Here is a 288358-nt window from a genome sequence, read left to right on the forward strand (position 1 = left end):
TGCTTGGGAAACTCTAAGAGAACTGGGCTGCTTCTTGTTTCTTTGACTAGCTCCTCACAATTTAAGTAAACTGACTGCAAACCTCCAATGGAGAAAGCTTCCCTTTAGCAAGAGTTGGATTCAAGAAAAAATCATGTAAATCATCAGAACCCAAAAGATTCTCTTCTCCTGTGATAAGCCAATGCCCACGGCAGCACATCTAACTTATTTGCGTATTTTGTACTCATTTGCAGAATGTTAATCTGAAACATTTAAACCATGCTGGCATGAGACAGAAACATTTCAGATATAGGAAAAAGTTATAGCACAGTTTCACAGCAGTTTCAACAAACCGGTGAAGCAGTTCTGTCTTGCAAAGGTGGGTGTGGAGTGGGACACATCATTCTCGTTAAACCTGTCTGACTGCTTCTTGAGTTTAACTGCTTAGCAGTTTGACTGCAGGTGGAATTGAGCAAAGCACTTTGAGTCCTTTCCCACCAAGGCAAGCAGAAGAAACATCATCTGTCATCTCTAAACAAGCTTTTATTTTGCTTTACCAAATAAGGAAAAAAAATAATCTCATGATTTAAAATTGGAATTACTTTGTTCTTAAAACAAAAATCAACAACATTTAATGTCTCTGAGAAAATATGAAATACAGAAGGAGGCTTTTGAAAACCTTTTTAACTACAGAAGGGACTTGTCTTTTTAAGAGGCACTTAATGAAATATATCTTGATTCTAGAGTTATTAAAAATAAAAGTTCAGAAAATGAGTGTGTTTATAAAGACAAAGATGTGAAAAGAAGGCAAAATGTGTTGTAAAGTTTTTTTAAAGGTAATTTTTAAGCCATATATGTAGTATGGTCAGATTTTTTTACACTAAAAATTGTATGTTAGAAGAGACATATAAAGTAATCTTAAGGCATATTAGTTATCCCTGGAAGACGGATGCACAGAAGATTATTTGTTGGGGTATATGTTTCTAACCACAGATTTCAAAAATAAAGATATGTAATTTTACAAGAAAAAAGGAGTTTTTACACCTGGTTTTGAAAATGAAAGTGAGATCCCTAACACCTGATTCTTTAAAATCTGATATTTATCACTACAAGAAAAATGATTATAATTCCGTTCATTTGTATAGCACCTTACAGGGTATTTTTGTTTGTTTTTTATTGTGCTAAAATACACATAAGACTCATCCTTTTAGTCATTTTTAAGTGTACAACTGAGTGGTATTAAGTACATTCACATTGTTGCACAACCATCACCATCATCCATTTCCAGAACGTTTTCATCATCCCATAGAAACTCTGTCCCCATTAAATGCTGACTCCCCATTCCCCACCCCCCATGGCCCCTGGTAACCACCCCTGTTTTCTGCCTCTACAGATCTGACCACTCTAGGTACCTCATATAAGTGGAATCCTACAGTACTTGTCCTTTTGTGACTGGACATTTCACTGAGCGCAATGTCTTCAAAGTTCATCCATATCATAGCATGTATCAGAATTTCCTTCCTTTATTAGACTAAATAATATTCCATTGTATGACTACACCACATTTTGTTTATCCATTCATCCATTGATGGATATCTGGATTGCTTCCACCTTTTGGCTATTGTAAATAACACTACTATGTTGTTTTTAAGTAGTAAAATGATCATAAACTTTTCCTTTACAACTTCCCCATCCCCTAGAGTTAATACCTGTCTTTCCCCCCCTTTTTTCTTAGTTGTCTGTTATTAATTTATCCCCACACTGTCCCCTAGTTGAGTAAATATTTTCTCCATACAAACATTCACATCAGTTATTCTATTAATTTCATTGCTTGAAGGAATCTTTCCTGGAATCTTCTGGCTTGCTCCAGTCTGAGTTGATACCCCCCAGACCCGCTTCTCAGCGTCAAGGTGGGATCTCTCTTCACCGTCATCTCCTCTGCCTGCCGTGTGTTTGCTGGACCCTCTGTCTTGCGAGTCCAGTGCCTTTCAATTTCTTGGTTTACTTTCTTATTTTGGTGGCACACATCTTCCACCAACTCTACTCAGAACGAGTACATGGGCGGTAAATTTTTTGAGAACTTATGTGTCTGAAAGTGTCCTTATTCCATTACACACTTCATTGATCATTTGGCCAGATACTGAATTCTAGTTCAGAAATAATTGTCCCTCTGCCGGACACTGTGGTGCACATCTGTAACCCCAGCTACTTGGGAGGCTGAGGCAGGAAGATGGCTTGAGCCCAGGAGTTGAGCCTAGGCAACTTAGTGAGACCTTACTTCAATTAAAAAAAAAAAAAAAATTGTCCGTCGGATTGTTGGAAACATTGCTCCGTTATCTTCTGTTTGCAGAGTTGCTGTTGAGAAGTCCAAAGCCACTCTAGTTCTTTGTACATTTTACAGAACCTTCAGCAGTCAAGATGTCCCATCATTTTACAACATAAATTTTCGGGGTTCAACCCAAGTGCCATTTGTGCTCGGTCCCAGTGCAGGAGAAATAGAGTACATTATTGTCCTCAGAGGGTTGCTGCCACCAAGATGAAGGCTAGAAAGATGGCACCGCTGGCTCACTGTCTCAAGTTGAAGGCACTTTTTCTCACCAGAGGAGGAGAAGTAAACCTCCTATTATGCTGAAAGAGCAGCTTAAGTTTCTTCCCCTGGGCTCTCAAATCCTCTGGGGCAGCTTTCAGTCTTGACATATTGGAAGTCACCCACCAGGCTACCTTCAGGTCAAAAGTAACATACCCCTTCCCACTTTCATAACCCTGGAATCCCTTCTGCTATTCGGGGACCTTTTCCAAGTTAAAAGTTTCCATCTTTTAACTAAATGAATATCACTGCCCCAAACCAGACACATCATTTTAATAATAAATCACAGCTCTCATTGAAGGTTGACTGTATGTCAAACACTGTAATTGCCAATTGCTCTGTGTTTCATCTCGGTTAATCCTCAGAACAAACCCAGGTGTTACCATGACCTGGCTGAGGCCTAGGGAAGGTAATTGACTTGCCAAGGGAACCCAGCTGGTATATGCAAAGCTGGGATCCAAATTCAGCTCTTCTCACTCCAAAAGAGCCAAGGTCTGAACCATTTTCCTGGGTTGCCTTGGTCAGAAAATATACAATGGAGAGCTGGGTGCGGTGGCTCATGCCTGTAATCCTAGAACTCTGGGAGGCCGAGGTGGGAGGATCACTTGAGGTCAGGAGTTCAAGACCAGCCTGAGCAAGAGCGAGACCCCATCTCTACTAAAACATAGAAAGAAATTAACCGGACAACTAAAAATATATACAAAAAGTTAGCCGGGCATGGTGGCACATGCCTGTAGCCCAGCTACTTGGGAGGCTGAGGCAGTAGGACTGCTTGAGCCCAGGAGTTGGAGGTTGCTGTGAGCTAGGCTGATGCCACGGCACTCTAACTCTAGCCTGGGCAACAGAGTGAGACTCTGTCTCAAAAAAAAAAAAAAAAGAAAGAAAGAAAATATACAACGGAGGATAGTGCAGTGGTTCTCACCCAACAGTAGTCCACAGGAGGCAAGTGTACCGAAAAGTTAACAGTGATGATCTCTGGGTTTCTGAATAATGAATAGATTTCTTCTTCATACTTTTTGGTATTTTCCAAATTTTTGTCTTTACAATAACTTTATTGTCAGAAAAATACAATAAAACATTTGAGTTACAATAACTTTATAGTCAGAAAAATACAATAAAAACAACAGACTCCAGAGCTGTAATACTTAACTCAGATTCAATGTCTCTATTGTTTTGTTTGTCTGGAAAGGGCTGAAAACTCCCTGGAGCAAGAGTACAGTCCTTCATAGCACTCATTATCCTGCCAGACACTGGATAATAAACTCTAATAATGTATCTACTCCATTCCTCTGTCTACTCAGCCTGTAGTTCTATCTGAAAAGCTATCAGATCTGTCTGTGTCCTGCAAGACCTATGACACCTTGCCTCCAACCCCACCCCACCCAGATGTACAGAAATGGATTAATCATACATTAAGCTCATGACACACACCCATCATTGGTCCCTGCATGCCCCCATTGCCCTATTTGTAAAATAATGTGTAGAACATCCACCTACCCACCATCCAGAACAGGTATAATTTACGTCCACTGACCTGAGCTAACAATCCTGAATGTTGAGTTTGCAGTTTACCAATCATTTCCTGGTATGTCTATGTGTGTTATATAGTTTTATCACACATATACCCATTCTGGAAAAGTTTCTTTAATTTTATTGTTTTTAACATTGTAAAAGGACTTAATGTTGCATGTAACTTCTTAGATTGAATTTTCTCACTCAGTATTGTATTTTTAAGATTCATTCATTTTGTTGCAGGTTGCTATAGTTCATCTTCCATTTTGTTGGTTTAATAACGTTCTGTTGTATGGACATATTATAATAGATTTATCCTTTCTGCTGTTGAAGGACATTTAGTTCATTTACAAATGTTTGCCCTTACAAACAAGTCTACTCTGAACATCCTTCAGTATGTTTTCTGGTTTTCCTTGTAGGTTCATCCAAGGGTGGAATGGCTGGGCCATAGGATGTATGAATCTTCAACTTCCCCCCAAAAGGGCCGAATTGTTACCTCAATGTTCGTGCCAACTGAAGACACCAGTTCTGTGTAAGGAAGGTGAAAGGCCACCTGCTTTTCACATTTGCATACAAATGCCTCAATGCTATTTGTTACATCTTTACCCAAGTTTTCAGACCAGATTTATGCTAAACTTCTAGTTCTGGCCTAGAGCATCTTACTTTTGGTAAACTTCTTTAGGAAAATACTACACGTGATTTTGTCCCTGTCTTCTTGGATTTATCTAATTCTCTAAAGAATTTTTAAAAACCCAAGAATGCCTAGCCCTAAGGGCATCTTCCTTTGTCACAGGAAAGGCATTACCGAACTGGGTGTTCTTACCTCATCCCTGGTGCTCACACAAACTCTCAGAGGATGTCATGTCATCAACAGAAGACAAAGTTGAATAGGCGATGAACATGGTACTTAGTGGAAAAAGAAGACAGTAGCTATTTTTTTAATTCAATAAGTATGATAAATGAATAATGAAATCCCCCTGAGAGTAGGGAAGAAAAAAGTCCTTATCTTTCTTCTTTATTTTTTTTTCACTCTGTATCTTTTTTCCTAGACATGGTCCCTTTAAGAAAGAATAACTTCCTCCAGAGAGACAGACCTCTATCCTAGATATGTAACAATAGCAGGCACCCTGCTCTGTCTCCCCTGGCCAGGCTCCACCAAGTCCTCCCAGTCCCATGACAGTGGACAGGGAAGGGAGGTGTCCGTGGCAAATGAGGAGGGGGAGGGGAGGTGTCTATGGCAAGTGAGGAGGGGGAGGGGAGGTGTCCATGGCAAGTGAGGAGGGGGAGGGGAGGTGTCCATGGCAAGTGAGGAGGGGGAGGGGAGGTGTCCATGGCAAGTGAGGAGGGGCAGGGGAGGTGTCCATGGCAAGTGAGGAGGGGTAGGGGAGGTGTCCATGGCAAGTGAGGAGGGGGAGGGGAGGTGTCCATGGCAAGTGAGGAGGGGGAGGGGAGGTGTCCATGGCAAGTGAGGAGGGGGAGGGGAGGTGTCCAAGGCAAGTGAGGAGGGGGAGGGGAGGTGTCCAAGGCAAGTGAGGAGGGGGAGGGGAGGTGTCCATGGCAAGTGAGGAGGGGGAGGGGAGGTGTCCATGGCAAGTGAGGAGGGGCAGGGGAGGTGTCCATGGCAAGTGAGGAGGGGCAGGGGAGGTGTCCATGGCAAGTGAGGAGGGGCAGGGGAGGTGTCCATGGCAAGTGAGGAGGGGGAGGGGAGGTGTCCATGGCAAGTGAGGAGGGGGAGGGGAGGTGTCCATGGCAAGTGAGGAGGGGGAGGGGAGGTGTCCATGGCAAGTGAGGAGGGGGAGGGGAGGTGTCCAAGGCAAGTGAGGAGGGGGAAGGGAGGTCTCCATGGCAAGAGAGGAGGGGGAAAGGAGGTGTCCATAGAAAGTGTAGTGGGGGGAAGGGTGGTCTCCGTGGAAAGTGGAGGGGAAGCGGATATTATATTGGGCACTGGTTCTGCCGCAAAGAATGGGGAGTCGCCAAACTGGCTCTGCCCCATAGGCTTCGCCTGTGCCCCTGCCTCACCGCAGGTAAGACCAGCTGATATCCCCTCTGCATGTCCTCTCAGTCAGTCCTGCCCCTATGCTGGTCTCCCAGTCCCCTGTGTCCATGCAATGAGTATCTCTCAGTGGCAGTGTAGCCACCCGTGTTCAGTTCCGCATTTTACAGATTATTCCCCATGCATTGCCTATAGGAACCCTCGCCACTCTTGATCGTCCCAACTCTCTAGGCAAAAAAAAAGACTGGTCATCAAATCGCTTGTACTTTTTGTCTCAGTTCATGCCACATGCTCCACACTTCTCATGTATCAATCCCTCCAATTTAAGGTGGTTTCTTCTCCAATTGGATATTCATCCACAATGATTTTCAAAATGTTATCTTGTAATTCAAGAGTCAGCGTGCATGTTGGTAGATGGATTAAATCTGCAGTCCCCAACCCGGGCCTCATACTGATGCCTGCCCCGTTAGGGACAGGGCCGCGCAGCGGGAGGTGAGTGGCGGCAGCCAGCTAGCACCAGCGAGGCTTCCTCTGTACGTGCAGCCGCTCCCCGTCACCGGCGTCCCCACCTACGCCGCCTGCGGTCAGGCGAGCAGCAGTTAGATCTCATGGCGCGAACCCTACCGTGAACTGTGCACGCGGGATCCGGGTTGAGCGCTCCTTCTCAGATTTGTCCGAAACCATCCCCCTTACCCTGCCTCAGCCCCCCACGCCCGTCTGTGGAAACATGGTCTTCCATGACACTGGTCCCTACTGCCAAGAAGATTGGGGACTTCCAGTTTAAACGGCCACATTAAGAATTCAGAGAGGATAGAGCAGGTAGGGACCACTGCCCTCCCCTTAACATCCTCGTGCCCTCTTTATTTCCACGGTTGTTCCCGGACTTCATGCTTAGAATGGATGGTCCCCTTCCTTTCTGCCATCTGCACCACACACCCTCTGAGAAGTCCTCTCCTCATGTCATTCTCCACCTCAGAAATCTTCATGGATTCCCCACTGTCGCAGAAAAGACCGGCGCTCCCCGGCCTGGCCCGAGGAGCCCTCCGCAGCTGACTGCCGGGGTAGCCGGTGCACGCGTCTCCGTTGGTTCATGTTGCCCCTCAGTGCAGTCCCCTCCTGCCTTCTCTCCACATTGTTTCATTTGCCTCAAGCCTTGCTCTCCATGACACCCTCCTAGGCCACCAAAGCCCATGGTTCATTTTTTAAAATTCATCCTACTTTTTTTTTTTTTTTTTTTGAGTACCGGTGATGAGCCAGGCATTGTGCTAGATTCTGGGGAAACAAAAATAAGTCAGTCAAACTTCCCAACCTGGAGGGATTTACAGTCTAACAGAATAAGTAATAGCTACCATTTGGTTTGCACATACTATATACTAGGTACAGTACAAAGCATTTACTACACTTTGTCGTATATTATCTTCATCTTAACATGTAAGAGAGGTAATATAATCAGGGTTTTATTGATGATAAAATGGAGGCTCAGCAGCGCCAGGTAATCCATCTGTGGTCACTCAGGTGGCAATTAGCAGAGACAGGAATAAGAGTCTATAAAAACTTGCCCTGGTGTCCAGACTCCTGGGGGACACACTCCCTCTCACCACCCCACCCATCTCTCTCTCTCTCTCCTGGCTGCTCTCTCTCTTGCTTTCCCTTCCCTCCCATTCCCTCTCTCTCTCTCCTCACTCTCCCCCTCCCCCTTCCTCTGAGCATGCAGCATTTGGCAGTTAATCATGTATATGTTTTCTCCTTGCATTTTCTTGTTATTTAAGTTTTTGTGTGCTTATATCCTATTTCCCCCAATTAGACTGTAAATGCTGTGAGACAGAGGGCGTCAGGAATGGATGCAATAAGAATATCATGACTTGTGCAGAGTGGTTCTCATATGTTTGTTCCAGTTATAACAGTTGGTGATGTCAACACCTCAGTACTTTATAGAGCTCGCAGGAGGTCATCCATGAGTTAAACGCAGGTCACCAACACTCTCAACCACCGTCAAACTTTTAAATCACGAAGACCATTTTATTATTAAAAACTGCGAATCTGGGCCGAGTGCAGTGGCTCACGCCTGTAATCCTAGCACTCTGGGGGGCCGAGGAGGGTGGATTGCTCAAGGTCAGGAGTTCGAGACCAGCCTGAGCAAGAGCGAGACCCCGTCTCTACTAAAAATAGAAAGAAATTATCTGGCCAACTAAAATATATATAGAAAAAATTAGCCGGGCATGGTGGCGCATGCCTGTAGTCCCAGCTACTCGGGAGGCTGAGGCAGGAGGATCACTTGAGCCCAGGAGTTTGAGGTTGCTGTGAGCTAGGCTGATGCCATGGCACTCCAGCCTGGGCAACAGAGTGAGACTCTGTCTCAAAAAAAAAAAAAAAAAAGAAAAAGAAAAAAACACTGCGAATCTGTACCTAAGCAAAGTTAAGCTTCGCAACCAGTGGAGGAAATACTATTAATAATTATGTATTAGTATTACTAAAAAACTTCCATGAATTTAGCAATGCCTTTGTGCAAATTTGCATTTTGTTAATCATAATTACACATCTCCATGCTTTCAAAAAATAGTACGTGTAGGTATAAAACATTATTTATGCAGTGTATAAATAATCCTTGCAAACCCAGGATTAAAATACCTCATCTAATCAGGCAACCACGTCCCACAGATTAGGAACCACCAAGCTAGAGTTTGCTGGCCTTGAGCCAAGAGTGGACAGGGTGATGTCAGCTTCCCTTCTGAGTGCAGAATTCTTTTATGGGAAAGAATCTTAATTTGGGGCAGAGCACTGACATTTATCTGTCTTCCCTATTCAATAAGAATACACAAGGGGAAGGGTCTCAACTCAGTGATTATACATCATAATTACTACAGGTGTGAATGGGATTAACAGCCCTAGATTCAGTGGGAAGAACTGAAACACAATTCAGCCAGTTCATTTCCAATGCCTCTTAATTCTTCCTGCTCCAGGTCTCAGAGAAATCTCAACTAACAGTTATGAGTTCGGTCAAAGCTAGATGTGTGCAAACTATCAACTGATAACAGAATACTGGCCGTGGAAGAGAATTTTCTCCCCCTGTGCCCTTTGTTGAACCCTTTCTGTTACTCATCTTTGTTTTTTATTGAAGGTCAAGACTATATGATCTGAGTAGAAAATGTTTCTGAATGAGCCTGGAAGAAATCATGTGAAACACAAAATATATGACTTACTGCATAACACAAAAAAGATATTCAGTATTCCCTTTATACGTCTACCTGATGCTTCCTTAAAGATGCTTAAAATCCAAGCTGGACATGGTGGTTGGCATCTGTAATCCTAGCAACTTGGGAGGCTGAGGCAGGAAGATACCTTGGGGCCAGAAGTTCAAGACCATACTGGGCGCCGGGAGCGGTGGCTCACGCCTGTAATCCTAGCACTCTGGGAGGATGAGGCACGAGGATCGCTCAAGATCAGGAGTTCGAGACCAGCCTAAGCAAGAGCAAGACCCCGTCTCCACTAAAAATAGAAAGAAATTATCTGGCCAACTAAAAATATATACAAAAAAAATTAGCTGGGTATGGTGGTGCATGCCTGTAGTCCCAGCTACTCGGGAGGCTGAGGCAGTAGGATCGCTTAAGCCCAGGAGTTTGAGGTTGCTGTGAGCTAGGCTGACGCCACGGCACTCACTCTAGCCCGGGCAACAAAGCGAGACTCCGTCCCAAAAAAAAAAAAAAAAGACCATACTGGGCAACGCAGCAAGATCTTGTCTCTAAAAAAAAAAAATTTTTTTTTTAATAGAATGACTTTTGTTCTTCTGGGTAGATACCCAATAATGGGATTGCTAGATTGAATGGTAGGTCTACTTGAATCTGTTTAAGGTATCTCCATATTGCTTTCCACAGTGACTGTACACCTGCACCCGAATGTTTATATCAGCACAATTCACAATTGCAAAGATGTGAAAACAACCCAAATGCCCATCAATTCATGAATGGATTAGTAAAATGTGGTATATGTATACCATGGAGTATTATTCAGCTATAAGAAATAACGGTGATATGGTACTTCTTTGGTTCTCCTGGAGAGAGTTGGAACCCATTCTATTAAGTGAAGTATCCCAAGAATGGAAAAATAAGCACCACATGTACTCACCAGCAAATTGGTTTCCCTGATCATCACCTAAGTGCACATTTGGGAATAACACCAATTGGGTATCCGACAGAGGTGGGGGGTGGGGGGAGGGGATGAGTGTATACCTACTTGATGAGTGCGATGTGCACTGCCTGGGGAATGGACACGCTTGAAGTTCTGACTGGGGAGGATGGGATGGGGGGAGGGGATGGGTGTATACCTACATGATGAGTGTGATGTGCATTGTCTGGGGAATGGACACACTTGAAGTTCTGACGGGGGAGGGGGTTGGGGATAGGGGTGGGGAGAGGGGATAGGTGTATACCTACATGATGAGTGCGATGCGCACTGTCTAGGGAATGGACACGCTTGAAGCTCAGACTCGGGGGGATGGGGGGGCATGGGCAATATATATAACCTGAACTTTTGTACTCCCATAATAAGCTGAAATTAAAAAAAAAAAATTTTTAAAGATATCTAAGATCCTTCTGCCATAACACTTTCAACTGTAAGGCAATACACAAAGGTAGAATCTAAGGAAGCAGCCTACAAATCAGTATTACCCCAAGAAAAAAACAGGCCTGTATACAGCCCACTGCAAATGTATCATAATGACTTTAACTGACAAGTGATTAGGTTGAATTTAAAAAATAATAATGATCTGGATTCATTTAAATCTAAACAATCCAGAGTTTGTACCAATTCATTCTAGAGAAACATGCACAATACTATCATCCTCATCCCAAAATACGTTCAGAACTCTTACCATGTGCATGGCATAATGAAAAGTAACAATATTCTATTTTAAGGAATTAGGTGCCTCTTATACTCTGAAGGTCAGATCTATAAATACTGTACTCTATTTGGGCTTCCAAGTTTCCCTCTGGTCTGAAGGACAGACCTCCACCCTGGAAAGTCCAGCCTCTAACACAATGTCTGGCACATATAGGACACGGGAAAGATTTGTTGAATGAGTGAATGAATGAATGAGTTAATGAATAGGATGCCAATGGCTTCAGCAAACGAATGTATAAGCACAGACATTTCATCCTCATTCAAGACAAACTCAGGCTGGAGCTCCAGGCACATGGTGAGAAGCCACGCTTCCAACAGTTGCTTATGGTCTTTACATCAAAAGTAGAAGTAAAAAGGGATTCTCTACTGTTGTGTGTGCCTTTTGTATGATGAATAGTAAATCAATTCAAGGCAGGGGTGATTGATTCTGGAGAGTAGGATTTGTGGAGGAAAGTTTGTACGAGGAACCCAAGGCAAGAATATCCTGGGGTAGATAAGGAAAGAAGATAGGAGAAATCGAGGTGGGAAAAACAGGTGTGCTGTGCACACGTGCACAGGCATACTTCATGAATGCATAAAATAAAATATGGAAATATATACAGCTTTTATTTGATCCACACATAAGCACTGAGAATGCACCAGCTGCCAAAGAGGTGTTCACACAACACTTCTTGGGCAAATGATTAAAGAAGACCAACTCCATCTGTGGGAAAGATGTTTTATCCTTTGAGCTCTATAGCTTTATATCAAGCTGGGCCAACTCGTACAAGGGCACTAAGGGAAAAGGTGAACAAAATAGTATTCTTTACCATTATGATTGCTGAAGTTAAAATATTAACAAGGAAGCTTTCTGTACACTGGAACAGATACAAACTGGTTAACTGTTTAAAAAAAAAATATTCAAAAACAGGTGATATTAAGTGTATGGTGTTAGAATTAGGGTAGTGGTTACCTTGGCTGGGTAGGGAGTGACCAGGAGGATCTAGGGTGTGGTAACGTCTTCCTTCTTTCCTTCCTTCCTTTCTTCTTCCCTTCTCTCCATCCTTCCTTCCTTCTTTTTCTTTCTTTCTTTTTCTTTCTTTCCTTTCTTCTGGGGTAATGGTAACGTTCCCTTCCTTCCTCCCTCCCTCCCTCCCTTCCATCCTTCCTTCTTTCCTTCCTTCCTTCTTCTGGGGTAATGGTAATATTTTCTTTCTTCCTTTCTTTCTTTTTTGATATGGGGTCTCACTATGTTCCCCAGGGTGGTCTCGAACTCCTGGGCTCAAGCAATCCTTTCACCTCAGCCTCCCAAGTAGCTGGCACTACAGGCACATGTCACCATGCCCGGTTAATGTTTTATTTCTTGACCTGAGGACATGGTGCGTCCATGAGTGTGAAAATTTGTCCCACTGTATATTTATGATTTATATATATTTCTATATGTATGTTATACTCCAATAAAAAGTTTACTTAAAATACCTGTACGGAAACTTCAAGGCTATTTCATTGGCAATTGAATCTATATAAAAGCATAAGCAATTTCAAAACGTATGTTCTTTAAAGAATGTGGCTGATGGATAGAATATTAGCAATGAAGAGAAAGAGTGCCTAATCATGGCCCAAAAGTTTGGAGCTTCCCAGGGAGATGAGAAATTAGTCCTACATAATTAAAGGAAATACTGGGCTACACTTACTACAGAGCCACAACCGATCGGCCAGATAAAATCTAGGCCCTCTGCGGGTCACCCGGCTTTCTAACCTGTACTTTCCTAATCGTTTTTGTCTCTGGTATTACTAAAGGCCTTACTAATCTGCTGGTAAACAACGAATACAGATTAGAGGTCATTAATCAGGGTCATGGGTCACCTAATAGTGATGGCTCAGTGAGTAGTTTCTACTGTAGTCCTTGATGGAACAGCAGGGGTGACCAGGTCTGTTATGGCTGTGTCCCAGCCTTATTCCCACTCAGGAGGAAACGTTCCTACCTCTCACTTTCCACCTCACTCTTGGTGGATGAAGAAGGCAAGCACAACATGGGACCACAGGGTCCTGCCTTCTAACCTAGTCAGGCTTTGACTCTGCCTCTCCCCTGACGTTCTCCACCCAGGGGTCACCTCCTCCGCTGACATGAGTGGACAGCACTGTGAGAGCTATTAGTTCCCAAGCTCCTCACCATCAGTATCCACCCCTTCTCCTTGTTTTCTCCAACCTCAAGAATTGGGAGAAGTGACCAGTAATTTCTCTTTATGAAAAAAAAAAAAATCCACAAAAGGATTTTTATCATTTTTCATATTCAAAGTTGAAAATCTAACAGTATCATGTGATGATGTGGTGGGATTTTCAGTCCGGTGTATCCGCATTCTACAAAAGTGTATCAGCCTTCCACTTCAAGAGGGACAGTTCCATCTCTGTCCCTATTAAATATCAGGATTCTGTGCAAGATTTCATGAATAAAAGGGAGTTTTGGTACTTTTAAGAAGTTTGAAAACAGAGTCCCAGCAGCTTAGAGGTACCAAGACTTACAATGTTCAGGCAGCCAGCTCTGCAAAGGCTCTTGCAGGGCTGTCCCCAAAGACACCCAGGTGTTCCCCATTTTGGCCACAGCCTCTGCCAAAATGCCCAGGGAAAAGGATAGTTCAGCTGAAGAGGCAATACTGGAAAGACTGGTGAGATGGCATGCAAACATGCTCCTGCAAATGCTGAAACTGATCTGAAAACATACAAACAAAAAAACCAGGGCTGGCACAAAGGCTCACACCTGTAGTCCCAGCTACTCCAAAGACTGAGGCAGGAGGATCGCTGGAGCCCAGGAGTTGGAGGCTGCAGTAAGGCGAACTATGATCACTGCACTCCAGCCTGGGCGATGGAATGAGACACTGTCTCTGAAAAAAAAAAAAAAAAAAAGGCAAGAAAGTGCAAACAAAAGAAAAATGGGAAGCAAAGCTGTTAAAGACGACTCAATCTGCAGAAAATGGAGATGCTAAAACCAGAAGAAGCCAGCCTCTGATGAAGCAGGAGAGAAAGAAGCCAAATCTGAGTAACATCCTACACAGAGTCTCAAAGATAACCCCAGTGTCGCCTTCTTATCAACTATTTCGTAAATGCATGTTTTTAATCGTTCTGCAATCATGCTTGTAAGAAGCAGGAAACCTACTCCATCCTTTAAAAACATTTTTTTTATAAGTGTAAATAATTCTTTTAAGAAGTGAGTTCATGGGCTGGTTGTATATTTTTTCAATATAACCAGAATAAGTGGAAATCAAATTAAGGGAGACTTTGACTATAGGCTGGGGATGGGATGGTGGCAGAAAATGTGTTGGCGGTTTTTAATATCCAATAACAAGAAGCATAATCAAATAGCAATCTGAAGTCATAATCATGCATTTAACTTGTTGCAAACATTTTCTGTTACTTAACTTTATTCTCTTGTGTTTTAGTAAAATTATTTACTCTGGGCTCCCCCTGACAGAATTGAGTGCCCTCCATGACATCTTTGATCCTGGTAGTACAATTTTTCCTAATGACTCTATCAATGTGCTGTGAAAGACTGGTCATTTTTTTTTAAGTTTATTTATTTATTTATTTTTCTTTTTGAAACAGAGGCTCACTCTGTTCCCCAGGCTAGAGTGCCATGGCGTCAGCCTAGCTCACAGCAACCTCACACTCCTGGGCTCAAGCAATCTTCCTGCCTCAGCCTCCCCAGTAGCTGGGACCACAGGCACGTATCACCACACCCAGCTAATTTTTTCTATTTTTAGTAGAGACAGGGTCTTGCTCTTGCTCAAGCTGGTCTTGAACTCCTGACCTCAAGCAATCCTCCCACCTCAGCCTCCCAGAGAGCTAGGATTACAGGCATGAACCACCACGCCCGGTCAAGACTGGACATTTTTGAGCATATAGTATGTATGATATTAAATCATGAATTGGTCAAATTTTAGACCCAACAAATTGTCAATGTTTTAGAATAATAGCATTTGAGAGCCTCTTTTTAAGAACAATTTGTCTCCAGATTTTAAACTGGAAAGTCAATAGAATAACCATTTGGAAAAGAATTATAATTGTGTAGCTTTTTTATATTTTCAGTACTTGCATTAAGAACTATATACAAATGGATTGTTATACCTATGTACTGATCACCAAACAAAAGCTGGTAAAATATCAAGGAAGAAAAAAAAATCAAAAAACACTAGGTGTGATAGAAAGAGCACTGAATTATAAGGAGATGGACAGGATTCCCAACCCAGAGAGGTTATGTGACTTATCTGACATTGCACAGCAAATGTTATATGGCAAAGCCAAGACTTGGCCCATGCTTCCACGCTCTCAGCCCTGCTGTTTCCATTACCCAACACAGCATCTCAGAGGTAACTCATCATCCCACAGCCAGGCAAGGCCTACGAACCCAGAAATGGGTTCAACTCTACATTGTTCCCATTCACTAGGTTGCCTATAGCAATGATTCCCAATACTGATACTTGTGTATCAGATCATCTGAAGGAGCACAGATCCCTCTTCCAAAGATTCTGACTCATTTGTCCTGGGGTGGAGTCCAGGCAATTTAATTTATTAAAAGATCTCCCCAGATGATTCTAATGTGCAGAGAAATCAATGCGAATCATTGCTTTTTGGCACTGGTTCTCAACCGTGGCTGAATATTGGAATCACTCAGGGAGCTTTAAAAGCTACCTGTCTGAGTCCCAGCCTCAGAGATGCTGAATCACCTGGTCTGGATGCAGCCCAGGCACTGGCCTTTGCAGAAGCTTCCCAGGTGATGCTAATGTGCAGCCAGGACTGAGAACCATTGCTCATAGATGCCCCAAACCGTCAATCTTTAGTCTAAAACCATCTCCCAGGGAAGGGCCTGATCATCTGACCATCGGCGTTCTGAAAATGCCAGTGCTGTCAGTGTTCAATAAATGTTTGTTGAAATAATTGTCTAATGAAGAGCAATGCTAATAGATGAGAAGAAAAAGGCAAGCTTAAGAAATCATGAGCATTTAATATGAAAATATCCGGAGGGTGGATTACATAGTTAAGCAAATATTAGGATAATAGGCAGATTGTTTTATGCATGCACAGGTGGCCCTCTTAGGTAGTAGGCGCTACTGTCCTGAACCTGGGATATCATTATCCCCAAGGACATTGCGATAGAGGGAATGAGCAAATGCTACCCACCCTAACGATCCCCACCTCAGATGGAACCATTCTTTACCAAGTCTAATGGCAATCAGCACAAGGCATCTAGAGTGCAGGAGAATTCTCTGACCAAATGCTGTGTCCAGTATATAACGGAGGGGGAATTCACACCACTGAAGAGCCATTTTCCTTAATGTGTAAGAGCCGACTAGGAAGGAAAAATGATTTCCCCTTTAACATTATTTAAAAAGAATTTTAAATGAGTAGAATACCAAAGCTGTCTATGCTACATAATCCCACATTTGTGAGAAACATGACCAGGAAGAAATTTACCAAACTATGAATAGGGCCAATCTTTGGGTAGTGAAATCATAGTAATTTTTATTTTCTCCTTTATACTTTTCTGTTTTCTGAATATTCTATCAAGTGCAGGTATAACTTTTGAATAAGAAAAAAAACACACTATTTTTTTTTAAAAATGTAATTATACTCAAGCTTGGGGAATGATTGTCAAAGGCATCTGTTGGCACTTAGGCGAGGAGGAGCAGGTTTGTCTTACAGTTTGAAAGCTCAGCAGGTCCATTAGTGCTTTCCTAAGCAGATGGGGATTTTGCAAGCCCGCTGTGGAGCTTGCCAGTCTCAGCAAAGTTGGTGTTAGGTGACCAATAAAGGTGAAGCTCCCAGTAACCTCTGTCTGTTCCCTAGCTTGATTCGGGATACAAACCCCTGCGTACTGATACTGGACTAAAGTTGGTCTCAATATTGGTAAATCTATTCGGTTTGAAAGTCAGACGCAAATGGTACATGCATGCATCTTTTAGAGAAATTCTAGCTGAGTTTATGTGCTTGGCTTACCTCAGAAGCCCGGTGAGTTATATAGACCAGTGGGAGCTCCCAAATGAAACCTCAAATTCAGCAGCGAGGTCCCCTGATCTTTGGCAACAAGGCTACCCTTCCTCAGAATCATCCACCTCTTCATAACCATCTGTGACTGCTTTTTAAACACTCTGATGCTCAATCTCCTTTTGCCAGGAATTTCTTCCTCCTCTTTCCTGGATTTTCTGACTTCCTCTGTTGCTTCACACAGATATCCTTCCTTCAGTGCTTTCCTGAAACAAAACTTTCCCTCCTACTACGTATCCTCCACTCCCGATACCCCTCAACACCCCTTCACTATCCTTCAATAGCCATCTTATCTCACGGCCATCAGAAAACCTTAAAGTTGGGAAGTTTTATTTTCTGCTTAACTTTAATGCCATCTGTCATAAATTGAATTGCAAACAGCTTGAGAGGAAGAACCACTTACTCAACCTTGTGTTCCTCCAAAGGCGCGCAGCTACAGGAGGCTGCAGTACGTTTGTTCAGCAAGTGAATTCCTCTCAAAGAGCAGTAGTAGCACTTTATCATGGTTCCATACATTTATTTACATAGAGCCACTTTCAAAGCACACGTGCCTTGCAGCTTCAAATGGGATCCTTGGCTGTACTTTGGAATCATATAGAAAATTCTAAACATCCCCATATCTGGGCTCCAGCCCTCCTTCCCTGTCCTGGCTTAATCAGTCCAGGTGGAGCCTGAGCAATAGGATTCTTACAGGTGCTCCAGGGTGTAGACAGGGGTGACAGCCACTGGGAGTGTCAGCGCTAGAGCTCTCCAGAACTTCCACAACAGTATTTTGTAAGATCAGTGTCTCACCTCATTGTGATTTCTCTCTTCTTTTATGTATTACTTCTCATCTTCCATAAAAATATCACTCATTTCCATTTGTCAATAGATGTTTATTGAGCATCTAGGATTTGCACAAACATAAAACCTGTTCTTAAACTTTCTTTTGCAGCAAATTATCTAAATTCTCTTTCTTGGCCTCTTTCTTCACTTACCCTATTTTCTAATTTTGTAAGCATTCTTTGGTGTCAGTATAATTTTGGCTTGTCATTTCTAGAGTAGAAGAAAAGAAAATTAACTACATTTTGACTTGTTTTAAAACAACCTACTGATTATTTTTATTTTAATCATACAAAAGTTGATTATATTTAAAAGTAAATAGACCCTGTTCTTTAACCTTGATAAATATACCATGGTCTACTTTATCATTCTAATTGTAACAGCTAAAACTTCTAGAGGGCTTGCAATGCCCTGGCATGTGCTAAATGTTTTACATGTATTATCTCATTTAATCCACCCAATAACGCTGTGAGGTACATTCCATTGTTATCCTTATTTTTTTTGGATGAAAAAAACAGCAGCACAAAATATTCAGCAACTTCCCCAAGGCCACACAACTTATTTCCTAAAGACAGAGCCAAACCCAAGCACTCAGACACAGAACATGCTGGAACTATTCTACCTTGTTCTGTTGAGGATGGTGTTCCAGGAACACATACATGACGATGTGGTTTAGGATTCCAGGGCATAGAGGAACCTCTTATTGTTTCATAGCTCTCCACAGATCATTTAGTGCAGTTTTTCCAAACCCTTTTCCCACTTTAATCTGTGTCCATAAAACTGTTTCCCAGGGGTAACCTGCTGTGAGGTTTAAGAGGATTTCATGTTTGGACAAATTCCTTCTGAATGTTAGAAACAAGTTCTGACTAATACAGTGAAGGTGCAAATAAAGAAGCCTTGATATTGTATAAAGGAATTCCCCCTCCACCACCACAAAATCCAGTTTCAAATGTATCTCTGTTGCAAAAAGATAATAAATAAGTGTAATAAAAGTAGCTTCTGGTGAGCAGTTTGTGCATGAGAGAGAGAGAGAATACAAAGGTAAGAAAGTTAAGAAATGTCAAATAGTGTACAAATGGCACCCTCTTTCTTTGGGGTTCTTCTGTAGCCATCCATTTTAATGACTCTTTTCTTTCATCTTTCCCTCAGTGAAGAGGAAACGATTTCTTTCAATCCTTCTGGTTGTTCTAGAGCAGCCTTTCTCAACTTCAGCGCTGTTGACATTTTGGGCCAGGTCATTCTTTGTGATGGAGGTGCGTCCTGGCATTGCTGGATTCTCCATAGGCTCCCTGGCCTCTACCCACTACATACACCAGTGCCCCGTTTCAGTGTGACAACCAAAAATGTCTCGTCACATGTCCCCTGGGGAGTGGAGAGGGAAAGGAGCAAAACCACCCTCAGTTGAGAGCCAGTGTTCTGGAAATATTCACTGGTGTTGCAACACCACACGTTCCCATTCTGCCATATTTCATCCCTAAATATTTCCTCAAAGCTCTCAAGTCCACATATTAGGCCTTCCTAGTATTGCTTCTCTGGTTTTCCCCGTCCTTTCCTTTGGTGCCTTCATTGGATGAACGTCCCAGGCGACCTCCTGAAGGTCTTGCGCTGGCTGCTGCAGCCGGGAGCATGGAGATGGCTTTGGGGGCCCGAGAGTCCCAGAGTGGGATCCTGGGGGATGCAGGCATGCTCTACCATCACCTCTGCCCTAGCTGTGACCTGGCTTGTTTCTGAGGGCCTTGCTCTGCAGCTCACGTGGACACCATACACTTCAGACATTATTCTGGTAGCTCCTTGTAGAAAACAAATGTCTAGTCTTTGCTGGTGTTGATAAACATAAAACACCTCTGCCCCAAATGCAGTTTGCCTAAGGGCAAAATGAGGCTCTGATATTTAGAATTAGCAGAAAACACAGATTAAGAATGTTCACTAGCTCTGTGGAAGGGCTGACAAAAAAAAAAAAAAAAAAAAAGAAAGAAAGAAAAGAAAAGAATGCTCACAGAGATAGTGGCTTGTCTTTACTCCACCTATATGGGGGCTCTTAATGATGGGTGTATTTACGGATGTGAATACCTATGGCAGGAAATTATTGTTTCCATTTTGGGGATCAAGTTTTTTTTTTAAATGTAGACAAGACTGCCAGTGGTCAGTCTTCTAGTTGACCTTCAACTATGATGCCTGATGACTCGATAACAGCAATGGCTAACCTTTATTGGGCACGTACCACGTGCCAACACTGTGCCAAAGGCCTCACCTGCGCTGTCTCGTTTAAACCTTGCAACAGCCCTAAGCAGTGTGTGTCATTATCATCTCCATTTTACAGATGACCAGAAGGCTCAGATTGCTCAAATCCAAGCTCGTTATTCGTATAAAGCCATGAAATAGGGATCCAAACCCAGGCAGTCTGTCCCCAAGGTTTTTGGTAGTGGTTGTTTTCAGTTTTTTTTTTCAGGGGGGGGGTTAGAATTTTTTTCAAATTGTGATAAAATACACATAACATAAAATTTCGCATCTTACCCATTTTTAAGTGTGTGCAAGTCAGTGGCTTAATGCTGTCACCACCATCCATCTCCAGAACTTCTTCATCTGGCAAAACTGAAACTCTCTCCCCATTCAACAACTCCCCTTTGCTCCCTCCCCCAACCCCTGGCAACCCCCATTCTACTTTCTGTCTGTATGAATTCGACTACTTTAGGTACCTCATATAAGAGGAATCGTACAGTATTTGTGACAGGCTTATTCCACTTAGCATAATGCCTTCAGGATTCATCCATGTTGTACCATGTGTCAGAATTTCCTTCCTTTTTTAGGGCCAAATAATATTCCATTGTATGTATAGACCATGTTTTGTTCATTCATTCCTCTACTGATGGACACTTGAGTTGCTTCCACCATTTGGCTGTTGAGTACAATATCTCTTCAAGACCCTACTTTCAGTTCTTCGGGGTATATGCCCAGGGCTGGCATTGCTGGATCATGTGGTAATTCTATGTTTAATTTTTTTGAGGGACTGCTGTACCATTTTCCACAGTGGCTGGATCATATTACATTCCCACTAACAATGCACAAGGGTTCCAATTTCTTCATATCCTTGCCAACGGTTGTTAATTTCTGTTTGTTTTTGCTTTAATAGTAGCCATCCTTACCGGTCAGAGGGTGTGCCAAAAGTTTGGAAATTTAGTTATACATACGTCTTTCCCTTCTAAACCTTTTCCTCTTAATTCAATAGCAGTTTTGCTCACGCGAGTGCGCACCCACACACAGACACTCAATGGAAAGATCTTGATCATAGTCTGGCAACTCATGATTCCTGCCCATTACGTTCCACGCTGCCCTCAGCTTGTCAGTCCTTTGGCAAGCCGGTTCGGTGGTTGGTTGGGAGGGTAAGAGTGGACGATGTAAAACCACCCTTCTCTCTCTAATGCTCAGTCTCCCAGATGTCAAAGCATGCTTCTTCCTCTGTTCTCTCTTTTTTCTACAATTTCAGGGGTCCTATAAGAATTTAGAAAACACCTTGAAAAGAAATTCATCACATTTCAGAAGAAACTAGCCTACTTTGATTCCATTCATTTTAATGGGGATGATCTTTCAGGAAACCTGTTGTGACTTGATCAAGGGCTCCTGGTGTAGGCAGATTCTCCACCTGGCATTCAGGACTAGAACACAAGGTGTGGCTGCCCAGGCAGAGAGGAGTGACTCACACCTGCCGACAACTCAGCAGGGGCCCTGCCCAAGGTGAGTCCCTTTCTCCTCCTCCCTGTTTTCCCTCTGTCTGCTTCACACTCCCAGCCCTGCCTTGCTTCCAGGCACCCTGGGAAACAGTGGTTGAAATAACATGCTGGTGAGTCATCACCATCTGGCCAAAAGCTCTAGATTGACTCTTGGCAGCTCAAGGCCCAAGTTCCCCAACTCACAGGCACAACGACAGTTTCAGAGCAGCTTCTAGTTCCGTGGCGTCTTGGACAGAAGCCAGCTTTAAGCAGGATGCCAATGCGCTGATGCAGCAAGCCAGTGTTGTTAATTAGGCTTGGGGTGTGTCCTGAAAATTTTAAAAAAATCACTCAGTGTTGGAATCATAGACTTGTAGTGTTTTAGGGCCGAAGGGGATTTTAGATACACAATATGATGGAATTTCATGATTAAAATAAGGTGCAGTATTGATCCTGTCCAGTGTACTAGAACTGGTCCATACAGGTCACTAGGGCCGATGGTTTAATTTTCAGGAAATTCTGGAGATGGTTGACTTTACAGTGGTAGTTTGAAATGGGCCTTTGGTGGGATTATTTACACCATAGAAATTACAAACACCACAAATCAGGGCTTCTCTCTTCCTCCACTTCACCAAGAACTGGTTGTTAAAAGATTGATGGGCATGTCGTTGATCTTATCCAAATCCTCCATGAGAAAATTGAGGCCCGGAGAGAGGGAATGACTTACCTATGGCCACACTGTTAATGAGTGACAGCATTTAGAGCCCAAATCTTTTGCATCCTATCTCAGTGAGTGGATACCTAAAGCATTGCCCTGTCACCCAGGCCCACATCCTGTCCAAAAATAGATCCACGAGGATGTTATTGCAATATCCACAGGGAATGAGGGACAAATCATTTTTCTGAAAATAGGTTCTCAGCGGAAAGAGGTTGCCCACTAATAGAGCCATCCTGGAATTCCCTCTAATAGTTGGAGCTGAGTATTGAGCAATATTCTTATTATACTCAGGTGGAACACAACAGGCAGACTCAGACACAAGCATGTAGTTGCAACATCCTCAACAATAAGAGGCTTGATTGCCCTTGAGGAAAAAGTGGAATATATCATCATAGACTTGGGGAAGCGACATGGCTGCAAGTAAGAAGAAACTAAGATGATTAGACTGAAAATCCATCATCTAGGACAGGTTATCAGACTAGCGCTGTTGTCTCTTGTGATCAGTGTGGGTCCAAAACAAAAGCAAATGATCTCTGATGCTTGCGCTTTTTCCCCACAGTGTGATTTCTCTGTACTTGCGCAGCTGAGCTCAAAGCTCTGGTTTAGGGCTTTACGGGAGGGCAAAAGGGCGAAAGTTGAGAAATCACGGCCAGCTGTAAGTCAGAGGCGCAGGCGAGGAGAGGTCGGATGGAGGAGACGGGAACCCTGACCGGAGGGCACATTCCAGATGGGCACAAGAGCTGACCCTCAGACAGGCAGAGGGGCACCCCCCACCCCACACAGGACAGGGGCCGGGGAGGACCGGTGTGGCCTCTGCTTGTGTGTGCTGGGGAGACCAGAGCGAGGACTGCAGCGGCCGCCGTCATGGTGTGAGAGAGAAAGAAGGAATGAGCGACCGTCTCCAGCTGTCTGTCCGTGTCCTCCGCGCTCAGGCTGTAACCCTTTGCGGTTGGTCCGGTCCAACCTGCCCTACAACGAATGCACTTTTGCCAACAGCCAGTGGTGTCCTTCTCATCCTTTCCCTGGGGCTCATTCCCAGCCTGGCCTCCTCCACCCCTGGCGACACCTGCCTCTGTGGGAGAACACGGCCTCCTTTCTCTCCGCCACCCCCACCCGAGCCTCACGGTGCTGATCGTGACTCGCTTGCGGTGCCTGTAGCTCTCTAACCTCTCATTGTCCTCTCGGCCCTGCTTGAGTCACGGTCTCGTCAGGAGAGTGACTCTGGCCAGGATGAAGGGTCACTTATGCTGGCCAAAGGAACAGAGAAGCCAGGCCCTGGACAGGCCACCGTCCCGTCCAGACTCAAGTGCCAGGTGTAAAGGCAGCTGCCCCCGTGTAGGGGTGGGAGGACACTGCCAAGTGGAAGCCACCAATCCCCTGGAAGGGGAAGCCTAGACAAGGCCTCGAAGGATCCAGCCACCTTTGAGCCGGGTTGTGGAGAGCTCTGTTCCCCCCTGGAGGGAGCCCCGTGAAGCAACCAGGCTGTGCTGGCCCTAGAACCACATACCTTGCAAACCTCGTACTTGGTGTATTCTCTTTTGTTCTCTGTTAGTGCTACTTAGAACGTCTTTTTAAAAAGTTCCAGTGTATCACAGAGACAGAAAGGGGAGAAAAGAGGGAAAGGGTTGGATCTACTCTTTGGCCAAAATACTGAAGAAGAGGCAGCATGCTAAATAGTAAGATCCTCGGTTTTGAAGTGATTTTTTTATTTATGCCACCCCCTCTTTGAAATTCCTCTTCCAGACTTCTGAACCTCTGCACTGCTCTAATTCTCCTCCTACATCGGCTTGGTCACCTTTGATGCCTCCCCTCCTCCCACCCCGTAAATTCACAGTTTCGCAAGGTTGTGTCCTCCGCCGTCTCCCTGTCTCTTCGCTCTGCCCTCCCCAGCTCAGCCGTTGTCAAGACTTCGGTAACCTCATGCGGATGATCCCAAATCTAGCGCTGACTTTTCTCCAGACACATTGCCAACCTTCCCCTGGACTGCACCGCCTGGATAGGCCATTGTAGTCTCACTGCAGGATTCCCCAAACTGAATTTCTTTCTTTCACCCCAAGTTCAAATATTTCTAGGTGGTCATGGACTACTTCCCCACCCTCTAGCCTCACCTGTAGTTATCAAAGCCTGTTGACTCCATGTGCCCTGGTCTCTTTTCACTGTCCTCTTCTTTCCAATACCTGGGTCCCCACCCAATCCAAGGGCCCTTTACTTCTTCCCTGTATTATTGCAAAACCCTGCTAACTGGTCTCCCTACTCCCAGGCTCTCCCGATTCTAAGTCAACCAAGATCAGCCATGACTAACATCTGTCAGCGAGCCCAGTCATGGGTTTCTAATTCTCCACCTAAAACACCTTGCTCCGCCTGCCTTTCAAAGCTGCACGTGGTGCACCTTGGCCAAACCTGTCACTGGGGCTCCCTGCACACCACCTCAGGCTTCCCTTCCTGTGTCTTCCTCCCAGAAGGCTCTCCATGCAGTTTCACCTGCTGAAAGCTCCTCTATCCTTATCCAAGGCCCCTTTTAAAAGACAGGGCCCTGTTGGAGCCTTTGTTCACACCTTGGGCAGGTGGCCTGCCTTACGTGCTTGGTCAGGGCCACTTAATCTCTTCTGCCCCGTACCACTGCGATGCCTGTGCTTGTTTTCCTGCCTGTGCTTCCTTTTCCCCAACTTCAGGGAATGCCATGATCTCTCAGTTGTTCATGCCATAAACTTAGAAATTGTTCTAGATTCCTTCCTTTCCTTCACCCTGCATTCAGATGGTCTCAACTCTGCCTCTGAAATTTCCTTTTTTTTTTTTTTTTTTTGAGACAGAGTCTTTCTCTGTCACCCTGGGTAGAGTGCAGTGGTGTCATCATAGCTCACTGCAACCTTAAACTCCTGAGCTCAGGCGATCCTCTTGCCTCAGCCTCCCAAGTAGCTGGGACTGCACACACGTGCCAACATACCCAGTTAATTTTTCTATTTTTAGTAGAGACAGGGTCTTGCTCTTGCTCAGGCTGGTCTCGAACTCCTGAGCGCAAGTGATCCTCCCGCCTTGGCCTCCCAGAGTGCTAGGCTTACAGACGTGAGCCTCCACACCTGGCCCTGAAATCTCCTCTTGGCCTCCTTCTGTTCAGCCCCCCTCAGCTCGGGCCATGCTCGTCCAGGGAGCTGGGCAGGATTTTCTGCATGGCAACCTCCAGTCTCCTCCATGCTCTCTCATGACCTATGTGCCTCGGGAAGGTTAGTCAGTGTTTTCAAGCCTCAGTTTCCTCACCTGCAAAAGGGGATTTAAAAAAAACACTCTCAAAATTTATATATATGTACATACAGGTTGAGTATCCCTTATCTGAAATACTTGGGACCAGAACTGTTTTGGATTTCAGATTATTTTCGAATTTTGGGATCTTTGTATATATGGGCATATCTCATTTTATTATGCTTCACAACTACTGCGTTTTTTACAAATCAAAGGGCTGTCGCAACCCTGCATGTGGCAAGTCTATCAGCGTTGTTTTCCCATAGCATGTGCTGCCTTCGTGTCTCTGTGTTACATTTTGGTGATTCCCACAGTATTTCAAACTTTTCTGTTATCATTATATCTGTTATGATGACCAGTGATCTTTGATGTCACTATTGTCCTTGTTTGGGGCCACTACAAACCTCGCCCATATAAGACCCGATCCTAATCACTGATGTTGTGTGTGTTCTGACTGTTCCACCCGCCGGCCGTTCCCCCTCTCTCTCCCTCTCCTCGGCCGACCAATTCCCTGAGACACAGCAGTAGTGAAACTAGGCCAGTTAATACCTCTACGGTGGCCTCTAAGTGTTCAAGTGAAAGGAAGAGTTGCAGGTCTCTCACCTTAAATCAAAAGCTAGAAATGACTAAGCTTGGTGAGTGTTTCGTGAAAGGGCCATATATGCAAAGCGGCCCCCAAATGCTAAAGGAGCCAAGAAAACGAAGAACAAGGCAGACAAATCCAGTTTGTCGGCACAGGGTGTTTTACTGGGGAATTGGCAGACAGAAGCATGGTCTTGGGCGGCCTCAAGGCAGGTAGACCTCTGACCTGTTGCTCCCAGACCCAGGGCTTATAGAGCACAGGGAAGGGGCACGTGCTCCGGCAAGACAATTAAAGGCAACTCCCCAGAACAGGCAGGAATGCTGTGTGTGCCGTAGCCTGTAATCTGTGTGATAGCATCAAGGTTGATTGACATGTTCTTGCACTAAGGCCAGTAAATTAAGTAGGAATCAGGAGGCCATTCCTTGGACTGGGGCTAATCAGAAGTCAACAAGGTGGATTAGCATCAAAGATGGAATCACTTTTGTCTCCACAGTGAGGAAGGCTGACAGCCAGGCCCCTTGCATCAGAAAGTTAGCCAAGTTCTGAATGCAAAGGAAAAGTTCTTGAAGGAAATTAAAGTGCTACTCCAGTGAACACACAAATAATAAGAAAGCAAAACAATGTTATTGCTGATAGAAGATCAAACCAGCTCCAACATTCCCTTAAACCAAAGCCTAATCCAGAGCAAGACCCTAACTTTCTTCATTTCTATTATATGAAGACTGAGAGAGGTGAGGAAGCTGCAGAAGAAAAGCTTGAAGCTAGCAGAGGTTGGTTCATGAGGTTTAAGGAAAGAAGCTGTCTCCATAACATAAAAGTGCAAGGTGAAGCAGCAAGGGCTGATGTAGAACCTGCAGCAAGTTATCGGGAAGATCTAGCTGAGATCACTGATAAAGGTGGCTACAGTAAACAACAGATTTTCAATGTAGGTGAAACGGCCTTTTATTGGAAGAAGATGCCATCTAGGACTTTTATAGCTAGAGAGAAGTCACTGCCTGACTTCAAAGCTTCAAAGGACAGCCTGACTCTCTTGTTAGGGGCTAATGCAGCTGGTGACTTTAAGGTGAAGCCAATGCTCATTTACTATTCTGAAAAGCCTAGGGCCCTTAAGAAGTATGCTAAATCTACTCTGCCTGTGCTCCATAGATGGAACAACAAAGCCTGGGCGACAGTACAGCCGTTTACAGTATGATTTACTAAATAGTTGGAGCCCACTGTTGAAACCTATTACTCAGAACAAAAGATTCTTTTCAAAATATTAGTGATCATTGACAACACACCTGGTGACCCAGGAGCTCTAATGGAGATGTCTAAGGAGATGAATGTTGTTTTTGTGCCTGCTAACACATCTGTTCTGCAGCATATTAATCAAGGAGCAATTTCACCTTTCAAGTCTTATCATTTAAGAAATACATTTTGTGGGGGGAAAGGCGGTACATGGGCAACGTATGTAACCCGCAATTCTGTATCCCCCATAACAATAAGATGAAATAAAAAAAAAAAAATTAGAAACAAACATGTTGAAATAAAAAATAAAAATTTAAAAAAAAAAAGAAAAGAAAAGAAATACATTTTGGAAGGCTATAGCTACCCATAGACATGATTCCTCTCATGAACGTGGGCAGAGTGAAGCGAAAACCTTTTGGAAAGGATTCACCATTCTAGATGCCACTAACAGCATTTGCGATTCACGGGAGGAGGTCAAATATCAACATAACAGGAATTGGGAAGAAGTTGATTCCAACCCACATGAAAGGCTTTGAGGGGGGCAAGACTTCAGTGGAGGAAGTAACTGCAAATGGGGTAAAAATAGCGAGAGAACAAGAATTAGAAGTAAAGCCTGAGAATGTGACTGAATTGCTGCAATCTCATGATAAAACTTGAATGGATGAGGAGTTGCTTCCTATAGATGAGCAAAGAAAGTAGTTTCTTGAGATAGAATCTACTCCTGGTGAGGCTGCTGTGAACACTGTTAAAATGACAACAAGGGATTTGGAATATTACATAAACTTGGTTGATAAAGCTAAGGGCAGGGTTTGAGCGGACTGACTCCCATTTTGGAAGACATTCTACTGTGGGTGATATGGTATCAGCCAGCATCAGATGCTACAGAGAACTCTTTCAGGAAGGGAAGAATCAGTAGATGTGGTAAACACCATTGCTGTCTTACTTTAAGAAATCGCCACAGACACCCTAACCTTCAGCAACCACCACCCTGATCAGTCAGCAGCCACCAACACCCAGGCAAGACCCTGCACCAGCAAAAAGATTACAACTCACTAAAGGCTCAGATAACCATTAGCATTTTTTAGCAATAAACCATTTTTAAATTATGTACTTTTTTAGTATATAATGCCATTTATTACACACTTAATAGACTACAGTATAAATATAACTTTTATCTGCACTGGGAAACCAAAAAAATTCATGTGACTCACTTTATTATTGTATTTGCTTTATTGTGGTGGTCTAGGACTGAACCCACAATCTCTCCATAACGTGTGCCTGTATATCATGTGATGTCACGGGGATGGGACCCAACTCTAGACACAAACTTCATTTATGTTTTATATACACCTTATACACATAGCCTGAAGGTAATGTTATAATATTTTAATTTTGTGCACGAAACCAAGTTTTGACTGTGCTTTGACTGTGACTCGTCATAAGAGGTCAGGTGTGGAATTTTCTACTTGTGATGTCATGTTGGTGCTCAAAAAGTTTCAAATTTTGGAGTGTTGCAGGTTTTGGATTTGCAGATTAGGGCCACTCAGCCTGTCTGTATACATATACACAATAGAGAGAGAGAAACTACCATGGATGATAGGTATTCACGATATTATAAATTTATGATTTTTTGCTTGAATTAATAACTTTCTAACTGGTCCTTGGCTGCTGTGACACATGAATAAAATCCAGTGCTCTACAAAGGCACATATAATCCTACATGTAACTTTTCTTTTAATGGTAATAAGATAGAATGTGCTTTCGAATAAAATTTTGGGCGCAGGTGGTTTCTCAGCTCAGCCTGTCAGGCCATCCACACGTGGCCCACCTGGCCCTGACTGCATGTCCTGCCATGTCGCTCGCCCCCTTACCCCGACAGCCGTGCCTGCGGCTCCCGCGGTGCGGCACGTCCTCCCACGTGCCCACCCACGCGCCGAGCCTTGCGCATGCGCACATGCGGTGCTTGCTGCCTCAGCCTCCCCCGCCCCGCCTCCACCCCACTCACCAGCACTTCATGCATTTGCCAGCTCTCTCACTCCTCAAGACACAACTCAACTGTCACCACCTCTGAAAGGCCTCCTTGACCCTCCCAGGCTGAGGAGGGAGCCCTCTCTTTGTTCCAGCCGCCCCTAGCGCTCAGTGTTTGCCCTTCGTACTGCTGACTTGCCAGGCTGTCCTCCCTGCTGGACTCTGGGTCCTTGTCTCGCTGGACTTCGTGTCCCCAGTGCTTAGCTCTGGACTTAAAATGTATAGACAGATTATAGTTTTGTACTGAATAATCGAATGAAAGAGTGAATGCCCCAGCTATTCTATCTGTATCCATCTATCCATCTATTGAGAGGGAGGGAGGGAGAGAGAGAGAGAAATATATATAATTAAAGACTGGGATTAAATCTGAGTTATAGTCCCTCTAACATCTGCTACTTGGTCTTCCACTAAATAGCTTCTCAATAATTACTTGGTTGTTAACAGAATGGCAAGGAGGACAGGATGGCAAAAGCACAGTGAGTGGCAGGGACGAGAGGCTGAACTGTGGGTTCAGATCAGGACCAGAGCCTTGAGGAGTGTGGGCTTCACTCCAAGTGGAATCGGAGGCTCTTGGACGGACTGAAGCGGGAGATGATCAGATCTCTGTTTTATAAAAGGCCACACACAAATGCCCCTTATTGTATGATTTCAGTTACAGAAGTCCAGATCCAAGCTGGGAGACGCCTTGAGCAAAGGAATGACATGACGGTGACATTGTTGCAGGCACAGCAGACTGGTGCTGGTTTGCCCTGTGGTTTGAAGCAGGGGTGAGCTTGAGGGCAGGGAGACCAGGTGAGAGGCTATTTCAGTCATTCCAGGTGTGGGGTGATGAGGGCCTTGACCAGGGTGGTGGCCACAGAATAAAAGCTGGGGACAGATGGGTGTGCCTGGCAGTTGTTCCAAGCTCCTGCACCTGCTGATGTGTCGGGGAGGGCCACATTCCACCTTTACCTTGAGAACAATGAGTCCTCTAGAAACTGGGAACGCAGTGGCTATCAAAACTGTGTAGGAGGAGCTCGTAAGTCCCAAAACACCAACAATCCTACATGCCTCCCTTTGATTCAAGGCTCTCTCAATTTGGCCCCACCCAAGCTCTGCAGCTGGGTCCTCTCTCTTCCCCAATATCAGTAGTTTTCACTAAAACTGAGATTGTCACTGGTTCACAGAGGCATTAAATCCTTAAATCCATTAAATCCATGTCTTGGATTTTGTTGTCAGCTCCCCTCATCACACTTCTTGCACCTACTAGAATATCCTCTCTTTTCTTCCTTACCTCTGGAAATCCATCCTGGTTTATATACTGCCTTCTCCATACAGCCCGCCATGATGACTGCAGCTCACGTGGTACTCTCCCTCAGCTACACCCCAATTACACACATTGTCTGTACCACAAAATGCACCATGATATTCAATAATGTATTATGCACATGCTTCAGATATTTGCAACATTCATATGCCATGCAGAGTTCCCCATGAGACTCTAACTCCTTGAGGTTATGAATTTAGGATTTCTTGTACATTTGTTGCACTGTCTAACCCAATACATGTCAGGTGCTCAACAATTTCATGCTGAGACGGTAGCCAATACCTCATAGGTCCACATGGAATTTTTTCCTTGGCCCAGGAAATGGGGTTAGTTGCTAAAAAGTGCAGAGATAAAATACAAGCACGTCCATTTCAATCCGTAGAAATGGTCCCTAAGTCCCAGCCCCACCAACTCTCCCCTTGCTCTCTTAAAACAGCTCAAAAAATCATTAGGCCCATGTCAGAAAGGATTCTTAGTCCTCCAAAAAGAACTTCAAAGTTGTCGTATCCTCACGGGCACAATGTTGATAAAAGGGTTGAGCATACCAGGCTCTTGGCAGTCTGCAACCAAGGAGATTATTAACCTGTCCTGGCAGGGAGATGGGACCAACACCAGTGACAAGGATCATGCAGAGAGCCTGAGGGCAGCTGGCGCCAGGGTGGCCTTTGGGAAAGAAGGCAGCTGTTTGGATGCTCTTTATGGGAAGAGGACAAAGGACAGTTGGCAGTATTTTTGCAGAAATGTAAAAGGTGATCCTCAAATTCATATGGAATTGCAAGGGTCTCCAAAGGGCCAAAAGGGTCTTGAAAAAGAAGAACAAAGTTGGAAGACTCACATCCCAATTTCAAAACTTACTACAAAGATATAGTAATCAAAACAGCATGGGACTGGCATAATAGACTTGTAGTCCAATGGAATAGAATTGAGAGTCCAGAAATGAACCCATGTGTCTATGGTCAAATGATTTTCAACAAGGGTGCCAAGTCCACTCAGTGGGGGAAAGAACAGTCTTTTCAAGAAATGGTGCTGGGAAAACAGGATTTCCCCATGGAAAAGAATGAAGTCGGGCCCCTCTCTTACACCACATACAAAAATTAACTCAGATGGATCAATGACCTAAGTATAAGAGCTAAAACCATGAAACTCTTAGAAGAAAACAGGGATAAATAATGACCTTGGATTTGGCAATGGATTCTTAGATATGACACCAAAGCACAATCAACAAAAGAAAAAATACATTGGCCTTCAACATTTAAAACACCAAAGGACACTGTCAAGAAAGTGAAAAGGCAACCAAAGAATGAGAGAAAATATTTGCAGACCGTATATCTGATAAAGGTTTAATATCCAGAATATTTAAAGAACTCCTGGCCGGGCGCGGTGGCTCATGCCTGTAATCCTAGCACTCTGGGAGGCCAAGGTGGGTGGATCGCTCAAGGTCAGGAGTTCGAGACCAGCCCAAGCAAGAGTGAGACCCCGTCTCTACTAAAAATAGAAAGAAATTATCTGGCCAACTAAAATATATATAGAAAAAATTAGCCGGGCACGGTGGCACATGCCTGTAGTCCCAGCTACTTGGGAGGCTGAGGCAGGAGGATTGCTTGAGCCCAGGAGTTTGAGGTTGCTGTGAGCTAGGCTGATGCCATGGCACTCACTCTAGCCCGGGCAACAAAGCGAGATTCTGTCTCAAAAAAAAAAAAAAAAACAGAACTCCTAACACTCAACAACAAGATGAACAACCCAACTTAAGAAATGGGCAGGCCCAGCGTGGTGGCTCACGCCTGTAATCCTAGCACTCTGGGAGGCCGTGGCGGGTGGATCGCTTGAGGTCAGGAGTTTGAGAACAGCCTGAGCAAGAGTGAGACCCCGTCTCTACTAAAACTAGAAAGAAATTATCTGGCCAACTAAAATATATATAGAAAAAATTGGCCAGGCATGGTGGCACATGCCTGTAGTCCCAGCTACCCGGGAGGCTGAGACAGTAGGATCACTTGAGCCCAGGAGTTTGAGGTTCCTGTGAGCTAGGCTGATGCCACAGCACTCACTCTAGCCCGGGCACAAAGGGAGACTCTGTCTCAAAAAAAAAAAGAAAGAAAGAAAGAAATGGGCAAAGGACTTGAGTAGACATTTCTCCAGAGAAGATGTACAAATGGCCACCAAGCACATAAAAAGAGGCTCAACATCATTAGTCATTAAGCAAATGCAAATCCAAACCACAATGAGATGCTACTTCACACCCCTTAGGATGGCTATATTGAAAAAACAAAAACACAGAAAATTACAAGTGTTGGTGAAGATGTGGAGAAACTGTAACCTGGTACATTGTTATGGGAATGGAAAATGATGCAGCCAATCTGGAAAACAGTTTGGCATTTCCTCAAAAACCTAACATGGTATTACTGTAAGACCTAGCAATTTCACTCCTAAAGAATTGAAAAGAGGAACTCAAACAGATATTTGTATGCCAGTGTTCATTGTGGCATTAATCACAATAGCCAAAATATGGAAACAACCCAGGTGTTCATGAACAGAGGAGTGGATAAACTAAATGTGATATATCCATACGAATGGAATACTATTCAGCCATGCAAAGGAATGAAGTTCTGATACATGCTACAACGTGGATGAACCCTGAAAACATTATACCAAGTAAAATAAGGGCAACACAAAAGGACTAATATTGTGTGGTTCCATTTATATGAAATATCTAGAATAGGAAGATTTGTAAACACAGAAAGTATAATAGAGATTACCAGCAGCTGGGGGAAGGGGAGAGTGGGAGTTATTGTTCATACTTACAGTTTCCATTTAGGGTGGTGAAAAAGTCTTGGAACCAGTGGCAATAGTTGTACAATATTGTGAATGTACTTAATGTACAATATTGTGAATGGTACACTTAAAATGGTCAAAATGGCAAATTTTAGGCCATATATATATTACCACAATAAAAGAAAATTCTAAAAAATAAAATAAAAGGAGAGTTAGCAGATATAGGAGATGATCACAGGGTGCAAAGTGAATATGGTGCTCTTTGGAATGGGATACTCTTTGGGAGAGTGGGTGGTGATGACCAGCCTCTTATTCCAAAGATGTTTAGTGGTAGACACCAAAATATGCCTAAATGCACAAAAATCATAGGCAAGGAAGATTTGGTCTGGCAAGTGCGGGAGCAGCAAGATTCACCATTGGAGTCAGGAGACTGACCTCCAGGCTTTGTGGGCCACCCCAAGATGCTGGTATAATGATCTCTAAGATCACTTTCTATGCCAAAGTTTTATAATTCTGAAGGCACTTACTTCCTCTGCCATGTCAAAAGTAAAGTCCCATATCAAATATGGGAACATAAAAAAATGATCTCAGCTGATAGTTGCCTGAAGCTTGCTTAGCTAGAAAATGTTCAATCTTCCAGCCTCTCTTCCGTGGGAAAAAAGAGGGGAAAAAAAGCATGATGTCTTGCATAGATAGCCTTTTTATTTACTCTTGAGGATAAAATGCTGTCAGTTTCCTATTCTGCAGCATTATAAATCCTGTCATCTTAAGAGAAAGCTGCATAGTCATGCTGTCTCTGCACAGGGATTTGACTTTAAACCCTCCTTGTGGGATGTTCAGGGATTCGCCAGCTGTACCAGAATCGCGCTGTCTTTGCACTTCCAGGGCGCTGGCTCCAGAGTGCTGTGACACTTAGGACCCAGAGTGGCATGAGCATTGGGACCCTATGCCTCATAACGCTTGGCACACAGATGTTCAAAATATGTTTGTTAAATCGTAGAGAATTCCACTTCTCTATGAGATGGAGAAAGGAGCATATGGAGGTAATTTGAGGAAGAAAAAAATGACATCCATGGAATACTAGTGAAGTTTAAGTTCAATTTTTAGACAGGGACATGTTTAAAAGAGACACCATATGACCTTTATTTACTTCAAGCCTCATTTATGCCTTCAGTTGGATCAGGAATGGATTTTCAGGGATATCCACTATTAAATTGAAGGGTCAACTGCCTGCAAATCAAACGTGTCCTCAAATATTTAAACCTCCTCAATGTAGACTATTTTTTCCCTCCTAAATGAATGTGCTTCTTGAGAAGCACAAATAAAAAGGTCTGAGTAATACATCATGCTGGTTAAAATTTAAAAGAGGGCCTTAAAATAGGTACGCACTTCTGAACAAGTGATGTTCGGATGGATTTGATATGACAGCTAGTTTGCTTGGTTTTATTTTGGCTGCTTTATTCTGTTTCAATTGTATTGAGCAGATCCGCCGCACAGCTGGCCCCAAACACTATTGTTAAGAGACAGCTCTTACAGGCAAGTGGAGTCAATTAGCATCACAGCTGTAATTACCCACTGTATTACATACTTCACATGTATAATTATTTATTTTATGGCATCATGCCATCTTATAGATAAACAAAGACTTTGAGAAAATTTACTAGCTTTTCTGGGAGTGTCCCTAAAAGGGTGTAATTTTCACTCTACCCAGTAACTAAGATGGGGATAATCCTACAGGTGGATTGCCAGCCTGCTGGGGTACAGTAAACTCAGGAATTCCTCTCATGAATTTTTTTCTTTTAATGTGAAATTGCTGAAACGTTCATCACCCCCACATGTGCAAGGGATAGCCATAGCGTTGCAAATCCGAATATAAATAATGTAGAGATTTTGTATTCAAGCAACTCACAATGTAGCAAGGGAGGCTGACATGCAAGTAAAGGATGAAAATAAAGTCCAAGAAAGGTACAAAAAGAAGTGAGCAGGGGTTTGAGAGTGATGATAGGAAGGCTTCACGGGGGGAGCTAGAGTCTAAGGTGGATACGGAAGAACGAGCGGGAGTTTTCAAGGCATACAAAAGTAGGGAGGACATCCCAAGAAGAGGGAACAGCATGTGCAAAGGCACAAAGAGTGGTGGGTTTGGGACAACTCCTTATAGATCTACATCACTGTGAGTGGAGGATACGTTAGTGGGAGGTGACACGGCAAATGTAGCAGCTAAAGGTAGAGTAAGCCCGAGAGTTCTGCACTGTCCTCCTCAGTGAGCAATAAAGGAAGCCACTGCACAGTTCATTTGTCCTTACCTTAAAATACACAACCTAAATTGTCTTACCGGATTGAAAAATACGATGGAGGTAGCAGGAGCAGGCCTAGGAACCACTGAGCCAACGACCTTAAAGCTCAGCTCTACTGTCTAGAAACCAGTCACGTAAGAGTCTCCTTTGCCACCTCCCATCCCCAATTTTTAAAAAATTGTCCCTTTATCACAAGCACGTGGGGCAGAACAAGGACAACCAGAAGTGGATACTGTGGGGGCAGAAAGGCCCTGCTGTTGGTGTCCTGGTGCGGGGGCCAGAGCGAGGGGCGCACGGGGAAGAGGTGCTCTGGAGAGTGGAGAGCGCTTTAAGGCCATCAAGTCAAGCCGCCTGCAGAGGGGACAGTTGACCCCGTCTCTAAGGACTGCTGCTGCTGACGAGTCTCATCCCACGCCTGGCCACTTCCACGGGCAAGGGCGATATTTTCTCTTCTAATGTTTTCCGGCGGCATAATGTTTCTGCTACTCAAGTCCTCAGTGATGATTCTACACAAAATTGCCTGGTGTCTACCATTTCTTACTCTCCCCTTGAAAAAGATTAGAAATTCCCTTGAATCAAGACATGGCGAAGTTCATTTGCATATTTGACAAATAACACTATTTTTGTAAAGTCAATATGATTTTAGTAAGTTGTCACAGCATCTGAGTAAGGGGATGAGAAAGGAAGATAATATTTACAAAGCCACCAAGTGCTAGACTCTGTGGTGGGCGTTCTAAATATTTTATCTCATTTAACACCCTGGACATTCCTGTGAGGTAGGCATTGTTAACCCATTTCACAGAATGTCAATGTCATCACAAAGTCCGTAGCATTGGCATCTCTAGCAGACGTCCTCACCCAGCCCAGAGTAGAGCGAATGCTCTGCTCAAGCATCTAACACAGCGTTTGATAAACGATGGACGGGCGTGGCTGGAGCCTCGTCCTGGTCATACTGATACAGGTTAACCTAGTTTTTCCTGATCCCTCACTCTTAGCCAGTTCTCATCCCTTTTCAGCACGCAAAACCTATTTAATAGAGAGCAGGAAGTTCTGCGCACTGTATTAGGCTCTCTAAAGGGAAAGTCAAATCTTAAATGCTTTTATTTATATCCCACTTTCCCCCACAAGGGATTTGAAGTGATTTACCACAAAGATACATACAATAACATGACTAAATAAAAATAAGAATAAAACAATAGAACCATGGATAACATAAACATAAGCAGTTAAAATAAAAGTTAATAACAGAAAAGGGGAAGAAACAACATAACCATGCAGGCTATAAGAACTTACATAGTCACCAGAATTAAGCCTCAATTTTCACTTTTTGCCGGCAGCCAAACTGAAAAGAAAACCATGGCCAGTTACATAGTTTCAATTGTTAGAGAGGAAAAGAAACTCTTGCTCAGGAGAGGCTTAGCTTTTCTAAGAACTTATTTCTAAAATATATACCTCACGAACAATTTCATATTAGCTTTCAACCTTCCCCTTTGTGATGGAATAGACAGTATCTTGATCATACATTCCTATAACAAAAGCAGCAAAGTAAAGTAAAACCTCCCAATAAAGGTTAATAGAGTGGTTCTCACTCTGGGATACACATTTTATCTCAGTTATCTATCGCTGTGTGACAAACCACCCCAAAACTTAACACAACCACCCTTTTATTTGCTTTTGATTCTGACGGACAACACACTGGATTGAGCTCAGCTGGGCAGTTCTTCTACCAATGCTCAGGCCTCACACCCCAGGGGTTCTGATTTAACTGGTCTCGGACAGGCCCATTTATCAGCTGCTGTTAAAAAGCCTCCCAGATGATTCTTATGTACTGCCAAGCTTAGGAACCACTGGCAAGGTGCCTGATCCTAAATCACAACTCAGTGAAAACAAGTCTTCCCTAGGAGTGGCACAGTTAAAAGGACTTTAAGAAATACAAGACCCAGGCCAGGCACTGTGGCTCACGCCCGTGATCCTAGCACTTTGGGAAGCCAAGCCATAAGGATCCCTTAGGCCAGGAATTCAAGACAAGCCTGAGTAAGATAGCGAGACCCCTGTCTCTACAAAAAAGTGTAAAATTAGCCAGGTATGGTGGCATGCCCTTGTAGTCCTGAGCCAGGAGGATTGCCTGAGCCCAGGAGTTCGAGGTTGCAGTGAGCTATGATGATGCCACTGTACTCTAGCCCGGGCAACAGAATAAGACCAGATTCACCAAAACAATCTTGAAAAAGAAGAACAAAGTTGGAGGACTCATACTTCCTGGTTTCAAAATTTGTAATAACAAAGTTATTGCGGTAATCAAGACAGTGTGGTATGGCACAAGGAAGACATATAGATCAATGGAACAGAATGGTGAGTCCAGAAGTAAGCCCTTATATTTATAGTAAATTGTTGACAAGATGCCAATATCATTTCATGGGAAAAGAATAGTCAATGGTCTTTTCAATAAGTGGTGCTGGGACAACTGGACAGCCACATGCAAAGGAATGGTTCTTTATGTTATACATAAAAAGTAACTCAAAATGGATCATAGACCTAAATGTAAGAGCTAAAACTATGTAACACTTAGAAAAAAAGCATAGGATTATACACCATGACCGTGTGGGATTTATCCCAGGAATGCAAGATTGTTTTAACACCAAATATTCAGGTAATGTAACTCACTATATTAATAGTATAAGGGACAAAACTACATGATCATCTCAACAACTGCAGAAAAATTATTATTTCTCAAAGTTCAATTTACATTCATGATATAATGTCCTGTTAAATTAGGTTTATCCTAAAGCTGTCTTTAAGATATATATATATATATCTCCTTATATATTTTAAGTTCAGGCTTGGCACGGTGGCTCACGCCTGTAATCCTAGCACTCTGGGAGGCCGAGGTTGGAGGATCGCTGGAGGTCAGAAGTTTGAGACCAGCTTGAGCAAGAGCAAGACCCCGTCTCTACTAAAAATAGAAAGAAATTATCTGGACAGCTAAAAATATATACAGAAAAAAATTAGCCAGGCATGGTGGCACATGCCTGTAGTCCCAGCTACTCTGGAGGCTGAGGCAGAAGGATTGCTTAAGCCCAGGAGTTTGAGGTTGCTGTGAGGTAGGCTGACACCACGGTACTCTAGCCCAGGCAACAGAGCAAGACTCTGTCTCAAAAAAAAAAAAAAAAAAAGTTTGGCCTAAAAGTTGCTCCATACATAGTGAACTATAACCTAACTAGACTTGTAAACAGGCTGTAACCTACTCTAGTGCCAATCACGGAGTTTTGGCCAATCACAGGCAACCGACTGTTCAAATTGTGTTCAAATAAGGCAAACGCTGAGCTGTAGCCAATCCAGTGTTTCTGAACCTCACTTCCATTTTCTGTACCTCACTTTCCTTTTTCTATTCCTAAATCTTCAACCACATGGCAGCACTGGAATCTCTCTGAACCAATTCTGGTTTAGGGGCTACCCAATTCATGAATTGTTCTTTGCTCAAACTCTGATAAATTTGTTTAAAGTTTTTCTTTTAGCACTCTCAAAAACTAGGAATAAAAAGAAACTTCCTCAATTTGATAAAGAACATCTATGAAAACCCTACAACTAGCAATAACTTTATAGTAAAAGAACGAACAACAATGGAATATTATTCAGCCTTAAAAAGGAAAGAAATTCTGAGACCTGCTATAGCATGGATGAACCTGGAAGACATTATGTTCAGTGAAATAAATCCGTCACCAAAGCACAATACTGTATGATTCCACTTACATAAGGTACCTAGAGTAGTCAAATTCCTAAAGACAAAGTAGGATGCTGGTTGCCAGGGGCTGAGGAGAAGGGAACTGCGGAGGTGTTTAATGGGGACAGAGCTTCAGTTTGGGAAGATGAAAACTTTCTAGAGATGGATGGTGGTGATGATTGCACAACAACGTGAATGGAATAAAATTGGAGGATTTATACTACCTGATTTCAAAACTTATGAGTAATGCTACAGTAATCAAGACGATCTTGTATTGGCCTAAGCACAGGCATATGGATCAGTGGAATAGAATAGAAGGTCTGGAAATAAACCCTGACATTTATGATCAATTGATATTCAAAAAAGATGCCAAAGCCAAAAAAAAAAAAAAGAGGAAACAAAACTGTAGCCCCTACCTCACATGAGAATGTTGCTACACTAATGCTAAAAATCTTTTTTTTTTTTAAATCCTGACTAAATAGCTCTTTGCTTTACTTCACTCAGGCAAATGTCTGAGCCAAATACCTAGAATGGTCTTACCGGCTCCTTCGGGCACCTTTACCAATAGTTTTCTGTCTGTAACCAGGTTTGTCAAGCTCTGAGTCCCTTGGAAGAAACCCCACCACATTACCCTGACAGACATCCGCATCGGAAGGGAGGCAGTGGGATTTTTCAATTGACCCTAGAGTGCACTGAACTCAGATTTTGTTTTATAGAAGAAAAATGGGGTTTCTATGTAGAGAATTTAATTGAGAACGGTGCCAATAATTTCTCATATTTAGCTGTGATCATTGTTTCTAAATTTTGAAGACATGCCAAAGAAAACAACCCTTTTCACTGTTGGCTGTCTTTGGCCCTAAAGGGTTGAGAGGGTCTACAAAATCCCAGGTCGGCAGTGTCGCTTGGGGGCTTCACATAGCGAGCTGCCTAAGTGTGTGTCCATCCTGAGAGCCTGGGACGGCTCATCAGGACGGAGCCCGCCCCAGCGAAAAGCCCTCAAGGCAGGCAGACCAATTAATCTTCCAGAGGCTTCGGGTAGGCACCAGAAAGGAAGGGACACGCCTCTCTCTCAAGGGAGAAGCTGTGGGTTTGTTCATGCCTTCTGGATCTCTTCCAGCTTCGGGGTAGGTTTTCTTTCTGACAACTCGGGAATGGGTGTGGAACCTGCACGCTTCTCTTCTCCACCGGTGGCAGCGCATACCTGCCCGCACCAGTAGCAACTTGTAGGACCGACATTGCACTTCCTTTGTCTAGAGTTTTGTTACAAAGAAAAGTAGGCCCCATTCCTATGAAGCCAATGAAAGAAAATTTTATTTAAAACAAGGACGTATACCCAAAACACCTTTCCATCTATGTCCCTACCCACCAATATTCATTAAAATTGACCTTAAGAATAGCCAGGCATGTCTTTGAAGAAATTAACTTCCCTCCTACCAATCAAATTAAACTTTAAAAACTCTATTTCAGTTAGTAGTGATCCTTTATTTTATTATAGAATATACCACCCTCTTATCAGAGGCATCAAATCATTTTCTTTTCATCAATAAAAATGTCACGATTAAGAATTATAATTCACTATTTATTTGCCCTCATTCTCCACTTTCTCCATGAGAATTTCAAGACTTTCAAGACATAATTACGTGTCACATAAGAGGAAAAATGTGGATCATAACCATACAAACCTAGGCAAGTCACTTTCCTCGTCTAGAGACAGTGTGTTGGCCAAAATCACACCATCTCTTTCAGATCTGTTATTTCTCAATTTTATGTAATAGATTAAAGAAAATGAGTAGGATCATCTCCAATTTGTGACAAAGTTAAGCATGACATGAGATTTTTCGGTTATTTCTGAGTATTTCTCTTACCAATACTGTATCTTTTACCTTTTAGTTTTGTTTTGTTTTGTTTTGTTTTGATGAAACGATGTTATCATCATCCTTTCTCTTTTTTTTTGTTGCTTTTTTGGGGAGTGAGAGTGTTCATTTTGTTTTGTTTTGGTGACTCCGCTGGGACACAAACCTGTCTCTTTTTGATATTTTCTTTTATGTTTTAAAAATAGCATCTTTTTTTAGATTATGAAATTGATACTATTGATGACAAATATTTAAAACATGAAAAGTTATGAAGAAGAAAATCAAATCACCCCAATCCGTCTGCTAAGAGATAATCACTATTAACATTTTTAGTATTTTTATGTATAATCATTTTTTCCCCAAAAGCTATAGAGCAAATAAATCAAAAGAAATTTTCCCATAATCCATGTCCATTTGGGATAAGGCCACTTAAGTTTGGTTTGAGCTTGTCCCAAAAGTCCTACCAGCCTTGATCTTCCCATCCTTGCCTTGTGGTCTTCTAATTCTCCATCTACCCTGACCCTGAATTCTACCCACACAGAGCTTTTGGTTTAGGTTTGGCCTTCCTTTCTGATTGACTCCTTGGAACTTGGAGACATGAGTTATAAAGGCAAAACTTTACAAGGCTAGTTTTTCTCTGTACCCAATATAACAAAAAACAACTAAGACAATTAAAATCTACATTCTTCATTGTTTTTGATGCTTTAGAAATCAATCTAGGTTGGGGGCAGTGGCTCACGCCTGTAATTCTAGCACTCTGGGAGGCTGAGTTGGGAGGATCACTTGAGGTCAGGAGTTTGAGACCAGCTTGAGCAAAAGTGGGATCCCTGTCTCTACTAAAAATAGAAAAAAATCAGCCTGGCAACTAAACGTAGAAACAAAAAATGAGCCTGGAGTGGTGGTGCGTACCTGTAGTGCCAGCTACTCGGGAGGCTAAGGCAAGAGAATCGCTTGAGCCTAGGAGTTTGAGGTTGCTGTGAGCTAGGCTAACGCCACTGCACTCATTCTAGCCCAGGCAACAGAGCAAGACCCTGTCTCAAAAAAAAAAAAAAGAACTTAATCTAGAGTTTTACTGTGCCTTTTTTTTTTTTTTTTTTTTGAGACAGAGTGTCACTCTGTTGCCCTGGCTAGAGTGCAGTGGTGTCAGCCTAGCTTACTGTAAGCTCAGACTCCTGGGCTCAAGCCGATCCTCCTACCTCTGCCTCCCGAGTGGCTAGGACTGCAGGTGTGCACCACCACGCCCAGCTAATTTTTCTATTTTTTGTAGAGAAAGGGTCTTGCTGTGTTGTTCAGGCTGGTCTCAAACTCCTAGGCGCAAGGGATTCTCCTGCCTTGGCCTCCCAAAGTACTGGAATTACAGGCATGAGCCACTGTGCCCAGCCTACCCTGCCTTTTAAAATGCAGGTATTTCAAAGGACACGAGACACTCAAGAGCAAGTACCTATTTATATTTATAACTCTAGCCCATGGCCCATAGTAAGTGCTCAATGATTCATGTTCACCGATTGCTTAAATAACATCTATAAACTCTTGCTTCCTGTTTAGGGGAACATACTTAAAGCTCAAGATTATTAAGAGCAATAATGAATGTGGTTGGTGGCTCAGGGTCACTGGTCTTTAATCCCTTAAGAGTCTCCGCTCCGCTGGCTGGGTCTTGCCTCCTTGATTACTAGCGTTTTCCTCCTACAGCCATGAACTTAATCTGCTTTTGTGGCTGCTGCTTCCATTGCCCCTCCCCTGGCTGGCTTGGACGTTGCTCTATCATCAAGGATGGCGCTGGCCTCCCCCTTTCATTGACTTGAAGTCTCCCCTTCCTCACCTCCCACCCTCATCCCTCTACTGAAACCATTCCTGCCAAACTCAATGGCCACTTTTCAATCCTTGCCTCACCTAACCTCTCCAAGGCATTTGATATACTTGACCTTGCCCTCCTGGAAACTCTGTCTGTATCGTGCATGATTCCTTTCTCTGAGTCCCCTGATGGATGGCCTTCCCAGCCCCTACTGCAGAGTCCTCTTCCTCTGCCTGTACCTTTAATGTTGGAATTTCCCGAGTTTCCATCTTCAGCTCTCTTCTCTTCTCACCTGCAGACTCACCTATCTGGTCTCACCCACTCCCATGATTTCTGCACCACCTAGGGCCTATGTGCCAATGACTCTGTTCCATCTGTAGGTGGAATGTATAGCCAACTGCCTACTGAGTACTTCCACTTGAATGTTCCAAAATCAACAGGCCCAAATGGAACTTGGATCTCCCTTCCCCAACCTCCCCTTCTCTTGTTGCTTTATATTAAATAATACCCAAGTCAGAAACTTGGAGGTCTCCATGCCCTTCTGCAAACCCTGATCTAACTGATGTTTCACCGAGTTCTGTCCAGTCTCTCTTGTTACTATGTTCCAGCTGTCTCCGGACTGTGATCTTTCCAAGACGTCCATCCGATCCTTTCTGTCAATAACAGCCCACGCCTCTCACAAGGCCCAGCCTCCTTTATGTGGTTTACAGGCCCTTTGGGCTCAGGTCCTGCTTTCCTCGTTAGCTTCATCCCTTAATCATCCCTGCGGTCCAGTTATACTGGACCTCTTTTAATTCACTCAGGAAGCTCTGCTGTCTCCCATCTCTGGGAAGTTGCATCTGCTATCCCATCTACCTGGAGCCCCCATGGCCTCTCCACCCAGCTCCTCCTTCAGGTCTTAGCTGAGACGTCGTTTTTAGGGAAGTTTTTCAGGAAGTCTTTCTGATGCTTCACATCTCTTGGAATGCACTCCTGGTACATACGCTCCCCAAACACTCTGTACCATTTCAGCACTTGCGCACTGTCGTTGACTTCCTTCCTGCCTGGTGCTATGGCTTTCATGTTTGTCCCCACCAACACTCGTGTCGAAGCTTAATTGCCATCGTATTTAATAACAGTTTTAAGCGATGGGACATTTAAGAGGTATTTAGGTCACGAGGGCTCTGCCTCATGAATGGATTCGTGCCGTTACTGAGAGCGGGTTCGCCCACTCTGGCTCGCTCTGCCCTGCTGCCCTTCATCAAGGGATGACACAGCAAGAAGATCCTCGCAAGGTGCCAGCCCCTCAGTCACGGACTTCCCAGCCTCCAAGACCGTGAGGAAACACGGTTCCGTTCTTTCTCAATTAGCCAGTCTGTGGTATTCCGTTAGAGCAGCACAAAATGGACTAAGACCTCGGAAACTGGCAAGTAAGTGTTGTTCCTGGGAAGGCAGGGACCATGTTTCTCTTCTTGACCTTTGTGGTCCCAGCACCCATCGTGGCACCATGGGAGCACATTGTAGATGGGCAGTAAAAACACTGAGTAAAGGTCAAATAAGTAAATGAAGGAAGGAATGGGCAAACAAATGTTCATTCTTCTCTTTTTGCCAATGCCCTTTTTGTCTCTTTCCAGGATGAAACAGGTTCCTAAAAGACCTCTCCACACCCCTGTCCAATTTATGTTCCACATTTGGGTTAGAATCATCATGCTAAAAAGAAAATCTAGGCCAGGCATGGTGGCTCACGCCTGTAATCTTAGCACCTTGGGAGGCTGAGGTGGGCAGATTGCTTGAGGCTGGGAGTTCGAGACCATCCTGAGCAAGACTGAGACACTGTGGCTCACGCCTGTAATCCTAGCACTCTGGGAGGCCGAGGCGGGTCAATCGTTTGGGCTTAGGAGTTTGAGACCAGCCTGAGCAAGAGCGAGACCCAGTCTGTACTGAAAAAAAAAAAAATAGAAAGAAATTATCTGGACAACTAAAAAAATATATAGAAAAAATTGGCCGGGCATGGTGATGCATGCCTGTAGTTCCAGCCACTCGGGAGGCTGAGGCAGTAGGATTGCTTGAGCCCAGGAGTTTGAGGTTGCTGTGAGCTAGGCTGACGCCACGGCACTCTAGTCTGGGCAACAGAGTGAGACTCTGTCTTAAAAAAAAAAAAAATAGAAAAATGAGCCAGGCGTGGTGGTGCACACCTGTAGTCCCAGCTACTTGGGAGGCTGAGGCAGGAGGATGGCTCGAGCTCAGGAGTTTGAGGTTGCAGTGAGCTATGATGGTGCCACTGCACTCTAGCCAGGGCAACACAGCAAGAGACTCTGAGAAAGGAATAAAGGAAGAAAGAAAGAAAGGAAAGAAAGAAAGAAAGGAAATCTAATCATGGCACGCCCTGTTTTAAAACCGATGCCTGTGCATTTCCCACAAGATGAATTGCAGACTCAGCATAGTTTTAAGGCTCTTCGTGACTGAGGTCCTGCCTCCCTCCTCTTTCCCCATCCTACCCCTTACTAAGCACTGAACTCCAGCCCCACTGAACTACTCCAGGTTCTTCCTATAAATCAGCACTCTCTAGGCACAGGGCCTTTGCACATACTTCTCTTCCCTTTCTCCTCTGCCTGGCACACTCACACTTGATCTTTGGGACTCAGCTTGGGAGTCACTTCTTCCCAGGAACAACCTCTGAGCCCTCGGGTCCCTGATAAGTAGAAGTAGGTGCCTCTCTGGCTCCCATTGCACCACACAGCCCTCAACAGGCCTTCAGTTGCAGCGCTCATCAGCCTGCAGGCATCCTCCCTGCGAGTAGTGACAGCTCAGGAGCAAAGCCTTTCAATGCCAGCCCGGTGGCCTGAGTGAGAAGAATAACAGCTTAACAGTGACATCATTAAAAAGTGCTATTTTCAAAGTGTTTTAAGTACAGTTGGGATCCCTGATTACAATCCTGTGTTAATATCTTAGCAGTCGCATGACATTGCGTGTCTGTGGCAGGAGAGAACAGGACAGGCCCCGGGGCTGGAAGAAGAGGAGGGAGTGAATACAAGAGGGCCCTGCTCGACTCAAGAGGAGTCTGAGCAAGAACCAAGGCAAATAAACTTCACTTTCTGCATCTTAAGCTTCATCCCACCTTTAAAGTATAACTAGGAATGCAGATCTTACTATATTATTTGTTCAGGTTGTCTAAAATTTGGGTATATGTTGTTTTGGTTTTTTTTTTGTTTTTGTTTGTTTTTTTTTTTTTTGGTTTCTTTTTTTTGAGACAGAGTGTCGCTTTGTTGCCCTGGCTACAGTGAGTGCCGTGGCGTCAGCCTAGTTCACAGCAACCTCAAACTCCTGGGCTTAAGCAATCCTACTGCCTCAGCCTCCCGAGTAGCTGGGACTACAGGCATGTGCCACCATGCCCGGCTAATTTTTTTTCTATATATATTTTAGTTGGCCAGATAATTTCTTTCTATTTTTAGTAGAGACGGGGTCTCGCTCTTGCTCAGGCTGGTCTCGAACTCCTGACCTCCAGCGATCCACCCTCCTTGGCCTCCCAGAGTGCTAGGATTACAGGCGTGAGCCACCGCGCCCGGTCTTATGTTGTTTTTAATAGACATACTTCTCTCTCTTTCTTTTTTTTTTTTAGACATGGTCTCACTCTGTCTCCTGGGCTGGAGTGCAGTGATGTCATCATAGCTCACAGTGACCTCCAACTCCTGGGCTCAAGCAATCCTTCTGCCTCAGCCTCCCGAGTAGCTGGGACTAGGGACTACAGGTGCATGCCACCATGACCGGCTAATTTTTGTGTTTTTTGTAGAGATGGGGTCTTGTGATGCTGCTCAAACTGGTCTCAAATTTCCGGGCTCAAATGCTTTTCCCACCTTGGCCTCCCAAAGTGCTTGGATTATAGGAGTGAGCCACAACTGCCAGCCAATAGACATAATTCTATTTTTAAATATTGCTATTTAAAAGAACTCAGGCATCTCTCAATAACATTCATTAGGATGGCAGAAAGAAAGGAGAGGAAAGAAAGAAAAAGAAAGAAAGAAAGAAAATAGAAAAGAAAAGAACAAGTGTTGGTGAGGATATGGAGAAATTGAAACCAAAACAGTATTGTAGTTCCTCAAAAATATTAAATATAGAATTACCATAGGATCCAGCAATTCCACTTCTGGGTATATATACCCGAAGAATTGAAAGCAGGGACTCAAACAGATACATGTACACCTTGTTCATAGCCAAAAGTTAGAAGCAACACAAGCATCCACTGACAAGAGGATTGAATAAACAACATGTGGTCTGTATGTACAATGGAATACGATGTCATTTGGCCTAATGAACAAAGGAAGTTCTGACATCGCACAACATGTATGCACCTTGAGGGCATTATGTTCAGTGAAGTCAGCTAGCTGCAAAAGGACAAATACTACGTGACTCTACCTTATATGAGGTACCTAGAGTAGTCCAGTTCATAGAGACGGAAAGTAGAAAGATGGTTGCCAGGGGCTGCAGAGAGGGGAAATGGGAAGGTGTTTAATGCGGACAGACTTTCAGTTTGGGAAGATGAAAGGTTCTGGAGATGGATGGTGGAGATGGTTGCACAAAATGTGAATGTATTTAACATTACTGAACTGTACACTTAAAATGGTTATCATGGTAAATCTCATGTTATCTACATAGTTCACCAAAAAGCAAAAAACAAAAAAAGAACCAGAGATGTTTCCCTTTGTAAAGCAAAGTCTCTTGTGTTAATAAAATGTGCAGAATCACACCTCCTCCTCCCCTCTAATCTGTTGTGGAAGTTAGTTCAGGTTTGTATACATTGCATGTCCCTACGCCAGGCACACCTATGATATGTTTCACTTTGGGAGTTGCCCATTTACAACCACTTCCTCAATGAGACTCTGTAAGAGTCACTCACTCGCAGACATTTTATTTCGTGCTTGTCTCTAAAAATCACTTTGAGAGTCAAAGCCATTCACTCACCTCCATTGCTATGTGCTGACACATGTGTGACAGCCAACCCTCTGCTTCATGATGTCATCCTGTAATTACCCCTCCCACTGGGAGGCTGGGGGACATGCACGCGTGGTCCCTGCTCACCTCATAACAGTGATGTGAGAACCTGGAGCTCTTTTCAGCCACCGGTGGGAATGCCCGGGCTCTGCTGGGCCTTGGACCTGCCAGCCACACGGAGGCTTCCTCTGACTCATCCGTGCACGAAGCCGCTTTATCTCCTTCTCCTCTCCCTCAGTCCCTCCCCACCTCTTCCTCCATAGAAGCCAGGAGTCGAGCTAAAAGTCGGCCACTGCGCCCCAAGTGCGAGGAGGCTGCTCAACGGGCAACCCGCCTGGTGCTTGTGGGGCGGCCGCAGTCACGCATCGCGCCTGCGCAGTGGTTGCGCAGAGGGCAACAGGCCCTCAAAGCCCTTTGCAAGAGTTGGCTTAGGAATCTTCGCGCAGGTCCTAGGAAATGATGCCGGCTGTTCCAAAGTCGAGGAAACTGAGATACAGTGGGGGCCACGGGCATGCTGAGTATCATACAAGGGGATGATCCAACAAGAACTCAGGACTTCCCTGTTATTTTTAACCCTGCCATCCCCATCCTTCCTGCTATTTTCCAGAATCCAGTTCATGGGTTCCATTCATTTTTAATGGGTGGAGGAAAAAGAATAACAATTTTGTGCAAAATATGATCCAGAAATAGCAACCCAGTACTTCCGGGCAGCCTAGAGAACCTACGTTCGAGCAACTCTTAGCAAAGCTCTTCTTGCTTGACTCTGCAGGAGTGCCTGATCTATCTTTAAGCTTCGTTTCTCACATGCCAGCATCTTTTTGGAAAGCCCTCGCCTCAGGTTGAGAGAGTCAGTGTTTCTCAAGCTTAAATGTGCATAAAAATCCCGTGGGGATCTTGTTAGGCTGCAGTGGGGCCTGAGGTTTTGGGTTTCTGATAAACTCTCAGGGACGGCCGCTGGTCCCTGGGTAGCAAGGAGCCACACCTAGGAAGCCGACTATAAACAATATCCCTGTTGAAAATGACACCCAGAGCCTATCCTTCCCTCACTTCCAGCTTTCTGGGAGTTTAATCATTCTGAGCTTTTAATTATTCTGAGTTTAATTGTTCTGACTCTTTAGAGTCTAATTTGCAAACCACGCTAATGTTAGCACATCACAGCACTGTATGGAGGTAAGAAACTCGTGCTTGCTTAAAAGCTTATACAAACTAGGGAGATGATACTATCTCTGCACTTAATATAGTTAATAGACACGCTCCTTTTAAGCATAGTGCCAGATAGAAGTTTGCTAAGCAACATTCCAATGCAATGGACTGAAAAAGGAATAAAATTCATTGGTCACTTGGAATGAAAAGAAAAATTGCCTTTCAAACCAACCATCCACTGTGTCTCTGGTACATAGTCCAGGCCCCTAACAGGTTTTACAATACTCAGTTATCAGTGTCTGCCATGACCTTTCACCTCCACCATGTTGTTTATGTGTCCTGCTGCTGTCATGGCAACACTGATAACCAGCTTCTCAACGCCCAGGGAATGCTGGAGTTATCAAAGCAGTTTCATTTTTTAAGTTTTGCAGCCTGTCACCCTGTAAACTAAGGGGAAGCTAAAGCTCTGGGGCACAATTTCTGAATAGTAAGGTAAACTGCAAAGTCAGAGTCCTTCCTAGATTGAAGATCTCAAGCTAAGTTAGGTCCAGGACAGGAGGCCATAACCACAGGGGGATCCTTGTGTGTCCTTCTGGGCTGGATGTCAACCGTGCAGCCCGCAGGGTAGGGATGATGTTTGCACCTAGTAGCATCTTACTGCCCACCAGCGCCTGCGCCCTGCGTTGGTGCGGTAAGGACTGTGGAGACCACGCTGCTAATCGCCGTCAGGCTACCCCCCACGCTCCACCCCAGGGCGGGCGGAGGAGGCTGGGGGTGAGCAGGCAGCTCCTCCTGGCCCTGGCTTCTGCCGTGCAGCAGATTTCCATTCTCTGCACAAATTCCTACAGCCTGATGTCATAAAACTTTACTTGGTTTTTTGTTTAGTATTGGAAAATATTTCAACTAGCTTGAAAAGTCCAGCTAATATTGCAAATATATCTATATTGGCTTTATCAAACATCAACATTAATTTTGTTTAAAAGAAACAAACCTGTACAGGCATAGATGATATTCTCTGGGTACCCCTCCCAATCTTCCTTCTCTTCCCCTTTCCATAGCTAACTACCATCTTGACTTTGCTGTTTGCCACTTCCATGCATAGTTTACACTATTGCTTCATAGATGATAATAAAAATGTTATTGTTACTAGTGGCACTTTGTATGGGAAACAAAATAAACAAAAAAACAAAAAAAAATGTTATTGTTTTGCATGTCTTTACACAAACAGCATCATACCGTACACATCTGCTTGCAAACTTGATTTTTTTCGCTCAACATTATGTTTGTGAGATGTAGCTATGTTGCTACGTGTAACTCTAGTTTCTTCATTTTTATTTGCTGAATAGTATTCCATTGTATGAAGAAAAACAACTTACTTATCCATTCTCCTGATCATGACATTTAAGTCCCTTACAATTTTCACTATCACAAATAAGGTGTCCATGAACATACTTGTAAATGTCTCCTTGTGCCCCTGTCCCCAAGTTTCTTTACCTAGGAGTGGAATTTTTGGGACACAGAGTAGATATATCTTTAACTCTGCAAGATGTTGCCAATTATTTGCTCTTCCAATGGGTACCAACTTACACTTCTGCCAGGAGAGGGAGAGTTCCTATCTTTCCACATCTTCACTGACACACAGAATAGTCAGACTTTTTACTTTCTGGTAGTCTAGTGAGAAGGAAATGCTATCCCCACCCCCTTTATTTATTTCTTTGTCTTAAAATTTTTTCCAGCTCTATACTTTGTCAAGGTATATTTGACAAATAAAATTTGTCCCTATTTAAGGTGTACAACGTAATCTTTTGATATATATATATATATATATACACACACATGCTGAAATGATTACCACTATCAAGCTAATTAATATATCCATCACCTCACATAGTTACAATTTTTTTGTATGTGAAGAGAACACCTAAGATCTACTCTCTTAGAAAATTTCAAGTATACAATATAGTATTAATATGTTACCATGCTGTACATACAATCTTCATCCCCTACTTTTTAAAAATAGCTTCATCAAGGTATAAGTTATATAGCATAGAATTCACCCAGTTAAAGTGTGCAATTGAATGGCTTTGAGCATATTCCCAGAGCTGTGCAGGCATCAGCACAATCAATTGTAGAATATTTTCATTACCCCCAAAAGAAATCCCAACCCTTTTAGATGTCACCCCCAATTCCTCCCTCAACCTTCCACAATCTCCTCCACCCCAGGCAACCACTGATCTTTCTGTCACTATAGATTTGCCTATTCGGACTTTCCATATAAGTAGAATCATACTTTCATTCTCTTCACAAATTCCCGTAACACTTCACTTATGTTTTTTCTTTAATATCGGGAAATATTTCATTACGTAGTTGGTACCCATTTTAATTTCAATTTCCCTAATTGTTAGTAAGTCTGGCAATGTTTTCAAATGCCAATAGGCCATTTAGAGTTCCCCTTCTGTAAATTACCAACTTATATTTTTTATCCAGTATTTGATAGGATTGCTTATTCTTCTTGTTTATTTGTAGGAGTTAAATAATCATGTATTAATTCTTTTTTGGTTACATATGTTGTAGCTACTGTTGGAAGGCCGTCTTCCCTGGAGTAGTCAGTGTTCCTGCACCTTCCTGACCTTTCTGACATGCTACAAAATAAGGAACGCCTCCCTTTTCCCAGAACCCTTTTCCCTTCCATTTCTAAGGGTCATAAATCCAGAGCAATTAGCTTACATTCCAAAGGGTTGTAAAAACCCAGAGACGTCCTCTCCTTTCCCTGGAGTGGAGTTGTGTTTACATTAGAGAACAAAGGTCTCTCTCTCCACCTCCAGAGCAGGAGGGGGGCACAGATGTGCCAGCAGCTTCTCTCTGTGCTCTGAGAGCCGTCCTATTGGAGGTCTTCCCTGTGGCACGGCCGCCTGTACATCTGTACAGGTCTCACCGCGCCGGCCTGCTGAACCGGGGCACGGGGGATCGGCACTCAGACCTGTAGGGGAGCAAATCCGGAAACCTCATGTCACCAGGCAGGATAAATAAACAAATATAGATATAAAAATTTAACAAATGTCTTCTCCTGTTCCGTAGTTTGTCTTTTCCCTTTGTTTATGCTCTTTTTAAATTATGGTAAAATATACAGACGGTACATAAAAGTTACTATTTTAACTTTTATGTACAATTCAATGGCATTAAATACATTCACAGCATTGTTCCACCATCACCACCGTCCGTCTCCAGGACTTTCCCATCTTCCCAAACTGAACTCTGCACTCAGTAAACACCAACTCCCGTCCCTCCTTCCCTCGGCCCTGCGACCACCATCCTACTGGCTGTCTCCGAGCTTGACTACTCCAGGGACCGAGTCTATGTGGAACAGTGTGTCCTTTTGTGACTGGCTCATTTCACTTAGCGTAATGTCCTCAAGATTCATTCATATTGTAGCATGTGCCAGAATTTCCTTTCTTTTTTAAAAAATTGTGACAAAGTACACATCACATGAAACTCACCATCTTAACCGTTCCGACTCGTACAGTTCAATGGCATTAAGTACGCTCACGCTGTTGTGCTGCCATCGCCACCGTCCGTTCACAGAACTCTTTTTAATCTTGCAAAACTGAAACTCTGTAACCGTTAAACAATAGCTCCCCATTCTCCCAGTTCGATCCTTTTTAAGCTCAGTAATATTATATTCATTGTATGTATATGGCGCATTTTGTTTATCCGTTCATCCGTCATAGACACTTGAGTTGCTTCTGCTGTTTGGCTTCGGTGAATAACGTTGCTGTGAACATTGGTGTACAATTATCTGATTGTTGATGCGATTGCTTTACAAAAACATTTTTTTTCAATTTTAACGCATTCACTTTTTTCACCCTTTGCTTCGTGGTCTGTGTTTTATGTGCTGTAAAACGTCACTGTTTAAATGTACCACGTTTGCTACCATGGCCTGCTTTCTGGTTCCCATTGCTCCATAGGCACGATGCTAAGCCTATTTACCCACTGCTAGCAGGTCCCCAATCTTTTTGGCACCACGGACAGGTTTCATGGACAAATTTTCCACAGACCGTGGGGGGTGGGAGGGACGAGGCAGAATTCAGGCGGTGATGGAGCAATGGGGAGGGGCTGTAAATACAGATGAAGCCTTCCCTCACTCGCCTCAACTCCTACTGTGTGACCCCTGGTGCCCAAGTTTCATGGAAGACAATTTTTCCACTGAACCGGAGCTCTGTGGCCGGTCCCCAACAGACCACAGACTGGTAGTGGTCCTCGGCCCGGGGGTTGGGGACCACAGCTCCAGACCAACGCTGCCTGAATCAGGGCAAACACAGAGTTCATTGGCTGGTTGCACTCAGATCTCATGGCCCCGGGTCCACTGACCAGACTCTCCCTGCAGCATTCCTTGGGCGCAACCCAGTCTAGTGACTCCAGTCTCAGGTCTGGTTCCTCTGGGCTGGTTCCCGTCTGCTCTCATCAGTTCTTCTAATGAAAGGAGTCTTGCACCTGAACTCAGCCCCAGTGTAGGGCTTTGCTGTGTCCCATACCTAGACCCTCCACCCCTGTCCAGGTCATGATTACCTGAGTTCTACTCACCTGCCAGGCGTTTCTCCAGCTGCTTGCTCCAGAGATCTTTCCTAAGCTTCCTCCCAGGGTCAGTGAGGCTTACATGACCAGGGTCTTGGAGTCATAGACTCCTACCCAGCCCTGCTTAGACTATAACCAGAAGTGCCTATGTTGCTCATGTACACAAAATAATCATAGTCATTCCACAATTTTTAAAATACCATCTACTCTGTGCCAAGTACTGCTTAGATGCAGATAAAACCCACGCCCTCATGATGCTAACAGAATGGTTAGTGCTAAAACAATTAATTGGGAGGTCACTAGACTGAGGAGGCTCTGGTGCCCTGGTTCCTACACAGCAAACTGAAACCCAACTCAGTGTAAATGGTCCTATTCTAGGCCAATCAGAAACTGTCAACTAGCTTCTAACTGGGGGGTTCCCACTGAAATGATTCCTTTACCTTGCTTCCAATTTCACCTATAAAAGCCTTCCCCTGCCCCTTTGGCGAAGCTCTGAACTACATGTGGTCTGGCACTGCCCAATCCGTGAATCACTGTTTGCTCAAATAAATTCTTTAATATTTTAATGTGCCTTAGTTTACCTTTTAACATTGCAGATCAGACAATAAATAAGCAAGCATGTGAACAAATGAAACTGTAAGGCTGGTGGCAGGTACCCCTCCCCTCCCTAATGGAAAAAGAAGCCCCTCCTACTCTTCCATACCCGCCCTAAAGCTGAAACAAAGAAATTTCTCACTCTTCCCGTTGAAACCGTCCCTCCAGAGAAACTCCCATCCCCCACCCCTAAAAAACGCATATAAGCCCACCCAGACTTCTGGGCGGGGCGGCTTCTCTGGTTCCACTTGTGGGACCATGAGGCTTGCCCGGGCCCCTCTCTTGGGACCCGTTACCCCCACCTGACAGCGCCCCAATAAAGCCTCTTTACTTATCCCTTTCAACTCTGCTTGTCTTTCTTTCTCTGGTGCTGGCCAATCCAAAAAACCTTACATTTGGTGCCAAAACTCGGGAGGGTGCTTTAACTTTCGACTGTGCCGCCCCTCCCGTGGGCTCCGGTCTTAAAACCTTACAGAAACCATTACAAACTAGGCTAAGGCTCTCAGCTTTGCGCAGTGGCAGTATCGTAGCCAATGAGTTTAGCCGAGGCATGATTATTGCTAATAGGCTAAGGCTCTGAAGGTTCTAAACAGGGCGTTATGGTAGAGAGTCACTTGGCTGCAGGCATGCTGGTTCTAAGATGGTTGGAGAAAGAGGTAGAAGAGTTGGAGGAGGCACTTACTAGACTGAGGCTGAACAGCAACTGCAGAGGCTCCCGAGACCAGCGAGAGAGTCAACATGCTGCTGCCTGGGACTGAACCTCAGCTCCAAAGTCTAGGCTGAGGGGCCCCAGGTCTCCAGCGGCACAACCAGTTCTGTGACCTCCTGGCACTGCCTGTGTGGCCTCGTCTGGGAGCCCCTTATCTCCACTTGGGCCTCCTGGGGTCTCTCCATGTTGGGCCTCAGCTGAGCTGCTGTGGCCTTTCCTGTTTCCAAGAAACTCATTCAACAAGACTTTAAACAAGCACTTATTGAGGAGCTAACAGGTGGCCAGCCCTGAAGAAGCAAAAGAATGGGAAGCAGAGTCTCAAAGAGATATTTGTACACCTGCTGCAGAGAGCACCCCTGACATAAGTAACTCCATCTTAAAACAAGACTCCACCTTACATTTCAAAAGGCATCATGCTAAGAGGGACCAGATGTTCACCTAATCAATACTGGCTACACTCAACCAGATAAGGATGTAACCCTCTACTCTCAACCCTCACCAGAGGACTCCGGGACTTTTAAAAGAGCAGGATTTCACCAGTTTCTTTCCTTTGCATTTTTTATTTTTATTTTATTTTATTTTTTAAAGAGATACGGTTTTACTCTGTCATCCAGGCCGAGTGCAGTGGAATGATCAAAGCTCACTATAGCCTTGAACTCCTGGGCTCAAAGGATCCTCCTATCTCAGCCTCCTGAGTAGCTGAAACTACTGGCACATGCCACCACACCCAGCTGATTTTTTAAAAAATTTTTTGTAGGGACGAAGTATGGCCATGTTGCTCAGGCTGGTCTTGAACTCTTGGCCTCAAGCACTTCTCCCGTTGTGGCTTCTCATAGTGGTAGGATTATAGGCATGAGCCACCTCACCCAATCTCACCAGTGTGGCATGGCCATCTCAGTAGACACCATCTTGCTGTCACTCATGATCAGCATCCAGCATCTGCCACCAAAGGCTCTGCCCAAATCAAGGACTCTGCTTTGCAAGCTATTAACAACCCAACCAGATGAGCCCAGCACACTCTTCCTGTCCACATCGCTCTCCTTGAACTGGTTTGTAACTCCTTTTCCTATCCCTTTTCTCTTGATGTTATATGTTACTCTGTTTGATATGAAATTTTTATTTTCATTTTTTATTTTTATTTATTTATTTTTTTGAGTCAGAGTCTTGCTCTGTTGCCCCGGCGAGAGTGTCATGGCATTAGCCTAGCTCACAGCGACCTCAAACTCCTGGGCTCAAGTGATCCTCCTGCCTCAGCCTCCCGAGTAGCTGGGACTACAGGTTATGTCTGACCTTGCACCTACTCAGGATACCTATGTTCATAGCATCAGCAGCATTAATCACAGTAGCCAAGAGATGAAAACCAGCCAAGTGTCACACATGGACAGGTGAAGAAATTAACAAAATGTGACATTGGAATATGATTCAAGCTTAAAAAGGAAGGAAATTCTGACAGTCTACAGCATGAATGAATCTTGGAAAACATTATGCTCAGTGAAATAAGCCAGTCACACAAGGACAAATAATGTATTATTCCACTTATGTGAGGTTCCTGGAGTGGTCAGATTCATAGAGACAGAAAGTAGAATGAGGGTTGGTATGGGCTGAGGGAGGAGAGAATGAAGATATATTGTTTAATGGGTAAAGAGTTTCAGATTTGCAGGATGAAAACGTTCTGGAGATGGACGGTGGTGATGGTTGCACAACAACGTGAATGTACGAAATACCACTGTCCTGGGAGAACTGCAAAAACTCCCAGCAGGAAAGACTTAATGTAAACCTGTGCACTAAGAGCCTTGATCAAACTCCAGCGTGGCTTCTGGCAGCCTACAACCCGATCCTGGGAAAATCCAGCCCCCCTTGAGTTGCTGTCTGGAAAAACTCCAGGCTGACAAATGGAATTTACTGTTAGTTGCAGGCAGCACTTATTGGTAGACCCCTGGCCTCCCTTTCGTAGTGCATTTACTAAATAAAACCAAAATGCTTACAATTGTAAACCTTTGCTTTGTCCTTTTCGAGATGGATATCTATCTTTTTTTTTTTTTTTTTTAATGAGACAGAGTCTTGCTTTGTTGCCCGGGCTAGAGTGAGTGCCGTGGCGTCAGCCTAACTCACAGCAACCTCAAACTCTCCAACTCCTGGGCTTAAGCGATCCTCCTGCTTCAGCCTTCTGAGTAGCTGGGACTACAGGCATGTGCCACCATGCCCGGCTAATATTTTCTGTATATATTTAGTTGTCCAGCTAATTTCTTTCTATTTTTAGTAGAGACAGGGTCTCACTCTTGCTCAGGCTGGAATATCTATTTTATCTGTCTGCTACATTCAACTTTTTTAAGGACATGAAAGCAATTCCGTTTAAGCGTAATCTTCAGGAAGGGTGGGGCCTCAGTCTCCCTAGTCTCTGTGGGAGGATAGGAGCCTAACTTTGATGAACGCCATGGTTAGCAGACACTGCAGGCCTCGGCGCATTTACATGACCAACCCTCTTACCAGCTTTTTGTGATTTTTCACTTTTCTAGCTCTGTGCAAGCCCCCACTCACTCCCCTTCCCGATTCCCTCCTTCTCCCTTTAAATGGCCCCAATCACTTCCGCGCATCTGAACAGAGCTTTGCTCTTTCTCTTACTGAAACGGTTACTGAATAAAATGTTTTTATGCTCTAAATAGCATATAGCGTTGCTCATCTTTGAGAACTGTACACTTAAAAATGATTAAGCTCCATCCACCCCACACCGCCTCCTGCCCCAGCGCCGAGTGGGGGGGGTAGCCAGCCCCTTCTAGGTGGCAGTCAGAAGGGTTTTTTGTTTTTGTTTATGTTGCCATAGTCTTTTTTAGGAGAAATAATGTAAAGATGTTTTGTATAGGCCGGGCGCGGTGGCTCACGCCTGTAATCCTAGCACTCTGGGAGGCCGAGGCGGGTGGATCATTTGAGCTCAGGAGTTGGAGTCTAGCCTGAGCCAGAGCGAGACCCCGTCTCTACTAAAAATAGAAAGAAATTATATGGACAACTAAAAATATATAGAAAAAATTAGCCGGGCATGGTGGCACATGCCTGTAGTCCCAGCTACTTGGGAGGCTGAGGCAGGAGGATCGCTTGAGCCCAGGAGTTTGAGGTTGCTGTGAGCTAGGCTGATGCCACAGCATTCTAGCCCGGGCAACAGAGTGACACTCTGTCTCAAAAAAAAAAAAAAAAAAAAGATGTTTTGTATAAACTCTGAATTATTTTCTTGTTGCTTTTCTCTTAGAAAAAAATGAGAACTAAAAACAAAAAGCAACCACGTGGAGAAAAAAATGGTTAAGATGGTAAAGTTTATGTGTATTTTACCACAATTAAAATAAAATTAAAAAGTTATATTGAAAATTAAAAAAATAAATAAATAAAAGCAGACACTGGGCTTTTATTCCCGGAGCTTGCCGTGGAGTAGAAGAAATAAGGCATGTGGGGAAGACAGGGCAAAGTGTCACATTTGAGGTACAGAAAAGGGACTGGGGGTGTGTGGGGGAGGGAAAGATTGCCTCTAGTGGCAGGGTGGGGAGAGGGACGGGGACGCAGAAGATCAGCTCTCTGGATCCAAGGAGTCAAAGCTGCGTGGTGCGAAAGCAACAGGATGTTCCGGCAGCAGCAGGCGCTGCCCTCGGGCTGCCTTTCTGCGCAGAAAACCAACGGATGATGGCAATGATTACTTTTTGTTTCAAACTAGCAAAGGTGATCTTCATAAGGAAGTCATCAAGAGCTCTCTTTGTGCCCTTTAGCCGACTACCCACTTTAATTCTGTATAAAAAACTGAAGTCTCCAAAAGGGAGTTAGACATTGGAGAGAGAATTTCTTTGAAAAAAATTGAAGTGCTTTGGCATTTTCCCACTTCCTCCACCCAGGGGAGAACAGCTCCTCCCCTGGCCTCAGTGCCCGCGGGAGGGCCTTCAAGAGGACCAGATCTGTGTGCCCCCTCCACGCCGCCCCCCCCCCCCGCCCCCGAGCCTCCTGAGTTTATGGGATATACCGGACTAATGCCAGACCCACATCTCAGGGTGCCTCAAGGCAAGAAACCCTAGGAAATGTCTGTACTTTCGGAATTGGAGAGTTGTTCCCAGGGACCAGAGATGGGCCAGCCTAGAGAAAGTTGGCCTGAGGTTGTCAGAGAAACTGCCCAAGGGTGTCACCTGGAGGGACAAGGGGCTGTCAGCAGACAGAAGCCTCGGTGACCAGCTAGGGGGAATGCGTTCACCTGTGTTAGAGAAACTTCAGGCCGGGATCTTTAGGGATCCCTCTTCCAGCATTTTACAAGATTGGGCATCACTAACAATCTCATGGAAATTGTTCCACTGGACAGAATCAGCCACAACCATCTGCCAGGCCCAGAGAACCTGGATGCTGCTGGAGAAAGAGCTATTCCGGGGGCACTTCTCTGTCCCTCTCCCTCCGTTCGTTTGCAGCCTGTCTCCTCCCCACCCTGCTTCGACCTGCTAAAATGAGACCGGTTTGCAGGACTCAAAGTGATCACTTTTTACTATCTGAGAGGGACTGGACAAGTCCTGGGATGTGCCCAAAATTTCATCTGAGGGGTGGAGAACAAGGAGTGCAAAGAGTAGGTGTGGACAGGCTGGGAGTGGGTTGGGGACTGGAATGCAGCTGTTGCCGGTGACAATAGCTGGTCAGCGTAGCACAGGCAGCAGCTCCCATTATATGGGTGAACAAAACTAACTCCTGAGACATGCACTAACTCCCAAAAGGAATCACTGGGGAAGAGGGAAAGTTTAGGAAAACACCAGTGTTCCCTGCCACTCAATTAGGTGACATTTCGAAGCTTTGAAATTTGGGGTACCACTGTACTCCTGACACATTTGCACCCACCATGAGTGATGCCAGAGGCACAAGGGCTACAGGTGATTGAGATTCATGTCAATCGTAATTTCTGTAAGTAGAGACTTTGTTGTTCTCTTGCTGCATAACAAATTACCCCAAAACTCAACAGCTTAAAACGACAATGAACATTCATCATGTCCCACGGTTTCTGTGGGTCAGGAAGTTGGGAATGGCTTGCCCAGGCAGTTCTGGCTCTCATGAGGTTGCAGTAAGACGTCACCTGGGGCCGTGGTCATCTGAAGGCTTGACCGGGGCTGGAGGACCCACTTCCACGATTGCTCAATGAGATGGCTGCGGGCAGGAGGCCTCAGTGCCTCACCAGCTTACCTCCTCATGAGGCTGCTCGGGTGTCCTCACAACAAGCAGCTTGACTTACCAGAGCAAGGGGTTTGAGAGAGCAAGGAAGAAGCCAGGATGCCTTTTGTGACCTAGTCTGGCAAGCCACACATCTTTACTGCTGCATACTCTTGTCACTAAGGCCAGCCTAAAGCCAAGGGGAGGGGAATTAAAGCTCCACCTCTTAAAGAGAGGAGTCTCCTGGCGACACCACAAGGACCAGTTTCTTTCTCATGCTAAGAGAGATGAGGGAGGGCAGACAGGAGAGGAGGAGGAGGCGCTGACACTGGAAGGGCAAACAGACCAGTCAGGGAAGCTGGTGCTCTAAACCATTAGTCATAGCAGGACTATGACATGAGCCAAGTGCCGTGAGATACTTAGAGGCTTGATCTCAAGATCAGGAGGGAGTGATAGTCTGGTGATAGTCTCCTTTATAGAAAAAAACTAGGGTCAGGCACAATGGCTCACACCTGTAATCCCGGCACTTTGGAAGGCTGAGGCAGGAGAATCGCTTGAACCCAGGAGTTCGAGACCAGCCTGGGCAACATAGCAAGATCCCATCTCTACAAAAAATTAAAAAATTAGCCAGGCATGGTGGCATGTGCCTGTAGTCCCAGCTATTCAGGAGGCTGAGGCAGGAGGATTTCTTGAACCCAGGAGTTTGACGTTGCAGTGAGCTGCAACTAGCCCACTGCACTAGCCCAGACAACCGAGTAAGACCCTGTCTCCAAAAAGAAAAGAAAAGAAACGAAACTGGGACATAGTTGCTTACTTTTGAATAGTGGGAGAATGAAGGGGGGAGAGAAAGAATTTTCATTTTATATCCTTTCATATGTTTTGAACTTTGAATCATGTGACTGTAATACTATTTCCAGGAAGAAAAAAAATTTAAACAAAAACAAAACAAAACAAAACGTGTAGGCCCAAAGTTGAAAAGTATAGTCATAGAAACATAAATTTTTTTTAAAAATTGAGATAGTATTCACATATCATGAAATTCACCCTTTTCATACAGTGCAGTGGTTTTTAGTGTATGCACACAGTTGTACAATAGTCACCACTACCTAATTCCAGAACATTTTCCTCACCCCAAAGGGAAACTCTATGCCCATTAGCAGTCACCCCCTGGTCCCTGGCAAACACTAATCTGTTCTATGTATCTATGATTTACTTATCTGGACGCTTCATTCATTAAAATAGAATCATACAATACGTGGTCTTTCGTAGCTGGCTTCTTTCACTCAGCATAATGTTTTCAAGATTCATCCATGTTGTTGCATGTTGCAAAAAAACTTACTCATTTTTATGGCTGAATAATAATCTGTTACGTGCATGGGTATACCATATTTTGTGTATCCATTCATCATCTGATGAACATTTGAGTTGTTTTTGGCTATTATGAATAATGCTTCAGAAATGCAAAATTTTGATCCATACTGATTCCAAGATATCCTAATACTCAAAACAAGAATAGGGTGGCATGTACTTTCCCATGATGGATGTCTTCTATACACATTGTTTTATTTAGAGACAGGGGTCTCACTATGTTGCCCAGGCTGGTCTCAAACTCCTGGCCTCAAGGGATCCTCCCACCTCGGCTTCCCGAGTAGTTGGGTTTATAGGTGCATGCCACTGCACCTGGCGGTACACATTTAAAATACATTCTGGTCCAGTTATGAAAAAAGTGTAAATTTCTTTAAGTCAAATCTCTTTCCAGTTCCACGCACTTCTCACCCATCCTCTGAGCTCTTCTGCAGCTGTTCCTTTCTTCTCCTGCTAGTGCTACAGCAGACACGCACGTGCCCTTTCTCTCTGCATTCCAAGTCCTCCCTTCCTCTCCCTCCTGCTTAACACCTTTCTTTCTCCCTTACCCTGCAATGTTTTCATTCTCTCCTCTGTTTGCCAAATGCCCAATCACCGCTGCCAAATTAACTCATCCTGGAAAGAATGAAAAGCCGGCCCACCCAAGCTCTATCTAAATAGTCCTCTCTGCCATCAGCTCTTCGCCTGCAGGCCAGGAGATTGCTGAAACCTGTCCTGCCCCCGTCTCCGGGAAGTGTGAAGCTGTGGTAGTTTTCAAGCCCAGGTTTACTGAACCCCCAAGAGCTCCTCTTTTTTTTTTTAAGGCTTGACGAAGCAGTGGGCCTCTCAACAGAGATTAGGATCAGCAGCAACTGGACCATGTTTAGGTCAAGATAAGATCTGGAGAAGCAGGAGACCTGGAGAAGTCACAGGCATGTGCACGCACACACACGCACACACATGTGCACAAATGCGAACACGTGCACACACATGCGCCCTCCGGAGGAGTCTCTGCTGCCAGTCTCTCCTGAGAGTCAGGGTAGACTAAACCAAACCATTAACACAGAAGATAAGAGCTGCCATTCTTCCACTGTCGCCTCTGTCTGGTCTCCAGGGACAATGCCACCCACGCAGGCCGTATTTACCAGAGTGGCGCCGTAGGAGTGAAAGGTCAGTTTCAGATCGATTCTTGCTCAGAAGCTGAGGCCATTCTGCTATGGCCTGAATGAAACTTGTCTGGATTTTTAGCTTATATATGCCATTGCCCTATCAGTGGCTAACATGTCCTTTAATGGAAGATAGATGCATCTTCCTTAACTTTATCTTTTCCTTTATATTCCCACTCTGAGAATGGCAGCATGGTCCCCCCCAGCTGTTAGGACAGTCCTCGTTGGCCTCTCCTCCTCTGCTCTGGCCTGGTGCAGTCCACCCTAGAAGCAGCATAGGCTGACGTCCCCCTACATCCCCTGTCAGTCCCTTGCTCCAGGCCATTCTGCGTCTCTCTAGTATCAACAGGACAAAGTCCCGATTCTTGGCCTGCTGTGTGGACATATAGGACGTGCCACAGTTGGGTCCTGGGCTGCATTTCCACTGTTTGTTCTCCCACACACACTTCAACTCCAACCCAACAGGCTGACTCACTTCCCCCGAACACCCCAAGCGCAGGCCCGCCCCACACTCTCTACTCTCTATCTAGAATGCTCCTCACTTTCTCACTCAACAAAGTCTTACAAAGTCTTCACTACGTGCCAAGAGGTGAGACTTCACGGTGACACCGCCAGTGAGGGCAGCAGACAGCTCGGACCTGGTGTGAGAAGTGGTAGGGGTCTGGGGAGCAGAGCTGGGGGACAGTAAACCGGTGTTGGGGGTGGGCAGGGAGGAGTCGCAGGAGCTACACCTGCTGAGTGCTCCTGAACAGCTCTCTCAGCTAGGGGGAGTCAACACGTTCTGGACAGGACACAGAGAGCTAGAGAGTGCCCAGGGTCCACGTGCCGCTGCTGCTGCACAGCTCACAAGGCCCACCTCGCACAGAACCTGCCCAGATCACGGCAGACCTAAGTGACTGCTCCTGGGGACCCAAGCTCCTAAGTTCTGCGTTTCCCACGGCAAGGAACGACACCCGGCCTTGTCCTGTGCCGTGTTTTTAAACCTCCCCACGCATGTTACATCTTGCTCCCCAGCTGGGCGTGTTGCTGTGGGCAGGGCATGGTTTCACAAACACTATTTTGTACAGAGCAGGCAGTCAATAAAATATCTGCTGAATGCATAAGTGAATGAATGTACTCATAGCACCTATCCAAAACCATCTATCCAAAAAATAGCTCTACATCCTGTTCTAGTGGAGGTAGTAAAAAAAAAAAAATTACAAAAAATAGCTCTACAACACAGGGGTAATTACTCTTTCCCACTTCCCAGGATTGCTGGTTAGATCCATTCATTTGTGTACATAATGAGACTTGAGCTCTTCAGATGAAAAACACTAAATCTTGCTTGCTGGAAAAAAAAAGCTTATATTTTACCTAGTATTAGGGGCCTCCATGAACCTGTTTTAATGGGTGTAAAATGTCTCCTTTAAATGTAAATAAAAATACAAATAGTGGAGAGCATAGAATGATGGAGAAAAACTCACTTTTCCTCTTTAAATGTCTTTGTCTTTTTGCAGTATCTAGAATGATCTCTGAGCAATGGGCGTATGCTGCAAAAATCAGAAGAAAACATCAGAAGAAATGTACAAAGTCATGCACAGCTCTGAGTTGGCCTCTTGCTGAAGGGCGGGGTGGGCAGCTCCTCCGACTCGCTCTCCAGGACACCAGCAACAGGAGTGGGAACTTCGAGCTCAGCAATTAGGGCGGCTGGAGCCACGCCCAGGCCCCCAGCACCCTCCCGCTTTTGTCTGGGGAGAAAATGCTGCTGAGCATTGAGGAAATCTGCAAGGAGATTAAACATAATTGAGGGAGATCTGCAGGTTTGCTCTCCCTGCCTTGCCCTAGGGGCTGCAGCTGCCCGCTCCCGGCCTGTGCAGTGCAGGGGGGGAGGTGGCCTTAGGGGAAGGCAGTGGGCCTGGTTGACCACACCCTTCTTCTTTATGGCTGTCCTTCCCCTGTTTGGGGGACACTACGCTTTTCCTTTTCCTCTTAACTCCCCTTCTTGCCAGTTTTCTGACCCTACCACATTCTCCCGGCCCCCACGCTTGCTGTGCTGCCTGCCTTGAAGGTCCCTTCTCGACTCCTCACCCGCTGTCTGGACAACTCCCTCATTCCTAAAATGTGCAGTACCACCCCATCAAGTGGTGACCCCAAATCTTCACACACATCTACACACCTGCCTGCTGATGGCTCTGACTCATTATGCCCCCAAGGATCTCACTCTGTCTCCAAAACTCATCCTCTGCTGATTTCCTGCCTTGACGCAGTGGTGCGCTGTGGACCCTGCTCTTTTCCAAGCCAGGAACCTGGGCGTCAGCGGCAAGGCTGGGCTCCCTTCTCTCCCCGTCCTTTCCATCCCGACTCCCACTGCCTTGGTTCCTGTCTCCACAGTTTCTCTCGTGAGGCTCCAAGGGGGCTTTCCTGCCTCCAGTCTCTCTCTCAGTCCAGTTTCCACCTTTTAGCCAAAGGGGTATTTCTAAAATGCCAATCTGATTACATTCTCTCCCTGTTTAAACTCCTTCAGTCAATTGTACTGCCTAAAGCAGTGGTTTCTAAACCTCCTTGACACACCTGGGAACTTTCAAAAAATGGAGATTCGGAGGGTCCATGAAAGGCTGAGTCAGGGTCCCCAGGAAGTCTTAGCAGAGTTGGAAGATCGCTTGCCTGAAGCATCATCTTCGAATTCCTTCGAAGGACCCTTGCTCCAACACAAGTCCTGCTCTTCAGCCGTCCTTGCCCCACACTCTGCAAGAGCCGTGCTGCCTTCTGGAAGCCTCTCCAACTGCTGGCTTCCCTGGTTCCCCCAGGCAAAATTAATCCCACCCTCCTTTGGGCTTCCTTTGTAGCTTGTAGTTAAGAAAACTTCTCTACCACTTATCACACTGTGTCCGTGCTGCATTTTTTAAAGAGATGTCTCTCTCTAGTTAGACCACGGAGTAACTCCTTAAGTAGCTGTATATCCCTCAGCTCCTGCACAGGGTTGGCACGTAATCGGTTCTCAATAAATATGTATTAAATACACGACTGGATAGAGTTAAATACTAGAAAACATACACTTCCACATATGGAATTTTATAGCGATGGGATTAAAAAAAAAGCTAGAAACAATTTTTACAGTGTCTGAAGTTTGCAAATTTCCGAAATCCCAGAAACATTCCATTTTGTGCCTGAAATCTGAAATCTCCTCCTCATCAATATGAGCTGCTTCTTCCCAGCTTCCTCAACTAAAACCACCATGCAGTAAGGTGCAGATAAGGCTTTATATGTGAAGATTTTATTTATTTATTTATTTATTATTTTTTTTATTTGATTTTTTTTTTGAGACAGAGTCTTGCTCTGTTGCCTGGGATAGAGTGCTGTGGTGTCAGCCTAGCTCACAGCAACCTCCAACTCCTGGGCTCAAGTGATCCTCCTGCCTCAGCCTCCCGAGTAGCTGGGACTACAGGTATGTGCCACCATGCCCGGCTAATTTTTTCTATATATATTTTAGCTGTCCATATAATTTCTTTCTATTTTTAGTAGAGATGGGGTCTCGCTCTTGCTCAGGCTGGTCTCGAACTCCTGACCTTGAGCGATCCTCCCGCCTCAGCCTCCCAGAGTGCTAGGATTACAGGCGTGAGCCACCGCGCCCGGCCTATATGTGACTATTTTAAAGACAATAATAAACCGGTCAAAACTCCCTCTGCTTTTTATGGTAACCATGGGCTGGCAATTCCAAACAAGGTCAACAATGTCAGTGATAAAATTCTTCTAGTCCTTCTGCCCACCAAATAAACCTGTCCTCTTGTGACTTTCTTTTTCCTTGTCATAAGTGAGGATCCATGTGACCTTTACAGCTCTGACAATGAGAGAGAGATCGACCAGAAAAAGCCACAGAACACTAACTACCTTCTCCTTTACCTTCCTTGGCTTGCTTGACAAGATTCTTAAGAGAATATAGAGATAAAAGAATTGGGCAGGCCAGGCGTGGTGGCTCGCGCCTGTAATCCTACCACTCTGGGAGGCCGAGGCGGGTGGATTGTTTGAGCTCAGGAGTTCGAGACCAGCCTGAGCAAGAGTGAGACCCCGTCTCTACTAAAACAGAAAGAAATCATATGGACAGCTAAAAATATATATAGAAGAATTAGCCGGGCATGGTGGCGCATGCCTGTAGTCCCAGCTACTCAGGAGGCTGAGGCAGGAGAATGGCTTGAGCCCAGGAGTTGGAGGTTGCTGTGAGCTAGGCTGATGCCATGGCACTCTGGCCTGGGCAACAAAGTGAGACTCTGTCCCAAAAAAAAAAAAAAAAAGAAAAGAAAAAAAAATTGGGCATTTATCTGAATGTAATTTTTTAAATTTCCTTTCCTCCTTGGTGCACACACCCATAAGGTAACATTTTCTTGGCCATTTCCACAGTGTTCATATATCCTCAATTACAATAAACACTTCTGTTATGTAGTTTGGGGTAAACAATAGGTAACAAACACACACATCTAATTTTTCCTCTTGAAATGCTAAAAACAAAACAAACAGAACTCCCAGGGACAGGGAGAATGAGAGAGGAGATAAAATTGCAGAAGCTGGAAACCAGAAGGGCCAGTGGTAAGGGACTTAGCTGATCTGAAAACAGCTGAAAGCCAAACACATGGGGAGGGCTGACATTGCCTCCCCAGGATCCTTGAAGACTCAGGGAGTCGCAGCACCAGGGAGCGCTGGAACTAGGGGAGGAGGAGTGACTTGGTGTCTGGTGAGGAGGGAGCAGTGCAGAAGCAGTGAAATCCCTGGATCCCCTCCCCCATGCAGCCCAGGCCTGGCGATCTATTCTCACGGGAGAGTGAAGGAGAGGGTCTCTGGACTGGGCACTCGGGGCACAGCTGGGGAGTGAGGAGCCCTAGTGAAGGGGGAAGAGGGTGCGGATGTTTACACTCTAAAGAACGAGGCACTCAGCGGTCAGACTCTGTCTCCAAGCAGGACACTGGCTGAGCCACTGTGCGTGTGTGTGTGTGTGTGTGTGTGTGTGTGTCGCGTGCGCTTGCATGCACACCCAGCCTAACTTGCCCAAAAGAAAGGCCTAGAGGTATGGACTCTGAGGTCTCCATCAGAGGGCCCGTCCTTGTCACCCTGCAATAGAGCTCTCAGTCAACACACCCCACTGTGCTCTCAGAGGTCCCAATCAGGTGCTTACGCTCAATTCTCAGTTATAAGCAGGCCACCAAGGGTTACTAGACATTTGACAAAAGTTTCTAACATCAATGAGACCAAACAAAGAAGGAGGAAAAGCAACTTGGGGGGAATATGACTGCTGGGAAAAAACAACTTCCAGAACCCCCTACAGCATTAAGAAGGGGAACTGACCATCTCTAGCCAGGGCCTCAAAACTGAGTCTGGGCAGGCATGGTGGCTCATGCCTGTAATCCTAGCACGCTGGGAGGCAAGGCGGGAGGATTGATTGAGGCCAGGAGTTCGAGACCATCCTGAGCAAGAGCCAGACTCTGTCTCTACTAAAAATAGAAAAATTAGCCGGGCATGGTGGTGAGTGCCTGTAGTCCCAGCTACTCAGGAGGCTGAGGCAGGAGGATCACTTGAGCCCAGGAGTTGGAGGTTGCAGTGAGCCACGACAATGCCATTGCACTCTGGCCCAGGGGACAGAGTGAGACTCTGTCTCAAAACAAAACAAAAACAAAAACAAAATCCCTATTACAGCAATATAGAGAGAAGTGAGTGTATTCATGAAAGAATGGATGATATTAAAAAGTAGCATTCAGAGAACAAAAAAGAGCTATTAGAAATTAAAAATAGACCAGAAATGAAAAGTTCAAGATAAAATTGGAAATCTCTCAGAGTAAAATGACAGATGAAAAATAAATCAAGGAATTGGAGACCCCATGCAGGAGAGATGAAGGAAATCCCCGTGTGATGGGGAAGGGAGACCCCCGATGACCACCGTATACCAGCGTGGGGGCCGCCGGGCCTGAGGATCTGTGTGAAGAGGAAGCTGGGAGGCTGTGTGATGGAAATGAACCTGTTGGGAGGGGATCCAGACAATGAGCAGGGAGCTGGGAATTTAATTAGTCACAGCCACACAGAAAGTAAGCAAACTTTTAATAAAGACAATTGTTAATTTGGGGAAAAAGTAATAGCTAAGCAGAAAAGAAAAAAATAGTTGCAATACTACAAAGTTGGCTCTGAACAGCAGGTAGTCACACCAACGTCAATACTGAAAATCAGTATAAACTACAGCCGGGGAGTGTGGGCAAGAGGACAGAAGTGCACGTACGTGGAGAATAGGAGCTACATCCTCGGCTGCCATAAACGAAAGCAAATCACTAACGCCTTAAACTGAAAAATAAAGCAACAGGAATACACGTTATTGAGGTAAATACCAAAAGGGTCAGCCAAAAGAACATAAGTGACACTAGGGATGGAAAAACTGAGGAGTGGGTATCGGTGAAGTGGCTTTTTAAAAAATTTAATAATTTAGTTGACTTTTAAAAATAAGTACATACATACATTTGACAAGTAAAACAAAGAAATATGAAAAAACTTAATTCTAAACAACTTATTCATATAAGGCTTAGACCTTTTTTTTTTTTAACAATAAAGAAATAGAGCTGGGCACGGTGGCTCACGCCTGTAATCCTAGTACTCTGGGAGGCCGAGGCGGGCAGATTGTTTGAGCTCAGGAGTTCGAGACCAGCCTGAGCAAGAGTGAGATCCCGTCTCTACTAAAAATAGAAAGAAATTATATGGACAGCTAAAAATATATAGAGAAAAAATTAGCCGGGCATGGTGGTGCATGCCTGTAGTCCCAGCTACTCGGGAGGCTGAGACAGGAGGATCCCTTGAGCTCAGGAGTTTGAGGTTGCTGTGAGCTAGGCTGATGCCACGGCACTCTAGCCTGGGCAACAGAGTGAGACTCTGTCTCAAAAAAAAAAAAAAAAAAAAAGGAAGAAATAGAATCCCTGGAATATGACTATGTTAGGTTGACATTAAAAGGAATAAGATATCTCACTCAAAACAAGTGGAATTATTTCAATTTCCATAAGAAGTTCATGTCACATTTTTGAAGGAGTGATAATAATTATGTGAAATATTTATGGGAATGTAAATCACATAGAAAGGATACCTGCTTCCTACCAATGCTTTTTACGGAACTGAAAGACATCTCTACAAAGGCCAGTTTCCCATATGTCAGTTTAGATATAAAATTTAAACGGCCCTTACACGTTTGCAACTCAAGTTCACCAGCCGAGCTGCATCACGTGTGGAACTCAATCCTTTTTTTTTTTTCCCTTTAATGAACAGATTATTCTCAAGACTTATGTGTTAAAGTAGGTTTTGGACTTATTGTCTTCTCTCCTCACTCACTATCATTTCTCTTAGCTCAGAGATCTGGTCAAAATCTACCCTCCCCCAGCCACACTATTGCTGCCTGTCGTTTCTTTGCACCGCATCACCCTTGTCTGAGTGGCCTCCCTTCTTCTGGTCCATGCAGCTGCCCAGTCCTGCAGCCCACAGGACGCACCTGCGCCTCTGGCTGTTTCTCAGAGATGCAGCTCATGGAGCAAGATTGAGAAACTCGGTGGGACCAGCCCCTTCCTTCTCCCCTGAACCCGCGGCTGCCTCTGGAACCATAAGAACATGGCACCACTGGTTCTGGGCTGCCTCTGCCTCCCCACACCCAGCTCTGATAACTTTCTTTCTTTCTTTTTTTTTTTTTTTTGAGACAGAGTCTCACTCTGTTGCCCAGGCTAGAGTGCCATGGCATCAGTCTAGCTCACAGCAACCTCAAACTCCTAGGCTCAGGCGATCCTCCTGCCTCAGCCTCCCGAGTAGCTGGGACTACAGGCATGCGCCACCATGCCCAGCTAATTTTTTTCTACATATTTTTAGTTGTCCAAATCATTTCTTTCTATTTTTAGTAGAGACGGGGGTCTCGCTCTTGCTCAGGCTGGTCTCGAACTCCTGACCTCAAGCGATCCTCCAACCTCGGCCTCCCAGAGTGCTAGGATTACAGGCTTGAGCCACCATGCCCACCCCTCTGATAACTTTCTAAATAGGTTAAGGCTTCAAGCCTCCTGACACATTTACAAGAAAATTGGAGTCTCTGCAACTTAGCATTCAATATGGGAACCCAAGGGCTAAGTACTCTTGTTATTTTCAGGAAATGTCATCATTTGATAACAAGATCTGTTTTCCCTACATGCCTGGGTTAAGTGATAAATCCGTAAAGAGTAAAACAACGCCCTCTGAAAAGGACGAAAGGAATGATGGGTAAGGTGTGGGGGTAAAGCTACCAAGAATACTGTTTAATTAGGAAACAGAGGAATTTGCACTTTAGAAAAGCGGAGCTAATGTGGAAGGCAGAGGAAACGGATGAAGGCAGCTCTCCCCAAACACCCTGGAGTCTTAGCAATGCATTCCTTCCCACTGTCAGAGGCAGGAAAGGACTTGCGTGTGAGCGGCTGACCTCAGAATCAGGCCACAGGGCCCACTGGCTTCTGCTGTGTTCTCGCTTGGATTAGTCAGGGACTCAGCCAAACCTGGCGGCTGCAAGAAGTGGAGGGGTGGACGGGGGGGGGGGGGGGGGGGCAGATCCCTGCTTGGCACAACTGCTTGGCACACGGCCTCCATGAGTTTTCTTGAAGACACAATACTTTAGGATTTGCAAAAAGCTTTTAGGAGGTGGATCGTGGTGGCTCATGCCTGTAATCCTAGCACTTTGGGAGCCCAAGGTGGGAGGATTGCTTGAGGCCAGGAGTTCAAGACCAGCCTGGGTAACATAGCGAGACCCCATCTCTAAAAAAAAAAAGTTAACCAAGCATGGTGGCACAGCCTGTAGTCCCAGCTACTTGGGAGGCTGAGGCAGGAGGATCGCTTGAGCCCAGGAGTCTGAGGTTGCTGTGAGTTATGGTGAAACCACTAAACCCTAGCCTCAACAGCAAAGTGAGACCCTGTCTCAAAACAAACAAAAAACCAAAATAGGATCACAAGTCACTGTAAAGTAAAAGTTATTACTTAAGCCAAAGTGATAATTCAAAGATTTCAAAAACCTTTATTCTTTGGTAGAGAAAAGACTCAGTTTTTCAAACAATCCAAAGGTCTAATAAAGACAGCATGAGACAAACAGAATCTGTCTCTCCCTCTCTCCCTTTTTTTTTTTTACAGTTTATTTAAAAAGTAAGTAAAAATTTTCTACTATTTCTTTTTAATATTATATAAAAATTTTGTTTAAAAGAGAAAACCAGAAGCCCCAGGTCATTCATTCAAAGTGCCCCCGACAGCATAACTAAGTGCTTGCCCCCCCCCAAAAAATAAATAAATAAATAAATAAAAGAGAAAACCATATTTTATCTGTGTATCAATAAATGATGAATGCTAAAGTTAATTTTAATAAAATCTTATATGTAGATCTATTTAATTTTATTCAGTTTTGACCATATAAAACTTTTATAAATTTTTTATATGTCTTATAATTTTTTTAGTTTTTTATAACTTTTTATATATATTTAATCTAATTTTTTTCACTCTATTACCCAGGCCAGTGTTCAGTGAGATCATCATAGCTCACTGTAACCTTGAACTCCTGGGCTCAAGTGATTCTCGTACATCAGCCTCCTGAGTGTCCAGCTATTTTTTAAAATTTTTTGTAGAGATGGGGTCTCTCTATGTTGCCAAGGCTAGTCTCAAACTCCTAGCCTCAAATGATACTCCTATCTCAGCCTCCTAAAGTGCTAGGATTATAGGTATAAGCCAACACACCTGGCTAGTCTATAGTTTTATATATACATGTATACATGTCTGTGTTTATATATTGTCTATATGCATTAAATTAAATGAGTACTCATAAGCTAAATAAACCCAAATTCTTTTCAAATTAATGTGACTTTATTAATCTTAGATAAATAAAGCTAATTTTAAAATCATTGATAAAACAAAATAAAAACATCTTCAAAACTTAATTCAGACATTCCTTCTGAGTCTACTGGTCAGACAGGTTTAGGCTGTCTCTAATAGATGTTTTAAGGCCATAAAATTATTACCTTTGTAATAATTTTAATACCACTACAATCCAACCTGGGCGAGAGAGAGACCTTGTCTCTAAAAGAAAAATATGTAAACATATATACAAGTATATGTATACAAACATATAGAAAGATTTTATAGCTTTGATTTTAAAATATTACCCATAAGACAAGTATTGATAAAACTCACTAGTTCAAAAGGATAGTTGGATTAAATTGTGTCTTTGTAAATGGAATAAGTTATGGCTAAAGCCCTCACCATTTTAGAGACCGTACAAATCCCTGGACTGCTAAATTAAGCACCCAGAATGGTCCTACCTCTAAACTTCCAGTGCATGAGATGATACATTTGCTTTGTTCAGGGCTCGTATTTGGCAGGTATACACTGGTCCCGCCAAATTGGTCGTTAGCACACTGAAACGTCTCCGTGCTGCTCTGTTGCCATCCTGAGCCCCGTGACTCCCTCTATCACTCCAGCCCCTCGTCTTGCCCCTGGAATTTGCTCGACCTTCTCTGCCCACCACCAAAGGGTAAATACTGGGCACAGTGGAGGCCGGCAGCGCCGGCTCCATCACCGTGGCCAGCATCCATTCTGTTTGGCCAGGCTCCATGCCGGAACAGCTATCACATAAAAGGAAATTTTGTCCTTCCTGTGTAAGCTGCACAAGTCGGAGTTCGCTGCTACTTGCAACCAAAAGGGCACCACTCGATGCACTTTCCCACCCAAGCAGAGCAGCTTCCCTGAGATCATCTGTGCCATGTAGCTCAGCTTTTCACCTTCCTACTCCTCACCCAAACACACCCAGCCCTCACTCAGGCTCCACCCCGCCGCTCCGATCCACGCAGTTTGCTCCCTTCTCTGTACATCTGTAGCATATATGGCCTGGGCCACACAATTTAGCACATAAGCCTTATATTGTTTCCAAATTGTTTGGTGTATGTGTGTGTGTGTGTTATTCCATAAGAAAATGGCAACATTAAGGACAGGAGATAACATATAACCCTGTATATTCCCCAATAATGTACTGTTGATAGGCTTAGAGTAATATTCAATTTTTTAAAAAATACAGTGAATGAACTATATGGCTATTGTTGATTTTCATCAACTTTCTGTTTGCTGGAGGGGAGGGGTTGTCTTTAGCATTTAGTTTAGTTTAGTTTGGTGAGGGGATGGATGTTGAGAAAAGAATCTAAGCCATCTATGTTTATTGTAAACATTTACTCCTAGCTGTCAAACCTCTGTTTCGACCTCCACCCAGACTCCATGTAGTAAAAGTCTCTTTAACAATGCAGCATGAGGCTAAGTGTGGTGGCTCACGCCTGTAATCCTAGCACTCTGGGAGGCCAAGGCGGGAGGATCACTTGAGGTCGGGAGTTCAAGACCAGCCTGAGCAAGAGTGAGACCCCCATCTCTACTAAAAATAGAAAAATTTAGCTGGGCATGCTGGCATGTACCTGTGGTCCCAGCTACTGGGGAGGCTGAGGCAGGAGGACTGCTTGAGCCCAGGAGTTTGAGGTTGCTGTGAGCTAGGCTGATGCCACGGCACTCTAGCCTGGGCAACAGAGTGAGACTCTGTCTCAAAAAAAAAAAAAAAAAAAAGCAGCATGAAAGGTAATAAACCAGAACCCAAGGAAGGAAAGAGATAGTTAACTGGATGGTATTTCATTTTGCTGTTTACATTTTCTTCCAAAACACCCAATCAGAATAGACTCACGGGAGGCCACGAGGCTTTGGCAGCTCCCTAGTCTGTGGGTGCAGAAGGAGCTCCAGGGCAGTGCTAGCCACTCCTGGGGAGGGACAGACTGTTGACTTCAGAACTAGGGCGGATGCTGGCAGTCACAGCCACGGCCACCACCTTCCAATTTCCCTCATCTTCTTAGAATTGTGTGTGATAAGGAAAGGGCCTAACCGGCCATCAGAAAGTGGATCCCATTTCCACACTAGACATAGATTATATGACAGTCCTAGGGTGGGGAAGAACCGACTGGGTCGTGGCCAGGAGGGGCCTTGGGCCCTCGCGCAGCCTGCGTGGAGGAGGTGATCTGAAGCGGGGGCTACCAAGAGCAGCCCAAGGGGCCGGACCACAAACCCGAGTCACCTGGTCCTCACCCATCCTCCTAGGGGCACCCCAACTTGTAAGGAGCTGGCATCCTCATCTGGAGTTTCCACCCCCTGTGAACATCTGCAAGCGCTGGCCGCCCACAGTCCTAAAAACCAGGCGGTTCAGATGGACCCAGCACCCACCCCTGCTCTCACACACTGGCAGCCTTCTTTCATATCCTTTAGTATTTGCAGACACTTCATTTTCCACTGAGCACAGCCAGCAGCCCTGCGCCCCCCAGCAGTCTGGCAGCCCCCCACCCCCAGCCGCCGCCACAGCAGCCAAGCCGCCCGCTGCCTGACTCTGATTCTTCTCCGCCGCAGAAGACACGGTTCTGGAGACAGACGCCTGTGCTTGCTGGGATGCTGACAGCGCTGGCTGGAAGCCCACATCAAAGGGGGTGAGGCCCCCAGGGAGGGGCTGACCCAGAGAGAGCCCCCCAAGGCTGGCGGCGCGGGGGCTCAGCCGGTCCCTTGGCTTGAAGAGAGAAGCAGCTGGAATTTCAAACCCAAAATACAACCGTTCAGTGATCTTTCCCCGACTTGCCTTACTGTAGGGGCTTGTTCTTTCTTGATTACAAAAATGTTTTCCCATCATTAAGATATTTGGAGGATTTTTTCCCCAGAACTCCCGTGTCTGCAGCAAGCCCGTCCAGTTAGAGAGCTGGATTTTGTCTTTGTGACACCTTTTGGAAACTTTGCCTCTGCCTCTGGAAGGCCGTCCCCGAGAATCCACCCTCTGTTCCCCATCTCCAGCCTCAGAGGCAGGGGCACGAAGCCCACTCTGGGCCATCCCGGGACCAGAACCACCCCCAAGGTCAAAGGTATCTCAGAGAGATGCTGGGAGAGCGAATCCAGCTGATGCCCCGGGACTGCTCGCTGCTGCTTTGGTCAGGACACTTTCTTCCCGAAGGACGCTGGCCGAGGGCAGCAAGCACAGGAGTACTCGTTTGGAAATGACAAGCAGCAGTGACGCCACCGCAGGAGGGAAGGGGACCCTAACCAGAGCTGGGCTTTCCAGCAAAGCAAGAGCTCCCAGCTTTCTTCCTGACACCAAACAGAGTCAGACAAACGTAAGCGCCCAGAAACACCACCACAAAGACCCTGGCTCTCCTCCAGAATCCTAATTACCACTTGGCTTAGGTGCCAGAGGAGCTCTGGGGTGCCCAGGTGGGGTGGGTCGAAAGCTCAGCTGCTGTCACAGCCCCCACCCCGCAGTCCCGCCCTCTGGGTGAGCCACCGCCTCCTGACTGGGAAGGCCAGCTCGGCCACTCCAGGCCCAGCTCCGCCTGGGGCCACAAGCGGCCACAGAAGTCCCTGTCCAGAGTAAGGAGTGGCTTCCTAAGAGGGTGGGGAGGCCTTGGAAGCAAACCAGCTCCTCCTGCTGTTTTAGGCCAGGGCAGGGCTGGCCCAGGGAAAACTGTGCAGTCAGGAATCTGGTCTTGGACTTCTCCACCCTCTTTCCTGGGCTTCTCCCTTCACTTCATGCCACACCCCTTCCACTGCCCTCCACTGGGCTCCACGGAAATAATCCATTTACAATTTAGTGTGAATTTATCTCCAGTTGAAATAAAAGCCCTCATGTGCTCTTGAGAACATATTCCCAGCCGCGGCGTATTGGAGGTGAAGGTCGCTTCCATGGCGACCCTCCCCTCCTTCTCCAAGGGCTGTGCTAGGGACTTCATGGCCACTTTGCTCTGCAGTGCTGTTTTTAAGTTCCAAATGATCCTGCTTGCCAAAGAACACTTACTCATTTTCGCAGAGGGTAACAAAGCAATGAAATAACACCACAGCGAATTGTATTAGGCTCTCAGAGTTCTTAGGGGAGGATTAACGCCATTTGCTGGCATTAATGACATACTTTCTAGTGTCAAGCTTTGAACTTGCACTGGCATCACATTTCACTTTCACACCGTCCTCATTTCAGATGAAGGACTAAGTTCAGAAAGTTAGATTTGTCCACGTTCACCCAGCTAGTCTAGACTGGAGGAGGCCTTAGCAATCGCCCGGCCCAGCCTCCTCACTATGGAGGTGACCTAGCACAAAGTCGAGGTCAGAAAAGTCAAATGATTTCCCCTAGCTCTCTGCTCCTTTGCCCAATAACTCCTGAAATTCAGTCAGGCAACAACTATATTAGCCTATTTGGCTTTTGCTATAGCAGCTTCTCTGTTCCTCTAAATGGCTTTGATGTTTTTTATTGGTAGTATTGAGCATGTTGCTTAAGGAAAACCATTTAAAAATTCATTTTTTTTTAAAGGACTGGGTCTCACTATGTTGTCCAGGCTGATCTCAAACTCCAGGGCTCAGGTAGGGTATACATTATAAAATAAATAAATAAGAAGAATCCTGGACTAGAATTCAGGTTTTCTTAACTCAAATCTGGGACTTTCTCAGTTATAGCACGTGGCTGCCTACCAACACCTGCATAAATATTAACAAACTGTAAATGAAATGGGTACCCTATGCAGACCAGAGAAGTCTTGATGCAATGTTATAATTTAAAGTATGCTTCCTTAGTCAACATTTTCCAAGTCTGAGAAAAAATCCTGTAGCCCCACCTTCATTTTATATGGAATAGCACCTATTAGGAACCAAATGAGAATGGTAACCAATACTTATTTTTGTTAATAATTATCGTGAGCTAAATGACATACCTGCACTATGTCTCATTTAATCCTAACTGCAGTACAATAGATACCATTATCCTCCAATCAAGAAAATTCCTGCCACACCGTCCTCCCCAGCAACAAGCTTTAAAATACAATTATGAGGGCCGGGTGTGGTGGCTCACGCCTGTAATCCTAGCACTCTGGGAGACCAAGGTTGGAGGATCGCTTGAGCCCAGGAGTTTGAGGTTGCAGAGAGCTATGATGATGCCACTGCAGTCAAGCTCTGGCGACAGAAGGAGACCCTGTCTCAAAAACAACAACAACAACAATTATGACAGTACTAATATGCCACAAGAAAACCACAGGTTAAACGACTTCCTGGAGCACCAACATTACTCGGTGGTAATTTAAAACTTCAAAAAAAATTTAACAGCAATTCATTATAAAGTGGAATGAAAAATTCACATGGTTTTTTTTTTCTTAGCTGAAACAAGAGATTTGAAAAGAAAGTCATGCCTGGTGATGGAGTGGAAGGGATCTTGGGGCGACGCTCTTCTGTCTAATGGGAAGAAAGGTGAGGAGCAAAATAATAAAATACTGCTGGGAAAAAACAGGTATTTTGTTTCCTTTTATTTATTTTTAAGAAGCCCGGTTGTCCTTCACACACTGTATATGTTGTCTGCATTTAAATTAATTGGAATGGCAATTTTACGTTTTTATTGCTTTTGTTCTTCAGGAATAGTAAATATTCCCGAATATGAAATTAACAAAAAATCTTATAGAAGATTGGCTTAGACACTAGGAATAACTTGCCTATTCCTTCCTTTGTATGTTATTCTATCCTACATATCACACATCCACACATGGAATGTGAAATTTTCTATTACAGAAAAAAGTAAAACTCGGTGAAATTAATGTTAATGTAGTTATTTGATCCAATATATGCAAAATACTATCATTTCAGCATGTACACATTTAAAAATTATACGTTTTTTAATACCGTCTTCAAAATCCAGTGTGTATCTTACACTTACAGTCCGGACCAGCCCTTTGCCCGTGCTCAGCAGTCACACGTGGCCGGTGGCCCCACACGGAACAGTGCAGCTCTGGAACTATCAGAGACGTCACCGGTTCAACATACTCATTTTCTTTTTTTTTTTTTTTTTTGTTGAGACAGAGTCTCACTTTGTTGCCCAGGCTAGAGTGAGTGCCGTGGCGTCAGCCTAGCTCACAGCAACCTCAGACTCCTGGGCTTAAGCGATCCTACTGCCTCAGCCTCCCGAGTAGCTGGGACTACAGGCATGCGCCACTATGCCCGGCTAATTTTTTCTATATAGATTTTTAGGTGTCCATATAATGTCTTTCTATTTTTAGTAGAGACGAGGTCTCGCTCAGGCTGGTCTCGAACTCCTGACCTTGAGCAATCCACCCGCCTCGGCCTCCCAGAGTGCTAGGATTACAGGCGTGAGCCACCGCGCCCGGCCTAACATACTCATTTTCTAAATGAGGAAACTGAAGCCCAGAAAGATGGAATGAATCTCATCAAGTTAATAGCATGTCAAACTCCCAGTCAAAGGCCCTTTTGAAGTCTATTTTTGTTGTTGTTATTCTTTTACTAAAGTATGTGTAGTATTTTTTATTTTTTCCATTTTATTATTTATTTATTTATTTATTTTTTGAGACAGAGTCTCACTCTGTTGCCCAGGCTAGAGTGAGTGCCGTGGCGTCAGCCTAGCTCACAGCAACCTCAAACTCCTGAGCTCAAGGGATCCTCCTGTCTCAGCCTCCCGAGTAGCTGGGACTACAGGCATGCACCACCATGCCCGGCTAATTTTTTCTATATATATTTTTAGCTGTCCATATAATTTCTTTCTATTTTTAGTAGAGATGGGGTCTCGCTCTTGCTCAGGCTGGTCTCGAACTCCTGAGCTCAAACGATCCGCCCACCTCAGCCTCCCAGAGTGCTAGGATTACAGGCGTGAGCCACCGCGCCCGGCCCATTTTATTATTTATTAACCATTGGGGTCTTGCGGTGGGGGAGAGAGATTGGACTTGACTCCCTATGTATTATTTTAAAGTAAAACAACTCCTGATTAGATGAACTACAACCTCTGGAAAATCTTGAGGAGTTATTAATAGTCCCCCTCCCTCCCCCGACCCTGCCCCGAGTCCTTTAATGAAGATAACTTAAAAATCAACTACCAGACATGAGCCCATCAGGGGCAGTCAACTTAATCCTTCTGTGAGGGGACTGTGTGTCCCAGGCAGTCTACAGTTCTGGCACCCGGCCACCTAGCCACCTTACTCAAAGTAAATAGCAATCGGAACTCAAGAGCACACTTCCCCCTAGAGGAGCAAAAGTTATTGCAAGGACAATGAACAGAATTCCTACCACAAAATGAAAACAGCACCAAGTAAAAGTTGCCTTATGTATGATTCAAGGACAAAGCACACCTGACTTGTGTGACAACTGGCACTTTAAACCCATTTATTTTTAATCAAAAAAGCTTTTTAAAGAAATGTATTAAAAAACTTAAAGAGGACTTGTAATATAGTATTTAACACCCCTCAGTTTATAATTCATGTCTACTTAATTTGTTTTAGTCATATGGCAATATTTTCTAATAACCAGTGACTGATACACATAACCAAAATGAAATAAATATAATTTTGCTTTAAAAAAAAAAATGTATAATTCCAACCTGGCCACAATGTTTGAAGAGTCTTTTTCTAAATCATTGATCTGGTAGATTTTTTTTTTTAAATAACAGAATTTTAAAGAAAAAATTTTATGACCATCTAAAGCAAATTGGACTAGAACGTCCAATTCCCTTTACGGATGAGGAATTTCCCCCAAAAGGAAAGCGCCTTACCCAGTTCACAGCAGGCTACTAGGAAACAGCCAGAGGAATCTTGGGTTAAAGCCAGTGACCGGGTCCCCCTTGAGCCAGCCTTGACAATGTTTACACGCGGAGGCAGCAGGAGGCAGCCTCCCAACATTGCTGTCGGTATTGGTACCATTTAAAAAGCAATGAACCAGGTTGGGCAAGACTACATGCCCACTGACAATCACACTGATCCCCCGGGGCTGGGGTACTAGTTTATGTTCTGTGGGAGGAAAGGATCGTGATAGTGTATCGCTGTGGGAATTTGTCAGCTTCTCAAGCAAGCAGAGGTCTTGTTTAAACTCAGGACCATCTCCTGAAATCAAAACATCTTTAAAGTTTTCAGTCTATAACATTTGGGAAGAAATGGCAACATGTGTGAATATAAGCTTTTTTCCAAAAGCCTCCCATTTTCTCACATACTGGGGATGAATACTAGGATGGATTCATCAGGCAATCCACTTTTTTGGCTGAGCATCATGGTCTCACATGGTCAAGATCAAAATAGCACTATCACCCTACCATCTTGGTCTAGCTTGAAATGCATCAGTTCTGTTGGCTTGAATGTGGTCCCTGTCAAGGTCTGATGACAAAACAGGCTCTGTGACAAGATGTAGCACTGTGGCCCACAGATCTGACTCAGGCTGCCACCTAAAAACACGTGCCATGGGTCACAGGGGGCAGGATGAGAGGTGCCAATCAACTCACATCATCTTCCCGTTTCATTGTTATGAACATGAGGGGTGCGTCCAAGGGATCTAATAGCCTCATCTTAGAAAACACAACATATTATTTGTTTAAATATTTATTGAGCATTTACTATGGTTCAGGCAACATTCTAGAAGCTGGGATACCAAATGGAAGCAAGACAAAAATCCCTGTCCTGTGGAGCTTCCATCCCAGTCAGAGGTGGCAGGTGAGGGAAGACACACAGTGTGTATAAGCGAGTTCCATATGTGAGTTACAAAGTTTGCTGGATGAGCCAGAGAAGAATATAGAATAAGGGATACAGGCATGTGGGGGAGACCACATTTCAAACAGAGCGGTTAGGACAGGTCTCATGGAGAAGGTGACTTCCTATTTTAAAACAAGGATCAGATTTAGCAAAACTAAAAATTCTATCAGCATTTGTTCAATATACAAATTCTCTAACTGCATTCACTAGTAGAATCTGAATTTCAGAACCAAAAGGGCATTGTAAGTAACACCAAGCCAGGCCAGCACCAGCAGGCATTGCAGTTCTGCCTCGATCTACCTTTCTAGAACACGTGGTTAATCCTGATGCCTAGCAAAGGAAGTTACTTAAAAGTAGTAAGTAAAATGATAAATATACAGATTCTTGTAAAATACAATACCTACTATGTGACAGGACATTTTAAGTGCTCGATATACTTTAACTCATTTTTAAAAAACGTTTTCTTATAGAAATTTTCATATACAAAAATAGAATAGTACAATAAATCTCCACATACCCAATACTCAGCTTTAGCAATTAGTAACATTCTGCTAATCTTGGTTGATATTATTTCATCCACCAACACTTTTCTTTAGGGACAGTGATGGAGAGTTTTAAAGCAACCTCAGACATACTGTTCACAAAGATCTCAGTAGATACTTTGAGGGGACATAATTTTTAAACATGTAACCACACAATATCATTATCAGATCCAATAAAATGAACAATTCCTTACCATCATCTAATACCTATACCACTTTCAATTTTTCTTATTTGCGCAAAAAAAAAAAAAAACCCGTAATTTTTTACAATTGGTCTGATCTAATCAGGATGCACATGAAGTCCACAGTGTGGAAATGTGTGCCTTAGACCTCTTGTGCTTTTTATAATAGTTCTCCCGCCTTTTTTTTCGTATGGACTCTGCCTTATTCCGGATTTGGTTGATTATATCCTTTTACTATCATTTTTCCTGATCCTGTGTCCCTATTTCCTGTAAGCTGCTGGTTTCATCTAGAGGCCGTACATAATAGATTCAGGCTCAACGTTTTTCAGGGTAGGTGAGATAGATATTTTTGCTTATTTAATGGCATCCGGATCTGGGAACCTCATGCATCCAACCCCACAATGGGGCTTATACCTAAGGTCAAATAAAAACTTCCTACTTTCTAACTCCTGAAACACTCGCTGGTGCCCTCTGACACTCATGGTCAGACACCGGCAAAAACCCCTTTATCCTCAACTTCTCTTCTGAGGGTTCCCTTTCCTTACTCAACCTAAACTCTGGCTCTCCTCTGAGGGTAACTCTGTCCCCTGCCACCCTCTTCCACCTTATGTCATCAGAGGCCACTCACTTCCCCTCCATAGCAGGCATTGATGCCACCCTGTCCCCGGCCCACTTCTTCCCACTCCCTGACGACCTTAAGCTTCTCGCTCACTGAATTCACACCATGCCTGTCAGAACCCAGATGACCCTTCCTCACCCCAGGCTCAGCCTTGCCCTCCAGCTCATGCCTTCATCTGCTGCCCTGCTGCAGCCTCACACCCACGGCGGCACCCGAGACACCCCGGCAAGGGCAGCCCTCCATACTGCAACTGACGTTTAAGAACATCCCATTCTCTGACTCCTACCTCGCCAGCTTAGCATTCTAACATCCCCCCACCCTCCCCAGCCACTCTCTGCATCATTTCTCTTCCTAGAATTTGTCACCTGATGATACAGTGTTTTTTACTTATTTTGCTTAATGTCTTATCTTCCTATTAAAACGCAAACTACCCAAAGGTAGTCACTTTTGTCTGTTTTGTTTCCTGCTGTATCCCCAGCACCTAAAATACTCAAATATTTGACAAATAAATGAACATGCCAAATGGTTGAATTTAAAATATATTATGAACTAAGAGGCCCTTGCTCCAAAAAGAATATCTGAAAAGATGAACTGTAAGCACGTTGCAAGTGATCACTGCTGCACCCAAGAGCAGAGCTGCAGTGAAGGATTACAGCAATAGCCACGTAAATTCTTTTGTAAGTAAAACTCCCTTTTATACAACATGGCCTTATAACCAAACGATTTCAGATGAGTCTTTGCCACGTACAAAGAAAGCAAAATCAATTTTCCCAAGTTCGTCCAAAGTGCCTTTATACTCACATAAATGTTATGGATGTTCAGTACATTTAAATACTTACGATGCTTCTAAAAACATATTTGCAGGAGAAAAAATACAAAAATAAAAATGTACAAAGTTCTTCCTTAAATAGTAGCTTAAATAAATCCTATCAACACTAGACAGAGTCAGTGACTGGATCTAGACTCTACAGCTTCAGAGTTTTTTACATAATTACATGAAAGCACTTGAATCGATCTTCATAGTACCATCACAACAATTTGGTTAAAATCAATAAGCCATCTTCCAGATGTAGCTTAGAGTTCAAGTAAGAAAAATAACTGATGGAAAATGATTGTACACAGTATAGTTCTCATTCTATTTGCCTTTTTTGGTCTTGGCTGTCTTTTCCTTTCTTTTTTTTACATGTTTAGGAATTTTGTTTCTTCTTTTCTCTCTCTGGGCTTCCTTGACCATCTTTTTTCTTTCCTGTAAAAAACAAACAACATGTAAAAAAACCACAAATTTAATTCAGAGTAATCTTAGTATTACAGCTAAATAAAAAGATACATATAGAAGGATAAAAATGAGTATAACATTAAAAATGAAAATGATTATGGGTTGTTGGTAGAACTTAGGATGAAAATTGTCTTTGAGCTTTCTTAATGGAAATTTGAAAACAATCAAACAGAAATATCCCCAAGGTTGTTATTAAATGTTTGCAACTACTCTTTTTTTTTTTAACAAATTCCATATTCTAACAGAAATAAAGGTAGGAAAGAAGCAAAATATTTGTTTCTAGCAGATATAAAGAGAAATTGTACTAGTAATTGAGTATGTCTCTCAAAAGTCTTAGGATCCAGGCTGGGCATGGTGGCTCACGCCTGTAATCCTCGCACATTGGGAGGCTGGAATGGGAGGACTGCTTGAGGCCAGGAGTTTGAGATCAGCCTGGCCAACATAGCGAGACCCTGTCTCTTAACACACATGTGTGTGTGCACTTGCACACGAAATAAATAAATAAAATTTAAAAACAGATTAAAAAAAAGTCTCAGGATCCAAATTTTCTAAGTTTTAAAGGATTAAGCTAAGACAGAAAATAATAGTTACACAGCCAGCACATACCATTCAATCAGCAGTGTCTCTTATGTCTAGGGTTAGGGGTTAAAGAGATACAGTAGTCCCCCTTATCTGTGGGGATTATGTTCCAAGACCCCTAGTCAATGCCAGAAAATACAAATAGTATTGAACACTATATATGCTATGTTTTTTCATGTACATGTATACCTCTGATAAAGTTTAATTTATAAATTAAGCATAGTAATGGATTAGTAACTAATAATAAAATAGGACAATTGTAACAATATATAGTAATAAAAGTTATGTGAATGCGTGTGGTCTCTCTCAAAATCTTATTGTACTGTACTCAGGTGGCAGCCACTTCTTCATCAGCAGATGCAGCCTCTCCAGTAATTTTCATATTTTTCAGTCCAAACCTACTCCTAAACCTGTGTAACCATCCCTTGCTTGCAGCAAATAGCTTGGTGTCACTGATTTTAGGGGATCCCTTGCTGAAGTCTTCGTATGGGGCTCAGTGCATCCTGGCGCAACATGATGCTGTCAATTGGAACACATTTTCTGTTCATGTTTTCCACCCATAAATTTAATGCTTTTTCCATCTTTTTTTTTTTTTAGACAGAGTTCTACTCTATTGTCCAGGCTCGAGTGCTGTGGCATCAGCCTGGCTCACAGCAACCTCCAACTCCTGGGCTCAAGTGATCTTCTTGCTTCAGCCTCCTGAGTAGCTGGGACTACAGGCATGCGCCATCACGCCCGGCTAATTTTTCTGTTTGCAGTAGAGACAGGGTCTTACTCTTGCTTGGGCTGGTCTCGAACTCCTCAGCTCAAGCGATCCTCCTGCCTCAGCCTCCCAGAGTGCTAGGATTACAGGCATGAGCTACCGCGCCTGACCTGCTTTTTCCATCTTAACTAAGCACTTACCACACACTATGGCCATAATTTTTGCAGTTTGAAGTGTGACAGTAAAACTAGCATGAATTTCTTTTTTCTTCTTCACAATTTCACAGATAGACGATTCATTCTTACTGAATCTCTTAGTAAACTCAGCATAAGATTATTTTTCTTACTTTAAGTTGAAAACTTTCACCTTTTCCCTTGAAGGAAACACTTTAAGGTTTCTCCAAATTGCCAGCATCACTACTCGTGCTGTAGGGCCACTGGTAAGTAACATAAGGGTTACGGAAACACAAACACTGCAACACCACCCAACAGCTGATCTGATAACCAAGATGGCTCCTGAGGGACGGGCAGGTGGGGAGCACAGACAGCGTGGAGACGCTGGACACAGGGACGACTGACGTCCCAGACAGGAGGGAGCAAGACAGTGAGAGACTTCGTCCCACCATTCAGAATGGCAAGCAATTTAAAACTTACAAATTACTTCTGGAATTTTCTATTTAATATTTTCAGACTGTGGTTGACCATAACCAAAATGCTAGAAAGTAAAACCATGGATAAGGAGGGACTACTATACAGTCCTAGATGTCTGCAAACATCAGGCTGGGCTGTAAATCCTCCCTGTAGTATTTTACCATGAGTGAACTCCAACATCATCTGTACTTCACGTTGAGTGATAATCATTTTTAATCAACGTACTGAATTTAGTGCATCGTCTTTTTATGCAGTGGCTACAAAGCTTTTAATAGCAGCCTGATCTCTAGATGATGTTACCACCAAAAGCAAAGTTCATATGTAGGTATTAAAATTATAATTAGAGTACTTATTAATAATGTTTTCAGCCATCATAATTTAGCTAGATCCTTAAACAAAGAAAAATGAGAGTGGCCACGCTATCACATCGAAGAAAAAGAAATTTAAGTTCTTGGCTAACCTTTTTATCAATGTCAGGGTCAGTGACATTGATAAATGTCCTGCGATGGGCATGGTCTCCTTGTTCTTCAGAGTCTGTGTCAGAGCACTCAGAGCTTCTAGCATCTTCTGAATCAGAACAAGTCTTTTCCTTAACTTGATTTTCTAGGAGTGCAGGGACCTTGAAATTATTACAGAACCATGTTATTCGAAACTAATTAGTTATTTGTAGTTATTAAATGTGTTAATGCCAGAATTCAGGTTTTAGCATCGCAGGTATACTTTGAAAAATAACGTCCTGTACTGAAACATCAGAACAACAGAATCAACACTGGGGGAGCAGCTTGAAAGCAGCCCGGACAGTCAGGCTCACGAACACAGCCAAATGAAGGAGCCAGGGCTTCACTGGGTGATTCAGATCAGCAACAGAACTGCTCTGCTTCTTCCAGCCAATCAGGAGGATTGAGTTGGGATTTGGAAGGATATGGAATATGCATAGAGTCAAAAATAAATATTTATTTGGATAACTTCACAGCTATTTTCCTATAAACCACATTTCTAGCAATAAGCTAATCCAACTGAGAGAGAAAACAATATCTGAGTGAGAAATTTTGATTTTTTTCCTGAAATTTGAAGTTTTTTTAAAGCAGCAGGAAGTTTTTAAAAGAGTGAGGTTTCCTTCTTATAAGACAAAACCAAATCTTTAAAAGGCAACTGTACAAAAAGATTTTTTAGCTAGTGGCTACAAAATCTTCTTGCTCTGGAATTCAAAGCACAACTTCCCTATAATACCTATTCCATAAAACCCAGAAATGCAAAATGCTAGGATTCCCTTAAATCAATTCTTCACACAGAAAAGATACAATCCTCAAAAAGCAAACTGTGATCCTTCACTGAAGGCTTTAATTAGAAGATTAAAAAAAAAAATAAGGCCTGCCTTTATTGCTGCCTAAGTTAGAATTACTTAATTCCTGCCCTTCTAAAATGTAAAACAAAACAGGATTGCTTTTAAGAAAAAAGAACACTACAGGAATCCAGCATGGTAAGACTGCTGAACTCATGACATTGGTCTTCCACAAGCTACACACTGGTATGACACACATTCCATACTCTTTCTCTAAGCTGGTTGTAAAAACTATCAAGAAACACACGGCCATCCTTAATAACTTCACAAATGACGACTAGGATATAAAATGCCTCACCTACAATAACAGAACACTTCAGAGACAGAATGAGAAATAAATCAATCTCCAAATTTCACTATCACGGTTAGAAAGAACACAAAAGGACATTTCTAAAAATGCCCACAGACTTTGAAAGTAATTTAATTCTAATACTTTATGTTTTATATCCTTTAAAAGAGTTTTCACATAAACAGAAACACATGTTCTTCATACCTTTTGAACTCCTGATAAATCTTTCTTCAATCCTGTGACAGTTTGATATAGAATCTTGTACCAAAAAGAAAAAGACAAGAATCAATATAAAGCTACACAGTGAATACACACATTGCACCTATTAAGAACACTGTGGGCTAACTTGTATCTTCTGTGATTATAAAAAGGTATCAACAATTTATCTCATAGTAACACAGAGTTAATAATATGGGTGTTACTCATGCCCACCAGGTATACCAGGCCCACAAGCCAAATCCAGCCAGTCCCCTGGTAGTTTTTACAGATAAATATTTGCAATCAATTTGATGATGGCAAACACTAACTGACTCCCAATTGAGTGAAATGTTATCTGCCCCCTCAATAATTCCATTCTTCTCTCTTTAGTAAACCTATATTATAAAAAGTTGTATTCAATTATTATTGAAGTACTTCTAGTTTCATGAGTAAAAGCTGGGGGAAAAAATTTTCTCTCTTGTTACATAAGAACCTTTTGTACCCCCATAATGAGCTGGAAAAAAAAAACAAAAAACAAAAAACAAAAACCCCCCACACAATTGCCTCAATTTTGTTTCTTAGCTTGCAAAGCCTAAAATATTTACTATCTGGCACTTTTAACAGAAATAAATTTTTCCTGAAATATGTTAATTTAAGAAAAACATATGTTAATGGATTTAGTATAATAACCATTTATACCATTAACCTAGACTTCTATATAAATCTTCCTTTTTCTGTAATTATAGTCTGTTGGACTCATCTAATTGTGTCACCCCCTCTTATAAATACCAATGAATTCCCTTTACACCCAATGTGTACGGAGGACATGTTAATGCACAGGGAACCAGTTATCTCACTAGCTCAGAAGCCAGCACGCAAGATCAGAGGAACTTCAACAGCCCAGAAAGGTTTGGGACAGTCCCTTTCTTTTGTCAATCTGCTTGCTACGTACAAACCAAGCTACTTACGTTGTCTTGTTGGGCATTCATGGCCATGTCCTCTTCCTTCAATTTCATCATTATATCCATATCCCTCTCATAATTTTTCACTTCATTCAAAGTTCTAGGAATATATGCTCGCTTAAACACCTAGCAGAGAGGAAAAGCAAAATCGAGACTGTTATTCACAGACTTTTCACGTTCATGCAGCGTCCTCGCCCCATCGAGTCACAGAGGAATCCACAGTCCTCATCATCTCCAACATGATTCTCAGCCACGCTGTCTGCACGCACTGGTGTTCCACCTGCTGTGTGGTGTGTCAAAAGTTATGTTACTAATGATAAAACACTAAGTTTTGCACATAACTTATTTTAAGGAAGAAAAAGAACCATTATAGCAGATTCAAAGTTATCCTTAGAATAACACTTCTTCCCTTTCATTTATATTCCTAGAAGCTTTTCTGAGTAGGAGGGAAAGGGATGAAGTTACAGTTGGAAAGCACTGCCTGGCTCTGTTTACACAGAAACGTGTTCTTACGTGGGAAATCACCTACCCAGCTGCTAACTGAACACAGGTCGAGAGCTGCTGGTAAACACAGGGTATCCTCATATTCATCCATCACACTAAGAGCTGTGAGAATTAAAAAAAAAGCCTACTATGGATCCTTCACAAAAACATACCCTGACTCCCTGCCTAGACTAATGTTATTTTTACCACAGCATAAATATTTAAAATCTGTAATACTTCTAGAATTAACACTTAAGTCATTTAAAAATTCACATTTGCAAACTAAAAACAGGCTTTTCCTTCTTCACTCATACACCCTAATAGGAGCTTTAAAAAATTTTCTCCATCTAGGACAATGAGTTAATATAATAGGTTGCTGAGTGGACCCATATAATGGAATATAAATTATGCAACTTGGCTCAGTTAAATTATGTACTATAATACATCTCAAGGAAATACTACTATTTAAAAAACTGCTTAACTATTAAAATCAAGTTCATGCTCTAGCAACATATAAAAAAGATCTCAAAACGCAAGTGTTTTCTAAGGCTGTGAATGGATAATAAATCCTACCTCTTCATCCACATGATCTTGGTTAGACCTTTCTTCCTTGGTCCTTTGAGATGCTATTTCCATGGCCTTGGAAAGAAAACAAAAATCACTTTCCTTTACATTCAACCTACAGAAGACACATGCATTTCCCAGTTTAAGTACAAACTTGTTCTAACCTTTACAAGTATCACATCTTCACCACTTCTGAAAGCACTTAGTGAGCTCTAATGTGCAGGTGAGTTCTCCAGCCAGACCTCCCCACAAAGGCTGCTGTCAACCCAAAAGGAACAGAATAAATCAAACTCTTCTTTTCTAGACTAGGGGGATCCCTAGCTCCCCTTCTCCAAAAGTCATACTACTTTTCCTAATTTTTAAATGATTAGCAAAAGTATTTACTAAAGGAAAATTGAGACCCAAAGATTGAAAGAACCATTCTTAATTCCTGAGCAGTCAGTGAAGGGAATCACAAAGAAGGCCGACTACCTGTAAATCTTGAGTATGTGGCTCTACGGCTCCTGCAGTAAAAGTCACCAAAGGAAGCTCTTTGAGCAAACTGACTGAAATTAAGAAGGTGAGGAAGATTCTAAAGGGCTCTTTTGGCTTGTAAAAATAGGTATCTGTTCTTTACTTCATATAGAAGAAAGGAAAGAATAATACGAGTAGGTTTTTTTTTTTTAAGTCTAGACACTAAAATCAGTGTCAAATTAAAGAGTTTAATTATAAAAATGATGTGATATTTATTGATTCAATTGACATATGCAATTACCTATTATGTGCCCTGTATTGAATGGGTACAGGTATACACAATATACAATAAAACCCCTGTCCCAAAAAAGTTCATAATGTAGTAGAGGGTGACAGAATTAAAAAGAACTTAGTATAGTAAGAAGTGACACAGTATGGCTACTTCTCTTGTACTTACGTAATATGAAAATATACCTATGAAAACAAGAAAGCTTTCTGAACTGAGATTTAAAGTTCACCACGCAGGCCAGGCATGGTGGCTCACGCCTGTAATCCTTGCACTCAGGGAGGCCGAGGCGGGAGGATCACTTGAGGCCAGGAGTTCGAGACCAGCCTCAGCAAGAGTGAGACCCCCGTCTCTACTAAAAATAGAAAGAAATTAACTGGGCAACTAAAAAAAAAATAGAAAAAATTAGCCGGGCATGGTGGCTTGCACCTGTAATCCCAGCTACTCAGGAGGCTGAGGCAGCAGGATCCCTTGAGCTCAGGAATTTGAGGTTGCTGTGAGCTAGGCTGATGCCACGGCACTCTAGCCTGGGCAACACAGCAAGACTCTGTCTTAACTAACTAACTAACTAAATAAAGGTCACCAGGCAGAGCAAGGCGAGCAAAGGCAGAAATGTGAAGGCATTCTAGGGGAAAGGGTTGAATAAGAAAAAGCAGGATAAAACCTGAAAAACCTGTGTAGGAATATGTGTGCCAAATGTTCAAAATTCTATGATTCAGCAACAAAAGTAAAAATAGATAGGCTGGACTATAGCAAAATTAAAAACTTCTGTGCAAAGGATGCAATCAAGTGAATGAAAAAGCAACCCATGGAATGGGAAGAAATATCTGCACATCACATATCTGATAAAGGGTTAATATCCAGAAAATATAAAGCACTCCTACAACTCAACAGCAAAAAACTCAAACCACCTGATTAAAAAAAGGACTTGAATAGACATTTCTCCAAAAAAGATATACAACTGGCCAAGAAGCACAGGAAAAAATGCTCAACATCGTTAATCATCAAGGAAATACAAACCAAAACCACAATGAAACCCTAACAAGTATCAGATGGTATCTCACTGTCAAAAAAAAAAAATAAGCTGGGCACAATAGTGTGCACTTGTAGTCCCAGCTACTTGGGAATCTGAAGCAGAAGAATCACTTGGGGCCAGGAGTTTGAGGCTGTAGTGAGCTATGATGGCAGCTGTGAATAGCCACTGCACTACAGCCTGGACAACACAGCAAGACCCCGTCTCTTACAAACAAAATAAAACCCAGAAAATAACAGGTGTTAGTGAGGGTATAGAGACAGAAAAAACAGAACATAAGAAGTGCTGGTGAGGATATGGAGAAATTAGAACCCTTGTGCATTATTGATGGGAATGTAAAATGGTGGTACAGAAAACAGTATGGTGGTTCTACGAAAACTTAAAAACAGAAATATCATTTCATCCAGCAATTCCACTTCTGGGTATATATTTAAAAGAACTGAAAGCAGGGACTCGGAGAGATATTTATATGCCCATGTTCACAGCAGCTTATTCCCAATAGCCAAAAGATTTTCGCAACACAAGTGTCCACTGACAGACGAATGGACAAACGAAATGTGGTATATACGTACATTGGACTATTATTCAGCCTTAAAAAGAAAAGAGATCCTGTCATATGCTGCAACATGGATGAACCTTGAGGACATTACGTTAAGTGAAATAAGCCAGTCACAAAAAGACAAACATTGTATGATTCCACTTACAAAAGGTACCTAGAGTAGTCGAATTCATAAAGACAGAAAGTAGAATGGTGGTTGCCAAGGGCTGGGGAATTGCTGTTTAAAGGGTACACAGTTTTTGTTTGGGATGATGAGAAAGTTCTGGAGATGGACAATGGTGATGGTTGCACAATATGAATGTACTTAGTACCACTGAACTGCACAGTAAAAATGGTTACAATAGTAAATTTTGTTATGTGTACTTTATAATTTTAAAAAATTCTATATCAGAAATCCCCTGAGGAACAAGGGGAAAGGATTAATGACCAAAAAAACTAATAAGTTTCTTACTAAATATTCATGAACTTTGATAGTCTATGTGATCTGCCAGGTGATTGAAGTCAAGGAACCTGGCTGCCAAGATAACTCATGAGGGGGGAAAAAAGGAAAGAAACCTGGCTCTACTATTGGATGTTTTGCTGTATTTTTGATTCCTCATCTGTGAAATTAGAAGGAAAAGCTCTCAGGAAGCTGTCAAAATGAATAAATTACACTATACAAGCTCAGTTCCTCAGACGTGTCACACAAACACAAATTCGGATTTGGGTTGAGTATCCCAAATCTGAAAATCTACAATTTGAAATGCTCCAAAATCTGAAACTTTTTGAGCACCAACATGATGCTCAAAGGAAATGATCACTGGAGTATTTTGCATTTTAGATTTTCAGATTTGGGATGCTCAACTCGGGTAAGAATAAACAAATATTCCAAAATTGGGGAAAATCCACAATCTGAAACACTTCTGGTCCCAAGCATGTTGGATAAGGGATGCTGACCCTGTACTGCTATTTTCTGTGCTTTCCTTCTTGTCCCTTATTACCTTTGAGAGATAAGCATCCATGTTCTCATGTGTGATGGACGGATCTGTGACAAATTCAAAGAGCTCCCGCACAGTCATGACAGCAACGCTGTGCTTCAAAAAGAAATCTGTCAGAAGGAAAAACGTTAATGACAGCTTTTACAAGGATTATCATTCCAACAGCTTTACAGAGAAACAAAGAGATAAAAATATATACCACCTCCCAGCAAATGGTTTAAGTGTCACTGCACCAAACAATTTAGTGACAAGATCTTACACCAACAGCTTAACTGAGTACAGAACTAATATACATGAACAAGCTGTTAAAAAATGCCATCTTTCCACTCACCGTTGACATTGGCACAGTCTTTTCTCAAGAACTCCAAGGCATGTGGGTGGTCATGCTCCACGGACTGAGAGACGTCAATGATGTACACATCTCCACCATGGTACCTTTTGGGACACAGATACAGAGGCTTTGGGATACTATGACTTTACTACATTTTTTAATTTTTAAGAGCAAGAGAAGGCCGGTCACGGGGGCTCACGCCTGTAATCCTAGCACTCTGGGAGGATGAGGCAGGAGGATCGCTCGAGGTCAGGAGTTTGAGACCAGCCTGAGCAAGAGTGAGACCCCATCTCTACTAAAAATAGAAAGAAATTAGCTGGACAACTAAAAATATATGTAGAAAAAATTAGCCGGGCATAGTGGTGCCTGCCTGTAGTCCCAGCTACTCAGGAGGCTGAGGCAGAAGGATTGCTTGAGCCCAGGAGTTTGAGATTGCTGTGAGCTAGGCTGACGCCATGGCACTCTAGCCCAAGCAACAGAGTGAGACTCTGTCTCAAAAATAGAAAAAAAAAAAAAAAAAGAGCAAGAGAAGTAATTCATAAAATGACCAAGGTAGATAAGAGGCTACTTTGACTATCAAGAGATGAAAACTAATAAAATTTCCAAAGTCCATTAGCTCTGTTAATCAAAATGGTCAATTCCGTAGTGAAGGTGACGTCACTGAAGGCAGGGACCATATCTTACAAGGTTACCGTGTGGAAGCCAACTTTAAAACTTTAGATTATAGTATGACTTCCTGGATTGGGCTTTTGTTGTTTTAATGGACATGAAATGACTTACGGGTGGTTTCTAAGAGACAAAACACACTCACAACATGTTAAATTCACTGAGATCCGCATGGACAAGTCTGGCATCCTGATACATTCTTCTCATGTACTGGATGACCTGCAGATACAACTCCCGAGCCTTGGATTCTGACAACTGGATGTTTTTCAAGAGTGGTGCAGGCCTTGAATAAAAATAAAATAAACAACTAAGATAAAATGATCAAGAACAAGTTTTCTTACTTTATACTACATCGCTACATGTGTTTTTCTCCTGTGACTCATGATGTGAACCGTGTGTGGGACAATTGGCCTCACGACAGATAAACCATTCCACGAAGTTGCCAACAAACAGGTGCTTTCCCAACACACTGTATAAAACATCCCTCAAACACAGGGTTACCTTTCTGTTATTCTGAAGCATTTTAGGACTTTAAAAGGTAGAAAACTGAAAACACTTATACACTAATACAGTAGGAAAGATTCATGAAAAAGCTATTCAAATGGGAAATATTCATATTATATATTAGATAATTCAAAGTACTTAAAAAAAAATACAGTTTTAAGAACGTAATTATTAGGCCTTCCAAATACTTACATGTCATCCTTACCAATGAAACCCATAACAAGAACATGACTTCTTAGCATTATTGGTTCTGGACATGGTATCTCTGCTGTGTTTAGCCTGTGACATTATAACAGATAAAAGGACAATTAAAAACTTGAAAAGGCATCTAAATAAATTCAACAGCTACTGACCACATGATTAATATTACTGTTAGGAGATATCACCAAGACCTCTCAATTTTATTATTGTATTTCATAAACTCTAAGACACCAATGATTTTAAGTGGTATCATTATGTACCATGTAAATTGATAAAACACTGGTAATTAAACTATTATATCCCATACCTTGTAACACCCAATCCAATTCTAGAAATGTTAAACTGTGCAAAAAATGTGCATCTTAGAATTGATGAAATAGAACAGATATGTCTACAATTAGCCTTTGAGTTGATCAGACTGGAAAACATGCTTTGTAAAAATAGCTGGACCCATACCTAATAGCTAGTCGAGCACAAGAAGATTTTAGGACTTTCAAAATAAGTAGTACTTGCTTAATTAATATTAAACTGTCCAATGTATATCACCTGTGTACAGCATATAAAAAGTTAAAAGACACTGAAAAAAGGAAAAAAAAAAAAACCTCCAAAATTTTAAACAAATTTGATCTCAACTATAAGAGGCCTTTACGTGATAAATAGGTGTTAGTGCAAACAAAGACTATATAAAATGTGTCCAGAACTATTCTGAAATAGAAATAGGAAACTATGTTAAAGAGTTTAGGACCTAACAAGATTTTGTTTAGGACTCCAATACCTATTGCAAAGTGACACATCATTATTACCACCTGATTGTGTCACTATCCTGCCTAACATCCTGCAACCAACAGTTCCTTCTTATCCTCAGGACAAATCTAAATGTTTTCACATGGCTTACAAGACTCTCCAAGGGATCTAGCTTTGCTGAATAAAAACAAATCGTGTCAGAATTTTTCTGTAATGGATTCTTACAACAGAAAATAGAGAACAGGTAGTTCTTATTTGTCCAGAAATTTGCTTCTACTGCTTACCCCAGCAGATCTAGTAGCACTGAATGGCCCTAGGAAGTCTAAGAAGTCCCTACATTTGGGCAGACCCACAGTGGGATCTGCTGGTAGGAAGGGCCCAAGGTGACATGCAGGGCACAACACAGCCGTAAATACATTCCAGACAGTCACCTGATTAAGTTCCTCATTTCTTTTTCTGCCCAAGTTTTCACCATTTTTCTAGGGTTTCCTTTACAATAGCCATGACGAAACCTTGAACAAGAAAAGTATTTGTTACTTCAATCATTTCATTATTCCGCTTCAATGTTTTAGGAAACAGAAATTAAACTCACTTGAGGGCGGGGGGAAGAATCTGAGCTCACCTGAATTCCCCACTTACATACTTATCCCGGTCTTTGAATACCAAAATAGAAGTTTTATAAATTTTGATTGCTCTGCTCTCTCCATTTGCTGTGCTAGCGTGGTATACATTAGCCTATTTTAAGTCAAAAACAGGAAAAATGAAGTTTGTGTTAATAACTACAAACAGTCTTTTACTTTTTCAACCTATTTGATTCTAACCTCAAAAGTCAGGTGAGCTGAAATAATATGCATAAAGAACAACACTATCTTTTGAAGATAGTGTTCATAAAATATTAAGCATCTTATCAAAAGGAACAGTAAATATGTCTTTAATACACAAACAGTCACGTGCTGCATGATGACACTTTAGTCAACCACAGACCGCATATATCATGGTGGTTCCATAAAATTATAATACTGTATTTTTATTGTACTTTTCCTATGTTTAGATACACAAATACTTATCATTATGTTACAACTGCCTACAGTATTCAGTACAGTAACATGCTGTATAGGTTTGCAGCCTAAGAGCAGTAGGCTATACTATATAGCCTAGGTGTAGCAGGCTATGCCACCTACGTTTGTGTAATTACACAACAAAATTGCCCAGTGATACATGTCTCAGAAAGTGTCCCTGTCATTAACCAACGCAAGACTGTCGGTAAAATACAATTTAACTATATGGGAGAAGTGGTTTCAAACTTTTTAATATCTCAAGTATATAGAAAATATTTAAATACATTCTTACATCTTGTAACTTATAAACTGAATTTTACTGAGAACTGCTTCCCACAGAATAAGCTAATTAAAAAACACAATGTCTATCCTTCTCTATATCCACACATAAAGAAAAAAATGAGAAAGACTCACTGACTCATAGAAATGAGACCACAGTAATGTTTTGATTAGGACTCAGGTCTGTAACAAGCTGACCACCTAAGCTTACTGCGGGGCACAACTAGTTAGTCTCAATGCATTAATCGTAGTGATAAGGCATGTTTATGTGCAAGACCTTCTACCTAGCCATAAATATTAATAAAGCCAGTTTCAGAAACATTGTATTAAACTCTCTTGACCTGTGTTATGGTTTGGTTTTGCTTTTCTTTTTAAAGGCACAATGCATTTACTAAGTGCCTTAGTTTCACTTGGTATCTGAAATAAAAAAACTAACATGAGAACATTCAGTCATCCAAAGAAAAGCTCACTTCTTTCCCTGTGCTAATGCAGCCATTTATCTCTGATATGATTCCTCTAGTCAACATCTTGAACAAAATCATTCGTGTTCTGGGATCCAACACCTAAAAAGAAATGCAAAAAAATTAAAAATTTAGAAAGATGTAACCAAAACTTTCCCATTAAATCCTGTGATAATTATTAAGCTAAAGAGCTTAATTGTAGTACACTATCCTGGCTGACTATGAGAGAGTAGTGAGAGTCACTATTATGGTGCTTTTATTCACTCTAATTTTTAACAGATAAAATGTGAGATAAAGGTCAAAGGAATCAGAGACAACAAACCAACAGATTTATCCAGTCATGGAACTCAAAGTCCACCAAGTCCAAAAGAAACAGATATTGACTCTTAGCCAACGTTACCTAATAGAAATGTAATGCAAATTACTAAAGTAATAGTACATTTTGTAGTCACCACATTAAAAGAAACAAGTGAAACTATTTTAGTATTTAACCCAATATATCAGTGCTACCATTTTATCAACATAAAAAGTCATTAGTGAGATATTAAACCTTGTTTTTTACACTAAGTCTTCAAACTCCATTATATCTTTCATATTTATTGCACATCTCAGTTCAGACTGGCCACATCTCAAATGCTCAGTGGTTACTGCATTGGACAAGGCTCTCCAAAAGATCTAGCTTTGCTAAATAAAAATGAATTGTGGCAGAATTCGTCTGTCTTTAAACCAGCAGTCAGCACCCTACGGCCCATGGGCCAAGTCCAGGCCACTGCTTGTTTTTCTTTTCTTTTCTTTTTTTTTTTTTTTGAGACAGAGTCTCACTCTGTTGCCCAGGCTAGAGTGAGTGCCGTGCTGTCAGCCTAGCCCACAGTAACCTCAAACTCCTGGGCTTAAGCGATCCTACTGCCTCAGCCTCCTGAGTAACTGGGACTACAGGCATGCGCCACCATGCCCAGCTAATTTTTTCTATATATATTTTTAGTTGGCCATATAATTTCTTTCTATTTTTAGTAGAGACGGGGGTCTTGCTCTTGCTCAGGCTGGTCTCGAACTCCTGACCTCGAGCGATCCACCCACCTCGGCCTCCCAGAGTGCTAGGATTACAAGTGTGAGCTACTGCGCCCGGCCTACTACTTATTTTTCTATAGCCTGCAATCTAAGAATTGGTTTTACGTTTTTATAAGGGCTCCTTAGCAAAAAAAAAAAAAAAAAAAAAGAATATTCAACAGGAACTGTATGTGAATATGTGAGCCACAATGCCTAAAATATTTATCAGTTGGCCCTTTCAGGAGTCTGCAGACTCCTGGGATTATAGATGAGTAGATCAGGGTAAGTCTCCTTCCAAGTCAGAGTAGTTGATTTTCAGTAAAAAGGATTTCAAAGCTCTTTTTAACAAAGAGAAGGCAATGAATTTAAGGTCTGTTCTTATCCATCTCTGAAACTAAGTAGCCAAATATTTCAATGCAATTTCAAGGGACACCTGCCAATAGCTCCTCCTGGCTCATGGGGCCCCTCCAGCTCCTGGGGTGAGACAGTGTAAACTGGCCAAACTCAACTAATACTTTAGGGTCTATCCTTCAACAAGGTGGCTCCAGTCATGCCAGAAACCTAAGGCTATAAACAAAACCACCTTGGAAGATCGCAGGACTAAAAGCCAAACCACAGCCATTGCAACTAGAGAAGAAAGAAGGGAAAGTGAGCGAACAGACACTGATTTCCATTTCCTTGCTACTGCAAAGGTAAGTATAGAGGGGAAGTCAGCTGGTTGAGTACAGGAATCTAGATAGACACCTGCCTTTCTGCAAAACTGGTAGTTAGACAAGTGAGGGGCACAGGAAAGAACAACATACCAAACGGCTTAAGAACAAAATAGGAAAAAAGAAATGATAAATTTATGGACAAGTATATATTTTTAAAAGATGGCTTAAGATTCAAGCCATATACTCTACCATTCAAAATTAATTTTGAAAGAGAAAAAGGATTTTCTGCCTACGTTATTTTATGGTCTTTGAAACTTAAAGCAGCCTCATCTCTCTGAGGTGGACTGTATTTTATTTTCAACCACAGAAATAAATCACATAAAATTAATTGGACAATGAAGACCTAGACCCCAGCCCCTGCTTCTGCCCAACTGTGGAATTCTTCAACTGCACAGATGGTTCTGGATCTCAGCTTAGGTGCTACGACTTAGGCATACAACAGAAAGGGTGCTTATGTCTTAAATCAAGGATCTGTAGGTAGAAAAGGCTACTCAATTTCAAAACGTGTCTTTGTGTATGTGTGTAAGGGAAGGGGAGAGAAGTGGTAGGTGGCAATGGCTATGTTCTGACTCTTTTTACTACTTTCCTCACATCAAAAATGTGAGCCAATGCTAACTTCCAATCAGAACAAAAATGAGGGGTACATTTTTCCACTTCTTGAATAGAAAAAATAAAATCAGCATTATTTCTAAACAACGACAAAAAAAGAACTTCTAATTAGAAATTTGAAAGCATCACCTGCCTCTCTTTCTCTCTCATACCTACACCCCCTGCTTTGTGGCAGATAACCCAACCTATCTTCTGGGAAAGCTCATAAAATTCCTGCAGCCCTTGCTTAAGAAAGATTCCTTATCTAATAATCTCTCTGCTTCCCCTAAGAAAGGTGGTTTTGCATGGCCATGGTAATCTACCAACAGTCCCATTATAAAGCAAAACGTAGATCTCTAAACTCAAAACTACAAAAAAGAGTAATTTTATATAGAAGTAATTTTAAGTAACATTAGCATTAAGCAAGAAAGATGAAAGCAAACTACAAAGACAAAAGAAATGCTAATTTAAAATAAGAGCTTGCAATACATTTAAACTGTACCTGTTCTACCGTTGCTCTGTCTGCCTTATCTTTGATGCGATACCTAACCAAAAACAAAGTAGTTGACATATTCAAAATTCAGTGAGAAGCCGAAGTCAAAAACTTCTAAATGTACTTTATTTCATGAAAATTCCTAAATAGGTAGTTTCTTTAATAACAGATTCTATGATCTGATTGTAGATTCTTCACTATTCAGTGAAACTTCCTTCATTTCCCCTGAATATGCAATTCTATTCTCTAGGGCAAAAGGAGTATGTATGTAGTAAGAAGAAAAAAATCTACCCATATTTCAGATGCGTTAAATAAAAAAGCAGCTGGGGTAAAGCGAAGTACTCTGAAAAAGAGAAAACATCAAGTATGTCTGCATTGTCCTTCACATTACTGAATGATTTTAGTAGTACAGAAGTCAAGTCTTTTTTTTTTTTTCTTTTAAAGAGACAGAGTCTCGCTATGTTGCCCAAGCTGGACTTAAACTCCTGGCCTTAAGCAATCCTTCCACCTCAACCTCCCAGTGGAATTAAAGTCATTTATAAGGTTTTCTCTTTAGAATTATTTTGTATAAAGATACAAAGTTTTTGTTTTTTTTAATTATTTCAAGATAGTCTTCAACGTACACTCTGATTTGCTTCAGCTCATAAAGAGTGACTCAGTCTAGTCACTAATACAGGGTCAAACATGGACAAAGACTCAGATACCAGTGAAACAACAAATGACTACAGTGTATCTCAAAAAGCTGGTATCTCCTGGACATAGCAGTAAATCAGAAGAAACTTGGTTTTTAAATTTAATTCTGACAATGTTAGTTGTATGATCTTAGTGTCATCTTCTATAATATAGTAATTATACTTTAGAGTTATTAGCATATAAGAGAAATTAGTCAGATCTTAGACAATGGCTTGAGAACAGAACTGTAAACAGAGTCAGTTCTCAGTTATATCATTATTTAGTTTTAGCTTTTAGTCTTCCCTTCTTCCCTTGAATTTTAAAAAATGCTTCATGGAAAAGAATAATTCTTTTTTTTTGAGGGGGGGGTGCAGAGTCTCACTCTGTTGCCCGGGCTAGAGTGCCATGGCGTCAGCCTAGCTCACAGCAACCTCAAACTCCTGGGCTCAAGCGATCCTTCTGCCTCAGCCTCCCAAGTAGCTGGGACTACAGGCATGCGCCACCATGCCCGGCTAATTTTTTCTATATATATTTTTAGTTGTCCAGCTAATTTTATTCTATTTTTAGTAGAGACAGGGTCTCACTCTTGCTCGGCCATCCACCCGCCTTGGCCTCCCAGAGTGCTAGGATTACAGGCATGAGCCACCATGTCCGGCCAATAATTCTTAATAAAGTTTAAAAAGGGAGCATTTTTACACATTTTAGTTTAAACTGAAATTTATAAACATCATTATTCTAATGAGAGCACATCTGTGAATTTCACAAGATTACAGTTTTACTATATATTTTTCTTTTTCTTTTTTTGACACAGGGTCTTGCTCTGTTGCCCTGGCTAGAGTGCAGTGGTGTTAGTCAGAGGTCACTGCAACCTCAAACTCCTGGGCTGAAGTGATCCTTCTGCCTTAGCCACCCGAGTAGATGGGATTACAGGTGCACACCACCACGCTAAGTGAATTTTTAAATTTTTTGTAGAGATGGGGTCTTGCTGTGTGGCCCAGGATGGCCTTGAACTCCTGGCCTCAAGCAATCCTCCACCTCAGCCTCCCAAAGTGCTAGGATTATAGGCGTGAGCCACATGGATGGCACCCAGCCATCATATATTTCTTAAGAAGATTCATTTAATATTTTCAATTTACAAAGGCATTGGCTACCCTGATTTAAGCTAAAACAAACAGAAATTGGTTTAAGCATATAAATGAATATCCTTTGTAAAAGAATTATGACCAAGATGATACTTAGTCCCTATCATCCGTGTGTTATCATTAAAACATTACTTACATATCTGCTTCCTTTTGTCTAGACTTTTCGGCGACTTTATTTATGACAGAATCAGTAACATTTAGCTTATCTAAAAATACAAGAAACCCACAATATAAATAATATGTAAAACAAAAAGACATCATTAACAGTTTTGCTGAATAGGATACTTCTCTCCTCTTCCTTCTCTTCTATACTTTCTAAATGTTTTATTATAGACAAGATATATTTTAGTAATGAAAAAAATTTTTAATGTTTTTAAAGGCAAGAACTAAGTTGTGGTTTCCTTTATAACAAGTGTTACTTTCATTACTACAGTTATAATTTTTGACCCATAGAATTACAGATGCAGAAATTCCTCAAAAAGACTGTATCTGTATGTTAAATTTCAGATACTTGTTAATATTCTGTATGACTAACAGAGATAAATGTAACTGCCTGAATTCCAAGTTTAATTCTAAAAACTTTAGTTTCATTTCAAGCTATAGGTCCATGATAGACAATGAAGACCCTAAAATACATTAATTCAGCATGCACTGACAGCTTATACAATAGACGCTGTGCTAAGTTGATAATAACAAGTGAGGTCTGCAACAATAGAAATACGACCTTGTACTTTTTAAGAGGTGATGATTCAAATCAACATTCTCATTCCCTGCATTAAACATCTCACTAAACAATTGACACTTACATTAAAAGTCTCCAGTAAAACAAAATGTAACTATATTTAAAACTCTACCATTTTTAACATCCCACTACAAGATGACCCTACTACTACAAAATCTAATACAGAACAGACAATAACTTGAATAGGTATCTGTTAACTGCATATTCCTACAACAGGGTGAGAAAACAGAACTAAAAAAGGACAAGCTAAAGTCTTTCCTTGAAGCCATGTTTCTAAATCACTATAAGTTTTATTTTCTCTAAGCATTATTGAGTCAGTGACACTTGAATGTATTAATTTCTTGATCTAATAAAATTGCGTAACACTATGTGGTTTTCAAAAAATTTCCTCATAGCCTGGTGAGGTAATATATTTTGTAAACTCACCTAGATTAATTTTATTCTCAAATTTCCGTAAGACCTTGTCTGCCGGAGTAGACATCTTGGCTGAACTGCAGTTGGAAGTCTGTCGATTTGCCTAGAAGAAATGAGTTCCAGAGTCTAAGGCACTAGTTGTAAACATAAACCTAAAGTTCATGATCACATATTTTTTTTTAGTACACAGTTCTATTAAACCATTCATAGAGGAGTATCCTAAGGTAAAAATCAACCCAATTTGGTCATGAAATTTTTTTAAAAGGCATTTGAAATAGAAGGTTAAAGATGCTGGCCAGAAGGGTCTGCATAATCTGTTGTTTGTTTTTTCTTTACTTCTCTATGACGTATTCCTACTAAAAATACCAAATTAAAATTATATGCATTTTTGTAATTTGACTGGTTTATAGATTTAAAATTTGAGAATGCTCATGTACCTCCAGCAGGTATAATAAAGAGCTAAGATCAACATTAAACTGGTTCCTAAGTTAATTTTGGGCCCAATATCTCAAGAAAGAGAAAGATTTAAGTATGAGGCTTTGCCCTTAGACTGGTGCTATGCACAAACTTAAATAGTGGCAAAAACAGAAAAAAGGAGAGATGACATCCAAAACACTTAGGTAAGAGAATAATAGATCAAAAAGAGTTTATAACAATTACTGAATCAATCCTCTTATCTTAGCATGGAACATTGAGGTTGAGTTGTTTCTTATTTGCTAGAACTTAAAAAAATTCTATTAACCTTCTAAAATAATTTTTAAATTAAAATAACACATGTTCACAGTAGAAAATGTAGAATGATAACATTTAAATACATATACTTCTAGTTTTTTTTCCTCAAACTTTCTTAAAAGGCATCATGCTCTATGTTGAAATTGCTCAAAGCTTCACCATGAATCAACAGAGGAGTTACTAAAACAAGACAATAAGTAACTGTGAAATTCTTTAAAAAAAACAAAACAAAACAAAACAAAACAAAATAAACACATGCATCTGGTCCATGATCTAGCTGTTTTAATAGTCAAAGGAATATCACTGTTTTTCTCCCCCAGCCATATCTTTCAGTAACCTTTTTTGAGACAGAGTCTTGCTCTGTTGCCTGGGCTAGAGTGCATTGGCGTCAGCCTAGCTCACAGCAACCTCAAACTCCTGGGCTCAAGGGATCCTTCTGCCTCAGCCTCCCGAGTTAGCTGGGACTACATGCATGCACCACCGTGCCCAGGTAGTTTTGTCTATATATTTTTAGTTGTCCAGCTAATTTCTTTCTATTGTTAGTAGAGACGGGGTCTCGCTCTTGCTCAGGCTGGTCTTGAACTCCTGACCTCAAGAGATTCTCCCGCCTCAGCCTCCCAGAGTGCTAGGATTACAGGCGTGAGCCACCGCACCCGGCCTCTTTCAGTAATCTTTATGCTCCAGGAAGATACACCATGTTAATCCTATGGCCCTACAAACACCTAACATAGTTGGTACTTCCAGTTTAAGAAGCAGGCATGGTTTGGTCACTTGTTTATTGCATATGGTAGATGATGGCAGATGGTGAACACATTCTCATGTCATTAAAACGGTCTTCCATTGCAATGCATTTGGTGACTGCATAATGTCCCATTGTGTGGATTAGTTCCACAGTAAATTTAATCAAGGTTCAAGGTTGTTTCCAATGTTCTTCTACCATAAACAATCCTAGACGATCATTCTTGTAGCTAAATCTTGGTACACTCCTAGAATTGCTGAATAAAAAGCGTTTGTAAACTTTTAAAGTTTTTATCACATACCAATTTATCCTACAAATAATGACACCTATTTACTTGACACTCAATGACATATTTTATGTCTTTGTCAGTTTCACAGACGAAAAAATGGCACGTGTACATAATTAATCTGCATTTCCTTAATTACTGAGGCTGAACTTCTTCATTTCACTAATGATTAATGATTTGTAGTAAACTGCCTATTCATGTCCTTTCCTATGCAGATTTTTAAGCTCATAATCTTATGATGCCTTAAATAACTCTTTTTAATTTACTGATTCTGGAAAGAATCCACACCTAGGAAGCTATCAGAAATACAGAATGGATAAAGACTGAAAATCAATAAAGGCTGGGCTATAGGACAATATAACCTGAAGAAAATCTTTCAGCTGTTCAACCCGAGAATCACAAAATGTTTGTTAAAAAAAGATATAAGATGTATAGAATCATTTATAAAATACCTGTGGGTTACTTCCTCCATTGTAGGCATAACCTTTGGTGAGTTTTCCAACTCCTTCATCCCAGTCCCAATCATCATCGTCATCATAATCCTCTTCCTCCTCATCTTCTATTTCACCTTCATCCTTCTTCTCACTCACATTATCTTGAAGGTCTTTAAACAGAATGTCATCCTCCTCTTTGATTAGCTTCAAGTCTGTGTTTTCACTAGAAATAACAACGTTTTGGCATATTTAGACATAATCTAACTGAGCTCACATATTTATTTAAGATATAAACTAAACATATATCAGTAAATCTAAAATGTTCCTTTACAATATATCTCACAATAAGCTCAATCTTCTTAATACCAAGTTCTCCTGTTTTTCAGTTCTGTTGCAGTTGTTTGTTCATTCTGCATGCCCAAAGCCTACTAGGGAAGAAGTACATCAAGAGTTAAATCCATGTTTGCTTTGGTGAAGTTAGAATTTACATTGTTCTCTTCTCTGTTGAATAACTTTGATCAGTACACCAGACTTGACTCTAGGAAAATCATTCACAGAGCTACTTTATGGGAAAAAAAAGCTTTCTGACAAAATTTGGGAATAAGTTTAAGGCAGCCTTACCTTGAACTCAATACCATTTGCAACAAAAGGAGTCTGGATTAAGATATGTGTTACACAAAACTCCAAATCACCCTTGTTCATGAAGGGAAGGAATGGTCAATACAGGGTCCGAGCACTACAAGTGAGTACAGTAGGCTGGTTATAAGACAGCAGAAGTGGGGACTGTTCAACTGGGAGAAGAGGTCCAGGGTAAAGGAAACACAACTAGTAAGGTCTTTCCCTGCCCCTCTCCCCCATGTGAGCATTAGACCCAGATCTTCTTAGTTTTTCAAGAGAAGCCAGAAATCTGGATTTTTGTGTAAAATCTTCTACTTAATTGACATATTTACTTTTTACAAAACACTGTGCATATCAAACAAAATACATCTGCAGGCCAGACTTAAAAGGGGTCCTTGCCAGTTCTGACCTCTCATGTAGAGAATAAAGACAGAAACTATATAAAACAACTGATAATGTGCACTACCAGCTTAACAGTCAGACATGAGTTCAAGTAAATTCAGATTTATTAATTAGTCACGGCTAGGAGGGCTCCAAATCCCCACGGACATGGGTAGAAAGAAAACAAAATTATCACTAAATACCTACTATTTACTGGGACTTCATGAATATAATCCATAAATTGATCCTTTAATTGCCAATAACCATGTTAAAGTTATAACTGCATTGGCACAGGGCCTTCTCAACCTCAGCCAGATAATGCTTTCTTGTGGGAGATTGTCTCATACGACATAAGATGTTTAGCAGCATCTCTGAACCAGATACCAGCAGTGCACCACCACCTCCAGTTGTGACCAAAAAAAAATGTCAGAAATTGCCAAAAGTCTCCTGGGTGGGGGTGAGGATGGCAAAATCACCCCCAGCGGAGAACCACTGAGTTATGCTCACAATATCTTGCAGTGGATGGTAAATTAGTGCACTCTCACTACCATTAACTATTACCAGCCACACCGGCTGTTTCTTCTTCCTGCTTAACTTCTTCCCTAAGGCCTTTTGTAAACTGATCTGCAACCACAAAATTGGAATGTCCTTCACATTTCTCTGGCTAACCCCTACTCATCCTTCCAATATCATCTTGCTGTCAGTGCTCAGGGAAGTCTTCCCTATTCTTCACCCATTTCTCCTTTGTACTACTTAATTCTAATACAAATAGTTTGTCTAATTATTAATATTTATTATCAGTTTTCCCAGTTGAGTGGAAGCTCTGTGTTGATCAGGGTGGTGTTTACCAATGTATACTTACCACCTAAGATTAGATCTGACACACAGAAAGCAGTCAACAAATATTTATTGAAAATATCCCCAATTGGTTAAGAAAATCTGCATGTAATGAATCCTTACTATAAACAGAAAGTACAAACCATTCTTTCAGAATTTCAAAATAATTCTGTTTCATTTTACTTTCAGGTAGGAGTAATCCTTCACTCCTCTTTCCTCAGATTGGGTGTGGACCCAATCTACCACCAAACCCTACCACTTCTACCTCCAAACATATCTCTAGGACCTGAGCTCTAGTTCCTACCATCTTTGAATCTGATCACTTTATTACTTTTGAACTGGTCTCTCTGTTCCACGCTTGCCCCCATGACCACCTTCCCATAGCAGAATGATTCCCATAAATCATATATCAGATGATGTCATTTCTCTACTAAATTCTCTTATGGCTTTGTATTAATATAAGACCTAGAATAATTTCAACTGTTTAGTATCACTTGTAAAGCTCTACATAATCTGGACCCCTGTCACTTCTCTATCATCATCTACCAATCTTCTCGACTACCTCCACTGTGCTCTAGGCCTCTTGGTGGTTGGTCTTCCTTACACAGCTAAGAAGGATCCCACCGTCAGACATCTGTACTTGCTGTCCACTCTGCCTGAAATGCAGTTCCCTCCCTTCTTCCCGAGATTAGCTCCTTCTTGTCATTCAAATCTGGACTTAACCCTTCCCTGACCATTCAGTCATTACTTAGTATACCAACCTATTTAATTATCTGCATCGTACATATTATTTAACTTTTTTAATGGTATGCCCTCCCTAGTAGAAGGTAAAGTTCCATGACAGCAGAGATTTGCTTCATCTTGTTCATCATTATCTCCGGCACCAAGGAAAGAACCAGAGACATACTAAGTGCTCAATAAACATCTGTTGAACGTTGAATGTAGTTAAATTGCAAAAACCTATGTTTCCAATCACTATCCCCAACTCTGCCTCTGAGTGACGCTAAATGACCTGGGAACCCCTGACTTCCTTGACAAGTGGCTTTCAACTCTGCCGCGATTTGGGACGAAAGACCCGACTGGAATGCACAAAGAAGAAAAAGGCTATCAAGAGACCGAGTGATGAACCACCAGCCTCCCTGTAAACCACAAATAAGTGTCAACTCTCCGAAGAGGGCGGAGAGGGAGAGAGCAGAATCCGAACAGAGTTGGTGTGCTCTACGTCTGTCTACCTGTCGGAGGAATCCGCATCGTCGAACTGCCCGGGGACCACCCGGCTCATCAGCAGCCGCCGGTAGTCCATGACAGACGCGCGCCAACTTCTCGGCGCCACCGGAAGCCGCCCTTCTGCGCCGGGACAGGAACGGCACAGACAAGGCTTTACCCGCGGTCTATCCAACTGCTCCTGCGCGGATCCCAGCCTCGCAAACAGCTCAGAAGCACGCCAGCTACGCCTGCCACGTGCTACCGGGATCCGGACCTACACCACCAGCACCAGCGCTGCCCGGACTCCCCAGCCCGGAAGCCCCGCCCCATTCGGAAGTCGGGTCCGACCGGAAGTCCCGCCCCCCGCGCCGGGAGGCGCCTCGAGAGCTCGCACCGGACGGTGCGGGGGAGGGGCAGATCGACAGCAGTGTCTGGCCGGTGTGTTGAGTCGCTTCCTGGTCTGGGCCTGTGCCGGCCGTTCCTCCCACAGCTCTTGTTGTCTGCACTGTTCTTTGTGTTCCCTCCCGCAGAGGGACGCTCCGGCTAGCCCGCGGGCTGTTCGGTCTAGGGGGAGGGTCATATCCTCCTAACGTCACTACTCTGGGAACACAGACGCCGAAGCCGCCCACGCCGCACCCGCCGTGGGGTCGGACGGCCCCGAGGGCGGCTCCTTTCTCAGCCGGGATAGGCTGGCGCGGGGGGAACGTCACACAGGGACCTGCCAGCACGCTGGAGCCCAACTGCGTGGGACGAACGACGTTGTAAAAGTGAAATTGGAAGTTCTGGATTCACAAACAAAAAAACCTTAAGAAATAAGGTCTTTGCGCTTTCTTTGTATTTGAAAAACAAAGCAAGGATTAAAAAAAATCCCCTTTACCACAACTTATGCAGCATTTATGTGTTTGGAAGACAGGAAAAAGGTGAGCATGAAGTTGGGCCTTTCTCCAATTTCGATTAGGCTGCTTGACTTACTATTTTATGGTTTGCCAAGTGATGGCAAAGGTTTGAAAACAATATTTACTGTGTAGACAACACTGGCCCATTTGCAGTGAGGGGATTGAAAAGCCATAGGTGGACCACTCTGAAGGCATTTATAATCTGTAAATACAAACACTTAGAACCCTGGATACTGTGGTGAAGCTTTAAAACATTAAATGAATAGGTGCTGAGTTGTAAGAGATTTAAAGACTAAAGACATTGCAGGAATTATAAAAGTAGATGAATGGGTAGATGGGAAGGCTTTAGGGGAGAAGCACATGGCCAGGACAGATTACTGAAGTGACAAGGAACATTATCTATTTGCAGGGAAATGCGCCTGATCTGAATAAAGCAGGGGTGTACTGAGTAGATAATCTGGTTGTAGACTATGGAAGGCCTAGAAGGTCAAGTAGAGGAATTTGGACTTGGTGTGATTGGACATCCTTTTTACTCTCAGCTCCTGCCAGGCCTGAGGAGGTCACAAGGATATGAACCAGGGTGAGATGACAGAGGAGATGAAGAGAAAGCATGGATTATTGAAAGCTTTTTTTTGAAGACAGGATCTTGCTCTGTTGCAGAGGTTAGAGTGTAGTGGTGTCATCATAGCTCACTGCAACCTCAAACTCATGGGCTCGAGGGAGTTCTCCTGCCTCAGTAGCTAGGACTACAAGTGTGCCACCACATCTGGTTAATTTTTCCTGGTTTTTGTAGAGGCAGGGTCTCGCTGTGTTGCCTAGGCTGGTCTCCAACTCCAGGCCTCCCAAAATGCTGGGATTACAGGCACGAGCCACTACGCCCAGCCTGAAAGACATTTTTTTTTTTACATGCCAGCAGTATATGTTTATTATTCATGAATGGTCAAAAGACTACAAGGCCCATAATTATGAGTATAACCGCATATATGAAATATCACTTAGCGACAGAGTGAAAAGGACAGTTATACATTTATATTAAAAAAATGCATGTACACACACACCCTCTCACAAGTGCTCACCATACACTGCTACAAAAGCAGGAGGCATCAAGCTATAGTTCTAATATACATAACATGTTGAAATATCTCAAGCATAAAAATCGTATGTTAAGTTGCAAAAATAAAGTTTCTCTCTTTAAACATTTTGATCTGAGCTCAAGCAAAGCAAATAATGAACAGTGATTTTTTGTTGTTGGATAAGATGCATTGTTCATTCCTGAAAGACATTTTTAATGGGAAAATGGACAGGACTTGGTAACTGAATAGCCATGGATGAGGTAGAGGGATGCCAAGACACCTGCAAATTTTCAAACCCAGGTACCTGAGAGAATAGGTGTGCCAGAGGGAAGTGAGGAGGGAAAACTGATTTACAATGTTGGATTTGACTTGATAATGAGGTGTTCGAGTAAAAGGTATCAAGTTAATAGAAATAACAGCATTTTGTGGAACCTAATAGGTTTCTGATAGTATTTTGTAAATATCCTTTGATTAAGTAGCTGAGATAATCCCTTCACCTTCTAGGTCTCAAGCCTTTTAGGGAATTATTGGATAGTAGTCACGTATATTGACTTGTTTTTGTCCAAACCAGTATTTATAACCATACCAAATTATCATGATAGACTAACATTTTTGATTTTTCCAATAACTTGACAAAAGACATTTTATTAATTAAATTTAGGGCAGTGAACTTTGTTGCTTTCTTAATGAGAAGAGGGATGGGAAAAAACCATTTTTGTTTGCACATACTAATAGACATTAAAATTATGTTTTTTTAAGAGGCCTTTAATCATTGAACAGTTAGGAATAAGGACTGTCAAAAATTTTGGCCATCACTTTCAGATCCCGTACATTTTGAAGTGGATACTTCTCGTGAAAAATTAGAAAGCATGTCAGAATCAGATGCCTTGAATGTCAGCAGTCTTTTTCCAGGTTTAACTCACTTGGAATCTCCCATCAATATAGAAACCAGCAGTATCGCTTCTGACTCGCTTCAGGTATGCATTGCTTACAAGTTCTGGGAGGTTCAGATGTATTCAGCATTCACACTGTCTTCCATTGGAAAGTTTCTTCAAAAAATATAAGGAAAAATGAAAGAGTCTCCAGTGGTCACACAAACAAGGACACTACAGAGCCTGGTCTTCTCAGTTCTGTTAGTGAACAAAGAAGGGCACAATGTTACAGAGTGTTAAAACTGATCCTCTCTAGCTTCCTTATAGAAGTCCCAAGAGTGCTGCCTGGGACTGGCCACAACAACTCAGTCACAGAGGCAGAATTAGAGCCCAAGTGTTTACCTCTGGTCTAGTGTATCTTCCATTATGTCAGTATGCATATAATTCAGTTGTCATTCATAATGACATTGACAGCTCCCTGCACTTAAATGACTCCGTTCCTATCTTCATGACAATTCCTAGAGTCCTTTCTCACAAAATAAAAGATCGTAATGTCCCAAGATGATCATGAATATTCTAAATGTTTGATAGTTATTAGCAAGACTGTAGGGAAATAACAGGAATGTATTAAGTTGTGCCATATGAAACTGCTTTTGCAGTTCAAAATGGGACAAATATTGACAATTTCATGTGATTCAGCCTATAAATTGTCAAAGACTTTCTAAAGGGCTGTTTAGTGATAGGAAGTCAAGAGTTAAACTGCATTTTTAAAATTCTTTCTCTAGGAAGAATTCAAATAAGATATTTCATAAGTAAACATTGGAAATAACCTAAATATTCACCAGTAGGGGGATAACAGATATATAGTGGACATGTAACTTTGAGTATGATAATGGAAATTTGTTCACATAGATAACTGGTCTCATTGTTTCTTACTGAGTAGTGAGCTTTTGAGTGTTGTTTACTTTATCTCTCTTTTAAAACAATGTTCAGGATTCTTTTTTATAGTTACAATAAAAAATTTTTCGTTTTGAAAAAACTTGGGTCGTAGTACTACAGTGTTAATCAGGGTCCAAGATACTATATGCTAAAATTTGAAAAAATGGATATCTTATCTTGGATTTCATTGAGCAGTAAAAGCATATAAAGAATACTTTATAATAAATTTATAGACCAAAGGAACAAAAAGCATATTTTAATTAAAACAGTAATATCTGGGAAGACTAGAGTTAGAAATTATCTCTGAAATTCTGTAAGTAGTAGAGTCCCGAGAAGTTGTGTAAAATATAACAGCAATGCATGTGAGCAGTGCTATTTTATTTTTCAAATATATTATTCTTGATATTTTAAAATCTAATTATGAGGAATGGTCTGAATTAATGACAAGTCTGAAAAACATTGTTATAAGATATAACTCTGGTTTTATTGCACTTCAAATACATTCAATATGTGGAACATATTAGAAAGGCATTATTGAACAGAGGCTTGTAGCCAGCTGATTTTAATAAGAGAAGAATTTTTTTAGAGTATCATTTAGGTTTGCATACTTGATATACTATTAAAAATTAAACCAATGTTTAACATTTAAAATATTTTCCTTACTATCTAATTTATACTAGTAACTAACTTAACAAACCCTTTCATCTTAGATAACATTAAAGTAACTTTGAGAATAAGCCCCATGTGAATTTTTATAAATTTCTACTTAGTGGAATGAGATATCACCTTGTTACTAGAATCCTGTTTTATGTATCTTCAATGTTAAAAGACTAGAATAACCACTACCTTAATCCCCTTTAGACCAGATTTAATAAACATTAAAGAATTATCAGTAAGCTATATATGCTATCATATAACCCTATGTGTAGTCACATGATTTGACTTACCAAAATATTAAAATAGCAGTCCATTTATTTCATCATCATTTAAAATTGTGACTCTAATAGCATAGTTTTACTAAAAGGGAGCCAAATATAGAGGAGGAAAGATACTAGAAAGCACATTATACTTATACAACAAAATATTCTAGCAGCAAAATTACATAACAGTGTACATGTACCTTTAGAAGAAGGTACATGTGATGTTTGCTTGAAGTATTAATGTTAATGCCTTTTTATTAATACAGAACGAAATGAATTTAAAAAGGGAAGATGAATGTAAGTCCACACTTTCTGAAGATGTTTATAATTTGTTAGGTGGTAAGTATCTCTTTGTTGGCAATATGCAAAACAGAGAAACAGATTTTTTTTTGTGTCTTGTGATAACAACAATAATAATAGCCAGGTACTGTGCTAAGTATATCATATACATTATCACATTTAATCCACAAACAATCCTATTGAAATAGGGATTTTTTTAAAAAAATTGAAATATGGGTTGTTTTTATCTCCATTTTACAGATGAGGAAAGTGAGACTCAGACAGTAACTTGCCCAGGGTCAGGTAGCTTTAAGTGAATGAGCTGTGATTCAAGTCCCAGTCTCAGACACATCTTAAAAGATGTGTGTTGATATAACCAAAAATCTCTTATTGTAGTCTTAAATTGATAGTTGAAAGCTATTTAGGAGTTAATCATATAATGAGGCACATTGGTCATGTTCATTAAAGCAAACACAAATACTATATAGAAATGTCTATTTTTAATAACTGTAAATAATACTAAAATTAAAAGATTCAATAAGCCTTATTGAAATTATGGAATTCAGTACATGTGGGTACTAAAGAAAAGTAAGTGGTATCAAGTATTAGAAAGAGAAGAAATGATCATTATTTGCAAATATTTGATTTCATACATAGAAAATTCATAAGTATCTGCAGATGACCTATTAAACATAATAAGAAAGTTTAGAAAAATGCTGGATATAAGATCAATATGGAAAACCAATAGCAGTCTGGGCATGGTGAATCATACCTGTAATCCCAGCACTTTGGGAGGCCAAGCCAGCAGAATCAGTTGAGGCCAAGAGTTTGAGACCAGGCTGAGCAACATAAAGAGACCCATCTCTACAAAAAATAGAAAAATTAGCCAGACGTGGTGGCGCACATCTATAGTCCCAGCTACTTGGGAGGGCTGAAGCAGGAGGTTCACTTGAGCCCAGGAATTTGAGGTTACAGTGAGCTATGATGACACCACTGCACTCTAGCCCAGGCATTAGAGCGAGACCCTATGTTAAAAAAAAAACAAAAACCAAAAAGCCAAAAACTTACTATTATCAGTAGCAGCACAAACTGAGGTACCTAAGAATAAATCTAACAAAAGGTATGTAAGGTTTCTATGGGAAAAAAGATTATAAAACTTTCCTAGAGGACATAAAAAAATAAATGTTTCATGTTGAATATTGTAAAGAGGTCAGCTTTCCTGAAATCATGAATTAATGCAATTTCAAGTATCCTAAGTGGTCCTAACATTTACATTTAGAAGTGAAAAAAGTTAAATACCCAATACAATTTTGAAAAAGATGTGGAGACTTGTCCTGCTAGATAATAAAATTTATTATAGAGTTATAGTAGTTATAACAATGTGTTAATAAGCAGAAGAGTACCAAACCAGTGGAATAAATAGACTACAGAGACCAAAAATAGACCCACTTATCTATGTGGATACTTGGTATTTGAAAGCAATGTCATTATAAACCAGTGGGGGAATTCATTCAATTGTGCTAGAACTGTTGGCTTTCTAAATGTAGGAAATGTTTAGAACCTTACTTCACACAAAATATAGAAGTAAATTCCATGTGGGTAAAAGCCTACATGTGAACTACAAAAAGACTTTCTAAAAGAAAGTTTAGAAAATGCATTTATGATAACAGGAAAGAGAAAGCTTTCTTACAGCATGAGAAATACAAACCATAATTGATACATTTGACTACACTAAAATAAAAAAACTTCTATATGACCAAAGTATAATCAACAAAGTAAAAAAGAAGCTGCAGACTGAGAGAAAATACATGCAGAAATATAGTTGACAAAGAATTGGTATCTATAATAAAGAACTCCAGGTCAATAAGAAACAAGTATATAACAGAAAAACAGGCAAAGTATGTATTAATTTGCTAGGGCTGCCATAACAAAACACCACAGGCTGGGTGGCTTAAACAAAAGAAATTAATTTTCCCACAGTTCCAGAGTTTGCAAGTGTGAGGTCAAGGTTTCTTTCACCTGAAGCCTCTCTCCTTGGCTTGCAGATGGCCATTTTTTTTACTGTGTTCCCACATGACCTTTTCTCTGTGTGCACATCTTTCTGGTGTCTTTCTCTTTTTACAAGGACACCAGTCATCCTGGATTAGAGCCTACCTTATGAGCTCAGGTAGCTCCCCCATAGCTGCGGGGAGTTAGCTACGCTCCCAGCAAAAATCAGGTCCCTTTGGCAGGGGTCGTCCCAAGGGATAAGGAAATATAGAAAATGGAGAATATAGAAATAAAAGAAGACACAGAGACGAAAGTACAGTTTTTATAAAGATGGGGAGCTGGGGGACCTCCAGCATTCCCATGAGCTGTGAAGCCATGAGTGAAGTCCCGCATCAGTATTTATTGGTACAGCGATTGGTTGCCAGGGGTAACAGATTTGCATAACAGGTAGTTCATTTAGGTTAAAAGTCTCCCCAAAAGCTTCTAGAGATCCCTTAATTAACTCTATCTATGTGAGCAAATGGTTACAAGATCTTTCTACAACAAACTTCTAAGCCTTAAGATAAAATTATCACTTAGCAGAAAGGCTAAACAGAAATATAGTGGCTCTATATTTCTTATTCTAGTTTTTTGTTGATTGAGACAGGTAATCAGGAGTGAAGCAGGAACTGTCCCTTGGGCTAATTGCTTTTAGCCGGAAGTGTCTGTTGGGCAGGCACTCTGATCATTTCTCATCCTGTGGCCCCATACCGAGCTTTGTTGTACAGAAGCATCAGGCGCAAGCCGACAGGTCTGAGACAGCATCACCATGGAAAGCACCACTGATTGGTGAGCTGCCCTCCTGAGGCGAGGCAGCTTTTGATATGTGAACTAACACGTTCACATATTCCTTCAGGTCAAAGCCCTGCAAAACTCCTGAAATCTTACATGTCTCTATAGGACAACACTCATCTAACCTTAATTATCTCTTTAAAATCCCTAACTCCAAATAGTCCTATTCTAACATATGGGAGGTTAAAGCTTCAAAATGTGATTTTGGAGGCACACAATTCAGCCCATAACAGTATATAACAAGCAGATCACAGAAAAGGAAACTTACAAGACCATTAAATATGTGAAAGGTTGTATATTTAAAAGATCACAGTAAAATACCATTTTATGCATACCAGTTTTACATGTTTTGGAGGGATGTAGCGCAAAGGAGCCCTTAGGGTACTGACAGAATATAAATTGGTACAACCAGTTTGGGGAGTAACTTTGCACTATCTAGTAAAGTTGAAGATACATGTTTTCTATAACCCAGAAATTCTTCTAGGTATATACGCAGAGCCTAGACAAAAATTCTTACATTGGTGTACAAGGAAACATGTATAAGGATGTTCATTACATTGTTTTGGTTTTTTTTTAAGATTCAGGGTCTTGTTGTGTTGCCCAGACTAGAATGCAGTGGCATCACATCATAGCTCACTGCAACCTCAAATTCCTGGGCTCAAGTGACCCTTTTGCCTCAGCTTCCTGAGAAGCTGGGAGTCCAGGCGTACCACCATGCCCAGCTAATTTTTTATTTTTTCTAGGCAGAATCTTGCTATTGCCCAGGCTGGTCTCCAACTGAGCTCTTGGCCTCAAGTAATCCTCCCACCTCAGCCCTGCAAAATGCTAGGATTACAGGCTTGAACCACCTCACCCAGCCTGCAGTGCTGTCTTTAAGAGCAAAATTAGAAACTAATAGCTAACAAAAAGGCAATACAGTATAATCCTTCAGTAGAATGAACTAGATCTATATGTATTTATATGGCTAAGTCTCAAAAGCAAAATTTTGAGTGAAATAAAGACTATTTTATATGGATATATATAATGTGATGCTATTTATATAAAATAGAAAAACACATAAAATAATATATATTTACCATTTGTCTGGAGTGTTGCAGGGTATTTTGGAATTTGAGGGAAACTGACATCTGTTGGACCCTTTAAACTATTAGCTCAAGGTAGTTCACTATTTCAGTGCAAACCTGTACTATGGTCTTTCCTGTGATGTCTTTTTTTTTTTTTTTTCATATTGTTATGGGGGATACAGAATGTGATGTCTTATTTAACAAGCTAAAGTTTTTGAAGGTTGCTATGATAAAAAGCAAGTCCTGTGTGAAAATCAATGTGAAATAGGAAGTGAGGGTGGTGGTGTCCAATTCCAAGGTTTGAGATGCTGTGTAGTGCCCAACAGTGTACATCCAAGTAGTAAGTGTGGTTGCTTAAGAACAAAATAAAATATTATGTTTTTCTTTTAGTTTGTATATATTTTAAAACAGCTAATAATTTAGGACAAATACTTATTTGAGCTTAACTACTTGCTAAATGGAACTGTTAGGTATTTCTTTTGGTTTAGAAGTGCCATGAAAAACTTACTGAGACATTAGGGTGTCACAAAATGAGGAAGTCTGGGAACTTGATTATTTAGGAACCTGATTATATTATTTAGGGTACATAAATGAGTAGTGAAAGTAGAAAAATATGGATGGGGAGAATGAGTACATAGAGGCTTCAGTATAGTGGTTATCTCTGTGGAGGAGGAAAGGAGAAAAATTAGAAGGGGGGGTTATTAATTAACTTTATAACATTTATTTTCATTTTGTGTTATGTGCTTCTGATTTTTTAAAACATGCATTAAATCTGCATAACTTGTCATATTGAGAAACAGTATAGCGTAGCATTTATAAGTAGTAGTCTAGAATCTCAGCTGCACTGCTCAGCCCTTTGTGACATTACATAAGTGACTTAATATCTCTTATGTTTCAGTTTCCTGTAAAATAGGGATAATAACAGTACCAATCCCATTGGATTGTTGTGAGATTAAACAAGTTTCTATGTGTTTGCAATTATACTATCCTCTGTGCCTTTGTATCCTTTTGAAATATTTTATAATTTAAAAGAGTTTATAATTACAGCACAACAAATGAATTCTGAAGATATCTTGGCATTTGTGGTAATGGTTTTTTTTTTTTTTTTGGCTTTTTTTTCCTTTGAGACAGAGTCTCACTCTGTCATCCAGCTACAGTGCAGTGGAATTGTCACAGCTCACTATAACCTCACACTCCTGGGCTCAAGCGATTCTCCTGCCTCAGCCTCCCGAGTAGCTGGGACTCCAGGCACATGCCACCATGACTAGCTAATTTTTTCTATTTTTAGTAGAGACGGAGTCTCACTCTTGCTCAGGCTGGTCTCTAACTCCTGAGCTCAAGCAATCCTCCTACCTCATCCTCCCACAGTGCTAGGATTACAGATGTGAACCACCATGCCTGGCTCCTGTAATATATATATATATTTTTTTTTTTTCTTTTTTTTTTGAGATAGGGTCTTGCTCTGTTGCCTGGAGTAGAGCGTAGTGGCATCATCATAGCTCACTGCAGCCTCAAGCACTTGGGCTTAAGCGATCCTCCTGCCTCAGCCCTTCTGAGTAGCTGGGACTACAGGCATATACCACCATGCTCAGCTAATTTTTCTATTTTTTGTAGAGATGGAGTCTCGCTCTTGCTCAGGCTGATATTGAATTGAACTTCTGGCCTAAAGTGATCCTCTTGCGTTGGCCTTCCAAAGTGCTAGGATTACAGGTGTGAGCCACCTCACCTGCCCTATAATGGTATTTAACCAGAATGATACATAATAAGCTTTTTTTGTAGCAGTCATTTGGGTACAACTTTCCTTCATGTAAAATGTTTTATTTTGTTTGCTAGAACAAAGCCATGCCAAAATCCACACAAGTAAGGTTGAAATAATATATAATTCTTAAATGGCTACACCAGTTTATTTCATAAATATAACTGTTACCACATAAATTTATGATCAACTCATTTTTATTTCCTTCTCTTTATAATAAGATAACGACATTGAAAATTACTCACAGAAGGTACTAATTCAGCAAGTTGACACTACTAGCATTTCTTCCTTGTTACAATTTGAACGTAGCTGCCAGTTTCACTGGACAGAAGCATTTAATGATGAAATGACAGAGAAGACAGAATTGCAAAGCCATGTGTATTATTATGCAAAAGACACCATTATGAAGCAAGATTCCTTTAATGAAGAAAATCCAATGGAAGCTAGCATTTCTACAAATACAGACAGACTTGCTAAGGAATGTGTTAGACAGCCTCCCGAAAGCCCACCTCTAATCCACTGTGGTGAAGAGACACTGGAATTCACAGAAAACTCATTGGCTAACAGTGCTGCCAAGGAATCTGCCCTCACCCCTAGTCAACCTCAACGCTTCTTCTATAAGGAAAGTGTACACAATAACGTTGAAAAACCATTTTATAAAGAGAACAGCTTTAACCTGCTTGATCTGAGAGTTAATTATGAAATACAAGAGGTAAGATTGTTGATGGTCAATAAAGCCTGTGGAGTATTAAAGGACTTAAAAAATACAAGTATATAATCTGAGTCTTTTCCCTAAATAGTGTTAAATCATCTAATCAGCACGAGGGACTTTTCTTTTCTGGGGAAAATACATTCTGAAATCTTAACCAATTCAGGAACAAAGTTTTCTAATAAATTCAAGTCCCTACTTGGGATTAGCTGTACCAAATGGTAATTTCTTTGAGGACTAGGACTCTGTTTTAACTCATCCTTTTATGTACCATAGCATCTATATGGCTTCTTGAGTATATAATAAGTTTTTATTATATTTGTTGAATCAAACTGGCTGGAATTAGTAGAGTTCACAGTAATGGAAAGGTTTTGCAGCAATGTTAATTAAATTATTTGGTAAGAGAAGCTTAAGATGTTTCTATCTTGTTGTACTTCTATTAACAAGCAAAAAGTATTAATTTTTCCACCAAAGTGAAAACATTAATTTGTCTTTTGGTTTATTGATTCTGAGCACACATGTAGTAAGTATCCTAAGGGCACTGAAGGTATCAACAGTATAAATTCCATGTACTCACTGAACAAAAAATAAAGATTCTAGGAATTGGTGTGGGCAAATAGATATAATTCAAGAATAGTATAAATAATATTTTTTCAATGTGAATTTAATGAGCAAAGCTATGGCTGTTATGTTTCATTAAGAAGTATGAGTAGTTTTTTTTCATTTATTTGAAAGGAGATGGCAGCATTTAAAAGAGAACTTTATTTCCCCATGTTGATTTCTGGAAAACGGCATTTTAAAAATTTGCTTGATTAGAGTTTCTCAAGATTGTTCTTTCTCTTTCCATTGCATTTAGTTATATTTTAGTCAGTCAGTAGGCACTTTAATGCATCCATTATGTGCCAGGTCTGTACTATGTGTTGGTTATATAAAGGTTAAAAAACAAAAAAAAAAGATGTGGTTCTTGTCCTCATGAAAATAACATTGTGGCCAGCACAGTGGCTCACGCCTGTAATTCTAGCACTTTGGGAGGATCACTTGAGGCCAGGAGTTCAAGACCAGCCTGAGCTAAGAGTGAGACCCTGTCTCTACAAAAAGTAGAAAAATTAGCCAGGCACAGTGGCATGCACCTATAATCCCGGCTACTTGGGAGGCTGAGGCAGGAAGATTGCTTGAGCCCAGGAGTTTGAGGTTCCTGTGAGCTATGATGATAACACTACACTCTAACCTGGGCAAAAAAGCAAGACCTTGTCAAAAAAAAAAAAAAAAAAAAAAAAAAAAGAACAAAACAAAATAACATCCTGCTATAGGAGATAGATATTAATGAAATAACTACTTGATGTAAACTTGAAACTGTTATAAGTTTCATGAATAAAATTTACATATAAAATGTATGTAGAGTGTATATGATGCGATGTAAAGTTACATTTAAACTTACAACTATGATAGGTGGTGTAAATATAAGTAGGATACGTGTCTGTGATAAGGACACTGTTCTAGTCAGGGAGTCTAGGAAGGGCATCCCTGAAGAAGTGGTCATTGAGCTGAGTTCTAAAGGAGGTGTAGGAGTTAATTAGGCAACTGTGGGTGGGAGAGCATTCCATTTAGAAGGAACAACATCTGCAACCCTTGTGGCTGCAGGAAGCATGGTACCTCCTAGGTCCTGAAGGAAGCCCAGTGTCCAGAAAGATCAGGGTTAGAGGAAGCAGGAGGGGTGTAGTAGATGAGGATGGAGAGGTGGAGTGGGCCAGATATTGTCTGAGTCCATCTTATGTTACTATAACAGAGTATATCACAGACTGAGTGATTTATCATGAACAAAAATTTATTTGGTTCACAGTTCTGGAAGCAAGGAAGTCCAAGAGCATGGTGCTCGTATCTGGTAAGGGCCTTCATGCTGTGTCATCCCATGGTGGAAGGTGGAAGGGCAAGAGAGGGTGACAGTGAGGGAGTAAGAGGGGGTCAAAATCACATTTATAACAAATCTACTCTTGCAATAACTAATCTACTTCTGCAAAAACAACGTTTAGCCATCTTTATTCACCTCTTATTAGGCCCCACCCTCCAACACTTTTGCATTGAGGATTAAGTTTCCAGCACATGAACTTTTGGGAGCACATTCAAACCACAGCAGATATCAGGGCCTTGTAGGCCATTATCCCAGAATAATGAAAAACCACTAAAATACAGGATTCTACAGATGGATGGGCTCAAACAAACAAAAACAAAAAGTGCACAGGGGTCCTTTAGCTCTAAATTTTAGGGAATTACACAGTCTACTCCTACAGATACCTTTTACTGGGTTTTGGATGTCATATTCATTTCAGCATTTCTTACCACAATTTACTGTCCTTTATTAAATCCCCTAAAACCTGTCTTAGGGGCATAAAGTCAGTTAGGAAGCATGATCTTCTGTTATTCTAATGTTCTAGGAGTCACAGCATAATGAGGTAATGATCTACGTAAGGAATAAAGAAAGTATTCAAAAAAGACCTTGTAGTCTGTAAGGTAGTTGATACATTTATTACTTGTTTTAATTCATTTGAAGTCAAAGAAAGCATTTTATATGTGTTCAAAAGAGCTTGTATCATAGAAAATGGTGAAAGTATAAAAGTTTAATTTTTCTTTTGTCAAAGTAAATGGAATATGTATCTATCTCTGTCATATACCTACTGCTTTTGCTCCACTGTGCTGGTAGGTGCTGTACATATATTTTAGCGATTGATACTTAGATGTTAATTTTTATTAAGTAGGTATTTTTATTGGGAGTAGGCGTTATTGTTATTTTATAGCTGAGGAAACCATAAAAGGGATCTAGAATTCAAGGTCAACTCTATCTGACTTCAAAGCTCATGATCTTTCTACTCTTTTACACTTACTTTGTCTACTATAATTTACAGACTGCATTTTCTTCAAAAGAAATACAGAATTCTGGGGAGATTCCTGAGATGTCGGTCAGTTTCCAAAATGAAGTTACAGCGGAGGGTGTGGAGAGGCCGGGCATTGTCTCAAGTTGGTCTCCAGCAGGCATCCCCTGGAGCAGTGGAACATCTCGGGAGAACTGCAAGACACCTGACATGGAGGAAAGCTTTGAAAGCTTACAACCTCGCGAAGAGGACATGGCTTTAAATGAAGTCTTATGGAAATTAAAACATACTAACAGACAGCAGCAAGAACGAATCCAAGACCTCCAGTGTAGTAACCTGTATTTAGAGAAGAAGGTTAAAGAACTACAGATGAAGATGACCAAACAGCAAGTATTCGTTGACATCATAAATAAGCTAAAGGAGAATGTTGAAGAATTAATTGAAGACAAATACAAAGTAATCCTTGAGAAGAATGATATTAAAAAGACATTGCAGAATTTGCAAGAGATTTTAGCTAACACCCAAAAACATCTTCAGGAATCTAGAAATGAGAAGCAAGCCTTACACCTTGAATGTAAGAAAACAAAGGCCAATTATATGCGTTTACAGGAAAGGTACATGACTGAAATGCAACAAAAAAATAAATCTGTGAGTGAGTGCTTAGAGATGGACAAAACCTTAAGCGAGAAAGAAGAAGAGATAGAGATGCTGCACCAACTCAAAAGAAAATTGGAAAGGGCCACAGCTTCTGCTTTGGACTTGTTGAAAAGGGAGAAAGAGACCCGAGAACAAGAGTTCTTGTCTTTACAGGAGGAATTCCAGAAACGTGAAAAGGAAAACCTGGAAGAAAGAAAGAAACTGAAATCTGGACATGAGAAATTGCTCGCTGAAGTTAAAAATTTGCAATTTGTATCTGAAAATGAAAGGGCTAAGAATGCAAAACTTCAGCAGCACATCAATGAAGTAGAAAATGAAAATGCAAAACTTAAGCAGCAGGTTGCAAGAAGTGAGGAGCAAAGTTGTGTCCCTAAATTTGAGGGAGCTCAATTAAAGGAGCAATTAGAGGAAGTGATGGAGTCACATATTGCCAAGGTACTGATGCAGATTACAAATCTATAATGCAGAATTTCAAGACTTTCTAGTAGTCTAGTGATGCATATTTAGCCATGCCACTTACACATGTTTGTTTGCAGAAAGAATTATTAACGAAAAAACATACAGATATACAAAGGAAGATACACCACAGGTTTGGAGAAGTTTGGTTCATGAGTACTCAACTTAAAGCCATTCATGGTGTCTTGTGATTATTTTGGTAGAGGTGACAATTAACCTGGGAATTATGTGGGTACCCATCACCAATCATCTGAAGCATCTCCTAGAAGTGACTTTTGAGAAAAGATTTTCAAAGTGTGGTGCTCAGTCCTATTCAGTAATAAAACTAAATCAGGGCTGGGGAACCTTTTCATGTTGGAAGGCCGCATTAATTTTAGCTGTAATCAAATAAGGCTGCATTCAAGAAACTTCAATTAGATATATTTAAAGATGTGCATTATTTTGTAAAAATCTAACTACTATGTACTTAATAATTTCAAAAATGAAAACTACGTGTTAATTTTAAAGTTAACCTTTTAATGATTTTGTATTGTCTGCTTTTTATTGGAAACCATTTGAATATTTGGTTGCAGCATGGAGGTCTGCGGTTTCATTTGATCCTCTAGAGGGGTATCAGTCATCTGTGACCTTAAGGGTATCTTGATTTGGGTTAGGTAGGAGAATATAGATTTGTATCAGTAAGTGGTTGAAAAACAAGAAAGCATTTTTTGGGCATGTTGCTGAAGGTGTGAATATTCTGCATTTTTCCATATTTCAATTGGATCTTTCTTAGTGTCAAACAAAGACTTTAAAACGTCATCTACTGACAGCCCAATCCATTCCATCTATAGATGGAATTCTTTAGGTGCCTTGGCGGTATCAACTGGGTGAGGCCGAGATGCTAATTTGAGTCATGATTCTCAAAGTCAGTGAACCTTTCCTCGTGTTCTCCAATTAATAGGTCTATAACAGCTGCATATTCTTCAAATGCTTCTCATATATCATTCTGCTCATCAGTGACCTTTGCTAACTGGGGAAAGTGTTCATCCAAAATTTCCTTTTGAAGAAGTGTTTTGAAAAAAGATAGCCTTTGTGAAAATGCTTCAATTTTTTGCCACATATCATATACAGACTTAGTTTTACCTTGAAAAGAAATATTCAAGTCATTTTAATTTAACTTGATATCACACAGAAATGCTGCATTCCTATAGAAATCTTCTCTCAATAATTCACATTGCTGGTTCCATTCTTCATAAAATTTAACTATCTGTTCTTATAGACATAAAATTTTGGCTACCACCTGCCCTGCAATAGCCAATGCACTTGAGAGTGATATGGCAAATCCACACTGAATACCCCATCATTCAGCTTTAGCATGTTACGAAACTGATGTTGCATTTGCACAAATATAGTTAACAATACTTATAACTTGTTACAAAGTGTCACTTAAAATAGCAGCTTTAGCACAGAGATTTTGCTGATGCAAGATAGAATGAAAAGAAATGAGAGCATCTGGATCTGTTAACACTTTTTTTTATCTGTGCAATAAACCCTTCATGTTTTCCTGTCATGGAAGATGTACTGTCTATAATACGCTCACTAAATTTACCAAGTTCAGCCCAACTTTATGACATTTATCTTGAAAGTTGTTGAACATATCTATTCCCCATGTTCTGTTTGCAAGAGTGTCCAAAGTGAGTAACTCTTCATAGCAAAGAAAATCTTCTGTTATGACCTGAATGAAGTATAAAACCTGTGCTGAGTCAGTAGTATCAGTTGATTTATCCAAAGTGATTGAATAATATATATTTCCTTTTGAAGTATTGCATGAAATTGTTCTGTTAAGTTGAAGGCTAATTCATGCTGCCAATCAGTTATGGTTCTCCTTGAAAGGAGGCAGTTGTTTGTAGTTTGAAACATTGTCAGGGTCTAAGCATGCTACAACTTTGACAATGCATTCTTTCACAATTTCTTCATCACTGAATAACTTCTCTTTTTTTCCCCCGAGTATATAAAATGCCCTATAAGTTGCTTCAATGGCATTATTTCTAAGTCTTATTTCTGCTTGAAAGAATCATCTTTGCTTGTGCTTTTGATCTTTAATTTCTGCAATACAACCTTTCATGCCTCTCCCTCTAATTTAAAATATTTGTGGTCCTTATGAATGTTATAATGCTGATGAGCATTGAATTTATTTAATGTTGATATTGCAGTACTACAAAGCAAGCAAATCAGCCTGTCTTTAGCAGAAACAAGATAATATTGTAATTTCCAATTCTCATTAAAACATGTTTTTTTCATTCGGCATTCTCTTGGTCTTCTTTGGCATGATGAGCTGCTAAGCAGACAGAATTTAAAAATAGTGTAGAGCTCTGCAACTATTCACAAATTACACTTCAAACAGAAACACAGTGCACCATTGTCATAAGCTGATAACAGACTGGTGTACTCGACCCCCATAAATTCTTGCCAACCAGCCTCATATGGTAGTGGCTCCAGTCAGGCGGGAGAAGTTAGAACTAAATCATGAGTGTAGCAGCCGTCAATTTAGTGGCTTACTAATGTTCTGATTGTGCTGGTCAATCTAGGAGGATTATTTTGTTGAAACTTATTTTATTCTTTGGTATTTTAAATACATTCATTTTAAAAATAAAAAATATATAAAAAACAAAAATATATTAATAAAAATAAAAGGATTTGTTTTATAAAATTTGGATTTGGTCAAAAGGCTGCACTTAAGGACCTAGAAGGCCACAGGTTCCCCGCCCCTGAACTAAATAATACGATTGCATATTTATTTTACAAGGCAAAACAAACCTATATTATATCATATATTATATAAAATCATAAAGCATTTAAAAACAGCATCAGAACCTCATATTGATAATTTTGGAGGGGGTGCAATCTTTTATTATCTGAGTTGAAAAAAGTTTTTTAGTAGCCAGGAACCTGGAAAAACACATTCTGGAAGTGGTAATTTTCACAAGCTGGAGCACATCTATTCTATTTCAGTTTTGTAGGCCTGTGTTAAAGTATGTATAGTAAAATCCTATTAACTTAGAAAGAAGGCTAATCTGAATTAGAAAAATGTACAAATTTATTTTTTGTATTTGTTATAACTTGAACTGATGTTATCTTGAAGATGTCCTCAGTGGACCCTCTTATGAATTTGTAATCATTATAAGTACTGTTTGCAGTAAAAAATTCTATTATTATTATTTTTTTGTTGTTGTTGTTGAGACAGAGTCTCACTTTGTTGCCCAGGCTAGAGTGAGTGCCGTGGCGTCAGCTTAGCTCACAGCAACCTCAGACTCCTCGGCTTAAGCAATCCTACTGCCTCAGCCTCCTGAGTAGCTGGGACTATAGGCATGCGCCACTATGCCCGGCTAATTTTTTCTATATAGATTTTTAGTTGTCCATATAATGTCTTTCCATTTTTAGTAGAGACGGGGTCTCGCTCAGGCTGGTCTCGAACTCCTGACCTTGAGCAATCCGCCCACCTCGGCCTCCCAGAGTGCTAGGATTACAGGCGTGAGCCACCGCGCCCGGCCAAAATTCTATTATTTTTAAAGGTTCCTAGGAAAATATTGTTCTCCTAAATTTAAACAATTCTAAGATCTCTCTAAACTCTAAGAAATAAGAATTATCTAAGCCAGTGATTCTTAAGCATGAACATGCATCAAAATCCCCTGAAGGGGTTATTAAAACACAGATTGCTGGGTCCTATCCCAAGTTTCTGATTCAGTAGGTCTGGGGTGGGGCCTGAGAATGCACATTGCTAGCAAGATCCCAGGTGGGGTTGTTGCTGCTGATCCAAGGACCACACTTTGAGAACCACTGACCTAAGCAAAGATGACCTTAAATTTAGCTCCTAGCCATATTGTGACAAATTTTAAATTGGTAAGCTCTGAATTGAAGTGGCTTAACTGTACAAAAGTTTAGTATGGTATACAATTTTCTTCATGAGCTTTCTTTTTAAAAAGTAAAGTTTTTTGTTTTATTTTGACTAATCAATTTCTCTAACACCCCCAAATTCATACTTACTGTGCTTGTAGATTTGTGTTTCACTAACTGTTGGTCAATTTTCTCAAAGTACGGTCTAAGAGCATCTGTGAGGTCAAAAGTATTTTCATAGTAATATTAAGACATTATTGACTTTTACACTGTCATTATTTTCTTTTTTTCTTTTTCACCCTCCTTCTTTCACAAGAGTACAGTGGAGTTTTCCAGAAGCTATGTGACATGATTATGTAAATTGCTCTCATGGCTGATGGAATGTGTGAAGCAAATATGAAAATCCAGCTATCTTCAATTAAGCCAGCATTAAAAATACTTGCAAAAATATTTTCATTAATTTTTTGTTTTAGAAAGTATGGCAATTGTTTAAAAAATTGTTCTTTAAATTTATACATCATGGATGTATTTAAATGAATTAGGAAACAGATATTTTAAAATATTCTCCATTTTAATTTCTAACATAAATATTGATATCTATAACCCACATAAACACAAGGTGTGGGGTATCTTTGATAATTTTTTAAAAGTATAAAGGGATCCTGAGATGAAAAAGTTTGAGAATTACCACCCAAGGTTTTTAAGAGTGATATTTTATTCAGCATTTTACTTAAAGGGTATGCTGGGTTCTTCACCTTTATTATGACAAATCTAAATTGTGTACATGTAGGATACAAAGATGATAAATTCTAACCTGTTCCTGAATTGCCCACCTTCTGAAGAAGAGGCCCTGAATTCCCCAGATGTGAAGAGAACTTCTCAGCTGACCTCCAAAATGTACAGTCTTCTGGCTCTGATAGTAGGACTTTTCACATGCCAGGTAATAAAAAAAATCAGATTTTTTTTAGTAGGGGAGGAAAAAATATTGGGATTGGATTAAAAAAAGTGATGCAATAAAGGTGAAAGAATTAAGTTGTGGAAGAAAAAAATGGAAGACAAAATATAGACCCCTAAACCAATGAATCAGCCCTTCTTTTCTCCTACTTCTTTCTGTTTATCTTTCTTGAACATCTAATTCCCACAAGTATAAGATAAAATGTAATAAGGTAAACAATAAAGGCATTAAGTGAATCCCTTCATTTAGTGCTTCTCACATTTCAGGAATGCTCTCTTAGAGCAATAGTCTTGTACTTGTGATTATTGTTTGTTCACATTAATGAGCTCTTAGCCCAATCTAAGATAGAGCTTGGGGTGGGGGCGGAGGGAGGGCAATATGGAGCTGTGTATATTAGTAGAATGAAAAGTAAAGTTAGCATCAGTTCAAATCCTGACTTCATCACTTCCTGGCTGTGTGACTTGGTCAAGTAACCTAACCTTTTTCTGCCTTAGTTTCCTCGTCTTTAAGATGGGGAAATGCTGCTGCTGTCCTGGGAGCTTATAAGCACATGTAATGAAGAGAACATATTAAAGGACATACACTTGATAGGTTCTCAAACTAGCTCTCTTTCTTCCTCTTCCTCCTATTTTTGTACATTTTTTTGATCTTAAGTGCACTTATCTGAGCCATGATTAGAGGGCATGGGTTTCCAATGTTCTTGATCCAGCACAAATGCCGTTTCTTGTTTTGTCTTAACTAAAATTTGTTGAACACTAACATTTATTGAATGCTAGAAACTGGGTTAAGGATTTTATGCAGAGATCACAAAATGGTAGCCCACAGACTGTGTCCACCTACTATTTTGTTTTTTAATACATGAATCTGAATGTGGCACAGATTCTTCTTTGCTACAAACTTTTCCACCCCACCTTGCCCCATCAAGCATTTCCTTGTTCACCATATTTGCTTGGATTTCTTCTGTATCCCTGGTGGCTACTGTTCTTTCACAGTCTTACTCGCTGCCTACTGCTTTTCTACCAGATCTCTCAATGATAGATTGTGTCATCAGCCTTCTTAGTAGATCTCATCCCACCCCAAACAAATATTATCTGTTTGCCTATTCTGTATAAGTCACCCTACCACTAGAACATAAGGCTTTAAGATCAGAGCTTTGGTATGTAAGTAGGCATATTAGGGTTTGCCTAATACCTAATTCAGGGTTAAACTTGTAACAGACACTCAGCAAGTATTTACTGACTTCCTCACTTATCCTTGGAGGCATTTAAGTTTATCCTGATTTTCATCAAACCGAGAATTAGAATAGTTGAGTTTCTTGTCCAAGGTCTCACATATGGTTAAGTCACACAACTTAGATACAAACCCATGCACTTTTGACCCCTAGGTTATATTGGGAGAAATACTTTTATTCAGGGTAACTGTGAAATATCTAGAGTTACAGTATTGTTGAGGATGTCTGATTGTTCTGGTGTTAGGTATAGCAATTTGCTTAAAATTAGGATTTGTAAACTGACTAAGCTGAAGGGGGGATGTATATATGAATATGTAAGCATGCATAGTTATTATAGGTGAGTATTAACTTCCCAACAACTATACTAGTCTGTCCCAATAACAACTTATGTACAGATGTGATTTAATGGTCTTTGATACTAACCCTTTATTAAATGTCTTCTGATGAGTAATTGAAGAATGAACTTCAATATGATTTTACCTCCTTTGGTTTGGTCACTTATTTTGGAAGGGAGATTTGTTTCATTTATGTTTTTGCTTCTTCCTTTTAGCTTTACTGAAAACCTTTTAATATAATTTCTCAAACCATTACCCTTAGGACATCACCAATCCTGATGCTGAACATTTAAAAGAGGGTGAGAAAGTTAGTGATATAATGCTGCAAAAATTGAAGAGCTTTCATCTTAAAAAGAAAATTTTAGATAAAGAGGTACTATATTTATTTTTCATCTAAAATTGTATTATTTTTGGTGAGAAAAATAAAAGATAGTGTTAACTCCTAAAGTTTAGATTCTTTTAAGAATTATTTTTGGGGACCACATTAGTTTTACTATGCCCCTTATCAAGGAAATATAATGTTCTACATTTGACTTGTTTTACAACTTAAGTCTGTATTAGAAAATCTCATTCATCTACAAAAAATTTGGTGTGATTATTGTTTTAATTTTGCATGACACTACTGATTCCTGAAGAATCGTTCACTTTGTCATTCTTACGAACTTCATCACTTGGGACAATGAAAACACTGAAAACAGTTTTATTTCTCAGATGGGAGAAGGGTAAGGCAGGGATTCCTGGAGTTTCTTCAATTACTCTTTTCTTGGGTTGGTGGTATAGAGATTGAAGGGTAAAATTAAAACCTGGGATCTTGGATTATAACAAATTCAGTTCTATACCACTTCTCTGAATGGACATGTTGGAGGTGTCCTAGGGAATCTCTCTGCCTCTTAGCTAACCTGAAGAAGAAAGGACCAAGGTATAAACACAGCCATGCAGAGAAACTACTGGCCTCCACTTCTGTAAACAGCCATCAAAAATAAGCCCAACTGAGGATGTTATTATACAAAAATACAATTTCAGATATTTATGTTCTTTTGGTTAATTTTGGTTTAGTTACTGAAACATTGACAGATGACATGATGTCTGCAATTTGATTCAGTGAAGGGGGATGGAGGAGGGAGGGCAGTGGTTGGGGATATAAATGATATTGGCTATTAGGTGTTTGTTATCAAAGCTGAATGATAGTTCCATGGGGTTTCATTAATGTTTTTTCTCTATTTTAAATATTGGAAAATTTGCATAATAAAGAATAGAACATTTTGTGCAGCACACTTTACCTCACTAATAACTTGGAGAAGTTTGAATATTGAATATTAAGATTATTACTGTATGAAGGAACAAATAAGAAATGATTATAAATTGCGTCCAGACAAAATTGGCTATTTTTTTATTTTAAAGAAGAATTTTAATAGCCTGACTGGAATAGCAATTTTATGTTAGGATAAGTTTCTTGGAGACACCTAGACCACTCCCAGGTTTGATGACTGACTGAAGGACTGAGTAGTCCTTACAGCTACAATTTGTGACACGAAAAGGATACAAAGCAAAGTCAGCCAAGGGAAAGGCACCTGGGGCAGAGTCCAGAGGAAACGAGACTCCAGCTTCCAAGAGTCTTTGTGGAGTCACTCGGGATGCATTCGTTCCCCCGGCAATGAGTTGCCACTATAGGTGTGAAATGTTATCTACCAGTGAGGCTTGCTAGAGACCCAATGCCCAGAGTTTTTATTAGGAGCTGTTCACATAGTCACCCTCTGCCTAGCATGTACTGAAGTTCCAGACCCCTATAAGGAAAGCAGATGCCCAGCTTTAACCACGTGCTTCGGACAAACAGGCTAGGCACAATAAGCTATTCATATCAGGGAATGATGGAAACCCTCCTGCAATCCAAGTTTCCAGATGCCAGTCAAGGAGCAGCTTTGCTAGCAGGCCTTTCTTAGCCCAGCTAGTCTTAGGCCTGCCTTGTGAACGCTCTTCCTCACAAGAGCTGTAAAAACAGTTTATCTTTTGGATACCGGAGATTGAACTGCGTGCGGTTTGATGATTTTATTACAAATGTTATGGAATGTAGTTTTATTTCCTCTCCTTCTCTGAAATATAAAATGCTTTTTTTCCTAGCTACTGAAACACAAGGACAGAATCATAACCTTCAGAGAGTTAATTGCTAATGAAAAAGCATTTCAGGATCATGTTATTGAGGTAAGTTGAACATTTACTACATACTTTAACATAAAAAAGTACAATTGCAGGTATTTATGTTCTTTGGGTAAATTTGTTGAAGTCCTTCTGGCTCTAAGTTCTATACTTCTATAATTGCAGCCACCAATAATCTCTTTGATTTTTAAACTATTAAAGTACTTATTGTCAAGTGTTCCAAAAAGTGTAAAAGTATTGAAAGTGAGCACAAATATATTTAATCTCAGGTCACAGACTTTGATTCAGATGAAGCCAAGAATGTCAGAGATGTACCTATCTTACTGGGAGTCAAACTGGACAAGTACCACAACCTTAATGAGGAGCTTGCTTTCTTGGTAGGAAAGACCTTTTATTGCCTTGCTGTCATTTTCATACACAACATCATTTTCTTAACAAGTTTAAGAAATTATCAACCTTCAAAAAATTTGCTTATTAAAATAGTCACACATTGGCATGATGGAAGTATTATTCACCTACAGAAGCACAAAATGGAAGTTTACATTTTTGGGTTTTGAAATTTTAAATATCATTCCACCTCATTTCTATTTAGACTAATCAGATTTATTGCTTTAATGCAGCAATAAAAAATATGTGCTATTTTTCATAGTGCCTGAAGCACATTTATATTGTTGCATATGCTACCATAATAGCTTTGTACAACTAACATGATTAAGGGATGTTTTGGGAAACAGCATTCATAGTTTATTTTGTTTTATTTTATTTCGTTTTATTTTTTGAGACAAGAGTCTCACTCTGTTGTCTTGGCTAGAGTGCTGTGGCATCAGCCTAGCTCACAGCAACCTCAAACTCCTGGGCTCAAGCAATCCTTCTGCCTCAGCCTCCCGAGTAGCTGGGACTACAGGTATGCGCCACCATGCCTGGCTAATTTTTTCCATATTTTTAGTTGTCCAGCTAATTTATTTCTATTTTTAATAGAGACAGGGTCTCGCTCTTGCTTAGGCTAGTCTCTAACTCCTGAGCTCAAACAATCCGCCCGCCTTGGCCTCCCAGAGTGCTAGGATTACAGGTGTGAGCCACTGCGCCCGGCCCATAGTTTACTTTAGATGGCATGTAAACATAAAGGTGGATAAAACAGGAAAAATATATTAGAAGAAAATGAAAATATGGTCTTGCTATCTAGATAGTTATAGAGCAATTTAACAACTCACTAGAATGAAAAATAACTTTTTTGGTAGCAGTTAGAGAAGTCTACCATCATAGTTCTAAATTATTAAAAAGCATCATTCTATACTAAATTCATTATGTACCCATTCATCTTTAAGAGAAAAGAAAAAAATCCAATGATGTAAAGGTTTTTATTTCCTAATTTATTAAGTTTTTTCCATTCAATAAGTAATTATTGACTTCCCACAAAAGGTTGAACAATGCTAGTAACTATAGAGATAGAAATCTAAATAAAACAGAAGCCCTGGTACTAAGGAATCTGGGAAAGAAGATAAAATACGTTAATAACCCTTTACAAGGAGAAAGTTTTTAGAAAAGAGATACAGGGGCTGGCATCTAACAGAGTAGACATTTGTCAAAGGACTGGAGTTCAGAGGAGGAAGAGGTGACTTCTAAGTGGGAGAATCGTATAAGAAGGCTTTGTGAAGGAGATGGTAGTTGGTCCTCGAAGAATAGTAAAACTTGGGCATCGGGAGATTAGAGGAGAGCACTCAGTATATCTTGTCATTCATTAATAGCATCTGTGCTTCAGGCCGTGGTGATACAGAGATGCCAAGAGCGAACCTTCGTCTTCCCAGCAATGGGAGCTGGAATGGGAGCAAGGTCACAAATGTCAGAGTGTCAGACACACCATGTCACCTATAAAATATGCTGCAGGCTTTGCTGCACAAAACCAATCTCACAGAAACCAAATAACTGATGAGAGAGAGTTCTTCATTGAGTAATGTAAGCTATTAAAAGCAGAAGAAAAGATACATCTGGAAAATTATATTTTGTATCCATGAATAAAATAAGGAATGTAAGCAGTTATCATAATGGCTGCTGAAACCTTCAGGTTCAAGACTGATAAGGAGCTTTTAATGAATGAGTCAGACTGACAAAGACCTGAATCTGCTGGTCAATGCCAAACCTGCTAAAGGTGAGACAGGCAGACCTGTGCCCCCCAAGTGGTGCAAAGAAAGCTCACGACACCATCTACAGCACAACGCATTCTTGCAAAGAGCACAGAAGCCAAAAGCTAGCTGCCAGACTTATCTACCGGTGAACAGGAACTACAGTGGGCAAAGAAGCGTATTAGATGGCACCATGATAACAAATCCAGAATGTGGGGAATACTAATAAACAAATAATTGACATGAGAAAAGAGGGAGATGGGAATAACTGTTGTAGACTAAAAGAGACTAGAGACTTAAAGGGCAAATCAACCAAATGCAGTGTATGAAACCCAACAAAACATCTATGAAAATATATTTGTGAGATGGTAGTGGAAAATTGAACTCAGTCTGCATATTACATAATATTAAGAAATATTGTTAATTTGAATAGATGTGATAGTGGTATCACTGTGTTTTTAAAACCCTTTATCAGTGATACATATTGAAAAGTATTTATGAATAAATTAATATGATGACAAGGTTTGCTTTAAAATACTCCAGGAAAACAAAAAGGTGGCAGAGTAGGGTTGGAGAGAGATAAAACAATAATGGAAAGATGTTGATAATTGTTGAAGTTAAGTGATGGATACATGGAGGTTCATTATATTATTCTTTCTACTTCTGTATGTGTGAAATTTTCCAAAATAAAAAGGGGATTTTTTTTTGTTCTTTTTTTTTTTTGAAATGCAGAGTGTGGTCCAGAAGGCTCACTCTTCATTCTCTAAGGAATTCTGGGCCTGCAGGACTTGGTCTGCTGGAATTCAATGTGATGGCTCACCCCTGTCCCAGGGCATTGTTGTGTGCTTCTCTTGGGGTCCTTCTGACCCCTGTCATTGGTTCTTCTTCATAGTTCTGATCCTGCTGTCTGCTACGTTAACCTCCTGACCTCCTCCATCCTGAGACAGGGTCCTTGACTGAAGCTTTGCCTTCTGACTGGCTCTAGCACCCTGGATGTTTAACTGTCAAGTGCAAAATGTCTCCTAGTCCTAGAAGACCTTGATAAGGTCTACCAAATTGAGGAACTTGGTCAGAGAGAACAAGGCAACAGTCCAGTTAACAGTACGGATGTTCAGGGTTCAAGTTGGGCTTATAGTAAGTTCCTCCCAGATCCCAACTTCGGTACAATAACAACCTTTTTATAAAAATAAGATATTCTCTAACCAGTATTATGTAATAGTTAAATTTTAACACCAAATGCTATCCTAAAACCTGCTGCCTCAGTATAGCAATTCATATATTACATAAAACGTTTACCTAATTTATTGTTTTGGTAGCCTTTAAAATTAGCAGTGTGTTTTAAAAAAAAAAGAAAATACTTAGAAAGTAGCAAATTCTTTTCATTTTCATATTCATCTCCCATAGTCACAAGAATAGGAGAACAGATATTAGGCAAAGTAGGAAATTACTGCTCTAGGAAAAATTTTCTAAGTGAACCAAAAGAAAACCATCAAGACCTGGTATCTCATAGTCCACCTGAACAATGAAAAATACCTATGAGTTCCTTGATTTGGCACAGCGTTACCTTGATTATACTTTACAGTGTGTGGGCCTCTTTGCAGCTGACTGACCTCTTGAGGAAGAGTGTAGGTCACTAGAACTTGGGTCACACAGGTGGAAGGACTGTCTAGCCAGGCAGACTCTTAGTTCCTCAGTTTCCACAGGAAGATGTCAGCCTTATCATCTGTTTTCTTATCCTCTCAAGCATCCTGGGCATTTTATAGTAGTCCTTCTGACCCTATTCCTTACCTTCCTGGTTCTATTTTCTCTGAGTCCTATTCTAAAGCAAGTACAAGAAACAATATTTGTATGACAGAACCTCATCAGAATGTATCATATCAATCTATTTACTGACCAACTCTTAGCAAAAGATTATTTAAGGGCTCTTGTATTTCTGAAGGATTATCTATGCAGTTCTTTTTTTCCCTCTAGTAGTAATCCTCAATAATCCTACATCTTGATCAAATATGCATATGCACACACACAGCTGCAACATTGGGTTTTTAAATTCTATTTTGTTCTATTCCATTTTATCTTTTATATTAGTCATACATTCATTTCATTACTTAATAGAGATACAACCTGAGTCATGTTTATTATCTGAAAGCTGCTTCTCGGAACATACTATCTTGGCCCTCACAGAATTGCTTTTACTGAGTTGTGCTTTTGTGTTATGCCCTTAACAATCTTAGGAAACATCTTATTTGCTCCAGAGAGATTGTTTTTTCACTTAGTGCCACTTGGATGAGAACTTCCTTTGAAACCTCAGGCCTACTAGGATAAACTTCTCTTTAGAAACAGGTATATTTTCATCACATGAATAATGACAACCACGTAGCTGACCAGACTATTATTTTGTTTTAGCTACCAGGAAGTTTATTACCAAAAATATATGGCATTGTAGTATAGGTCTTGTCTTCAGCTCTGCATGTAGTTCTTTACCTGCTCTGTACGTTCTTGTTTAATTTTTTTGTTTTGTTTTGTTTTCTTGGGGACAGTGTCTTGAATGCCCTGGCTTTGCCATCCATGCAGGCCACTTACATCTCAAGTCATGGAGCCTCAGTGATCCTCTTACAGGTGTGTGGTAGCGGGACAATGGCACCCCAAAGATGTCCACACCCTAGTTTCCAGGACATGGCAGAAGGGACTTTATATCCCTTAATAAAGTAAGGAATATAGGCAACTCTGACAAAAGGAACTTTGCAGATGTGATTAAATCAAGGATCTTGAGATATGGAGGTAGATTACAGTGGATTATCAGGGTGGGTCCAGTCTAATCACACGAGTCCTTAAAAGCAGGGAGAACCATGTCAGAGGAAGATTTTACTATTGAGGAATATTCAGAGCTACAACATTTGCTGGCTTTGAAGATGAATGAAGAGGACCTATGCTAAGGAATGTGGGCAGCCTTTAGAAGCTGGAAAAGTTTCCCCTAAAGCCTCTAGAAAGGAACACAGCCCTGTTGATACTTTGACTTTAGTCCAGTGAGACCTGTACCAGACTTTTAATCTACAGAACTATAAAATAGTAACTTTGGGTTGTACTAAGCCACTAAATTTGTGGTGATCTATTATAGAAGCGACAGAAAACTAAAACAAGATGTGTTGACCTCAAATTTATTTAGTGATTTAGGTTTCAGTGCCTCGTAATGTATTGAGGCAAGTTAATAATATTATTAACTTATAACTATGTCCACAAATCCAGAATACAGAGGGGACTACAGAGGAGACCCAACCCAGGACATTTTTCTCTGGAGGGCTTCATGACTGAGCAGTCCCAGCTTGACTGAGTGGACCTTATCCAGCACCAACAACACTCTGCCTGATTTGGCCTTGCCCTTGGCGCCTACATGAAGGTGATTGGTGAGGCCCACCACAACTTCTGTGGGTCTGCATGTGCACCATGTGCTCCGGCACACATGTGCAGGCCACGCAGGAAAGGAGGTGCTGAGGAGGTGGGAGAGCTTACCTCTGCACCCGCTCCCAGCCTTCAAGTGCCTGGGGTGGGGAGTCTTGTTAGATCTTATATCTTATCTCCACTTATGCACGAGCTGTGATGCTACTTTAAGAAATATTTATTTTAAATATTTTGAATAAAATGGTGCAAAAAATAATATAACAAGCACCCATGTATCTACCACTCAGGTTAAGAAATAAAACATGGGCCGGGCTCGGTGGCTTATGCCTGTAATCCTAGCACTCTGGGAGGCCGAGGCGGGAAGATCGCTTGAGATCAGGAGTTCGAGACCAGCCTGAGCAAGAGCAAGACTCCGTCTCTACTCAAAATAGAAAGAAATGATTGGACACCTAAAAATATATATAGAAAAAAAAATTAGCCGGGCATGGTGGTGCATGCCTGTAGTCCCAGCTACTTGGGAGGCTGAGGCAGAAGGATCACTTAAGCCCAGGAGTTTGAGGTTGCTGTGAGCTAGGCTGACGCCACGGCACTCCAGCCTGGGCAACAGAGCGAGACTTTGTCTCAAAAAAAAAAAAAAGAAAAGAAAAGAAAAAGAAAAGAAAGAAAACATGAATATAGTTGAAGGCCCCTATGTCCCCTCTCCAATTGCATTCTTCCCCCACCCCTCCAGTGGTAACTGTTATCCTGAATTTGGCATTTACCTTTACCATGCATTACTTTATATACTGCATACATACGTATCTTTAAACAATGTATAGTATTGTTTTACATGTCTTTCTATTTATGTAAATGCTATAGTAACTTATATATCTTTTTGTAATGTTTTATTTTGCTCAACTTTGTAATTGCAAGATTCTTCCTTGTAATAGTCATAGTTCTAATTTACACATTTTCACTCCTTTGTGATATTTTAATATGTGAATAAATCACAGCTGCATACTGGAACATTTCAGACACATCCAATCTTTGTCAACATGCTGTTACAGAATTGAAATAAAAGTATACATATACTCTTAAGTTTTATTTTTATTAATATATCACACATTTTTACTCATTACTGTATAATGCTTGTAGATTGTATATAATTCTTAATGTTTGCGTAATATTCCAGAGGGTAGACATACAATAATTTTTTTTAACCATTCTCCTTGTTGGGTATTTAGGTTCTTTTCCACTTTTATCTAGAGACATTTTTCCTTTGTAGGTTATTTCCTTAGAATAAATTACAGGAGTGGAATTACTGCTTTTAAAGGTATAAATATGCCTATAGATCTTTATGTACAAATCAAGTAAATTTTCAAAAGAATTTATCTTTACCTTGCAGATATCAGTGTGTCAGTGGTACTATTTCACCAAACCTTGCCAGAATTAAATATTATCACTTTAAACTTTTCTAAACAAATTATAAAACTATTTTAATTTGTACTTCTATGAGATGGAATATTTTTCAATATGTTGCTTTACTAATCATATCTGTGGGAAAGTCTTACCTGCAGATTTTGCTACATGCAGATGTTAACAGTTCTTATATAACATAGATTTTAACATATGCATTATATTTTCAAAGAATAAGAATTGTAATAGAAGCTGGGCACATGGCTCACACCTGTAATCCTAGAGACTTGGGAGGCTGAGGCAGGAGGATTGCTTGAGCCCAGGAGTTGAGGTTGCAGTGAGGTATGATTATGCCACTGCACTCTAGCTCAAAAATAGAATAGAATAGAATAGAATCATGTACCAAGTGGGAGTTTGGGATGAGAGTGCAGTGGCACCAGGCACAGTGTCTATGGATCCAGACATCCAGCTCCAGGAAGAAGACAGCCAGCTGAAGAAGGCTTGCCTCAGGAACTGTCTGGTGGGTGGGAGCATCCAGGGCAGAGCAAAGCTCTGGAATGTTGATTCTCACCTAACCTATCATCTATTTGACTCACAGTGGTCTATATCTGCTGCTGTATGAGGTCAAGTGCATATCAATTTGCTTTACTAATCTTCAGTTTCTCTTTCTTTATTTAATTCTGCTTTCTTTTTGTGAAGACTTTGAGTGGGTTCAGTTTTCCTAGCATCCAGATCTGAAACAGTATAGCATCTCTGAGTCATCAAGGAAAAGACACCACATTAAGAGAAGACAACTTTCATTGATACAGTTGACCACCCACGTTCAAGATCATTTAGTAGTATCTTCCTTTATAAAAGAAAAATGTTTCCACCACCCTATAAATTATTACATAAACATTATTTTGCATTTAATAAAGTACTTTGGGCATGGTTTTATATAAATGTTTTAGAGGTATTTTTAGTGATTTACTTTAATAGACTGTGCCTTCCAAAACTTTTCTATTTTGAATTTTTTTTTAACTTTTACAAATTGAGCTTTTAATGAAAAGGCAAGCCACAAACTGGGAGGAAATATTTGCAAATCACAGATCTGTTAAAGAACTTGTATCTAGAATATATAAAGAACTCTCAAAACTCAATAAAAAAGCAATCCAATTTTTAAAATGGGCAAAAAGATTTGAACAGATACTTCACCAAGAAGGTACCTGGGAAGTGATGGAGATCCAAATTACTCTGATCGTTACACATTGTATGCATGTATCAAAATATCACATGCACCCCATAAATACGTACAGCCATTATATATTCATAAAAAAATTTAAAAAAAAAATACAGGGATGGCAGACAATCACATGGTAAGATACTCAGCGTCATTAAGATGCAAATTAAAACAACAATGAATACCACTGCCCACCTATTACAATGTCTGAAATAAAAAACACTGACTATGCTAGGGGTTGGAGAGGATGTGGAGCAACTGCAACTTTCATACACTGCCAGTGGGCATGTAAAATGGTACAACCACTTTGGAAAACATTTTGGCAGTTTTTAAAAAGTTAAATATACACCTTCCATCATTCTACTTCTCAGTATTTACCCAAGAAAAATGAAAGTATGTGTTCAAACAAAAACATATGAGGTCTTTGTAACTTTATTTAACATAGCCCAAAACTGAAAGCAACCCAAATGTCTGTCTGCAGGAGAATGGATAAACAAATTATGGTATATCCATACAGTGAAATATTACTCAATAATAAAGGGATGAACTGTTGATATACATGCAACATAGAAGAATTTCAAAATGATTATGCTGAGTGAAAAGAACTAGACAAAAAAGAGTAAATACTGTTGGTTCCATTATATAAAATTCTAGAATATACAAAGCAATCTATGATGACAAAAAGCAGATCAGTGGTTGCCTGTGACTGGCAGAGTGTGTAGGAGCCAAGAAAGGCAGGTAGGCAGAAGAGAGGTATTACCAAGTGACAAAAGGAAACTTTGATGGTGGTGGGTAATGGAAATGTTCACTATCTTGATTGTGGTGATGGTTTCAGAAAGATATACATATGTCAAATCTTATAACCGTACACTTTAAATATCTGCTGTTTATCATATATCAGTTATACCCTTAAAGCAGTTAAAACTTACGCTCTTTAGCAGAAACTGAAATTTTTTTCCTTCCTTTTCATGGCAATCTGAAAAACTACTTTTTACAGAGCTATTTTTAATCTCTAAAATACATATTATCGTATAAGAAATATTTTGCTATTCTTTCTTTATTCTGAGGTTAACAAATAAAAAAAATTCAATCTGTGGACTTAAAAGGGGTATTACTTTGATCTTGAAAGCCATTAAAGAGGTTCAAAATGTGCCATGAAATCTATAATGAAAAACAGGAAGTGGAAAGGAATTCCACATTGCTTCAATGAAATGTCATGAAGTATGTGAAGGTAAAAGTGGAACTGCACCCTCCAGGATGTAGTGAAGAGATGCAATGGAATGGAATGGAAAAAGCCCTGTGCTAATGGTTGAGAAATATGGATTCTAGTATTTTCACACTTACAGACATATCTTTTCAGAAATATTTTAAATTCTCTTCACTTTGTTTCCATCTGTTAAATTGAGATAATATCTGTACTACCTACCTTAAATAATGTAGGTAATCAGGGAAGTAGGACCACTGATTTGATATTGTTACCATTAATTTATTTATATAAGAGGGAAAGACATGGAAAGTTGCTATTTCTGCAGCAAATTTACCTTACCATTGCTTTCATTAAATTCTTTGCTACAGACGTTTAACTATATTTAAAACATCAGAAGATTAAAAGTCATTTTTAACATTGTTATTTAATGGGAAAGTTTCTGTAGTTTTTCTTCTATAATTGACTTGACAAGGTAACTGCTAGGGGAACTAAAGAAACCAAAAAAAAAAAAAAAAAATCCAGGACTTGGAAGAAAAATTCACTAAATAAATTGAAATATTAAAGAAAAATCAAACAGAACTTCTGGAAATGTATTTATTCAAGGAATTACAGAACACAGTGGAAAGCCTCAAACATAGGGTAGATCAAACAGAAGAATCTCAGGGATTGAAGATAACACCTTTCAATTAAACAAGGCAGTCACAGAGATAGAACAGAGAAATAAGAGAAAAGAGAAAAGCATACAAGAAATGTAGGATTATGTGAAGAGGCCTAACAGAATTATAGGCATCCCTGAGGGGGAAGAAGAAAATACACCAGGGTTGAATAAAATATTAGAGGATATAATGGAGGATAATTTCCCTGGCCTCACTAGAAATCTAGATATCCAGGTACAAGAAGCTCAAAGGACTCCTGGGAGATTCATTGCAAACAGGAAGACACCATAAAACATAGTCATCAAACTGGCCAAAATAAACACAAAAGAGACCCTCCTATGAGCTGTAAGGTGAAAGAAGTAGGTAACCTACAAAGGAAAACCCATTAGACTAACTGCAGACTTCTCAACTGAGACCTTAAAACCGAGAAAAGACTGGGGCCCCATTCTCACTCTTCTCAAACAGAATGATGCCCAGCCTAGAATCTTATATCCTGCAAAACTAAGTTTCTTATCTGAAGGAGAAATAAAGACCTCAGACAAGCAAAAACTGAGGGAATTCATTAAGATAAGACCAGCCCTCTAGGAAGTACTAAGAACAACGTTACACGTGGATCAGCACAATAAACACCAGTGTAAAATCATACAAAAGCTAAAGGTCAAAGGCCAGATACCACAATGTCTCAAGAGAGGAAATAAAGCAACAAAGTTCACCTCAACAGGACAAACAGAAATCTTCCCCACTTATCAATTCTTTCAATAAATGTGAATGGCTTGAACTGTCCACTAAAGAGACATAGGCTGGCCCAATAGATAAATATACACAGCCAAGTATCTACTGTCTTCAGGAAACACATCTAACCCACAAGGATGCATTCAGACTCAAGGTGAAGGGATAGAAAACAATATTCCATGCAAATGGAAGCCAAAAGAAAGCTGGCATGGCAGTTCTGATTTCAGATAACTTTGTCTTCAAACCAGCAAAAGTAATGAAAGACAAAGATGATCACTATATAATGGTGAAGGGTACAATTCAACAAGAAGACCTAACAATTCTAAATATTTATGTACCTAACTCAGGTGCACCCAGATTCATAAAGCAAATCCTACTTGATCTAAATAAAATGATAAAACAGCACCACCATAATAGCCAGGGACTTCAATGCCCCTCTGACAGAACAGGACAGATCCTCCAAACAGAAAATAAACAAAGATGCAACGGACTTAAACAGAACCCTGTAACAAATGGGCCTGACTGACGTTTACAGAATGTTCTCCTGAAAACCCACTGAATATATGTTTTTCTCATCAGCTCATGGGACGTTCTCTAAGATTGATGATGTTCTAGGTCACAAAGCATGTTTCAACAAATTTAGAAAAATAGAAATTATACCATGCATCTTCTGAGACCATAGTGGAATAAAATTAGAAATCAACTCCAACAGAAACTCTCATCTCTGCACAAAGTCATGGAAACTAAACAACCTTCTGCTGAACAATTATTGTGTTAAGGAGGAAATCAAGATGGAAATCAAAAGATTCTTTGAATTAAATGATAAAAGAGACACAAGTTATCAAAATCTGTGGGACACAGCTAAAGCAGTCCTGAGAGGAAAATTTATATCCTTAAATGCCTACATCCAAAAGACAGAAAGATCACAAATCAACAATCTAATGAATTATCTCAAAGAACTGGAAAAGGATGAGCAAATCAACCCCAAACCCAGCAGAAGAAAAAAAATAACAAAGATCAGAGCAGAAGTAAATGAAATCGATAATAAAAAAACTACATGGAAGATTAATAAAACAAAAAGTTGGTTCTTTGAAAAAATGAACAAAATTGACACACCTTTTGCTAGATTAATGAGAAGCAGAAAAGAAAGGACTCTAATAAGCTCAGTCAGGAATGAAAAAAGGAGAAATTACAACTGATACCATGGAAATACAAAATATCATCTATGAATACTCTAAAAACCTCTATGCACATAAACTTGATAATGTGAAGGAAATGGACAAATTATTAGAAACACAGAGCCTCCCTAGGCTCAAACAGGAAGAAACAGAATTCATGAACATACCAATATCAAGTACCGAAATTGAAACAGCAATAAAAAACCTTCTTAAAAAGAAAAGTCCTGGAGCCGAATTTTACCAGATCTACAAAAAACTGATGCCTATCCTGCACAAATTATTCCATAATATCGAGAAGGAAGGAATCCTCCCCAACATGTTTTATGAAACCAACATCACTCTGATACGAAAACAGGAAAGGATGCAACAAAAAAAGAAAATTACAGACTAATATCCCTTATGAATATAGATGAAAAATTCTCAATAAAATCCTAGCAAACCAAATTCAGGTGCTTATCAAAAAAAAAAAAAAAAAAAAAAAAAAGGCCAGGTGTGGTGGCTCACGCCTATAATCCTAGCACTTGGGAGGCTCAGGTGGGCGGATCGTTTGAGCTCAGGAGTTCGAGACCAGCCTGAGCAAGAGTGAGACCCTGTCTCTACTAAAAATATAGAAAGAAATTAGCTGGACAACTAAAAAATATATAGAAAAAATTAGCCAGGTGTGGTGGCACATGCCTGTAGTCCCAGCTACTCAGGAGGCTGAGGCAGTAGGATTGCTTGAGCCCAGGAGTTTGAGGTTGCTGTGAGCTAGACTGACACCACAGCACTCTAGCCAGGGTGACAGAGTAGGAATCTGCCTCAAAAAAAAAAAAAAAAAAAAAGAAAAGGAAAGAAAAGAAAAAAAAAATCCATCACGACCAAGTGGGCTTCATCACAGAGAGGCAGGGATGGTTTAACATACACAAATCTATAAATGTAATTCAACACGTAAATAGAAGTAAAAATAAAAATCCTCTCAATAGATGCAGAAAAAGCGTTCAACAACATTCAGCACCCTTTTATGATAAGAACGTTAAACAAAATGGGAATAGATGAGACCTACCTAACAATGATAAAAAACATACATGACAAACCCACAGCCAACATCATTACTGAATGGAGAAAAACTGAAAGCATTCTTGCTTAGAACTGGAACCAGACAAGGTTGCCGTTTATCACCACTTCTATTCAAGATGATACTCGAACTCCCAGCCAGAGAAATCAGACAAGAGAAGGAAATCAAGGACATCCAAATGGGGGCAGAAGAGGTCAAACTATCACTCTTTGCTGATGATATGATCTCATCTCTAGAAAACCCAAAGATTATGCCTTAAGACTACTGGAATTGATAAACAAACTCAGCAAAGTCTCAGGTTACAAAATCCATATATACAAATCAATAGTATTTCTATAGGTCTACGACAGTCAAACTGAGAACCAAATCAAAGACTCAATACCCTTCACAATAGCAACAAAGAAAATAAAATACCTGGGAATATATTTAAGTAAGGAGGTGAAAAACCTCGGCAGGGAGAACTACGAAACACTGAGGAAGGAAATAACTGAGGACATAATAAACAGGTGGAAAACCAGACCATGCTCATGGGTCAGCAGAATAAACATGTTAAAATGCCTATACTACACAAAGTGATCTACACATTGGATGTAATCCCTATTGAAATGCTAACATAATTTTTCACATATATAGAAAAAAAATTCTATGCTTCGTATGGAACCAGAGAAGACCCTGTATAGCAAAAGCAATCTTAAGCAAAAAGAACAAATTGGGAGGCATCAGTTTACCAGACTTCAAGCTATACTACAAGGCCATAGTAACTAAAACAGCATGGTACTGGCACAAGAACAGAGATACAGACCAATGGAACAGAACCGAGAACCCAGATATAAAACCATCTTCATATAGCCATCTAATCTTTGACAAAGCAGACAAAAACATACACTGGGGAAAAGAATCCCTATTGAATTAATGGTTCTGGGAAAGTTGGATAGCCACACATAGAAAACTGAAACAGGATCCTCACCTGTCACCTCTCACAAAAATCAACTCATGGTAGATAACAGACTTAAACCTAAGGCAGGAAACAGTAAGAATTCTAGAGGAAAATGTTGGAAAAACTCTTATAGACGGCCTAGGCAAAGAATTTATGAAGAAGATCCCAAAGGCAATCACAGCAACAACAAAAATAAATAAATGGGACCTGATCAAATTAAAAAGCTTCTGCACAGCCAAGGAAACTATCATGAGAGCCAACAGACAACCTATAGAATGGGAGAAAATATTTGCATGCTACACATCTGATAAAGGGCTGATAACTAGAATCTATATAGAACTCAGGAAAATCAGCAAGAAAAAAAATCAAACAACCCCATTAAAAAGTGGCCAAAGGACATGAACAGAAACTTTTCAGTTTCTGCCTTTAAGAAGGCAGACTAATGGCCAAAAAACATATGAAAAAATGCTCAACATCTCTAATCATCAGGGAAATGCAAATCAAAACCACAATGAGATATCATTTAACTCCAGTGAGAATAACTTTTATCAAAAAGTCCCAAAACAACAAATGCTGGCATGGATGCAAAGAGATAGGAACACTCATACACTGCTGATGGGACTGCAAACTAATACAACCTCTATGGAAAGTAATATGGAGATACCTCAAAGAGCTAAAAGTAGAACTACCATTGGATCCAGCAATCCCATTACTGGGCATCTACCCAAAGAAAAAAAAAGACATTATATAAAAAAGACATCTGCACTAGAATATTTATAGTAGCACAGTTCACAATTGTAAAGATGTGGAAAGAACCCAAGTGCCCATCAATACATGAGAGGATTAATAAAATGTGGTATATGTATACCATGGAGTACTGCTCAGCTATAAGAAACAATGGTGATATAGCACCTCTTTTATTATCCTGGATAGAGCTGGAGCCCATTCTACTAAGTGAAGTATCCCAAGAATGGAAAAACAGGAACCACATGTACTCACCATCAAATTGGTATTAACTGATCAACACTTACGTGCACATATAGTAGTAACATTGATCGGGGTTGGGCAGGTGAGAGTGGAGCAGAGGGGATGGGTATATTCACACCTAATGGGTATGGTGCGCACCATCTAGGGGAAGGACACGATTGAAGCTCTGACTTGGGCAGGGCAAAGGCAATATATGTAACCTAAACATTTGTACTCCTGTAAAATGCTGAAATAAAAAAAATACTATTTCCTGATATGTAGTCATAGATGTCATTTATAGAAACATGATTTTAAATTTTTAATGATTTTCTTGCAAGTAAAAATTGGACCATAGGTGTCAGGACATGAAACAGATTAAGCTAAATATTTTTACAAACTTGCAGTCATTTATGCAGGGGAGCATATTTCCCAAACCTGAAAATACATCATCAAACACAACATTGATGCTTTACTTCAGACAGAATCAAATATGTCTATGCATTTGTCATACATAGAAAGAAGGTAGTGAAGATTTGGGGCTGGTAAATATTCGTATGCATGAATAGGTGTTTAGTTGTTTACAAAGCAGTTTCATAGTATAAAATAAGAGAAAAGGGAAACCCACATTATAGTTTCACTCTTCTGTTCTAAGTGCAATCTAATCTGGATCTGGCTCATAGCATTCTCATGATTCACCTGTGGTAGAACTCAATTTAAGAGAATATTGGAATATAGTATAACTCACTGTTCTTATTTGTTCTTAGCCTCCATATATAGCTTTCATGACTATTTCCAGGTTATTATTTTTACTGATATTTCTCCAATAGATCTCAAAATTGGGAAATCTTCTAGAGTTGAAAGAAGACCACTGCAACAGACTTGTTGAAGAAAATGACAAGTATCAAAGGCATTTAGGCAACTTAATAAATAAGGTACATATTTTTTATGGAAACATTTGTGCCTTTCAGAAACTATGACAAATACTAAAATAATAGAATATTAGAGCTAAAAAAGATCTGTGCAATGATGTAGCACATTTATATTGACCCTTTTTACTTTCTAATGACATTATAAAACACCCCCACTAGCCTTTTATACAGAAGCTAGGAAAGAGCATTGTGTGTATCTGTCCATTCTGCTGTAGGCAATTTAAAGTCTTAGTATTGCTATTTCACTTTCAGGGTAACACTAAATCTTGCCAACTTAGTGTCCTCGTTTACCCTTTAAAACTGCCTTAACTTTTAACCAAAAGGACTATAACCCTTAGTTGATACATATACTACTTGTGTGGAAGACAACTAGATTAGAGTCAACTCACTACAGTTGGCCATCTTTTGACACTTGTTCTGTGGTGAATAGGCATGTTATAATCCTATTTTTATTCATATTCCTGATCCCAAAATATAGGGAGGGTGTTTTCCCTGTTGTAAAACCTTCATTGATAGGAGTCAAATAATTGGACTTAAACTTTTAGTGATTTTAAAAAGAAAAAAAAAAATCTTAAAAAAATCCTAAAATTTATCAAAAAATAAATAAAAACTTTGCTTATTTTTTCAAGATTACATCATATGAAGAAATTATTGAATATGCTGACCAAAGGCTTGAGATTTCCCACTCCCAGATTGCACAGTAAGTTGAAAAAACAAATTTACCTTTAATTTTGTGAATATTTACTAACATTTTATTTCACTCTCTGGCTTCTAAGTTCATTTTTTAAGACTCTAGAAAGAGAAAAAATGTACAGTTTTATAAATTAAGACCATTCTTTATTAATATAGCTAACCTGCTTGATGTCTGGACTACAGAGTTAAGCAACCAAATTTTCATCTTCCTTTCTCAGAGCTCCCTTTGATTTTGATGGATGATGAAGAAATTAGTAAGAAAGATCCAAAAATTTTAGAGTATGTTATCGTGGTATTCAAGTAAAATAAGCTTGCAGTACTTAGAATTTATTCACAAAACGTTATTGAATGCACACCAAATTAAACAGATCAATACAAATATCAAACACAGATAAATGCTCTTATGGATTAGGTACAGCTTGAAATACTCCAAAATTAGTGTTCTTAAATTCTGCATAGTTATCCACTGATTTGTGATCCTCACTTCTAACAAGCTTCTTCCTCTGTCATATCCTCAGTTTATGCATAAATGCTGGCTATCACTAGAGCTGAAACAAATGGTCTTATCTTACTTAGAAAGTGCCTCCCAAAGTATGAGCTTTCTATAGGACTAAGATAACAAGAGAATTAAAAGTGCAGGCATTTATGTTTTGGGAAGTTTGTCTTTGGTTTTCACTATTGTTTCTAAGCAGAACAAATGGTAAAATAATTTTCCCATTTTTTTCAGACTAATGCAGGAAAATTTTAAATTTGAACAGGGAGGAGGATGCTGTATACTCAAGAGATGTAAAATTAGACCCCTCCTCAGCTCATAGCCAAGAAAATTCAGCCAATGCTTAATAATCATGGACTCCGAAAATATTAATATCAAAATAAAAAATAAATTAATATTTTAAAACAACACCAAACTATCATTTTGGCAATATTGCTTTACTCGTTATTTTTAAAAGGAAAAAAAAGTTTAAATATGTATTTCAGTTGAGTGATTGATCCAATTTGTGTTCAAGAAGAGACACAGCATCTGAATTCTATAAGCTTTATTGAAAGAGTTGTCAGCTGGGCAATGCCTATAATCCTAGCATTTTAGGAAGCCAATGTGGGAAGATCACTTGAGTCCAGGAGTTTGAGACTAGCTTGGGCAGTAGTAAGACCCCATCGCCACAAAAAATAAAAAAATTAGCTAGGTGTGGTGGTGTGGACCTGTAGTCTCAGCCACTTGGGAGACTGAGGCAGGATCACTTGAGGTTGCAGTGAGCTATGATGACACCACTGCACTCTAGCCTGGGTGACAGAGCAAGACCCTATCTCAAAAAAAAAAAAAAAAAAAAAAAAAATCCTTAACATGGCCTTCAAGTTCCTTCATGATCAAGCTCTTGCTTATCTCTCCAATCTCATGTTACCATTCTTGGACTTGCTTTTAACCACAATGGAGATATTATAGTTTCTCAAATATACCACATTTCCTTTTGCCTCTGGGTTTTAGCATATATTGTTCCACCTGGAATGCTCAGGCGATCCTCACCCCAGTCACTTCATGTTATCCTTCACTCTCTGCTCAAATGCCATTTCCTTAGAGGTGCATTCTTTGTCTTCCAACTCTGAATTAGGTAGCTTTTCCACAAGGCTACAGAGATTCAGGGGGTCATGCATCTCTCTTTTCCAAATACCACTTTCTCTCTAACACCTATGGCCACGTCTGTTTCAGGTATGGGAGTCCCTTCTCCATACATTCCTGATTCTGGAACACCTGACTGTGAAGTCTGAGACTTGTTCTATTTATCTCAACTCTGACAGCATCCTGGTGAGAGGTGGAGCCTCTCATAAAAATATCCCAGTTCATTTCCTGCCCTATCTTCCCATCCTATCCAGTCTCACTACCTTGTTATGCAAGGTTGTCTTCTAGTGCATTGCCTATGCATCATGTGATCCCTGATCATATTCTATAGTTTTTGAAGTCACTCATCAAAGTCCTCCACATTAACTTAGTTGCTATTCATCATCCACAGAATACCAGCAGAGTCCTAGAAGAATACCTCCAGTGCCTTATCTCCTATAGACAATACTGAATTCCCAGATGACAGCTCACTGCCCTTTCACAGCAACTATGGTTTCTACCCACGTGAAATCTCTGTAAATGCTTTTCCATCAAAAACCAAATCAAAATTCAAAGAAAATTTCAGAGTGCAAAAAAACAAAACAAAAAAACCCACCTTTCTTTCTAAGTTTCGTTATAGTTTGAGTACAGGGTGATCAAAATATTTGATTGGCTTGAACATGCTATTAAAAATCCATGCATTTATTACCTTGATCACAGAGAATAAGGTGAATATTTGTTTACCTCGAAAACTTGTAACCCCCAGAAAATAGCTGCTTTTAAATATATAGCAAATTAAAATAGCATTAATACTGCTATACTTGTAGTTACAATACCATTATATTTCTTTGATTCTTTTTCACTAAATAGTGAAAAAGCATTGGCATAAGGAAAAGGGGTAGGTATAGAAAAATGGCTAATCCATGTCTTAATCCCTAGAATCTGTGAATTTTACCTTATGTGGCAAAAAAGGGTCAGCTTTATCTCTAATAACAATTGTATCCATCAATGTTAGTATATTTAAAAAACTATAAAGGAAAAGGCGTGTGATAATTTCAATAGACAGAAAAAGCATTTGACAAATCCAGCATCATTCTTGATTGAAAAAACCTAAACAAACTAGGAACAGAAGAGGACTTCCACAATAACAATAAAGAGGACCTACAAAAAGCCTATTAACATTACATTTAGTGATGAAAGACTGAATGCTTTCTCAAGATCAGGAACAAGACTACTGTTTGAATTGTACTGGAAGTTCTGTCCAGTGCAGTCAGGCAAGGAAAAGGAATAAAACACATCCATGTGTTTTATGGACATGAAGAAGCAAAAGTGAATTTATTCACAGACAACTTGATCATCTATGTGGAAAATCTGATGGAATCTACAAAAAAGCTACTAGGACCATTTAATTTAGATTAGCAAGGTTGCAAGATACAACATAAATGTACAGAAGTCAGTTGTATTTCTATACACTAGCGGTGGACAGTCAGAAATTAAATTTTAAAAAGTGTGTGATAGCATCAAAAATATGAACCACATCGGGGTAAATTTGACAAAAATATGGAAAATACTTGTGCACTGAAAAGTACAAAACACAATTAAGAGAAAGTAGAGTTAAATAAATGGAGAGGTATTCTTTTTTCATGGGTCTAAAGACTCAATATTGTTAAGATTTTCCACAAGTTCATTTATAGACTTAATGCAATCCCATCAGAATCCCAGTAGGTTTGGGTTTTTTTGATGTTTTGTCTTGTTTAGAAATGGACAAGCCGATAATAAACTCCTATGGATATTCAAAAGAACTCTGATTAAGAAGGACAAAATGGGAGGGAAACCCTGATTTTGACTTTTTATAAAGCTACGATAATCAAAACAGGAAGCACTGGTATAAAAATAGAAAAAGATTAATGGAATAGACTAGAGAGTGCAGACATAGACCCACACATATATGGACAAGTGATTTTTGACAAAGGTACAAAGGCAATGAAGTGCAACAAGGCCAGTCTTTTCAGCAAATGGTACTGAAATATACCCTGCACCACATACAAAATAAACTCAAAATGGATAATAGACCTAAATATAAAGGCTAAAAGTATAACACTTCTAGAAGAAAACATATGAGAAAATTTCCGTGACCTTGGGTTAGGCAACAATTTCTTAGACATGTCACAAAAAGCATGAGCCATAAGAGAAAATTTTGATAAATTTGACTTTGTGAGAGTTAAAAACTGCTCTTCCAAAGACACTGGTAATAGATGAAAAGACAAGTCACAGTCTGAAAGGACGTATTTTTGCAAATCGTGTATCCGATAAAGAACTTCTATCCCGATATAATGAACTCTCAAAACTCAATAATAAGAAAACAACCCAATAAGAAGTGGCAATGCTTTGAACAGACACATCACCAAGAGATACATGGGAAGCAAATAAACACGTGAAAAGATACTCATCTGCGTTGCCGCTGCTGCCACCGCCGTCGCCATGAACAGCGTAGGGGACGCTTGCACAGACGTGAAGTGTGAGTACGACCAGTGCTTCAATCGCTGGTTTGCCAAGAAGTTTCTCCAGGGGGACAGCTCTGGGAATCCATGCACCGACCTCTTCAGGCATTACCAGTAGTGTGTTAGAAAGTAATAAAGGAGAAAGAGATTCCTATTGAAGGACTGGAGTTCATGGGCCATGGCAAAGAAAAGCCTGAAAACTCTTCTTGACTTTGACAGTCACCTTGAAAACAGATTCCTCAAATCAGGAAATTGAGGACTCTGGATTTTATCAACTAAGCCTGTGAAGATAGCCATCAGATTTGATAAGGAATTTAGGAGAGAGGAGTTTTATTTCCTCCTCCTTGATGTTTTCCTCTCACTTTTAAAAGGCGATGAACTCTTTGCTTTGAGATGATTTCTCACTTTGCTCTGGCATCTTGCAGGAACTCAATGTGCTAAAATTGAATAATTTCTTGGGCTTACGGTTGCAATGTTTAGTCTTGGATCAGCTTTAAATATACCTTGTATGTAGACAGTGATAAACTAGTCACGATGATCAGATTGCCTGACCTCTTGATTTTTGCTGCAAAGGACATTATGTAGACTGTACTGGGGTCATTGTTGATGAAAGCAATTGGTTAGCACCTCTTTTTTCTCTCAGGTAACTAACACTTTAAAAAGGGATCTGGGCACAACAGTTTCAGTCAATGCTTGGGAGCACAATTTTATTTTTATATGTTATAGTAACTAACGGTTAAGATGGCTGGTGGCCTGGAGTAGCAAAGAGGAAGACAACTTTTAACGGATGGTTCCCTGCTTTAATGAGAGGTATCAGATTAAAATGTGAAAGCTTCAAGAATGTTGCAGTGAACACCATTTCAGAGCTCACAATGTAGTTCAAGAATTAAGATACTTGGAGTAGCTATGGAGGAAGAACCTACATTGCAAAGATTTACTGCTGCCAGTTTGCAACCCGAGTCAATGAATTAAGTCAACCTGCATATCATAAAAATGCCAAAATGCTGCATTTGGTTAAATGGGGGAGAAAGGCCTTTGCTTTATTTGCCTTGTTTATCCACCCTGCCCAGTAATGTCTGTAATCATGAAGATGGTATAAATTGGAACATTTAATTTCTATCAAAAAAGAAGAAAAGTTGCTTGTCACCATTAAGCGCAAATTAAAACTGCTCTTTATACTCCACTCAGTGGTGCTGCTTTGTGTGTGTACCTCTCAGCACAGGCCTCTCATGCCCTCCAAGGAGGACATCGCTTTCTCCACGATAACCAAGGGCTCCATTTACCTGGGCTTAGGTTGTAGCTTTTTGTGCTCAGCTCTGTACACAGAAGCAATGTATGACTATATTTCCACTGTTACTTTGTTGCATGCTTAGGAAAGCTTTTTCTTTCTTTGGATATCCTCCCTCCCCCAAGAGTTGGGCCCATTATTTTCAACTCTAGAAATACCAAAGATTTTTTCCATGCCATTTCTCTGATAATAAAGCATGATAGACTCAGACTTTTGGTATTCCGAGGGTCTGTTCAATATTCTCTTCCTGGGCTTGGCAGCTTCTCCTCTTTACCCTTTGCAGACAAAGCCTGATATCTCTGGACCAAAAGGTGTGTAGGTTTCAAAATGACAACCTACAGGTTATTTCCTGAGGCATATGTGTTTTGTTTTGTCCATATAATGTTTAAAATATTTTAAAATTAATTGTCAAAATTTAAAAGAGAAACTTTCCTATAAAAATCTCTTTAAAAACAAGATCTGACATCATTGCCACATCATTGCCATAGAACCACGTGGCAAGAGCTGAGGAGCAACTTCTTCCTTTAGGGGAGGCCTAGGGGTGTGTGCTCTTTGGTTTGTTTGAATCACTATTCAGTTGGCTTCACTCATTTCACAAACCTGCCTGACCCTTCCGTAGGTGTTTGAGTTTAGATGAAACTCTACAATAAAGTTTCATCTCCTCTAAGATTCTGTTTATCCTCTACAGTGGGCTGAGGAATATCCCCCCAAAATATCTGAGTCCTAACCCCTGGAACCTGTGAATGTTACCTTATATGGCAGAAGAGTTTTGCAGATGTGATTATACTGGATCTTGGGTTGGGGAGATGATTTTGGATGATCTGAGTCGGCCCTGAAAGCAAACACAAGTGTCTCTATGAGTGGGTGAGGCAGAGAGAAATTTGATGGCAGAAGTGGAAGAGGCAATATGACAATGAATCAGGGGGAGAAAAAGCGATGTGATGCGGAGCCATGCGTCCCCCAAGGAATGAGGACGCCTCCAAAGCTGAGCGAGACAAGGCACAGGATTCCCCTCGGAGCCTCTGGAAGCAGCACATCCCTGATGACATCCTGATTTCAGCTCAGTGAAACGGATTTTAGACTTCTGACCTCCAACAGCCACAAAATTTGTGGCAATTTGTTGCAGCAGCCACAGAAAACTCACACAACCTCTCTGGATGGGAAAATGGGTTTGGGGAGGAGAGTATCTTAATTGAATTTGTCCTCCTAGGGCCAATAATGAAACACTAGTATCTCTCTTGCTAAAAAGCCATAAAAATAGACCACAAGTAAATCTCTAGTAGGTTGCCTGAATGCTGTGACCCTCCTGTAACACTATCATACATTTTCCCATGTTAAAGCAGTTCCCAGCTCAGGGGGGTTGATTTTAACATGTTACCCCAGGATCATGTTGGGTTTCCTCACACAGAGGGATCAGTTGTCTACCCACCACAGTGTGAACAAATAGAAGAATATCTAAATGTTACTTTATATATTTACTGTAATACTATCTACTTCCCTTCTTCACCACTGGAACCTATAATGGGAAAAACTAATCAAATAATTTTAGTTGCTAGGAAAGGATCCCAAGTTTCTATATGGTGAGATGGATAGATGATGGGTACATAACTAGATTATCATTTGAATTTATATACTCAAATCCTCCAATGAATCTAAAAAAAAATTAGTCTAGAAAAGTCAATTTTATTCATAAAATTCAACTGTTTCTTTCTGCAGCTTGGAAGAGAGAAATAAACATTTGGAAGATTTAATGAGAAGGCCTAAAGAGAGAGCCAGAAAACCAAGGTAAGTTTCCCTTTTTAAAATTAATAATTTCTTTAACTTTAAAAAATATGTATACTAAATAATACATTTTTTAAAAACTAGTTTTCTTATCTCAATTTAAGATAAATTATACAAAAATGCTTTGTATTTTGCCTAGCATAAAATAGTTGTTTGATTAATGTTTCGTAGAACCTGAAATGGAAAGCCAGGTTCCCTGCCCTTATGGAACATACAGTCACCTCTAGGGAAGAAACCATAAAGATTATGAGCTAAGCTTTTTTTCTACCACAAATTACTTACCCTGCTATGTATTTTTTTTTTTTTAAAGGGACAGGGTCTCTTTTTCTATGGCCCAGGCTGGAGTGCAGTGGCATGATCATAGCTCACTATAATCTTGAACTCCTGAGCTCAAGCAATCTTCCTGCTTCAGCCTCCGGAGTAGCTAGGACTACAGGCATGTGCTACCATGCCTGGCTAAATTTTTTATTTTTTGTAGGGACAGGTCTCACTGTTGCCTGGTCTCAAACTCCTGGCCTCAAGCCATCCTCTCACCTCCTACTGTATATTTTATGACCAGATTTTCTTACACTAACATTAGATCTTATAATCTGTTATTTTAGAAGACTCTCAATATCTGATGCTATAAGGTATATGCACAAACCCTGTGGCATTAGGAACATAGTAAGATATGAAAATGAGACTCTTCCTGGCCCAGTTCCTCAGGTGCTAATAAAACAGTTATGATTTCCCAAAGTCAGAGTGAGTTTTCCCCATGTGCAGAGTTTCTGAAGGAAATTATTTCAAAGAACCCATTCCATGACTCCTATCCCTGGGCCAGATCCAAGATATACAAAGTGTAGAGAGTGGGGAAGATTGGAAAAGAGATTTCTTTGATCTGTCATGTCATGAGGTCCCATCTCCTCCAGGTAATTCTACCTCTTTTACCTAAAGCCTTATGACAGATTTCCAGGGAATCACCTAGAGAGTTTTGGAATGTGTTCCCTAAAAGTTGCAAAACACAGAGGACTGGCGATTCATTCACACCTGAGAAAACTAAGGCAAGCTGTGGCAGCACAGCAAAGGGGCTGTGTTGGGTGGCTTTCCTTCTAGAGCCTGTCAGGACAAAGGATGGGTGTGATAATTCCCTAAGAACCGTGCAGGTGAAAGGTGAGTTTTCTTAGGCTCTGCCAAAGGTGGCGTGAAAAGATACCAGCAGCAAGAAACTGGAATAGAACGTCAGACTCTCAGGGGCTGAGGAAGGAGCATCGAGTGACCACCTGGAAGAGAGATGCAAAAGCTTGGGTCACGGGAACTGAAGGACAGAGGTTCCTAACAATGGCAGGCTCCAAAGAGAAAGAATCAGCTTTAGCCATTTGCCAAGCTGAGACTCTGAAGCCACCAGCCAAGTAAGAGCTGTCCTGCCGCCTTACTTCTTCTGCCTCCTCTTGCAAATGGAAAAGGAGGAGAGCAAAGAGAGGGCAGAAACTGGCCTCCAAAGGCAATGGTGTCCACCAGCTACAGGCCTGAGCTGACAGAGGGGGAGGAGAAGTCCTGCTTTTGAATGAAGATGAAAGGATTGATTAATAATATTAAGACTGGATGTTCTACCTACTGAATTGGGACTGTTGGTGCCTCACAGTGGGGACTGTTAGCTTAGGGTGTCTAAAAAAGTCATTGGGCCTGATGTGTATCCACCCAATGGCCAAGGAAAAGCTTCCCTGAGTGAAAAAAGCTTAAGGTAGAAGTAGGAGACCACAATTAAAGTTGTAATTTGATTATGTCATGAGTCATGTTTGTTCAACATACCATTTGCAAATACAGCTATGTTTTGAAAACAGAAACCCTTGGCAGATTTAAACTAGTGTTTGCAAAGCAACAGGTTAATTATGACTTTTTTTCCTAATATGAAAGACGTGATCTGATATCACAAATATTCAGTAAATGCTAATTTAAACTGAATATGGATCTTCCAAGTTACTGAAAGAAACTATGGAATATTTCTTCTAGAATTATTTTAAAATTTGAATATAAATATACATTTGTTTCACCACTTCAGCCACTTGTTTACTTGGCCTGTTTTCATGATGCATACGAGGCTCATTTAGACTGGCCTTGAAGCAAGCGGGTAAGATGGGGCAGAAGAGCTCTCAAGGCCCTTTCCAGCTAATAAGATCAGTTGTTAGAAGACTCCAGACCTACATGAGCCTGAAGCCTCCACTGTCTCTGAAGGTGCCATTGGCCGATTGGTCTCAGTACATTCAGTGTGTGCACACGCTCTAGACTACCTCTGTGTCATCTCAAAATTATGGTACTGCTTTTGTCAATTGTCTTTAGTAGTGGAAATAGTGGAAAATAGGGATATAAAAGTGAGCACTTTAATAGTCTCAGATGTCTTATTTTATTTTTTAATTCTTTAAAATAACTCCTTATCAGTCAACTTGAGTCATGCCTTATTTTTGCCTCTAAGTTCTTCTTCACTTTCAAAGAAATTTCTTAGGTTTTCAAGGGATAGCCAGAATATCATCCTAAGTAAATCTAGGAGAATGTTAAATGTAATGAGACTGTAGCTCAATATTTTTATTTAAGTGCAGTGAGAGTGATCCATATATCATATACCCGGGTCTTGTACTTCTATCTTAAATGACAATTGTTCCCATGTACTGCTAAATAATGGCATACTTGTTTATCATGTTCACTACTTTAGTCCTCTCCTTCCCCCCTTTTTTTGACATTATTTTCTATTTCTATTTCCTACAGACCAAGAAGCTTAGAGAATCATCCGAAATCCATGACCGTGGTAGGTCACCTTGATGGTCATTAGAAAGAGTGTTATATTTCCATGTAATTTGACAATAACACAAGATTAAATATGAGTTCCTGAAGTCACATTTCTGTAATGTTCAGCTAGCCTTCCCCTCCATGCTCAGATGAGGGCCTCTCCCTGCTCCTGTCCTTGGAAGCCCCTCCCTCTGAACTTGTGCTGATCCCTCAACTCCATTCCCGCTGCTACTGCTTCATTTCAAGCCTCCGTCATTTTTCATCTGACCTCGTGTAGTCAGTCACCTCCCAACTGGTGTTTCTGCCTCCGGTTCTGCTCCCCTTCATTCCTTCCTCCTCAGAGTAGACAGTGATCTTTCAAAAGCAAAACATGATCATGGCCCTCCCCTGCATAAAGCCCTTCGATGGTTTCCAGTCGCATTCTGGATGCAGTCCCAGCTTCTTAGCATGGCGTACATCCTCTGCGACGTAGCTCTTGCCTTCCTATCAGTATTATCATTCACTGCTTTCTCCTCATCATACACTTGTAGTTTTCCAAACATGTTTAACCACTTGTAGTTTTCTAAACATGCTACGTTATTTCCTTTTTTAATTTTTAGTTGATGTATTAATTGTACATATTTATGGAATACAGAGTGATATTTTGATATGTGTATATAATGTGTGATGATCAAATTAGGATAATTAGCAAATTCATCACCTCAGACATTTATCATTTCCTTGTGTCATTCAAAATTTTCTCATTTAGCTATTTGAAAATATACAATTACTGTTAATTGTAGTCACCCTATTGTGCTGTAGAACACTAGAAAGTATTCCTCCTATCTAGCTGTAATTTTGTATCCATTAGCCAACCTCTTCCTGCCCATCCCTCCCCATCCCCTTGTCAGTCTGTAGTAACTACAGTTCTACGCTCTACTTCTATGCCTGCTGCGTTATTTCTGTGCCTTCCTGTTACTGCCCATGCAGCTTCTCCTACCTGGTATGTTCTCCCTCAACTTCTCTCCTCCCATGTACTTCAGTTCCCACCTCACGAATATCTACCAGCTCAAGCTGCATCTCTTCCGAAGCCTTTCCTGCCTGTCTTCCAGATGGAACCGACTTGCTTGCTCCCATGTGTCCACACTGTACCCTGTGATGCAATAGTACCTGTAACATGTCATTGCAATTCTCTTCTGCTTACATGTCTCTTGACGTGACTAGAACTCTTTCAGTGCAGGAATTGTCTCATACTCATTTTGGTATCCCCAAGCACCTATCCCATAATAGGTACTAAATAGAAGCGAATTTTAGTTAGACTTGGGACCCAGGCCCGATGCTGGAGTGATTCCAAATAGAAGATGCAGCTGCTGCCACCTCTGCCCCAGCCCAGACCATGGGTGTGTTTTCATAAATACCAGGGCCTATTTATGACATAGCTTTGGGGAGAAGGGAATAATCAACAGGGCATGTCTCTCCACACCTGACTGCGACCAGCGTTTCTAATAGTTGATTTATGAGGGTACCTTAATACTATCAATTTTTAATTATACCGTGCTGGTAAGTCACTCATGAATTATTCAGATTTTTGCTTCTATTCCCTTTTCTACATTCTGCCAGCTTCCAACCAAACTAAGCAAGATGAAACTCAGCCAGCCTTTTTCTTTTTTAGTGTTCTTTAGTGGGAGAAAGATCTAAACAAACAAACAAAAATATTAGTTAAAATATACTATTGGTATTATTTGTGGAGTTCATGTATCTGTCAGATCTCTTTGTACCCCTTTTCCATATGTAATCAAAAACTGGTTGTTTGGGAGTTCTGTCACTGAGTGACAGTTTTTTCCCAAAATTTATGAAATAGTTTTTCCTTTCAATTTTAGATGCCAGATACTTTACAAGGAAATAGAAATGATTTAGATTAAACAAGACTGAAGATTAAACCTTTATCGTTTTTGTCAACCACTCCAGGAGAGTCATTACTAAGTATACTACCCAAATCAATATATACGAATGATATATTAAAATCTGCATAAACAGTGGTTTTACATTCCAAAAAATGTGATTACTTTTCTTATAATATATTCCCGTGAACAATCAAAACTATTATACTTACACATAAACAGATGACTACAATGGCTTCTTTTCCAAATATTCTCACAGAATACCACTCTCATATTACCAGGCCTTTAATGATGTGCAAAAATAGTCATGGATTTCACTTCAATGTTTTGTTTCTCCTGTAGGACATCCTTTTTTGCTCTAGGCAGGCAGGCTCTTTCTACTACCAACCAAATTTTAAAAGACACTAATTCTGAAATCCTTTGGAATTAAAACCCAGATGAAAGGAGAGGACTGGTCTCTTAAGACCTAACCCATATAATGTCCACCTTAATATAGTTTTTTTTTTTTTTTTTTTTAGACAAAGTCTCACTCTGTCACCCTGCTAGAATGCAGTGGCATTATCATAGCTCACTGCAACCTCAAACTCCTGGGCTCAAGCAATCCTCCTGCCTCAGCCTCCCAAGTAGCTAGGACTACAGGTGCGTGCCACTGCGCCCGGCTAATTTTTCTATTTTTAGTAGAGACGGGGTCTCGCTCTTGCTGAGGATGGTCTCAACACCTTAATATAGTTTTGAAGAATTACATCTGAATTTACACAAAGGAGCCAGAGATAGCTGATTTTATGAGATGCATCAGAAAAATAAATGTATATAATACACATATGATCTTTTTGATAAATCCCAGAACCAGGCTGAAGATATAATTATTTTTTTTTATTTTTATTTTTTCAGACAGAGTCTCACTCTGTTGTCCAGGCTAGAGTGCCGTGGCATCAGCCTAGCTCACAGCAACCTCAAACTCCTGGGCTTAAGCAATCCTCCTGCCTCAGCCTCCCGAGTAGCTGGGACTACAGGCATGTGCCACCATGCCCGGCTAATTTTTTTTTTCTATATATATTTTTAGATGTCCATATAATTTCTTTCTATTTTTAGTAGAGACGGGGTCTCTCTCTTGCTCAGGCTGGTCACGAACTCCTGAGCTCAAACGATCCACCCTCCTCGGCCTCCCAGAGTGCTAGGATTACAGGCTTGAGCCACTGTACCTGGCCTGAAGGTATAATTATTGAACAAAATATGCCTTGAGTGGAAGGGAAGAGATTATTTTATCTCATCAAAGTTAGTTTTGTACTTAAATTAGTCAGGTAAGTATAAGAGGAAAATATATATGGAGTCTATATCTACTCCTGAATAAACAAATGCTTATTAATATTATTAACGATAATTATTATCATTGTTATTTCTATCGAGGAATTCTGTAAGACAGGTCTTATATGAATTTTTTTTTTTTTTTTGAGACAGAGTCTCACTCTGTTGCCTTTGGTAGAGTACAGTGCATCATCGGAGCTTACTACAACTTAAAACTCCTGAACTCAGGTGATCCTCCTGCCTCAGCCTCCCGAATAGCTGAGACTACAGGGGTGCACCACCACACCCGGCTAATTTTTTTCCACTTTTGGTAGAGATGGGGTCTCGCTCTTGCTCACACTGGTCTCCAATTCCTGAGCTCAAGTGATCCTCTTCCCTCGGCCTCCCAGAGTGCTAGGATTATAGGCGTGAGCTACCCCACCCAGCCCCTTATATGAATTTTGAAACATAAAATTTGTTAATTTCTCAAACTCAAAGCATTAGAACATAACTTATGACAAATTCAACCATGAGAAATACACAGTGAGTAGCAGCTATAACAGTGTTTCATTTTAGAAAATTAGGCATTGAAAGTTTTGGATGTTATTCAAGTTTTCAAAAGAGACATTATAGCGGTAGTAGTAGTTTTATGGGATGTTCTAGAGAAAACTAAAATATGGTAGGATAAAGGCAGCTATTAAGATAAAGATGGGTAATGCAGTGTCCGGAATCTGCACAGAAATGTGATGAAACAGGTGGAAAGGAAGCATTAACACAGGCGGCCTACAAGCAGGACTGTGTGCTTAAGTGCTACATTTAACATGTGTATTACAAGACATTCATGATCTTTTACCTACAGTTTGTCTCAAAATGAATGTACCTCCCTTGGCATATGGCTCAAGGATGCAGAGTCTAAGCCAATCTTACCTTCAATAAACATTTAATGACGTTCAATAAACTATGTAACAGGCCTGTGTCAGATGCCAAAGATTCAAAGGAAAATGAGGTGACGATCACAAGGGGCACATAAACTATCGGGGGAGACAGAGAAGTAAACTGTTCTAGAACAGCGACAGGTGTAACTGTGAGAGGACATGGCCCTGGACCACGTGAGAAAACCTCAGGGGAGATTTTACAGGAATCACGACACCTGAGCCAGATCTTCCCCACTGACTAGGTCTCTCCAAGACAGACGAGGAAAGCAAGAGCACACGGACAGCGTGGAGACCTGAGTACCCTGTTATATTCCCTGAACTACAAATAATGTCTAAAACCCACACTTCTCAGGGCAAGAGATGATGATGGTCCTGAAGAGCATTATATGCCATGCTAAGATATTTGAACTTTATCTTGATGAGAGGCTCTGACAGGTTTTTTTTTTTTTTTTTTTTTTTTTTTTGAGACAGAGTCTTACTCTGTTGCCTGGGCTAGAGTGAGTGCCGTGGCGTCAGCCTAGCTCACAGCAACCTCAAACTCCTGGGCTCAAGCGATCCTCCTGCCTCGGCCTCCCAAGTAGCTGGGACTACAGGCATGTGCCACCATGCCCGGCTAATTTTTTTCTTTATATTTTTAGTTGTCTGGTTAATTTCTTTCTATTTTTTAGTAGAGACGGCGGGCGGGGGGGGGGGTCTCACTCTTGCTCAGTCTGGTCTCGAACTCCTGACCTTGAGGGATCCTCCTGCCTCAGCCTCCCAGAGTGCTAGGATTACAGGCGTGAGCCACCACGCCTGGCTAGCTCTGATGGATTTTAAGTAGAGGAGTGAGTGGTTGGTGTGCATTTTTGAAACATTGCCCCAACAGTGACAGGGTAGTTTGATGTTGAGTGATGCTGGAATCAGGAGGACCAGTCAGCTACTGTGACAGTGCTCCAGGCAAGAAAAATGGAGGCCAGGAACTAAAATAGTGCAGTGGAAATAAAAAGGAAGATGTGGATGCAGAGTGATTCCCAAGGTGAAATGGAAGGACATGGGCATTGCCTAACTGAGAGAGAGGGGTCTGGGAAGCCCGGAAGAGCTCTGGGTGGATGGAGGCCACATCAACGGAGGTGGAGAATACAAGAGTGACAGTTGGTTTGCAGGGAGAGAGGTGGCCAGTTTGAGGCTGCTGTGCTGAGAAGGCTCCAGTGGGCAGGGAGGGACTGAGATGAAGGAGAGAGCAGGGATCGTGGGGAGACAAGGTCTCAGAGGAGAAGAGAGGGACTGGCTTCCACAGCACAGTCCAGGACAGGGGGCAGAGACACCTCTTCCTCTGAGGGTGGAAGGCAGGGAATGAGGACAGCACGTCCAGGGCAATTTTGAGTGCTGGCGCGGCAAGCTGAGGGAGCTCACAGCTGAAAGCTTCAGCCACTTCCTGTGGCAGGGGCTCGGGGGAGAGGGGAGGTTGAGACAGCCACAGCTTCTGCTTTCAGAGAGTGAAGCCGATTATAGGGAGACACAGTTTCCTCTCCCCTCTGGATTCCTGTGGACTTTTACCAATTTTCTCTGCTTCCCTCAGATCCTTTTCATCTCTTGTCCCCTAGACTCTGATGCATTTCATCTCCTTGAGGACTTGCTCCAACGGTCATTTTCACCTGCTCACAATTTTACTTTATAACTCGTTATTGAATTCTTACCCTGGCTTTAAAAAACCCTTCCTGCAACCCTCTTCTCTTCCAAAGCTATCACGGTTCCTCTTTTCACTCCCCAGCATACCTTGCGAAAGATTATTTACAGTTTACAAAGCACTTTCACATGTTATCCTAAGTAACTTATCTAAACTCTTAGTGTTTCTGGTAGCTGTTTTCCCATGTTGCCAGTCTTCATAACTCTCATTTATTTTTATTTTTATTTTTATTTTTATTTTTTTAGAGGTGAGGTCTCTGTCGCCCAAGCTGGAGTGCAGTGGCCTGATCATAGCTCACTGCAGCCTCGAGCTCCTAGGCTCAAGCCATCCTCCCACCTCAGCCCCCTGAGTATCCTGCACACCACCATGCCTGGCTAATTTTTTTCATTTTTTGTAGAAACGGGGCCTCACTTTGTTGCCCTGGCTGGTCTCAAACTCCTGGGCTCAAGTGATCCTCCCAAGTAGCTGGGATTACAGGCGTGAGCCACCACACCCAGCTCTAATTTTTAAAGGCTGTATACTATTTCATGGAGTACAAATGTTATAATTCACTAAGTTCTATTTTATGGGAAGGTTTTCAAGTCTTTATTCCATAGTCAGCTTTCATTGCCTTTCGTGCACTGGCCCCCAAACTACTCATGTGCCTTTGCCAATATTGCTTCCTTTTCCTGAAATGCTACTAAATGTCCTCCCTCTCCATCTCTACCACGCCCTTCCTCATACCTAAAACACTTGTATCCTTCAAGGCCTAATTCAAATATCACACTCATCCTCATTTTGAAAGTATTTTATCCGTGACCTTTTAGCACACTCTTCTCTAAATTATAGTGCATGGGAGATAGTATGGAAGAGCAATATGAACACTTAACATGGAAAATCAGAAAATTTAGATTCAGGTCCTGGCTCCTCTGTACTATCTGGTTTGAAAAACTGAGTTCATGGTTACTCTAGTTTAAGAACAATTATAAAGGTATGTTAATATAAAAAAAGTAAATATTTTGTATATTAAGTATATCTTTAAAAGATTGTTAACATTTTCCTGTACAGTTGCAACTATTGGTATGAGTGAGAAATATATAATTCAAACCTAGCAGATCCAGTCTGAAAAAAATTAGTATGAATTCATGATTGCACCTCAGGAGTCAGGGGTGAAACTGGACAAAGATCTTCCTATATTTAGGAAGGGTAAACTTGCTTAAAGAACAATTAGAATATGTTTTTATAAAAATTCTAGTGAGCATGACATGGTGAAAATTCAACATAATAATACAGTTGGGGATTCCTATCACAAATGGGGCCCAGGGCCAAAGAAGGTGTTATGAAAAGAGGATTTTAAAGATTTCACAGCCCAGCTACTCTGCTGAGGCATTCCTCTGCTTGTTTGGATGAGAGGATTTGATTATCCCTAATGAGAAAGCTTAGGTAACTGGAAGAATAGGTATAAAAACTATAGTACATAAATACATGAGAAGTTATTATGACTAATGTATCTTTTTATATAATCTTTTATTGAGAAATGATTTACATGCTATAAAATTCACCTGTTCTAAGTATACAACTCGATGATTTTTGGTATAGAGTCATGCAATAATCACCACAATCTACTTTTAGAATATTTCCATCGCCCCTACCCAAAATCTCCTTTATCCTGTTTGCAGTCAATCACTGCTTCCACCCCGTGTTTCTCCAGGATTCTAGTCATTCTTGCTCCTGAGGAACATGCAAGAGAAGGGTTAGTAGGATGAACTGTGATCAACTGCTATGTTTGAGCTTGAGGCATTGGGGCTACTACTTGGTCAAGTTTTAGTATTCTGCTGTCATCTGCCATGATCTATCAAGTTTTTTTTTTTTTTTTGAGACAGTGTCTTGCCCTGTCACCTGGGCTAGAGTGCAGTGGCATCATCGTCTGCCCTGTCACCTGGGCTAGAGTGCAGTGGCATCATCATAGCTCACTGCAACCTCAAACTCCTGGGCTCAAGCGGTCCTCCCACCCCAGCCTGCTGAGCAGCTAGAACTACAGGTGCACGCCACCACACCTGGCTAGTTTTTCTATTTTTTTTTTTTTTTTAGAAATGGGGTTTTGCCTGTGCTCAAGTTTTTGTAGGAGTTAGCTAGCAAATTATATTGAGATTGAACAGAGACCACCACCGCTTTGAAGGTGGCACATACCTTTACCATTCCCTGGGGATGCAGTTGTGTTTTTAATTTATTGTCTTGGCTGCGGAGGAGAGTAGTGGTGGCAATTTCAGAAGCTTCCACTTGGCCTTTCATACTCTTATTAGCTCTTATCCCACAGGTCAAGGAAACAATGTGAGGGTTCATTAAACCACCAAGTATGTCCATTCATTCCATCTGTACCTTTGGGGACCAGGTGTGGGTAGGTCTGATGACCTGAAGTACTCACCGTTAGTTTGGTGCTAGGACTCCATTTATTACCTGGCCCCCATATGATCCTGCTCCAAAAGGGAGCCATGTGGGCACTTTGGGTCCTGGATATAAATGTCAATTCTGACTGTCCAACAATTGTCAAGTGGTCTAGGGGTTCTCCTTTCCACAACGCATGATTACTGAGTGTAAATGGCCATAGGTCCCTTTGAGGAAGGATAGGTATTAACTACTGATTGGAAATTCTTGTGCTGTGCCAGGGCTCTTCATTATAGGAACCTAGTTTCTGTTTCAGTTTTGGGATTGAGCATTGGCTCAGGCCCAGCTGAGTAAAGGATCTGGCTTTGTCCATTCCTGCTGCTGTAACAAAATACCTGAGACTGAGTAATTAATAAAAAAACCAGAAATTTACTTCTCACAGCCTGGAGGCTAGAAGTCCAAGATCAAGGTGCTAACAGGTTTGGAGTCTGGTGAAGGTTACTGTCTGCTTCCAAGATGGTGCCTTGTTGCTGTGTCCTCACATGGCAGAAAGGATGGAGGGACAAAAAGAGGTTAGCTAGTTCCCACCAGACCTTTTATAAGGTTGCTAATCCCATCCATGAGGGCTCTGGCCTCATGACTTAATCACCTCCTAAAGGCCCTACTTCTAAATATTATCACATTGGGGTTTAAGTTCCAACGTGAATTTTAGGGGACACATTCAGACAATAGCAGGATCATAACTTTTTATTGGGATGACTGCCCTCAGCCTCCTGGTCTGTCTTGATTTAAGTGCATAAATTAGGCAATACTCTTGTTGGGTGCCCATCTATCTTGCGTCTAGGAGCGTGCCTCATCCACTATTACCATAGCTTTCTGCAGGCTGCTGCCTCTGCCATTCCCCAGCACCTCCCTCCTACTCCCGTTCTACAGCTCATTGAGATCATTGTGCCCACCTTGTTTCTCACAGTTCAGCAGTACCACCTGGGCTCCAGTCTCATCTTCTCATCCTCATTGCTATCAGCTCAGTTCCATAATAGCCAGAGACGCTGTTATGGAACTCCAGAGCACGGCCGACCACTGATCTTCTCAACCCCTGTCACCAGTGCATTCCTTTGGTAAATGGAGTGTCCTCTGAGCCCTCTCACAGAACACAAGCAGGTTTGTCCAGCTTTCTGTAATACAGTGATCCCCTGCTATCCAAGGGGGATTGGTTCCAGGACCCCCTGCAGATACCCAAATCTGCAGATGCTCAAGTTCCTTTTATAAAATAGTATAGTGTTTGTCTATAACCTGTGCACATCGTCCTGCATACTTTAAGTCATCTCTAGATTACTTATAATACCTAAACCGACATAATGCTATGTAAACAGTTGTTATACTGTATTTTTATTGGTATTATTTTTACTGTATTGTTATTTTTATTTACTTAATTATTTTTTAATATTTTCAACCCAAGTTTGGTTGAATCTGAGGATGCAGAACCCACAGATACGGAGGGCCGACTACATGCATTCTAGGCCTACTTTCAGGGACCAGACAGAGGAGAAGGAGGGGCTGCTGAGGTGGGAGGAAAACCAGGAGAGTGGGGTTGCCACTGAGCCTAGAGAGATAAGTGCTTAAGAATGGGAGGAGGGAAGGTTAAGATGAGGCCATTAGATTTAGCAAGTTTTAGTGGAACGTTAAAGAAAATGAAAGCCCAGTTGGAATAGGCTAAGAAGGAAATGGAGAGGTGAGATAGTGACATTTTACTATGCCAGGGAGCAGAGAAATGAGACTTGCTGGAGGGGAATAGAGGCCAAGGAAGAGTTTTGTTTTTTAAGACAGGCAATGTTATAGTGTATTTGTACGTTGATGGGAGCAATAATTAGAGAAGTAGAAATTTATTGTGAGGTAGAGGAGAGAGGGATATTTTCCGAACCACATGTCCTTGAGCAGGAGATGGGATCTAAATCACAAATAAGCCTATAAATAGTGTTTTATTGTAACAGAAAGGAGGGCAGAGCCTAAGTATGCAGATGCAGGTGAATGGGGGGTTCTGTGGTTGTGATTTCATCTGCTCTGCTCAACGAGGTGTGCACTGGGGAAGGACCGGAGGCCGTCCTTCTCCGTGAGGAGTTGGGCTGGACTCCTTTTAAAGTCATCTTTACTTCCTGTTTCATTTTCCCACAGTGCCCCGCTTTATAAGGATCACAAAAATTTTTTTCCTCAGAGGTATAGTATAAAAAACCCAATTCTTGTTTTAGCCCTTTCTATGTCAAAGAGCACTTAAGTCTTTGCTTGCAAAGTTAATAATAAACAGCTTTTGGGGGTTTTTTTTTGTTCAATGTTTTTTCATTTCTTATTAGGTCTATAATCAAACTTGGGTTCATATTTATGGAGGAAACATGTGACTTATAACAATATCAGACCTTCATTGATTCAGCACATATTTACTGAGTTCCCACCGGGTGTCAGGCACTATTCTGTAACATGGAATCAAAGGCACAAAGCCCCCTGGCTGCAAGCTGTTCACAGACAGGAGACAAAGAGGAGACACACTGAACTTGTGTGGGAAGGTAGCAACTGCTGTGAACAAGACTAGAGTAGAGGGAATGGGGAGTGTGAGGGCAGGAGGGTTGTAATTTTAAAGTGGGAGGTCAGGATAAGGCTCACTGAGAAGATGACAGTTGAGCAAAGATTTAAAGGACATAAGGGAGTTATTTGGCCACACAGTTGCCTGGGGGCACACAAGAGGACAAAAACCAGTGCTTAATAAACACATTTGCTAAGGATGCAGAGGGAAATCTTAAGCAATCAAAGGGAATGAACTCCCTGCTCCTACAAATTCTAAGGGAATACAATGACAGAAGTGGAGAATCAAAGGCAGATTTGCCTGAGCTATATGAATGAGAGTAACCAGGATGTGGACTATTCCTGGAAAACAGAAACTGTCAAGGAGATAGGTGCAGAGGTGAGAGTGCCAGACTGTGAGGAAATACTTTGGAGGGCTTAAATAAATTAGTAGATGGAATTCTTAATTCCATAAATTAAGGATTGGAACCCATTGGGTGGAGAGCTCTGGGTGGGCACAGAGGGAAAGCTGCTAATTATGGGAGGATGTGGAGCACAGTGATGCAGAATTGGTGAGCACTCCAGTCAGGGTGAGCATTTTACTTCCCTGATGTGTAAGCTACTGCTTTTTATACTAATTGGACAGTCACGCAGGTCTATGTTTTCATTTTCTCTAAATTCATCCCATCAGTAACATCCAGAGTAGACACACTTTATTTTTTCCTGCTACACATTTAGTAGCTGGTTGTCTAAAAGTCAAGTCCCAAATAAAATCCATTAGCAATTGATTAAGAGATCCATTGTTAGGCCAAACCTCCTGGTCATCTAACTTATATTGTGGTGAGGCTGTATTGCAATAGAAGACTAAATGTTTAGGTCTTAAGAAGACATCCCAGTGGGGAATCCTTGGGTGGGGCCGACTGAAGGTTGCCCTTGATGTCAACTAGGAGAAAGAAAAGGACCTTTAAGGGATGGTCATATGTCAATAGAAAAAAAAGGTCTGAGGGGTGTCCCCAACTCAGATGACCTTCAGGGTTTTGATCAGACATCAGCTTCCCTGACTCTGAGTCAGACTAAAACTTAGAGATCTGGCCAGAAAACTCAAATCCCTGAGTTCTGACCTAGACCAAGACCACGAGCTCTCCCCCAAAGCCAGGTGTCCCTGGGTCTGGGTGAAGACCAGTGAGGGCGGTTAGGAGGCATCCCTCCAAGACACCCTCCTGAATGGTAGACCTGGTGCCAGGTTTCCCTTCCAGACCAAACCTAGACAAAAGCTACCACTCCCAACCTCGGGCACATGACCACTTCCAGAACCCAAGAGACTGACTAAATTCCGAATTGCATTTGCACAGTTGCGCCAAGAAGGATGTACTGAGAGCTGTGTAGCAGAAGAGGGAGCAGTCTCCAGACAGAGGCAGAAAAGTGAACTCATACAGAGGCAGAGAAATGACTTCCTCCCCGTATGGAGGTAGAGGCGAGTCCCCATATGGGCCACCAGATGTTAGGGTGTGGGGGAGCTCATGATGTGGGTGGAGAAAGAATTCTCAACACAAAGATTAGGATAAAAAGAAGTAAAAAGTTTATTTTACTTTCTCCTAAAGAGAAGAAAAAGGGCTCAGCACAAAAAAGGAAGAAAGAAGGAGTGCTGGCCTACTCCAAGGCCAAGTGACATGGGCTTTTTAGTGGGGATTGTAAAGGGGTAAAGAAAAATTTATTTTGTAGACTGATTAACAGGAGATAGCTGTTGAGTTGTTAGGGTGTTCATTTTCCCCCTTTTTTTCCCTTCTCCTGGAGACTGGCTTATCAGTAGTCTGACCAAACTTGTCTGGCAAATGTAAACGAGGAGGATTTACACTTCCTTTTTGTCTGCTCAGCTCTTTTCAAATGCCATAAAACAATCTCTGCGGGCAGTTAATTTTTAAAGGCCCATGTGATTAATCTTAAAGACAGCAAGTTAAGATCCCTGTGGTTAATCTTAAGAGACAGCGAGTTAGATAGTTTATTTTTCTGTGTTAGATAGTTTATTAGCAAGACTGTCCTTTCAGTAACCATTTGATAACATCATGGGAGTGGAAGTCTCCGCTTAAGCCTAAACTAAATTTTTCTCATCGTGTAAGGTGGTGGGGGGGGGGGCATTGAACAAATTTCAATGAGTTATTTCCCAGAAATGGTGGATGTTCTGAAAGACAAAGGAGTTGAGATTCCAAAGGCCTCTCAGCAAGATTCCTGATGCCCAGAGTCATCATCCCCCACGACCTGCCCCAATGCCCCATGCATATGACCTGCCCCGAAGCATGTAGCTCCTTGTTAGTTATACTATGACCTGCCCCAAGGCACATGGCCTCTCCTTTAAAAGCCCATGATCTCCATTAGGGAGATGGATTTGAGGCAACTTCTCCTGTTCTCCTGGCAAGATATGTTGTATAAAAAATTCCTTTCTTCCTTGGCAATCCTTGCTGTCTCAATAATTGGATCTTTGGGCAACGAGCAGCTGGGTCTAGATCAAAACTTCCTTGTGGTTTTGAGAACAATAGCTTCAGGCTACATCTAAACACCTCCTGACAACTGGTGAGACAGACCTACCAGGAATCTCTTTAACATAAGGAATGAGAAGTCCTTCCCATCAGAAGTCCGTCCTCTGAAGCAAAAAGAGTCAGTGAGACATCCCCGTGGCAGAGATGGAGAGCAGAGGTGATTGTGAGTACAGCTTGAGGTCTATAACTTTGCCTTCTATGTAGTCTCCATCAGTTTGGTTCTGGTACTAGGAGAAAGCCACAAGTTAAATAAAAGATTGTGTTTCTATAACAACCCATCAGACATCAGGAGCTAAGAACAGGTCTCATTTGAAACTTATGAACCAGAAAGTGCCTCAGAGTAGGGGAGGGAGATATTCCTGTCAGTGGAGAATTTAGCAAGGTTCAGCCACATCAAAGCAGGGTCAGCAGTCCTGGTGGCTTTGGGCAGAGTGGCAGAGTTGGTAGCTGGGCATGGGAGCAAAGGCAGCAGCAAAGTGAGAGGATGCCCTCTTGGGGAGGCCCTCCACTTCTGCGGGGTGCCCTAGAAGCAGCAGCAACAGCAGCAGTGGCCACACTGCTGGGCTGCTGGAATGGGGTTGATTCAGCCCAGCACTATCAGGTTGTGACTTTAGCAGACAGAAGTAGATAGTGGCAGCAGGAGCTACGAGTTGCTTTTACAGGGACCCAAGGACAATGAGACCTTAAGCAGACATCAGTAGAACAGCAGGTGTCCTAGGCCAGTAGTGTGGAGTCTGGAACCAGACTGTCCTGTTCAAATCTTGCACCTGCCATTTGCTAGTTTTTTGAAGGGGTGAGTAAATTACTAACCTCCCTGGGTCTGTCTTCTCCTTAGTAATAATATACAGCTCATAGGCATATATGAAAGCACAGTTCTATTGACAACAGTAATGACTTACTAAGAGCTAGCTTATTGCATCATGACAACTCACACTGGTCCAATCCAAACCTACCTGGTATTCAGATTAATTTCAAGAAATACAAGATTATTGCAGCAACCCAAAGTTCAAAGTAGATGAGAAGGAAATTAAAGATTGTACAGCCATTGCTGCACCCACTATATAGTTACCAAATGCTTACTAAATGCCAGCAAGTGTTCTTAGGTGATTTCTGGAATGTCACATAGGAATTTCAGAACTGTCCTTAACTATGGGACAGGGTGCGGGCGCATAGGGGAAAAAGATTTTCCATTGTATGTCTTTTTCCACTGTATATATTTTAATGCGTTTTTTTTAGGGAGAGGGAAACAATGTTATCCATTCCAAAACAACCAATTTCTTTTTCTGCTTTTAAATGCCACATAAAGGCAGTTCATGATCCTTATATTACTGTTACCGTAACTCAAATGAAGTAACCACTGAGGACGCTAACTGATTGAGAGGAAAGGGCAGGGCAGAACAAGCGGCAAACCGCACGCACGTGTCCAACCCGTGACTGCAGCAGGAGGCCGACTCTCGCGGGAACTCCAGAGGCTCCGGCAACCGGCCACGTGACTCGGCGGGCGGCAGCCGCTCCCCTAGCTCTATCTTGGAGCAGCCACGTCGGCGGCGCCCTTCGGTCGGAGGAGGGCCGTGGCGAAGGCCTTGCGTGGTACGTGCCCCGCCCCTCCCGCCCGGAGCCCGGATGAAGAGTAACGCCATTACCGCCAGAGCCGCTGAGAACCCTGGCGGACAGGGACTGGACACCGGAGTGGCCGCGCCATGAGACTCCTCCCCCGCCTGCTTCTCCTTCTCTTGCTCGTGTTCCCCGCCACTGTCTTGCTCCGAGGCGGCCCCAGAGGTAAGGCGAGGGGAGTGGGCGGCGGAGGTTGGCCCGGAAGAAGACGCCAGCGACGTTAAGTTTGAAGTTGGAGACGACGGCGGCTCCTTCTCCTAGTGTCCGCGTCCACCTCTCCGGGTTCTCCCCTGCTCTTCCTCCCCAGGCCCGAGCTCGTAGTACGCGGCCGCAGCGCGCGCCAGGGCGAGACCCCGCTGCGGCCTCTGCCACTTGCTCGCGGAGCGCCGGTGCAGTGCCCGGGCGACCTTGCTTCGTGGCCGTCCGAGGGCTGGGCTTGCTCCTCTGCCCTGGGCCCACGCCTGCAGGGGTGGCCAGAGCCACAGGGTCCTCGGCTCGAGGAGGGAAGCGAGGGGGCCGTGGGCACGGCTGCGCTCCGAGCGCGCCACAGCCCGTTGTATTTCTTTTGGCCGCCTCCAGCTCCGCTCCACCCCCATCCCCTCGCGCTCTGGGCTGACGTGTCTTTAGCTTCCACGCTGGGAGTCCGCTTTCATTCATTTGCTGAAACCCTTGTTTTCTACACATCGAAACTGTTAGAGCTTTGTTTTTTAATGGTCACCTGCGTCTTTTTCCAACACCTGATCCCTGTGAATTACCAGGAGTCTTGATTTCAGGGTAACTCCCCATCCTCACTCACCCCCTTATCCGCCCCTACTGCAAGGCGAACTGAAGAATCCCTGTGGGATGTCCCTCTTACTTCCGCTGTCTGTCTCTTTTAATGTAACCATCTTTTGCTTGTGGAAACGTCGTATTGTGTTGGAAAAAGTCTACTTCGAGTTTTATTTTTTTTAATGTGGGTGTATTCTTTCCAACATTAACCTGGTTTGGAAATAACTTAGAACATAAGAATGTGGCAACTTGGTTCCTTGCCCTGGTTTTGTCATGAACTGCGATATTCTAATTTGTAAAGTGAAGGAGTTCGTCTAAATGATCACTCGAATGCCTTTCCATTCTATAAGCAAGCTGTGTGGCCTAATGAACAATAGTGACAGTTACCCAGGAGTTGTTTTAGGAAGAAAAGTGAAGTGACTGGCTTCTGTTTAGTGGTTAGAAAACCAAGTGGGAGAATTAACCAAAACTGTTAAGAAATTCATCGCAGGTATAAATAGAGATTCTTTTCCTTTAGGAGTTGCTTGCTGGTTTGTTCTCATTCAGCTTTTTAAAGAAAATTTGACCAATCTACTAAAACTAGATTCTAGTTTTAGAATTTAGGCTATGTATTTCAGGTTTTAAAAACCTCTTCTTTAAGAAAATCAACTTTTTACTCAACTGAATTAATAACTTGTAAACATTTTTTTTTTCTTTCAAGAAAATGTTTTCTGAATTTCCCAATTGAAAGTTGGTTAGATTTTTAGGGACAAAATTGTTACTGGTTAACATTAAAATAATAAAATTATTTAATAGCCACTGAAATGTAGGGTGAAAGGCCGTTATATATATTCAGAAGTTACCAAGTTTAGCTACAACTTTACCATGTCAGACATGGATTTTCTTTTTAATTGGCTTTTGAAAATGACTTGTAAATTATGGATGCACTATTTTAGTCTTTGCTGAGCAAGCAGTGGAAGATGTTTTTCAGTTTATAATGCATGGTTCAATGTTCTTTAATGTTTGTAGAAATCTTAGCAGCCAGTAAGAACTCAAGGATGTGGAAAAGACTTAAAATGCATGGTTGTTAATATATTTTTCCTGGGTATCACACACGCTCTTCCTACATTTTTTTCTCTGCTGAATTGCCACATCATCATTTTTTCTGAGAAATGTTGGAAGACACTAGAACTTGGAAATTCTTTTGAGCGTCTTGCCCGAAATCTTTTTAATGTGACTTATTTAGAGTACTTTTGCCTATAAAACTATGATTTATAATTTTTTTCACATTACAGCTATACTTTGTGACAAGTATGGGTAAAAATAAAAAATCTTAAAGCATATCTGAAGCCGTATGCCAAAATAATTGGATTCTTTGCTATCACCCCTGAAGTTACCAATATAGTTTTTACTAAACAATGTATTTTGTGCAAGCTAGTTTTGTACCGTGGATATAATAGACGTTTTTTCCTAGGAATTATATGTTATCAAATCCTAAGAGTTTCACCTGTAGTAAAATCTAATAATATTGTTTCTTGCTGAGATATTGAGGTTGCTATTTTCTTTTAGACCTCTGTTTTTTTGGTTGTATATGGTTAATGACAGGGATTAAATTTAGGAGTTTCTTTGCAATAAACTTATTTTCCTTACTTTACTTAACAAAATTGCTTGAAGTTCTTTATTTGGGCTTCAAGTCATCTTTAGTTTCGGAAGTTCATTTTTACACCTGAAGGGTACTTTTTAAAATTCAGCAGCATTTCACATTAAAAATTAACATGCAGTTGTTAAGATTACTAGTAAAATAAAATAAATATTCTTAGATGCATAGTAATTTGGCATCATTCAGGTGAACTGGGGCATTGAGTAATTCCGGGGGAAAATTTTCTTGCCTATACTTGATCTGACAAAACATTGGTATTCCAGAGTAAAGGTTAACTGCCTCTTTTATATTTTATTAGGCTCATTAGCAGTGGCTCAAGATCTTACAGAGGATGAAGAAACAGTGGAAGATTCAATAATTGAAGATGAAGATGATGAAGCTGAGGTCGAAGAAGATGAACCCACAGATTTGGTTAGTGTTATATATGATTTAATACAGAGATCCCCAACCTTTTTACCACCAGGGACCGGTTTCATGGAAGACGCTTTTTCCATGGATGGGAGGGGGCGGTTGGGAGTGGGGGGTGGTTTCAGGATGATTTTGCAGCCACTCCCCAGTGCTAGCGTCACCGCCTCAGCTTACCTCAGATCATAAGGCATTAGATTCTCATAAGGAGTGCACAGGCTCGATCCCTCACATGCGCAGTTTACAGTAGGGTTTGTGCTCCTATGGGAATCTAATGCCGCTGCTAATCTGACAAGGAAGCGGATTTGATGCCAGCGATGGGGAGTAGCTATAAATACAGATGATGCTTTGCTCACTTGCTGGCCTGGTGCTCACCTCCTGCTGTGTGGCCTGGTTCCTAACAGAACATGGACCGGTACCAATCTGTGCCCTAGGGGTTTGGGACTGCAGATTTAGTATATATAGAATGTATATAATACATCTAGAATTTATTCTTTTTATAGAAAAATATGAAATTCTTGACTGAGGTTTGTTAATGTGATCAAAGTGGGTTGAAATGGGAAAATAGGGCCCAGTCATTGAGGATGGAGCATAAGTATTTTTTGGAACAGGGAAGGAGACATGAAATAGTTAAAGAACAATTGGAGAGCATATGGACATGAATCTAGGAGGGTAACAGTGTAGTGGGCATAGTACTGGACCATGAGATAGCATATTTGGTATATATGCTGCTTAGCTTTCTGACTTATCTCTCTGGGTCTCAGTTTCCTCTTGCTTGCTTGCTTTCATTTAAAAAGTAAGTATTTTTTTGAGTCCCTGCTATGTGCCAGGCACTGTTTTCTGCTGTCTTGGACTTACGTTTCTGGGGCAGGTATATGTGTTTTGGTGGCAGGGGGTGAGGAACAGATAATAAACTATATGTAAAATATGTCCTGTGAAGAGTAAGGAAGTTAGAGAAAGATCTCATAGAAGTTATCCAGCTCTGAAATTTTTACTGTATAATTACAGTGTGACAGTAAGAATATTGGGGTGGAATCAAGATTGTTACAGCATGTGTCTAGCTAGCTAGTTTTGTTTCTTTTCTACTATAATCTGTCCTACACAGATTTTTTTTTTTCTTTTACTTTCATACCACACTTGAAGCCGGAGCTTTTCATAATTCTAGATTTTGTCATTTCTTTCAAGATTAAACCACCCATTTCCTATTCTGTTATTTCAGTGTCAAAATGTTTAGCCTAATATGTAGATTTCGGTTTCTCTTTTGACTTATATTAATTTTTATGGAGTATGCCTTCTAGCTAAGATAATCAGTTTGCTATTTTGTTGATGTTTTTGAGTTACTGTTTTTATACGTTGGACAAACTATTTCATCTGAATAGAATAGCCTTACTAATTTGTGTACTTTTTCCTAATGCCCCCTTCTATAGGAACCCCTTACTGATCACCTGTGTGTCAAGCCTTTCATATGTATGTATACCCATACTTTTAGGGTTTATGTTAGGGCTCTGCATCTTCAAACTGGTTCATTAAGTGAACAGTTTAAACCAGATCAATACATTCCTGCTTCATTGTTTCTAATAAATGTTTGACTGTTCTAAAACTGCTACTGATGGAGTGACTATTGGAAGGGAATTCATCTAGGAATTTAGGCTTAAAAATGATATTTGGGGCTCTGAAATTTGGGCATGTACAGAAATTTGGTGATGGATTATATTGTGATAACCATTAATATGAAATTACTTGGGCTCTTTGACACTGCGATGTACTTATTGCGGAGGAAGAGAATAGAGACGGGAACTGTTAGATCCTTGATATCCTTACAATGTTGGCCAGAACTTTTCCATACCCTAATATTTCCCGTGTCTTGAGAACCATTAGAGAAAAAAGAACAACTCTGTCCACTTCCCACCCTCGCCAATTAGTACAAAAGTCTTAGTAGCTCTTCTTTGTTACTTTTTTCAAATCAGAAAATGATTAGGGTTGATTGAAACAGGAAGGCAGGGAAAATGTTTCCTTTGGACTAAACCATACTAGCAGGAGTAGGCTTGTATGTAGGCTGTCTAAGAAAGTGGGCCTATAGAGCCAAAGCTGCTACAGAAGTCACCTCTGGAATGAGCTAGAGTTTTGCCTGTTGTTCCCAAGATTTCTGTGTTATCAGCTTATACTCAGTTGCGAAGGCATCAAAGAATTGGGAGATTATGGAAGGATCCTTTGCTGCTGGGCCTGTGTCCTGGAGTCTAGTGAAGGAAAGGAGGTTTTTCTTAAGATGTGAGATACCAAGAGCTGGTTGAGATACAAGTTATTGGTATAAAATTTTACAGTACAAACCTTTTTAAGAGTAACCTGGGGCTTTTCTACTCTGTTTTTTTTTTTTTTTAACTCTATAAAGCTGTGGGTTGCAATGTAGCTTGTCATCATTTCAGAAAGTATTTTTTTTTAAACAGAAATGATAGTGAGTTTTGTTGTTATTTTTTTTCTTTTATTTATTTATTTATTTTTGAGACAGAGTCTTGCTCTGTTGCCCGGGCTAGAGTGCCGTGGCGTCAGCCTAGCTCACAGCAACCTCAAACTCCTGGGCTCAAGCAATCCTATTGCCTCAGCCTCCCGAGTAGCTGGGACTACAGGCATGCGCCACCATGCCCGGCTAATTTTTTTCTATATATATTTTTAGTTGTCCAGCTAATTTCTTTCTATTTTTAGTAGAGACAGGTCTTGCTCTTGCTCAGGCTGGTCTCGAACTTCTGAGCTCAAATGATCCACCCACCTCGGCCTCCCAAGTGCTAGGATTACAGGCATGAGCCACCACGCCCAGCCTGTTATTTTTATTAAAACAAGAACTATAGCAGTAATAACACTAGCTCTCTTTAAAAAATTATTATTTAAAATAGATAATATATTCAAATGGCTCAGCATTTAAAAGGTGCAATATTTAGTGAAAAGTTTTCCTCATATGCCTGTCCTCCAGCCACTGAAGCCATCTCCCCAGAGGTAGGCAGTGCTACCAGTATCTTCACTCTGCTTCCGGAGGTAGTCTGTAATAACTGAAATATTTGGGGGTTTTACAAGATAGCAAGTAGTCAGCATTATACATCTTATGATATGCTGATTAGCTATAAGATAAATTAGTTAGCTGCCTTTACTTACATATACTTTGCAGTTTTCCACAGCTAGCGTTCCAGACTTTTACCACTTTTAAACCCATAACATCAGTCCTTTTGAGTCTTGGCAGCAACACTGCCTTCAGTTTCCGAAAGTGAAGAAGGCCATCAAGTGTGAACTCTATCAAATTTTCTATGGTCCACTTCTAAATATATTATTCACCCATCCTTTCTGCATTTTCTCCTTAATGAATTGTCCTTGCTGTCTTCTAAGGCTAACCCTTCCATGTGTGCTATTGTCCCCATCTCTTCAGTGGGATCTTGTTAGATTGTCTTTCCTTTTGTAACTTCAAGCATTGATCCTTCTCAGTGACTGGTTATATTAAGCTACACACATGCTTATATACTATTCATCCACCTGAAACTGCTACCTGCTTTCTAATCTTTACCAACACCAGTTACTTCTTGAAAGAATAGTCTGTCCAGCTCTTCTGGTCTGCTCCCTTCACATGCATTCTCAACCACGGTCTGACCCCATATACCTAGTACAACTATTGCTAAGGTCACCAGCAAGCAACCTAATTGCTAAATTGCTGACCTATTTTCGATTATCCTGTTGGAGCTCTTTTTAGCATGTGCTGGTTATGCCTGCCTTCAATCCTTTCGTGTTGGCTTCTGTGGCACCCCCTCTTAGTTTCCCCTGCCCAGCTGCTGCTGCTTGGTCCCTCTACTATCTTCTCTTCCTCTGCTCACTCCTTTAATGTTGGTAAGACCTGTGGTTTCAACCACCACCACCTTCTGTTGGTGACTTTCAGATCTCATTTCTAGCTGCCCACCTTACTGAGCTCCATACCTGTATTTCTAGCTCTTCACAGTATAGCTTCATCTGGATGCTCCATACGTACCACAAATTTCGTATGTCCAAATTGGAGTTCAGTATTACCATCCATTCCATCTCCATAAATTATTTCCTGTTTTGATATGGCTCTAGTGATTTGAGCTGTTGTCTTGTTATGTCTTCCATTTCTTTTTATTCTAAAACCCGTTAATGAAATCATAGGGATGATTTTTCTTAACTATGTCTCAAGTAAACCTTTTTTTCTTTATTCCTGCGGCTTACGTTTCCAGCCTCCCTGTCTCTTTTCCTACCGATATGAGTCTCTTTCCCTGAAAGTAGACACATATTCTTAACAAGTGAATGCTATCATTAAGAATACTTAAAATATAACTTATAACACAGTTGCACAGTCATTGAACAAATGTTTGAGTGCATTTTCCAGTGCATGAGCCCAGTGTGGAGAATTTTAAAATTATAAGACAGTATTTGCCCTTGAGAAGTCTTATCTACTAGGGGACGGAGTGTTTTACATAAATGAAAATTCAACTGCAGGTAAACAGTGGTGCCCTTAAGCATCTCAGTTTAAGGGCCCGAACGCTTCAAATATACGATTATCTCTGTAATCCTTTTTAATGCCTGGAGAGATGATGCTGTACTGAGGTTTAGAGTTTTAAATGTAACATTTGTTCGCTTTAAAAAAAAAACTTTGAGATACAGTTTATGTATTGTAAAATTCACCTGTTTTAAGCATACAACTAGTAAATTTGCCCAGTTGTGCAGCATGAATTCAGTTTTAGGACATTTATATTACCCTAATAAGATCCCTGGTAACTTTTTTTTTTTTAAATGATTTCTTGCAAATTATGTGACACATTCTCAAAGGAAAATTTTTCTGTTATATGAATGGAAATCTTTGTAGGCTGGTAACAAGGTGCATGAGAACGTGGGTGAGTAAAGTGTGGCCACAGGCCAAAGCCAGCCATGGCCACTCCTTTACATATTGTCTGTGGCTTCTTTCACACTGTAGTCACAGAGTTGAGTAGTTGGAATAGGGACTTTATGGTCTCCAGAGCCATATTTGCTATTTGGCCTTTACAGAAAAAGTTTACCAACCACTGCTCTAGAATCTTGCAATTCAAAGTGTGATCTAAAATACCAGCAGCCTTGGTATATCCTGGGTGCTTGTAGAAATAAAGGATTTCAGGCTTCACTGTAGACCTGAATCAGATCTGCAAGATCCCCAGAGAATTGGTATGCACGTTGCCATCAAGATGCACTGCTCTAGATATTCTTTTTTTTTTTTACATAGAATCTCGCTCTGTTGCCTGGGCTAGAGTGCCATGGCGTCAGGCTAGCTCATAGCAACCTCAAACTCCTGGGCTCAGGCGATCCTCCTGCCTCAGCCTCTCGAGTAGCTGGGACTACAGGCCTGCACCACCATGCCCAGCCAATTTTTTCTATATAGTTTTAGTTGTCCAGCTAATTTCTTTCTATTTTTAGTAGAGACGGGGTCTCACTCTTGCTCAGGCTGGTCTTGAAATCCTGACCTTGAGCCATCCTCCCACCTTGTCCTCTCAGAGTACTAGGATTACAGGCGTGAGCCACCACACCCAGCCTAGATATTCTATTTTAACTATTATGAGACAGTGGAATTCATATTGCTAATCCCAGTAAAGCCACGGAGAATCAGTATTTTGCCAAAATCTAGTGAAGTCTTTATTCTTAAAGGATGATGCATTTTTTTCTCCATTTTTAATGTTGTTTTTCTTAGGCAGAAGATAAAGAGGAAGAAGATGTATCTGGTGAACCTGAAGCTTCACCAAGTGCAGATACAACTATCCTGTTTGTAAAAGGAGAAGGTAATACAGAAGTATTAGTTTTTATTCAGATATAAGAGTTTTAAAGTGACAAGCTTGGGGGTTTTGGGAAGCACTGGTAATGCTTAAGATCTTATTAACATTCTCTTTTACATAACAAATGTAATGCAAACAAGTATTTTGGAAAAACTTTCTCATATATATGAATACCAATATCTTTAAGGTAATATTGCTGGCATTTAAACTAAGAGAAAAATAAATACTGCTCAGTTTGACTAGAAATTAAATGTTCTTTTCAAAGATAATGTTTTAAAACTTTTTCAAACTGCCACAGCAAAGTAACTTGTTATATTTTGAGTGTTAAACATTAATGAAATATTAAATCTCTTCAATTATGCCTTGGTTAGAGCCTAGATTTTATTAAAAGAAAATAAACTGAATGGCCGATATTTATTGAGGGCCATACAGTAGGCAGTGTTCTCAATACCTTGCATGTATTAATCCTAACGCGCCTTCTGAGCATAGTTACTGTTGAACTGAGGCTTAGAGAGATTAAGAAACTTGTCCAGGGTTATCCAGCTCATAAATGGATTGTGGAGACAACCTGTTTGACCCCACAGCCTGCACTGTACTGGATGAAACTCAGCTCTGTAGACTACAGTATAATTAGTGAAGACTTAATATTGAAAGTTATTAATTTTCTTGGTCTTCTCAAGTTTTTTGTTTTATTCCCATGTACTTTCCAACTTTATTGCCTACAGAATATAATTTGATTAAGTGATTTTTGTTCCATTTGTTTTTATATCTGCCTCCTTAGGTCTTAAACTTTAAATTTACATTTGCCTACTTGCTTAAAGTGGAGATGGATTGTCTGATTAATTTTTTGTGTTCTAAAAATACTAGTTTTCAGATGGTCCTCTTGGACTTCATCTTTCTATCATTCTTTTCTCCGTTTATCTACACAGTTAGCATACTGAGTTAGAGTTGAAAGTGACTTCACCAAGACATATAACCCTGCTGCATGATAACTTGCTGCCAAAAGTACACAGCTCTTTCTGAGACCACGTAATTTCAGTGTAATCTGGTCCAAAATTGAGATGCTTAGTTAAACCCACATGTTGGAATGCTAGAGTTTAGACAAAAAGCTTATATAACAACTCTAATTGATTAATTTTTACTTAGTGGCTGACTGAAGTGCTCTATTGAAAAGAATTCTCAAACCAAGTCCATAAGCAGCAGGAAAAGGGTGTCAAAATCTGTTAGTAATATCTTTTTATTTTGAATTCTTGGTATGTGTTCAAATTTTCTTGTCTCTATTTTGTTTCTCAGATTTTCCAGCAAATAACATTGTGAAGTTCCTGGTAGGCTTTACAAACAAGGGTACCGAAGATTTCATTGTTGAATCCTTAGATGCCTCATTCCGTTATCCTCAGGACTACCAGTTTTATATCCAGAATTTCACAGCTCTTCCTCTGAACGCTGTAGTGCCACCTCAGAGACAAGCAACTTTTGAGTACTCCTTCATTCCTGCAGAGCCTATGGGTGGACGACCCTTTGGTCTGGTCATCAATCTGAACTACAAAGATTTGAATGTAAGGCCTCTAAACCTTTTTTTTTTTTTTTTTTTTTTAAAGGTTAGAGATGAATGGGGACAATTGACATTGTTTAATAAATAGTCTTCTATTCATTCAAGTGCCTATTTTGTGGTTGAAATTGTGATTGGCACCAAAGAGGCAAAGGTAAATTACACATCTCTGTCAAGTCCATAATCCAGTGGGGGAGATGGACAAAAACAGGCAGTAAAACAGTGTGATAAGGGATGCTTACTAGAGATACCTGTAATAAGGTGCTGTTGTGTGGGAGAGGAAGGGCTTGAGCAGGATCTTAAAAGGAAAAGGAGCAGTAAGCCACACACTGTAGTCTCTTGCTGATTTAGATGTTAAGATCTATTAAGTAATGTGCTTTGTACCTCCATTTATTGCTTGTTTTGCCCATTTTACTGCTTATGTTTATAAATTTTAAAGCCTTTTTGCAACTGTTTTTCCATCATTTTATACCCTCACAGATAAGATATAATCAGATATTTTTAAGGTAGTTTTAGCAGCAAGATTTATGGTTTAGTTTTCATTTATGAGAACCAAATGTCCTAATATAAGCTCTGATATGTTATGATTTTTAAACTGTGTGTTGTATATATGATATATTAGTCATCAGTGACTAAATGAAGGAAACCCACTAGAATTTTACTGCTGGAAGTTGACCTCTGTATGCTAATTATTGTTTCCTTCAGATGAGAGCACCTCTAAACCATTCCCTTTTCCAAAAGTTTTCAGAGAAGGAAATTTCATTTTCTCTTGGAACCTAATTCGCCCTAGTGTTAACATGTTTACTTTATGTCTGAGTTAAATTTCTTGTGTTGCCATTAAATTGTCCCTTTTATTCTAATTACTTAGCAGACAGGAAGGAAGGGTTTTCTTTCTTCCACATAGAATTAAGTGTGATCCAACAAGCATATTTGTAGTTTCAGTTCCATTTTGAATGTTATTTTCATTAGTCTATTCTGATTCCTGGAATTGTGAATAGAGGAATGCAAACTGAAAGATCTTGAAGTAAAACTTATATAATTATAGTTCAGAAGTAACTGACAGTTTTGAAAAAGTACTGTATTTTTGTGAGGCATCGAACACAGAGCTGTGTATTGTCCCAGTGATGCTGATATATTTGAAAACTAAAATTGTGTTGACCTGACAAAATTGTTTCAAGACCACAACAGAAAAATATTTTGATACTGAAAATCACCAACCCATTGATTATAAAGAAATTGATTTCCAGCCCATTGTCAGTTTAGAACATGAATTTGACTTTTGTTCAGGTCTGGTTCTTAAAATGATACGCTTTTGCAACTACTGTACGTTTTCATGCTTCCTTCCTTGTTTTAGAGGATTGCAGATAACAGAAGGTAGAGCTGATGTAAGAATGCTCTATGATCTTTGTTTCTTTCTGCAATGTTATCTCATTTTTTACTTTGTTTTCCTGATTCCTTGAACACCTCCCTTCTGCTCTCACCTCAACCCCAAAGAAAGTAGGGACAACTGAGACAGGAGTCTCACTATGTTTCCCAGGATGGACTTGAACTCTTGGGTTCAAGAGATTCTCCCACCTCAGCCTCTCAAGTAGCTGGGCCTATAGGCAGGTGCTGCCGTGCCCAGCCTGGTGACATTTTTATTTTGTAGGTGAAAGTAACATTATAATGTTGAGTCCCTGGCATTGAATAGTGTAATTATATATGACTTTGTTGAGTTTACTGACCTTCTAAGTGATGAGAAAGTGATAGTATATCTGTTAGGGTAACAGTTTTAAATCTTACAAGCTTTCATGCTTTCAATACATTTCAGATTTTTGTGATTTTTTTTTTTTTTTTTTTTTTTTAAATAGGGCAATGTATTCCAAGATGCAGTCTTCAATCAAACAGTTACAGTTATTGAAAGAGAAGATGGGTTAGATGGAGAAACGTAAGTGAAAGTTACAGTATGTAGATCTTGATCATCTCATAAGGTAGGACTGGAAGGTTTGCTCCTATTTCAACAAATTTTTTGGAATGGTGAAAATGGACTATATGGTGAAATCCTTACTACATTATTCTTTCTTTAGATGATTGTTATAACTATTAATATCAAGTTAGGAAAGATAAGTGAAACTGACAAATCTTTTTAAAACATAGTAGTTGGCTTTCTGTCCTTCCTCTCTTCTAAATTCTTTTTTACCCCATGCTCATCAGCTATTCACCAGCATAAGCTAAGTCTAAAATTACTGCTGAAAACATAAATTAGAAGTTTTTGTCTTGAAAAACATGTTCTTTCTGAATGAGTCATTCTTACTTTAGACTTAAATGTAATTCACCTGAAGTAATTTTTAAATTGCAAAATAATGTAATGTTTGAGGCACACAAAATCTAACACAATTATTTTAAACTGTGAGCTTTGAAAATAGCATAAATTATAAAGTAATTTTATTCATTTTGAATTGTAGAATTGCTTTTTTATTGATAATTACTCTTAAATATAAATTAAATTTATAAAACTAATTGCCTGAATTTTAAGTTGAGTGGAAAATATTCATTTTCCCTACAAGTTATTTGGAAAGCTTATGTCATGTGTTAGAATTACAGTTGTAATTAGCTGTGGTATTTCCTATGAATTAAAGCCTGTTTATATTTTCTTTTATGCCAGAATCTTTATGTATATGTTCCTTGCTGGTCTTGGGCTTCTGGTTGTTGTTGGCCTTCATCAACTCCTAGAGTCAAGAAAGGTAATTATAGATAAACACCTCTTGTAGTCATACTTCAGAAGTCACTACAATACTGAATTAAGCACAGTCTAGTTCTTTGTGGCTGCTTCTGACTGTGGGTTTGTATACTTACAGCTTTGTTGAACCTTTTTAAAATAAAACCTGAAGATGAGACCCTGGACATGTAACTTGGATTCATTTAGACTTTCATGCACATATACAATTATTGTCCTTTGTCTATACTCTCCAGAGTGATCTTAACTGTTACTGTAACTCCAAATTATGCTAGAATTTTTTTTCCCTCAAACCCAAAAAGATTTCATTGTTCTGTTTACTATACTTTTGCATGGCTATGCTGTTTATCTGTTAGCAGTCCAGCTTTTATATTTGCCTTAATATTTATAGGGATAATTCTTAATTCATAGGTGAGTCTCTTCATATGAAAAAGAAGAAGAATTTGGCTATATTTGCTCTATAAGTCAAACTTCTGTTTTTGTGGTCAGTGTGGTAAAGTGGTTATCACCTTGGGTTGTCATTCTGGTTGTCCCCTACTGAGTCCTTACTCCCCCTCCTCTTTCCCTCCACCATCTCTTTCCTTCTCCCCTTTACCCCACAAAAACAATAGCTCTGCTGTTCCTCTCAATAGGAAAGTATAACGCAATTGTGTCAAATATGTTGGTATAATCTATTAGACCCTAAACAACTGCTAGTCATTTTAGTGAATGCTTATTAAGCCTTAAGTCAGGCAGTCAGATCTATATTAAAATTAACAATAAATGTTATTAATAATCACTTTTTTATTTTTAAAATATTTATTTATATATTTATTTTGAAATGAGGTCTTGCTCTGTCACCCAAGCTAGAATGCAGTGGCATGATCAATAGCTCATTGTAGCCTCCAACTCCTATGTTCAAATGATCCTACTGTCTCAGTCTCCAGAATAGCTGGGACTATAGGCGCACGCCACCACACCGGCCAATTTTTAAAATTTTTTGTAAAGATGGAGTCTCACTATGTTGCCCAGGTTGATCTTGAATTCCTGGCCTCAAGCGATCCTCCTGCCTCAGCCTCCCAAAGTGCTGGGATTACAGGCATGAGCCACCACAGCTGGCCAGCACTTTTCTTTAAAAGAGGTGCTTAAATGTTAATTTCCAAAACTTCATTGCCTCATTTTAGCTGGAATTTTTGCTATAAATTTATTAGGTATAACTGCATCTCTTTTTTTCCCATTTGAATGAAACCATTATTTAGTTATCTTTCTGTGTATTCAGAATCTAATTTATGGGCTATATAATACTTATGTAGATAATTAAGTTTTTTAATTGTTTTTTGGTTTTTTTTTAGAGCAAGGTAAAAAAATGAATCATTTTTACTTTTTAGCAGTTTTGTTGTAAATACTCTAGGGAGATAGTTTGAGGCTCTTACATTAAATTGAGGTTGTTAGCTTAAATGCGATTTTATGTTTTTGTTTTATCTGTGCCAACTGTTTAACTCTATTTAGCTTACAATGTAGGAACTGCCTGTGTGCAACATTTCAGCAGTTACCCTGAATTTTATTGAATGTAGAAATAAATTTATTCTTTGATTACAATTTGATTCCTAAAGGGAAAGAAAATCATTATATAAATAGATAGTCTTATTTGGTCTACCAATGGTATAGTAACATATGAAGCTTTATAGCAAGGGAAAATTCGATATTATGGAACTACTTTAAAATATAATTTTATATATTTTTTATTTTTATGTTCTCTTAGCGCAAGAGACCCATACAGAAAGTAGAAATGGGTACCTCAAGTCAGAATGACGTTGACATGAGTTGGATTCCTCAGGAAACTTTGAATCAGATCAGTAAGTAGTCTAACAAACTTGGCTGGGAAGGTTTTCTTTTAACTGGAAATTAAATAGATTTAGCAAGAAGTGCTTGGTCAGTACTGTTTAAGATGCGTCTTTTCCATTACTTGTATAGAATTTAGTATAATGATTAGTGTGAAGTCTTTGAAGATTTGTTCTATGTGTAGTATTTCTTAGGCTTTAATTTCGAAATGCTTCCAAATCTGCAGTTTATTTACTGATGTATGAATTTTCTGTATTCCTAATCTATTTCCTGTCTCTTTTCTTTCCCCTTGCTTCAGTGCAAAGTAGAAGAGGTGAGGTGTTTAATTTTTTTAATGGTGTTTGATAGAGTGTTGGGGGCTCTTGTCTAGCACATAAATACCTTATAGTAAGTTTAATGAGTAATGGAACAGTTTTTAGTACTATATTTTATTAGAAAAACTACTAAATACATACTCCAGTTTGAAAGAATAAACCTAAAGTATTACTTGGTAGTTTACCTAACAGATATGTTTCAGTTATATATGCAGTTTGTTAAAATAGTAATCTTTATAAAGGAATGTAGAATTTTTTTCTCCAATTGTAGAGAGACTTTTTAAAAACATTTATTATAAAATCAGTACAGCCTCATTCTAAAAAATGAAATACTATAGAAGTTAAAAACTAAAGTCAGCCCCTGCCTTTACTAATCCCATCTTTCATAAATAATTGGTGTTAAGTTTATGTATCCCAAGTATTTGCTATACATTTATAAGCATATACTTCTATTGTTTCTATGTGAGTGTTCAGATGACGTCATGCAGTCCACATGGCTCTACAACTTCAGTTTTCATGTCTTAGATGTCTCTTTATGCTAGCAACATATATAATTACCTCATTCTTCTTAATAAATAGACAGTATTTCTTTATATAAATGTGTTGTGATAGATTTAACGTGTTCTGTATTGAATGATTAAGTTATTTCCAGTTTTTTCACTTAAAAATAATGCTGTAATGAGTATTGTTACATATAAATTTATAAGATAACTTAGAATAGCTAGGTCAAAGATTATGTACATTTAAATTTTTATGGAAAGGACTTCATTTCTCTCCTAAAAAGTGCCAATTTATATTTGCAATAATAGTCTGTTTCTTCTCCATTCTCACTAATCATTCTCAAGTATTAAGTATCAAATATTTTAATCTGTCATTATGATACAAAATGGTATCTTGCTGTTTTTCATTTACATTTCTTTAAGAATGAGATTCAACTTCTTTACACATATATTTACACCTGACCCTTGAACCACAGGGATTTGAACTGTGAGGTTCCACTTACATGTGGATTTTTTTCAGTAAATGTAGTCTGTCTTCTGTATATCAGCAGATTCCACATCTGCAACCAAACTCGGGTTGAAAATACAATATTTGAGGGATGCAAAACCCATATATAGGGAGGGCCAACTTTTTGTATCCACAGGGCTGGCTGCAGGGCTTAAGTAGTATAATTGTGCAGATTTGGTATGTGGGAGTGTCCTGGAACCAATTCTCTGCTGATACCAAGAGACAACTGTATTGGCTATTTAGTATTTCTTTCCTGTGAATTGGCTGACCAGTCCCTTTCCTGAATTGTTTTCCTTATTGCTTTCTGTGAGCTAGCTTTCTCTATTTGAAATATAATTACAACGTGGCAAGTGCTTTAATAAAAATGGGTACATTGGGGGGAAAGGCGGTACAGGAGCAACGTATGTAACCTGCAATTCTGTATCCCCCATAACAAGATGAAATAGATAAAAAAAAATAAAAAAAAAATGATTAAAAAAAATGGGTACAAAGTAATATGAGCACTGGAGGGACCTTCCCCCTCTAGGAGTAAGAAATCATTCACAGGAGAGGTTGACATTTGACTGAAGTCTTGAAAAGTTGAGTGAGAAGGAGTCTTCGGGGTTTTATGTGCTGTGCTAAGGACTTTTGACTTCTAGATAAAAGAGAGCTGTCACACACCTCAAAACAGAGGAATTACAATTTTGTGTTTTAAAAAGGAATTATGATAGCTTTGTGAAGGACTACTGGAAGCAGGGATACCAATTTAGATGATTTCAGTGAAGCGCAGGAGAGATCATTAGGGTCTAAGCAGAGCCAATGGTGATAAGAGAAAAAAGGAATAGAAAGGTACTTCAGAGGTGACGCAGACAGGGCTTTTGGTGACAGGATGTGTTAGGAGTGAATGAAACAGCATTCTGAGCTTAGGCAACTGGATGGAAGATGGGACCATAAATGTCCCATAATCTAAGGAAGAGAAGCATATATGGATGGGGAAAGATTAGTTTGGATTAGATAGGTTGAGTATGAAAAGCATTTGGGACACCCAGATAAGGATGTCCAGGAAGCATTTAAAATTCTGCTTTAGAGTATATATGAATCACGATTTGGAGACATCAGGATGTATAGCATAGGTGGTAGCTCAAATCATGGAAGGAAATAATCTTTCTCTATAGCTACTAATTTCTTATATATTTACACATACTGTCCTGATACTGAGTATGGCAAGAATTATTGGATAGAAGTATAGACCACGGCCTATTTCAAGTTCTTCATAAAATAGTTAAATTTTAAATGTCTTAGAGAATTAGCTAAATCTACGTTTAAAAAGCATAAAAAATATAATTAAAAACTAAAGTCAAAATAACAACTATGGAGCCATCCCTCCCAAAGAATTCTTACATGACAAAGAGTGTGGGAAGTTGGTTTCGTAGTACCTTTCTTTCTGACATTGTTGTCCCTGAATTTAAAAGCTTAGAATTATTACGCTTGTAGAGCAAAATTCAGATTGAGTATAATTGTATTCAGCAAGTATTGACTATCTACTGTGTCCTACTATTCTGTAGGTTATGAGTGATATGTTAAAAGAAGTTTGGAATATTCCTGTTTTTTCAGGAATTTACATTTCTGTTTAAGGAAATAAAGTACATATAAAAATAATTTGAATAGTCAGAGGCAGTATGTGATTGTTAGAATAACATGGACAGTTTAAAAGTTAGGAAAAAGGATCCTTTTAGAAGTCAGAGGAGGCCTTCATGAAGGAAAGACTTTAAACATATGTTGCATGCCCTTTGTGCATTGGGCATTTACTTTGCAAGATAAGAAGCTGTGTATTTATTGATGAGAAAATTGCTCCTAAGAAAAAGTAGCTTGCCAAGATTCACAGCTAGGTTTGTTTCATTATGAAGTCCATATGTTTTCCCCAGTGAGACTTCTTAAAGATGGGTAGAGTTAACATCACTAAGTGTTTTTTTTTTTTTTAACAATACTTGCTTATCTTTCTCAAAATCTGATTATTTAGCCTGAGTTTGCTTTAGAACCATGGGAACTTACCTACCACCAAAGTTACTTCTATTTTTCCTTTTCTTTTCCTGTTTAAATGAATCTCTGGTTTTGAAAAAACTTTACAAGTAACAACAGAGCTTCTAAGAAGCATTAAACTAATCTAGTTACCCAATTAAGATGATAAAATATTTATCAGATTCAAGAATCTTTTGATGCATTGTCCTCTATGAGCTTATCATTGAGAGGAATGTTATTTTTAAATTGTTTTTATGATTTGAAAATAGCTGAAGACACATAACACACACAAACACACTCCTTTCTCCCTATTATTACTTGTATCAAACCCTAGAGCCTGGGTGATTCTAGTTGTAGCCTCACCCTGTGAAATCAAAGAGTCCTCATGCTGTGATATCCAATGAGAGAGCATTTCCGAAGGGTCAAGGGCTAGAGTTCAAGGAGAGAGAAGGGTATGAAAAGTATAGTTGGCTGTACATGATTATTTGCTGTTTTACAATGTAGATTTCTTTTCTATACAAAAGTCATTTATTAACTTGTTTAATGTTGAGGTGCTTTAAATTACAGCTAAGACACACTACCTCTAAAATGTTTCAGTTTGTAAAGAAATAACATTTGCCAGTCTGAAATAACATCACATTTAGAAAGTTATTATTTTATTACATATAATAGTCACATTGAAATTTCTCCTATTGTTTGAAAAATATCCTTTACAACTGATTTTTTCCACTGCAGGATGATGAACTGCATCTGGTTATTATATCTCTGAAGTCCTTTTAAATTTATAACCAGTTCCGTCTAGACTGGATGTTAAATCTATAGGTTTGATTATATTTAATTATTTTTGGCTGATAGCATACATCATAGCTAATAAGTACTTTTTCCTTTATTAGATCAAGGAACACAGTCTCTGGTTGCCCCATCCTTAGTGAAGTTGAATTGAGCATTAGGTCAGGGTGGTAGCCACATGATCTTTCCTTGTAACCAGTAGATGTTTCCTTTTGCAATCTAGAGGTTATCTGTGTAGTACTACTTTGGCATTGCAAAGTTGTTCAGTTGTCTGAGCCGTTTACTAGTTGATAATCCTTGCATGAGTCAGTAATGTCTCAGAAGTTGAAATTGATTATTTTCAGTTGTAATTTCTTGTTTTTACTAACTGCCAGACTTGTAGTTTTCTCTCATCAGTTGGTACTCTAGTTACAGAATTGACAATTCCTGCTAAAAAGGCAGGATAAATGCTTAATTGTTCCCTTTACCAATTTTGAAAGTAAAGGGTTAGTATAAAATCCACCCAGATGAGTTTTTTTCTCATTTTTCTCCTTTTTTTTTATTATCATATATAAACTTAGATTTTCATAGGATCAGTGTGTCTCAGTCAACAATATTCTTTCTTAAGCTCAAATTGTGACAGTTTTAGCTGTTGAGAGCCCTTTTGAACTGCCCCTAATCTTATCCCTTTGATCTTAGAATGATCCCTTACTTGCTGGGTCAGCAAGATAATCCAAATTTATTTTGTACTTTCTCTGCCCCAGACACAAAGCTAGCTATGTTTCTAATAATGCTAGAAACTAAAATCTAGACTTTAGGGATATCATTTATACTGAGCCCATTGTTTCTAAGTCTTTGCTGTGAACTGAGCTAAAACGCATATTTTTAAAATCATGAAATCATACTGATATTTTAAATTCAATTTTAACAGTATTTTGCTGAATTTTGTGTGCTTTGGTGAGTATGAACAAACCTCATACTTTGGTGAAGATCTTTTTCCAACCTTTCACTTTTTTTCAACTGGAAAAATTATTTTTATTTCTAACTTATTCCACAATTAGCTTATCTTCCTGATATGTAAATTATTTTTAGAAAATAAGAAAAAGACAATAATGGTCAGAAGATATGTCCAACTTTTCACTTTTTTTGTTTGTTTGTTTGTTTGTTTGTTTGTTTTGAGACAGAGTCTCATTCTGTTGCCCAGGCTAGAGTGCCATGGCATCAGCCTAGCTCACAGCAACCTCAAACTCCTGGGCTCAAGCAATCCTACTGCCTCAGCGTCGAGAGTACCTGGGACTGCAGGCATGCGCCACCATGCCTGGCTAATTTTTTTCTGTTTTTAGTAGAGACACGGGGTGCTGTTTCTCAGGCTGGTCTTGAACTCCTGGCCTCAAGCAGTCCTCCTGCCTCAGCCTCTCAGAGTGCTGGGATTACAGGCATGAGCCACTGCACCCCGCCTAGCCTTTTACTTTTTAAAGAAACTATGGATGGTTCATCTTACTGAAGAAAAGTAGAAAAACTCACCACAAATTTATTCTGTTAAATAGACCTCACTAAGAATCTATATAGGAGATAAAGGGAAAGAAGTAAAAAGATAATGCTTATGTGCATAGAATAGTTTTGGCATTGAAATACTATCTAATGTCTTTTATTCTACTCCTTATTCCAGGTACATTTATGAAATTGTGAAAAATTATGCATACAACATGACTACATTTTTAAATACTAAATCTTTTTTAACAAGTGTAAATTTTTTTTTGAGCTTCAAATATCATGCCTTTTAAACTGTTTCTAAAAGTTTTTCCTTGTGCATGTTATAGTTGAGATACAGAATTCAAGATGATTTTGCATGGTATCTTCAATAGTATAGTAACCACAATTCGGTCTTTTTCCTATCCTAATTGCAAAAAAGTGTCATTTTAATAGAGTTACCTCTTGATAGGTTATATTAAAGGTTCTTTTAAAAACCTGTAGCTAGATAGGAGACATTTATTATTAATAGATGGTATTCTTGCATGTTTGTGTGTTTTAAGCTTAGTGGGAAAGTTGAAGGAAAATGCTTTTTAAATGTCTTTTAAATCTAATATACTTGTAATAATTAGGCAAGCTCAAAACTTTCTCTTGTCTTCCAGATAAAGCTTCACCAAGAAGGTTGCCCAGGAAACGGGCACAGAAGAGATCAGTGGGATCTGATGAGTAAATGTTCCTTTGTGCAACAATTCAGTCTTTGCTTAACCTGCCCTAATGTTTTTCGGCCTGATGGGAATTAGTGCAGAGAAGCCATATCACCATAGAAGGCAACTACTACTTATGTGTGGACTGAGAAATCAGAGTCTGTGGCGATAATATTGCTGAAAATGCACTGCATTCATTTTTCTAAAGTAAAAATCTGGTTTTTTTAAAACCATTAAAATCTGTGTGCGTGTGTGTGTGTGTATGTATGTGAGCAGTTGGTTTTACCAGAATCATTGTTGAACTACCTGAAATGAGCCTTTAGAATACTAAGTATTATGCTTTTGTCTCTTCCTTTTTGACATTTTCTGATTTTCCTCCCTGCCAAAACTCAATGAATATTTGCCCTATATGATTGTTTGATGTCCTGCCTTGAATAGTTTTAAAGGGAAGAATTTGTTTCTTTCTTGGAATAGTTCAAATTTCAATTGATGGCACAAATTAGTATTTTGTTGTTGTTGTTTAACAACTAGTATTCTAAAGGCACAAGCAGGATTAGCTGCTTTTTGGCAATAGAATTGTTTGGTATTTTGCTGCTGTTTACTATAATGCACACCTTCAGAAAACTTCCCAAATGAATTCAAGAAATTTTGGGATCTCTCTAGCAAACAAAATTGTGAAACATGAAAATTCTGCTAACTTTGATATGTAAAACCTAACCCTACCCCTTTTTTAACAAAAAGAAAACAGTACATTTGTGTAAACTGGGTTGTGTTGTCCATTGTTACTGTACTTCTGACCCAGAGATAGCTTTGGGATGATTTTAGACCTTCTCAGTTTTTTTTAAAGAAATAATTTTTCTCTCCTTAATAGATGCACCCCTTCTTAAGAAAAGTTGCTTTGGTCTATAGATTAAGCAGAAAATTAAATTGTGGGGACAGAGATATATGCCAACTAATCCTAGTCTTAAAAAAAATGAGTTGGATATTTTAAAGCTGCTAACCAATCTAAACTTTGGGGAGTTTTGGTTGTTGACATAACCTTTTTTTCAGTTAATTCAAAAAATCCCAAAAAATTGTGCTCAAGACCTTAGAACCAAAATTAAACTAGACTTCATAAAATCCTCTTAGAGAGTTATCCTTGTCCTAGGCAGTAAATTAAGTTTGGCATTATTGTCAGACTAGATAAAGGATAAAGTAAAAACAAGTAAGAGGCTTTCCCTCTCTATCTTTAAGCCATATTCTCCCACATATATTTTGTAAGGAAATGGTAAATGGAATTTTAGTGGCTCGTTAATTCCTGACCTCTCTTCATTCTTATCCAATTCAATGCCCCTTACACCCATGCACACACAGACAAAAACAAAACAAAATACATACACAAACAAAAAAAGTCTTTCTGAGCTGTTAAAGTATTTAAACATCTGAGCCAAAGCCAATGACAATAGAAGTTATTGTATAATTGTTAAACACTTTGCAGGCAGAGCCTAAATTGTCAAATTACCTATATTGGCATTGCTGGACTATAAACTTTGTACTATAAAGTGTTTGAGTTTTTGGGCTGTATGATCAATAGTTTGTTCTGAAAAAGCTCTATGAGCTCTAACTGCATGTTTTTTTGTTTAATGTAACATAGGAAAGCCTTCATATTCTCAAGGAATATATTCCAAAACATTTTTGTGAATATTTAAGTTTGTGAAACTGCTAGAATATAATGCAGCAAGTTGTTAGTACAATATTTAAATGGCCTCTAGAGAGTCTTACTGAATACGTGGTAATACATTGCAAAACCACACCAAGCTATACAGCTGCCAGCCCTCCTCACTCCTAAGTAATTTGCCTTACATACCAGCCCTTCTACTTCTGAGGTTCGAATTAGTGCCTTCAGAAATGTAGAATTTATTATTTGTTATGTTTTATTCTTTTAGTATAGATTGGGAACAGTTGAAAACTCTTAAGTGCTCAGATGCCAGGGGTCGTCTATAGCATCAGTAAGTATTTAGCAGAAACTAACTCCATAATGAATGGAATTCAATTCCACACATGGTTTGTTCAAGCACACTTAATAAGTAGCCTATTTTTTAAATGTAAATATTTGAATGAAGTTTTTCTTTGTTTTGATATATTCGTTTGCTACACCAACCATGGCTTCAGAATTCTTCTTTTCAACAACTTGGTTTCAGAATATGTAAAATGAACTTAAGGATCTTGTGTATCAAACCTGTCACCTCAACATGTGAGAATAATGTGTTCATAAAGCATGGATCTTGCTTTGGTTGTATAGCTTCATCATTTATTTTATAGTCTTACATAGTGACTTGTAGGGCTAATCCTGCCCTCTGAAGCAATGTCCAAGGAGGGGAAAAGGGAAATGGGACCTCTGAGTTAGAAGCCTTAGGGAAGGAGTAAAAGTAAAAATCATATTGACTTAATGAGGTTTTTAATTTTAAGCAGCTTCAGAAAATGTGACTTTGATAGGAGGAAAAGGCAAATTTAGACCTTAAAATAAATATTAAAGAACTGCTGTCTTAAAAGTGCCTTTGTAGGTCATCAGCCTAGAACAGTATTCTGACTTTTGGGGAGAAGTAAATAGTGGCAGTGTAACATTGGAACCTTTACTTAATGACAGATTATTTTGGAGGTATAGTAGATAAATGTAATAATAGGCAAGGCTCGTATATAGCATTCTTCTTTTGCAGTACAATGATATCCATACCCTTGGTATGAAGGAAAATTTACTTGGTTAGTGCATTTGAATAATGAAATAATTTTTAACTCAGCAATACAACAAGATTTTTGATAGACCGCGCCCTTTATTTTAGTTCTAAAATTAGATATTAGCTTAAATGTAAAAACATTTTCAGATACACTTAAGTACTTCCACAGTTTTAGATGGCATCATTTGCAGCTATAGAACTAAAATTAATAAATTTGTTCTGATTTTCTTAAAGTCTTACTTTGAACTACTACCTCCAGCTTAGTGAAGAGCATCCTAACATATACAAGATCCTTGTTATTAGTGTAAGTGAAATGTTAGGTTTCATTGTTAAGAAACCTATGTAGATAGAGGTCTGTATATCTGTAAGATCATCCTTAGAGGATATTTAGGAAGGAAGAACAACACTTAAGAACTGACTTGGAATCATCTAAATAATTTCTTTAGGACTCTTATGAACTTAGTATTTGCATGATTTTATCCTTTTTCATTTATACAAAAACGTAGCCTTCTGTGTTAATTATATGATTGGAAGTTCTGGGGTTTTTCATTTTTAAGATTTTGGAGTTGTTTAGGGATATGGCACTTAGGTTTAGGTACCAGTTAGCTGCTTTTTTAAGGAAGTAGAAAGGGAACTCATTTACTAAACGTCATTCATGTGCTGTGTTCCTTGGACCTTTCCATTTATCATCTCATAAACCTTCACACCACCTCAAGGAGAGTGATACTATTCTCATTTTGTAGATGGAAAAAACAAAACCTGACTTTAAGTAGTTTGGTCAAGGTTACATATTGAATATGGAAAGTTCAAATAACCTCAGTACTGAATATACTATATATACTTGCTATATAATATAATAGTATATAAAGCCCCAAAGAGTCTTCTGAGCTATTATAAATTGATTTGTCTAATATTTGTGGTATGTATGTATAGTTATTTGAAATTGACATTTCATTTTTGTTTATAATAATTCAGTTATCCACAATACCCTATTTAATCTCTACTAATCATGTGTCTTTATCTCCTTATTAACAGAATCATAGTCCTTAAAAACATTTTCTGCAAGTTAGATTTAATAATTGCTTGATTGGATTTCCAAGCTGAAAAGGGTTGAAAGGTCCATCTTCATGTTAGAGGTGACAGTGAAGTGTCTGCTCTTGGGTTATACAACCAGATGGTTCTAGAACTCTGGTTACAGGTTTAGGCCTCTCTAGCCGTCTTTCTGTTCTGTTACGGGTTTCCCTTAATAGGCACAGTGGGGCATTGAAAAAAGAATCCAGTGTACCTGGAAAGCACATGAAGAATAACCTTTAAAGTCTCTAAATCACAGTCAAAGATGATTTGACTGCCTTGTTTGTTCCCCTGCTGTCCCTTATGTAGACTTGTGTCAGTACCTGTGGCAGTCTGTCTGTCTCCCTCTGTATTAGGAGCTCTGAATCTTGTTTTTTATCCCTAGCTTCTAGCTCACAATTATGTAGGAACTTACAACCATTCAAAGGAAGAAGAGAAAATGTGGGCCAGTTTTCATTTGCCATTCTTCTGTGTGATTAGTGGGATTCATAAATATTCCTGGTGGTAAGCCATTGTCATAGGCAATTCTGAGAGGCTGAACAAATAGAGGTAATACTAGCCTGGGAATTAAGAGACCTTTGTTAGTCTGCCTTGGCCACTATCCAAAGGTAGCTCATCTCTGGAGTCTCAGCGTGTTCTTTTGTAGATTGAGAGGTACTAGAAGTGTCAGCCCTAAACCCTTAATGCAATGTTATTAAGTGGTTCTTCTTTAAAGTTAGTTGTTTACTTAGCAGAAAAGAACTCATATTGGGCTGCAGGGGTTCAAATCCCAGATCCTCTCCTGTTAGATGGAGACAAGTTGCATAACCTCACTGTGCTTCAGGTTTTGGTGCCTGCCTCCTAGGCTTGTTAGGCGTTAATACACGGAAAGTGCTTAGAACATTGCCTGGCACTCAGTAAGCCATGTAATCACTGCTCTTACAACATCCCATGAAGCATGGGGTGGGAAAGAGTATATGGTACTTTTTGAACATTGATGCGGAGTAATAGTTAAATTCTGAGTATATGAGCTAAAAATAGTTCTCTTTTTTAACTAAAGAATAAAAGTTTCAAGATGGCCATGTAATCTGGCTAGCGCTGTGGATTTAGCAATGAACCAGAGTAATAAGGCTGGCAAGGGGAGTTTTTGTGATAAATCTTTTAGCACCTACATGCCCAGTGCTGCTTTTGTAGAACACTTGGAGAGCCCACATATTTTCCAGTGAAGTTGTTGGTGTTCAAATCATTTTTGAAACTCATTTCTCAGAATTTCGGCATATGAACCACCCAAAGAAAAGCAGTCTTATTTCTGAATGTTTTTTCAGGAATCATACTGTTCTGATCATCCATCTTACATTTGTGGAAATAGGTGCTTAAGGTCTAAAGGCACTTTAGAAAGGAGTATCAGAAGTACTTTCGTCAAAAATGGTGTTTCAGATTGAGTCTGTCAAGCATCTCCTCTTTCACATACATCCTCATTTTATCATCACAGCGACCCTGGAAGACCCTGTTACTCATGATGAACAGGCTGCAGGAGCCCAGGCATCCATCCGATCACATTTGGTCTGTTGCTCTTTCCAGCTCGGTTGGAATAAGGTGTACGGATCGTTGGACAGGGAGCACGTTCACAGTAATGCATGAAATACACCTACCTGTGTTCTTGTTGCAACACTTAGGATTTGCTTGGCGTTTTATATTCTCTGATGTGCTTTTTTTTTTTGTTTGGATGCTATCACAATCCAGAGTCAAGCTACATTTGTAGATACTCTGTCTGGACAATACCTTTCATAAAAGGACCCATTGCCATCATCCATGGTAGAAGATTTAAAGCAATTGGTCCCCACATAATGGGAACAGGATTTCATCCCCTTGAACTCTTCCGAGCAGTTTAAGTACGTGCATTTGAAACTCTTGCATGTAATATCTCATCCAGTTTATAATCATCGACGTTTTCATGTCTGAAACATATTGATGTGTCTTACATCTGGCCCTACGAGCCCATGCCGCTGTCTCCCAGGTGGAAGTCAGATCCAGAGCAGGCTGCTGTCTGCTCTTGAAGCGGAGTCTGGCCAAAGGGTCACTCTAAGTGGCCGTATGAGGATGTTTGTCTTTACTTCTTCCTTAGTCCACCTGAATAGGACGTATCTGGTTTATACTGCAGCCCCCTGCCTAGAAGTAGTCACATTTCAGGAACCACCTGTAAGAATCTGTGACCCGTTGGTCACACTGGCTTTTCACATACCGAATGGCGGCCTCAGGGGTCTGATTTCAAGAGATAACCCTGTTGGTGGGCGTTCATGGTTATCTCTGTAGGGTGAGAACTTTTTTGCATCAGCTGCAACAAAGGTGAACACAAGGTGCTCAGAGCTGAGTCCTTATGGTTGAACCCCTTCTCTGTCACCAACCAGCTCCTGTCCCTTCCAGATTGTGGAAGACTTATCTCCAGTTGTAAACCTCCTTTCCCATGTCCTCTCCATCTCTGGCTTCTTTCCTTTCATGCTATCTGTCTATCCAAAAACCCTCGTCTTAAGTCTTGCGCACGACTCTCCTGCCTCTAGCTGCTTTTTGTTATTTTTCCCTTTGTCAAAACAGCTACTATGCTATTGGCTTCCTTTTCTTTACCAGACTTTCTTTTCAATTTCCTTCTAATTAGCTTCTGCCCAGGAAGACCTGCTGTCTTAGGAGTTCATGGCTCCCCACTTGCTGGAAACAACTTTAGTCTCAGTTCCCCGTTTAGCGCATTGACCACCGGCCCCCAAATTCACCTTTGCTTCTATGACCCTGCATGACCCTGCCCTGAGCTCCTTTTGGTGATTCTGTTCACTAGCCCCAAGCTAGCTCCGGCTCATCCTCCCCGCCTCTGGACTAGCCTGTTAACAGAGCTCGGCACTTCTTGGCTTCCTCTGCTAACTCTTGATTCATTCATTCCTGAGTTTTAGACCTAAACTATTTCCTTAGTGCCATTATAACTGCCTGTGACTCATTTTCACTTAAAGTTCTTATTGTAACCCCAAACCAGCAAATCACAGATGTTTACTTTCCTCCATAAGCCTTCCCAGTCTACCTTCCTGTCATTCTTCAGCAACATGACTCTCTCATTTAGCCAACCTGAAATCTTATAAAGCCCTGACTATGGTATTTTGCATGTTAAGTATTTAATAAATGATTACTAATTTTAGCTCTGCTGTGAATAAGATTTCATTTCTCTCCACTTCATAATCTAACAACTTACAGAACTTGAGAGAAATCTGAATTTATGCAGTTTGGGCAAAAATACCTCTGGTTCAAAATACTTTTTTATGTTTTCTAATTGATTTCAGGAGGTCTTGGGTTTGCTGTTTTAATTTTAGTGCCTGCAAACTCGAAATGTGATTTCTGGCGTCGTATTTTCATCAGATTTGTTTATGGTAAAACTTCTGCAATGTGAAGTTTTATCGGGTAATTATGTCTGAAAATGTTATTTGGATATCTTTTGAGACTAATGAAACTGGAATAATGAATCCTTAAAATTCTTGTGCAGCTTTGAGAAATGTTCCTGCTGTTTATCTGGAACTCATATTTTTTTAAGTTTGGTAAACCCAAGATGTAAGTGAGCACTTTTCTTTCTTGGTTATTTTCATCAATCTGACCTACTGCTTACACAGGTCTACTGTCCTGTCGAATGCATCTTTTAATTTATGTATCACTTAATTAAAAAGCCAATCTTGAAAGTATTTTTGTGCAACATGAAATGTTTCCTAAAGTACCAATGCATATTACCACTTGGTCTTGAAGATGAGAAGCACAAAAGGAATCTAAAATAGTAAGCCAAAAAACAAAACAAAACGAAACAAAACATTACAATATTGATTAGAATTTCTCCCTGGAAATTATTTTAAAAGTTCACACATTCTCTACTTAAAAAATTTAGACATTTCAAATAACAAAGTGGTGTTTAGAATACAGCTGATTTAAGATGAGTTTTACATGAGCTATTGGGCTGTCAGCTAGTTGGCTTTTCAGATAATGGCCATAAAGACACTCCCTCCCTCTCCCCACACATTAAGTAAGGTCTCTTCCTGCCCCCATTCCCCGCTCACCTTTGAGGGTTTTGGTTCCCAATAATTGCATAGACTGCATATTCTGACCATTTAAACATTTCTAAGCAAACAGAGATGGATCTTGGATTTAATTTTCTTGGTTGTATACCCAGTGAGTCAGTAGTACCTACAATTTGTTTAAGATTTTATTCTAAAGCAGTAGAACTGAATGAATGTGTTCTTCATAGAATAAGTAACTTTTGATTAGAGGCTGTGCACATGTGTTAGAGATCAGTCTTTGTAAACTATGTAATGTTTTCAGTCTTTTCTGCTGAAAGGAAAAAATGCTTTGAGAATTAAAAAAAATTAGGACAGTAAGAACCAGCATTTTTATGTCTTCTCTGCAATGCTTGAAACCCTCAGTATTAAATTTTGGATTAATCCAAAGTTTAAAAAGAAATACACCAAAATGCTAAAGCAGTTTTTGTGTTAGGGTGGTGGATTTACATTTTCCTTTTCAAAATGTTTGTAATGTGCTTATATTTTATAATGGAAGCAATAAATGCAATGTTAAATTTATATGAGCCTCCTACGATGAGTATAATAATCATAATGGTTGTGGACAGCTTTTCTGAAGCCAAAAAAGAAAATAAGCCAATTTTTAAAAACTTGGATGTATTGTCACTTTACATATTCAAAGAAAATCGAGTTTATTAATCGAAAACACTTGAAAGTGTTTTTCCTCTGCAGGGACCCCAGCGTCCTATGTTATTTGTAAAGTCATCAGCCCCACTAGCCGCTGCCCAGTTGGCGCCAGGCGCATGCCCAGTGCAGCCCCTCCTGCCCCACCCTTTGCGCCTCTGGCCTCCCGCCCCCAGCCTGGGCCCCTCCCTCAGACCCTCCTCTGGCTGTCACGGGGTGACTCCCCCATGGCCTGCAGGGCCCCCCAGGCTCTGGCGCTTCCCTGCCTCGCCTTCTCCTGTGCTTCCCGTCAGCCCCCTTCCCATCCTGTACCCGGCCATGCATGTCCAGGGGCAGGGCCTTGGCATAGTGCCCTCTGCCCAGGTCTCAGCCCCCGCCTTTCCTGCTGTCGGCCTTCCCTGACCAACGTCCCTCAGGGACGGCGTCACCCGAGCATCCTGCGTCACACACCCAGCTGTGTTGTCCTCATGCCCTTACTGCTGTCAGGCTACCTTGTCCTTCCTACCTTGTCCTGTCACCCCCTGTGAAATAAATGGAAGCTTCACCACAGCAAGAATTTTTATTTAAGCTCACCAAGTCTTAAAACAGTACCTGGCACATATGGTAGGTGTTTAATAAATATGAATTATTTATCACAGCCACACAGTGAAGTAGGTATATCCCTATTTTGTAAATAAGGAAATTGGTACACAGGTTAAATAACTTGCTAAAAATCACTCAACTGTTAAGTGGAAGAGCTGAGACTCGAACTCAAGTGTGTCTGTGTCCAGAGCCTTCACGTGATCATGGTGGCTCATACTGTGAAGGCTGTTTCTCCAGGTCACCTACTGGTTACCATTCACTGAAAAGCCAGGAGATGGTAGGCTGAATTGCCATGTCGTGGGCTCACAGATGCCCAGATCTCTGGCTGGGGACTTCCAGGCTCGTGGGGCAGGCGGTTGCACCTTGAGGATTCCATACAAGAATGAGAAGTTTAATGGTCATCTTGGTTGCACATTGCAGCTCGACCAGGAAGGATTTACCAAAGCAAAGCCTGAGGAAACTGGCAACCAGGTGCATAGGAGTCGCTGTAAATGGTTTATGTGAAACTCCCTTAGGGAAGTGAAACACTAGGGAGGTAGATCACAGCTGTAGCTGTGAACCTCCCAGCTCGGTCTCCCAAAGTGCTGGGATTACAGGCGTGATCCACGGTGACCAGCTGGAAATAATCTTGAGAGTCATCCAGTCCATCTTTCTGCCCAATGCAGGACTCTATTCTATAGCCTGCTGTTGGCCACCTCCATCTGGCCAGGTGGCCTGTCCTGTCTTTGGACAGCTCAACTATTAGTCCTTCTTAAACACAAATCAGCTTCCTTGTCCATGTCCTAATTTTGCTCTGCACATCTTCTTAGAAAAAAATCTGCCTTCTCTCCCTTATCACAGCCTGAAGAGAGCTATCACTTCTTCCTTGGTCAAAAATCATCTGTCATCCAGGCTAAGGTAAAAGGCAGTAACAACCACCTCAGCCTACCTGCGTCTTTTAAAAAACATACTCCCATAGAGTAATTTTGTTTTCAAGGAACTACTGTGTTTTTTAAGATGATGGGAATTGTTTGGTCACTTAAAACCTCACATTTTATTGAGTTATATAAATTATTTATATAGACAGGGTCTCGTTCTTGCTCAGGCTGGTCTTGAACTCCTGAGCTCAAACAATCCTCCTGCCTCGGCCTCCCAGAGTGCTAGGATTGCAGTCATGAGCCACTGCACCTGGCTGAGTTATATAAATGAAACGGTCCAAATGATGACAAGATAAAAGATGAAATGTGTTACTTCAACAATCAGTCCTTGCCCTTAGGCAGCATTTGCAGATTGACTTGCCCGTAAGATTGTGGGGCAGGGGTTAGGCTTGCTTAAAGTGCAAAGTTGAGGGTGCCATTCCCAGAAAGTCTGATTCTGTGGCTTTGGGTTGGGACCCAGGAATCTACCATTTAAAAAATTTTTTTTATTTTAATTTTTTTTAGAGATAGGATCTGGCTGTGTCACCCAGGCAGGAGTGCAGTGGCGTGATTATAGCTCGCTGCAGCTTTGAACTCCAGGGCTCAAGGGATCCTCCCGCCTCAGCCTCCTGAGTAGCTGGGACTACGGGTGTGCGCCACCATGCTAATTTTTAAGTTTTGGGTTTTTTTAGAGATGGGGTCTTGCTATGTTGCCCAGGCTGGTCTCACACTCTTGGCCTCAAGCGATTCTCCCACTTTGGCCTCCAAAAGTGCTGGGGTTATAGGTGTGAGCCACCACATCCAGCCAGGCATCTGCATTTTTACAGGCACTATTGGTTCTCCCACAACCACACTGCAGGGGTTGTGGCTCCAGGGGTTGGGAGGCTTACACCATGAAGTCCCTAACTGGCCGTGTGGCAGGACGGCACAAGCACGCTGGTGGCGGTGAGGAGCCTCCACCTGACTTTTTCTTGTACAGAAACGGGGCTGCATCCCTTGCCCCCTTCGCACTGTTTCTCACCCTCTTGTTGGATGGCTGAGAGACCATCTGAAATTGGGGGGTGCTGACCCTTATTGAGCACTTAGCTCTCATCCAGGGCTGCTTCTAAGCATTTTACTTGTGTTCACTCTTTTAATTCTCTATTTGAGACACGTTCTAATATCACCATTTTACAGCTGAGGAAATGGAGGCATAGAACGACAAAGCAACTTGCCTGGGTCACTCAGCTAGTGAGAGCGAGCGGGGACGCAGAAGCAGGCGGTCTGACCCCAGCAGCCCCCATGCGCTCTGCCACAGCACCCGGACTGCTCCAGGGAGTGTCAGACCCGTGCAGCCAAACACCCCGTGTCCCAAGGCACCTGGGACTCAGTGTGAGAACTGGTCATTTTCCTTCCCTAAACCACTTTCTTCATCAGTATTTTTGACCTCACGTCCATAAGAAACTCCCTTTTTGCAGACCCCCTCCATCCTCCTACCTCTTAATCTCCTAAATCCAGCTCTTCTGCGCCCACATGGCAAGCTCTTGGTTCTTGCCTGTTAGCGCTTGCCAGAGGCCCACAGCCGTGTGCTCTCCTGTGCCTGCGAGAGCTTTGCCCCACCCTCCCACCTGCCAGTCTGGTCCCCTTCCAGCCCACTACCCACTAGCTGTTGTCGTTGTAAAATGGCATTCTAAGCCCGTCTCTCCCCCTGCTGAAAACCTTCCAGTGGTTCCCCACAGCCGGCAGGACGAAGGCCAGGGCTTCCACTGTTTGCCTTGCCTGCCCTTTGAACCCACCCGCTCTCTCCCTAGTTCTCCTTTGACCTTGTCCTCCAGCGGGGCTGCTTGCTCCTGTGCACACCGCACCGCTGCTCCCTGTGCCTGCACAGGCTGCCCTCTCTCCCTGGGTGGCAGGGCTGGAACCCTACGCCCCTAGCCAAGCACCCAGTTTGGGGTAAGCTTTAGTTGTGATATAGTTCAAACTTACACAAAAGTTGCAAGATAGTACAAAGAAATTCCCCATGCCCTTCCACTTCACCCAGAGCATAGTCAGCATTTTGCCACGTACATATATCACACATGCCCACCATATATGTATTATTTTTTCTGAGCTATTGAGTAAATTGCAGACATATCAAGTCCCTTTTCCCCTAAATACACCAGTGTTTATCTCCTAACAAATGTTCTCTTACATAACTAAATTACAGTTAGCAAAATCAGGAAATGTAGCATTTACACAATGTTTCCTAATCTACAGGCTGTGGTCAGATTTCACTGATTGTCTTACCAAGGTCCTTGACAACTATTTTTTTCCGGGTTCAGGATCACGTTACATCTAGTTGTCTTGTCTCCTTAGTCTCCTTTATTCTGGAACACCCACTTTTTCCGTGTCTTTCACAACATTAGTATTTTTGTTTCAGAGACAGGGTCTTGCTCTGTTGCCCAGGATGAGTGCAGAGGTGCAATCATAGCTCACGGTGGCCTTGAACTCCTGGGCTCAAGCGATCCTCCTGCCTCAACTGGGATACAGGCACACACCACCACACCTGGCTAATTAAAAAAAAAAAAAATTTAGAGGAAACTGGCATTTCTGAAGAGTACAGGCTGGTTGTTTTGCAGAATGTTGCCTAATGAGAGTTTGTGTGCTGTTTCCTTGAGATTTGATTCAGATTCTGCCTTCCTGGCAGAATAGCCCTGAAGTGGTGCTGTGTCATTTTCCGAGCTGCATCTCCAGGGCCACATGATGCTGCTGGGTTGTCCTGTTATTGGTGACACGGGCACTGATGACTTGGGAAAAGTGGGGTCTTATTTTTTACAACCTCAGTTTTCATAGCACCTCCTCTAAGGAAGCTTTCTCGGCCCACCCCCCGGGCAGCCACAGGCAGGTGGGGCGTCTGCTCCGCACGGACTGAGCCATCGTGGTGTGCTCCTCTCCCCTGCTCGATGCACGTGCCATGGAGGCAAGGGCCACATCTTGCTCCCGTGGTGGCCCAGCTCTTGGTCCAGGGCCTGACACACAGTAGGCACTTAATACATATTTGTTGAGTGAATGAAAGAATGAGTGAGAATACTTGGGAGCCGATTCTGTTACAAAGCAAAAACCTCCAAATCTCTCCAGATGAGTCTTGTCATTTTTCACGGCTTTACTCATGAAGCATGGCTAAATTTGGGGTTTTCTTTTTATGCCAGTTTCTCACTGAAAGCATGAAATTCTAACTAAGTCCCAAGGGAGAAGCATGGCATTTACCCTTTCATTGGGGAATCACAGAATGGACCAGTTTCAGAAAGTTTGAACCCCATCCTAGATTTTTCTGTCTGTTTCTTCATGGGCTGAAGGGTGGAAGCGAGGGGAGGTTCTTTCTCCGGGTCTTTGACTGTGGGCAGAACAGCACAGAGAGTCTCTGACACTGAGACGGGCCCCTGCCCCGTTGCTTCTGTCCCGCCACACGCTTCACAGCGGTCGGGAAGTGCCTGGTGGGACGCCCGGAAGCCTCTCAGGAGGTCACTCTCTCCCTTTGCTCTTTCAGACGCAGGAGAAGGGAGACTCACTGATGGCATTGGACTGCCCCCCTGCAGCGTGGCCACCTCTGGTCTCCAGGTGCCAGGGCTGTGCCCTCCGCCTCGGCTGCTTCAGGAAGTCCCCTGGACAGGCAGTTCCGGAGACCCGTCCGTCTTCTGCACCGTTTTGCTATCTGTGAAACTTAGGACAGCACCAACTCACTCACCTGGATCCTCAATGTGATGGCTCTGGGAAGTCACTGCTGGGGGCGCTGGGTGACGAGGGCTTCGTGGCTGATGAATAACGGCTGTTTGTGCATTGTTTCTGGGTGGAGATTTCCCGGGAAACCAGGGCAACTTTGCTAGACAGTAGGACAGGATGTGGGTCCCCGCCAGTGAGTACTGGATGAACCACACGACCCAAGCAGAAGGTTCACTCGGGTCAGCTTACTCTCCCCGCATTACGTAGACGGCCCCTGAGGCCAGCAGACAGAGGGCTCTGTGCAAAGCGAGCCACCAACCCTGCAATGTGACGGTTGCAACACATACCTTAGCAGCTTCCAGTTCCATCTTGGGGAAGTGTTCAAAGTCCTCAGGAGGAGGCCGGGGAGGGGACTTCGGAAGGGTTGGCAGTTGCAGCAGTCAGCCGGGCCTGGGGTGGAGGTAGAAGTCAGTGTCCAGGCTGAATAATGCTTCACGTGAACACGAGTGTCATGCCTTAGACGAGTGAGCTCCCTGCAGCTGGGACTCTCTAGGCTTGCGGTCTTTGTGTTGGTGCTCAGAATGGGCTCCCGGGGCTCTTGTATTGTGCTGACATGAAATGAGTTGAATTGCATTAAATCGAATTGGACTGCAATAAATTGGATTGAAAGGCCTACAGGTTCGTATGAATCTCTTGCTGAATGCCAGGCCCTGGGGAGTCAAAGATGCATGAGCCAGTCCCTGTCTTCGCGCTAGCTGGGCCCGTCGCTACCTGGGACGTGGTGCACTTGGCGGCAGAGACACACCGGGGGTGGCTGGGTGGGAATGCGGAGGAGGGTTCTAGAGGCTTCGAGAGGAGGTGATCTTTGAGCTGGACCTTTGAGAACAGAGTGGGAGGATTTTAGAGAGAAGGAGGTGGAGGTAAGAAGGACCCAGGGGACCCAGGAAGAAGCAGGAACACAGGTGCATCACAGCTAGGGAAAGGAAGAGAAGGCCATGAAGCGAGTTACAGCTCCATCTGACAGCCGATACGGACCTATTAATACCTGTGCACGGCATATTCACATACGGAGAAAGTGTGTCGCAACGTCAGCCTGTGAACCACACGCACCAGAATCACTGGGAACGCCCCCCCAGCCCCCGCCACACACACCCCTACTAAATAGACTCTCGGGAAGCTGGCCTGGGAACCTGCATTTTAGAACAAACTCTCCAAGTGAATTCAAAGATTGGCACCAGCTGTGTGTTTGTGGGCAGGTCAGCCTCCGTCAGGGAGGTGTTGGGAGCCACTCAACGATTGTTAAGTGGGGAGTGCCAAGGTCCATACCTGTGTCAAATGAGCAATTGTCATACTTCCCTGTGTGTCACAATTGCCTGGAGGACTTGTCAAAACACAGACTGATGGATTCTACGCCTGAGGTTCCGAGTCAGTCGGTCTGGGGGTCTGCTTTGCTGATAAATCCCCAGATGGGTGATGCGGGTACTGCCGGTCCCAAGAGTTCCGAGAGGGAGATTGATTTGAGGGGTCCTGAGGAATCTAGCCATAAGGAAGGAAGGCCCCGTTGGCTCTTCTGAGACCCTGCGGAGCCAGGACAGTAGCATTATTCGAAGCATTTTGATTTGGCCAGATATGCCTTCTTATTTGTACGCACATCCTGGTTTTAAACCCTCTGTGACAGTGGTATGGCGCTCTGGACATGTGACCGATGCCCTGTGTCCCTGACCTGAAGATAGATGAGCATGGGCCAAACTGTCCCGAGTCCCCGCCAGGGTCCCTTGGTCAGGGTTATGCTGTCTCCCATGCAGTGCTGCAGAGGCCCATGGCTCTGTAAGTGACAAACATTTCCAGGGATCCACACAATGTCTAGATTCCTGCATCTGGTCCCCCCAAGGTCATAGGTGAAATCCCCTGCGTCCCTTGGAAGGGCTGTGTTCGCCATCACCCTTGGGGCCTGGTCCTGCTTCCTAGATTGGGAGGTGTTTATTGGCAATCTACACAGGATTGATACAGGGCCCCACTTGAAATTGTAAGTCTTTTTCAGTAGCACCCCATTTCCCACAGGCGAGGAGGTCAGTACTGTGATCGAGCCCAAAGGCACAACCAAATCAATCTCCAAATGCCATCTTTGCAGGTCTTGTCCCGAGACTACTCATGGCACCAACTCTGTACCAGTCGGGGTCCAATCAACAGGGAGGAAACCACACGTCAGTTTGAAGAGGGAAGTTTGACGTGACTGTGACAGGGGATTAGAGTAAAGAGGGATTGGCTAGGAAGAAGTAAAGAGATCTCTGAGTAACCTAGGAAGAACAGCTACTTGGAGCAGCCGCTCCCCCCAGGCTGAGATCAGCTCGCATTTTAGAGACCACTGCAAGGCTCGCTGAATGGCTGAGAAGTGGCTGTTAGTGCCATGCCGGTGGGGCTGGCTGGAAATGCAGCTCAAGGCTGCCAGGGTAAGCTGTTCCTGGAAGGGGAAGTGCCTTACGGAGGAAGTCAACCACAAACCGCTTGAGTGGGACGCTGGAGGACTCTGCTGGCTGCCGGCTGCGGGGTGTAGCTGACCACCGTGCCCTGCGGGAGCCTGGTGCAAGGTAGGACCAGGCCAAGTGGGCGCACGGGACCAGGAAGGAAAACCCCTCCTCTTGCTAGGTCTTGCCACCGCCCTCTCTGACAGAACTCAACATGGTGCCAGCCAGCGAGGGAACAACATCTAAAGCGGCCAGATCCATTTTCTCAGAGCAGGCAATGAAGGATGAACTTGGAGCTGTGGGGCAGTAAATTGATAAGGGGCACGATTCCCAGACGGCTTGATTCTTGGCAGCAGAGTCCAAGGTATGGGAGTTTGGCAAACGTATCCTTTGATCAGAGGAGCAGGGCAGTTGGAAGGGGCCTCAAGAGCTGCTCTGTCAAATTCCTCAGCACTGCAGGTGCCCCCGCCCTGATCAAGGCCGCATGGCCAGGTAGGGTCACAGGGTGGGAGAGAGGGACAGCTACACCTTGTTCTCCCTATCTCTGTATCCCTCAGGGCTTTGCCATTAAACTAAGCAAGGGGACTGGTAGCATCCGCTTTACAGATGGGCACCCAGAGTTGGAAAGCCTCCTTAAATGGATAAACATTTAAAGTTTAAAGTTCTCTAAAGAGAACTCCAGGAACAAGCTGGTCTCGTTCTAGACCAGGGGAATTTCTGCACTTTCCAAATACAAACAAACAAAACCCCACAATGTCTTGTTTCTCTGAATTCTATTCTGATAGCCAGCAAGGTGTCCCGTGCCCAGGGGAACCAGCACACAGGGGCCCTCTGTGCACCCACCTGCTCTCTGAACACCAGCTCCTAGAAACCCGACACCGCCCCCTTCCCTGCCTTCCTCCCTGTCTCAGGAGCTGTATGGAGGCGGATGATTTACTGCTGGTCGTGCCAGGGTGCAACCAATACGCAGCCCTAAGAGCGAGCATCTCTACAAGCAGCTCTGTGTCTTCCTTTTGTTCTACACCAACGCTTCGTTCACTGGCAACACGGCGGATCGGGGGGAAACGGACTCGGTGTTTACAGGAGTTTGGATTTCCAACGCTTTTTATTAAGGAACAACGGGCACCGTGCCAGCTCTGGTGGGCGGGGAAGGGAGACGAGGGCAGGAGAGAGAAGGCAACAGCTGTTTTGAGTTACGAACTTTCTGTCTGAGCTGGTAGCATCCCACTGTGGTTCTGCTGCCCTTGGGGTTTGGAATGGAGCTGGTGTCTATTTTAGTTCTGGGTTAACAAGCACTCTCTCCCACCAGCTACTGTCCCAGTTCACCGCCCGGCGAGGCCCCGCTGGCTCGGGCGGCCCCGGGCCTCCTCCGATAGCAGGCTATTATGGGGAACGGCAGAGCAGAGAGGAGAAAAGGGAAATTATGTTCTGTAATCAACTCCTTTTGGTTTCCAGACGGCAGCCCCACCCCACCCGGCAACAGTTACAGACAGAGCCACTAGGCGGGGGCGGGCTGTTCACCTCCACGTGGGGTGCCGGGGACCTCTTTCCACCAGCCGTCCCCTCGCCAGCTGCTGCAGGGCCGGTGGATGGAGGCTGCCTGGAGGGGCTGAGTCTCCACCAAGCTGCAAAACGTCCTCAGCCAAGCCAACCAAACACAGGTGTTAGTACTGAAAAGGTGAGGAAACGCCTCCTCTGTTGGCCGGACGTCTGCGCCACCAGCCTTGACATCACGGTGGGTGAACGACCCACCCAACGGTGCCCACCCTGACCGGGAACCGAACGACCAGCATCCAGCGCAGTCCCACCCCGTCCTTGCTGAGGGGGAAGCCCGGCCCCTCCCTGGAGCAGGTCCTTGTCCCGAAGGCCAGTCCCAGAACTGGACGGTTGTCGGGTGCAGACGCCCACAACAGTCCCCTGAGGAGGCGCGTCTGTGCTGGGAGCCGAGAGGACCTTTTGAGCTGGTGCTGGGTCTTCTCTCTCTGACTCGGCATCGTGACTCAGTTTCCTCTTGGAGGACAGCCGCCTGCGCTTCAGCGGAGACGGAGGAGCTGCAGCTGTGGCACTGTTAGGGTCCTTCTCGGGGAACTTCATATGTCTGAAAAGACACACACACAGTGATCTAACAAAACCGTCATTTCACTTCTTTCTTTCAAATTGCTTATAGTTGGGATTGGTACTTAAAATGTTTTAGTTAAGAGATACAGGGTAGAAATTATACAGTAACTTCTTTTTTTTTTTTATTTTTTTTTTTTTTGAGACAGAGTCTCACTTTGTTGCCCAGGCTAGAGTGAGTGCCGTGGCGTCAGCCTAGCTCACAGCAACCTCAAACTCCTGGGCTCAACCAATCCTCCTGCCTCAGCCTCCCGAGTAGCTGGGACTACAGGCATGCGCCACTATGTCCGGCTAATTTTTTCTATATATATTTTTAGCTGTCCATATAATTTCTTTCTATTTTTAGTAGAGATGGGGTCTCGCTCTTGCTCAGGCTGGTCTCGAACTCCTGAGCTCAAACGATCCGCCCACCTCGGCCTCCCAGAGAGCTAGGATTACAGGCGTGAGCCACCGCGCCCGGCCTAAAACTTTATAATTTTCTTGAACCTCTCTTAAAGTTCTTGCAAGTGCTGTCCCGAAGCGGACTGGAGACGTCACCATTTAGTTCCGCCGGAACACTTCCAGCAACAAGGACTTCTCCATTTTCACCGGTTGTTCTAATTGTTAAAAACCATCTTCCCCATGTTGAGTCAGAGATTCTGTCCTTGCTTTAAATGTCTATCTGTCCTCGGGGGCAACACAGCATCCGCTATATTCCCTTCCATGAGGCAGCCCTCCAAACAGTGCAAGGCATGACTGCATTTCTCCAAAGTTTTCTCTTTCCAAAATTAAACGACTCCAGCCTCCCCTACCCCAGCTCTGCCCGCAAGTCTGTCGAATTACACTGGCTGCTAACTAACCTTGGATACTCGCCAGTTTGCAGATATCCTTCAAGAAATGCTGGATCCAGACACAAACCCCAGGGTGCACAGCTGGGACCACACCCTCCAGAGGCTACATAAACGGAGTCTGGGTTGGTTCTGCTGTGTGTGTTCGGCTACATCCCCCAGTTCCTGCTGTTGTCAACAATGATCCCCATGATCCTTCGTGCAAAGTGCTGTCAAACACGTCTCTCCCACTCCATACCTGAGCCGTCACTGGGTGGGTTTTCACCTTCCAGATTGGCAAGGATAGATCTTACGACATGCAGCATTGGTGTGGTTCAGAAGACTGGGACTGTCACGCGGTGCTGGTGGGAGTGAAGATCAGTAGCCACCTTTCTGCAAAGTGGCTGAGTGACAGGATCAGAATTTTAAATACATATGTCCTTTGCCCCGGTGATTCCACTTCTAGAAATTTGTCTTAAGGACTAGTAATTAGACAAGTGTGCAAAAATCTAGATACAAGGATTGATGTAACATCATAATTCACCGCTAGATAAGCTGCACAAACACTAATGACGACACTGGTCCCAATACCTTAGACTGGCCGCTCTGCTTTCCCTCTCGCCCTCCTGTTGTCCGTTCTCTACTCAGCAGCCAGACTGAGCTTCTAAAACAAAGGTCCAATCACACTTCTCCCTGCTTAAATTCCTCTGACGCTCCTGTTCTTAGACTTAAATCTGGCCCCCACCTACTTCCTGGACCTCGTTAGTGAGCACTCTTCATCCCAAGGCCCTTTCAGACACAGTTGCCCTCTCTGGGTCCCTCAAGTTCATCCAGCTAGTTTCGGACTCTGGGACTCAGGCACTTGCTGCTCCTTCTGCCTGGGAGACAGCTCCCCAGACCCTCCCAGGCCGGGCTCCTGCCGTCCAGGTTTCAAGTCACACACGCCTCCTGCAAGGCCGTCCTGAGGCCCCACACCCCCTCCCCACGCAGATGCTCTCAGGCCCCCCACGCAGTTCTGCTCCCTCCAGAACACACCGCAGGAAACGAACAGATCCTGTAATTATCCCTCACCCTCGATCGAAAGGAAGTTCCATTACAGCAAGAACCCAGCCTCTTTTCTCTGCACTAGCTCCTGGACACACAGTAGGTAGTCACTAAGTATCGGCCAAATGGCTGGATGGAAGACGAAACAAATAAATATTTACTGAACCCTTGAACGAGCAAAGGAGGGAAGGAAGGAAGGAGAGATATACGTAGAAAATGTTTGTTTCACTCAGAGTATCACTATAACGTGTCCTCAGGTTCCAAGACACCTTAGAATTTACCTTACTAGGCTTTAGTGTAAACAAATTCAATATGAGATTGTACAGTAAACAGCGCCCCACTGAAGGGACTTTAATGAAAAACACCCTAACAATGAATGCTGAAGATACATGTTAATTTATTTTTTTATTCGGATTATCTGCACTCACTCATTCAAAACAGTACCTACACTCACAGTAGAGAAAAGTTAATGTAAAAATCAAAGTATTATTCTGTATTTGCATAAAATTCTAGAATCTTCCTTTGAAGGCATGACATTTCAACAGTAGGAATCCTGCCACACTGTGGTCTAGGGAAGGAATTTTATCAGAACTTCTGGAGTCAAGAAAAGTGTTCTCCTATTCATAACACCCAGAGGAGCTTTTATAAATATTACAGATTTATTTTAAACTGGGGGAAAAATCTAAAAATCTAAATCTGATTACTTTTTAGCACTGATAGGAGTCTACTTTGAATCTTGGGGTGGATGCTGATTTTCAACTTGTAAGTTTTCCTCCTGTAAACGTAATCATTTTCTTTCTAGACTTTGAGAAGGTCCATTTTAGTAGGGTGGGCTGTTCGTGAGAACACTGAAGAGATCAGAGCTAAACCCAACAGTACAGCTTGTACGAGGGCTGAATGCCAATGCAGTAACCCCAGAGAGACAGACTAATCCCTAAAACCCCCCTCCCCACCTCCCGGGACATCTTCCTTTCCAGTTCCAAATATAGGAACTTTCTGCTGACCTTTCTTAGGCATGGTCAGTCATTAGATTTGGGAATGGGGTTAAGCTCTTAGCCATTCAAGCACTGCTTGCTCTGAGCAGCAAGTGGGAATTTGGGTAAAGAAGCAATCTGGGTGGGAAGATGGTGTAGCAGAGAGAGAACACACGATGCAATGAAGTTTTGGGGTGGTTTTTGAGCTGTACCACACTTTAGACGTTAGATCCTGGTTCTGCCACTTAGTAACCATGGGGACTTCATGGGGACCTCGGCCACCCAGAGTGCTAGGATTACAGGCATCAGCCACCACGCCTGGCCAGCTATACCTTAATTTCTGGGAAATTACTTAAAATTAATCAAATCAGTATAAAGGGACCCAGGACATTCATGCATTTTTCAAACATATAGAAGAAAACTGTATTTTTTTTGTATTCAATATTCTTTTTAATTAATTTGTAGAAATTTTTAAAATATTCTCTAACAAGTCCTTTTATGGTTATATGTTATAAATATGTTCTCCCACTGTATAGCTTGCAGAAGAGAACTGTATTAATGGGAGTAAATAGCATCTGGCCCCTTCACACTCTCTCTATCTCATACACACACACACACACACACACACGTGTGTATAAGTGTATGTGAATGTGTATATGTGTGTGGGGGGATACATGTATATCTTATGTATATAGGATATCTCTTTTTATTAAAGTAGCATGTAATATAAGATCTCAAATATATAAATTATTTCTATTATTTATTCCTCTGTTGTTGAATCATGAGATTACTTCTTGCTTATCTCTCAGAATATTCAAAGTCTTAAATCAAATCTCCAAATGTCTCCCAATCAGAGACAGATGTTGAGTGCTTCAGTTTGTCAGCTCCTAATTCTTTGGGGCATGCAAAATGTCAAGAACAAAGAGGGCTCAAATTGTTTTTTCTTTATGGTAATTTCTGGAATTCAAACAAACCTACAGCCCGTACATAACCAATGCCCAATACCTGGTACTCAGGTGCACACATATTCTTTGTGTGACACATCCTGAAATAAGAAAGCCAACAAATGTCAGCGGCAGCCCTGTCTTTTGGAAAAACGTTGTTCCCCTGACCCTGCAGGCTTTATCTAGAGGAACAAGGACCGTATTTCTGCAAATGACCCCTGCAACTCAGTGGGAGCTTTGAGGTAACTTAGAAAGAGGTGTATTATTTTTCTCCATCATTAAAAGAGAGCCTCAAAATTGGGAGTGGACAGTACATTATTTGACTTAAAGGAAAAACTGGCCTGGCGATTCTCTCTATTGCTTTTCTGAATATTATACTGTCATTACATAATCCAAATGACTTTAATGATCAGTCTTGGCAACACCCGAATCTGGAAATAATAAGAATCAACTTCATCTATGTAGAGCTTCATTGACATTTACTAGGCTGCAAACAAAATACTAAGCATTAAGGAGTGGCATGTGTTTCTGAGGGTGTTTGAAAACGTGTAAGACTTGTGTCTTGGTTTGGATGTTAAGATACACAGAAGCTCTGAAGACACCACTTGCAAATACCAGTGTGTTATTCTATGCCATTGCTAATAGCATGATAGAAACGGCTTTGTACTCAGCAGACTATTGCCAATTCCACAGCGTTCTGAGAGATTTATAATGTGTGGCATGAGGGGAAGTAAGAAACACAAGAAGTGATGCTTTACCCGAAGAGTCAATCTTAAACGGCACCAACAGCAATTCAGATTAGTCATATTTGCTGGAATATAAATGATGCACTAACCTTTCTTGGGAAAGGTACTCTCCTAAGCCACCCCTTCCAGAAATTTGGGTCAGCCTAGGAGCCTGAAGTCTCCTCTTGATGAAAAGAAATGCCAAAAGTTAGACCCGTGGGCCACAGGATATCCATAATCCAAGACTGGACACCTTGAGAAAGTTGTTAGAGCTATAAGACATTAAAGAAGAGAAATGTGAGACATTTACTACAGGAATAAATACCCTCCCCCCTTGGAAAGTGGACAAAATAAACAAGTTCATACCACAGTTGGAGCATCCCTAAGTTGAATATCTAAAATCTGAAATTCTCCAAAATCTTTAACTCTTTGAGGATGGACACAACACCACAAGTAGAAAATTTCACACTTGACCTCATGTGATGGGTTGCAGTCAAAACACAGTTGCACAAGACACAGTTTGTTCAGCATCCCCAAGCAATAAAAGACCCCTTCAGCTGCAGCATAGCTTTTCCAAGCATGCTAGATTCCCCACTTAAGCATGCCCACAAAGGGGTAAAGAAATGGTACCTGTTCAGGCCAAACTCATCAACGTGGCTTCCCCACGGATACCCAACTCAGAGCCAAGACCTACATGAGTTACTCACTCCGGTTTTGTTTTACTTATTCTCTGCTTTGTGGTATAAAGATATTCTTGAAAATGCCAAAAAGAAAAGAAAAGAAAAAAAAGTAAATAGCAAGAAATAAAACGAGGAGATATAAATAATCAGAATAGAAGAGACTCAAGATACAGAAACCAAGCACAAGGTACAGTTTTTATTTAGATCCTGATCCAAACAAACCAATCATGAAAAATACTTGACACAAATATAGGAATTTAAACATAGACTGGATATTTGTCAATATTAAGGGAACACTGTTAATTTTCTGGAATATGACAATGAAATTGCAGTCACTGTTGTTGCTGTTGTCTGCGGCGGATACAGGTGTTCTGGTGATGCCACTGTGCTGTTCTGATACCCTGAACACATTGTTTTTTCACTGTATTAATGGTATGCCTTTTTGTTTCCATTAAGTACTTATTTGTGAATAAGTGTAAGAAAATGATCACCTATTGGCCGCACATAAATTCAGAGTCAGGAATGACGGTGATGCCAAACCACCACAGATTTTCCACATGGGTGGCTGAGAGAGTGATATCTTTGCTTTCCGACGGTTTGATGTACACAGACTTAGTTTGATGTGCACAATTATTAAAAATGTTGTATAAAATCACCCTCAGGCTATGTGTATAAGGTGTATATGAAACGCAAATAAATTTCACTTTTAAAGCTGAGTCCATTCCCAAGATATCTCATTATGTGTATGCAAATATTACAAAATCTTAAAAAGTCCAAAATCCAAAACACTTCTGTTTCCCACCCTTTCACATCCATCATCTACATGTTTATCAGTCTCATATATCCATTGTATCTACAGACACACACACACACACACATCTGAGTAGTACTGGGTGTTCAGAGATTGAGAATTTCCAGAGGAGAAGAAAGGAAGAAGCGTGCAAGCCTAGGTCCTTTTTTCTAGCAGTCTGTTTCGCCGTACGTCCATGCACATCTCACAGCAGAATGGCTTGGCAAAGCTCTACGAGACAGAGACGTTTGAGTGTTCGCTGCACAGTTAGTTCCTTTTGTCAATAGAGAGGTAAAGGAAGAAGAGGGTATGACGTGTACTTTGAACATACATGCCACAGGGGCTGCCAAAGGTACTAATTTAGGTTACATCATTTTATCTGCACAGCCCCATTCAATGGAGCTATTCCCCACCATTTATACTATTTTTCATTGTCTTGTTCACTGTGCCATTTTCAAATGGGAACGATGCTTATAGAAGCGAATCCCTGTGATTTTCCTGAAAGTTTATGATATTCCTTTGCCACTGAATTTATGTCTTTTTCAGCATAAGTCTCAGTTATATATTACAGGACAATTTTCAGTAATTTTGCTCGTTTTCTGAAAGACGCATGAGGAAATCTACCACATCCTTTGGTTACCCATCAATTATTTCAGGGTATAAAGATTTGTTTTTCTCTAAAGATAAAGTCATTGTCATTCTGACACATGATGGGTAAAAACTCAGATGAAACCTATTTTCATCAGCACAAAAGAACCAAAGCACGTAGCCTAAATAATTCATTTTCTTAAAGTAGTTTGATATTTTGGATCCATAAAAAATTATGACCACCTCTTGATACTAGAATTGATGAAAGCTGAATATACTCACTGTCAATTGTATAATGTATTATTTAAAAATTCCATACTTACAGAATTGTGCCTCAGTCATATTTCTTTCTAGTTTTTTAATCAACACTGAACACCTGTTTCACGTACTTCCTGGCCACTTCAGCGACTGCCTGTGTAAGAATCACTTTGATCTCTGGCTTAATGGAGTTGACCATTTTCAACATCTGTCTGCTTCAAATCTCAAATCCAACATTTGTTTTATTTAATGTGTATTAAGAATCACAGAAACAAATACTTTTTAAAAGATTAAAAGATTTTCCTCTGCTTTCATTTTATTTTTGGAGAATTATTTATGCAATAGAAGAATCATAAAGGAAATATCCTAAAAAGTAAAAATAAGTAAACAAAATACGTTGGACTCGTGGACATATTGGATTAGGTGATCGCTGATTGATTTATCTTTAGGAACAGCTCTGGTAAACTTGGAATCTACTGGAAATATCAATCACTTTTTAAATGTTCACTTCTTGTTTTCGAAAGAGCATGCCAGAAGTGGATGACACTTCAAAGATTTGGGTCCTGGTGTCCTGAACGCCTCTGGTTTCCTGACTCAAGCACGGGAAGGTAGGAATTGTAAACAGGCTTATATTATAATCAGTCGTAGTCAAGCCCTGAGCATCTGCAGTCTTGATAGTGATGGTTACTCAGGATTTGTGATTCCAACAGTGTCGATGGAAGAGGAGAATTGAAGATGAGCAAGTGGTTTTCAGTAAAAATTTTGTTGGTGTCGGCTGTTGTTATTATAATGGAGTTAAAAAAATATTACAATGTACTGATGTAAGTTAGGTAGGGATTAAATCTACAGGTGGCAGGTGTAGGTCAGGAGGGTGGTTCCTCGGGGCAGAGAAGCTGGGAACCAATCAGGGGAAGGGACTGCAGAGACACCTATTCATCATTTGGTAACATCCCAGCCCTGCTTCACACAGAACACAGCTGGAAAGTCCAATGGACTATGGAGAAGGACGGTGGGGCCCTGCAAAAGGGAGCCTTTACCTATGTGTTAAACTCATGAGCATGATAAATCTATTGGGAACCAGAACTCCATGTCCACTGGTCATGGGCCTGCCTCTCCTGGGTTTCCTGAGTACAAATAATACCCATCTTTTTATTTAATTAACATCAGTAAACTTGTTTTGTTTTGTATTTGCCTTCTTGTTTTTGACTGGTGAAGACATTTTTTTTTTGTTTTGAGACAGAGTCTGAGAATTAGTCAATTAGATCCTCCCAGAAGGAGCTGCTGGCTTTCCATCTGGTGAAAGAGGGGCAGGCGTTTTGCAAGTGTGCATGAGACACACGGGAGAGCCTCTGCTTCCCTCTCATGGCACACCATATGCAGCTGCTTGTTCCCCATCCCTCCCTGCCTGAGGAGGTCCAACTGGGCAGCTGAGCTAGAGCAGGGGGAGGGGGAGGGAGGAATGGAGAGGTCCAGACTCCGTGTCATGCCTCCCACGGAGGCCTGGCCCCGAGTGGCTTGGGCTCTATGGCATCTCTCCATTATCTTCTTAGGGGAGACTAGAGCAAGACAGAGGGGACCTTGCCCTCTATGCAAGGTGACAAGAAGTAAGAACCCAGGAGGATCAGCCACTCACAGGAAGGAGGAGGAGGGTTGGAAGGGGCAGGACAATTGTTTGGTCTTGCTGGACTTCAGGGGGCCTTTGCTGTCCTCTGCCACCCCTCGCCCTGGACCTGCACTGTGCACCTCAGCCACACTAATCCTCCCCAGTCTGAACCTCACAGGCCACCTTGGGGATGGGAAGGGGATGGGAAGGGGATGGGAGAAGGGGCAGCACTACCGGAGAGCCTGTATCAGAGCCGAGAGGCTCAGGCCAGCTGTACCGCTCAGAGCTGGGAGGCCGTAAGCCAGGCACTGTCCCCTACAGCCCAGTTCTCATCAGAATCACAAAGGGACTGGGCAATGGACGTTAAGGTCCTCTACTGCTAACCCACTGAGGTTCCAAGAAAGTCACGTCCCAGTGAAAAAGTCCTTCAACTGGAGCAGTTCAGTGAGTACATTCTCCATGAAACTGGGGGTCACAGACTGGCATCAGAGGAAACAGGATCCTAAGACCTTCCCACCTCTGAGATCCTGAATCCGTGCACCTCATCTGTGCTGGGTTTTCCAGGTGTGTTTCTTATTGTGTATTCTGACCTAATTAAAAATTAATAGACTTTATTTTAGAGCAGTTTAAGGTTCACAGCAAACTTGAGTGGACAATACAGAGATTGCCCGTATGCCCCCTGCCCCCACATGTGCCAACCTCCCCCTTGTCCACATCCCGCGTCAGAGTGGCCGGCACGTTTGTTAGGGTGGATGAAGCTACACGGATGCATCATTATCTCCCGAAGTCCCTGGTGTACACTGGGGTTCACTCTAGGTGTTGTGCGGTCGATGGGTGTGGACAAATGTACGATGACGTATCCACCATCCCAGTATCACACAGAGTAGTTTCACTGCCCTAAACAACTATCCATCCCCGCCTCCCCCAAGCCCTGCCAACCACTGATCTTTTTTCTGTCTCCCTAGTTTTGCCTTTTCCAGAACATCATATCCTTGGGATGATACCTATGTAGCCTTTTCAGACTAGCCTCCCTCACTTAGTAACATGTATTTAAGGTCCCTTCATGTTATTTTGTGGCTTAACAGCTCATATCTTTTTGATCCCTGAATAATATTTCATTGTCTGGATGTGCTACAGTTTGTTTATTCATTCACCTGTTGAAGGACATCTTGATTGTTTCCAGTTTTAGGCAATTATAAATAAAGTGGCTATAAACATCCATGTGCAATTTTTTATGTGGATGTAAGTTTCTGACTCCTTTGGGTAAACACCAGGGAGCACGGCAGCTGCGCATCATGCTGCTCTTTTACACACAGCCCACGCCCTCTCCCGACCCCAGCTGAGAACCATGGAAAGGCACAGAATGTGTCTTGCCCTCCTCTGTCTCCAAGACTTACACCTAAGGTCCTCAATAAATATCTATTGAAATGAAAAATGCAACTAGACAATCACATCTCGAATTTTCCAGAACACTTTAAATTTCATTTTATTTTAGTCTTTGCAACAAAGGTGATTTAATATAAACGCAACCAAATGAAGACTGCAAATGCCATGTAAGGCTTTCCATAGTAAAACATTTCACAAACGGGTTTTTTAAAGAAGTCCTTTGAGAGATACTGATTCCTGCTTTGGGATTCCCAGGACGCAGTCGCTGCAGGGACGGTGAAAGGCACCTAGAGCTGGCAGCAGGCCTCGGTCAAGTCCTTTCCCACACGGACCCTTGCTGTCCCCTATGAAACAAACACAGGGGTTGGACTGGCTGACCTCCAAGTTCCTTTACGTGAGGCTGTTCCAGGAAGGCCCCTCAGATGAGCCCCCATCTACCACGCTGGGAGAAGACAAGGGCTAAGAAGGCAGCTGTGTGGGGACAAGGTCGCCACCAGCTAAGGTGCCACTCACAGGGTGGGTCCCCAGGCCCCGGCAACAGGAAGGAAGAGGCTAGGAGTGCCCTTGCCCCCTTCCACTGGAGATGACCCCTTGCACCTTTTATTTTTCTGTTCATTTTAACATATTGACTGTAAGAATATTCACGGAACACTTACCAGGAGCCCTAGGCTCAGTGCTCTTAATGGACTGATTTAGTTCTTATACACCACAGTGATGGAGGGATTATCATCGTCCACACTTCTAGATCCAGTGCATGCCACACATATTTAGTGAGTGCATACCACACGCCAAGGCTCTGGCTTAGGGCTTCAGTGTGAACAAGAGGGGCCGAGTCCCTGGCCTCGCAGACAGTAAGCCATCAAGATGAGTGAGCAGAAGGTGAAAGTGTTACTGAAGAAACAGAAGGGAAGCAGGAGGGGCGTGGAGAGTGGTGGGGCAGAGTGGGGCTGACTTCGTGTGGAACACGGTCCCCAGGGTGGGCCTTGCTGAGAAGGTGAGGTCTCGGCAACGACTGGGAGGAGGAGGGAGAGAAAGTTCGCTGAGCGGGTTTCTGGGGAAACAGCCTTCCAGGCAAAAGGATCAGCCACAGTGAAGGCCCAGAGGGGGCTGTGTCTGGCACAGAGGAGTGGGGGAGTGGGGTGAGCAGGAGAGGGGGTGGGCAGAGGACAATGGGGACCGATGATGGAGGGCCTGGTGGGCCACTTAAGAACTTGGGCTTTTCTTAGCCACAAATGGGGGCCCAGGCAGGGTTTGAGCAGAGTGACACCATCGCCCTGACTTCTCTGTTCAGAGTGGACTATGCAGAGGGATGGAAGGGCAGACACGCAGAGGCCCGTTGCCGGCTGCCAGAGTCAGCCAGCAGGGATGGGACCAGGACGGTGGCTGGGACCTGCTGGTAGCAGTGGAGGGGTGACAAGGGGTGGGATTCGGGATCTGCTTGAATGGTAGAGCTGCCATGATTCCCTGAGGAAACTGGCACTGACTTTCAGGGCCTAGGACAGAAGCCCTTCCCCAAGCCCTGTCCTTGGGCAGCTCTGTGGGTGGCCCTTGGGAAATGGGGGTTCCAGGTCTGCTGCGTTTCCAGGTAGGCTGGTGATGCTGGGCCGTCCAGAGGTGGAAAGCACCCCACGCAACTCCCCGTCTCCGGACTGCATGGGCCCGAATCCCAGTTCCACTTAGCCTTACCATCAAAGGCACAAGGATGGTAGCTTCCTACTGCACTCCCGGGAAGGTGACTTCCCAGCCACCTGGCCCAGCATTCCAGTTAAAGAGGAAGCAGGCAGAACCGGAAGTGCATTCGTGCCCAAGCACCCCCATACCCAGCCAGGAACTGGGGCCCGTGTCGGGGTCCAGGCACAGAGCAGAGAAGGGGGTTCCTCTTAGCGCCGCTGAAGTAACGTGAGCCTCCCCACCGAGCTAGCTGTGTCGGCCATGCAGTCAGAAGGCCAGCCCTTCCTGGACACAGCACTGGCGCTGCACGCAGAGATCTGGGTAACGGGGTCCTGCTCTGCAGTCTGAGCTACCTGATGATCAGCACATCAGGAAACTGGCCAGGCCTCTGCTGCATCATTTTTACAATGGAGACAAAGGTGTCTATCCAAGAGAGCTGAAAGGGAGCACACATGTGAAAACCACTTTATAAACCAGAAAATGCTGCACAGAGGTCAGGCGAATGCTCACAGCCTCCCCCTGGGGTGAGGGCAGCAGACACAGTAAGGATGCCATGCTGGCCAGGGGGGAAATGACTCTTTCTAACCAAGGGGGACAGATAGAGGCCTCAAACACAAAAAGGGGTCCTGAAGAATGGGAGGGATTAGCTCAAATAGAGAAGAAAGGTATTCCAGGTAGAGGGAGCGTCATGGGCAAAGGCACAGTCCACAGCTGCAGGGAGGCCACCAGGAGCTATGGAAGAGTTTTGAGCAGGGGAGTGGCAGAATCTGATTTGTTTAGAGGTCACCCTGGCTACAGAGGAGAGTCAGAGTGGAACTGCCAGGGCCCAGCTGAGCAACACCCAGGCTTGGGCCAGCCGCACTCTCAGGGGAGAGGGGAGCCTGCCCAGGTCCCTGCAGTCAGGCTCTGTGTGGGGAAAGGCAGGTGGGAGTGGGAAGCTGGGGAGGGGGCAGCCCAGGCCAGGCTGAGCCAGCTGCCTGCCCTCCCCCCAGGTCTCCCCCCACCCCAGCCCAGCCCAGCTCCTGGGAGCCTGGAGACCTGTTTGCTTCCCTTGTAAAGAGGGGAGCCCTGCCCTTTGTGAGATTGCTGCTTGGCAGGGAGAGAAATCTCTACTCCTCATGCGGCCTGGATTTCCAGCTATTGACACAGACTCTGACACGGAAACCAAAGGCCAAGAGAGGCAGAGACAAAGTGGCTGATTAAATCCTCCTTCCCTGCAGGGGGGTGGTTCAGCCCTGCCCTGGGAAGGCCGGCTGGAAAACCTGGACCGCAGCCCTTTCCTCCAGAGCTGTAGGCCCAGTTAGAGGGGGGGCTTTGAAAATGGCTGCGAGTTTCTGCACCCCCACCCCACCCCACCCCCGCTGATCCAGCTCCCAAACCCACACGTCTCACTCCTCCCCTTACAACCAGCGTCACTTATAGGACCACAATTTGAGACTCAGTTTTTCGTTTTCTAGAAGGAGGGCAATGATAGTACCCACTTCATCAGGTTTGTTATGGGTCAGGTTCCCTAAAGAACACACTCTGAGAAGGAGCTGAGTCGCCAGATAAAATACAGGACATCTCGTTAAATTTCGTGGGGGCTTTGTTCTTCCCGTGTGTCTTGCCTCATTCCCGAGTTAGAAGTTCCAAGCCTGCAGCTGATGAGGCGGGAGAGAGCCTGCTCATCACTGGCTGCAGGAGGACCCCTGCATGCCAGCTGTGCAGGGCAGCCTGGGCCGGGCTCCCAGCCTCTCTGCGTTTGGCCTCCACAGGGACAGAGGCTACGGGCAGGCGGCCAGGGGCTGCCCCCATGTTTGGCCCTTGCTGGCTCTGGATGAGCAAGACCCTCACCCTCTCACTGCTCTACACACACACCCGTGTCCCACTGAAAACCCACCCGCCCTGCATGCTCCTTTTTCGAGGACTCCAAGGGCCCCCTGATTAACACTGACTTTTCTGCTAGCTGGGCCACAGAGCACAAACCATTTCCTGTGTTCTCTGGAATGTCCTGGCTGGGCACCTTTGCTCCTATCTGAAATTCTCTCTTCCTCTGTACTCAGCTATACCCAGGGCCACCCTCTACAGGCAGGTTCCCTGACTGTCACCTCCACCCTTCTAGCCACTACTACTGCCCACACGACTCTATTTAGCTCTTAAGGCCCATGTACAGCTTGGAATTGGAGGGAGTCTGGCCTTTGCATGTCCCAAATGCAAGGGCTCCTCTTAGATTTCCGTACCTCCACAGGCGTCCTGCATAGAGTATGCTTTCTGTGAACGCTCTCCAGGTACGCAGTCAGGTGCCATTTTATTCTCATTGTACCGATGTGGAAAGTGAAACCCCAAGATGCTGCAGATCCTCAGGCCTCCTGATGCCAGGCTACGCTGCCACGTAGTACCGATGAGCGGTCTCCTCTCTCCTCACCGTAGTGGCATCCTTCACAGGAGTCTGAAATGGGAGTGGGGTGAGGGCAGGGGTCTTAGAGAAGCAAGCTCCTAGCTTTCCTCCTCAGGGAGCAAAAGCACCTTGTCAGGTGGCAAAACAAAGGAATGACCCAAGGAAGACCTTGGTGCAGGCTGTGGAGGAAGGAAAGGGTTTTGTTACAAGTATTTTGTCATCTTGGCCCACCGGAACTTCTGTCCATCCTTTGGACTGAGCTCAAGCTCTGCCCTTTCAGGAAGTCCTTCAAGGACAGCCCTTCTGACAGTCGCCTTCTCCTCTACTTCATGCTTATACACACTTACTTCTTGTGGCTCGTAGTCTCAGAAATGCTATGAACTCCACTGTGGTTGCAGACAGGTCTCTCTCTGCCTCTACCACCCCCACCCCCCTAGGGTTTAGCTTTGAATTGCCCCTTCCCAGTCCTTCCTTCCCCCAACACTTACCCCAGGGGTCCTTGGGCAGTAGGTATGTCCGAAGTTATCTGAGGATGAGATAAAGCATGCGAACTCCAGAGGGTGAAGGGACCACCCAATGACCTCAGGAGGACCTTCCTGAAAGCTCAGAGGACAGGAGCTGGGTGTCCCCACCTGGGCTTAGCCACAAATATATAGAATACAGTTGGGACTACTTCCTGATTTACTTCCCCCTAGGGCTGGGACATGAGACCTTTCTAGCCTCTACAGGCACTCAGAAAATGTTTGAGGGGTTGAATCACCCAGATGGTTCTACATTATCATCATGGCCACCATAGCTAACAGTTATTGGTCACTTGCTATACACTCGGGATGAAGACAGCCAGGTTACTGTCAGGAAAGGGAGTTACAAATACAGTTGACCCTTGAACAACACGGTTGGCACTGTATGGGTTCACTTTTATGCAGGTACTTCCCAATAAATATAATGCAATATTTTTGAAGGTTCACTACAACTGGAAAAATCTTGCAAATGAACCACACAGCATAGAGATAATCAACAAAATTAAGAAAAAGGTATGTCATGAATGCATGAAATATATGAGTTATAGATATTAGTCTATTTTATCATTTACTATCATAAAATATACACAATCTATTATAAAAAGTATACATTTCTCCAAATTGGGGCACACAGGCTACATGGTGCCATTTGCAGTGGAGAGAAATGCAAAGAAATGTAAAGATGTAATATTAAATCATAACTGCATAAAATTAACTACAGCATATACTCTACTACTGTAATAATTTTGGAGCCACCTCCTGTTGCTATTGCAGTAAGCTGAAATGTTTCAAATATCCACTTAAAATGCCACGTGACACTAATCATCTCCAACTGAGCACTCTGTCTTTCCAGAAAAAGTCATCTCTCGTGGTTCTCATGCATTTTTCACCTAACACCATGGGACCTATATGAAATTCCATTATGATGCTGTAAGTGCTCCCAAGAAGCAGAGAAAAAGTCTGACACTACAAGAAAGAGTTGAGTTGCTTGATAAGTATCACAGACTGTGGTGTGGAGCTGCGGCTGTCCCCCATTTCAGACAGACATTCACCTTGTAAACAGAAGATGTACACTGACATTGACAAATACAGTACAGCAGTATACATATATTTCCTCTTCCTTATGATTTTTGTAATATTTTCTCTCTCACTTACTTTAGTATAAAAATACAGTCTATGGTATGCAGAACATACAAAACATATGTTAACTGACTGTTTATGTTGTTGGTAAGACTTCTAGTCATTACATCTTTGGGGAGTCCAAAGTTATATGCAGAGTTTCAACTGCACAGGGGTTCAGTGTCCCCAGCCCCCACGTTGTTCAAGGCTGAACTGTACTGAAAGGGAAAAGTAGAATGAACTCTTCAGAACCGGAATTGGAAATGTCAGTAAGAACTCAGAGTTTTCAGTACATTTTGCTACAGAAATACAGACTAATGGAAGCATGTACGTGTATTTGTGCATACACATGTGCTCCCTGCTTTGCTCACGGAGGAAGCCTGTGAGCAAGGACGACCCCAATAGCCCAAAGCACACCTGCCACAATGCGTGCCTAGATCATGGTTTCCAAATATCATTCTCCCTTAAAAGGAATCAGGGCTTCTAAAAACATGGCTGATTCCAGGGATGGGGCAGAGAAGATACAACATAAGCTTGGAACATTGTTTTCCGCCAGAAGGTACGGAAGTACTCGAAGAGTACTGGGGAGAGACCAAAAAGACATGAAGTCAGCTTGAAACGGCTACCACTGGCCAAATCTGGGGGCATTTCCCTACCAAAATTATAAGATTTCCCTTCTCCCCTCTTTGTTGGTTTTATTTATTAATGCATAATATAAGGAATGAAAGAATGAGAAAATAATCATTTGGCAACAATCATCATAATAATTTACTCAGGCAGGAATCAGCAATGAATGAAACGTTCAATCTAGGGCATGAGATTCTGAGCAGCAGCCAGATATTTACAGAGCCTGCAAGTACCTTGACACAGGAGCTTTCTGAAATGCAAAGGGCAACAGCAACTTTGCCAGGGACAACCCCGGCACATCCTTCTTAACTAAAGAATCACAGTCAACACTGGCCAGTCATGACACCAGGTGACAACATCTTCTTCCAGATATGCTGCATCGAGAGGAACTCGGCATCACTTCCGTGACATTCCTGCCTGAATGGCATAACCTGAATCAAATCATGGGGAACCTTCACAGGAACCCAAACTGAGAGAAAACCTACACAATAACTGACCTGTGCTCTGCAAAAATGTCAATGCCATGAAAATCAAAGACAGACCCAGGAACTGTCCCAGATTAAAAAACTCAAAAAACCTGACAAATGGACACAACACATCATGGATTGTGGCAATCCCTAATCTTGGATTTTCTTTGGCTATAAAGGATATTGAGATAATTGGAAAAATCTGAATAAGGTGTTATTAACTAAAAAAATATACAATGAGGTTTATATACTTGGAAAAAGGAGAGCTTTATATCTCTTTATATCTCATGAAGTATTTTCAAGCTGCAGTGGTCATTCTGACAGGCTGGGAAACACGGCTGTCGTCTCAAGCCAAGAACACATGTTTCAAGGGATGGACAAAAGAAACAGGATTTGTACGGAGCTGGATGGCTAAATATACATATTTAACAAGCTATAAGAAGAGTCATGAATAGGAATGAGAAGACCTGTGCATGTGTAATTCTGCTTTACACCTGCCATCCCATGATGGCTGGGGACTCAGTTTTAAGGTTTTTCTGGAGTCCCCTTGGCGAGAGGCACCTGTTCAGTTAGCAGGGGCCTTAGGATTTTATTTTTAGTTCACAGTCTGTAGATGAGATGTTGATATTGAACCAATTTTAATTTCTAGATTTCGATAATTATGCTAAAGCTATATAAGGTCATATAAGATAATTCCTTATTTCAGGAGATACACAGTGACATATTCACAAAAAAAGACAAATCAGGTCTGCAGCTTACAAAGAGTTCAGAAAACAGTGTATATTATATACTTCTATAGGTAGAAAGAAAGGAGAAGGCAGGGAAAGGATAAAGCCAATGTAGTCAAATGTTAACACTTGCGGGACGGTACCCAACCAAGAATTCTTCGTACTATTCCTATAATTTTTCTGTATGTCTGCATTTTACAAAACGGAATACTTATAAAATGAAAAATACATTTTACATATCAACAAATTGTAAGCCATGGAATAAAATCAACCATGAATCCATTTTGAAAAAAGTAAATGAATCAATTGAAGGTTTCATGAGGAACAGAGATATTTACATATCTCAAATTACCAACCCCACAAAATCCTAATTAATTACAAGGTGAAAAAGTAACTTTACAGATGAGAGACTGGCAGATACCACTGTTCCTGATCAGTGCTAACATCGCCAGTAACAGGACAAGCCAGATTGTTGGTCACATGACAGGATGCAATGAGAACCTCACAGGATCACTTCTGTGACACTCTTGTCCAAAATCATATGGTGTAAACCTAATCATAATGAAAGCTCAGAAAACCCAATGGAGGGACACTCTACATTGCTGGACTTTACTCTTCAAAAGATTAGAGGTAGTGAAGGTCAAGAAAAGACTGACGAGCTCTTCCAGACTGAAAGAATCTAAGAGACACGACAACTAAATGCAATCCATGGATCTGAATGGGATTCTATTGTTACCAAGGGCATTACAGACAATTAATAAAACTTGGAAAGAATCAGACCATTTAATAATTGCATGTATTCATGTTAACTTTCTGATTACCAAGACTGTATTGCAGCTACGCGGAATGTCCCGACTGTAGGAATACCCACTAAAGTAATCAGGGGTGATGGCACAATGCCAGCAATTAATGCTCAAATAGTTCAAAAACAAAAAGCTCTCTGTACTAAAACTTGGAACTTTTCTATAATTTTAAGAATATTTCCAGAAGTTAATAAAAAATAAACAAATAAACAGATTAAGTAAGAAACCTTAGGCAAATTTTATTTTTCCATGAGGAATAAGTCATATAAATCAGTGCTTAAAATTAAAATTCTGCCAGTTCAATGGTACTGTAACAACTGTAATAAATGCAAACATCGACAGTGACCACAGTCCCAGTATGTCGATGTGAGATCTGTCTAAGCATACAGTGATGTCTGTCACTATATATAGTGATAAAAACTGGAAAACAGAAATCAGCCATCAATTTATGCCACTAATGTATTCTTGAAAACTTGTTTGTTTGGCTGATTAAGCAGCTGACACTTGGGCAGCCTGCATATACTCAATGATACTGGTTTTCATTTGTGAGCTCTGCTTGAAAGTCGCCCAGTACAATATAATTTCTCCTTAAAATCAGTACACATCTTCAGGACGCTTTTCAAATTAGATCTTCATGCAGATCTGACTCGTCAGAAGATCCTAGAGCAGCAGCTCTGTAGGATCTAGATTCCAATGCAGCAGCATGTGAAAAGAAAAAGAAAGAATTATATTCTTTCCCTAAAGATTTCATACTAAGTGTAAGTCACTAAAAACAAGTTGAGGACTTTATCAGGGTTAATAAGAATGAAAAATATGTATGTATGACTACAAGACAAAATGACTACTAAATATTATTTGCCCACAGTAGCACACTGAATTAACTGTGATTGTGGTTAAGTGTCAGAGCTCTGGTTTTCCCATCCTTCATTCACTTATTCCACAACCATGCTGAGAAACAGGCAATTTCCACACAGTCACAGATACCACGACACGCATAAAACTGGACACTATTGGAACACACACAAGGGCCATCTGTCCAAGTTTTGTGTCAATACTGCAGACTCTATGTGGAGATGAATGTAGGTTGAAACCTGAAGGACAAGGACAAAGTGTGCCAGACAGAAGGAAGTGGCCAGTGCAACCAGCTGGAGCTGAGGAAGGACTTACTTCTAAGTCCTTGTGCACTTACTCTAAGCAGTCTACTTTGGTGAGATGCCAGAGCAAAGGGGCAGAGGAGGGTAAGCGGCCAGAGAAAAGGCCGAATTCCTTGACAGGGAGCAAACTGACTGGGGAGTTTTCATCCCATGCCAAGGAATATGCAACTTTTTCTGAGGGCAAAAGTAAACCAATGACAAAGGAAATGACTGATTTAAACTGTCACCTGTCAAGTGATTGCTTATGAACTGAAACGGCTGTCCCATTTTGGCCTTAAATCACTACCATAAACCTGAGAAGTTGAGGAGGGTTTGGTTATTCTGTGAACGGTTTCAGCCTACCTCCGGACACTTCCACTGGGATGCAGGAATGAAGTGTGGAGTCTGGAAAAAAGCCATACAGAGATGTCATGAGATGTTCTTAAGGCTATGGAACATGACGAATTCATGAGGCATAAGTATGCTCTTCAGTACAAATGTTTATGTTTTCACATCTTTTACTAGGTGTGTCCAAGAAAAAATACTAAATGTAGTATCTATTAACCAAACAATGGAAAGGGATACCATTTGCTATATAGAGTTATATTTTCTTCTAACTCCTGCTGCATCTGAAATAAGTCTAATATTATTTACAATGTTTAAGTAAACAAGAGACATTATCATGGGAACCACATCTCACTTACAAACTTTGGCTTTTAATACATGTCCAGACTAGAATTAACTTGAGGCTTGCTTAAACAGAGAAATAATCCCAGAGAAACAATTCCTACTTATTTTACATTTACATAATAGAGAATATATATGTATAATGCTATTTAATCTCATAAAAATACAATTATTTTGGCTCTATTCTTGGATATCCATCATTCCAAAAGGGTGATGTTTTCTCTTACTTGTACAAACGTTGGACGATTCAAGTCATATTCTAAAATGAATATCTAATTCTTAGCAAAACCCTGCCTTTTATAAAAGTTTAAACCATTTTTCAGTGTAATGGATTTTTCCTTAAAATTGACTTTCCATTTTCCACTATTATAAAATTAAAATTTTAAGGAATGTTCTGCGCTATTAACTTTTCACCGCAGAATCTCAAATACGTCCGTGAAGAAGGTTCTACTGTAATGTTATGTGAAAATTCCATCGGCCAAGAGGAAGTAAAAGTATTAAGCTCTCTGTATGAGGACTAACATTTCTTTATTCATATGGCCACAAAGACTGCAGAAAATTTGCTTGAAATATAGATAAGTATAGGTTGGAGCCAGTTTTCAAACTTAGTTTCTTTGATTCATGGCTTTCTAGAATTAGAAACAGGGAAAATAATATATAGCTCTTCAACTGTAGCTGCGATTTCTTTCCAGAAATTAGTACCAACTGATTGAAACATCTAATTATAGTTGTATTCATCTACGTAATTATGAAATGGGTGGGAATATCTCAAACTACATGGCAAGCATCCCCCTCTAGAGGGAGGGTTCTTACTGAAATCTTTTGTAGGAAAGGTATTTTCTCCCTGAATGCCCAGAACCGGGTGTGAAATAGTATACTGAATATAATAAATACTTTCTGATGATAATGATAATATGATATCCAGTGCCTGTTCAAATTTTTGAAAACAGGTTTCCCAATATTTTGAGAGACCAGTTTCTATAACATTTCTGTGACAATAACATTACAGACAGCACTTATAAACTGAATAAGGTGATCAGACTATTACTAGCCAGGTCTTGTAAAATAACTCAATACCAGATAAAAGGAGAGGGACTTAACGAAAGAATCTTACATAAGCATTAACAAACACAATGTCAACTGCAAGGTTTTACATGAATGACTTGAATTAAGGAAATACTACTGTAACTATCTCTTCTGGGGTTAGAGACGGAAGCTCAGAGAAAAAAGGGACAGCTCCCAAATGCTGGCAGGAGCCACTCTGGAGGGGCCCCCAGAGGCTGAAAAAGAGGACTGGGGTGTTGATGGCTCCACTTTCCTCCTGGCTGGTGGGAGGCCGGGGGAGGGGGGAGGGTTATCTACACACACAAGTGAAAACTGGCCGACATTAAAGGACGTTTTAAAAGTTCTTTCCATTTTACTCTTCCTTTTCCCTGAAATCACAGATTTTCTTCTTAGTTCTCTTAAAAGAAGTTCAGACTTATTGTCCTCAATGGAATGACAATACAGTGTCTGGCACAGATTATGGAAGGCAAAAGGACAGAAAAATGTCTTGGGGACATTAATCCCTGTCCTATTCAGTTAGACAAGGGTTCCATCTGTGGCTTTTGAGGTGTGTAAAGCAATAGCTTAGGAGAAACTGAACACTGCCAGATGAAATAAAAAAAAAAATTCAGTTAAGCTTATGCATAATACTAATTCAAAAACCATGCTAGCTTCTTCTGGAGTAAAACACATAAATTATTTTTAATAAAAGTGCTCCTGCTTTCCCTGTGGCCTCTCTCTGTTTGTCCAGGTGGGGGTTATGGCTCAGGTGGTGGAGGTGGGTTCAAGTCCAACATTAACAAGGCAGCACATCTGCACCTTCATTTGTATCATTCCATTCTTAAAAGTACAAGGTGAGAAAATTACACGCAAGCGAACAATATGCCAGCATTGTTTTTGCTAACTGGAAGGCTTCCCTCACAACTGGTGACTTTCAAACTATGTCCCGCAGAAATCTGAGGTCCCACGGAGGACACTGCAGGTGAAGGGACACGGAAGGCACCACTTCGGAGCCCCCAGCCCTCCTTTAACTAGACAGCTCTGCTTCTATCTGCCCTATGTGACACGGTTTCGTGCAATTTCTCTAACACAATGACAAGTTATATTTCTTATATAATCTTTTAAAAATGTCGGAAATGCTGTGATTTAGTCAAAGTCCTTAATATTACACAAAAGGCAACAGGGGCTCAGAGAGATTGCAGCCTGCCTGAGCTCTGCTCTGCTCTGATTTCTTACGGCATGAATTTAGGTAAAGAAAGAAGGTTGAGGCCTCATTTAACACAGGTCTATGTTACTTTTCTCCACATTAAGGAGATAATAAACACAGCACCAAAACTAAATGGCAGGGTACACGGACTGAAATGAATATTTTAATAACAATGATACACAATGAAAACTAGCTGTTATCTTTGATGGATTTGGGTTCAAACAACTGTTTGAACAAAATTTTGTTTGAAACAATTTTTTTTGAGAGAGGCCCTCGCTGTGTTGCCCAGTGGAGTGCGGCGGCTATTCACAGGCACCATCACGCCTCCCTGTAGCTTTGAACTCCTGGGCTCAAGCGATCCTCCTGCCTAGGCCACGTGAGTAGCTGGGAGTACAGGCATGCGCCGCTCTGTCTGGCTTTTAAAATTTTCTTCCTAGTCAAAAATGGTCAAACATTAGATGAGTATCTTCAACTTGGTTAAGTATAGTTCAACTGTTTTTTTCCTTAGTGTTCTAGAATTGATACAGCTTTTCATTGTTGGATTCATTTTGAGATCCTCAGAAGTGGATTCTTAACAGGAGTGAAATCACAGGGTTGGAGTGGAAGGTTCTTGTTACACCTTCATGAGAGCTGGGGACCATGTTGGCATTATACGGCATTCTGACTAGGAAGAGTATAAGGAAATCTGTTTGGTTGTAGTCACTGTTTAAAGACCCTTGATGTCATTGCCAGCTTAGTCATCAATCATTCGAGTGATGGCAGGATAGAGACACAAAGGTGAATGCCATTTTGAAAATTTAAATAGTTCCTTCATTTACCTATTTTAAAACTGCTGCATGATTGCCCTGCAATAGGTACAGTTTATAATAATTGAGATAAAAACGCTGTAAGATAGCAATTAAGGATGCATTCTTATGTAGGAAAATGACAAACTTTAAAAAACAGAAATTTATCTTTTTTAATATTTGGGAGTGTTTATTTCATAAAATTTATTTATCTGAGCTTCCTTTAAATAATAAATATGCATATGTGGTTAAGTATCTGGATGCCAATCATTCACTTGGGATTAATGTTGGAAAACTTGAGATGGTGCAGGAAATCTTTCAAAGTGTTACCAACCACAGCCAAGCTAAAGTCAGTTAGAAAGGAAGCAAAAGCTCCTGTAAACATACCTTAAGTTATTAGGCCATGATATTCAATTTCTAAAATCTAACTTAAATGCAGCTTCTAAGGAAATTTAAAATGTGCCAGTTTGGTTCCGTTTATTGAATAACATTAACAAATGGGTATCTGTTGAAAATCAGAGCTGTAAGGACTTCCAAAAAACTATAAAATTTATCTTTCCTCTCTTTATGAACATAGAGAATTATGACCTTTACTTAACAAGTGTAAGTCAATTAAACAACTCAGTATTTCACCAAATTCAAAAGAAGTATTCTATCAGAAATCTGAAACCCAAAGGAAAAAGGTGACATAACTAACTGCGGTCAAGTTGTTCTTCATGTCATTATTTGAAGTTCATGGGCATGAGGCAGGGACCATTCAGTTTTCATTCGGAATCAATTCTCTGTCAAGACCTAAACCGTTATTAAGAATTCCACCACAAGGTGGCGATATGACTGGCCTCCTGCCTGAGCGGTAAAAGCAGATCTGGCTGCTATTAGTCCACAGGGAGTTTGTTACTGAGCTCTGCTGGTCTCTCACTCATTCTGCGAGATTACAAAACACAAACGCTCACTATTTCATTTTTTCCTAAATGATTGTACTTTTTAAAAAGTTATCTTCAGAAAATGGAATTTCCCATTAAACAGTGTTGTAATTCTGAATATGTGTCAGAGCGTGTCTACTGGATGTAGTTATAGTTTTAAAATTGCTCTGAACAAGTACATATATCCCTAGGGGAATTTTGAAGACAACAAGTAACTCAAACAAAGTAAGGGGGGGGGGTGGAAATGGCTATGGATGATGCATGGCTTCACAGGTAATACTTGCTGCTTTCTTGAATAGCTCTACTTGCAAGATTCTTGAAGATGCCATTAGAAATACTTGTATTTAAAGGGGAAGTGAGATGATGCATACATTTGTTTGACTATAACAGCCATTTCAATATGTATAAAGGTATCAACACATCATGTTGTATTCCTTAAGTATATATAATAAAAAACTAAAAACTAAAAAAAAAAAAAAAAAACTAGAAATATTTGTATTTAGTAAACCAATTTAGAGATTTAAGAAAAACATCCCTTAAAGCCATTTTCACCATTTGCTTTCACCACCCTTGTGCATTTCACTCATCATGTGGGGAAAATCAAGCATTTGGCACTGAGGAATAATTCAGAGGACCAAGTCCAAGGGGAGAATGAGAGAGTGGACCTGGTGATCAAAAAGAACTAAGGCAGCTCAGAAGGCAGTGAGCTCCTCACACCGTTACCGAGGCCGCAGAGGGGGGCCTGCCCTTTGTCATCCACACACCGGACCCTCAGACTGACCAAAGGATTATTTTTAACCACCTTGTGAATTATACTTTCCTTCTTCCCTATGTTAGCCATTCCCCATTTCACACACATGACTTTATCTAGAGTGGAAAAACTATAAAATATTGCTGGTCTCAAGGCACCCTCTACTGATAATTCCAAAGATCACCATCAAGGAAGGTTAATGTACCGAGTGCCTAAAGGTGCCAAGAGCAGCAGGAGGAGGACGAGGACCTGACCCTTTCGGTTTACGTGGTCATCTCCCAAAACATAGTTAAACTCATTAACATTTCTAATGAAAGGAATGGTGAAAAGCAATTATAGAACAGTTATCACTGTCCCAATTATAAAGCTTCAAAAATACTTAGCTGAAAGGCTAACAGACCAGGTTCACTACATGAGACTAATAAGGGGTTTTAAGATCAGAAGAAGGTGAGAGCCAAGGAGTCCTGGATGAACATTGTAAAGGTAAGTTCATTTTGCTGTATCATTTTCCAAAATTATAGTGTCTAGTTAGCTGTCACATCCCGCCAATCTCATGAACTTGTCCCACTAAAAATTATGCTTTCAAGTCAAATTAATGAGCTTATTTTCTATGATTCCATATTGTGACTTACTTTTCTGGTTCACATGCCAAGGATTTTTTAGCTTCTCCTTCTACTTCACAGAGTAGCTTATCTTTTTGCAATTCAACATTATTAAACTCTTGACACATTTTCATTTTGTGGAGTTTAAATTCGAGAAATTTATCTTTCAGTTCCATCTCACGCTTTACTGCAGCCACTTCCTTCTCTCTTAATTCTTGTCTCTTATCTCGTTGTGCTGCATAGGCCTGAAACAAATTTAAATGATGCAATATTGATCATTATAACCTGGACAGTTATTATATATTTCTTTCCTTTACTTTAGAGTCAGTGCTTCAGAGAGTATTTTATTCATTTTATTTTATTTTACTTTTTCTCCTTTTTAGAAACATGGTCTCCCTTTGTCACCTAGGCTGGAAGAGACAGCTCATGGGAGCCTCCAGCTCCTGGGCTCAGGTAGAGTACCTGAGTACCTGGCACTACAGGCACATACCAGCTAGTTGTATTATTTTTTGTAGAGACAGGGATCTCACTATGTTGCCCAGTCTGGTCTCAAACTCCTGGCCTCCTGTGACCCTTCTGCCTCAGCCTCCCTAAGTGCTGGGATTACAGGCATGATTCACCACATCTGGCCTCAGAGAGCCAAAGAAGCTGAAGTTTAAAATATTTATCATCAATAACAACTAAATGGATTATTAAAAAATTCAGGGGGAGAGGAAGTTGGCTGACTAGAGACTTCAGCTGCCAGAGCATCCCACAGGGAAAAAACTGTTTCCGATAAAGGAGAAGAATGAAAAAACACAACTCAGATGTATTTCACAAGGAAAGCTGCCAGAGCCTGCCAGAGATTTCACAGGAAGTAGTTGCAGAAAAAAATAGGAAGGAAAACGATATCCACAGCGATCAACCCAGGGAAGCTCGGAACCCAGCGGAGAGCGCAGGTAGGGGGTTTCCTTTCTCCTTCCCTCACACCTGTGGTGGTCAGTGGGCCTCCAAGCCCCTGGAGAGCTTTTCTACCCTCACAAGCCCACGGGCTGTTGCCACCGCTGGACTGGGAACATCCAGAAAATAAAGCATCAGGCTTCTAACCTCTTCTGGGTCACCCCCATAGCCACAAGCTGGGGCTGAGATGGGGGGTGCCACCCTGCCTCTCCACACGTAGTGTTCCTTTGTCCACCCCAGGGAGCTCCGGCCATCCAGTTTTCATGTCACCTGCTCCTACACAGACAGCTCCCAACCCCTGCCCAGACTGCAGTGAGCCCTGGAGAATTTGTGTGATCCTAGAGCCTGGAAATTCCCTGTGGGCTTCCCTCCAGGGAGACAGACGTGGTGGGCTGGAGTACTGGCTCTCGTCCATTCAGACTCTTTTCCTCCCCCTTCCCTCACCGATTGCAGCCCAAAGGGACGACTGAGCCGAAACCCTCAAAAGCAGCTGTCTCCCCTCTGTTGGTGCACCCATGACACTGAGGTGTCCACAGACAGTGGGGCCCACACCTTTCCCCTTGAGGACCTTCAGGGGTGCCCACTCTGGGGGTTCCCTGCCCACTTGCACTTCCTGGAGCTGCTCACCAGCACTGGCTGGAGCCGCCCACTGGCACTCCGCAGTGAAGGGCGGACCCTGAGGCAGAGGGCACCTAGCCTGCTTGGGCACTCCATGGATAACTGGGACCAGCGCGCTTCTCTCCGGCACGGTCCGAGAATGAACTGGGAGCTCTAGGGGAAAGGCACGCAGGCCAGATCCCACGCCCCGAGGACTAGTTCAGGCTGTCTGGGGGCACCGAGGGGGGATCTGAGAACTAACTTCGGGACGCAAGGGAGCCCACGTGGGCAGAACTGACAGCAGAGTGCAGTGTGGGTCAGAGCCGCAGCCAACTGGCGGAGCACCCCTGCCCCCACAGGAAAGCCACACGTTCAGACTGAGGCAGGACCTCAGGCAGTGAAGTTCCCAACCCGCGGCGCCACCGCGCGGGAGCTGAGCAAGTTCGGCCATGTTTGCAACCATACGCTGGACGGAGACGACCAGGACAGGGGAGGAGGGACAAGAGTGAAACCCACTCCCACAGCCAGTCTGTGATTCCCAGATGGCCCCCTCCCCTACGAGCAGACTTTCTAGTTCGATAACTTGCTTCAGCCCCTTCCCAGTGGCTTTATCCAGCATCCTGGGAAGTGACCTTTGACACCTGCCTCTGCTGAGCCTGAGGCAGGCTCTCTGACCCAGCCCTGCCCAGCCTGGCTCCTCCACCCACTGCTACTGTGCTGGAGAAGAAGGAGTCCCCTCCCACGGCCTGGCGCATTTGAGAACCTCTCTGAGGGCCTTGAGCCAGCCACAGGCCCCAGAGAACAACTCTGCAGCTGGCTCTTTCCTACTAGCACCACCTACTGGCGGGGAGAACAATTTGCACAGCCCATGACAGCATCTACTGATTCAATCAAACGAGGCCTGGTAGACTCTTATTCACAAGCAGCACCTACTGTCTCAGAAATTAACCTGGGTGTCCCAATATAATTCACGCTGCTGGGAGCAGGGGAAGAGGGAGAATAGAAGCAGCCTGTGTGGGCTCTGCTTTTAAGCAGCAGATAAAAGCTGCAGGTGGCTTGACCTGGGAGGGGTCTCCCTCCACAACTGCAGACCTGTGGACTGATGGGCAGCTGCAGCACAGTCTGTGCAGAGACACTGCCCTGGAGAACAGGCACAGCAGAGATGTGGTGGCTGCTGCTCCTGGGGTTCTGTAGCTTACACCACCCTGAATGCTCAGGTGCACGGCGCCAGGTCTGCTCGGGACTCAGTTTTCCAGCAGGGGTCTTCCCATCACTCCTGCTGGGCCAGGGAGGGAGCATACAGAACCGACGCTTCCCTGTGCCGTGCCTGTGTCTGCGAGCCGACTGCTCCACGCCCCAGAATGAGTTCTGAGCAGAGGAGGAGCCTCAGATGCTACAGGAACCAACCAGGAAGACTTGGACAACTGCCTTGGTGGGATCTAGGTAGAGGGGGAGAACCTTGGCCAGCCAGCATCTCCGCCCACCTCTGTGGTCCTTCAGCTGGGACAAACCCTTACCTAAGTGGCTCAGCATCAGCAGTCTCCATGCCAATCGGACAGCCCCCCCCATCTGTGCACCTCTGCTCCTGTGATCCCCAGACCCAGCTCAAAGGCCCTTGCTGTACCTAGGCCTGAAGCTCTGCCCAAGTGGCTCCAGGGCCTGGACAGTCCTGCGACACATCCTCTGAGATTACAGAGTTGTGCCTGGGCCCCAAGAAGAAACCCCTGAGTCTTCACCACTGCAAGTGAGCTGGCAGAACCTCCCCAAGGTCCAACACTTCATGAGGGATCCCACAGCTTTGAGCACCCATCACTCCTGGACTGGGATCAAGCAAATGCCCAGAGCCCGTTCACCCAGGACACTGCCTAGAAAGCCTCTCCAAGCTGCCACTGTCACCTCTGCTGGGTGACCTTCAGTAGAGCAATCTGCTACAACATCAGTCTCTGTGGAGAGGGTTGCATACAGCCCCCAACTCAAACTTACACCAATAAGCTGGGGAAAACTCACCACCCCATATGAAGATCATCCAGCACCACCCTGAGCTGAGGCCATCACAGGGGAATGGGTCAAAACAGTACAGCTTTTCTACAGGCTCTCGGTGCACCCACCCCTCTCTGATGGGCCAATATTCAAGACTAGGACACAACAGCACCACCTAGGGTCCACGCCTTCTCCTAAGTAAACAGCAGAGTTCTCAGCAAAGGTGACCAGGTACCCTGTGAACATATTAGCCCAAAGCCGAGTGAAGAGGAGTCAGATGAGAAGAAATCACCAACAGAGCCCTGGCAACAGAAAAAAATGAAATAGTTCGACACTGCCAGGGAATCACAATGGAGCTACAATACTGGACTCCAACCAGAAGGTAATTTGCCAAAATACCAGAAATGGATTTATGAATGTGGATAGCAAATATGATGGATGGAATTGAAGAGAAAGTTGACAACCAACAAAAATCAGCCAAGAAATATTTCAGGAAATCAATGAAAAAGTCGCTTACAAGACAACACGAGAAAGAATGTAATAGAACATAAAGAAGTGAAAGAGTTATTTTAGGGAATTTTAAACAATAGCAGAAAGCTTCAAAAACAGACTGAAAGAAGGAGAAGAAAGAATCTCAGAGCTTGAGACAAAGCTCTGGAGCTAATCCAGTCATTCAAAAAGGCAGAGAAGACAATAAAAAAGACTGAGCAATCACTGAGATAGATATGAGATGATGTGAAGCAAACTGACATATGAATTATAGGTATCCCTGAGGGAGAAGAAGAAAGAGCAAAAAGCATGAAAGTCTATTTAAGGAACTTATTGAGGAACTTACTGGTATTGCCAGAGATTCAGACATCCAGATATAAGACAGTCATCAAACACCACGAAAATTCACAGCAAACAGGACATCTCCAAGACGTGTAGTAATCAAGCCATCCAAAATCAAAAAGAAGGAGAAAATTCTGCTAGCAAGAAGACGAAAGCCAACAACTAACCTACAAAGGGGAACTCATCAGGCTAACTGCAGACTTCTCAGTGGAGATTTTACAAGTCAGAAGGGAATAGGGCCCCATCTTCAATCTTCTTAAACAGAACAACTGCCAGACTAGGATTTTGAATCCTACACACCTACGTTTCACAATGGATGGAGAACTTAAGTCTTTTCCAGACAAGCAAACACTGAAGGAATTTGTCCTGGCCAGACCTGTCCTGCAGGAAATACTCAGAATTACATTGTATATGAATCAGCATAATAGATACCCACCAGTGTAAGATCACCCAAGAAAACTTAAAACTCACAGTTCTTATAAAATAACAGCACAAGAGGGAAAACTGAACCATAAGGTAATACCCAAAATGGCAAACCCATCAGCAACCCAGATATCAGTTCTATCACTCAACATTAAGAGTCTGCACGCTGTACTCAAAAGACATAGTCTGGTGAAATGATTGACAAAGCACCACCCAAATGTCTGCTGTCTCCAGGAAACATATCTAAACCACAGGGACACATACAGACTCAACGTGAAAGGATGGAAAAAAAATATTCCACATGAACAGAAACAAGAAGAGAGCAGGTGTAGACATTTCGTATTAGATAAAGTGTACTTTAAATCAACAAAGGTATAGAATGACACAGAGGATCTTTATATGATGGTAGAGGGAGCAATTTAACAAAAAGACATAACAATCCTAAATATAAGTGCCCCAATACAGGAGCTCCCAGATACACAAAGCCAATTCCACTAGAGCTAAGCAAAGAAATAAACAGCAGCATTGTAGTTGCCATGGTCTTCAACACCCCACTGTCAGAGCTGGACAAATCATCAAAGCAGAAAATAAATAAATCAACACTGGACTTAAACAGGACTCTAAAACACATGGGCCTAAGAGACCTCTACATAATACTCTACCCCAAAACTACTGAATATACATCCTTTTCATCAGCACATAGGACATTCTCCAAGACTGATCATATCTTAGGCCACAACACATGTCTTAAGAAATTCATAAAAATTAAAATCATACCTTGTATCTTCTCAGACCATAGTGGAATAAAACAAGAAATCAATCACAAGTGAAACACTCAAATCTACACAAAGACAAGATAATTAAACAACCTGCTTTGCAATGATTATAGGATCAAGAATGAAATTAAGATGGAAATAAACGGTCCCGTGTACTGAATGACAAAGGGGACAGAAGCTATCGCAAGATATAGGATTCTCCAAAAGCATCCCTCAGGGGTAAACTCATAGCTTTAAATGCCTACATCAAAAAGACAGAAATATCACAAACTAATAAGCTAACAGTACATGTCAAGGAACTAGAAGAAGAAGAGGAAACCAAACTCAAAGCCAGCGGAAGAAAAGAAAGAACAAATGTCATAATGGAAGTAAAACAAATAGAAAAAAAAAATATATATATATATATATATATAAAGATCTAGAAAAAATAATTCTGCACTTCATTTGGAACCATAAAAGAGCCCAAATAGCCAAAGGAATCTTAAGCAAAAAGAATTAATCTGGAGGCATCACATTACCAGCCTTCAAACTATACTACCAGGCTATAGTAACTAAAACAGCATGAGATTGGTACAAAAAACAGAGACACAGACCAATGGAATGGAACAGAGAACCCAGATATAAAACCATCTACCTAGAGCCAACTGATCTTTGACAAAGCAGACAATATACAATGGGCAAAAGCAGCTCTATTCAATAAAGAGTGCTGAACAAACTGGATAGCCACATGCAGAAGAATGAAACAGGACCCTTTGCTCTCACCACTCACAATAATTAACTCAAGATAGATAATCGGATTATATGTAAGGCACAAAACCATATAAAATCTAAAAGAAAATGTAGAAAAAACACTTCTAGGTATCGGCCTAGGCAAACAATTTATGACTAAGACCCCAAAGGCAATTATAGCAACAACACAATAAATAAATGGGATTTGATTAAATTGAAAAGCTTCTACATGCCAAAGCAAATAATCAAGAGAGAAAACCAACAACCTACAGATTGGGAGAAAATATTGGCACATCCTACATATGATAAAAGGCTAACATACAGAATCTACAAAGAACTCAAACAAATCAGCAAGAGACAAACAAATAACCCCAAACAAATAACTCTAAAGGGGTTTCACACCCAAATTTTACCACACCTACAAAGAACTGATGCCTATCCTGCAGAAATTATTCCGCAACATCAAGAAGGATGGAATCCTCCTCAACACATTTTATGAAGCCAACATAACCCTGATACCAAAACCAGGAAAGGATACAACAAAAAAAGAAAACTGCAGACCAACAACCCTTATGAATATAGATGCAAAAATTCTCAACAAAATCCTAGCCAACCGAATTCAGGTGCTTATCACAAAAATAGTCCATCACAACCAAGTGGGCTTCATCCCAGAGATGCAGGAATGGTTCAACATACACAAATCTATAAATGTAACTCACCACATAAATAGTAGCAAAAACAAAGACCATATGATCTTCTCAATAGACGCAGAGAAAGCATCTGACAAAATTCAACACTCTTTTATGATAAGAACGCTTAACAAAAGAAGCACAGACAGGACTTACCTAAAAATGATACAAACCATATATGACAAACCCACAGCCAACATCATACTGAATGGGGAAAAATTGAAAGCATTCACACTTAGACCTGGAACCAGACAAGGTTGCCCACTATTCAACATAGTGCTGGACGTCCTTGCTAGAGCAATTAGACAAGAGAGGGGAAATTAAGGGGATCCAAATGGGGGCAGAAGAGATCAAACTCTCACTCTTTGCTGATTATACGATAGTATATCTAGAACACCCCAAAGATTCATCCAAAAGACTCCTGGAATTGATAAATGAATTCAGTAAAGTCTCAGGATACAAAATCAATACACACAAATCAGAGGCATTCATATATGCCAATAACAGTCAACCTCAGAACCAAATCAAAGACTCAATAATTTTCACAGAAGCAACAATGAAAATAAAGTACCTAGAAATATATTTAAGGAGGTATAGGACCTCTACAGGGAGAACTATGAAGCATTGAGGAAGGAAATAGCAGAGCATGTAAAACGGTGGAAAACCATACCATGCTCGTGGATTGGCAGAATCAATGTTGTTAAAATGTCTGTACTACCCAAAGTGATCTACAGATACAATGCAATCCCTATTAAAATACCAATATCATTTTTCACAGATCTAGAAAAAATAATTTAACACTTAGTATGGAACCAGAGAAGACCCCATACAGCAAAAGCAATCCTATACAAAAAGAACAAAATGGGAGGTATCAATTACCAGACTTCAAACTATATTACAAGGCTATAGTAACTAAAACAGCATGGTACTGGCACAAGAACAGGTACAGAGACCAGTGGAACAGAATTGAGAACACAGATATAAAACCATCCTCATTTAGCCATCTAAACTTTGACAAAGCAGACAAAAACATACTCTGGGGAAAAGAATCCTTATTCAATAAATCGTGCTGAGAAAACTGGATAGCCGCATATAGAAGACTAAAACAGGATCCACACTTTTCACCTCTCACAAAAATCAACTCACGGTGGATAACAGACTTAAACCTAATGCATGAAACTATAAGAATTCTAGAGGAAAATGTTGGAAAAACTCTTATAGACATTGGCCTAGGCAAAGAATTTATGAAGAAGATCCCAAAGGCAATCACAGCAATAACAAAAACAAACAAATGGAACCTGATCAAATTAAAAAGCTTCTGCACAGCCAAAGAAACTATCGCAAGAGCAAACAGACAACCTACAGAACGGGAGAAAATATTTGCATGCTACACATCTGATAAAGGGCTGATAACTAGAATCTATTTACAACTCAGGAAAATAAGCAAGAAAAGATCAAACAACCCTATCAAAAAGTGGGCAAAGGACATGAACAGAAACTTTTCAAAAAAAGATAGAAGAATGGCCAACAAACACATGAAAAAAATGCTCAACATCTCTAATCATCAGGGAAATGCAAATTAAAACCACAATGAAATATCACTTATCTCCAGTGAGAATGGCCTTTATCAAAAAGTCCCCAAACAATAAATGTTGGCGTGGATGCAGAGAGTTATGAACACTCATACAATGCTGGTGGGACTGCAAACTAGTGCAACCTTTGTGGAAAGCAATATGGAGATACCTTAAACAGATACAAGTAGATTTATTATTTGATCCAGCAATCCCATTACTGGGACTCTACCCCAAAGCCCAGGAGACATTCTGTGAAAAAGACATCTTCACTCGAATGTGTATAGCAGCACAATTCACAATTGCAAAGATGAGGAAACAACTCAAGTGCCCATCAATGCATGAGTGGATTAATAAAATGTGGTATATTTATACCAGGGAATACTATTCAGCTATAAGAAACAATGGTGATTCAGCAGCTCTTGTATTTTCCTGGATAGAACTAGAACCCATTCTACTAAATGAAGTATCCCAAGAATGGAAAAATAAGCACCACAGGTACTCACCATCAAATTGGTTTTAACTGATCCACACCTAAGTGCACATGTAGAAATAACATTCATCGGACACTGAGCAAATGGAAGAGGGGAGGAGGTGATGGGTATATACATACATGATGAGTGTGATGCGCACTGTCTGGGGGATGGACGTGCTTGAAGCTCTGACTGGGGGGGAGGGGGGCAAGGGCAATATATGTAACCTAAACATTTGTACCTCTTTAATATGCTGAAATAAAAAGTGGGCAGAAGACATGAACAGAAGTTTTTCAAAAGCAGGGAGACCAATGGTCAACAAATAAAAAAAAATTTTCAACATCACTAATCACCAGGAAAATGCAAATTAAAAACACAATGAGTGATCACCTTACCCTCTCAGAATGGCACTCATTAAAAAGTCAAAAAAAGCAATAGATGCTGGCTTGGAAGAACAGAGAGAGGAACACTTACACATTGTTAGCAGGACTGAAAATTAGTACAACCTCCATGGAAAACCGTAAGGAGATTTCTCAAAGAACGAAATGTAGACCTACCATTCAATCCAGCAATCTCAGTACTGGGAATCTACCCAAAGGAAAGGAAGTCATTTTTTCAACAAGACACCTGCATTAAAATGTTTATTGCAGCACAATTCACAATTGCAAAGATCTGGAATCAACCTAAGTGCCCATCAATTCCTGAGGGGATTAACAAATGTGGTATATATATAAACCATGAAGTACTACTCAGCCATAAAAAAGGATGAATTAATATCTTCTGCAGCAATGTGGATGGAGCTGGAGACCGTTACTCTAAGTGCAGTATCTCAAGAATGGAAAAACAAACATCACATGCATTCTCTAATAAATTGGAACTAAATGATGGGCACACATGTGCACAGAGGGAAGTAAAAGTCATTGAAAATCAAGCAGGGGAAACAGGGGATGAGGAGAGGAGTGAAAACCTACCTAACGGATGCAATGAACACTCTTTGGGTGACAGGCACACTAATATCCCTAACTCAAGCATTACAAAAGCTATCCATGTAAGAAAAATATGTATATCCCCTTAATATTTTGAAATAGAAAAAATTGTCAACTTTTTTGGAATCAAATTAGATTACAATATCATGTAGAAATTAGATAAGTACATCTACCACCCATGTTGTACTCAGTAAATCTATGGATAACTTGTAGACAAAAAACTACAATTATATTATAATATATAATATTAGTATAAAGACAATGTTTTTCAAAGAAGAAAATTGGATCATTCCTAAAATAGTACTCATGTAATCTGATAATCCAAAGAATTATAGAATCAATTTAAAATTGTAAAACCTGAGCAATATAACTTAAAAACAGTTCAAGAGTATGGGATAATTTCTAAATCATAAGTTTTTTTTCTTTTCCTAATAATCTTGTTTTATGACAACTGGACTTAATAATCAAATGACTCTCTAAGGAGGAGAATCATTACTCTGAAAGACCATACTAGTCCTAATGATGATGGAAATAAAAATTTAAAGAGAGAAACAGATGTCAATTTCCTTCTAGAAATCTACAAAGTAAATTACTATAGGGGAAGTAGAGGAAACACATACAACGTATATATCCACGAAATAATCTGCAGTGAAATAAATGAAAGTGCATCACAGGTAAATGAACCAACCTGCAAAAACAGATTTTTTTTTTTTTTTTTTGAATTCAGACTTTTTTTGAAGTCTGTTCGGCTTTTGCTTTAATCTCCCGTTTATACTGGTCAGCTTGATGACGTTCTACCATATTCCTTTCCATGTAATTTTTGAGGTCTACTATTGCTTGCTTCAACCTCATATTATTTGTCTGTAATTTCTCATATCTTTCTTGGATTATTTCCTTAGATAATGATGCCAGTTGAACAACTTGATTCTTTGCATATTGACGTCTACATTTTGAACGTGGAAATTCCAGTGCTTGCTTTTGTTGATCAATCTGCAAGAATAAAATAATATAGTTTGGTAATGACATAGGCTGACAATAGCCTCACAGAAAACTAATAACACATTTTGAAATAAAGTTAATTGCAAGAAAATTTTATCTATACTGTACTAGATTCCTGAAATACAGACACTTGAATTGCTCAGGAATTCAAGACCAAAGTTAAAACCACCACCAATCACAAAAACAGAGTCTTTAGTCTCATCCTCTTTGCCACACAACATTTGCACTCGATCTTAGATTTTTCTATGCTTGATTCAATTCTTCCATCCTTGAAATGGCTTGTAATAGAAAGTCTCATGCCCCTTGTTGCATGACTATTCCCCAGAATATCTAGAGAAGTCTCAGGGACATCTTATTGAGTTATTTAGGCCTGAGTCAATAAATGGCTCCCAGAAAAAGACTTTCAAAGTAAGACTCAGATTAATGAATCCTGGACATATGCATTCTAATGTCATAAGCCTTTTTCTGAACGGCAAATGTCTTAGGATCATTTGAATTGCATTCCCAGGAGTGATGATCCTTAGGGTTATGAAGCAATCAGCTCCCACTATAAATGTGACAAAATCCATTCATTTGAACAGAAATGTCTTTATTCAATAGCACTATATTATAATCTTTTGATTCTTTAGACAAAATAAGGGAGCACACTAAACAACCACCACCACCAAAAATACTTCGTAGAATTTCAACAGTACCAAGTTGGAACAAATGATTTTCTTTTAGCTGTAATGATTATTTGATTTTAAAAAAGTGAGTGAAGTGATAGTTTTAAAACATGTCTACAAACTGCTTGACATTTCTGCCATGAAATTCCCTCTCCTGAAAATGAACTGGGTTTAGTAACTGGTTTCTAGTTAATATAATATGGTGGAACTGCTGTGTGACTTGTAAGCTTAGGTTAGAACATGTAATTTAGCTTCCACCTGACAGCTCTCTCTAGGGAAGCCTATCCATGGAACACAGCCACCATATTGTGAGGAAGCCCAAGACACATGGTGAATCCTCCTGTAGCTCCAGCTGAGCACCCCAGCTAGAGTACCAGCCACAAGGCAGCTTTGACTGCCAGATGTGTGAACAAACATGCCTTTAGGTAATTCTAGTCCCCAGCTTCACGTCACTCCAGCTGTTGCCAAGTAGAGAAGAAATGAGCTGGCCTCTCTGAGCCCTGCCTAAAACTGCAGATTGTGAACAAAATCATGTTGTTTGGAGACACTGAATTTTGAGGTGGGTTGTTACACAGCAATAGAGAATTGGTACAGATATGGATACTAAATAGGGCGTGCTGACGTTAAACAACAACAACCACTAAAACATGTAGGATACCTTGGGACCAGGAGGAAGGAGGATGTTCCAAGGACCTAGACAAGAATAAGAATGAAAATCAAAAGGTCTTCCAGGAGACTGATAGGGGAAGTCTGAAGGCCCTGGTACAGGATGACAGGGAGGGTGTCAAGGCCAGTGAAGAAATGATACTGAAACCTGGAAGAAAGGACACTACTGCTACACAGCAGCTAAAGTAAAATCAACACGAGAGATAAGCTAAAGAAGATTAAATAGCAAGGATCCAGGACTTCTTGGGTTCAAATATTAGTTTCCCATTTTCAGCCTGTCCATGTTTCAATTTATGAAATGTAGACGGTCCCTGAGTTAGGATGGTTCAAATTATAATTTTGTGACTTTACAATAGTGGAAAAATGATATACATTGAGTATACCCATCTGGAATGGCAGGTCTTGAGCTTCAAGCCTGTGTGTAAAGCCACAATCAATGACACTTCTGGGTGCAGTGAGTAGGAAGTGGTGTGTTTTTGAAGTGGGAGGACTGTAAAAAGAATGCAGCCAGAGGGTAGATTGTCCTGGCTTAAAAACGTTTCCATACCTTCTTTCATACTCATCCCATAGATAGAGATGTCATCAGAATGGCTGATGGAAGCACCTAGCACTTGACTACTCCACTGAGAGGGACCACAGAACAAGTAGATTAGATGCCTTGAAGGACTCCTCTAAGAGAGAACACTGGAATTCAGCAGGGAAGTGGCAGGGACCCTCCCAAGCAAGGAATGAAAAGGAAGGGAAGCAGCCAGGCTGGCAGGATCAGCTCAGAGCCAGGACAGACTCCCCTATCCCCAGCGATGCACAATCCCCCAAGGGCACCTGCAATCCTAGCCACGGGAGAGCCCTCAGCCCTTGCAGGCCCTGAATCTAACAGAGGGAGCTGCCTGGAGCCCACGCGACTGCGCTGTGCCCGAGAGGCAATTCACGCTGAGTCGCACTCAACCCTGAGACCCAGCTGCTGCAGGATATTGCAGTGTAAGCGCCCAGGCCCCACCAGGCTAAGCCCCACCTACCCTGTGGCCCTGCAGCCCTTGCATGTGCACATCCCTGGAGCCCCGCTGACAGCTCCTTACATTCTCCTAGAGGGTTATAGCATCGTGCACCACCTGCACCAAGAGGTGTGGCTGGGTCCCCAAAACTCGAGCTCACATAGCACTCTCTATCTCTAGGAATAGGTGGTCTGGCCCATTGAGAATCTGCCCAAGGACAAAGGGAACCTAGGCGCATGCTCCCCAGAGCTGGGGGCCACCTGACTCTGGTCACTGCCTATGACAGTAACCCCACCCCCTCCATGGCAGGGCCACCATGCACCTGTGCACACCTTCAGGTGACGTGAGGATTGGCCTGCTCATATGCACCACACCAAATCCTGTGAACAAGCCTGCCTGACATGCTGCGGCTATAATCTGGGCTACTTTCCTGCAAATATATGCTCTTTTGAATTTACATTTTAAAGTAAACTCATTAAGTTCTTCCCTTAGTTTTGTTTGTTAACATGTCACTTCCAAAGCTTTTAATCATTAATCATTTATTTCATTTGTCAGTGGTTGGGATGCCTTTAGGCTTATATAAATATTGAATAAAGCCTCAAAGTTTCTTAATTTTTCTTCACTTATCCTTTTTGTTACATCAAAGTAGTTAAGGATTTGGTTTTCAGTGTCTGCACTCATTCAAAACCAAATTTTGCCTCTTACTAGCTGAATTACCTCTCTCAGCAGTTGGTTTTTGTTTCTCATCAAATGAGATATATAAGGACTACGGAGTATAGTGCCACATACGTGGGGGTTTTATAAAGGGCAGCTGCTGTGAGTCTGAGGGTGTCAACAGCACCCTGCCTGCCCCTGCAGAAATACCCTGCAGCTGGGGCTCCAGCCATAGCTCTGTCTGCTTTCTTCCATCAGCCTGGGGCATGTTGCCCTGTGTGAACCTAAAGGGCTCTCATGTCCTATAAGGACAGAGGTAGGCTAAACTTGTGAGCCAGAGTAAGTGCTTAACTATTTATTGACCAGTTCAGCCTGAAACAATGAGTTATCAGTTAGAAATGGGCCAAAAGAACAATTTCTAGTAAATACAGCATTTGTCTTAAATAAGCACCAAAGAAACATCACAGCTTCAAAAATCCATAAGTGTAAACTGTGGAACTGTCAAGAAGTCTATGCTGATTTTCAATGAGGACATTGCTGGTCTTGTGCAAATATTGGTATTCTAAATACAGTTCTCTCTGTATATGAGAATAATTTAGAGCAGAGATTGGTAAACTTTTTCTGTAAAACGCCAGATAGTAAAATATTTTAGGCTTTGAGAGCCATACAGTCTCAGTGGCAACTACTCAATTCTGCCTTTGTAGCCAGAAGACAGCCATAGACAACATGGAAAGAAATGGATGTGTTGTGTTCCAATAAAACTTTATTTACAAGAACAGGCAGTGGCTGTAGTTTGCTGGCCCCTGATTTAGAGCAGTGGTTCCCAAACGTTCGTGGTCATCAGAATGACAAGAATGACAAGAATGGCTTGCTAGGCCGGGCGCGGTGGCTCACGCCTGTAATCCTAGCACTCTGGGAGGCCGAGGCGGGTGGATCACTCAAGGTCAGGAGTTTGAGACCAGCCTGAGCAAGAGTGAGACCCTGTCTCTACTAAAAATAGAAAGAAATTATATGGACAACTAAAAATATATATATAGAAAAATTAGCCGGGCATAGTGGCGCATGCCTGTAGTCCCAGCTACTCGGGAGGCTGAGGCAGGAGGATTGCTTGAGCCCAGGAGTTTGAGGTTGCTGTGAGCTAGGCTGACGCCACGGCACTCACTCTAGCCTGGGCAACAAAGTGAGACTCTGTCTCAAAAAAAAAAAAAATTAAAAAAATTAAAAAAAAAAAAAAAAGAATGGCTTGCTAAAACACAGATTCCTTATTCCTATCCCTAGTGTTTTTGATTGAGCAGGTTATAGTTGGGGTTTGCGAATTTGCATTTCTGCCACATTCCCAGGTATTGCTGATGCTCCAGTCTGGGCCACAGTTTGAGAACCACTGATATAAAGTTATCAATCGAAATATGACCTAATGTTCTTCTGATTTGAGGATCTGTGGTCTTCACATTTATCTTCAAATGGAGTAAATCCAATTTTTAAGTTTCTTAAAAGGATATTGGAAATGTCTTGGGTTGGACAGAGTAGCTCATGCCTGTAATCCCAGCACTTTGAAAGGCCGAGATGGGAGGATCAGTTGAGCCCAGGAATTTGAGACTAGTCTGGATAACATAGTGAGACCTTGTCTCTACAAAAAGAAATAAGAGAAAATGTCTTGGATTTTTGTTTTAAATGATTATGAATACTAATACTTTAAAAAGGTTCTGTATTTTAAGCTAAACTTCTAACACCATTACGGAAAGACGTGTCCAGGCAAAATGACACCATGCCTCCGCAAATTTCTGAAACAAAATTCCAAAGTAGTTCTGCCTTTTTAACTCCTGAAGATTCTGCCAAAAAAACAGGTACATGATTTTCTGCCAACTTACACAGAAAAAATTGTATTTTGGGAAAAGTAGTTTGAGATAAACAAAACATTTTTCTTTTAGTATCTATTGAAGAAAGTGTGAAGGTAAGATTGTTCTTCCCTTTAATGTCTTTATTAGCAAAGGATGGAAGATGTTGTGTTTTAATTTTGCTTTGACATTGGAGATCAGCTTGTGTACAAGAATTTCTGGTGTTCTTCCTCTTTTAAAGAAGCAAGACGACTCAAATCATGACCTATAGCAGGGATTGGTAAACTTTTTTCTGTGAAGGATCAGATAGTAAGTAGTTTTTGTTTTTTGATCCAGATGGTTTCTATTGTAGCTGTTCAACTCTGCAGTTATTGCACAAAACTGACCTCAGACAAGATGTAAACCAACAAGTGTAGCTGTGTTTCCATAAAATTTTATTTATAAAATCACTTAGCAGACTATATTTGGCTTGGGGGCCAGAGTTTGCCAACTCTTGACTTAGAAGCTTTATCTTAACTCTCATTGTATTTTATTTTAACTATCTGTATCTTTTAAGTTTATTAAGAGTAGTGATGTCATTTTGTTCCCTTTTGTTATTCTGCAGCTTAGCACATTGCCAGGCATACAATGACACTTAGTAAACACTTCGCTGACAACTTCTTAGTGGAGCTGCCACTGGAAGAAAAGAAGTAGAGAAAAGAAAAAAAAAAAAGGAGAGAGAAAAATATAGCACTAAAGAGTAAAAGGAAGGAAGATAGCAAGATGGGAAAAAAAGGAACAAAGGGACTGCAAAATAGTCAATAAACAATTAACAAAATGGCAGTAATAAGTCCTTATCAATAATCACTGTAAATATAGGTGGATTAAATTCTCCTATCAAAAGACACAGAGTGGCTGAATGGATAGAAAAAACAAGATCCAACAGTATGTTGTTTATAAGAGACTCACTTTGGCCTTAAAGACAAACATAAACTGGAAGTGAAGGAATGGAAAAAGATATTCCATGCAAATGATAACCAACAGATAGCACAGTTGTTGGCTATGCTTATATCAGACAAAGTAGACTTTCAGTCAAAATCTGTCACAAGAGACAAAGATGATATGATGATAAAAGGGCTAATTCATCAAGAGGATATAGCAATTGTAAATATATATGCACCCAACATTACAGCACCTAAATATATAATGCAAATATTAACAGAACTGAAAAGAGAAATAGACAGCTATACAATACTAGTAAAGTTCTTTAATATGCCATTTTCAAAAAGGGATAGATTATGCAGACAGAAAATCAATAAGGACTTGAATAATCCTGTCAACCAAACGAACCTAACAGACATATGCTGGATGTTCCATTCAACAAGAGTAGAACACACATTCTTCTCAAGTATACATTGAACCTTCTCCAGGATAGATCATATGTTGGGCCTCAAAACACACCTTAACAAATTTAGTAAGCTTTAAATAATCTCAAATGTCTTTTCTGACCATGAGGGTATGCAACTAGAAATAGTAATAGGAGGAAGACTGGAGAATCCACAGATATGTGGAAATTAAACAACACACTCCTGAATAAACAATGGATCAAAGAAAAAAATCAAAGGGAAATTAAAAAGTATCTTGAGACAAATGAAAAGAGAAACACAATATAACAAAATTTATGGGACACAGCAAAAGCAGTGTTATTATAATAAAGGGGAATTTTGTGGCAATAAGTACCTACAGTAAGAAAAAATAATCTCAAGCAACCTAACTTCACACCTCAGGAAACTGGAAAAGAACAAAGTAAACCCAAAGTCAGCAGAAGGAAGGGAATAATAAATATTAGAGCATAAATAAAAGAAATAAAGACTAAAAAGACAATAGAAATGATCAATGAAACTAAGAGTTGGTTTTTTGAGAAGATAAACAAAATTGACAAGTATTTAGCTAGACTAACCAAGAGATAAAGAGAGAGGACTCAAATAAAATTTGTAAATGAAAAAGGAGATAGTACAACATAGACCACAGGAATACAAAGGATCATAAGACAGTAGTACTATGAACTGGGCAAATTATTCTCCAACAAATTAGACAACCTAGAAGAAATGGATGAATTCCTAGAAACAGTCAACCTTCCAAGACTAAATATGAAGAAATTGAAAATCTGAATAATGAGTAAGAAGATTGAATCAGTAATAAAACCCCCCAATAAAAAATAGTCTAAGACCAAATGGCTTCATTGGTGAATTATACCAGGCATTTAAAGAATTAGTACCAATCCTTCTCAGACTCTTCCAAAAAATTGAGGAGGATGGAACACTTCCAAACTCATTTTACAAGGCCAACATTACCCTCTTACCAAAGCCAGGTACCAATGCTACAAGAAAAGAAAATTACAGGCCAATATTTCTGGTAAAGATAGATGTAAAAGCCTCAAAGAATACTAACAAACCATATTCAGCACAGTAGTAGGATCATACATCATGTTTAAGTGGGATTTATCATTGGGATGCAAAGATGGTTTAACATAAGCAAATCAATAAATGTGATAAACTACATTATCCGAATGAAGGATAAATTCATAAAATCATCTCAATAGATACAGAAAAAGCATTTGACAAAATTTAACATCATGTTATGATTAAGAAAACTCAACAAATTAGGTACAGAAGGAAGGTACCTCAACTTGAAGGCCACATATGACAAGCCCCCAGCTAACATCCTACTCAATGATGAAAAGCTGAAAGCTTTTCCTCTAAGATCAAGGGTAAGACAAAGGTGCCCACTCTCACCACTTCTGCTCAACATAGTACTGGAAGTCCTGGCCAGAGCAATTAGGCAAGAAAAGGAATAAAAGTCATCCGGATTTGAAAGGAAGAAGTTAAATTGTCTCTGTTTTCAGATTACATGATCTTATAAATAGAAAACCCTCAAGACTTCACCAAAAAACTATTAGAATTAATAAATGAATTCAGTAAAGTTACAGAATACAAAATCAACACCAACAACAAAATCAGTTGTGTTTCTAAACGCCAACAGTGAACAATATGAAAAAGAAATCAAGAAAATACCGTTTACGATAGCTCAGAAAAATACTTAAGAATATATCTAACCAAGAAGGTGAAAGACCTGTACACTGAAAACATTGATGAAATAAATTAAAGACATAAAGTGGAAAAATAGCCCTCGTACATGGATTGGAAGAATTAGTATTGTTAAAATGTCATATTACTCAGAGCCATCTACAGATTTGATGCAATCTCTATTAAAAGTCCAGTGGCATTTTCCACAAAAATAGAAAAAAACAATCGCCAAATTGATGTGGAGCTACAAAAGATTCCTAATAACCAAAGCAATCTTGAGAAAGAACAAAGCCGGAGCATCACACTTCCTGATTTCAAATTATATTTAACAACTATAGTAATTAACACAAGATGGTCCTGGCATAGAGGCAGACACATAGACCAAGGTAACAGAATAAGAGTCCAGAAATAACCCACACATACAATCAATTACTCTTTGATACAGGCACCAAGAATACATAATGGGGAAAAGAAAGTCTCTTCAATAAATGGCATTGGGAAAACTGGATATCCACGTGCTAAAGAATGAAACATTTGTCTTACACCATATACAAAAATTAACTCAACATGGATTAAAAGCTTTAAGATCTGAAACTGTAAAATTACTGGAAGAAAATAGAGGGAAAAAACAACTTCTTGACATTGCTCTTGGCAATGATTTTTTGATGACCCCAGAAGCACAGGCAACAGAAGCAAAATAAACAAGTGGGACTACATCAAACTCAAAACCTCATGCACAGCAAAGAAAACAATAAAAGGTAAAGGCAACCTACACAATGGAAGAAAATTTTTGCAAGCTCTATATTTGATAAGGGGTTAGTATTTAGAATATATCAAGAACTTACACAACTCAATGGCAAGAAAACAATTCAATTAAAAATGGGCAAAGGGCCTGAGTAGAAATTTTTCCAAAGAAGACATGCAAATGGCCAATGGGTATATGAAAAGGTGATCAACATTGCTAATTGTTGGAGAAATGCAAATCAAAACCATAATGGGATATCATTCTTGTTAGGAAGGCTATTATCAAAAAGATAAGAGATAACAAGTGTTGCCAAGGGTGTGGAGAAAAAGGAACCCTTATACACTGTTGGTGGGAATATAAATTGGTATACTCATTGTGGAATACATTATGGAGTTTCTTCAAAAAGTTAAAAATAGAACTATCATGCAGTCCATCGATCCCCCTTCTGAAGGAAATAACATCAGTATCTCAAAGAGAGTTTTGTACCCCTATGTTCATTGCAGCATTACTTGTAGAGCCAAGATATGAAATCCTTCCAGATGTTCATCAATGGATAAAAGGATGAAGAATTGTGGTGTACAGACACATACACACGGAAATATTATTCAGCGATAAAAAAGAAGGAAAGCCTGTCATTTGTGACAACATGGATGAACCTGGAGAATATTATGCTACGTGAAATAAACCAAACACAGAAAGAGAAATACCATGTGATCTCATATGTAGATTCTAAAAATGTCGAACTGATAGAAGCAGAGGGTAGAACAGCAGTTGCCAGGGACTGGGAGGTGGGGTAATGGGAGTTGTTAATTAAAGGATACAAACTTGAGTTATAAGATGAACAAGTTCTGGGGATCTAATGTACAGCGTGAGTAGTGATGTGTTAATTAATTTGATTGTGGTAATCATTACACTATATATATATTTCAATTCATAAAGAATAAAAGGAAATAAGGAAGGGGTGTCTGAGGGAGAGCAGGGAAAGAATCACAAGACTGAGGTTGAAGAATCCTTGCCAATGTAGTTGGGCCGGATGGGCAGCTACTGAAGGTGCTGATCCAGTCGAGGTACCAGGCTATTCATTTTATCTACAGAGCTACAAACCTAATAAGCATCTATGCCCAGAAAGATACAGTCAGTAGTTTTTTGTTTTATTTAGGAATGTGTTCCTTTTTTTTTTTTTTTTGATGATGAGATTTAATATCTAGAGGGATAGTGAAGTGTTACTGCTTCCAGGTTTTACTTGGCGTATTTATTCACTTGAAACTTTTCTCTCTAACACTTAGGGCTTCGAGGTCCTCACCCACTAAGCGAGTTCTCTTCCTTGGAGCACTCAGAAGATGAAGAAAATGTGTATAAGGTACTACTTAATTGTTGGTAATTCATCTGGTTTTCCAGAATTAATATTAAGGGGTAACACGGCACCACTTGTTTCTTACTTTGCCATAAAATACATATGTTTGTGGTCTGTTTTGTTTTTAAGATTGTGAACCAAGAGTCATTAATGGAGAGTAATAGCTTCAAACATAAGCTGCAAAACTTGGAAGATAGAGGTGAGAGAATAATAAACTGTTTTTTTTTATAGAATACAATGAAATCTGATTTTGGCAGGCTGGGCTGTTACATTGGAGCAGATAAAATCACTTTATAGAGTGACTATTGTCAGGCCATGGGGTGAGCAGAGGTCCAGCTAGGTGTTCATGCAGGTTAAGAGGAGAAACGGGGGCTTCATTCAGTTCCCTTGGGAACCAGAACCTCTTGTGCCAAGGAAAATATAGCCTGAGACCAGAACCCACCAGCTGTTCACACCGCCTCTCCTGTCTCAGAGGAGGACATGGTGGGGACACCTAAGGATTTGGTCTAGAGCTTATTCCATCCCCAAGTGTGTAGGTCACTTGCAATTTATAAGAAGTGTTCTAAAAGGTTGTGTGGACAAATTATTAAGACTTCTGAATTCATTTTCTCATAATCACAGTGCTATGAAAGTTTCCAGTCTAGTTCACAGTGTTGTCTATGATACAATATATAATGTTGTATAGAATATAACATAATGAATTAATATAACACCTCTCCACTCTTTATGGTGTTTCTTAACTGCGTGTTTTTTCTTTACATTTTAAATTATGTATCAGAAAGATTCAAATAGTTATAAATTGTTTTTCAAATAGTAACAATAAATATCTACAAATCACCATCCAGTTATGCAGATGTTTGCTTTATAATCCTTTAAACTGCACACATCTGACAAGCTCTTCTGAATGTACAGTATTTTTTCAGAATGCACAAGTGGGGAAAAAAAGTAGTGGAATCAAATACAAAATTGATTCCTAGGAATTCTTTGTATATTCTGGACATGAGTCCTTGGTGTTATATATGTTATAAATATCTTCTGCTTTGTGGTTTGCACTTATCTCTCTGTATAATGTATTTATAATTGCTTTTTTGATAAAAGGTTTTAATTTTAGTGAATTCTAATTCATCAATCTTTCTTCTATGGTTAGTCATGTGAAATTCTTTTCTACCAAAAAGTCGTATTATCATATATTACTTATTATTTTAATACATAATGCTGTACATTTCTAAGTACTGCTTTAGGTGAATCCTACATTGTAGGATATAATATATCCTACAATATATAACATTGGTTATTGTTTAGTTTGAAATATTTTTTTAATATATAACATTTGTTATTTAGTTTAAAATATTTTCTATTTTTTATTTTGATTTTTTCATTGATCTACTATACTTAAAAGTATATTTCTTAATTCTCAATAATACAGGATTTCTTTAGCTAGAGAATGAAATGTCTTTCCATTGATTTGTGTTTTCTGTGTGTTTTATAGAATTTTAAAGTTTTCTCCATGAAGGGCTTATGTATTGTTGATATTAGTTCCTAGACATTTGTGATTTTGTTATGATTTTGTTACTGTTGTTTTTAAATTTGTTACTGCTAAAGCAGAGAAATGCTATTGACTGTTATAACATAATCCTGCATCTGACAACCTTCTGGGCTCTTATAATAATTTCTCTGTTGATTCTCTTGGTTCTAAGTTGATGATTCTATTATTTGCAAAAAATAATAGATTATCTCTGCCCTTCTGATACTTAGATCTTTTGTTTTCCATTCTTCATAGCATTGGCTAGTATCTTCAGTATATGTTAAACATAGCAATGAAAATCTGCGTCTTTTTCTTATTTTTAACTTTGTAACAAATGAATCTGAAGTCTCTCCATTAAGTAAAATATATGCTTTCTGTATATTGTTGGTATATAATCTTTACCAAGTTAAAGAAGTTCCTTTCCATTCAGAATTGGCTCTGAGTTTTTTTGAATCATAAATAGTATTGAACTTTACGAAATGTGTTTCCTGCATCAACTGAGATAATCAAATGAATTTTCTCCTTTAGTTCATTTTTTCCTTCCAAATTTATTGAGGTATAGTTGACAAACAAACATTGTATATATTTAAGGTATATATTGGTGATGTTTTGATGTCAATATGCATTGTGAAATGATTATAATCAAGCTGACAAACATATTCATCACCTCACATAGTTATCTTTTCTGTGGGTGTGGTAATAGTTAAGATCTACTCTCCTAGCACATTTTAAGTCCATAGATGTTATTATTCACTACCGTCATCATGCTGTGCATTAGGTCTCCAGAACTTACTCATAACTGAAAGTTTGTATCCTTTGACCAACATCTCCCATTTTCTCCCCCCACTGGGCCCTGGTAACCACCCTTCTATGTTAAGTGAAGTAAGCCAGATGCAGAAAGACCAACACTGCATGACCTTACTTATATGTGGAATTTTAAAAAGTCAAACACATAGAAACAAAGAGTAGAAGGGTGGTCTGTTTTGTTTATTAATGTGGCAAGTTACACTGATAAGTATTATGATGTCGGACCACACTTGTGTTCCTGGGATGAACCTCACTTGATCATGGTGCATTTAAAAAAATATATACTCTTGGGTGTTTTTAGCTCATAATTTATTAATGAGCTTTACATCGACATTCATGAGGAACAGACTTATGCTTTTCTTCTGCTATCATTGAAATCAGTGTCACACCAGCCTGTGGAGGGAGGCTGAGCAGCTCTCTCTCTGCTTTTCTGGGAAAGTTCATCTAAAATAAGGTAACTGTTTCTTAAAAGTTTGGTAGAAAGCACCTGTCAAATTACCTGGGAATTTTGGGGATAGGAAGCCTTTATTATAATCATCATCATCATCGTCACCATCATTATTATTATTTGAGACAGGGTCTCACTCTGTCACCTGGGCTAGAGTGAATGGCATTATCATAGCTCACAGCAACCTCAAACTCCTGGGCTGAAGTGATCCTCCTGCCTCAGCCTCCTGGGTAGCTGGGACTACAGGCATATGTGCCACCATGCCCGGCTAATTTTTCTATTTTTTGTGAGACACGGGTCATTCTTGCTCAGGCTAGTCTCAAATTTCTGACCTCGGCCTCCCAAAGTGCTGGGATTACAGGTGTGAACCACTGCACCCAGCCTTACTTGTGTTTTAAGGTTTACCCTGGAACTTTTGATGTGCTGTGCTTCCAGAACTGAAAGCAAGCAGGGTAATTTTATTTATGGTATTGCATTTTGCCCTCATCTGCCTTCTTAGGCCCTGAGAATCAGAAAGGAGTCAGGTGCTAGCTCCTTCATTCCATTCAGTGCTATGAATGCCTAGTTCCGTGCCTGCCATGTAGAGGCATTCTGTATTTGCCCAGGTAACCGAGTAAGAAACTTATAAAAAAACCCCAACATTTAATGATGTACTTCTGCATGATTCCATATTTGAATAAGCATTTATACGTGGTCACAAATATTTGTCAATTGGTTCATAGATTTTTAAAATGCATTAATCCACACAAAAGATGTTTTAGCAGTTCCCATCAGCCTGAGTAATTCAATGGTAAAGATGGTCCTTAATTTTTCATATTCTCGGCACTTGATAAACCTTGGTAGAATAAACAAAGGACTTGGCAGTGAGGAAGTGCTGTAAATATCACATGGGAGAACTTTTGGTGAAGAAGACGCTATTCTGTTGGCCTTTATCATTCTGTGCCACAGGGTGTCGCTTCAGAGCAATGTTTTAAAAAATGAGTTAACTTAGGAGACCTGGCTGTAAACCATAGGATCGGTTCTTGTCTAGCGTTAACAATTGTTTTTACCAGAAATATGAGTTTAAAAATGCAGTGTGAACACCAAACTGTGTTCTCTAAAACTTGTGCCTTGGAGGCCAGCCCAAACAAGTTCAGAAGCTCCTCAGATTGCCAAAGTCTTCAGTTTTCATGGAAATAAAGAAAGCTATGTTCTTGTGAGAGCAAGGACACACCCCCTCTGCCAGCCACCAACAAACACATGGATTTCGCATTCTTTGGAGATGACCTTTACTACGTTTATGTTCATTTTTGCGATGTTCTCTGTGTGTAGCTTTAACTCTTTTCTGAGAATGTTGAAAAGTGCTGGTTAAAAGAGGTATGCGGGTACCATGGAAACCGAACCTTGCCAAGGACATCACTTAGGACTTGTAGCCTTTCATGACATAGCACGGGTTCCTCTGGAGAGCCATGCCTGGGGTCCTGGTAAAGCACTGGACCAGCATCGCCACTTCAGAGAAGGGTTCTATGTGTCAGACTACTTCCACGTCCATGAAGTCATCCTTCTGGATGATCCTAGTTAGTAGGGTCACAAATTCCATATAATTCATTCAAGGGCTGACCAGGTTATTTATGTTGTGTTCCTGGATTTCTCTCTCTGGCGGATATAACTAGTATCTGTGCTGGCGGATGCCCTGCTTTACCCTGGGTAGTGCAGGGACGTGATACGTCCAAATTCAAGCCTGTGCTTTGGGCTTTTGCTACAAATTTGCTATAAAAGAGGAAGAAGAAGAAAATAAAATGTCCCAGAAAGCGCAAAACAGTCAGCAAAGAAGGAAATGTAATGGTCATTCATCAGTGCCTAATTGAGGCTATCTGGAATCCCTTCTAAGTGGCTCCTTTGGCCCTGACTTGGGGTATAGACACCACAGGAGATTCAGGCATGAGTGCTGTTTGCCTTGAGGCTGGAAGAGGAGGATGGAGCTCTACCTGGGTTCCTTCACTGATTTTTAAAAATCTTTTGCTCTTGAAACAATGTGACCCTATAGAAAATATCCATCCATACCTTTCAAATAAATGAACACACCTAAATATAAGTACAGTGAGAAGAACAAGATACTAACTCGTATAAAGTACCTCTCACAGTTGAGAGTATTTCTTATGCTTTTAATTTTATTAATTTATATTTTTATTTCAAAGAGGCTGGATATTGGCTCTTCCAAGTTCTGCAGAGTAGGAATGTGATCTTTAGTGAAATTTCTAGTTTATGAAAATTCTATTATAGAATATGAATCAAGGTGTCTCATGAAGTTCATCATTCATATATGATCATTTATTTGCATATCTCTTATTACTAGTTTAGACCTTTTGGCTTTTGGATCATCCTTCTCTCTCTCAATTAGTATTTATTACCTCTCTTGTTTTTCTTTTTCCTTTTAATAAAAATAATCTCAGTTGATATTTAAACCTAGGTTATTAATTTTTCTTAAAAACGCCTTTATTATATATATACCACAGAGCATGAACTATTTTAAGATTGACTATTCTCTGGTATAATTTTAACACATTTTTCCTATTCCTTTTGTCACCTTGAAGTTGGTAACTGGTATTTCCTACTGTGGTGCAAGTTCTAAAAATTAGTATGTTTAGAGCTTCCCCCCAAAAGTAGTTCTAGCAGATCTTAAAATACTAAGTTTATTAATTTCTATTTATCTGTTTATATAGTGGGTACTTAGGTCTCTAAAGTCTGTGTTACTTCTCTACCTCTATCCTCACCAGTAGGAGAATCAGAATAAGAGAACTGAAATCAATTCTTATCTATTTTATTGAGATCTCCTTTGGGCATGTCCAGTATCTTATTTGTAGGAGCTGGGTATTCCTTCATTTATTCAGCAAATGTTTATTGAGTGTCTACTCCGTGCCAGACACTTTTCTAGGTGGCAGGGATATTGTAGGGAAGAAAACAGGCAAGATGCCTGCCCTCATTGGAGTTGACCTCCCAGTGGGGAGACGGATAATGCACAAGAAAAGCAAAATGTGTAGTATGTTCTAGGTGATGAAGGCTAAGAAAAAATTAAGCAGGGAAGGGGGTTTAAAAAGCTGGGAGGCTGTGTTGAAATTTCAGATTGGGTGGCCAGAGAAGTCCTTAGTGCAGATGTATGGGGAAGTGCTCTAGTCAGAAGGAACGTCAGGTGCAAAGGCCTTGAGGCGAGAATGTGCCTGGAGTGTCCGGGGATTCACAGGGAGATCAGGGTAGAAGGAGCAGGGGGAAGAAAGGACACTTGCCTCTTTGCCGCCCACTGCCTATTGGCCCCATTACACAACTCCTTGTGCTTAGTAACATCCAAATATTCATTGAGTGATTTAGTGAAATTGGATTCCAGAACTTTCAGAGGGAAAATCAGTAGTGACTAGGGTGGGTAAGGGAAGAAAGAAGTGAGATGACGTCACAGCTGAGGGTATAGAAAGGAAGAGAGCAGTTTAGGTGGGGAGGAAAAGAATTGGGTGGGTTTTGAGACGGGGATGCTCGACAGTCCATTGGGAACTCGTTTGCCGCTAGCGAGGGCTCAGGCGAGAGGGAGGGTGAGAAGCTGACAGTCGAAGGCGAGGAACTGAGGAGATCCTCCAGGGAGGTGGCCTTGGGCAGGGCCACAGTGTGGGCATTGGGGGGACCTCAGGCCTTGAGGCTGGAGAAGCGGTTAGTTTTATGTAATGTGTTATGTTTGTTGTTCATAAGGCATCTTCACTCCATCCCGAGAAGTTGTGCCAGAGAGCTTGAATGAGTCTGCCCTTCTCACAACCTTTGAAAACTTCACTAGGGAACTGAGAAGAAAATACGAAGTGATAGTCCTAATAGCACTAAAATGGAAAGCTAACTTGCCATGAATCTGAAGGACATGATGCTAAGTGATATAAGCCAGACAAACACTGCACAAGCTCACTTATATGTGGAATCTAAAAAAGTTGATCTCATAGAAACAGAGTGGAAGGGCTGTTGCCAGGGTGGGGTAGAAGAAATGGGAGATGCTGGCCAAAGGGTACAGACTTTCAGTTACAAGATGAGTAAATTCTGGAGACCGAATGTACAGTGTGGTGACTGTGGTTAATGGTAATGTTACTGTGTACTTGAGATTTGAGCTCTTCATTATTCTTACACACACACAGTTTGGTGAGGTGATGGATATGTTAATTAGCTTGATCGTGGTAATCACTTCACAGAGTGCACATATATCAGAACATCATATGTATACCTTGAACACATACAATTTTTATTTGTCAATTATACCTCCAGAAAGCTGAAAAAAAGAAAAAACTAGTTCATTAAAAGCTTAAAGTCACAAGTTCATGTCATTCATCAATGATGGTGTTATCCGAAGATGCTCCTGCATCTTTGGGGAGAAGTATTTGTCGTAGATGTGACCGCTGATTTTAGTGTCTTTGTGAATTGCAGTTTGTATTTATATCTGTTCCATGTCTGTTTGCTCCAATAGGAACAAAGGGACCTATGTGGAAATCAGAAGCACGGTTTGGTTTCATTGGTAGTGTCCTCACACAGCCGAACTACCAGAAAACAGTGATTTGGTCACGCTAGTAGACAAGGAAGAGAAAAGAGGGAACCAAGCGAGGGACTGGAGAGGGGTTGGGGACAAAGAAGGAGGCAGACTGTGGCTGGTTGGTCAGCTGAATTGTGGCAGGTCTTGAGACACGTGCATGTACAGGTTGTCCTAAAATCTTGTCTACGGGATGAACATTAGAGCCATTTTAGTCCCCTCTTTTTTCTGTCCTGTTATTTATAAATCCCTAATGACTTACTTAATAGCACTTTCGAGAAAAGTATCTTACCCTAACCAAATTCATTTAACTAACTTGGAAGATCTTCAAAGTCCTGTCTTACTTTCTGCAATGCCAATATAAGCTGATTTATTATGGGTATTTCTTCACAGTATTCAATATGTGTATTGGTAGCATGAATATAACTTTTCCCATTTTAGCTTGTTCTGTATTGCTAATGCCTGAAAGGTGTGTAGGGGGATGCCTTATCATAGTTCTTGAACACCGATGCTAGCTATGAATATTACCATGTGCTGGCAGCATCTTTTTAACACAAACCATGCACTCAACTTACATATTTATATTTAACCAAAATGTGATCATTTTGTTGTTATTGTTATGGCTTAGGTTAGGTACAGAAGGAGTCCACTTTATTCAAAAGATGCAAAGAAAGCACCGGGTTGCATAATGAAACTTTTAAACCAGATATACCTGTGCAGGTAAGTATTAGATTTCAAAACAAGGTCACAGATGTGGGATCACCCACCAACAGCATTTATCTCATGTACGTCACTTAGCCCTTCTAGGTTTGTGGCTCTTCATCTGTATGAAGAGGGGGTGACTTAAATGCCCTCCTTAAGTCTCTTCATGGTCTACCACTGTATGATCCTAAAACGCTATTCTTAAAGAATTTTTAATCCAATTGTAAAGACAGAGCAAGCACGGATATATATGTAAAAAATGCTGGATAAATGATGGTGTTAATATATCCATACAATGGACTGTTATTAAAAGAAATTAAATTCTAATGCATGGATGAACCCCGAAAACATTATGCTACGGGAAAGAAGCCAGACACAAAGGGACAAATACTATATGATTCCACTTATGTGAGGTACCTACAGTAGTCAAATTCGTAGAGACAGAAAGTACAATAGAGGCTGCCAGAGGTTGGGGGATGGGGGAGTTATTGTTTAATGGGGACAGAGTGTCTCTTTGGGATGATGGAAAAGTTCTGGAAATGGATATTGATGATGGTTGGAAAACACTGTGAATATAGCTAATGCCATTGAATTGTGCACTTAAAAGTGGTTAAAAGGGTAAGTTTTATGTTATGTATATTTTACCCCAGTTCGGAAACACTACACACACACACACACACACACACACACCCACCCCCTTATGACCATGTAGCAAGAAGTACAAAGGTGCTGTGAAAGGGGGTAGAGGGACGGTTCCTATAGTGATCAGAGTTAATCCAGAGCCATTAAAATGGAAGCGCTTCTTGAGTCAGGTTCTAGAAACCAGTATTTGAATGGTACAGGGAAGGTGAGTATAGAAATTGCTCCTTGTTGGAGAGAATGGTCTGTAAACAAAGAAAGGAAAAAAGGAATGAAGAGTCAGTTTATTCAACTGAAGGAGAAAATTTCTTGGGGTAGAATAATACCATTATGGTTTTAATAGAAATTTGTAAGACTTTTCAAATTCTTATATACATGTAATGTCATTTGATTGTCGAAACAAGCCCCAGAAGGGCTTTGGATTTGTGGAATTCTCATTATCTTCGGTGGGCAAACACTCCGTCATGTATTCGTTCAACAAAGGCACGCCGAGCAACGCTGGGTGCCAGGCCCTGTGCTCCACACGAGCGCGCAGTGAGGACAAGCACCAGGAGCTCCTGTCTTCAGGGAACATGTAGCCTAATGGGGAGCACAAACTGTCAGCAAATAAGCAATGTGTGTGGAGCTCAGACACAGAATAGCAACTGTTAAGAGTTTTAGAGCCAAAACCTAGAGGTGGGAAAAGAATGTATGAGCCCTTACCTGACGACAGCTGTCAGGCCAGCTTAAGGCAAGAGGAAGGGGAGCGAGTGGAAGGTAGGAAGGGATGGTCAGCCTCCACTCCTCTTCTGTGGAGTCGTCTGTCCTGTGCTCTGCTAAGAGCTAATGTTGAAACACCAGCTGTCTTTGCGCTGCTGTTGAAAGACTGTGGTTAGGTTTCTGAGGCTGGGGATGAGTGAACAGGGAAGGGCAGGAAGAGACAGGAAATGCCCACGTTTTCAAGACAGTTAATGTCTAGAGAAGAATCTGAATTAATCTTATAATTAGAAGATTAATTAAGAGTATCTTTTGTCACATCCAAGTAGTCCTAATAAAGTTTGTTGGTTTTTATATTTGTCAGACTCAATAAGCTAGAGAAGTTTCAGAATTTTGTTCTTCAAGAGTTGAGCAATCTTGAGAAGGATATTCAGGCCCTGGAACACCTTGAAAAGGATGCTCTGGTAAGTTCTCTTTGTTCGGAATGTTCTCTGTGATTTGAGAAGATCTTTTCCAGAGAAAAATAACTGCTAACTACTTAAACAAATCTTTTGTTCACTTTTAGGAGTTTTGGGGGAAACAGTCTGCTGATCTGAAATCGTTCTGTGATCTGCAAGTGCTGAGGTACTTTTGAAAGTGTTCTTTCTAGAAGCATTTTAGCTGAAGCATGAGGTAGTGCTTTAGCTAGAATATGGGCTGTCGGTATCGGTACAACTCATGTAAGCAGCTGAGTAGCTGCTTCTTTTCAAACTTGGCCACTTCTGAGGCCCCTCCCGGAGGACAGAGTGTGGCCAGTGATACCAGTGGAGAATGGGAAATTTTGAAAAGCCCACCAGGATCATCCAAATTTCTGTGTTTTTGATTTCAATAGTTTATTTTTAAGCAGTACTTTAAAAAAATAAAATGATTAGATTTTGAGCAGAATGTTTCAGTTTCTGAGTAAACAGTTGATTTTTAGTTACACATCAAATTGTGCTTTTGACAGACTATATTCTGTATGTTTTGTTTATATTTGTATAGATTTTCAACATACATACGCACAGATTTTTTTTAAACAACAAATGGTTTTACCCGCCACAGTTCCCTTCATTGTAATTAGTGTACGTCCTGAGGCTGCTGTGTCTGTCCCTCTGGAATATTGCCCTCCCTTCTGGGGAAATGGAGAGTGGAGGCTGTTACGTCTTTATTTCTGCCCTCAGGGAAGATTCTAGTGTTCTCGCCCCGCTGGAATAATCAGAAGGAACCCCTGTATAAATTTGTCATGGCTCAATCTTTGTCTTCCAGTTAAGAATGAGCTGCTTTTACAGAAATCTAAGTCAGATGGTTTTAGGAAGGATATAATTCTGGTCATGCCATATATTTTAAAGCCAAAAAAAAAAATCTTCAAATTTGACTTATCCATCCTACCATTTATTCCAGTTAACACAATTAATAATAATGACGGTATGGACCATTTTCAAAATCCTCCCTCTCTCTCTCTCTCTCTCTCTCTCTCTGGCATTATACATGATTAAAGGTGATGATACCCCTTTTTTTTGAGACAGAGTCTCACTCTGTTGCCTGGGGTGGAGTGCCGTGGCATCAGCCTAGCTCACAGCAACCTCAAACTCCTGGGCTCAAACAATCCTTCTGCCTCAGCCTCCCAAGTAGCTGGAACGACAGACATGCGCCACCATGCCCGGCTAATTTTTTCTGTATATTTTTAGTAGTCAGGTTAATTTCCTTCTATTTTTAGTAGAGATGGGGTCTAGCTCTTGCTCAGGCTGGTCTCGAACTCCTGACCTTGAGTGACCCTCCCACCTTGGCCTCCCAGAGTGCTAGGATTATAGGCATGAGCCACCACACCTGGCCTGATGATACCCTTTTAAAACATCTTCATTGAATGCCCGTGGTTGGTTGTGCATGGTTCTCAAATTTGGAGTCAGTAACTCTTTACGTATTTAACATTTATTGTGGGATCCCCAAAGAGCTTCTGCTTCTGTGGGCTACATCTGTGAATATTCTCCATATTAAAAATTGAGACTGAGATTTAAAAAATATATTTACATATTGATAGAAATAACATTTTTATGAAAAATAACTAGACTTTGTGTAATAAACGTGAGAAGAGAAGCATTGCCTTTTGTTTTTGTGAATCTCTTTAATGTCTGGCTTATAGAAGACAGCTGGATGGTCGTATCTGCTTCTGAGCTTAATCTGTTGTGAGTCTTGTAGCCTCTGGGAAGTTCCACTGTACATTTGTGAAAGAGTAAGAATGAAAAAAGCAAATAATGTCTTAAGCCATTACCACTGTTACCAAAATAGATTTTTTTTTTTGAGACAGACTCTCACTCTGTTGCCAGGGCTAGAGTGCCGTGGTGTCAGCCTAGCTCACAGCAACCTCAAACTCCTGGGCTCAAGCGATCCTTCTGCCTCAGCCTCCCATGTAGCTGGGACTACAGGCATGCACCACCGTACCCGGCTAATTTTTCTATATGTATTTTAGCTGTCTATATAATTTCTTTCTATTTTTAGTAGAGACAGGGTCTTGCTCTTGCTCAGGCTGGTCTCAAACTCCTGAGCTCAAACGATCCATCTGCCTCGGCCTCCCAGAGTGCTAGGATTACAGGCGTGAGCCACTGCACCCAGCCCCCAAAATAGTTTTGACTTCACAGAAACTTTGGTTCCTTAGGGGGTTCCCAGACTACACTTTGACAATGGCTAATAAAAAGCCATTGAACATTGGAGAAGATTATATTCCCTAGTCTTCTGAAACCTGTAGAATTCATTTATTTTGCCTAAACCTCAAATTTCAGGCAACTGTCTTTTCTAACATTGTAAGATATTAATTATTATTTGTATTTATCTCCCTTTGATAAGAGGCCCCTGTGTGAATTTAGAATACCTCAAAGAAAACATCTCTTCTAAATATGCCTCCTTCAGGGTTTTGCCTTTGCTCTCTTCCCTGGCAAACACCTAAAAAAATTGCCCTTTGCTCTGCCAGTGAGGGATGGTGGTGGTTCTCTTAGCTCACCCTGAATACCTGTGAATGCCTGGCCCTGGGCTGCATGCTCGGTGTGCGAGGGCCTTATAAGAGGTTAATTTGCTCAGTCAAGGTCGAACAGATATTCAGTGTCTGTCCTTCTACCATGTTTTCATGTCAGTGTTGATGGCCTTAGGTATTTTGCTAGGGAAATGAGAAGAACATCCCTCCACTAGATTATTTCGGCCCCTCGCACAGAGCTACAAGGAATTAGGGATTCAGTGCTCTGAATGGTGGCCATGAAATACCTCTACAAATGTTGTGGGTCAGTGGTGTTGATATCCTGAATTGTTCCTCTTCCATTATCAAGTAATAAATGATCTGTGAAATAACTCTGTGATAAATGTATGTACATAGATGTATGTTCTTGTTTTAAAATGGCCTAATGTGAATATGATAAGAAGAGATGGACCAATTTCTTCCAGGCTTAATCCAATTCAGCTTTCATAAGGAAAACCGAAGCCTGATTTGATTATTGCATCCCTCAAGTAGGTATAAAGATTTGCATTGTTCAGTCAAGGTGAATTGGGTTGGAGGAAAACAAGTTCTAAAAGATACCATACTGCTTTTTCCATATTACATTTCTGCAGCCGAACTTCTTCCTCTCTCCCAATCTTCTCCATCCTAGAAACTATCCTTTTGGGTTTGGGCATTTATAAATGAGTGCTTGCCCTGGATCAAGCACTGTGCTAAACAGGAGAAGCAGGTTGAGTATCCCTTATCTGAAATGCTTGAGACTAGAAGTGTTTTAGATTTTGGAATAGTTGCAGAATAAGTACCAATTGAGCATCGCTAATTTGAAAATCTGAAATCCAAAATGCTCCAGTGAACATTACCTTTGAGTCAGCATGCAGAACGTTTCAGATTTTGGAGCATTTTGGATTTCAGATTTTTGAATTAGCGATGCTCAACCTGTATAATAGTTAACACACAGAGACATGTTCTTGCCCCCATTAAAAAATAAATTTTTTGAAGGAAGACAGAAAAAATATAAAATAATTACAGGTTAGTAAGTGCCTTGAGGGATCCTAACAAGGTGCTTTGGCAGAGAGCGATGGTGTGCAGTGTCACCTTAAGAATACGGTGGTTATCAAAGGTCTCTCTGACAGGTGACATTTAAGAGGAGGTCTCAAGGATAAGAAGGAACGAGACTTAGGGACAGTTTAAAGCAGTGGGATTGGTTGGGGGAGAAGTTGACATCTTTGAGAAACAGAGAATGTGAGGGGGACAGTTACTTGAAGTTGGGAGCATAGTAGTCTCTCAATGAGGTATGGCCTCATTGACCATGTTGAGGAGTTTGAATTTTACACTAAGGATGAGGGAAAATGTACATGAGTTTTGAGCAAAGGCATTTTGGGTGAGGGTAAAACAATCTGATTTATATTTTAAGAAAATTATTCTAGCTTCTGTGTGAGAATTGGTTTGAGGAGTGAAGAATAGAAGAGGTGAACCCAGCTGGAAGGCTTTTGGAGTCCAAGATGGTGGCTCTAAGCAGGAGAGTAGCAGTAGAGAAGGTGAGAGATGGAGAGATTCCAGATATATTTTAGAGCTAGGATTAATAAATCACTGATAGATGGAAGTAATAAGTAAAGGAAGGAGATTTAAGGATGTCTCCTAGGTTTCTGTCTTTGGCAGTGAGATGGATGGTGTTGCCAGTTACAGAGGGAAGACTCAGGGTGGGAGGAATGTGTGGATCAAGCAGAAACTGTGGCTTATTTAACAGGTTAACTGTCAGGTGTCTGTGCACATCCACATTTTGATGAGAACCTGCAGTAACTGGAAGATGTTCCAGGAAAATACAATTTAACAAAACGGACTCCCGAATAGATGAGAAACCTTAACAGACAAATGTTCGTAAAAGAGATAGAGAAAGTTGCCAAAGTTGTGCTTTCCTGAACCACCCAGCAGCTCAGAGAAGCTCTGCTCGTCCTTAAAAGAAGGATAATTTGGGTGCTGTTGAAACCATTCCAGCAAATAAAAATTCCCTATTTTTTAATGAATCTAGCATTACCAAATCCAACAAAAATTACACAAAGAAGTACAAAAAAATCTCACTTAAAATAAGCCAAAATTCTTAAAAAAAAAAAAAAATTGGCAAACAGAATTTAGAAGCTCATGAAAGGAATAGGATGTCATATCCAAGTGAGATTTATTCCAGGAATGCAAAGATAGTTTGATATTAGGGAATCTGTTAATATGTTAATTACTCATGGATCTAGGGAGAAAAATCATTATGATTGTCTTTATAAATTTCAAAAAGCATTTGAAAAATATTTTACATCTGCTTTTGAATTTTTATAAAACCTATTAAGATAGTAACTAGTTATTCTGTAATATGAAAAATCTCAGCCCAAAAGCTAGTGTTCTGCTTAATAGAGAAACTGTAAATGCATTATCACTAAAATCAGGATCAATGGATAAGGAGACTCAATAACATAAAGGTGTCAATTATCCCTAAATTAATAAAGGAATTCAATCCACTACTCTCAAAGGCCTGGCAGGGTTTGATTTTTTTTTTTTTTTTGAAACTTGATAAGCTGATTATTCTAATGTATAACGGCAAGCATGGGGCAAAAATTAAGACACGATTGACAAATTAGAAAAAAGAGCAATGGTGCAAGTCCACAACAACTAAAAAGGTAGTAATAATCTTTAAATCTGAAATAAACAAAATAGAAAGCAAGGAAAAATAATAATAATATCAAAGGCACAACTGGAATTTGTAATGATATGTAGAAAAAACAGATTCATAGAGATATTAAAAGTCATAAGCATATATGAAGGACAGCAAGATGTCAATAAATTTGAAAACTTAGATGAAATGCACAACTTTCTAGATTAATATGCATTACCAGAAGTTACTTAAGAAGAGTAATCAATAAAGAAATTAAATTGGTAGTGTAAAAAAGCCCATCCTTGGCTGGGTGTGGTGGCTCATGCCTGTAATCCTAGCACTCTGGGAGGCCGAGGCAGGAGGATTGCTTGAGGTCAGGAGTTCAAGACCAGCCTGAGCAAGAGCAAGACCCCATCTCTACTTAAAATACAAAAATTAGCCTGGCGTCATGGCACGGGCCTGTAGTCCCAGCTACTCGGGGGGCTGAGGCAAGAAGATCACCTGAGTCCAGGAGTTTGGGCTCCAGTGAACCATGATGCCACTGCACTCTATCCAGGGCAACAGAACAAGAGTCTGTCTCAGACAAACAAAAAACAAAACAAAAAAACCTGTAGTGAATACCTTTGCACACATATCTTGAATTATTTACATTATTGGAAAAAGATACTATTTTCTTTTGAGGAAATAAGAATAATAAACCTCCAAATCAAAATAAGACTAAAAGAGGTTATGAAGAAAAGACTAATCTGGACTAAAAATATTGGAATAAATCCCATCTCTAATGGAGAATTGGATCAATTGTGAATTAATGTATACGTTAAGTTTAGTCACACGTAACAGAAGTTGGACTCCAGCAGCTAAACCAGATAGGGGTTTTGTTTTTCCCCTGTGAGAAGCATCCCAGAGTGAGGTGTCCAGGCTGGTGGTGCGGCAGCTGGGACTGGCGTTCTCTGAGCTTTCTGTTTTGCCATCCTTTGTGGGACGGGATTGTGTAGTCACAGAATGGCTGCTCTACCTCTAGGTATCTCTTCCACACCAGGCAGGAAGAAGGGGTTGAGTAAAAGTAAAAGGAAAAACACATGTGCCAGCACCTCCCTCTTTTTTAAATTGGAAGCAGTTCTCTTGGAAGCCCAAACCGATAGATTTTTGTCTGTATTTTATTGGCCGGAACTGGGTCACATGGCTGGCCCTAGTTGCAAGGGAATGTAGGGAGGTGAGAATTTGACTGAGTGTGTCACCATCCTCCCAAAAGTGGGGTTCTGTTAATACCAAAGCAGGGGAGAATAGGTCTTGGGTTGGTAACTAGTAATGTCTGCCATGCCTGAATTAAGTTGCATGTGCTGCACACAGAAGACATGGAGAAATAACTGAAATCACACGGAGATTCTGTGTGCTATTCTCCATGGGCATGTGCCCTGGGGTTTGGGTAGGATGGGAGCATCTGTTCCCTCAGTTGATATCGGCCCCTACCTACCTCTTATTTATGAGCATCTAATTGGGCTGAATGCCAATCTGGTTATTAACAGCACGTGGTTTTCAAACAGTGTGGCACCTGAAGCCAGGCCAGCCACTTTATCTGATGCCCTAACCAAGAACTGTCTTTTCTCCAACACCCGAGGAAAAACCACTTGCTGTGTTAGACTGTCAAGAGACAGCATATATATCTCCAAAGTGGCACGTCTTTAAGAGATTTGGGGGGATAATGTTGATGCCAGGCAGTTTCCACCTGGGGCACTGGCTTGAGCTCTCAGCAGCCATGTAAGATGGGACTTCACGGAATTTCTGAGTTAGTGACGTAGCCAACAAAAAGAAGTGACATTCCTATTGGCTCATTGGGTTCTGAGGGACCAAGAGATGGGTAGGTCAGCCTTGACTAATTCCCATTCTCCTTTTCCACCAGTCTGAACACCCAAAGAGGAAGATAAAAAGCAAGTTTACTGTTGGCTCAGCCACATAAGCCGTCCTTTGGGGCTCCGTGCTCATTCAATTTGCTCCACTCCAAACAGAATCCCTGGGAACTGCTGAGTTGGAATAGAATATAGCATGTTGGTAGTTTGCAATTGTGTTATTATCCATTTGTTCATAAACGTTAACCTTTAGTATTAAAATTTGGTCCGATAGTAAAAAGTTCAGGATGTTCAGCAACTTGGAGTGGTCTCGCTTTCTTACAATTTTAAAAGTAAAATTGATTTTTTGAAAAATGTCTTCATCTCTTGGAAGGAGAAATTTAATTTGAAAATGATGAAAATAGTTCAGGTGGAAATGGTATTGATGTTTTGAAAATAAAGTTACTGGGAGGTCTCATTTGATCTGGAAACATTCTAGTTTCTCCAGCACTTTAACAAAATTGTCATCTTTAGCAGAGGAGAAATATTTGTCATGTGATAATTACTAAATAAATGCTCTAGTGAAGCTTGAGTGCATGAAACTGCATATACAGTTGAGTGTTTGAATTTATTTTAGAAAAATGAAACCTACATAATTTAAGATCATCTACAAAGTCATCATGATCTTATCCCTTCATGATCGGATAAGTGAAATTAAAGACTGTCGACTTCACAGTTTATTCATTATATGATCTTAGTCACATCATGTAGTTTAATTTATAGTTTAATTTGCCTGAAACAAATGTTTATAACTCCCCTTTTGTCATCTTTTTTCTTTAGAATTTTTTTTAATGAGCTATGTTTTAGTACCTTGTTGTAGGCTTTATTAAAGTATAAGAGCACTTATTGTTTAAGGTAAAAAAATGAATGAGGTTAACTAACTTCATTCCACTTAGGTACATCCAGTTCAGGGCTCGCAGTTTCTGGTGAGTTGGCGTTTTCAGGATCTCAGTGCCGCCGTTGCACTGACTGTCCTCACTGAAGTAAATCTGAAGAATGTATATGACTTCCAGTGACTAGTGAGCGTACATTTGAGCACTTTCCTCTACAGACCTTTGAGTTGGCTTGTGTGGAGGATGCCAGGATGGGTAAGACGTGATCTTAGCTGTTAGGAACTTGGTCTAGAGAGGACAAGACATCCAGGCAACTGTAAATCAAAGCTTTACGTGGCAAGTGCCGTAAATGAGCTATAAACTAAGCATGGGTGGAGGAGTTGTGAGAAGGGAAGGGACATATTTTGGGGAGATCAGAGATGGCTTCTTGGAGGAGAGGTGCCATTTGAAATAGAGCGTGAAGGATGAGGGTTTTTCTAGGATTAGGGAAAAGGGACTAACATGAATATAGGAGCAAGGGCAGAGAAATGCAGAATTTGTGTGAGGCCATAATATTATGGAGTCTTTGGCAGGAATTAAATTTGGCTAGGTCCAAACTAAGATGCCTTCACTAACTTGATTAGAAGGATTTTACTCTGTAGGTGAGAACAAGCCGCTGAAGACCTTCAGTTGGGAGTAACAGAATGAACACAGCGGTTTGGGGAGATTAATCTGGTGGCAGCGTGAGGCGGGATTCAATATACTGGGGGAGATTATTGCCACAATAAAGGCTTCGATGAGAGCAGTGGTACCAGGAATGAAAAAGAGGACAGCTCTGAGAGAGTGTGGCAGGTGTAAGATTGAAAGAGCTGATTTTGAGGATAGGTTGGCGTAAGTTTCAAAAACCATGAGATTGAGATATTGGGAGACATCTCTTTGAAAATACCGGTGAGTCTCCATTGAACACTGTCGTACTCAGCGTATCCTTCCCGAGCACCTACTGCGTGCCGGGTGCTGTGCTTGGTGGTGAGGATTCAAGGTGATGTTGCCCCTGCCCCCAAGGGGTGGCAGTCTGAGGCGGGGGAGGCTGATGTGAGCCCGGCGGTTACACAGACCAGTGTGAAAGCGGGCTGAGCAGTGCCATGCCCAGCAGTGTGAGCTGCCCTGGCCTGGGCAGCGGCAGGAAGCAGGAATTTTCGGGCAATGTGGAGAGAAGGAGGGGCTGACAGTCAGCCCCTGGGGGAGGAAGAGATGATCCGCTCCCTCGCTCCCCCTTGCTCCAACCCTGGGGACTGCCACACTTCTGGGCCTGTCCCCAGCTCTGGCCCGAGGCTCCCTTCCTTTTGGACTGGTGGGGAGCCCCTCACCCACCCCCGAAGACTCCTTTGCCCTGTGTGCCCCACTGGTCTTCGCAGGTGTTCCTCTGCACCCTGACCGTCTGTCCCCCGAGGATCCGAGGATCCGTGTAGTCCTCACGCGGTAGGTGAGCCCTGGCTTCTGCACCTGCACAGCCGCGCAGACCGTGTGAGCCACCCTCCCTCCGTGCGTCCTCCAGCCCCTGGCTGCTTCCCGTGACAAGGAGAGCGCAAGGCCGCTTCTCTCCAAGGTTCAGGCTCTCACGGGCTGCTTTCAGGGGCATTTGTTGGAGACCATAGATAACTACAGGGTGACTCAGAAGCAAAGTATCTTCTGAGTATTTTACCCGTGGTGACAAAGGGACCAGAGGCACACCTTGTCCCTGCCCCATAAGCGTAGTGAGGGACTGGCTGCTGCGTCCTCCTCCCCTGGGGGTCCTTAACTTCAGCTCACTTGGATGCTCCTGCAGCTCTTCAACACCCCTTTAGCTGCTGCTCCCGTTCAGCAGCTGCTGTTTCTGTTGCCCGGATACCCAGGTCTTAGCAAGGATTTCCACGTGGCTTGCTTGACCTTTTGTTTTTTTTCTTTGACTTCCCATTCACTCCAAAGCCCCTGCAATTTGCTAACTGCCTCCCAAAGTCTGAACCCAGGGCCTTTTTGGTTTTTTCTTCAGTTGTTGCCCAGCTCACCTCCTTGTAGCATTTGACCTTGTTTAAATGATCTCTTTTTCCTTGGCTTCTCCTCTTTCTCTGGCTGCTTCCCCAGCCCCCGTTTCTGGTTAGTCATCTGGGAGGTGTCTGGCTTTCTCTTTACTTTCCTGTGTTCCTGTCTCTTCTTGGCACAGATGGCTTCCTGAGGCCAGCAGGTGCTAACACACACCTCAGGTGAGTGTGTCCACAACTGACACCTGTCCTCTGCTTCCCCGCCCCGTCCCAGTTCAGACCCTCCCCTGCAGAGCCGTGGCGTCACCGCCTGCTCCTGCAACTCAGAATTTTACATTTGTCTCTCTCCCTGCCGATGTTTTGTGGCGTCTCCCAGTGAAATCTCCTATAGGATCTAGCCTACATCTTCCCTAATTCTGTGGGGGGAAATGCCACAACTGTGCCTCTGCCCCTGCCGTCTCCTAGCTCTTCTCCTTTTCCCAGTAACAATAATTTGTCTGCTTGTGGTTCTTGGTCCACACCAACATCTAGCCCATTCACCCTGCTGGATACCGCGACAGCTCCCCCTTAGCGAGGCACTCCAGGCTGTACTCTTTCAGCCTCGTCTCCTGCCCCGACCTTACTTACCCTGTACTTACTTACCCTGTACCGAAGCCTCCTCTTTACTATTAGAGTTTTCTAGAATGTGCCATGACACACTGTCACTTCTCCTCTCCCTGATATTCTTGCTTCTGTAGGAAACACTTTTCACCCAGTTCTCCCCCAAGTGAGCCCCTAAATGTGCCTCCAGGCCCAGCTCCAGCTCCTCGTGCAAGGTCTTCCTCCCACCTCTGCCCACCCTGGGCCATGCTTAGGCAGCCGCCTCTCGAGGCTGGCGTGGTGCCATGCTCATCTCTGAGGGTGCGCGGTTCCTGGTGTGGTGATGGCTCATTCACCGGTCTGCAGCCAGAGCCTGTTCCCCACATACTTCTCAAGCCTCGCTCACCTGTGTGCCTTGGCAGAAATGGTAGAGGAATGAATTCAAAGTCTAGGGAGGAGACACAAGCGGGGGAACCTCTGGGTTTGTGCAAGGTCTCAGAAACCAAAGGACAAGGGGAGTTTGAGAATGGCGCTGTTAACACTGTCAAGTGGCGACAAAGTCACAAAAGGTAGGCACAGGTTCTGGGGGCTTGGTTGTTTTACAAAGGGGGAATGGGATGGTCAGTTTTATGTGTCAGTGTGGCCAGGCTATGATGCCCTGTTGTTTGGTCAAATGCCAGTCTAGATGCTTTGTGTTATGGATGTGATCAATGTTTCGGTCAGTAGACTTTGTTTTAAATTTCAGAATATCATGGAGATACAAGCATTTTGGTTACTTGAATTACTTTTGTACAGTTTGAGTCAAAGTTATAAGTGTGTCCATCACCCAGATAATGTGCACTGTTCACATTAGGTGTGACTTAGCCCATCCCTTCTTCCCCACTCTCACCTGCTTGATTCCATTGAATTTTACTACATGTATCACGTGAGTGTGGATCATTTAGTTCCTATTTAATAGTGGGTACTTGTGGTGTTTGTTTTTCCATTCTTGCAATACTTCCCTTACGAGGATGGTCTCCAGTTCCATTCAGGTTGTTACAAAAGATACTAGTTTACCTAAGGCATGAAACTATAAGAATTCTAGAAGCTGTAAAAATTCGTATAGATATCACCCTAGGCGAAGAATTTATAAAGAAGACCCCAAAGGCAATCATAGCAACAACAAAAATAAATAAATGGGATGTGATTAAATTAAAAAGCTTCTGCACAGCCAGGGAAACAATCAACAGAACAAATAGACAACCTACAGAAAGGGAGAAAATATTTGCATGCTATACATCTGATAAAGGACCAATAATTAGAATCTACAAAGAACTCAATGCTCGCCAGCATTTATTTCTTGTATTTTTGATAGTAGCTATCGTAACTGGGGTGAGATGAAAGCTCCTTATGATTTTGATTTGCATTTCCCTGATTAGTAATGTTGAGCATTTTTTTATATACCTATTGGTCATTTCTGTGTTGTCTTTTGAGAGATGTCTATTTAGTTCATGTGTCCATTTTTAATTGGATTATTTGCTTTTTTGCTGTTGAGTTCCATGTATATTTTAAATATTAGATATTAATCCCTTATTGAATGGTTTGACGTATTTTCTCCCATTCTGCTGGTTCTCTCTCTCTCTCTCTCTCCCCCCCTTCTTTGTTTTTTTTTTTTGTTTGTTTGTTTGTTTGTTTTTTTTAAGACAGGGTCTCACTCTGTCACCCAGGCTGGAGTACAGTGGTGCTATCATAGCTCACTGCAGCCTCGAACTCCTGGGCCCAAGTGATCCTCCTTCCTCAGCGTCCGAAAGTGCTGGGACTACAGGCATGAGCCACTGGGCCCATCCAGTTGTCTCTTTACTCTGTTCACTGTTTCCTTTGCTGTGGCAAAGCTTTTTGGTGTGATATAATTCCATTTGTATATGTTTGCTTTTATTGCCTGTGCTTATGATGTCTTCTCCATGAAACCTCTGCCCAGAAGCCCGCTCCATACCAATATCTTGAAGCATTTCCTCTATGGGTTTTTTTTTTTTTTTTTTTTTGAAGTGGTTTCTTAGTTCAGGATCTTACATTTAAGTCTTTAGCCTAATTTGAGTTGATTTTTTTATATAGTGAGAGATAGGATAGGGTGCTGGTTTCATTCTTATGCACATGGATATCCAGTTTTCCCAGCACCATTTGTTGAAGAGACCATCCTTTCCCCACTGAATATTCGAGGTACCTTTGTTGAAAATCAGTTGGCTGTAAACATGTGGATTTATTTCCGGGATCTCTGTTGTGTTCCATTGGTCTGTGTGTCTTTCTATGCCAGTACCATACTATTTTGGTTACTATAGCTTTGTAGTATATTTTAAAGTCAGGTAGTGTTTTGCCTCCAAAACTCTATTTATCTTTATTTTATAAGCTCTCATTCTGAAATGGCTTATTCAAAGTTTTTCTTTCTTTCTGTTTTATAGACATCATTACAGAGTTTACATTTGTTTATTTTATATGATCATTTATTCAAATGATGTTTGCTGATGGTGCTAGTTTGTATTGTATTTGTCATAGACCATGTTAAAGAACCTTGGATAGAGTTTTTTTTTTTTAAGGTATTATCTTACTTATATAAAGTTACTACTACAATGCCTGGCACATAGTACTTTTTTTTAATTTTTTTTTAATGTAGGCTGTGTCCAGAAAAAAACTTAATATCTGGGTTACAGACTTCCAGATGGAGGTTTGAAATCTACCTATAGTAGATCTCCATTTGCAGGTTTGAAACCCCCTCCATACCCTGTACAAGGAGCCTTAATGGGATATCCTAGTTGCAGAACATCTGTAGGGACCCTGAGGCAGCGCGTGACAAGCCTCCCCAGCTCGCGCAGGCGTCGGAGCTGCGGCATCCAGACCCACACCGCGAGGGCCGCGGAGAGGGACAACTGAATCCCGCTTCGCGTGGGTAAACGGTTTTGTCCGCTAGCATTGGCGCGCATGCGCAAGGACGCTGTTCCGAGGTGCGCACGCGCACTTGTGCCTAACGGCTCAGGTTGACTCCGCTTGGCTTGGCTCGGCTCGGCTCTGCTCTGCTTGGCTCGGCTCGGCTTGGCTCGGCTCTCCTCTGCCTGTCACTTCACTTTGTGTCGGGGACAAGCTTTCTTGGAGCTTGTGGCCAGACCGTGTTCTCTGAGTTGGATTGGGCTGGGGGTGGGGGGGGAGGAGAGGAGTAGGTGAGGTGTCTGGAAGCCCACAACCGGCACCATGAAGAAGTTCTTTACCTTCTGGAGGAAGGAGGGCGAGGGCGACTCCAAGGGCAGCCCGCGGAAGGCTGTGGTGGCCGACAGGAACGAGATTCCTGAGACGGCCTACACGGAGACCTGTTACAGGTTCCTTGCGAAAGAGCTAAGGAAGATCCACCTGGCTGCCTGCTTTAGTGATGCATATAAAGTTTCGAACATCCTGTTGAAACATCCATCGCTGTTGAACAGCAGAGATCGGAAGGGCAGGTAATGGGAGTCGCCAGCTGGGACAGGGGGCTGTGGGATGGGGGCCGGGGACCGGGGGCGCGAGAGTGTGGGGGAAACCCTCTTTCCTGGACTTGGCCTCCCCGGCCCTCCTGTCCCCCAGGGGGCTGGGCTTTCCTCCCTCCACAGGCCCCACACCGCCTGGGAGGTGGACTCCTTGGAGGGGTCCCCCCCACCAGGCCATCTTTATGAGCAGCAACAGAAAAACAAAACTTTAACTGCTTTCTAATACACTCATCATTCCCCTTCTAGAGGTCTTTATTAACAATTTTAAAGTGATTTAACAAACAAAATTAAGTATATATAGCATTTTATTTTTAATGTACACGTTTTAGAACATGTTATATGCATTATTGAAAGGTGCTTAAGGAGAGAAATAATTCCCATACTATATTGACTTTGGGCAAAAAATTTTCACAGAAAATCCAATATCCATTTCATATGGAGGTACACCTGTGTATATGTGTTCTTTACTAAGGGAACTCGGAAGAAACTTTGATGTGAGGAGATGATTCTGTGTTCTTAAAGAGGAAAACTAATTTTTCTGAAAGTGTGAGCTCTTTTTATATCAATTCCACATAAAGCAAATAAATATATGAAGGTTTTAAAATTTTTGAGTGACATATGGTGTCTGTCTTTTACTATTGTGATAATATGAAGGAAATTTTGGAATGGAGTAAGCAAAACCTGCCCCTCTGTATGTGAAAAGATGCCATGAATTTCCATAGGTTACTGATTTACTAACAGCTGAAGAGATAGATAAATGAAGGGAACAGACTAGAAAATCCAGAAACACCCAAAAATATATACAAGTATTTAGAACCTGATAATGGGTGACATTTTGTATTAGAAGACAAAGATGAATCATTGATAGATGAAATGTCTGTTACATGTTTGGAGAACCCTAGATAGATTTTTATGTCACAAAAATAAGTTCCTGATGGAATAAAGATCACGAATTTTAAAACGAGGAAATGACAAATGTATTAGAAGAGAACACAAATGCCTATTCATTCTGATACATTTCCGTATGATGGAGACTTTCCTAAAAAGGAACTCACGAGCAAGCATTCTCAAGGTTGACTTAGTGGAAAAAAAATTTAAACCCCCTGTATATCAGAAAAAAAGTTAACAACTTAAAAGACAACATACTTGCACATTATTTGCCACAAACATACACACACATATGTGTATATCAGATGAAAAAAATGTATGTTTATTTTACAGTGAATTCTTTCAAATCAGCAAGAGAAAACCTGAACTCTAATTTAAAATTGGGCACAGTACTTTATTACAGACCTACAAGTGACTTGTCCGCATAGGAGAAAATATCTAATGTCCCTTCTAAGAGAAGGCTTTTGATTTAACACAGGAACAAGATACTGTTTCCTACCCACAAAGTGTGTCATTCCATTGTACAAAAATATTCTTAGGAAATTATTAGGTATACATGCAATTTGTTTTTCTCCACACTGTTAAAAATAGCAGTGTATTAAGAAGAACCCATATAATGGATTTTTTTTTACTTTATCACTTACAATTTATTATACATTTTTATATAAAAATTAATTCATTTAATTTTTATATAAAAGCTCTTTTGTACTTCCATATGTTCGTTATATATCATTTATGGGTATATATAAAAAGGAAAATGAAAGCAGAATAACATACTTAAGGAATTCCTAACCAATTTCTTCATATTTAGAGTCCTACTCTTTTCTGAATCATTCTGACCAATATAGTTCTCTGTGCCTCACAAGAACACTGGTGATAGAGCATTTCTTAAAACTAAACATCAGCTCATATGCTGGCTTTGCAATTCTGTAGCGCTATCTTTTGACTCTCACTTTAGGGAGCTTGCTTATCTTATCTGATTGAACACTCAGGCCTTCTCATGACCATTCAGTTCTTAGCAGTTATAAGAGTGGTCCACTTTTTCCGCCAAGGTTTTCTTCCAAGTTGTCAACACCTACACATTTTGCAAATTTTGATTCTGGTTTTGGTGTTTACTCATGTACAGGCAATGAGGACCAAATTAGGATTTGCTCTCTGACCAGGTAATAGCATCAAGACGCTATCATTTTAAAAATGAAAAAGTATCTTAGAATTAATGAAATAAAGTAAGTTCCCATTTACAATTTAAATAATTCCACACATACACCATCTCATTTTCACAAAAACTCTGTGAAGCTAGGATTACCCACATTTTAAGAGAATAAAGTCAAGCTCATACCAGTTAAGTGGCAAGTAGTGAAGCCAGGAAGAGAATCCTTGTTTGCTGATTTTCAAATCTATCTTCTTTCTTCTACAAGACAGTAGAAGTACAGAACTAATACTGAATTGGCAAACTATGGCCTATGGGCAAATCCAGCCCATCATCTATTTTTTTTTATGGCCCATGAGCTGATAATGATTTTTACATTTTTAAAAAGGGGGGGGAGACTATTTAATGACATGAAAATTACATGAAATTCAAATTTTAGTGTCTACAAATAAGGTGTTGTTGGACTGCAGTCACATTCATTTACATATTGTCTGTGGCTGCTTTCACCCACAACAGCAAAGTAGCTGCAACAGAGACTACAATGGAACACAAAGCCTAAAATACTATTTGGCCCTTTATAGAAAATGTTTGCTGATCCCTGGTATAAATGATGGGTGCCACAAAAGGACAGAAATAGAAGATCAGTGCAGGCTGGACTTAACTGGAAAAACTTCAAGATCTCATTTTGAGTGAATGTTGTATGCCACATGTCCATTAAATTAAATTTCATAAAAACATTTATTTAACTGTGCTACTATAGAAGGCACAAAGAAATATAAACAAAGGCCCCTGCACTCCAGGAGCTGTAATATTTTATTGGGGAAACACAAAAAAATTTTCATAAAATTACCAGAGATGACTTTGACATAACTATGAAGAAAATGCAATGCCAAGTAGTAATGCACAAAAATTGACAAGTGAGTGGAAATGACAAAAGTATTACAGGTGCTTAGAAAATATAATTTATGCCAATACTGGTGGTCTGAAATATTTTTCCTTCAAAAGGGATTCATACAAGTTAAAAGGTACCACATTTCTTCAAGGAACACTCAACATCATAAAAAAATATTTATTTCTAAATTAATTTATATGCTTAATGTAATCTCAGAAATACTATCGGGATTTTTTCACAGTACTAGTCAATTAGAAAGTTTATTTGTGAGAATAAACAAATAAGAGGAGCCAGGAAAATCCTAAAAAAGAGTGATGGAGAAGCTACCTTTACCAAGTGTAGAGTAGCACATAAATAAAAAGGCCAATGGAAAAAGAAATTCCATAAATAGACCAAAATCTACCTGGAAGTTCAGTGTATGACAAAGATGTCATTTTAATCAGGGAGAAAAAGGACTATTCTTTTACTGAAGTGAAATTCACATAATGGGAAAAGGACTTTTCGTAAATGGTGTTACAACACTGGATAGCCTGTGGATAAAGATAAAATTTGTTGTCTTCCTCACTTTGCATGTCAAGATAAACTTCAAACAGATGTAAAAAAAAAAAAAAAAAAAAAAATACAGGTACTAGAAAAACAAACGTGAATTCCTTTATAACCTCAAAAAAGGTGGGTGTCTCAAAACCCAGAAGTAATATATGCTAGGTGTAACAGATAGTGATTGCTAATGGGTAAGGAATTTCTTTATGGCATGATAAAAAATCTTCTGGAATTAGTGGTGATAACTGTACAACCTGGTCAATATACTAAATACTACTGACTTGTACATTTTAAAAGGATGATTTCTATGGTATACGAATTACAACTTAATTTTTAAAAAATTAAACAAAAACCCAGATACTGAAATACTGGGATTTGATTCTTTTAGTAACTAAATCTGTGACCTTGAGCAAATCACTTTACTTTGCCCTTTATTTCTCCATCTGTGTGAATAGCTCAATAAAGCCTTCCTAAGAGGCATGATATCCGTAATAAATTTAAGATGGATGAAAGACTATCCAATCAGATATGAATAAACATACAGCTTGAGAGGAAAAAAGCTGACATTATAAGAAATTGAAAGACGAGCTTCTACTTTGTAAAGTATGAACCATTCTCACAGTTCTCAATATACGATAATCTACTAGCTATTATACCTTAAAAAGCTTATGTGTCAGAAACCCTAAGTGCTTTTCATGTATTATCTTATTCTCACAGCACTCTAAGGTAAGTAGAGGTATCCTCATTTTAGAGATAAGGAAATAGACGACAAGAGGTTAGATGACCTAACCAATGTAAATACTCAAGCTAGGCTGGAAACTCCGATCTGTCACTTCAAGCAACAAACTCTTTGATCCAAAGTATAATAAGAATGAGAACGGACTAAAAATATAAAATTCTAGGTCTGAATGATGTTTCTGTCACTTAATCATTCTGTGATCTTAGGCAAGTCAATGAACATTTGAGTTTTCTCAGTTATTAACAGAAAATATTAACTCTGGCCCTAGTTTACCTCATGGAATACAAAAAGGCACTAACATATACGTGTCAGTTAAAGCACTGTAGTGCAGGGCACGGTGGCGTGCACCTTTAGTCAGAGGTACTTGGGAGGCTAAAGCAGGAGGATCACTTGAGCCCAGGAGTTCCAGGCAGTAGTATGTGATGATCACACCTGTGAATAGCCACTACACTCCAGCCTGGGCAAGATAGCAAGACTCCATCTCTTAAAAATAAAAATAAAAATAAAAGTACAATTAATAAACCAAAAACATTTTCAGACTCTCTAATGGTAATGGTATGTACTAAAGCAGTGATTTTTCAGATGACGCCCCTGTCAAGCACACCAGAGATGCAAAGCAAGTAGGGATCCTAAATCCACTTTAATCAGAATACCTCCAAAAGCATTAATTAAAAAGTTCAAAACCACTATGTTTTTGGCATCATCTACTGGCCATGTATTAAAAGGAACAAAGACATCAGATTTCAGGCCTTACCCAAGAGAAAGTACTGGTCTACGGAAAAGGGAATGGATTCTAGAGACTAGACGTAGATTGAATCCTTGTACTGTCACATACTAGTTGGGTGACCTTTAATCTCTGAGTATGAATTTCTTTACCTATATATGCAGGGAAATATCTACCTTGCAGGTTTGTGGGCACATTAAATAAAATAATATATGTAAAGTTACTACTACAATGCCTGGCACATAGGACTTTTATTTATTTATTTATTTATTTTTAATCTAGGCTGTGTCCAGAAGAAAACTTATGATCATGGCTCACTGCAGCCTCAAACTCCTAGGCTTAAGCAATCCTCCAGCCTCAGCATCCCGAGTAGCAGGGCTACAGGCCGATTAATTTTTTTATATTTTTGAAGACATGGAGTCTGGCTATGTTGCTCAGGCAGATCTTGAACTCCTGGTTTCAAGTGATCCACCTGCCTCAGCTTCCCAAAGTGCTGGGATTACAGGTGTGAGCTATTGTGCCCGGCCTCACCATGCTTACTTTAAAAAAAAGTAATTGCTGTTATTACATTATCCATCAATACTTTGGAATTACTAAGTCCAATTTGAAAGACCATATTACGGAAACTCAAGAAAAATCACAAACTCTGAATAGGCAAGCATACTTAATAAGGTTTAGTGAAACTAAGGTCAAGAGATCATGAAAAATAGTTGAAAGAGCAAGTCACACAAGAGGAAATAGTCCCGACTTGAGAGTAAGAGATAGAGAAGGGAGTGGAAGAAAGAAAGAAGGTAAGAACAAAGCAAGTGACAAAAAGAGAAAGAAAGATGCCTTGAAATTGGTGAAAGTGAGACTTGATAAAACAGGATTCACAGAGAAAAAAGAAAGACTGAACCCCAGAGTATTGCAAAGGAATAAGATACACAACACAAATTAATTATTTCCAGAGGTCATTTGACAACCTAAAATTCCAAAGCCT

At 41.1% G+C, this 288358-nt stretch overlaps 3 protein-coding genes and 1 pseudogene across 5 annotated transcripts; 3 read left to right on the forward strand and 1 right to left on the reverse strand.

Moving 5' to 3' along the window:
* The first annotated feature begins 54820 nt into the window (after nt 1-54820).
* LOC138399185 (U4 spliceosomal RNA) lies at nt 54821-54884 on the forward strand (annotated as a pseudogene).
* Nucleotides 54885-82020: 27136 nt separating this feature from the next.
* Nucleotides 82021-108496, reverse strand: RIOK1 (RIO kinase 1). Its single transcript, XM_069493775.1, has 17 exons — nt 108234-108496; nt 105184-105388; nt 102987-103077; nt 101955-102024; nt 100014-100056; nt 97173-97265; nt 95988-96100; nt 95797-95877; nt 94613-94699; nt 94062-94199; nt 93251-93354; nt 92923-93029; nt 89621-89686; nt 88571-88690; nt 87609-87662; nt 86234-86392; nt 82021-83811 (listed from the first exon to the last, which is right to left on the reverse strand). Exons 1-17 carry the CDS (start codon nt 108302-108304, stop codon nt 83701-83703), a joined length of 1713 nt encoding a protein of 570 aa, XP_069349876.1. The 5' UTR covers nt 108305-108496; the 3' UTR covers nt 82021-83700.
* Nucleotides 108497-119157: 10661 nt separating this feature from the next.
* CAGE1 (cancer antigen 1) lies at nt 119158-159081 on the forward strand. Its single transcript, XM_069493409.1, has 10 exons — nt 119158-119454; nt 122436-123494; nt 128179-128328; nt 130172-130282; nt 132028-132108; nt 132333-132440; nt 148482-148552; nt 155645-155713; nt 158450-158489; nt 159070-159081. Exons 1-10 carry the CDS (start codon nt 119173-119175, stop codon nt 159079-159081), a joined length of 1983 nt encoding a protein of 660 aa, XP_069349510.1. The 5' UTR covers nt 119158-119172.
* A 14210-nt stretch (nt 159082-173291) lies between these two features.
* SSR1 (signal sequence receptor subunit 1) lies at nt 173292-208553 on the forward strand. Of its 3 annotated transcripts, XM_069493547.1 has the most exons (9): nt 173293-173465; nt 176006-176118; nt 181820-181907; nt 183195-183457; nt 185301-185377; nt 186095-186173; nt 187908-188001; nt 194208-194271; nt 207718-208553. In XM_069493547.1, exons 1-9 carry the CDS (start codon nt 173387-173389, stop codon nt 207740-207742), a joined length of 882 nt encoding a protein of 293 aa, XP_069349648.1. In that variant the 5' UTR covers nt 173293-173386; the 3' UTR covers nt 207743-208553. The 3 variants fall into 3 exon arrangements, with proteins under 3 accessions (XP_069349650.1, XP_069349648.1, XP_069349649.1); XM_069493549.1 differs by lacking the exon at nt 207718-208553 and having other exon boundaries at nt 173292-173465; nt 183399-183457; nt 194208-202592; XM_069493548.1 differs by lacking the exon at nt 207718-208553 and having other exon boundaries at nt 173295-173465; nt 194208-202591.
* The last annotated feature ends 79805 nt before the right edge of the window (nt 208554-288358 follow it).

Source organism: Eulemur rufifrons, chromosome 18 (genome assembly GCF_041146395.1).
Source record: "Eulemur rufifrons isolate Redbay chromosome 18, OSU_ERuf_1, whole genome shotgun sequence".
In the NCBI taxonomy this organism is placed as follows: Eukaryota; Metazoa; Chordata; class Mammalia; order Primates; family Lemuridae; genus Eulemur; species Eulemur rufifrons.

Coding starts and splice junctions, on each gene's coding strand:
- SSR1 (XM_069493547.1), top strand. CDS start 173,387: ATGAGACTCCTCCCCCGCCTGCTTCTCCTTCTCTTGCTCGTGTTCCCC. Junction 186,174..187,907: donor AACTCCTAGAGTCAAGAAAG/GTAATTATAGAT, acceptor ATGTTCTCTTAG/CGCAAGAGACCCATACAGAA. Junction 188,002..194,207: donor GGAAACTTTGAATCAGATCA/GTAAGTAGTCTA, acceptor CTTGTCTTCCAG/ATAAAGCTTCACCAAGAAGG.
- RIOK1 (XM_069493775.1), bottom strand. CDS start 108,304: ATGGACTACCGGCGGCTGCTGATGAGCCGGGTGGTCCCCGGGCAGTTC. Junction 94,200..94,612: donor TTCATTGGTAAGGATGACAT/GTAAGTATTTGG, acceptor TTTTTATTCAAG/GCCTGCACCACTCTTGAAAA. Junction 86,393..87,608: donor ATTTATCAGGAGTTCAAAAG/GTATGAAGAACA, acceptor AATAATTTCAAG/GTCCCTGCACTCCTAGAAAA.
- CAGE1 (XM_069493409.1), top strand. CDS start 119,173: ATGACAGAGAAGACAGAATTGCAAAGCCATGTGTATTATTATGCAAAA. Junction 128,329..130,171: donor TAGGACTTTTCACATGCCAG/GTAATAAAAAAA, acceptor CATTACCCTTAG/GACATCACCAATCCTGATGC. Junction 155,714..158,449: donor GAGAGAGCCAGAAAACCAAG/GTAAGTTTCCCT, acceptor TATTTCCTACAG/ACCAAGAAGCTTAGAGAATC.